The sequence below is a fragment of the Xenopus laevis genome, chromosome 1L (assembly GCF_017654675.1).
Source record: "Xenopus laevis strain J_2021 chromosome 1L, Xenopus_laevis_v10.1, whole genome shotgun sequence".
Taxonomy (NCBI): Eukaryota; Metazoa; Chordata; class Amphibia; order Anura; family Pipidae; genus Xenopus; species Xenopus laevis.
In genome coordinates, this window is record NC_054371.1 from 204,688,072 (window position 1) to 204,976,429 (window position 288,358).

Sequence of the window (288,358 nt, forward strand, 5' to 3'; positions counted from 1 at the left end):
ATGGCCATCCTGCCTCTCTGAATATAAATAAAGCACAGAGACATACAGCAGATTTATATGCACCAATTCTATAAATTGCAGGGTGCAAAGTGTGGATTGCTTCCATTTTTTGCACTTTTTACCCTGCCCTGCACTTTATTATATGATCCCTAACTAAGCTGCAGTTGAAAACCTATGTTGCTTAAAGGAGAAGGAAAGGTTAAAATTAAGTAAGCTTTATCAGAAAGGTCTATATAAATACACCAGTAAACCCTCAAAGTAATGCTGCTGTACACATGGGCTTCTATATCAGACTTCCTACCTTCAGCTTAAACCTCCAGGGCTAGGGCTTGAGCATGATCAGTTTGCTCCTCACTTCCTCTTCCCCTCCCTCCTCCCGTCACTGCTGTAATCTGAGCCCAAATCTATGAGTGAGCAGGGAGAGACTCAGACAGGATGTGATGTCACACCAAGCTAATATGGAGCTTCTAGACCTGTTTACTCAGGTACAGTAAAGCATTCTGCAGAATAAATATAGTGTTATAGCTTCAACTATTGTGTCTAATCTATTGGCAACAAACTGCTTCAGTAGTTTTCCTTCTCCTTTAAACCTGAGTTTAGGCACCTTATTTATAAACCTAAATGTACAGAATGGGAATATCATATGTATACCATAAGCTACAGCTAAAAACCATCAGATATATATATATATATATATATATATATATATATATATATATATATATATATATATATATATATATATATATATATATATATATATATATATATATACACACACACACATATATTTAAATGGCAAATACTGGAAACATTTTGCATGATGAATCCATGTCTATACTACAGCATCAGTATTTATATGTAGGTCTGCCATTTCCTTTGGCAAATACACAGCCCATTTTAGAAAATATATAAACTAGACTCCTGAATGTACGGACTCTTCAACTAATCCAGTTTCAAACCACGCTCACTAACCCATCATATCTCAAAATCACAGTTTTCACTTACACTGAGTAATGAACAAGTGAGAGACTGAGTCGATAATTAGATGTGTGGAAGGAAAAATATTTAAGATCGCGGAGGAGACTCCTGGAATGAAGTAGAGTTATGGATAATAAACAGGGAAAAGGAAAACATGTAATCAGGTGACTCTGTGGTTTGGCGATGTTGCCTTGAGAAACCGGTCATACAGACAGGGGGTTATAAAAGCAAAGAAATTGCTTAGTTGCTTTTCTATTGTTCCACTCATTCACGAAAAAGGCCCAAATTTCTGGACCCACGGGATCCTCTTTACTTTTTCATCCGCTAATGCTCCATATACTGTCTGACACAGCAGATTAAATGCTCAAACCTGGATGACCCACAAAATGACTGGTCATGATCAACAGGCCACAGTAGAGTTGTACAATATAATTGGCTAAAAAAAGTTTGATAAAACTTTGCATAAATAATGGCATGTACATTTGCCCTAGTGTGTGTGAATGTGATAGTGACCTTAGATTGTAAGATCGATTAGTAAAGTGGCTGGAGTGGTGTGACATTTCACTTCTCATAGACAATTCAACCTCATGATCTTAGTAGCAATTCTGGCACCTGAAAGTCCCGATAAAGGGAGACGGCTGCACTTGCTCCACAATAAATGGGATAACAAACCTTTTACACTTTTTAGGGTTGCCACCTTTCCTCTACTGGCACTCCAGACAGGAAGGCGATACGGTGATGTCCCAGGGTGGGGTTAGTGATGTTCGGGTGGGACTATGACATGGCTATCCAGGGTCGGACTGGGGGGCTTTGGGCCCACCGGGGCTATTGCTCCAGGGCCCCGCTCCGGCCCCGCTCCGGCCCCCGCTGCTGCTCCGGCGTGCTTCATCGAATGCAGTGCGCATGCGCGGCGCCGCATTTGTGCGCACGCGCAGCAATACCTTTGTGCGCATGCGCAGATCCTCTTTTCTACCGCGACCCCCGACAAAGTGGGGTCGCGCAGCCAAATTAAGTAGCGGATCTGGGCCGGCGGGGCCCACAAGAGCCCGGGGCCCACCGGGTTTTTTCCCGGTGTCCCGCTGGCCCAGTCCGACACTGTGGCTATCACCACGTCAATTAAGGGGTGTCCGGTCTGGATTTCCTTATCTGGCAGGCAGTTTTGACCTGGACAGCCCCTTCAAAAACCAGGCTGTCTGGATCAAAACCAGACAGGTGACAACCCTACTACTTTTCAGTTGAATATAAACAGTGCTGGAATTGGGGAGGGATGCACAGGGATGCCATCCCTTCACTTCTTTATATTTGTGAAATAGCATCCCCTCAGGGGGATGCAAGAGTTTTGAATCCCGGAACTTTCTTTTGCTCCTCTCCACTTCTGCATACAAATAAAATGCAGAGGTAAAATAAAATCTAGTTACATATATAAAAGGGTCATAGAGAAAAGGAGAGAAAAAGTAAACAGGGAAAACAAAAAGAGAAAATTAAGGTATTAAACAGCAGCCCATTACAGAAAAGTGAGAGAACGATATACACTATATGAAATAATCTTGAGTAATATAGAATATGATGGGGTTGTGCTATGTTATGACACACAATACAAAGGCAAGGAGCTGTGTTTGCAGAATCTGAATTGTCAGCCAAGAAAAGTCATATGCACCACTTTCTTTTTGGGGTCCCTACAGGTCACATACTTAGGTAAATCTATGCATACTGGGCATTATACTGTGCGTTAGAAGGAAATACCAAAATGGAAATAGCAAATTAGCTTTGCATTTAAGTGGGTGAAACCAGAAGGTATTGGGGTGCGAGGCTTATTATAACAATGGGTGTGGCTTATGGTTGTGGGAGGGGCTTCTTTCAGCACGTCACTCTTTAAAAAATGTACAATTTATTGCTTACATATAATTCTCTAAAACAATGGCCGGCCAGGAAGCACAGTGAATAAATTATTAATAAATATGCATAAAAACAATTACTGATTCAGTCCAGGTGGGTAATCACTTTTCCTGTGAAGAATAATATAGTAACTGTTCCTTGGTTCTATTGTATGCTTGTAGATTGAAAAAAAAATCTGTGAGTTGTAGTTCAGCTAGATAGAAAATTATGTCAATTGGGGATATAGATCAAATTTTTTTTTCCTATATGGTGAAGCAGTGAAATATGCAGAGTGCTTTTCTTAGTGGATTAACAGACAGATAGATAAATGGCTATAGATGGAAAGCCAATTTCCTAGGAACTGTATTGGGACGTACCTCCTCCTTGCCAGCTGTAAGAACCCCCCAAAAATAATTGGATTGATCTCCGGTTTTTCCTCAAGGACACAGCTGGGTTTGAACTCTCAGCAGTCTCAAGCCTGTTTCACGATTTCACCGCTCTGCAGATGTCCTTTTCACAAAGATCCAAGATGGCGCTTAGTCCGTTATAATGTGTGCGTTTCACAGCGGAACGCAACCTCCAGAGCTTTATCACAATTTTACACTGCTTCACCGATTTCACGATCTTCACGAACTAGTGGATCACGAAGTACCCACATGGTACAAATTTTCAGGATTTTTTCGTTGTTTGAAATAAAAGCATACAAAATTAAAAGTCCAACCTAAGGAGTGATCCCACCTGGGTACTGCAACGCGTTTCGCCACACTAGGGCTTTCTCAAACAGTTAGAGGCAGATTTTTCAAGGGTCGAACAGTGAATTCGAATTCAAATTTTCGAGTTTCAAAATTCACAAATTAGAATTTTAATCCCCCTATTTGAATGTAAAATCGAATGTCAGATTTATCACACATCGACCATGGAAACAGGACAGGCCTTCTTTGCAACCAATGGCCAGTCACACTCCATGGTTGTGTATCTAAATGATGCCTTGAGAGGTGCGATGGTGAAAGCCTATGTATCTCCCTCAACAGGCCCATCATGAATACACTGCTGCGTGGGTCCCAGAAGCACTGCATTCACAGGGGGAACACAGGTCTTTGTGCTCCATTGTGAAGACTGAAGACCTTCACAAGGATAGGGTGCAACTTTCCCTGCACTTTGTAAATGAGGCTTGTCTACCATTAACATTGTTCAATACCTTCAGAGTCAGCAAAGTGCTCAGATTACTCATTATGGCATAGGATTGCCCAGTGGATACATTTATGAACATATTCCTGGCAGTGAGAATTTTGTAATTTTTATAATTCTATTCCAAATACTCTCTTATACTTCAACAAGCATTTTTATCAAAGAGTGAAGTTAGACATCGTCCAGTCCACTAGAGTGAAATTCCGCCACTCTCCATTTATTTCTATGGGAATTTTAAAAGAGTATTTATCAATGGGTGAAAGTGAAAGTTCATCTTTTGATAAATACGCCTTTCAAAATCCCATAGAAATGAATGGAGAGTGGCGGAATTTCACTCTAATGGACTGGGTTATCTCTAACTTCACTCTTTTATAAATATACCCCTTAGTCTCTTCGAAGATCCTAAAGACATTCTACTTTGGTGCGGTGGAAAGTGTTCTAACACAAAACTTTACATCCTGGTTTGGAAACAGCTGTGTCCAGGACCGCAAAGCCCTTCAGAGGGTGATATGTGCAGCAGAACGCTGCTGCAGGTCAGCTCTTCCATCTTTGTTGAAAATTTACAGCAAGAGATGCAGGACTAAAGCCCTCAGGATTTTTAAGCACCCATCACATTCCCAATAATGGACTGTTTTACCTATTTAAATCAGGGGAAAGTTTTTGCAGTATCCTGGCCAGAACTGAGAGACTTAAAAGGAGTTTCTATCCCAGGCCTGAACCAGGACATGCCGCCTTATCCACAATCTCCTATATCCCTCCCCCCTTCTTTCTCTCACTTGCACCTATTTGGTCTATGTGACACACTACGTCACCACAATACTGTATTATACTACTGGGGTTTTTTTATATTGTCATATATTGCACTGCTGTTTTCTATATTGCTATATTTTTTATACAATCTTCACTCACTGTCACTTATGTAAATAACATGGTTCATGCCACTTTACCCATAATCTCCCCTCCCTTTCTTTTTCTTACTTGCACCTACTTGACCTACAGTATGTGACACCACAATACAGTACTATACAATTCACATACTATGCACTTTAATACTGTGTACTGTACTGTGCATTTACATTTATTTCACCGCCACTTCATCTAATATGGTTATTTTGTGTTCTGCACTGCTATGGTTATTTTGTGTACTGCACATCAGATTGCTGCATTCATTGTTCTACTTGCAGCTGGCTTCTAAAAGCTAATTACTGATTGGTTGCTATAGGTAACTGCCCATGGGCAAATTTGCCCAGTGTTGCTAAATGAGCCCCACTGTCACCTATGTAAATAACATGGTTCATCTTGCACTACATCTGCTCTGCTGTTATACGTAATTTAAAAGTTTTCTTAGAATCCTTGTTTTTTGGAAATCCTTTGTACTTAGTTGTAGTATTTAACTAGTATGTTTAATTTTGCACAGTGGATCAGGATGCATTTCACTGCATGTTTTACCTGTATAACTCTGCATGTGACAAATAAAGAATCTTATCTACGTATCTTATCTAGTATTTATCACTATGAACAATATACATAGGGTATATTGACCAAAGAGTGAAGTTACAGATCGCCACAGTCCGCTAGAGTGAAATACCGCCTCTCTCCATTTATTTCTATGGCATTTTTAAGGCATTTCTATGGCATTTTGAACTTTCACCCATTGATAAATACTCTTTTAAAAATCCCATAGAAATGAATAGAGAGTGGCAGAATTTCACTCTAGTGGACTGTGGTGATCTCAGACTTCACTCTTTGATAAATATACCCCATAGTCATGGCACAACTGCTCAGCTCTGCACATAGTCATACTTTGTGACACATTGTTGTGTTAGCTAAGGGAAGCTATTGCTATTTTCTCTGTCACACAAAAGTTTTTCCCATGGCACTTTTGGAAACAGAGATATTTCATCCCCTCTCCAGTCTTAGCACTGACCAAACCGAGCTATTGTTGTACATCTGATACTAAGGTAGCAAAACTGAATTTACACAAAGTAAAGCTGGCCATAGATGATGAGATTTTTAAAAGATCAGATCCTGATCGTGAGACCACGATCTTCTCACGATCGTACGAATTTACCATCAACTAAAAAGACCAATTTGCCAGGAAAACAAAGGGGAGCTGCCTGCTTGGCCCTGCAAACATAGATAGAATGCACTGGGACGACAAAGATTTTTTGACCTGGACGATCAATTTCCCGACAGATGTCGGCCGAAAAATCGTAGAATGTACGATCGTTCGAATACCAGTAACCGCACGATAATTTCGAAGGATTGGTCGGGCTTCCCGAAAATCGGTCGTTTGGCAAGAAGAATCGTTGCGTCTATGGGGAGCTTAAGGCAAAGATCTGTTTATCAACTTTGTATAACCAGCTGTATGCCTCCTATATCAGCTGTAGAATCAGCACATGGATCCAGACATGTTAGGGTTGCTTTAGGAAAGAAAAATAAAACCTGACAATATTGATGAGAATTTAACATCCTCCAACGTACACCCAATTTATGTGAGTTGATGTTTTGCGTAGGCATGCAAACCTTTTCCAGCTTTTGCACATTCATCACTGAGTTTATTACAATCTGGGAAGTTGGCCAAATCGTTTTTATGGTATCCCTTCCCCATTTTGTAACCTAACAAGACAAAATGACCTGACAAAATGTGAAATTTAAATGACATAACAGCTTTTGTAACTATAAACTGTATGCAGTTTGTCATGGTAGCACACAGGTCATTTGTTATAGTTACACCAATGGCTAAACTCAAACGTCAGTCTGCACTGCCAGGCATGCCAGGCTCATGATAAATCCAATATTCCCTTTTGCTGCTGTAATAAAATAAGTGGCTTCTCTTATTATGCAGAGCCTTACCATCAGGTTTCTAGAACACTACTAAATATGATTAAAATACTTCTAGGCAAATACTAGGTATACTGGTATCTCCCAATCTGATGCTGCCATCCTTTATTAGTCTTCAATTCATGTGTACCCCTTCTCTCATCTCAACCTATGCGGCCCCTGTCTACATGAATCTACAATATACTCCCATTCTCAAAAAACTTTCCTTAGGACCCTTCCTTCATCTAAATTCTCAAACCAATGAATATCTTCTCTCCCTGCTTCTGCTCATCCAAACGTTTGAAAAGACTTGTTTACAACAGACTGGTCTATTATCTCACTCACAACTCCATTCTCAGTCACCTGCAAACTGGCTTCCAGCCAACACACTCAAAATAATCTGTATTCACCAAAGTAACCAATGATCTTCTCCTGGCAAAGTCTTAAGGTCATTGTTCCATTCTGACCCTTCTATACCTCTCCCCAGCTTTTGACACAATTGACCACCCGCTCGGTCTAGACATTTTGTACTCAGCTGGCATTCCTAAAACTGCTGTCATTATTTAAATCTTATCTTTCCCTTTAAACTTGCTTTCTCCGACTCTACCTCCACCTCATTGTGTCTTACTTTTGAAGTTCCTCAAGGCTCTGTTGCAAGGTCGCCAAACGAGCGGATCTTAACCCGATATGCCCACTAATGGCTGGGCAATATCGGATTACAATATTACGAATGGGCTCCGACCGCATGGTCGCAGGACCGCATCAACTAACAGATGCGGTCCTGGATCGTATGAAAAATCAAACTTGAACGATCGATAGCTGGCCATTTTTGGCCTGATATCTTTTTGGAGGACCCATCGGGAGCCCCCACACATGGGCAGATAAGATGGCGAATCGGTCTAAAGGACCAATATCAGCCGATTTAATCTGCCCGTGTATGGCCACCTTTAGGCTCTCTGCTGTTCTCACTTTGGCTCCAATATTCATCTAAAATCAAATTTAAATTACAGTTATGGGAACTGTTATCCAGAATCCCAGAAAGCTCTGAATTAGGGGAAGGCCATCTCCCATAGACTCTATTTCAGCCAAATTATTGTTATTTTCATAAATTATTTAATTTTTCTCGGTAATAATAAAACAGTACCTTGTACTTGATCCCAACTAAGATATAATGAATCCTTATTGGAGCCAAAACAATCCTATTTTATTTAATATTTCTAAGATATTTTTAAAGAATTAAGGTATGAAGATGTAAATTACAGAAAGACCCTTTATGCGAAAAACCAGGTCCCGAGCATTCTGGATAACACGTCCTATACCTGTACTAACACTTGCATTCAAGGCCCTTAACAATAAAGCTCTGCTCTCAAAATACACTTCTTCATGCAACCTACGCTCTGCTTCTGACCTTCACCTCTCTTCCTCCCATTCCCGACTGCAAGACTTCTTTTCAGGCTTCTGCCTGCCTCTGGAACTCTCTGTTTAGAGAAGCATATTCAATGCATCTTGATCGATAAGACATCAACATCATAAATCAACAAATGTTTTCATCTTTCTTATGTTTTAAATGTACCTTAACGTTTTAGATGATAGTAGGGACTATTTTTTACTCTTTAACCATTGTTTAAAATATTATAATGAAACTTGCTGCATAATTTTCTTGCAATATATAAATAAATTATGATGATGTTTATGTTCACAATGTTTCATGCAACCATCTCTTTATTAAACTCTCCAGTTTCTTGAATCATGGTCATTGTTTGGGTCAAGCTTTGAGCTCTGCTTCAGTTAAATCTCCTATAGACAATGGTGTTATGGTGTCATATGGATATGTAGCTGACATTATGATGAATTCTGACATTAAATATAGTTAATTAGACTAGACTTCTTGACATTTATTCTGGGAAAGAAAATACCCAAGTTTAAAAATCCAACCTGAAATTTAGCAAATGCTCTCCTCCTACCACAGCTAGATGTGCCATTGCGGGGAAGTGGATAGGTGTTCACCCCCATTCAGAAACAGACTTTCTGGAGAGAGTCCACTTCATCAGAAGAATGGAATACAGAGCAGCACTTAGAAATGACACAGTGGACCTCTTTAACAGAGTTTGGAACCACTGGGACATCATTCAGGAAGCTTAACTGTGTGAAAGGCAAAAGTAATTTAGAAGACCTCAAAAGTCAGCTCAAGCAGCCTGCACTAAGCTTAATGCTTGCTGGTACAATAATAGAATTAAATGCGTGCAGAGTTTAAAAAAAAACAGGAATGGAGACTGCTTACGAAGGCATTTGGAATTACCTAGGGATATTTTAATAGATCAGACATTCAATCATATATTAGAAAAGAGAAGTTGCTTAACTGGACAACAAGAGTGTGTACATCTATTTCTGAATAAATTACGTTTGTATGAAAAGCAAATTAAATGTAATCAATACTTACATGTGTGATTAGTTAACCTATGAAATTGATTCAGATATAATACGTAATTAAATATTTTAATGATGATTTGATCTGGGTATAAAACCCCATGTAATGATGTGAAGGGCAGAACTCTCTGTCCTGACCTGTTTGGTTGCTGTATTGCTAATCTTCATGTTGGTGCACCTTACCAATAAACCTTATCTTCTGAGTTTGAACATTATAAGTGTGTCCAGATCTGGTGATTACCAAGGGAAACAAATCTGAAATTCTCAACTCCACTTAGTGGATTCTCTTAGTTTGTGTAAAATTCTGTCCATTTCTGCACTGCTGAATACATAATTTGTCTGCACTAAGCCGAGTGGGGTGACACAGGGGTTGATTGCCACATCACCAATACATGAGCCTTTATTTTTATGACGAATCTTACCAGACATATGCCTATAACATTGAAGGTTTTATTATTATACGTTACCTGTCTGTTCTCTTGTTTCTATTTTGTTCTGCTGGGGTACACCAACTACATGTCAGGAGCGTCTCCGACAGCACTCAAGATGGCGCACATGACCCACGTGGGCCGACGCCGGTGCCTTGATGTCGTGAAAATTGAAATTAAAAGGACTTCAAGGTCACGGGTTCAATGCCCAATTATAGGAATTGCTATCTTAATTCCTGGGTGTTCCTACATTGTTCCTGATTGCCTTTCTGGACTTTGACTCTTGTCTGAACCTGTTTCCACGATCCTTTTCTGCCTGCCTTCGAACTAATGCCTAGAAATTGACTACGATTACTTCTGATCTCTTTTGGTTGCCGCAAACTTGGACTTTATCCCAAAGCTTCCTCCTTGGTCCGGATAGGCCCCTGACACTGCACTTCCCCCCCTCATAAGGGATAAAGGAGCCTAAATACACTTATGGCAATGCTCTACTGTTGATAATGTGTAACTCCTGATTTTTTTTGTTTATTTCTTTGTATAAAAATAAGTATAAAAAAAGTTTTAAAAAAAGATAATTAGGTTATTTAGGTATATATCATTTATGTGCCTTTGATGGTTTGGAACCATTTTTTGATAATGTCAGGTCATTAAAAAAGATATATATTTTCTCTGCTTATAGTTTAATTCCATGAAAAAGGTCTGGACTTGTAGACAATTTACCCAGTGTTATCATTTGTCTTGTGCCAGGTTGTCAGAGTATCGTTTACACTCATTTTGGAATAATGTTATAAGATTTGTCTTTCCACTGTGTAACTGATTTATTCCACCTTCCTCAGTCTTAAATATGATCTGACCTAAGCTGTATAGAGAAGATAGTGTTGCCTTCAGCAAAATGAAGAAATCCTTAGGGTCCCCCTCTAATCAGATCTTGTTGCGTGCTTGGATTCTTGTATCCTTTTATTTACTCTGTATTTTGCTTTGCACTTAGAGTTTCTTTTGCTTATTATTCATCTATTTTTATAAACCATTGTATAATTTAGAAATGTTACTATGTTTCTTTTGAAAAGTCTCTGGTAAAATTCTTGGAAAATGGCATTCCGTCACTGGCCTTAGCCAACAATGAACACAGCCTTCTAAGCGCTCTCTTTCAGATGAGCAGCAATACCTTGGTTGTCTCCATAGACTTCTTGGAGCTATGACACGTTTTTACTGCTTTTGTACTGTATAAAGTACCAGGAAGACCGGGCCGTTGGGGCACCCGGAGAATCTCAGTACACCTACTGAACCTGGCCGACTGGCTGCTCATAATCTGCGTGTGGAGGTAGCAATTTGTCAGTAGTTGGACAGCAGTGCCGGGCAGCGACAGTGGCTGGGTTGGGTTCATGATGGGGGTGGGGGTCCTTGCAGTGAAGTTTTTGATGGGCTACAAAAACCCAGGGCTATATGTTAGCGATACCTGCAGGTCAGGCGGGTTCGGGCCGACATTGTTCCTCCGGTTGTGGGTGGCGGGCACTGCCGGTCTGCCGGCTTCCTTTTTTTTTTTATACACGTGCGCCCCTTTTTGTGACATCATCAGCGGGGCAGGCGGGCGCGAGTAGAGGGAGGGTTAGGGTTGAGTAAAACCCGACCCGCACATCACTACCATATTTATATATAGAGGCACCTGAGGGCCTGTACCTAGGGCAGCAGCTTTAAATAAAAATCTCTCCAAGCACCACTGACAAGCCTGAGGGGCTAGGAGGGCATTTTTTGTCCATTGGTGGTGGAAATTAAGTTATACACCAGGCATGTGACGTCACGCTGGGGGCACGCTGAGGTCCCAGATCTAAATACATCGCAGCAAAAACCACAGTCTGACTGTAGTGTCACGGTCGGCACCCTAAAGCCAGAACCAATGCTAAGCACCCTGTTCACGGCTCTTGCTTCTGCCTTTAACAGCCGCCTTTCACCTCAGGAGGAGTCCTCGGCTAATCGAATGCCACCAGGTCTTATAAAGAGAGTTGCCAAGCTAAGGGTTCTGGACGAGCAACGGGGCACGGACGTAAAGCAAAGTCTTTGGGCAGAAGGTCACAGTACAAGGCGTAGACAGAAAGCGTAGTCAGGCCAGGTCGGTGCAGGCAGTATTCAATCGGAGTCAGACAGGCAAGGGTCAAAGCCGGGGTATCAATCAAGCAGAGTCAAGACAGGCACGGGTCGGATTACAGAGAGTAGAATAGTCGGTTACCAGGCAGGGGTCAGAATCACAGAAGACAGCAGAATCAAGACGGCAGGGGTCACAACACAAATCAGATTAAAGACAGGATACAGAATAGCTCCCAGGAACTCACTTAGATGACCCTACAACGGGCAAAGAATACAGGGCAAAGGTTCCTTTAAATATATTCAAATTTCACGCCATTGCGCACTGACATAGCAAGCAGCACCACGCGGTGTGCGTCCCGTCGCCCCACTGGACCACCAGGGCGAGTTTTCATCACATGTAGTGGCCAAACGCTCCATTCTTCCCCTTGTTTTATATAAACTGTGTTGTCACATACAGGGGCAGATTTATCAAGGGTCGAAGTGAATTCGAGGGAATTTTCGAAGTAAAAACATTCAAAATTTGAAGTAATTTTTTGGATACTTCGACCATCGAATAGGAAACTACGATGTCAAATTTACTTCGAATTCGATTCGAAGTAGAATAGTTTGAATAATCGACCATTTGATAATAGAAGTATTGTCTCTTTAAAAAAACTTCGACTTGAACACTCGATTCGAAGGATTTAATTGTTCGATTGAATTCGATGAAAAAAGTTTGAATTCGATATTCGAATTTAAAGTATTTCAATTTGATGGTCGAATTTCAAAGTATTTTTTACTTCGAAATTCGACCCTTGATAAATCTGCCCCCAAATGTCTGTCACAGGCAAAGCATTTCTTATGGTTCTTTGAAAAGCAGAATCAGAATGGCTGCCATTATCCTTTTGTGCTATACTTCTTAGGAGCATGACATGAAGCAGCCTGTGGCAGGGAAATGTAGGAAAAATAACAAAATAGTCTATATCATAGTTACACTATAGCAAGTTCTGTGAGTGCTGTCCTCAACCCTGTGTATTTCATTTGTTCTAGTACCCAAGATACTGTATGTTGCTATACATGGTGTGCACCTATTGCTCTCAACTGATATGGATAAATGTTCAATAGGCATGAAGCAGAGTCTTATAAAATGTTTTCTACAGTTGCCATATAAGAAGCCACTATGTGTAAGTCAGAATTTAAGGACCAAGACATTGATATTTACACTGGTCACAATCAGTAATAATAATTATGTCTGGAATTAGAGGATTTAAGGCTAGTAAGATATGTAGCGTATATTTTTTTACAGGTTGATATGATAAAAAAAGACCTCAGAGATCCCAGGCTCGGACTATTGGCAAGGTATGCTAATTCAAACTTTGAACTGCTCACGAGATGTTTGATTTTTCTCATGTCTTTGCTAAAGAGAGAAACTTGAAACAGGGGGGTCTGTATTAGAACTCAAATTTATCCCATTTTTAATCGAAAACAAAGTTGACTCCCATCCACGAATTTAAGTAATTAAGTAATTTATTAAAAAAATTAAGTTTCGACAAAATCATGCGACAATTAGAACTGTACGACTTTTTCTAAATTCGATGCTCAATTCATACAATTTTTTCGAGTTGTCTGAAAACCCCAACTTTTTTAGATTATTGTACAAAAACCAGCGCAGATATCAATGTCAAGAAACATCTTCAAATTGTAAAAGGGACATCTGCCATTGACTTCTACATGACCTCGACAGGTTTAAGCTGGAGGATTTTTGGATTTTTAGCAGCTTTGAGGTATAATAAATCTCTAAAAAGTCAAAAAAAAAATTCTCTTAAAATTTGAGGTTCCCCTGTAAAAATACTCAACCAGAAAAGTTGAGACTTAATCTTAATCTTTCTTCTGACACATTTCCACTGTCCGAGCACAGTCGGAAAACTGGCCAGCAGGTGGCAAAGTTGGTACAACTTCATAACAGCAGTGCGTATCTTTTTCTTAATATACTGGAATCTTTACTCTGGATGATTCAACCCCCAGTATACATGTACTATATAATACAGTATTTTATACCTTGACAGGACTCATACTTTCTATTTTATATTATTTTCATATATATTTCCTCTAGCTCTAGGCACACAATAACAAACCCTAAATGTTGGTAGAAGAAATACCAAAGCAGTAGCCAATATCTGCACATACATACATAGACAATACACCCTGTTCATGATGAGGGTGCATTTCAGCTTCATTGTCAGACAACTCATGTATCATAACCAATGTATTAGAGTTTATAAAGATCTGCTTTAGCCACAAGAATCTTGTGCTTTGTTGGAAATGACTCATCAAACCTGTATTGTAAACACTGAGCCCAATGTCTGGAATATTCTACTACATTATCCTTTCTTGGCTGAGTCATTATCTAGTGAGGATGTCATGGATATCTGGGGAACGATTGAGTAAGAATAGTTAATACCCAACATAAATGTTTCAAACCGTGGGCTGCATTACAATGAAGTGAAGACACCGACCAAACTGTATGATTGTAGCTATGACATTTCCATCTGGTGAAGAAATGTGCCATTTGCAAAACGCACAGGTAAATAAATGAGTGATTACAAATTCTTTTTTTCAAACTTCCTGAATATTTATGAATTCCGAATGTTTCGAACAGGCAAATGTTTATCATTTGCCTCACACAGACACATGGCACAATATTTATTTTAGTAGAAACATGGCAACAAGTGGCAGAGGGGCTGATTCATCAAAATTTGAATACTGGTATGGAATCTGTAACCGGAAACCAGTTATCCAGAAAGCTCTGAATTACGGAAAGGCCATCTCCCATAGACTCCATTTTATCCAATTTTAAAAATTATTGCTTTTTTCTCTGTAATAATAAAACAGTACGTTGTACTTTATCCAAACTAAGATATAATTAATCCTTATTGGAAGCAAAATCAGCCTATTGGGTTTATTTAATGTTTACATTATCTATCTAGTAGAATTAAGGTACGATACCTGTAGTAAAAACTAGATTTTTATTGCCAAAATTCAAGAGTGGAAAAATGTTGCTGAGCATTTCTTGATCTATGTATTTAAAGGGATACTGTCATGGGAAAAAAAAAAAAATTCAAAATGAATCAGTTAATAGTGCTGCTCCAGTAGAATTCTGCACTGAAATCCATTTCTCAAAAGAGCAAACAGATTTTTTTATATTCAATTTCGAAATCTGACATGGGGCTAGACATATTGTCAATTTCCCAGCTGCCCCAAGTCATGTGACTTGTGCTCTGATAAACTTCAGTCACTCTTTACTGCTGTACTGCAAGTTGTAGTGATATCACCCCCTCCCTTTTTCCCCCCAGCAGCCAAATAAAAGAACAATGGGAAGGTAACCAGATAACAGCTCCCTAACACAAGATAACAGCTGCCTGGTAGATCTAAAGCTGGCCATAGATGCAAAGATCCGATCGTACGAATCATCGTACGATCGGACTTTCTCATCTCCCGACCCGCCACTAACCATTCAGATCAAAGTCTTACCAGTCAGATTAGTTTAAGAACAGATCAGCAATGTTCTGCCCCTGACAGCAATCGTACGATATCTATGTCCAACCAAAGCTAGTGACAGTCTCCCACTGAAAATCGTACGATCGGCAATACACGCAGAGATATTATAGGCAGCCGACAGAAATTTTCTAACCTGTCCGATCGACCAAACGACCGATCTCCGCTGGACGAAAAATGTCGGAACTCTCCACACACGTTCCAAAAATCGTACGAATCCTCGATTTGTACGATCAGATCTTTGCGTCTATGGCCAGCTTAAGAACAGCACTCAATAGTAAAAACCCATGTCCTGCTGTAACTTCAGTTACATTGAGAAGGAAAAACAGCAGCCTGCCAGAAAGCATTTCTCTGCAGGCACAAGTCACATGACTGGGGGCAGCTGGGAAATTGACAAAATGTCAAGCCCCATGTCAGATTTCAAAATTGAATATAAAAAAATCTGTTTGCTCTTTTGAGAATTGGATTTCAGTGCAGAATTCTGCTGGAGTAGCACTATTAACTGATGCGTTTTGAAAAAAACATGTTTTCCGATGACAGAATCCCTTTAACATTCATTGTTTGTGTCTCAATCACAAAAACACTAAATTGTTCAAGTTTTCTATTGACTTTAATAGTGTAGAACACAGGGATAGTTCAGCTGAAACACAAGTTGATGTCCCCAGTAGTTTGAAAAGATCTCGGCAGGTTCCAGTTCACAGCTTTTTTTAATTGAGAAAATACAGTGACAATACTCGAAAATATCAAAAAGAACCCTGTTGATCTATGTGCTTTTTTTTTGTCAAAAATTAATAAAAAAAAGCTTAAACAAAATTGTATGAAAATGTGTTTTTTTGTTCAAGATCAAGCATCTCCACCTATAAATCTGACCATATATACGCTCCATCTATTACAAACTACATTCTAGCTCCTTAAAAGGAATGTCAAACCAAAAATATTTTTTCTATGGTTTATAAGTTATTTGTATATATATTGTTATTGAAAGCAGTGTCTGTCCCTGTCTATACTCTGCCCTGATGGCTCAGACTGTTGATACAATGTAAGACAAGGCAAATGATTAACAGACCCGTCTTTGCTGGGGAACTGGGGACTTTTGCAACATTGTTTAACAATTAACAACCAGGCGTTAAAGGAAAACTATACCCCCACAATGAATACTTAAGCAACAGATAGTTTATATCAAATTAAGTGACACATGAAAGAATCTGACCAAACTGGAATATAAATTTAAGTAAATATTATCCTTTTACATGTCTTGCCTTGAACCACCATTTTGTGATGGTCTGTGTGCTGCCTCGGAGATCATCTGACCAGAAATACTGCAGCTCTAACTGTAACAGGAAGAAGTGTGGAAGCAAAAGACACAACTCTGTCTGTTAATTGGCTCATATGACCTAATGTGTGGTTTATTTGGTTTGTTTGTGTGCACTGTGAATCGTACGATCCCAGGGGGCGGCCCTTGTTTTTTAATATGGCGATTTTCTATTTATGATTACCCAATGGCACATACTACTAAAAAAGTATATTATTATGAAAATGGGTTATTAACATGAAGCAGGGTTTTACACATGAGCTGTTTTATGCAATATCTTTTTATATAGACCTACATTGTTTGGGGGGTATAGTTTTCCTTTAAGCAAATGCTGCTTTCAATAGAATTTGTTTTTACAAATAACTTTAAAAGCATTGAAAAATTTTTAAAGTTGCTTAGAATTATGTTTTTTTTATTTGGCCCATTTTTATTTTGGGCTGACTTGCCCTTTAAAGCAAAAGAAGTTTCCCTTCGTACATAAACAGATTCAATCAGCATATGTTCCCCCTGGAAACAATTCCGTCCTTTTGGTGGGCATACAGCATAACCCATCACACTAGAACAAAGGGCTAAGCAACATCTAATTACTTTACTGTAGTCTCTTTCTATTGTTGCTTTATGTCTTAATCAACACTACCAGCAGACACCCCAGTATTCAATGAAATCTTATCGGTTAAAGGTTATCTTGTCATCTAAAGCACAACATAATACTCCTATATTCTGTTATTCTATTCAAGAGAAACAGATTTGTTGTTTAGCTACTACGAGACACGTTCTTTTTTTCATTTACACAACATGTACGTAGAGATCTTTCTGTTGGAAGTACACAGCCGTCATACAACATGGGGAGAAGCAGGGGTCCTGGACTGGTTCACCATACAATACATGACATATGTTAATTTGGATTTGCAACTCTTCATTTTGTCCTTCTGTTCATATTTCTCCCAAATCACCTTAGATTTAAAACAGATAAACATTTCTCAAGATCTCCCCTGCATTGCTCTTCAAAGGCAGATGTTAAATGTTTCAAGAAGCAGCAGATGTAAGGACATCCCCAATGATATTATGTATTCTGAAGGTTATCAAGGTCTTCCCTGGGTCCATGGGTCTACAAACAGGGAATAATGCATTGTGTGTATGTGTTGCCTAAGTGTATATGGATCTGTTCCCCCAAAGTCATGGCCAGGTGGTTGAATACTAAAGAATTATTAGGCGTGTATCCTTTGCTCTGCTGCATATAGTAAACACAGGTATGCAAATATCCTTGGTGCTAGTAGCCTACCAACTACAATGTTGTAAACAATGAATTTCAGGTCAGATTAGGGGTAAGGCATTCATCACCTGTAGAATTATTCGGCACAACCCAATGGCCCAGGGACTGTATTAACAATTTACCGGACATACATTTTCTGGTATATTTATAAGCATGGCAACCCTACCTATAAATCTCTCACTTCCCTGACCTTCTCCATGACCTATCTCTCCCTTTTAAGCAGAGGCCTATCTCCAACCTGCCCATTTCCCCCCTTTTAGCAGAAACACTCCTGTATAGGATTGTTGAACCTTTGACTTTTGAGATTAAGCCATTCATACAGAGATCCTCTTGTTTAGCGAGGTCGCCAAACGAGTGTTTCTCTCCTCAATATTCCCACCTAAGGCCCAATGATCGAATCACAACAAGGAGAATACTGGTGGTCGGATTGAGGACTGCATCTACGTACCGATGCAGTCCTCGATCCCAATCGACATCTGGCCTACTTTCGGCCAGATATCAATTAGCAAGCCTGTCGGAGGGCCCCATACATTGCCCAATATACTGCCGATTTTATTCTTTGGCAGCTTATATCTGCCTGTGTATTGGGACATTAACTGTCATACCATTTTATAAGAGAAATTAAATCCCTGAAGACTATGGTGTTTGAGTGAATCAAATTGATGGGCTTCTTTAATTGGTTCTAAATTCTAATTTTAGAATGTCCATGGATTATGCAGGAAATCTACAGACCTTGAGAAATCTGCCCATGACATCACAATAAATTTGTGGTAGCTGGATTCTCATGAGGAAACTTCTCATATCCATATACTGTATTTCAGTGAGTCAAGTACAGGTATGGGATCTGTTATCTAGAATGCTCAAGACCTGCGGTTTTTCAAATAACGGATCTTTCCTTAATTAGGATCTTCATATTTTAAGTCTACTAGAATATCATTTAAACATGAAATAAACCCAATAGGCTGGTTTTGCTTCGAATAAGGATTAATTATCTTATTTTGGATCAATACAAGTTGCTATTTTATTATTACAAAAAAAGGAAATCATTTTTTAACATTTGGATTATCTGGACAAATTGGAATACGGCCTTTCCGTAATTCGGAGCCTTCTGGATAACACTTTTCCGGATAATGGATCCCATACCTGTACATCATTTATCCTAATACACAATTACTCATGACTATGAAAATGTCTCTATTGCCTATTATTTCTCACCTCCCATCAGTAATATGGTTGCTCCTCCTGACATGTATGAATCAATGCAAAGAATGTTTGGTGATTCATTATTGTCCCTCTGCTTATGAAGAAAGCTTCAAAAAGAACTATGTAGGTCAGAATATCATGTAATTTTATATATGAGGCCATAATAAAAAATCTTCTAGACAAAATGACATGTAAGAAAAGTGCCTACACAAGCAAAGGTCAAGGTGAGAAAGCACTTAAAGGTCATACTCATGTGCATAAAGCTTTGGTGCTCTCACTGTGAAAATAAAAACTGACATGACTTCAGACAAATCTGATGCAAGACATTACAGCCCCACAGCAGCAACAAAACTCCATAAAAGTATACATTTCCTTAAAAGCAGGCATCCTAATAAATTCAAAATGGTCTGTTATTTTACTTATTTATTTGGCAGGAAAGTCTAAAACTATGAATTTATTGAAAATGTCAAAGACAGGTAACGCAAATAAAAGAAAATGCTTTGTATGCAACTGGACATAATCTTAGTTTTTATTTGTATTTTTCTAATTTGGATCACAGTTAAAAAAAGGGCTTTCTTGGTTTCAATATAAAAATGTTAAAGTTCTGCCTACTCCACTACTACCACGGGGTTCAACTCAGGGATAAAAGAGATATAGCAAATGTAGTTGTCTAATGAGAAGATTCTTGGTTACAAGTTATACAAGACAACATTTGGCCAGTAAATGATGGGGTGAGAGCTTTACTTTAAACAAAGTTGAAGGGTCAGACATCCTTGATTGACAGCTGTCTTTTCTACCTTGCTTGATGTCCTCAATCTTTTCTACCTTATTTTATAACCCTCTGTCTTTTAAATTCCATCGTCTTAAAGGGGACATATTGTGTAAAAAAACAAAAATGTGCCAGTGCATTTCACTCATCTAAATATAGAAGGTGCGAGTTTTAGGCTACTAGTTACTCCCATGTGATCCAGTCCTGCTGCCTCTTTTCTAAGGCCATGTAGGGGAGCCACTGCAACTCGGCACACTGCACTGTAGGATAGGAACCAATCAGCAGCTAGGCTGACCTGATAGGGAACTGAAGCCTGTCTTTGCTTGTGTGGCTGCAGGGCTATGATTGGCTATCCACTCATACTGTGCTTATGGCTAGGGTCTTAAAGGAATAGTTCAGTGTGAAAATAAAAATTGTGTAAATAGATAGGCTGTGCAAAATAAAAAATGTTTCTAATATAGTTAGTTAGCCAAATATGTAATATATAAAGGCTGGAGTGAACAGATATCTAATAAAACAGCCAGAATCCAAATTCCTGCTTTTCAGCTCTATAACTCTTGAGTTAGTCAGCGACTTGAAGGGGGGCCACATGGTACATTTCTGTTCAGTCAGTTTGTAATTGATCCTCAGCATTCAGCTCAGATTCAAAAGCAACAGGTATGACCCATGTGGCCCCCCTTCAAGTCTCTGATTGGTTACTGCCTGGTAGCCAGGGTAACCAGTCAGTGTAAACCAAGAGAACTGAAAAGCAGGAAGTAGTGTTCTGACGGACATGTTATACATCAAATCACTCCAGCCTTTATACATTACATTTTTGGCTAACTATCTATATTAGAATTTTTTATTTTGCACAGTTTATCTATTTACACAGTTTTTACTTTTACACTGAACAATTCCTTTAAGAACATGCCCACTCCTCACCATTTTTAAAAGTAATATACATTTTTAGTTCAACCTGAAACCAGCACCATATTGTATTTAGTATTGCCCACAAGATTTGGGGGATGATATGTCTCATTTAATGCTTGTCACATTCACTAGCTGATGGCTAGCTAAGGAACACAATATAATTTGCTATCTAAAGATGAATTGGCTGTAACATCATTCACCACACTCCGAAGTTCCATTCCCTGTCAGGTACACTCTGAATGGAAAGAAAGAATAATAATGATTAGTGAGTGCATAGTTGCCATCACTGGCTAGTCATTTCAGGGGCACTAAGCCAATAAGTGCATGTAAAGAGGTCACAGGGGCCCATACCATATGAAGTCCTGTGCTAACTGGCTAGGTAATAGTGAGAGCAGACTCTAAAGATGTCTAAGCATTTATAAAAATAAAACAAAGCTTTGGAAAACAAAACAAACCTTTAAACAAACCCCCCCTCCAAAGCTTATGACACTTCCATAAGTACAAATGAAGTACCAATTCCCTGTATGACATAGAGCCTGATTAATTTCTGTCCAACAAGGCCATTGTATGGGTACAAAAAATTTCTACTCATTATATCAACATTTTGACAAATGCTAGGGTATGCCAAACCGAGTGCAAACCCATTTACTTGGTACGGACTCCCTAAAATAGATTTATAACCCATCACCTCTACTAGCCAGAAGAGCCTGGGTCCAAAACACTGACCCTCTGTTTTAATAGTAAGTCCTCAAACCTTTCCCTTTTATATTAAATTGGAACAAAAACACAAACCCAACACTACTAAATATATAGAGAAAACAACAGTAACTTGAAGAGAGACTGGACAAACTAGTAGATTTGGTGACAAAGTGTCAGACGGTATTCTATGTTAATAAATATAAGATTAATCATTTGGGATGGAGAAATATGCAGCCACTTATATTCTAAAGCAGTGATCCCCAACCAGTGGCTCATGAGTAACATGTAGCTCACCAACCCCAGTGGCCTCAAAGCAGGTGCTTATTTTTGAATTCTAGGCTTGGAGGCAAGTTTTGGCTTCATAAAAACCAGTTGCACTGCCAAACAGAGCCTCAGTGTAGGTTGACAATTCACATAGGGTCAATGACCCCATCTAAAAAAAATGCTCTGTAAAGCTATAAATGTATGGTTATTACTACTTTTTATTACTCAGCTTTCTGTTCGGACCCGTTCCTATTCATATTCCAGTTTCTTATTCAAACTGGAGAGCTGCTGAATAAAAACCTCAATAACTCAAAAACCACAAATGATAAAAAATGAAAACCAATTGCAAATTGTCTCAGAATATTACTCTCTACATCATACTAAAGGTTAACTCAAAGGTGAACAAGCCATTTATTTCTAGGTCAAGGTGCCAGAATGCACTGCAGTTTGCACCTTGCTGCTTGTGCACAATGGTAAATGTGACCTGGAAATACAGATGTGTACAAATCAGCATAAGTGCATTAAATATGGTGTATAAACAGGTAAAATTGTGTTCCATAGTTGTTCCTAGCATTGTGGCCACTTTAAGTAAATGAGTACTCTGGTCACTATCCATTAGAGCCAAAGTACCAATAATGCATAGATAATAAGCACCCGAGTGTTTTATAACTCAAGAATCCCTTTTATTCCCAGTTGCCAAATAAAAGATCACCTTGACATCACGTCACATAAATCCTACACATTTACTTTACCGTATCACTTACACTTTATGGAGGATCTTTTTGAAGTGAATTGAGAAGATGAACAACACAAGATGGCACTGTAGGAACAAGATATGTTATCTACAAAGAGCAAGGAACAATTTCCTTAAATAGGCAAATACACTCAGGCACTCATTGCACACAGAACTGTCTGAACAGCAAAAGTATTTGCTCTATTTACCTCTCCGGTAAATCTCTACTGTTAAGTAAATTAGGGAATGTGATCATATAAATTTACGGTGTTGTGACTTGATAAACAACTCAGATTTTACAAGGCATAATGTTAAAACTAATATGGTTGCTTTTGCATCCGAACATAAACTGGTCAAGACGTGGGGTGGTCATGGTGGACCCTACATGGATAACACCACTTTTTCTTGAAACCAATTTATTAGACAGTAAGCTCTACAGGAGCGGGGCCAGTGTACGAGAATAATTATATTTGTGGCTGTAGGAATAAAGCAGAGCAAAGCTTATGTTTCTTAATTTCTCATTTCAATCATGTTTAATGTTTAAGGGCGATTACATGCAATGTGTAGCTATGTTTTTGCTTAAAACAATTGGGTACCTAAGGCTTTTTAACATAATGTTTACTATTCACATATACGATGATCAGTCACAAATGAGAGGCACATCTACCACTAGCAATAACCACTAGCAATAACCCTCTATAGCAGCAGCCCCCAAACTTTTTTGCCCCGGGACAGGTGTAAAACCCATAATTTTTTGCAAGGACCGAGGGGGGGGGTCAACTGCTTGTGCACGCAGGGTCACATTTTGTGCACCCGCTTCAAATTGTGTGCACTGCACAAATCACAATACAAATATATATGGAGTTGTTCACCTTTAAATTAACTTTTAGTATGATGCTAGAGAGTGATATTCAGAGGCAATTTGCATTTGGTTTTCATATTTTATTAATTGTATTAATTGTGTTTTTTTAGTTATTTAGCTTTAGCAGCTCTCCAGGTTTGGGGTCCAAATTACCCTAGCAACCATGCACTGATTTGAATAAGAGACTGGGATATGAATAGCAGAGGACCCGAATAGAAAGATGAGTAATAAAGAATAAAAAGAAAAAAAAAATTGTAGCCTTACAGAGCATTTGTTGTATATGGGATCAGTGACCCCCTATTTGAAAGCTGGAAAAAGTCAGAAGAAGGCAAATAAATCAAAACCTAAAAAAAAATGAAGGCCAATGGAAAAGTTGCTTAGAATTAGCCATTCTATATCATACTAAAGGTTAGCTTAAAATTGAACCACCATTTTCAGTGCCATTTGCTACGTAAAAAAAAAAACATTTTAACAGTGGCTAATGTATAGATTGTAATAACAGTAACACCAAACAATGGAAGTGTTTTAAAGTAATGAAAATACCATGTACTATTGTCCTGCACTGGTAAAACTGATGTGATTGCTTCAAACACTACTATAGTTCATATAAACAAGCTGCTGTGTAGCAATAGTATTTGTAGGCATGGTGTTTTGCTGCCAGAATGTCCCCAGGTACTACAGTATATAAAGTTAATAAGTTTATCTTCCCAATGTAGATTTTGCTGCTGCCAGTGCCACATTATTTGCTTAGAGATATGGCATAAGCCATTTGTCAGAAGGGCAAGAACAAATGTGTTAGCTTTATATTAAGTGGCTACACAGCCCTATGGAATCCTTACAGTACAGCGAGGTCCTTCCTCAGATAACCCGGGAAGCACTTGTTCCTGCTGCAGTGGGAGGAAGGGGGCAATGAATTCCCACTTCTTTGTAGGTCTGAAAAGTATCACTCAGAAACAAGATGATCTGTCAACACTCCGAGCCTGAGCTTTATTTATTTTATTTTTATCGACTTCCAGTCCTGTAGCCAGGGGATTAGACACATGACACTTGCTGAGAGTGGATAGTATGCACAGTTGTCTCATTGGCTCCCTGTGAATGGCACTTTCTGTGGAACAATGCATTGCAGCTTCAGGGCAACTCTCATGGATATACTGTACTCTCACCCTATACTCCAGCTGTGCAAGTGCATGCATACATATAAATAGATCATTTTACATTGTTCCCAATGTGGGAATTGTAGCATCAATGGAAAACATGCCCTTTAGCTTATCAGAGGGATTCAGTCTTGCAGCTTCTGTGAATATGAAGTAAAATTATTATCACTGTGCAGTATAGTTCATGGGGAAAAAAGCACACAATCTCTGGTGATGTTGAGTATCTTTCCCTCTTTTTTTTCCCTCTTTCCCTCATAAACCTGAAGGGGGGCCCGGCAGTTCTGCACTTTTCAAAAGAGCTGGGCCCCCCTTAAAGGAGAGTGATAATCCCTGGCCCCGGAGCACTCCTGTCTGGCCTGTCCCCAAAGGCGTGCACTACCTCCCTCAGCACTACACCCTGCCCCTTCCCGCTCTACATCCAGCTCATTGGCTGCACCGCCCACCTGGGAGCCGTCCCTATACCCCAGCCGACAGTCTCGCCCCTTCCCTTCTTCCCTCGTGAGATCTTAAAAAAGAAAAAAAACGTAGCTGCCGCACTGCGCATGCGCGCTGGCGTGGGACAGCAGCAAGGAAGCATGCGGCATGGGCGCCACAGCAAGGGGGGGTCGAGGGGGCCCTGGACAGCAGTCCCGGTGGGCCCCCAATCCGCCTGATCTTCCTCCTGCTCTTCTGCCTGTTTTACGCCTGCTATTCTTCTTCCTCCTGCTCTTCTGCCTGTTCTTCTGCCTGCTATTCCTCTTGCTCTTCCTCCTGCTTTTCTGCCTGTTCTTCCGCCTGCTCTTCCGCCTGCTCTTCCTCTTGCTCTTCCGCCTGTTCTTCCTCCTTCATTGGGCACTCCCACTGTTATATCCTTGTGCCCAAATGAAGTGGCAAACTTGTAGCTTATTGCTGCATAAGTTTAACCCTTACAACAGGCCTGGTGCAGGTTCTGCATTCTGGGCAGGGAGTAGGTGGGGTTTTGAAAAATTTTGCAGGGGTATGGCCAGGGGAGTGGGCAGGCTCTGGGGTGGTGCTTGTGGGCCGGGGTGGGGCTTGGGGCCCAGGGTACCCTGAAATTTTTTTTGTATGAGGCCCCTTGATTTCTAAAGGCGGCCCTGCTGCTATCCCACAGTCACACTCCCTTCCCAGAGACTATTATCCCACTGTTACTATAGGCAACATCTCTCCCTACTATACCTGCTATCCCACAGTCACACTCCCTTCCCAGAGACTATTATCCCACTGTTACTATAGGCAACATCTCTTCCTACTATACCTCCTATCCCACAGTCCCTTCCCAGAGACTATTATCCCACAGTTACTATAGGCAACATCAATCCCTACCAGACCTGCTATCCCACAGTCACACTCCCTTCCCAGAGACTATTATCCCACTGTTACTATAGGCACCATCTCTCCCTACTATACCTGCTATCCCACAGTCACACTCCCTTCCCAGAGACTATTATCCCACTGTTACTATAGGCACCATCTCTCCCTACTATACCTGCTATCCCACAGCCACAGTCCCTTCCCAGAGACTATTATCCCCACTGTTACTATAGGCACCATCTCTCCCTACTATCCCACAGTCACACTCCCTTCCCAGAGACTGTAATCCCACTGTTACTATAGGCACCAATTCTCTCTACTATACCTGCTATCCCACAGCCACACTCCCTTCCCAGAGACTATTATCCCACTGCTACTATAGGCACCATCTCTCCCTACTATACCTGCTATCCCACAGCCACAGTCCCTTCCCTGAGACTATTATCCCACTGCTACTATAAACACCATCTCTCCCTATTATACCTGCTATCCCACAGCCACTGTCCCTTCCCAGAGACTATTATCCCAATGCTACTATAGGCACCATCTCTCCCTACTATCCTAGTCCCTTACTACTATAGGTACATATCACCCTACTATTGTACTCGCAAGCTCTTTCATGTCCTAATAAACCTGTAATGCCTAAATCTGTCTCATACCAAAAACAATCCCTACTGCTATTACAGGAGAAGATGATTTGCCTGCAGAGTTAAGAGGTTACTACTTGGTGCAATAATAAGCTTTCCAACAATTTCCCTACCAGTGCTGTTCTGTGGAGCCCTCCACTATGGCAGGGACTCACAGCAGTTATCTATGCGGGGACCCCCTGACAGACAGCTCTGGTGGTATGTCTAGGCATATAGCCTGGATTTATTTCCTCACTGTTTATCTACTGTCAGGAAACAATCACAAAGAACAAAACCAACTATGAATACAATCTGTTAGACTAAACGAGACCCATAATAGGGGCCAATGCAATGCTCTAGCCACTGGCTTAAATCAGCTAAAGTATTTCTTGGTTCAGCATTAATAATGTGAAGACAGCAGAAATATATAATAGCCAATGACAGAGAAGGGTTGGACAAACAGAAAAAAAAATCTAGCATTGTATTTTATTAGAAACAGAGCTAGTTTATTGTGGTAGCCCCACTGGCATCTGAAAATACATTCTATTCCTTGCCTACAAGACGTCAGCAGAGCCTGGGGTTACTACCATCAATTTAAAATGATGCATGTGCTGCTGAGATACATCTGCTTGAAAGAAGAGAAGAACATCCCTTCTCTGAAAAAAAGGATCAATTATAAAAGTATGTGCGTGCATTGTTTACTGTATTTTGCAAGTCAAACACTCTAGAAAGTAAACAAGGCAAACATTTGCAATTTATTACAAATCTCTGCAACATATCTGTTCATTAAAGGACAATAAGCTTTTCCAAAAAAAAAGAGGCATCACTCAGAACATGAACATCAAGACTGCATCCCTCCAGGGGTAATTAACTTCAGCTTTAAAACCCTGGCCTGTGGGAGAGGTGACTCACTAAAGCTGATAGTCGGAAGGTCATAGCCCTCTATTAATATATACTTATAGGAGAATATATCCTTTTTATTCCTTGTATGTTAAAACTGCCTAGCCAGCTTAGTTTATCTGCCCTTTTGCTTGTATAATTGCACTTCTCTCAAAATTGAACCTGTCTGGGGTACGGTCCATAAACGCACCACCCTGTCATCTTCTTTCATTCTCCCAGGGATCCTTTGCACAACTCTATGCAGAAGTATGAACAGTAGTTATTTTTCTGATTTTGCTGAACAGGTATGGGACCTATTATGCAGAAGGCTCGGGACCTCGGGATTCCGGATAACAGATCTTTCCATATTTAAGTCTACTAAAAAATCATGTAAACATTAACTAAACCCAATAGGCTGGTTTTGCTTCCTATAAGGATTAATTATATCTTAGTTTGGATCAAATACAAGGTACTGTTTTATCACAGAGAAAAAGGAAATCATTTTTTCAAATTTGGATTATTTGGATAAAATGGAGTCTATGGGAGATGGCCTTTCTGGAGATTTCTGGATAACAATTTTCCACATCCCATCCAGGTAAAGACAATCCAAAGGGCTAGGGTGCAGAAGGGCAACCACAGCAATAAAACCACTAAGAAGTGCTGGAAGGAAAATCCCATGACAATCCATGGGTAGCGTGATGCATCGTGTCCACCACAGTGAGTTTTTTGTGACAATGTAAATGTCGATTTCACCCCAAGATACTTGTTTAGTGCTTAAGTGTGCCATAGTCAGGGTGCTTCCCATAGACTAGAACAGAAAGGAGTTGCATTTGTTTATTGATTGCTGTGGCTCAAGTGTGTTAATGAACTATTGCTTACATGTCAAGAACATCAAAGCCTAGAGGCAGATTCATTAAAGGGCGAATTGTCGCCACACTTCGCCAGGAGAAAATTCGTTACCATTAAGCCTATTCACTTAAATGCGAAATTGCGTCCTGGGCGTCGAGCGTTGGTGACTTTTGCTATACTTACTTCGCCAGTGCGATAGTTTCAAAGCAAAATTACGCTAGCGATCGATTCTGCCAAACGAAGCTTCGTTATTCCTCTTATGCTTAGGTCAATTTGTATAGGGTGGTACATTAAAGTCTGTATGGACGTCTTTATTAGAGATGGTGTATATGCTTGAAGTGGCCATTTTTTATTACAAATGTCCAAGCAACCTGAATAAAGACAAAAGAGATGCTCTAATGCCCTATACATGAGCCCACCCTGAAACAAATGTCCCATGCCCCTCAAATGTCTAGGGAAAAATGTTAACCCAAAAAAGTTTAATAGTTAGGACTTTTGCAGGCAATGCCGTTTAAAAAAAGATCAAGTCGCCAGCGTTTTTACAACTTTAATGAATTTCCGGCATACAGTATATGATGTAAGTGACATAAGAGACATTGTAAGTGACATAAGATTGAGGAGGATGTAGCTTCGTTTTATCAGTTCACCTGGTCTGAGGTGGCAAAGTCAACTGTGGTGAAAAAGTAAAATTCACGCTTTGCTGAATTTGCAGAGTAACGACCGTTTGCAAGAACGAAAAAGTAACCTGGCGATAGAGTGTGAACGAATGCTAGCGACGGTCCCGTTCGCTAGCGAATTGTCACCTACACCTGATGAAATGGGGATGTCCCTGTGGATGGGATTTCTGGTAAATTTACACTAGCGTTGGCCACTTCACCCCTTTAGTGAATCTGCCCCCTATAGTTGGCTTTAAGTTTGCTGACAGACGCCATAGATTGGGTTTTCTGCTACAGGTGTTCAGCGCTGGTGAATGGCATGTCAATCAATGCCCTGAATCCTGAAGGTGGCCATAACACTTTTGGGTTTATACGAGTTGTGGAACAATTGACCAAAAAGCCTCAGGGACGGTCAAATAACAAAATGACATTGTTGGGATAACAGCATTGTTGTTACAACTGTCTCCCTGAGGTGCCATTCAAGTCCAGATAGTCAGACAAGATGTTCAACCATATCTGGGCATGTACGTACAACTTGACTAACTCAAATAAGTCACTTGATGGGTCAATCCTCTTTACTGTTGATCTGAATATGTGACTTGGGATAGCTCTTTGGAAAAATAAACTTTATTCACTATATAATACACAAGAGCCATGAATATCCTGCAAATGACATCCTTATAAATGGTGCTTACTGATGTCATCAGTTATAATCGGAGCTTAGTGATGTCATTTTTGTCACATGACTCACTGAAACTTGTGTGTTATTATAAATAAAGTATCCCCTGTTGAAAATGATGAGGATATTAGAAGTGACCTTCGGCCTCTTGCTTTTATATGGTCGCGGAATTCCTTGGTAACTTATAATATCCTTATATTTTACACTAGGGGGTACTTTATCCACTATATTAAGCACACAGCTATCTGTCAGTGACCAAACTGATTAAAGAAAAACAAAACAGCACAGGTATTTAAACAAGCCTGACTAAATAAAGACAGTCAGCTGCAACTGAAAGCTAAGGGTCAAGAAAACAGAGACTTCAGAGCAGGTGACATCTTCCTTCACTATCAGCTTTGAAATCATCTTGTAAACTGTTGACTTTAATTTTACATTTCCCTTTTCAAACACTTCTCCCTCTTATACAGGGACAGGCACTACGCATTCCTAAAAAAAAATGTATTCAATAGAAGCAGAGATAAAGAATAAGCAGCAAAATATCTGATACTAAGGGAAACACTCAAATATATGTACGTATGAGCAGGCTTTATATTCCAGTAATTTTCTATCAGTATCACATACTGGTATAGGTTATTTTGCCCTGGATGCCTCTTATAGCTGTTTATTTGTGTTTATTCTTATATGTGTTTATATATCGAATCAAATTCACAGAAGGCTTCTGTGGCCAAGCTGCTGATAAAAGATAACCCCTCCCTTCCACTGGAAGAGTGCAAGGCCCAACATTGTGTAAGAGCTAACTACTCTAGAAAAGCTAAAGGGGTTGTTCACCTTTATATTAACTTATAGTATGTTATAGAATGGCTCATTTTAAGCAAGTTTTCAAACGGCCTTCTTTTTTTTTTATAGTTTTTGAATTATTTGCCTCCTTCTTCTTCTGACTCTTTCCAGATTTCAAATGGGGGGTCACTGACCCCCCCATCTAAGAACAAATGCTCTGTAAGTCTACAAAATTATAGTTGTTGATACTTTTTATTACTCATCTTTTTATTCAGGCCTCTCCTATTCATATTCCAGTCTCTTATTCAAAGCAATGGTTGTTATGGTAATTTGGGCCTAGCAACCAGATTGATGAAATTGCAAACTGGAGAGTTGCTGAATAAAAAGTCAAACAACTTAAAAACCACAAAAAAAAAATTGAAAACCAAATGCAAATTGTCTCAGAATATCACTCTCAACATAATACTAAAATTTAACTTAAAGGCGAACAACCCATTTAAGAAAAGGAGCAATTCTCAAAATACATATTCTGGCAATTGAACCCTTTAAAGAAGGAAAGGAATCGTACACTTGGGGGGGGGGGCAAATGTTAGACACCCCCAAGAGATTGTATTGACTTACCTGAAACCCCGGGCTGGTGCTCCTATCGGCAGAAAACTGCACTGGCCCGGGGGTTTTCTAATGAGCACCACGGAGGGATCTTCTTTTGTCTTCTTCTTTCTTCAAATTTCCCAGGGCAAATGCATGCGCAGTTGAACAAAATAGCCGACTTTTTAGTTAAAGTTCGGTTTTTCATTCTACTGCGCATGTGCAACCGTGTGAAGAAAGAGCAAGCAACAAGACCATCTCTCCATGGCGCTCACTGGTATAACCCTGGGCCGGTGCAGTTTTCCCCGATAGGAGCACCGGCACAGGGTTTCAGGTAAGTAATTACCATCACTTGGGGGTGCCTAACGTTCGGCACCCTCAAGTGTACGATGCTTTTCCTTTAAAAACAGGTTAGGAAAAAGGTGGACATTCCCTTTATCATCCTGTAGTAATAATTTATTATTGCCTTGAATGCAAATGCAATGGTCTTGCATGGTCTTCTATAGGAATTCCTGTGTCACCCACCAAATCCCCATTTAGGTTTAGCATGGGAGTCAAAACAGGCCCTGGAATTAGAGGTACACAGAGGCCAAAACAGCCTCCACCAGCCTACGGCATCTTACAGCAGCCCTTCTGGCATTTGCCAGAATCCACAGATCCCCCTCTAAACCAAAACTGCTTAATTTTAACGCTATGAAAGTCTATGTGGGACTTGAAAAATTGGCAGGAATTTTGTCTGTGCTACTATGAATCTTTAGTAAACTGCATTATGATTTGTAAATTTAACTGCTTGTTTTTTTTAAGCAGTGACTATCATTTCCGCTCATAAAGAAAGAATAAGCAGTCGTAAATCCGCACCTTATAATTTTACTAAATCCATAATTAGTGCACTGTGACACCAATGACCCATAAAAAGTATGATCAGTTTCTAGCTAAATACTACATTTCTGCTCTTTTCATTTTAAATAGCATATGGGTAACCTGGGATACTTCCTATAATTAAGCTATGAGCTCAGATAGTAAGATGTACAACAAACTAAAAATCAAATGAAGGACAGTAAAATAGTTTATTATCAGTATCATATTTAATGCTTGTTATAGCAAATGCACATTTCTTAGGAACTGAGAAATATGAAAGAAAATGAAAACCTTTAAATATTTAATGTAAAATTGCTATTCAAAGCACTCTTGCAAATTACATTTGTAATTTTTTGAAGATTCTAAGATATAAATGGGGGAATGTAATATCGGTTGCTAATGCAAAAATTGTTTGCAATTCTTCGAAATGCAGATAAATGTTAAAAATGTTGCTTTTGCAAACACTTTGCCCCCCGCGCTACAGTAGTATAGCGATTGCGAATTTTATAGTTGTGCAGTGTATGTAATAAACTTCTTAATAAAAAAGCTCTTATGTTTATGCCACCTTCAAGCAGGCCTTAAAGGTTTGCAATGAGCAATTAAGATTTGCAATGCAATAAAAACCTAATGAGGAATATTACATTGCGACATGCAAATTTTTATTCACAAATTTGTTCGCATTGTTGCAATTTGCTAACAGCGCCACCTCCTGACCAGTTTTCCAACCCTAATCAAGTGAATAATGTTTAATATGTTATAGAATGGCTAATTCTAAGCAACTTTTCCACTGTCCTTCATTTTTTTTTATAGTTTTTGAATGATTTGCCTTCTTCTTCTGACTCTTTCCAGCTTTCAAATGGAGTCAAATGCTCTGTAAGGCTACAAATGTATAGTTATTATTATTATAAGTGAAAAAGAAAAAAAGAGAACTGTTCTGATGTTGCTCTGTGTAGGACAGACACGGGAAACCAGAAATCTTTTCTCATGTCTTACCTAAAGAGTGCCACAATTCTTTTCCTTTTGGCTGACAAGTTCAGTGCCTGGATCACAGTCGGAAAACTGACCAGTAAATTGCATAAGTCCTTGAATAGGGCAATTAACATGAAATTAAAGATTTACATTCCCTTTAACAAGCTCTGAGTATTTATAAAAATGCCTGTATATCATGTAACTAAATATCGATCATAAACATGCCTTAGCAAGATTCAATCAGTGCTTTGTATTTATCTTTAAGCCAATGTTCTCTGCTCAGTAGTAAAACCAGTAGTAGTTACTGTCTGTGCTGACATACATTAGACTTTGATGTCCATATTAGATCCTACATTATAAGGGCTCTTACTCACGAGCGTTTTTACCTGCGCTCCCCTGTGTTCCGTTTTTCAGCGTTCAGCCGCAGGGGAGCGCAGGAATAGACGCATTTCATTATTTCAAATGGGGCTGTACTCACACAGGCGCATGTAGGCGCCGAACGCAGGAAAAATGCAGCATGTTGCGTCTCAACCTGCGTTCGGCGCCTACATGCGCCTGTGTGAGTACAGCCCCATTTGAAATAATGAAATGCGTCTATTCCTGCGTCTATTCCTGCGCTCCCCTGCGGCTGAACGCCGAAAACCGGAACGCAGGGGAGCGCAGGTAAAAACGCTCGCGAGTAAGAGCCCTAAGGGTGTACAAAGAAAGGCAACTTCAAAGCTCATTAACTTATTAAATACTACAATTTCCTTTGTTTAATAGTCTACGTAGCTTCTGCGCATTTCTGTGAAAGCAACATAATATTGTATGAACATAGACATCTGAAAGGAGAGAACTTGTTTATACATTTAAGTAGGAATATAATAAAAATGGCCACTGGTAAGAAAAACTATGCTCATAAATTGAATGGGACAAAAAAAAAGAAATGGTCGGTACTGTTCTTACATAAGCTTACTGATGAGAACAGGCGATGCCCAGGCAAGTTTAAAAAATTTTAGGAGCCTTGGTTGGTAAGATTGAGTGAATTGCTTTAAAAAGGATGTCCACCTTAATTTCAAGTTTGCCATTACCAGATTGTATGTACTTCCTTTTGTATCAATAACATCCCTGACTGCATTATAGTAAAGACATTAGCAATTAACTCTTCCCCTTTGTTACAAGGAGAATGAAAGCTACGGAGGCATTTTATTGCCAATAGATTAGCTGAAATAGTGCAAGCTAGAATGTTATATTTATTCTGTAGAATGTTTTACCATACCTGAGTAAAAAGCTCTACAAGCTCTTTGTTTATTTAGGATAGCAGCTGCAGTATTAGCTTGGTGTGACATTACTTCCTGCCTGAGTCTCTCCCTGCTCACTTATAGCTCTGGGCTCAGATTACAGCAGAGAAGGGGGGGGGGAAGAGGATCAAACTGAGCATGCTCATGCCCAGGGCAAGGAGGTTTCAGTTGAAGGCAGGAAGTCTGATACAGAAGTCCATGTGTACACAATACAGACCAGCATTGCTTTGAGGTATATTTAGGTAACCTTTCTGATAAGGCTTACTTAGTTTTAACCTTTCCTTCTCCTTTAAAAAGCAGACTCACCCTGTCGTCTTTCAACCGCAGCCATGGGCATGGCTTTACAAGATTCTATCCACACAGGACGATTCCGTACCATAACCAGGAGGTCACCCAGACACCTCCTTTCTCCCCCCACGGACCCACTCAAAAGGAGTTTCGAAAAAATATTCAAACGTGGGACTCCTGATGCAGTTAATACTTTTCAGACTGACATTTTGGGCAGATTTATTATGTGGTTTAAAAAAAGGTGGGTTAATTCACGACACATCACCGGACTTCGCCATGTAAAAAATGGCATAGAAAAACGTCGTCATTTTTTCAGCGTTCTTTCCTACAGTGACTTCTGGCGGAACTCACAAAGGTCTGAAGCAAACTAAAACAAAGGCGGCAAATCTAGCATTCGCATGGTGTAAAATAAAACTCACCTTGATAAACTTGCCATTTATTTTACACAGCTTTTTACACCATTTTTTCCCTTTATACTTATAATGTACAAATTCTTTCTATGGGTGTCAGAATTCAGCAACAACGAACTGACTCCCCCATCCCCATGAAAAAAAGCATGAAATATAGAGTATGTCTACTATGGGATCCTTAAGATAGCTAATGGCATTGGAAAAGAATAATAAATGGGACTGATAATTTCTTTCTTTCCAGTTTAAGAAGCCCCTGTACAAGAGTTGTCAGTAGAAGGAGGCAGGGGTATGTTCCAAAATATTTTGGCTTCCAACTTAAAATATTGCACCCCAAAGCCCTTAATCATTAATGGCACACTAGTAGGGGAATGTAATAACAGGTGCAAACATCGCAGCTAGCCCATTGGGTTACAATATGTGGAACAAACTTATTTCTTATATCCTCCTATTACATCAGCATCTCACTGTTATTTCTTCAGGGTTCACAGGTTTCCATTACTTTAAAGTTCCATTATGCAAAGCATCCAATACTGGCTTTTTTTATCCTGATTTATTTCATTGGAAGAAATGTTATACAATGAGACAAGGAATACTGAAATTTGAGATGCACTAAATCCATCGTTTTTCGGATAGGTCTGAAAAGCGAATCCTTCATAAAATACGGATTGTTAATTGGCATATTAAATTTGAAAGCCGCGGTCATAAAAATGCAATGTATATAAGCAAAAACTTGTGGATGTCTGTTTTCCATTGAAGTCAAGTTAAAATAAAGATTCTAACTGAGTTTGAGAAAAAAAATGGCTGGTATAAGTAAATGTGCAGAGAAGCAACTTAAAACGCACACAAAAGATTGCGTAAGCATCCGCCAATTTTGTATTTATGATTAAATCAATTTAATAAAACTGTAAATTGAAAATGTACCTTTTAATTTATCTTCCAGTTAAATGTTTATTAACTGTACTCCTGTAGGTAAGTGAGACATTCTGGTCTTTTCAAGGCACATGTCTGTATCAATCTCCTTCCAAATTTGGCTGTTCCTGAGAACCAGGGATATTTTAAGCCTTTTCCCCTTTACAAAAGCTGTGTATCTAAAATCTCAAGTTATCTCACGGAATGAAAAGAAGCTCAGGACAGTTCTGTCTGACCTTCCCCCATCCCATTCCCTTGTCCGCACAATAAGGGAAATGGGCTCTTGTTTTGAGGACTTTCCTGTGAAGGCAAAGCCTATATTTGTCCAGGGCAAATACAGAAATACAAACCGAAAAGGGGGGGAAGTTAAAAGTCATGGTCCAACTATAGGATGGCCTGCAATTAGATGGGTCAACCAACATTCTACAGGAATCCACACAAACAATGCATTAGTGACTTGTATTGAACAATGGCTACTTTTCTTTACTGGGAAAGTTGATCTTACAATGGATAACTGCATACAATAACCTTTTAAGAACACATGTAATGCAGTAATGTATTAAATAACGGAAGTCTTTAGCTATTTTCCCCACATCGCCAGACATTTGTTACTGGTATGCCAAGTGATCATGCACAAAAAGTACTTACATTCCCTAGAAGTTTCATTTGGAAAGCAAAATAAAGGTTTATGGCACTGCAGCCAATGGAGGTTCCCGAACCATTAAAGTCAATACGAAACCAGGACAGAGCAAGAGGTCACGTGATTTCCGAGCAGTTATGAGTGAACATGACCATATAATACACAAAAGCTATGAATATCTTGTAAATTATATCCTTATAAACGGTGAGTTCTGATGTCATCAGTTATAAACGGTGAGTTCTGATGTCATTTCTGTCACATGACTCACTGAAACGTGTGTATTATAATAAATAAAGTAGCCCCAGTTGCAAAATATGAGGATATTAGAAGTTACCTCGGAGTTCCATGACCTGTATAAAAACACTCGGCCTTCGGCCTCGTACTTTTATATGGTCATGAAACTCCTCGGTAACTTATAATATCCTTATATTTTACAAGAGGGGGTACTTTATTCACTATATATACATCATCCAGCAATTGGTTACTTAAATTAGGATGATCTGCATGCTTCATTCTCTAGATAAGAACTTTACACTGGGTGAACAGGTACATTTGAAATCAGTGGCGGATAAAGATATGAATGTTGATCACATCTAGATATTTCTTATGTCCATTAACGCCAATGAGCTGGTAGCAAAGATTTACAGGTATGGGACCTGTTATCCAGAATGCTCGGGACCTGGGGTTTTCTGGATAATGAATCTTTCCGTAATTTGGATCTTCATACCTTACCTTAAGTCTACTGGAAAATCATTTAAATATTAAAGGGGTTATTCACCTTTGTGATAACTGTTAGTACGATATAGAGCAGCAGTCCCCAACCTTTTTTGGCCCAGGAACCGGTGTAAAGGCAAATAACTATAAAAAAAAATAAACAATGAAAACCAACTGAAAAGTTGCTTAGAATTGGCCATTCTATAACATAATAAAAGTTACCTTAAATGTGAACCACCTTAAAATAAACTCAATAGACTGGTTTTGCTTACAATAAGGATTAATTATATCTTAGTTTGGATCAATGTACTGTTTTGATATTACAGAGAAAAAATAAATCATTTTTAAAATTTTGGATTATTTTGGATAAAACGGAGTCTATGGGAGACGGCCTTTCCGTAATTCAGAGCTTTCTGGATAACCTGTACAAAGTTGTGTCTAGTGTACCAAAATAATGGTAAAAAATACAAACTTTTTCTTTGGGGCTTGGATCAAAATATTAAACACACAACAAACCCTTCTCACTGCCAAGTCTCAGTATTGTAGCTTGGCAATATTTGTTAAAGATTTGCTGGAATCTAATCAAAGCACTGGCACTGATGTTACATTACTAAACTATACAGAGGTTTAGAATATGTTGCAATTAAAGAAAGCAGATGTTGTCATACCTTGATGAAACCTGAGTATTGATATCTGTGGTACGGCTGAGACTGTATGCAGTGCTCTACACAGGAGCGACTCTGACCTTTACTTGAGACACAAAGAAAGAGACTTTCCAGTGGTTCTAAAAAACAAACTGAATTTTTTAAGCTCGGATGTAATTGATCCAAAAACTCGAATCGAGTTTGATTTGAATTTTAAAAACTCGATTCAAGTTTGTCATGAAGGCTGCAAAAAACTCCAAATTTATTCCTGGACCTCTCCTAACAACTTAAACAGCAATATGGCAGGTTTTAGGTGGCAAATAGTCAAATTCAAGTTCTTAAAGGGCAAGAATATGATAAATCTCAAAAATCTAATTTTTTTTTAAAAACTCAAATTAAATTTGAATAACTCCCTAATCAAATTTGACAGTTTTGACCATAAAAAAACTCGAAAATTCTAATTTTCAATTCAACCCTTGATAAATCTTCCCCTTAAGCTCGTCATACTCATACCAAGAAAACACCATTAATTGCCAGGTTTGAAAATGTAAATATGCCCAAGGCACTTCTACTTGTCATGACGGCCCACTAGGGATGCACTGAATCCAGGATTCTGCCGAATCCTTCTGCCCGGCCGAACCAAATCTGAATTTGCATATGCAAATTACGGACGGGATGGAAATCACATGATTTTTTGTCACAAAACAAGGAAGTAAAAATGTTTTCTCCTTCCCACCCACATGGAACTGTGTACCCCCTCCCAACTGTGCTCTGGGCACATGACCACCCCTAATTCCAGTTTTAATGAACGGAACAACAGGAAGGCAGCCATATCGTCTATGGCTTCTCAGACAGTATCTGTCCATTCAGCAATTTGTCAGATACCACAGCTGTCGAGCAGTGTATGGCCACCTTAAACGGTTAAAAATAAGTAAGCTTTATCAGAAAGGTCTATATAAATATACCAGTACACCCTCAAAGTAATGCTGCTCTGAGTCCTTTGTCAAAAGAAACACAGCATTTCTTTACATCATTTGTGTATACATGGACTTCTTATCAGATTTCCTGTTTTAAGCTCAAAGCACAGGCTTGAGCATGCTCAGTTTGCTCCTCTCTGCCAGCTGTAATCTGAGCCAAGGGCTATGAAAGAGCAGGAAGGGACTCAGGCAGGAAGTGATGTCACAGCAAACTAATATGGCAGCTGTATCCTAAACAAACAGAGAGAGTTTCTAGAGCTGTTTACTCAGGTATGGTAAAGCATTCTACAGAATAAATATAGTGTTATAGCTTGCTCTATTGTCGCTAATCTATTGGCAATAAACTACCTTGGTAGCTTTTCTTCTCCTTTAAGACATTGTCACACACAGTGGATTCTTGACCTGAGGATATACGCAGGCCAAGAATCAGCCCCTATGCGCCTAAAAGCTTTCTTATGTGCCTGCACCTGTAGCAATTCCCCCCAGGGTAACACAGTGGTTCTGGGTACAATCACATCAGCAAGCTGTTAGGGCAAGGGTCCACGGAGTGTTGGCTCTATTGCTTTTAGCCTGCATTTTAAATGCAAGTGGAAGAAGTGATTTCTCTCCCTTCTTCAGCTCCTTGTATCTGCAATGAAAAGTACAGCTTCTGCCTGAGGGCAGGTACACAGTGGAGCGAGGGGCTAATCTCCCATCCTGCACTAATGGAAGGGTGCAGATACAGAGATGTGGAAAAGAGAGGTTTAGATTCTCTCCACCTGCAGAAGAGGCGCAGGCTGAGAGCACTTGAACCAACACTCCATGTGCCCTGGCCCTTAGGGGCTGAGTCTTGGGGGTATATTTATCAAAAAGTGAAGTTAGAGTTCACCATAGTCCTCGGGTGAAATTTCGCCACTCTCCATTCATTTTTTTTGATTTTGAAAGGCGTATTTATCAAAGGATGAACTTTCACCCATTGATAAATACTCTTTTAAAAATCCCATAGATAATAAATGGAGAGTGGCGAAATTTCATTTTAGAGGACTGTGGCGACCTCTTTGATAAATATATCCCTTGGCCTGCTGATCAACGCCACGTATGACATTAACCTTACACAAGTGTTTGATTCTAATTCTTTGCTGTCCTCAGTGTTCCCCAGCAGAGATAAATGTAATTCAAACAGTTCCGTTTTATACCCCCTGAAAAACTGCATTAAAGGCACATTTTCAGTGGGCGCCTGTAACTATTTTGCTTACCTTTCTAAATAACTCTCAGCAGTGCTCTGTATGGTCAGGCACATTTTATTCTTATTAGATGAAATAAGCACAAATGCATTCAAAGAGCCCATAGATTTTTTTTTAGACTTTTTCTCCCCGGGAAAGGTCGCCCAAGATCTATTCTTACATCATGCCCCATGAGAAGCCAGACAGTGCAGTAAGGCTATATTTTAATATTACGGCACTGCTGTTATACATAGAGGCAGACAGATGAAACCTGGAGCATGTACCCGTACCAGTCTCCAGAACAGGCAGGGCTGGAGTTACAGAGGAAGGGGGGCCCCCTGGCAGGCTGTCCAACCTTAAGCTGATGTTAAACTACTACTCCCATCATTCCCCTTGCAGCCTTCAAAGGGGATTTGAGTTCAAGCTGAGGAGCCCCACTTGGAATTGAGATTCCATGAAGCAGGAATGCTGCACACAGGGTAGTAACTACAGATTAGAGCAGAGACACTTGGGCAGATTAGTCGCCAGGCGACAAATCTCCTCTTCTTCGGGGCGACTAATCTCCCCGAACTGCCTTCCCGTCGGCTAGAATGAGAATCGCCGGCGGGATGGCACTCGGATCGCTTCGTTTTCCAAATTTCCTCATGAGGAAACTTTTAAGCGTTCCGAGTGCCACCCCGCCGGCGATTTTTCAGTTTGGGGAGATTAGTCGCCCCCCGCTGGGCAACAACCCCCCACTAATCTGCCCAAGTGTCTCTGCCCTAATCTGTAGTTACTCCCCTGTGTGCAGCATCCCTGCTTCATGGAATCTCAATTCCAAGTGGGGCTCCTCAGCTAGAACTCAAACCCCCTTTGCAAGGGGAATGACTCTGCCAGTGTGTCTCTGCCCTTAAGAAGACCCTGCAACTGCAGGGGGCCCCAGGAGGTATAGGGGCCCTATAAGGCCCTCCTTCATATACAATCTCAATAAATATAATACAACGGGGCAGCCTGTAGACATGCTGTAGGGCCCAGTCACATCTAGTTACAGCACCGGCTGCACAGGTTACACAAAACTGCTGCACGGGTCAAACTAGAGTAAGAGCAAACCCTGCGACCCCCTGGGGGCCCACTAGGCACTGCCTGACACAAAGAATCATTAAAAATTTAAGAAAAGGATGAAGGGAGGGGGGGCCTAAAAAAAAGTTAAGTTACGCCACTGTAAACGTCTATTATTGAGTATCTGACACATCCTCACTGGGCCTTTCCAGTTCTTTAATGTATGTGCCCCCCCCGCTAGTATCCGAGGGCCCAACGCGAGCGCAACTTCTGAACGCGCACTGAGACTGAGGTACTTGCACGCTAATTATCAAGCAAGAGGCGGCCGAGGGAGACAGGGCTGTACCACTGCACACGCAGGGTCCTCTCACGCCCGTACCTCTCCATGCGACTCGGTATATAGACTCCCCTGACTGTACCCCTCTCCACCCATCCCCCTCCACGTGATGCTACGCGCAGGCGCACCCCCCCTCCCCGGTGACGTAGGTTAGCCTGCCCGCCTCTGTGACTTGAGCTGCCAAAAACTGAGCTGAACTAAAACTTGGCGACGGGCCGAGCTATGACTGGCTGCTCCAGCGCAACTCTGCTGCCTCTCCTGCACTCCAGCTCCATACACTTGCACTAAAAGCTGCTCATAGGAAGCCAGGGCAGCCCCAAGCCCACACACACAACCAAATAGCAATTATAAGAATTTGAATTATTGTAACAATGCAATTGCTCTCACCTTTTTAGATTTCTTTCCAACCCCCTTAGTGCTCATTTTAAAAGTGTCTAGCATGATGGCACCAGGACAAGGCTGGATGCTGCCGGGGAATAAGGCTGCTCTTTGCACAGGGGGAGCCCAGTGAATGGGATCTGCTGTGTCTCACCATGAGAAGAACGGTAAGAACATCCTTTTTGTATGTCTATAACCTGCTGTGCCATGTCTTGTGCCTGGCCCTGGCTCATGGGTAATCTGCATCATCTGCAACAGCCTCATTTCCCTGGAGAGAGAGGCATTTTCTGATAAGGGGCTAGTCATGTGACCATAATATTTGGGCTTTAATTCTTGTCCATTGCTTTTCCTTATCTGTCACTGCTGCTGCTGTCATTTTACATAACCAGTGTAAACTTAATGCTAAAATAGCCTTGAAATATCTGATGCCTTACAAATGACTGTCCTTTTCTTTTTTTTTTTAAATTGAATTTGCTTTATTATCCTAGAAATGCAATCTTAAGTCTTCTGTGTATTCTTTTTGGGACATGACATAATACATCCTATACAAGAGCTGCCCATAGATTTCCCTGAAACAGCGCCCCCAGAGGCGTAATATTTATAGGAAGGATGAAATAAAAAAATAAAAAAAACGTTACTTATTTTTTACCCTCCCATTAGTAACTTGCAAACGAAGCATCTCTCAGACATGATTTACTGAGCCAGACTAGAGCGTACAACGAAAAGATATTTATTGTTTTTAGATTGGTCAGTATAATGACTCTTTAAAGGATTTATAGGAACCTATAGGTCCCCGTGGGCTTGCAATCTCAGAGGCGGTTCAGTGATAGCAGAGAAAGTTTATTCGTGCCTTGCAAGCGGAATAAAAGCCAGCGTTTCTGCTTCATATAAAAAAAAAAAGTCTGCTTGAGAGTCAGACAAGTGCATAGTTTCTGTCTGGACTCAGAGGGGCAGCATTAATGTGTTGCTTCAGTCTGATGCTTTAGGATATGTTAAGCTCTTAATAGGCTAATCAAAGAGATGTAAGCGTGTGTTTTTGATTTCCTTCTGCCCATTTGGAGTTTTTCAGACTCCTAACAACCTTGTCTCATATCGGCAGGCATTTGTGCTTTACAGTAGATGTGTGCAAGCGCTTATTCTCCAGCTGCTGCTGAAGCACAACTCTCAGCATTTGCAGGGGATGCTGGGAGTCGTAGTTTTGCCATAACTGGAGCTATCTTTGCCCTGAGATCCAGATTTTCTCATGCTCATTCTTTAAGGGTGCTGGAAGATTCACTTATAGTTTATTTCTAGAAGGGTTATGTGAAAGTGCAGCCCTTAATTTTGTACAAGTTGCTGCATGGGAGAAAAATGGTGGGATGCACAGCAAAAGGTAGTTCTGGTGTTATTACAAAAGCCATGATATCGCTAGTGTTCTGTTTAAAAGGTGTAAGTCTGACGACAGGGGCCAGTCGGCATGCTGCCATCTACCAAACTGCTACAATGACTGTATGCACTAACCTAATCCTCAGTTAATGCATTATCCCCCTGATATCATATTTCTTCTAAGTGTTAGGATTCACTGATGTTGTCCAAGTTTGTACTTTACTTGGTAAAGCAGAGGAATTGTTATTATGTGAGCTGCTGGTGTAGCGCAGTTGGACAAGTGCCAGCTGTCTGGGTCACACACGTTTTATCCAAATAGATTTAACGCTGCTGATGGATAGTAACTGCAAGATCAGCTGGAGCTCAGGTAGACCCTTTTGGTCTGCAGCTGCAGTTCCACCCCCCCCCCTTTAAGGGGGGAAAAAGTGGGTGTTTAAGGAATGACTGAGTATGTGGGGCATTTAACAATTTTATCTCTGCATACATCGTTGCAGAAATGTGCATAGTAGTAGTATGCTGCCGACGTGAATAATCATCTCTTCTTGAAGGCTGGCAAAAAAAAAGTTTGTCCTAAGTGTCCAAGACTAAGTGCTTTCAAATCCATTTTAAAGTTCAGATTCACTTCAGAAGCCCCATCGGTGAAACCATACACTCCCATAAAAAGAATAGTAATATATATGTATACGTGGGGTTAGCATTGTGTAACTAAGGGTTAATTCCTAAACATAGGGAGGAGCACTGGATGAGGTGGACTTTTTTTTCCTAGAAAGAACTTTTTAAAATAACTTTTCCGGTGATGTAGTTTAAGGTCATCATTGCTTATTTTGGACAGTTTTCTCCAGGAGTAACTTAAACAGTGATTAAAATTCTTAGGTTTGACACAAGATACAAGTTTTTACATTTTTCAGTGGGTACATAGTGACATGATTTTACATACTGGAATTCTGCTCCACAGGAGATCCATTCTCCTCCCAGCGTTCCATCGGGTTTTCATTGTTGGCTGCATGGTGGGTGCACTTATATTTGTTCAGGAGCACTTTTTGCACTGGGTGCATTCTACAGACCTTTATGTCCTCCTGTTTCAAGTTAATGCTCGTCTTGAATTTTGTTGTGCTCGCAGATGTAATGGGTTTGTGCAGACACACAGTGTAAGCTGGTGAGGCAGAGCAAGACAGCTGGCTAATTCATTCCATGTGTGGAGCCCTCGATTGTTCATTCTGAGCAGCTGATATGTTATCGGATCATGGTTGGCAGAACATCTTTAGTAGTGATGGGACCAGGGGTGTAGTTAGGGTGAGTGCCTTTTCTGGAAAAAATTCTGACCATCCATTGTTTTTAGCTGCCATCCCTATTTGTCAAAATTGTAATTTCTAACTCTCCTGTTGTAGTGTGTAATTGTTCTTATTGTAAGCCCCTGTTTGTAGTTATAGTATTGCAAAGCACTGTGTAATTTGCTGGCATAGTATAAATAAATGACGATAGATAAATCGACTTTAAGAGGCTCCCATAGGACTTTCAACTGGTGGTCATTCTGCTGTAGTTAGCACTCTTTGACTGCCTTCAGTTGTCTCCATATTGCTCTTTTATATCCTTTAATTGCAACTACCAAGTCCCCAAAAATTCTAATGGTTGATGGCTCTGGGCTAAAAAACTTTCTGTAAGGGAGAAAATTCACCAGCACACTTGGCAGTTTTAAGCAGCACACAAGCCCTTGCAATTTTATTTGCAGTGGTGCAACATTGTGTGCTAGAGTCTTGCACAGGTCCAATCAGAAGGACCCACTACCCTGACCCACACCCACCACCCAACTCATCCCCCCTACCCAGAGCCACTACATGACCTTAACCATATACAGTGAAACTTACCTTCCGACCAGAAGTGAAGTCACTGTAGACTGAAAGTGACTGATTCAGCCACAGAGGACATTGCCTAAAACACTAGGGAGGGTGAGTGGGCCAAGTTCTGCACCTTAGCCGGCTAGCCAGGCGGTTACCCGCGGATTACCCACAGAGTCAGGGGATCAGGGATTTTCTGACCAAAACACAACCGCTTTGCAGGTATTCCATGGGTACCCGACCCAGTGCAGGACTCTAGCATGTACTGCTGCATTTTCTCCTTTACCTATAGTTTGCAGTGATCCCCAACCTGTGGCTCGTGAGCAATGTGTTGCTCACCAACCACTTGGATGTTGCTCCCTGTGGCGTCAAATCGCTTATTTTCAAATTCTTTGCTTGGAGACACATTTTTATTGCTTATAAAACAGGTGTACTGCCAAACAGAACCTCCTGTATTCTGCTATTCAGTCCACATAGGGGCTACTAAATAGCCAACCACAGCCCTTATTTGGCACCCCCTGGAAATATTTTCATTCTGGTGTTGCTCCCCAACTCTTTTTACATTTAAATGTGGCTCACCAGTAGAAGAGGTTGGGGACCCCCAGTTTAGAGGGTGCCAATCCCACTGTACTGTGCACCAGTCTAAACAGTCCCTGAAGACCAGGGTGTACAGGAAAGGTCTTCCTACATACAGCAACCCCCCATCTTCAATTGTCCGAGCTTCTTGTCCCACAGCACCTAGATTTTTGCAACATCACCTTTACAAACTATGTTCAGCCCCAATCTGCCCAAATAATCTGATCAGTGAATTTTGGCAAATCCATATATATGGTCAAGTTATTCATGATTTATTCATTAAGTGTGGGGCTGAGCAGGTCCACCAACAGATTGGTCCATGCAAGCCCAGAGAAAGCAACAGTTGCTCAACTCTTATGCCACGGGCGAATTGCAGCCTTCCAAGGGAAACCTGATCTCAGGTTATTTTAGGGCATTATGAATGTACAACGTAATTATTTCTCGATTCTATGGCCCCTTTTGACTAATATTATGTATGGTGACCTTCCTGTAGTAAGCTGTGCAGAACTGCTGTAAAACAAGAAAAGATACTTTGATGACGTAAATTCAGACTGAAGATCTACCTAAAAAACCAACACTTACACACGATTCTTAAAAAGAAAATTTGTAATATGTATATTTATGGAACTCAAGCCTGTCAAAAGAAACTGTGCTATTTTCTTATTTCTGCTGGCCACAGACTTAACCTTAAGGTCTCTAGTTCTTCCTCATTATAGTTCATTTGTATTGGTGGATGAGGTGAGAACAAGGCATGGGGAATTTAATTAATGTTTCCCTGCTAGGTGCAGACTGGAAAAAATTGTATTGTAAAAAAATCTGTGCGCCAAGAGCTCACTGGCTGCTGCTAAGCCTGCACCATTGACACATTTGGCCCTAACCAGTAACTGTTTTATTTATTATAACCAAGGGTGGGTGGAAAGTAAAGAGCAAGAGAGATTTTTTTTGTTGGAGGCTGGAAGAGGTCCACTATGTAAACCTGGGAGATATCTAAAAATGCCTGTGGTGAATTCTGATTCTCTGTCTCATTTATCATGCCCTTCTTAGTGCCTGTACAGAAATGAAAAATTGTTTAAGACTAGATATAAATAAAGAGATTTTGAAATGAAGTCTTAAGGTGGCCATACACAATAAAATCCGCTTGTTTTGCAAGGTCGCCAAACGAGCAGATCTTAACCGGATATGCCCATCAAAGGCAGTGTGATATTGGGTTAATCCGATCATTCTGCCCTAGGGCCAAACGATCAGACAACAAAGGAAATGGGCACAGACTGGAGGAGGACCGCAACTAGCCGATGTGGTCCTTGATTGGCAAAAAAATCAAACCTGTCCAATCGATATCTGGCCGATTTTTGGCCTAAGGCCAATCGGGGAGACCTGTCGGAATGCCCCATATACTAGCACAGAGGTCCCAACTTTTTTTTAACCGTGAGCCACATTCAAATGTAAGAAAAGATGGTGAGCAACACAAGCATGAAGAATGTTCAGGGACGCAAATAAGGTATGTGATTGGTAATTTGGTATCCCCCTATGTGGACTGGCAGACTGTAGGAGTCTCTCCTTGGCAGTACACCTAGTTTTTATGCAATTAAAACATACCTCTAAGCCCGGAATTCAAAAATATGCACCTGCTTTGAAGCCACTGAGATCAATATCTAAGGGGTTGGAGAGCAGCATTTTGCATGTGAGTCACTGGTTGCCGATCACTGCACTCGCACCATTTTTTTTTTTTTCATTTTTGATCAGATTTTTTCTATTGTAAATTCCAGTTGATTGTGGTCATTTATTTTGGTACAGTAGATCATTTTTCTTCATTCGGGTGTTAAAAATGTTTCGGTTCATAGATTTGGATTGTCTGCTATCTGCTGACCAATTTGAATGACAATTGAATCCTATTGGAAGACTCCTTTAGGAAGCAGGCCTTGTCAGTAGTTCAGGGCTGCCTTAGGCTTCTTTAGGGAATCCTTGCATCCTAAAAAGCCGAGCTGGGTGAACAAAACTCTTGCTGTCGGGTCAGTAGTGCTATGTGAGTGAGCTTGGTGAATCTCTTTTTGTTTGTATTTCGGATTTGTGCTCAAAGCATAAAAAATTCTAACTGAGCACCATCACTTTCCAAAGCCTCAGGAAAAGGGGTGTTTTCCTTTACATTAACTTTTGGATTTTCAGTTATTTAATTGTTTTTGTTCAGCAGCTCTCCAGTTTGGTATTTGAGCAGCTATCGGGTTGATAGGGTATTATTTAGCCAACAACCAGGCAGTGGTTTACATGAGAGATGGGAATATGAAAAGAGGAGGGTCTGCATAGAAATATAAGATATATTATTTAGCCAACAACCAGGCAGTGGTTTACATGAGAGATGGGAATATGAAAAGAGGAGGGTCTGCATAGAAACAATAAGATTGTAGCTTCACAGGGCAATAGTTTTTAGCTGCTTGGGTCAGTAGTCAGTAATCTCCATTTAACAGCTGGAAAGTGTCAGATTAAAAAATGATTAAAAAATAATGACAACCAATTGCAAAGTTGCTAGGAATAGGTCATTGTATAACTAGAAACAAGAATAAAAAAGGCTGTTTCTAATCTGCAAAAGAATTTTAGTGTAAATAAATGTTATGTTATGCGCAAAGACAAACCATCATAAAAAGGTTTTTATGTTTTCAGCAAAAAATGTGCAAGCTTATAATGTGTTTTGCTTCACTGACTGCATACATAATTATACTGTAAAAGGAAGCAGCTATGATTCTCTCTACTAGTTTCTGAAGACCAAAATTTCATAAGTTGGTAATAGTTTCCCTCTGTATAACTCCTGTTTGTGGATTGCAGCCTACCTTCCATAGTTTAGCATTATTATCCTTTCAATTGCATCAACACGTTTACACAGGACTTTACAGATATTGTTCATGATTTATCAACCTCTACAGTGGAGCTTAAAGTCTAAAGGTGGCCATAGACACACAGATCCTATCGTACGAATCGAGGATTCGTACGATTTTCAGATCTTGTGTGGCGTGTGCAGACATCTTTCGTCCGGTGGAGATCGCTCGTTTGGTCGATCGTTCAGGTTTGATTTTGACCCGACCGATCCTGACGGAGCCCACCGTAATCGGATTGTTCAGCCATACTGCCGAACAATCAGATTACCCCTGATATATCCATGTTTGTTAATGGCATATCGGGGAAAGATCCGCTCGTTTGGCGATGTGGCCAAACGAGCGGATCTTTGCATCTATGGCCACCTTAAGGTCCCTATGTTCACACACTCAAGCCAGTTAACCTTCTTGTATGACTTTGGAGTCTGGGAGCAACAAACCAGAATACCAGTAGGAAACCCATGCAAGCACTTATAGCAAGTGTTGCAAAAAAAAAAAAGAAAAAGGAGCAAAGGTTCTGGTGATATAGGTTTAAAAGATTCAGGGAGGGGCGTAACAAGGAAGAAGACCCTGCAGGGGGGCCCAGGAGGTATAGGGGCCCCAGGAGGTATAGGGGCCCCATGAGACCATAATTCATATATAGTTGGAAAAAGTGGTCAACCTCTAGACATTGTGTGTATATATTTGGGCTTTGTGTTAGGCAAAATACTCTTGTTGTGCATGTTCCTTTTTAAAGGAGAAGAAAAGTCTGTTTGCACTTGGGGGTGTCAAATGTTAGTCACCCCCAAGTAATTGTATTAACTTACCTGAAACCCCGGGCCGGTGCTCCTATCAGCAGAAAACTGCACCAGCCCGGGGGTTATACCAGTGAGCACCACGGATAGATCTTCTTCCTGCTTCCTCTTTCTTTGTGCGGTTGCGCATGCACAGTAGAAGGAAAAGCTGAACTTTAACTAAAAAGTCGGCTATTTCGTTCTACTGCGCATGCAATTGACCAGGGAAATTTGAAGAAGAAAATCGCTCTCTGGTGCTCGCTAGAAAAACCCTGGGCCGGTACAGTTTTCTGCTGATGGGAGCACCGTCCTGGGGTTTCAGGTAAGTCAATACAATCACTTGGGGTGCCATTTGGCACCCCCAAGTGCAAACAGACTTTCCTTCTCCTTTAAACCTTCCAATGGTGCACAAATGCTTATTCCGAAAACCTTCAACAGTTTGGCCAAAATGCCTACTTACAAGACAGTTTTTAGAGATATTGCACTTAGCATTCAAAAGGTGTCTCCCTTTCTTCACAGTGCACCTTTAGGGTAGGACTCGACGAGCGATTTTGTTGCGATCCGACAAAACGCATGCGAATTGTCGCATGCGACAAAAATAAGGCAAGAGATAGAATTGTCGCATGGTGTCACAGCGTTGATCCGACGCGATCCGACTGTCGGATGCGGATCGCGACAAAATCGCTCGTCAAGTTCTACCCTTAGACTCCAACAGAAGGATACAAAAATCCCATAGTATAATACCATTTATTTTGTAAATAAAAAATCTTTAAAAAAACATTTGCACTTATATATAGTTTTATGAGGTTAGTCACCCATATATGTAAGTCTTAGCTAAGACTAACTAAGTCTTGCTACCTCTAACTCACAACTCGAATGGTTTCTTATTTAAGAAAAAACTCGAGCAAGGTCGAGTTGCAAAACCCGGAAACTTGAAATGATTGAGTTTTTGGCGAAAAAATAAAAATGCGAATCGCTCAAATTATTTTAGTTTTCAAACCCTCTGCAAAAAACTCAAACATCATGCATGCTATTAACATCTTCAAATGATTCAATGGACCTCTGCCATTGACTCCTACATGACCTTAGGTTTTACCTGAAGTATTTTTTGGTTTGTTACGTTTTTTCAATCTAATTTTTCAAGTTTTTTTTTTTAAATCTAATTATTCAGGTTTTTTTAACTTGAAAATGTGAGTTTTGACCAAAAAAAAAAAACACCTTGAAATCTCAAATTTCCATGGAAAACACAACTCAAAACTTAATAAATAACTCCCTTAAAGGAGAATTCAACCATTTACCAAAAAAAACCCTGCCCCCCCCGGGGAAATGCCCCTAACTTACACCTCGGTGCAGATTCAGGCATCAGAGTTCACCGCAGCCATCTTCCTGGTCTTCAGTAAGCTTAGTGGAAGCGAAGCTGCACACGCAGTTGGAGCAATTTACCAGTTTGCGACAACTGCACTATGTGCCGAAATAACGTAATTGCCGAAGAGTTTGAAGAAGACATGAAGACCTGGAAGATGGCTGCATTGAACTCCGATGCCTGAATCTGCACCAAGGGGTAAGTATAAAATTAGGGGCATTTCCCTGGGGGGCAGCTAGGCTGGGGGGGGTGAGGGAGGGGGGGGTCTACATGGGTTGGAGGGTTAGGTTTTTTTTTTGGAAAACAGTCGAATTCTCCTTTAAAGTATTATTTTCAAATATTAAATTCTGTTAAAAAACAAAAACAAAAGGAATTAGGTCCGTTCTAGTCTAGTGACCCATAGCAACCATTCCGATGTTTGCTTTCAAACCGTTGACCAGTAAATGCTACCTTGGTTGCTAAAGCTTAGTCTAGACCTATAGCAAAATGTTATTACATTGTCCGCTTTGTATATAGTGTATAAATGTTTTAATGCTCCTTTCTAGTTATCCAAGGGCACTAACTGCACTCTGGCTACCAAGGGCACTAACTGCACTCTGGCTACTCTAAGGATGGCCACAGCCCTGGGGGAAGCAGAGGACTTATATTTGTAGTTCTGCAATATCTCGAGGACTACATTGTTGGACATCCCTGCCCCTTGAGGCACAATTACTGTAAAAATAGTTGAACAGATTCTTCCACTTAGCTCAGTCACACCCATTAATTAATGTTACTGGCAGTAATTCAGATGTTGGCATAATGCATCAGGTTTAGGGAGCAGAAAGCCCATCTGGTTCTTGTGTTTCCCATTATCCTTACAATTATAATGTAGTATCTGGCCACTTTAGCTTTCTCCTGTCCTTTTCCAGAACAGTGTTCCACTTCTAAATATTCATTCTAGTTGAGTGCTTCCCCAGACTTCCCTTTTGGCAGCCGTCTGAGAGGGGGGAGCTTGGTCAAGAATCTGTTTCCAATATTTACTATGCAAGGGAAAAGAGAAAAATATGCATTGGGTTCAGATTTTTTTTTTTTAATCAAAACAGAAGCATTGCAGTAGACACATGTCTGGGGAATGAGGACACCACTGGCTCGGCAATGGTTTACTGTACTTATACACTGGGGGCTGTTAAGCCCTATTTACCTTGAAGGCGAAAAGCTAAAATGCATACAGATGTGGACACCGACCTTTATGAGAACAGGTGTTGTCCTTCTTGCATTTTTTTTTGAAAAGGGAATCCTTTCTTTTTTTCTTTCCCCCCCCCCCCGAGATTCAAACATGACCCTCTTTCACCTTTTGTTTATTCCACTTTGTGTTCAACTGAGACAAATACCAACCAAGGGGTTGTCTTCCCAGTAAATCTCTGTTGCTCATTAACCCATTCACACCTTCAGTGTAAGGCTCATACATTTTGATGGGCTTTAAAATTCTTTCAGAGTATCGTGTTGCAACTTGTCGGACCTTAAAAATACCTTCCTGTGCACGTCTGCCAGCGGTGACCTCTACTGGCACTAACTATTTTTTTCCATTTAGTAAGTACAGTACAAAGCTGCCTGTGGTCCAGAAAATGTAAAAAAAAAATGAAAAATGTGTTCTATGAGTTACCAGTCAACCCTTAGGCAAACAGAAAATCTGTTATTTTTATATACTTCCACATAGTACATAGTTACAGTTAAATCAGGTGGAAAAAAGACAACGTCCAAAGTTCAACCCCTCCAAATAAAAACCCAGCATCCATACACACACCCCTCCATACCTTTGCATTAATTCTATATACCGATATCTATACTAACTATAGAGTTTAGGATCACAATAGCCTTTGATATTATGTCTGTCCAAGAAACCATCCAAGCCACTTTTAAAGGCATTAACAGAATCAGACATCACAGCATAACCCAGCGGTGAATTCCACAACCTCACTCACCTCAATGTGAAGAACCACCTACGTTGCTTCAAATGAAAGTTCTCTTCTTCTAGTCTAAAGGGGTGGCCTCTGGTACAGTGATCCACTTTATGGGTAAAACGGTCCCCTGCTATTTGTCTATAATGTCCTCTAATTTATTTGTAAAGTGTAATCATGTCCCCTCGCAAGCGCCTTTTTTCCAGAGAAAATAAACCCAACCTTGACAGTCTACCATCATAATTTAAGTTTTCTAGTACTTTGCATTAATATCATGGAAGGGAGCAGTGTAACATCCAAGTATGTGTAAGGGAATAAAGATTTAACCTCCCTCTGTGGCTACCAGCTCTTTATTCAGCCTGTGGCTCTGGTTCTGTTTGGCATGGATGTGGGGGAATCATATAAGGCAACCTCTCCTCCTCTTGCTCACATCATTCACACCACTAGAGAAATTTCAATGTGCAGGCTTAACAATGCTCCTTCAGTATAGCTGTCCTAAAGGAGAAGGAAAGGTTAAAACGAAGTAAGCTTTATCAGAAAGATCTATATAAATATACCTGTAAACCAGGTCCGGACTGATAATTAAAATAGGCCCTGGCATTTCAGGTACACAGAGGCCCAATCAGCCCACACAGAGGCCCACCCAGCCCTCACCAGCCCAATAAATAGTGACTTTCTATGGCACCTTATAGCAGCCCCTCTGGCATTTGCCAGAACCCACAGATTGCCAGTCCGGGCCTGCTGTAAACCCTCAAGGTAATGCTGCTTTGAGTATTCTGTCAAAAGAAACTTTACATTTCTTTCCTTCTTTTGTGTATACATGGACTTCTGTATCAGACTTACTGTTTTTAGCTCAAACCTCCAGTGCACGGCTTGAGAATGCTCAGTTTGCTCCTCCTCCTCCCTGTTTCCCCTCCCTGCTGAAATCTGAGCCCTGAGCTATGAGTGAGCAGGGAGGGACTCATCTGAAAGTGATGTCACACCAAGCTAATATGGCAGCTGCTATCCTAAACAACCAGGTAGAGCTTCTACAGCTGTTTACTCTTTCTACAGAATATAGCATTCTAACTTGCACTATTGCGGCTAATCTGTTGCCAATAATCTGCCTCTGTAGCTTTCCTTCTTCTTTAAGACAAGATAAGCAGGGTCCATAAAAAACAAACAAGTGGGGTAATTGGGAGGTCCCCATTAATACAGTAATGTTAGGTTGCTTCCCATAGGTCCTTATTACAAAAAGAATTCCACATTTCTTTTCTTAACAGTATAAAAGGATTGGGAGTTTTTCTTTCAGTGTGGATGGACCAAATCCTTTGATATATTTAGCTGAAACAATTTGCATATTGAAATTTGAGAATACCCAAAAATTGCCTTTCCTTTGGAAAAGAGGCAGATTTATCAAGAGTTGAATTGAAAATTTGAATTTGGAATTCGAATTTTCGAGTTCTTTTATGGCCAAAACTGTCAAATTCGACTAGGGAATTGTTGAAATTAGATTTGAGGTTTTTTTTAAAAAATTCAAATTAGATTTTTGAGATTTATCATACGCTGGCCCTTTGAGGGAACAGTTCAGTGTAAAAATAAAAACTGTATAAATAGATAGGCTCTGCAAAATCAAAAATGTTTCATATATAGTTATGCAAACATGTAATGTATAAAGACTGGAGTTACTGGATGTCTAATATAACAGAACAGAACACTACTTCCTGCTTTTCAGCTCTCTAACTCTGAGTTAGTCAGCGACTTGAAGGGGGACCACATGGGACAGTTATGGCCTATGTGGCCCCTCAAGTCATCCTATTCACCCGATTTAGATTGGTTGAATTTAGAGTTCATGGGAGTTTTTGAATTCGAAATTCGACCCTTGATAAATCTGCCCATAAAGGTGGCCATAGACTCAATTATGTGGAGCGCTCACCTCCCCAAATCACACTTTTGTAGTGTCAGGTGCTGTACTGTGAGACCCACTCCTGTCACTGGGTCAAATCAATATCCAGAAAAAAGCCAGTAGCACACTGAATCTAGTTGTAGTTGTGTTCAAAGATGAGAATTTATTTAGCCCATATGCAAAAAGGCAACGTTTCGAGCCTACCAGGCCCTTTATCAAGCCCTGTGTTACACCATACAATGCTCTTTTAAAGTGAGGACGGGGGTGTGACTACATGCCCTGCCCCCTCTCCAGTGACATCACCAACATTTTTATACACATAAGTCGTTTAAACACCAACTCTTATCCAGTCCTAAATCAGGTAGTGACGAAAAAGTGATCAGTCCAATAAAAGTGTCCAAAAACAAAAAAGCAAAAAAGCAAACTGGATAAGTAAAAGTATCCAAAAATTAGAATCCGTTTGTATCCAAAATCGTAACATAATTGATTGAATCCGACGCTCCCCCCAAATAAGAGGCTTAACATATGACACCGTACAAGAAAAAGTGTCTCTATTTGCTGATGACCTTCTTATATATCTGGCCGACCCTAACGATTCCCTTACTGCCCTCCTGGACCTGGTCAATCGGTTTGGATCCTTCTCTGGCCTCAGGGTGAATTGGGACAAGTCGGTCTTGTTCCCCATTGACCCCAATCAACCCCAATCCTTGCCAGTGGAGACTCCTCTGGAGTGGGCCAACCAGTTCAAATACTTAGGTGTGACCATTCATGCTGACATTGCACAATATGTCTCCCTTAATTTGGACCCACTCAGAGCAGGCATGGCCAACACACTAAATCGGTGGACCAGGCTGCCCTTGTCATTGTGGGGCCGAGTCAATCTTATTAAAATGATTTATCTTCCTAAACTCCTTTATCTGCTCCACAATGCACCTATATATCTCCCGAAGTCTTACTTTAAACGCATTAACCAGATCATGGTCCCCTTCCTTTGGAACAATAAAGCACCCAGACTTGCTTTGACTAAACTGTGTGCCCCGTGTGATGAGGGTGGCCTGGCCCTCCCTAACTTTCACCTATATTACCTGGCCTCGCAAATCTATTACCTCCACTGGTGCCTTAACCCTGACCCTTATAACCCCAACTCACAGTTGCAGGCCCTCCATGTGGCCTCGTGGGAGGGTCTTCGCAATTTCCCATACCGGTCCCTTAAGGACTACAACTCTCTACCAACTACGTTAACCACCCCTCACAAAGCTTGGATGTTAGCCCTCAAGGTGTTGGGTTGTGAGCCTCCAATACTGTCCCCCCACTTGCCCCTGTGGGGAAACTCCCACTTACCTCACCTCAGAACCCTGCCAGACTCTGTCTTCTGGCCACTCCACGGAATTAAGTGCCTAAAGGACCTCCTTGACCCGCAAACGTTCCCCACATTCCCTGCTCTTCAATGCAAGACCAACCCCACGCCTATTCTACTATTTCAATATCTCCAGTTACGACATGCCTTTCACTCCCAGTTTCACTCCCTTACCCCCCAGCAATCCTCCCTGACTATAGAAGATATTCTCCGGGACCCTAGCCCCTCCAAATTGGTGTCCAGACTCTACCACCGGCTTCTCCTATCTGGTCCCAAACCATTCCGAGCTGTCCAAGACTGGTGGGCTACTAAAATTGTAGGTCTTACTCAGGATGATTGGGAGGAGGCAATAGACAATGTATACACTGGTCTTATCTCCCTCAAGGATAAGCTGATACAGTATAAAATTCTACACCATGTATATATCACCCCTATCCGCCTTAAACAAATGGGCCGAGTCCCTCTCGACAACTGTCCCAGGTGCCAGCAACCGGGAGCGGAATTTTTCCATTTAATATGGGAGTGCCAACACGTCTTCGAATTCTGGACTAGAGTGGTACACTACTTAGCGGATAACCTAGAGTTTCCGAGGGTCATCTCCCCTACTGTTTGTCTACTGGGGGTCTTGGAGGAATTGGTCCCAGCCAAATACCCTAGAATTGCTTTCCGCATCCTCCTCTTCTATGCACGGAAGACGATAGCAATGCACTGGATGGGCAACCTCCCACCCTCTCTTGGTGCCTGGATACGCCTGGTTAATAGTGTGATACCTCTATATAAACTTACGTATGAATCTAGGGGTGCCCTAACGAAATTTGACAGCATTTGGGGCCCATGGGCTGACGTGGATCCAGACCCCCCGGATTGAGCCGTGTCAGAGCATCCCTTCTTAGCAGTGGTGATAGAGGGTTCCCTAGCCCTGGCCTGTCAGGAGAAGGCCTTAACCATTGTGTTGTAAATATTTTACATCTCTTTCTGGAAGTACTACCTACCTATTATGCATAGAGTCCACTTTGGTTTTCTACTTCTACTATGTACCTTCCTTGTGTCAGTTTGCTCAACTGTTTGTAATGTGTGTCTGAATGTTTGTGTTCAAAAGGAAATAAAACTTACCTTTTAAAAAAAAAACATAATTGATTGAATAAAAGTATCCAAGAAAAATAAAGTCCATTTGTATCCAAAAATTGTAAAACAATTTGAATAAAATTTTGATACTTTAGTAACATCACTGTGATCTAACATACCTGAGACGCCAATGAGACTCACTCTGCATATCGCACTCAGCACTTTTCTGAGACACCTTATGATATGCAAGATGTGTTGTCAGCACTCAGGGTGTTCTATGTAGATCCTTAATAGCCTAAGACAAGAGAAAACAATGTTTGGTAAAAATTCAAAGACATCAAAATATGTAACATTTATGCATATGTATACACACACAGGACAACGGTATTTACCTCAAAAAATGAAATTGGCTGGGGTGTATTCCCTATTTAGACCACGGGGCCAGATAGTGGATTCACAAATTGGACACTATCTAAAAAAACGTTGATGCGGTCCCGCGATCTAACCGCACAATTACCCATCGTTATGATCTAATTGTTGGGCCCTAGGGCTCATGATTGGATCAGCACGATATTGCCCAACTCAAGGTGGGCATATCGGGGGGGAGATCCACTCATTTGGCGACATCACAAAATGATCTCTTCGTGTATGGCCACCTTAAGGTCCTGACTGGCACTCTGTGGATTCTCTTGAGGGGCTGCTGTAAGATGCCATAGACAGTCACTGTCACTAGGGGGTTGGTGGGAGCAGTTTGGGCCTATTTTGATTCCCAGTACAGTAGCATGAAGCTCTTTAAGGGAGAGTAGAGCATTAGTATTGTAGCGTGATCTGCAAGTGTAGATACTCATGTGTGCAGTCTCTACGAAGAGAAGAATCCTTTGAAGTGCCTTGTACTTCAGTGCTAGAATTCTTGGATCAGTACTGCTGCAGACTTCAACTAGTTCCCTGTCTGGCATTTGTCGTTTTAAGGGATTAACTTGCTTAAAGTATTTACTTTCAAAGGTCTAGAAAACAAATTGTCAAATGTCTGAGCCACTTGTGCCCAAGTTATTGTGGATAAGTGTATTTAGTGCCATGGAAACCCCTCCTCCAACAGTGAAGGCCCAGATGAAATAAAGAGCCCTTTACCTGTGTATGTTGGGGTATGTATGTACAGGTATGGGACCTGTTATCCAGAATGCCTGGGACCTGGGGTTTTCCGGATAACGGATCTTTCCGTAATTTGTATCTTCATACCTTAAGTCTACTAGAAAATCATGTAAACAAAAAAAAAATAGAATAATTCCAATAGTCTGATTTTGCTTCCAATAAGGCTTTTCAATAGTAAAAATAAATTATTTATTCAAATTCATTTTAAAAATTGGATGCATACTAACCCCACATGGCCCACCTTACGCGTTTCGTACCCTCCGGTACTTAGTCATAGGTGTCTATTATATCGTAGTTTGGATCAAGTCCAATGTACTGTTTTTTCATTACAGAGAAAAAGGAAAATAATTTTTACATTTGGATCATTTGGATATAATGGAGTCTGTGGAAGGCAGCCTTTCTGTAATTCAGAACTTTCTGGATAATGGGTTTCAGGATAACAGATCGCATACATGTACGTATTTGGCCACGGAGATTGGTGTCTAAAATAATTGTGAAAAGAGTTATTATTTCCTCTTATTGCGTTTCCAGTTAATTTGTTCTATAAAGCAAATATAGCCAGCTTATATCTTTCTATGAATTGTTTAATTACAGCTCCCAGCATCTGAGGATGCTTGCTTGCTATATATATATATATATATATATATATATATATATATATATATATATATATATATATATATATCGGTAGCGAAACCCAAGGCCCCGGCACAGATTTCAGCACATACCGGATATACTCGAGTATAAGCCGTCCCGAGTATAAGCCGAGGTACCTAATTTTACCTCCAGAAACTGGGAAATCTTATTGACTCGAGTATAAGCCCTAGGGTGAGAAATGCAGCAGCTTCTGGTAAATTTCAATCAAAAAATTGAGGGTTTCTGCTCCCATTGGAGGTGGCGGCGTCTCATTTTTGGATGCCGCGACCATTCTTGGACGCTGGCGAATATTCTTGGAGATTAGTCTTGGACGCCGGCGACTATTCTTGGATGCTGGCAACTATTCTTGGGTGCCGGCGACTATTCTTGGGCGCCGGCGACTATTCTTAGACACCGGCGACCGTTTTTACGCTTGACTCGAGTATAAGCAGAGGTAGAGTTTTTCAGCATATTTTGGGGGCTGTAAAACTCGGCTTATACTCGAGTATATATGGTAAATGGAGACTGACCTCCTTGAAGAGTTTAAATTGCCGCTTTACTGGCTTTTATTTTCAAAAAAACACAATTCTTCAGCCCACTGGCTTCACATGGGGGAAATCACATAAACATTCCCACTTCACATACTCAATGGTATTCTCTTTACTCATGTTAGAGCAGTGATCCCCAACCAGTCGCTCGTGAGCAACATGTTGCTCTCCAACCCCTTGGATGTTGCTCTCAGGGTTCTCAAAGCAGGTGATTATTTATGAATTCCAAGCTTGAAAGCAAGTTTTAATTGCATAAAGACTAAGTATAGTGCCAAGAAGAGCCTCTTGTAGGCTGCCATCCACATAGGGGCTACCAAATAGCCGATCATAGCTCTTATTTGGCACCCCAAGGGACTTTTTCATGTTTGTGTTGCTCCCCAACTCTTTTTACATTTGAATGTGGCTCACGGTTCAAAAAGGTTAGGGACCCCTGTGTTAGAGTTTAGCACTCATTGGCTTTCAGTGGACCACAAATCCCAGAATCCTCTCTTGTCTTCTCTCCAGACTATTGGAGCTCTCTCCAACTCACAATCACACATTTGTTTCCAGGTGCTCACAAGCACTCCTTTCCATGGCCCCTCACCCTCCTTCACTCCATGAGGTCTCTATGGGGAAGCAGCAGCACTGAAGTGTTGCTCCACACCGCCTTTTAACTATCCTTAATTAACCAATTAGCTAGCTAGCTAGTTTCGGCAGCTGCAAAACCTTACATAGAGCAAGGGATGGAATCCCACCCTGCTCTCTTCCATCCACTCCAGGGACCCTTAATACAGCTTTTACCAAGCCGGTACAGAATTTCCACAGCTTTACTTGCTGCAGCACCACACTTTTCCCTGGAGTTTTGATTTCACCAGCTTAATGCTGGTGAAATACACACAATATCGTGCCCTTTAGACACCCATATCTTACAATATATATATCTAATATATATCTAATTAATTAATTATACATAAAAATATTATTATACAGTACTGAAATTAATCATCACTTCCAGTGAAAGTGAAAACTGATGAATTGTGTTGCTGTACTGTTATGCCTGATGCTACTATAACATTTGTATCAAGTGCATTGAGAGTAAAAGTCACTAACAAATGCCCTCCAAGTCATCTTAAAAAACTGATTATAAGTTGCTAAAATATGCTTCTGGATATTTTCATCAGCTAAATAACCTAAACGAGAGTCTCCTGGCTATTGAAGGAGTGAGATAACATCATAGTTTTCTTTAAGTGTTGAAACAGCATACATTTAGGGGCAGATTCACTAAGGGTCGAATTTCGAAGTTAAAAATACTTCGAAATTCGACCCTCGAATTGAAATCCTTCGACTTCGAATATCGAAGTCGAAGGATTTAGCGCTAAACGTTCGTTCGATCGATCGAAGGATTTTTCGTTCGATCGAACGATTAAATCCTTCGAATCGAACGATTCGAAGGATTTTAATCCAACGATCGAAGGAAAATCCTTCGATCAAAAAAAGTTTAGCAAGCCTATGGGGACCTTCCCCATAGGCTAACATTGACTTCGGTAGGTTTTATCTGCCGAAGTAGGGGGTCGAAGTTTTTTTTAAAGGGAAAGTACTTCGACTATCGAATGGTCGAATAGTCGAACGATTTTTCGTTCGATTTCGTTCGTATTCGAACGAATTTAACCAATTCGATGGTCGAAGTACCCAAAAAATACTTCGAAATTCGAATTTTTTTCATTCGAATCCTTCACTCGAGCTTAGTGAATCGGCCCCTTAATGTTTGCTGAATGCACAATTGCTGTGCATTTGTAAATGAGTCTCTCTTAGTACTTGTATGTAGTTGAGTTTAAAAAGAGCACAAACAAAAGGAAATTCTCCTAGCGCAACGGACACATTCCATTTCATGGTATCCCCTCTTTGTAGGGCCTTTAAGTTTGAAAACAATGCTTATACTGCGTTTCACGTGTAAACCCAAACTTTATGCTTGCTTTGAGATCTCTTACAATGAGGCTTTCTTATCATTAATCAGTTATATATTTAGAGTAGAACTAAACCCTAAAAATGAATATGACTAAAAATACCATATTTTATATACTGAACTTATTGCACCAGCCTAAAGTTTCAGCTTGTCAATAGCAGCAATGATCCAGGACTTCAGACTTGTCACAGGGGGTCACCATCTTGGAAAGTGTCTGTGACACTCACATGCTCAGTGGGCTCTGAGCAGCTGTTTGAGAATAAGCTTAGGGGTCGTCACAAATTATCAAGCAGGAAATGAGGTTTGTCTGTAATATAAACTGATGCTACAGGGCTGATTATTAAATTCTGATGCTAGTTGTACTGGTTTCTGTGCTGCCATTTAGTAATTATCTGTATTCGTTAATATCAGCCTTATATTGTGACATTTCTATTCTATGTGTACAGTATATTGTGAGTGGGCCCCTAAGCTCAGTAAGTGGCAGCAGCACAGAGCATGTGCAGTGAATTAGCAGAAAAGAAGATGGGAACTACTGGGGCATCTTTGGAGACACAGCTAAAGGGCTGTGGTTGCATTGGGCTGGTACAGAATCCCAAAACATAATGTACATTATTTCTAGCCTATTTATTTAGTTAAGCTTTAGTTCTCCTTTAATGTCCCTCAGCCTGAGTGTTGAACATACATACCTGTTGTAATTAATATGAAACTATAGTCCAAAATCATATTTCCCAACTGTCCCTTTTTTCATGGGACAGTCCCGATTGTGACCACTCAGCCCACAGTCCCAGAGTATTAATGAAATGTCCCGAGTTTCTCTTTGATCTCCTGCACTGATCAGACAGAAAAAGATACAACGTTTCTAAAATGTAATTAAATAAGAGGCCTTGCTCAGAATACTCCTCAGTTGCACTTAGATACATTTGTAACTATAATATAAGCAAAGATACAATTGTAAATATTTAAGATAGATTGGGAGAAATGAGACTTTCAATTTAAAGGGGACCTGTCACCCAGACAAAAAAAGCTGTATGATAAAAGTCCTTTTTAAATAAAACATGAAACCCAAATTCTTTTTTTTTAATACATTTTTAAAAAAAATTTCAACAGCTATACCTGTTATAAACTTGTTTAAAATGTTCAACTGTTAATCACATTTGCCTGCCCAACTCTATACCTTAGGCAATTACTTTCCATTCTGCACTTACTGGTGTCACTGCCCTCCCCACAGCCCCCCTCCATCTTCAACATCTAATTGTGTAGCCAGTACACAGGGCATCCAGTTTCCCATTCTGCCCATAAACAAAATGTTGACATGATGCAAAGCTTGCCTTAATAAGTGTCCACAAAATGGCACCTACCTGCTTGCTGTGATTGTAAATTTCAAGACTAAAAAAAACAATGCTGTATTTAAATATGTCTTATATTGTAAGTGCAGTTAATATTGCTTGAATAACATCATAAAATAGGATTTGGAATAATTTCTTAAGGTGACAGGTGCCCTTTAAAGGGCCATTCGCCTGTATTAGCAAAACTGTAATAATATAAAACATGACCCTAAAATCCCAGAATTGTTTTCAAACTTTCCATAGCCTGCCAAATTTTGTAAAATAAATATCGTGTGGTCAAAAAATCTTTGCAGTGCTATGTGTAGCAGATGTTTTTGTCCCTCTCTCTATTTTTCAAAATGTTGGGAGTTATGCAAAATAAAACAAAACTACATAATTGGTCACCATGATCCATTGAGAATCTTGCTGAAAATGCTTGATAGGGACTGCCTATAAATGCAACCAGACTAGTGAGTATCAACTAAAAAATTGTGCTTGCAGTTTTGGGGCAGCTTATTTAGGTTTGTTGGGATGTCATCAGTGATATCATGTAGCCTTGCTTGACACTATGCCCACAGTCTATGTATATTTAGGAGATTTACTTTCTTAACAGGCACATCACGTAGTCACTTGTGCGGCTACAACTTCTAAAGCCTTAAACTTCTCATAATTGTCTAAGACCACTAATATCTGACCAGGATTTCATACTTGCCAAATTACCAATCTAGTTCCTCATTATCCTGTTTTATCTCTCCTTCCCTGCATTCATAAAACTATTTGTAAATCCAGAGTGTTCTCCATAAAACTGTTCAGGTCAAGCCACACTGAACGCTTCTTCTAAGTTATTGATTGAAAGTCAGTGGTAGGAAAGGTATTGTAAATACTTTAAAAATAACAATACTATGGATTTGTGTCAGCATGATACTTAATCTATCTCGCCAGACTAATTTAATCACCTTTTATGTGGAAGTGAGCAGGAAGTTTACTCTGGGATGGCAGTGAATGTGATCCAGAGAATTGGCTGAAGGATAGATTACAAAGAGTGATTGTAAATGGAATATTTTCTAATTGAACCTGTGTTGTTAGTGGAGCTGGGCATTAAAGGGCACCTATCACAGCCAAAATCAAACACATATTTACAATCTGACCAGTACAACATAAACACGTTTAATCAAACTACATATATAGTTTTTTGGAAAAAACTGCAGGTTTTAAAAAATCCCTTACTTTGTCAAATGGGTTCTTTCACTGAGGGAGGCCATACTGAGACTATAATATGCAAATTTCAGGAGCATGCTCAGATTGTAACACTGCCTTGCGTATTCTACCCAGAATGCCTTGTTTTAGTAAACTCCTCCACTAGAAGTATCATGAGATTTCCCTATCTTGTCCCCTGCTGGTGATGTCGTTATGCAAATGAAGGGCACACACTAACTTCCAGCAGGTGGCAGCACTATTGAACAGCAGCTGACACACAGGTTTGGCTGATTTGAAAATAGCTTAGAAGGGTTGCTAAGCAACCAAGGAATTTCAACTGAGCATGTGTGAGATTTCAGAGCTACAGTTGGCTGGGAAGATATAGGTAGGAGGAACCAGTGAAATCCAAGATGGCTGCCTCAGCTAGAACTGCAGGGGAGATAGGGAAGATCTTGCAGAAGGAATAGTGAGCTGATCATTTACATTATACAAACAATTCTAACTGTTTTAAAAATCGGATTTCTTGGACTTTCACACAGTGTATTTACTTAGGAAATGATTTTAGTTATGATTGGTGCCCTTTAAATGTTCCACTTTTTTTTTTGCTGATGCTACTGAATTAAGCTTCTGTATTGTAGGGTTTCTTGTTAGTATAATGTTTACTCACCACATCAAGGAAGTGGCCCAGGTGCAACGCCCTGAGCCCTCAGCACAGGGGACGGACAAACCGACAAATCAATATGGAGCAGGCACTCAAGAAAGCAAAACTTCCACCAGGCAAATGTTCAAATGTGAAAAAGTTTTATTGTGTCAAGCAGCCTGACGCGTTTCGTGTTCCAAACACTTAATCATCGGCCTATGATTACGCGTTTGGAACACGAAACGCGTCAGGCTGCTGGACAAAATAAAACTTTTTCACATTTGAACATTTGCCTGGTGGAAGTTTCGCCTTCTAGAGTGCCTGCTCCATATTGATTTGTCGATGCTACTGAATTGACCAAACTGGGATACAGGCCAGCGATCTGGCAAATGTTGATAATTACAAGGTTGTGGGTATCTTTAATTGAGAAGGATGATGGGGATTGTTGTGGATGACAAGCTGTGTAGCTGCAGGCAGTGTCATTCAGTGTCTTAAGCAAGAAAAACACGGCTGTCTTGTATAAAAAGGGCATTAACTCAAGGGTTGCCTCATAGATTACTGGTAAGGTCTCTCCTTGAGTATGCAGTACAGTTTTGGTCTCCAGTTCATAAAAAATATATTAATGAGCTAAAGGGAGTGCAGAGATGTTCAAATAAACTGGTAATGGAAATGGAAGTTTTTAATTATTATGGTTAACCACTTGCGAGGGGACATGATTACTCTTTACAACATTACAGGGCATTATACACAAATCACGGCTGATATTTTTCCACAAAAAAGAAGCCACCCCTTTAGACTTGAGGAACTGAACTTTTAATTGTGGCAGTGTACTGTAGGTGGCTATTCACAGTGAGGGCAGTAAAGCTGTGGAAAGCCCTGCTGGGTGATGTTGTGATGGTAGATTATAAATATTATTAATGCCTTTAAGAGTGGCTTGGATGATTTCTTGAACAAGCATAATATCAAAGATAAAGGTGATTGTAAGGTCTACAGCTAGTACAGATATTTACAGATTGTATAGATATTGGTGTATACATAGGTCTGTATAAATATGTGTAGAGATGTGCACAGGGGTATGTTTGGAGAGGTTGAATTTGATGGACTTTGGTCTTTTTTTACAATCCAACTTAACTGTAAATGCATGCTGTAGGATGCTAAACGTTGTCTGTAAAAGATAGGGGGTGTGCGTTACAATCATCATGAGATGTTTTATACACATAACTGCCTAGAATAATGTTAAAACCTATCTGCATGACAAAGTGGGGCCAGCTACTTGGGGAAACATACTTTATGGTGCATAGGTATGCTGGGAATCTCAAAGGAGGGAAAAGTAAAAGAAATAGCTTTTTTCCTACGCTGAAATTATAGCATTGATAGCATCTCTTCAAACTTGCCTCAACAAGAGGGCACTAAAAATGTAATTTGGCTGAGCAGATGTTCACAGAACAAGAAATCTGTATGTATTCCTTCACCAATCCAGACTTTAAATTAGGCCAGAATTAATTCTATTTGTTATGCTTTCTCTGAGTGTTTTTTTCAGATAGTTCTTATTTAGAGCTGTAATAGAAAATACTAAGCTATTTTACAACATTTCTCTAAATTAGTTCATTTATAGAAATTCAGGATTCAGATTCGGTTCGACCAGGAATGAGATTTGGCCAAATAGCGAACAGAATCCTGTATTCAGTGCATCACTATTTGCAAGTGCTCGAGGAGATAGGCTTTTGAGGGAGGATTCTCTCCAGAGGAGTTCAGGGATGGCTTCCAAATATAAGGAACAGCAAGCCAGAAAGGTTTAAGTTGGGAAACAGCAGTAGTAGCGGTCAAGGTTTATAAGTGGCATTAAATCTTTTAAAGTACAAGAGTGGCAGTAAGAACCACTTTCAGTTCTGAATATTTACACGTGGTTAAAAAAAAAGTTTACTTCCTTTTTTCGCAACGAAAACTCACGTGATTTTAAGGATTTGATTTGGCCAGGGATGCACTGAAGCCTGAATTCTGTGCATCCTCATTTGCACGTGCTCTAAGAGATGGACTTTGAACATAGTTCTGAAGAGACAGAAGGAGGATTCTCTCCAGAGGAATTCAGGGATGGCTTCCATATATAAGGAAAAGCAAGGCAGAAAGGTTTAAGATGGGAAACAGCAGTAGTAATGGGATGTGTAACCAAGCGATTGCTCTTGGGGGAACAGAGGAGCCGGCCAGGAATGAATGGAGACACGAGAAAAGATGTAGTAAGGTGCAGAGGAATGTATGGCTTTAAAGGTTATGAGGATTGTAATGTATGAGAAGAGGAGACTTCTCGCAGCACTATTTAATACAGACTGTAGTGGGGAGAGATGGAAATTAGGGCCCTAAGATCCATGCCCCAGCGCATCCGAACTGTTTCCAATTGGGTGCAGTCACGCAGTGTATCAGAGGTCAGCCTGTCCTCCGCACTGATCCACAGCTTGTAACTGCTGTGAACTGAGCGGATCTGCTTCTCTCAGCCTGCAAAAAATATGCATGCTGAAAGAAGCGGTGCCTACCCTTCATGGGCCCTAACCCTTAGGGATGCCAGTTAGTAACATGTAGTGTAGATTAGATCGGATGAGGGCATGCATGAGTGCCTTAGCTATTAGCCTTAGCTATTATTTGTGAAAGAAAGGAACAGATTTTGGCAATATTGTGTAAGACAGGTTTTGCCTCTGGTGTTAAGAAGGAGAAGGAAAGAGAGGAGTCAAAGATCACTACTGCAAAGTTCATGCCCTATCTGTACTTTCTATGAGAATAGTGAAATCATAACATTTTTTTTAAATTTTGCAAATTTATGGGACTTTGGTCTCCTGTTGTGCTTTCCCAGTAAGAAACATGCTGTATGTAAATACAAAACTATAGTTTTTATTGTTTAAAACACTTACCGTATGGATTGCCTAACACAGCTTTAAACAAGATGCATATTATTATTTACACCACGGTTGTCCAAATTGAGACCACATACAGGTGTTGTTGAGCTATGGTTTTTCCACATGCAGTGTATTGTCCTTCTGAGATTTTAGCTGTGGTTTATCAACACATGGAGTGACTCAGGTTGTTTTAGCTGGTCACCATGATATTATCTCTCGTGGTACACCCTGTACAATGATTTCACTTAATTACAGAGAACACAGAGTTTCACAAATGTTAAGCCTCCTTCAAAAAAGTAGGAACAGTTACATTTTTTATCATCATGTGCGATCAGATATCCCACTCTGCAAAACTCGGAGGAACGGAAAATGAATTATACAATTTTCCTTTTAGCAGCTAATGAAAAATGAGCTGTCTGGATCTGACACATTATTTAGGTTAGACTGTTATGTTTAGTCTTTTTAATGTTTATTTAGGCTATGGAGAACAACACTGGTTTAATTGAATTACTTACTTTTGACCACTTTAGCTTTGACCACTGAGACCTGAATATTTAGTTAGGTGTTTTTCTGTGCCATACTGTATATGAATCAGTGGGAATTTGCTTAACATTTCTCATTGTGGCATTCCTTTTATGTTTGTCAAATCAAAATGCTAAGGGGTTGTTGAATTGTATTCTTGTTGAATGGCTTTCCTAAAGGTGTTTAGAAAGCATTTTATAGGCAGTTTGTTACTCAATACTGTAAATCCTAATGGATCATGATAACCTGTAAAAAATGTGAGGTCAACAGAAAGTGACCTTGACGACAGTATCCTCAAAGTTGACATTATCCCAATTATATCTTTCTAGGGTATTATGTTATTTATTATTGAATTGTTGTTATTGTCCTACATATACTGCACTTTACAGATATTGTTCACTCTCACAAGCCTGCATTAGGGTCAGTTTCATCAGAATCTAGTTAACCTTCCTTTAAATTTTTTTAAGGGTGAAGGAAAGGTTAAAACTAAGTACGCTTTGGCAGAAAGGTCTATATGAATACACTAGTAAACCTTCAGAGTAATGCTGCTCAGAGTCCTCTGTCAAAAGAAAAAAACACATTTCTTTCCTTCTATTGTGTACACGTGGGCTTCCTTATCAGACTTCCTGTTTTTAGCTTAAACCTCCAGGGCTTGGGCTTGAGCATGCTCAGTTTGCTCCTCTCCCCTCCCTGCTGTAATCTGAGCTATGAGTGAGAAGAGAGAGACTCAGGAAGGATTTAATATCACAGCAAGTTAATATGGTAGCTGCTATCCTAAACAAACAGTGTCTAGAGCTGTTTACTCAGGTATGGAAAAGCATTCTAAAGAAGTTTTTGCAATAAACTGCCTTGGTAGCTTTCCTTCTCCTTTAAAAGGTAAATTTAAGTCCCTCTGCTTTACATTGTGCATGTTGCGCAGATTCTCTGAAAAACACATAGGACTTCAAGGTGAGAATGGGGTTACAGGACCCAAGGAGAGGTTGGGGAATCTGTCCTATCAATCTGTGTAATCATGTCTGTCTGTGTGGGACAATGTGTGTGACAAAACCAATTGAGATACAAATTCCTTGGATAATTAAACTCAGGACCCAGCACAATGATGACAGTGAACAGCAAACCTCTAAATCGATGTCCTATGTAGATATTGTAAATATACAATAATTTATCCAGGTTGTCCAATATGGCCAAGAGACATTCAAATGCGACAGATTTGGGAACATGGCTAAGCAAAAAGGGGCATTCACTACTATTGGAGTGTGATCAGAGGGACCTGATATAAGATTAGGCCAGATCTTTTAGGTTTGCTTATTTATTCCTTATGCGGAGAGAATATTAAGCATTTTAAAGAATATATACCCATTGTACTTGGCATAAATTAGTAAATAATGCTAAGGTTAGCATACCTTTGAAACAAAACCTGGCTAAACGTTTTTGTATCATTCTTTTTTTATAGGTTCAAAAGTGGCCAGCGTTTTTTAACTTTCCCATTTGATGGTTGACTGCTTCTTGAAGGATTAGATTTACCTCCAGCTCTTCTATTTCTTTCCTCTGGACTAAGAAAATGACAGTGAACAAGCGAGAAGGAGCAAAGTTCAAAAGAAGAATATCTTTTAAAAATTACATTTTATAAAAAAAAGAAAAAAAAAGGAAAAGAAGAAGCCAGTGCCTTAACTGGTGGCACATAAGGAAGCCTTTGTAAATGGACTTGTTATGGTGCTGTTCTGGGGGAGGGCTAACATTCTAGTACTGTGTTAGCCTCAAGATAAAAAGGAGGAAATAAAAAAACATTGTTCAGTGTTCATTTTTAAATTATGGAAATTTGGTGGAAGACGTTGACCTGGATTTTAGGCCTTGTCATGACTTCATCGGAATGTCACAGGGACAGCAGAGTTACATATAGTTCCCAAGGTAGGATTTCAACATTATATACCTTCCCCATTTGAGATATAATGGAATAACAGAATTGTGAGAGTTACTGGCATATCTCCCAACATGCCTGATAGAAAACTGGGTAGTTTTAAACCATATTTAATGAACACATCCAATACCTGTTCCTAGATGTCACTGCCCTCCTTCCCTCCCCCCTTATTGCCTATAATTGTGAAGCCAGTGCATAGGCATCATGTGCCTCATTCTGGTGCATAAACTTTTGGGATGATGCAAAAATGGAGCTCAACTATATGCTCTAATTGTGGATTCCAAAGTAATGAAGGAAACAAGATTTAAATAATTTTTATAGTATAATTAAAGTTTATTCTGCTTGCCAATTATTTGCTTGGAATTATTTTTTAGGGTTACAGATCCCATTATTTGTCACATTTGTCCCCCCCCCTTTTAAAACATATTAGTGTGAATTTGTTTTATTTTTATTTTTTCCCAGTATATGCTGTTACAGAGTGATCCCATATAATTGCTGTTGTATGGCATATATTGTCGGTTAACATGTTAAAATAATCTGTCAATGTTTAGTGACCAGCATTTGGTAAATAATTTTATGATTGTATTTAGTTCATGTGTGCTTTCAAAAGCGGAACAAGCTCTTTGCAGCCCCGGGTGCAGGCTGTACCCCCTACCAGGCAAACTTACATGAATCCAATGAAAACAGCAGCACTCCGGTATCTCTTATAAACAACATAGGTATATATTCTTTATTCAGACCGCCCGGTGATAAAATGTTGTTTATATGAGACCGTAGGATTTAAAGATTTGAGAGCTCCTGATCCAGAGTAATTCTGGGGTATTTGTCCCCTGAATTTAACCAGAGATAAACAATTTCAAGAAGTCTAATATAGAGACACAGTCAAGTAAGGCTTCCTGTCCTCAATAAAGTAAATTTTTTCACTTGCTTTTTCACACTTATTTACACTGTATCTTATATGGAATAATATATTGTTCTTTCACTGTTTTGAAGCATTATAGAAACATTAGTTACACAGTATTTTATATAGTATTTATTACAATTTTAGATATACAATTGTTTTGTGCACTGAAACTTTTCACTGTGAATCATGGGTAATATGGAGGTGAGAAATTGGGACTCATCCCTGTTTGTGAGTATTTAAACACATTGTTAATTAATGGCTTGACAAAGGGACTGTGTAGCCTGAAAACGTTCACTAGAAAGTAATTGACGAGCGCTCCAAACACCTGTGGAATTAAAAGAATTGAACTTTTATTTTCAACTTGTTAAAAACCTCAATTCCCTGACGCGTTTTGTATCATCAACCAAAACGTTGCCTAAGGCACTAAGTAAAGTTCTTGACTTTTTCAACAATACCAGAGTGCTGCTGTTTTCATTGGATTCATTCTATGATTTTGATCCAACTCAGATGAACTGCTCTGTATACAATGAAAGATTTCACCCAGGGAAAAGACTGTTTTCCATTAATAAATGCCCACAACAAATATTGAAGCAAAAAACATAGTATGTAAGCTAAAAAGAGTCCATCTATCTGTACAGGGAATTAAGTTTAAAGTAATTATGTAGATGTATGCTATAGGAGATGCTGAAGCTTTTGTTATCAGCAACATTAATTTTATTTCATTTCTTAAAGGAATTGTTCAGTGTAAAATTAAAAACTGGGTAAATAGACTGTTCAAAATAAAAAATGTTTTCAATGTACTAGCCAGAAATGTAATGTATAAAGGCTGGAGTGACTGGATGTCTAACATAATAGCCAGAACACTACTTCCTGCTTTTCAGCTCTCTTGGTTTCCATTGATTGGTTACCAGGCAGTAACCAATCAGAGAGAGGGGGGCACATGGGTCATACCTGTTGCTTTTGAATCTGAGCTGAATGCTGAGGATCAATTGCAAATTCACTGAACAGTTATGTCCCAATTGGCCCCCCTTCAAGTCACTGACTTACTCAGCATTAGAGAGCTGAAAGCAGGAAGTAGTGTTCTGTTCTGACATCCAGTCACTTCAGCCTTTATACATTACATTTTTGGCTAACTATATTAGAATATTTTTTTATTCTATTTACCCAGTTTTTATGTTTACACTGAGCTGTTACTTTAAAGACTTTGTTATCCTTTAGATTAACTTTTGGTATGATATAAATAGAGATACTCGGAGACAATTTAATTTGCATTTGGTCTTTATTTTTAATTTTTTCTTTTAGTTTTTTAATTATTTAGCTTTTTGTTCAGTAGCTGTCCATTTTAGAATTTCAGCAGTTATCTGTTTGATAGGGTTCGCTAGCCAGTGGTTGGAATAAGAGACTGCAATAGCAATTAGAAAAGGTTTTAATAGAAGGGTAAGTAATAAAAGTTGCAATAACAATACACTTGTAGTTTTAGGGCAGGAGTGCCCATACTTTACTAATGCGAGGTCTACTTTTAGTGATGTTGTCCCATTGTGATCTACACCCATAAAAGCATTGTTAGCATTCTCCTCCATGGAATATATTTCTTACATATTATATTGATTTATAAGAGAATTTATATTGCTATATGTAACAACTATTTTTTATATAACCTTAATGTAATAAATATCTAAATGAAAAGCATGTATAGGAAGGTGATTTAGACAAACTGTTTGTTGATCTACCCCCAATTTAAGATCTTCTGGTAGATTCCCGAACTACCTTTTGGACACCCCTGTTTTAGGGAGTATTTTTTTTCTGCTACTGTCAATGATCTCGGTTCAAAAGATGAAAAGAGGCAAAAGTGGGAGGCAAGTAATTAAAAAAAAACAAACAAAAAATGAAGACTAACTGGAAAGTTGCTAAGAATATTCCATTCTATAACATAGTAAAATACTGTATACAGTATGTGAACTACTCCTTTAATATCTTTTATATTAATATATGTATATACCTGTATTTCTTGCATCCAACCCCTGAGTGTCTCTGTTCCCTACAATGTCTGACTCTTGTTGAGTTTACTTCTGCCAGACTGAAATCTTTGTACGTTATAAGTATTCATACTTAGCGTACCAAAATGCAGGAATTTAATTCAGGACGAGGGAACTAGTAATATATTGTGTATTACATTGTATTTAGTAATAACATTGGTTCATTTCATGGATCCTATCTGGTCATGGTATGTTTTCGTTACATGTATGACATTTTCTGTTAATCTTTATTTTCTTTGCATGTCTTTCTTTTGGTGGACTGGCCTGGCTTGTGATTACAAAGAGGAATACCTGTCTTACCTTGAACACTACCAACTGACAGTTCCAATAAGGGTTGATCACAATGGAGCTTTTGTCAGTTTTACTGTGAATAGTGACAAACACTTGAGGAGGAGGAGGAGCGTGGACCATAGAGACCAAGAACAGGATGCTTCTAAATTATTTTTTAAAATTTCTGCCTATGGCAAGCACTTTCACTTAAACCTGACTTTGAATACGGATTTAGTCTCAAAACACTTTACAGTGGAATACTGGAGGAAGAATGGGCCAGAGTGGAAGCATGATTTTATAGACAACTGCCACTATACAGGATACTTACAGGACCAAAATACAACAACGAAAGTGGCTCTGAGTAATTGCAATGGCTTGGTGAGTATAAATATCTCTTTTCTTCCTGACTTGTAACAAATAAATGCACTAATGTCAACTATTTTATATAATTGTTTGTATTGATTTTCCAAGCATGTACAACATTTCCTGGATGTTAAATACATCCAATTGAATATTTATTTTAGTCAACAATGTTACATGTATTGAATTATAGAATATAAAATAAAATTAACATTTAAACAAGGTTAACACAGTGAAATATAGTCACAAAAATAAATTCCGAGTTTGTCAGATTTCACAGGTTATATTTAATTTACCTTAAGTAAGAAGCCAAAAGTCTATTAGTACGGTGACTCCTGGGGGGGGGGGGTCTTGTAATTGTTCCAGTCTGTATAAGTGTATCTTGAGTACAGGTATAGGATCCCTTATCCGGAAACCCGATATCCAGAAAACTCCGAATTACGGAATGGCTGTCTCCCATAGACTCCATTTTATCCAAATAATTCAAATTTTTAAAAATTATTTTCTTATATCTGTAATAATAAAACAGTAGCTTGTACTTGATCCCAACTAAGATATAATTAATCCCTATTGGAAGCAAAACCAGCCTATTGGGTTTATTTAATGTTTAAATTAATTTCTAGTAGACTTAAGGCATGAAGACCCAAATTATGGAAAGATCCATTATCCGGAAAACCCCAGGTCCCGAGCATTCAGGTCCCATACCTGTATACTGATTCGTTTATTGCAATAATGTTACCCCCTCTAAGTTTCTGAATTATACCATGTTGAAATATGAAAGGTATAGGTTGTTAGGTGTCAAAATGGTTGTGGGACGCCATTGATGTATGTAGTCCATATGGAGAAAATTTTAATAAAATTTTAATTTCATTCTTTACAGCAAATTATTTTTTTCAAAATCTCGAGTTCTTTTCAGTGTGCATACCCCTGACAGCTCCAGTTAACAAGAGAGAAATTGAATTTTTGGGTCGCTGTCTGTTTTTTATTTTGTGTGGCATGTGCACTTATGAATTATGGTTTTTATTAACGTTGCTGCTGGTATTGGACATTTAGCTTGGTGTGGTTTAGTTATTGACACGATAAAGGCCAAATATGAAGATTATGTCCAGTTTCAAATTTGGGATTTTGTGTAAACTACATATTTTATGAGAAGATACAAATAAGTAGGATGATATTTTTTTCTTTACTCTTGCTTGTCTTTTATATAAATCACCTTTCCAAAATGTGCTACAAAAAATAGCTGTTATATTTTCCTTCTTTATTACTTCCATTCATTTATGGTAGGCACTTTGGATCATGGGTTTGTTAATTTTTTTTATAGTTCTAATGTTCAGTATGTGTGTTATGATTGGACGTTGTTGGCTATTCAACTTTAAATTCACTTTTTATTCACCTATTATGATGGTTATAGTTATATTGATCTCATCATTATATGTTATAATGATCTCCTGAGAATATCTCAGAAATTGCAGAGGGATTCCATGACTATAACTGAGCTACAGAAAGGTGGACCATCAGGCCATCAAGCCTAACAGTCCAGTGTTTGCCATTTTCGATGAATTAAATATAGACTGCTGTCTGATTTTGCTATCCATTTGGTCAGACTTTGTTCTGTCACTCCATAAGTTATGGAACGTCTCTCTTAGCATGGTTTTTTTGTTTCCTTCTTTGGGACAAGAACTACAATTCTGAGATGATACAAGGCTCGTCTTAATAACAGTGTCCACAAAATGGCTCCTGCCTGCTTGTTATAATTATGAATTCCCAGACTGAAGATTCAAATCATTTTATATAGTGTAATTAAAGTTTATTTTACTTGACTATTATTATTATTATTATTAACATGTATTTATATAGCGCCAACATATTGCGTAGCACTGTAGACTAATGTGATAAGATAGGATTTTGAATAATTTTTTTGGTTGACGGGTCCCCTTTAATACAATATTGTAAGATTTCTAGTCAGGCTGGACAAGCAGATTAGGGTCAAAGGGACCTAAAATTGTATAACCCTACTCCTTACTTTATTTACTGTAATTTCTAACTAACTGGAAGTTATTATTGGTACTACTATGACTAGTATTAATTTTAGCGTCATCAGAATTATTATTTTATTGTCAGGTTTAGTGTTTTTTCCACCAGCAGAGAAAATACACATATGGCCTGCTACCATACCATGCACTGACGAGTGGCATCTGTCTATCACTTCTCCCAAGGGCAGATTTTGGCCAGAAAATGCACATTAGCGTGTGTGCATGGACAGGTGTATGTCATTCTAATGATCGACTGTCTAGAAGTTGCAGTTGCCAGCAGAGAAAATGCTTTGAGTGACATTATACTAAATTTGCATACAAAAATAGTCTAAAACTACATCTTGTAGAAAAACACAATTATTTAAATAACAATGCTTATGAATTAAGCTAAGCCTAAAGACTGAAACAACCCAAAAAAGGAGACCCTGATTTATGGAGCTTGCTTATATATACCAACAGAAGCATAGGTGTTTCAGGCAAGGCAAACGAAGGTGACACTGCAACAATTTGTTATTTGATAGTAGTACTAGCAGGCTTCTGGAGGTTATATATCCTCGAGATGTTCAGTTCTCATTGAGATGTCTCTGAAACAAGAAATGGTCCTTGTTACTAATGTATTTAATGATGGGCATTGTTGAGCAACTTGTAAAAAGATAAGTCATTTTGCAGATGGTTTAATGAGGCCTAAAAGGCCAGGAACAAGGACATTAATCATTATTCAAAAATGTTTTTTATAATATTTTTTTTTTCTCTCACAGAAATTTGGATGCTACTTTTTCAGTTGTTGCTTGGGCTTCCTTAAGTGTTAATATGCCCAAGAAATTTAGTAGTGCTAGGCATGGCTTAGGCTTACATTGACTGCCCAAGGCAGAAGTGTAAATAGGTATGACTCCTGAAGGAGTCCTCCCTCCTGGGTGATTTATACATTTGGGGAAGAGACAGATAGCAAATGAAGTTTGTGAAAGCCAGTCATACCATGACTAATGTGTGAGGTTCATTAACCTAGAACTTTTCCTTGTTCGTTCTCTATTGCGAAAATGATGATTCAAAAAATTTAGCAAATGTTTCTGTTAATTAACATTTTGCTAAATGCGTCACTTATTCTTCATCTCATAAAGAACAAAGGATTAAGCTAGAATAGCTGCGCCCTATATTTTTTCTTTTGTGACTGCCTAAAACCACCAGATCCAATTTAGCAGTAAGATCTGTGCCTCTGAAGATGCTCACTAGTGACCCTATCCCACCACTCCTCTTCCCCTTATATACCCACGCTCGACACGACCCCCTCTCTGATGTCAAGGAGGAGGCTATACTGTACTGTATACTGTATTTTCCCTTTTTCTGTGTCACATGCTCTGGGCTGCCACTTACTTAGGGTTATAATAGAAGCATTCTACTTTAGAATTGTGTAACAATTGCCCCTATGGTATCTCCTTTTGTGTGAGATGTAACCTTACTGTGCTAATGATAATTTCCAACAAGACCTAAACTTAGATTCATAACTGAAAACCAGAGAACATTGAGCTTGTGCAGTGCCACTGACACTCAAAAAATGGCTTAACAAGAAGATAGAGCGCTCCTGTGGATAACTTTGAAAGCATGGATTATTACTGTTTAACGGCTGCCAAACTTTTCAATAGTAAGTTCTCTATATAAAATACAGCATTTGCAGTCATATTATTTCTTAACTTTTTTTTAACATTTAAACAGATAATTGTTGTACAATTACAACAAAAAAATTTATTTTTATTGGAAGAGAAATTTTTTTTATTGGAAGAGAAAAAGCAGAAAGGATTAATGTTTATGGTCACATATAAAAGCAGTATTATTTTTAAGGTCTGTCTGTTCATTTTATTCAAATGTATTTAAGACTGGCAAGCTTGTTAACTTAAAGTGGAATAATTAAAATACATTTTTGTTCCAAATGTCTTTGAAAGCTTTCTTTCATCCTGTACATCCAGTATCTACTAATTATAATTCTAAAGCAACTTAGCTGAGTGGTAGGGAAAGGTTAAAACAGTTGTCTCATTCGAACCATTTGTCTTTAAGGTACCGAATATTCAACTTGTTATCCTAAAAGGACTATCATTTTTACTTTAAGTTGAGGTAGAAAGCCAAGTCTTGCCCTAAGTCCTCCTAAGTCCTCCCTAAGTCCTCCTAGTGTTGGGCCATGGACTTTCTGAGACATTGCTTATTCTCCATAATAGTCAGAACTGTTTTGTACAAATTGCTTTGCTAGCGGTCTTTTGGGTGTACCAGTTTCTGTCTTACCGTGTTGCTTTGTTTGACAAACATAGGGAATTTGATGTTTGTTGAAAATCTTTGTAAGCTTTTCTGATATTCCACCCACTTACGAAATAACTATATTTTTTATGTGTACTATTCATCTCCTCTCTTGGTTTTTGTCTGGTGCATCTGCTCAACCTCATTTAAACAATAGCCTAGTCAGGCTATCCGTAAACTTTCAAAGCTTCTCTGCTGGTGCTCTTTGTCCTTGGCTCCATGTTCATTTTCAGTTTCAGCCCCTTGGTGTAGAGTTCTAATAAACCCAGTTTACACCAAACAGCAAATATTGATCAATACAAGTGACCTATACTAAAGCAGTAATGATGTTTTTAAATTGAATGCATTATCCATTGAGCTCTTATTCCAAAAGTTTATATTTAATAAAAGTTTGTGGACCCTCATTAAATAAGGGATTGGATTAAGGTAGTCATGTTCTGGGCAGATCAATGACATGTTTGAGCATAACTGAAATGTTTGGCGCATATTGGGCATGTGGTCTAAACCATTTTTTTTGGTTAGAAGTGTTGGAAGGTATATACTATATAACCCTGCAAGGATATGATTTTGACACTGGGTAGTGGATAGTAAGGAGAATATTTAGATTTTTACCCAAAACATCGAAACTTGAATTTTCGGGTTTAAAAAAAAACTAAAATTTTTGGGGTTTTTAAAAAACAAAACAAAATGTTTTGAGATTTATTATACCCTGAACCTGGAAATAGCTTGAATCCAAAAATACTCCAGCTAAAACCTGTCGAGGTCATGTAGAAGTCAATGGCAGAGGCCCCTTCAACCATTTGAAGATGTTTGTAGCCTTCATGATGTTAAAAGTTTTTTTCAGTGGGTTTCGCTTGAGAACTCGATTAATTTGAGTGGTTAGGATTTTTTTTACATCAAAAGCTTGGTAAATTCGTGTTCTTGAGTTTTTTGCCCTGAATTCAATGATTCGAGTTTTTTCTTAAATCAGGAAACATTTAAGAGTTCATTCTAGCTATAAAAAAACCTCACAAACTTCTAAAACTCTACCTTTGATAAATAACCCACTTAATTTGAGTTGGGAAAGGCTAGGCCTGTGTGAGAGATTCATGACAAGATTCTTAATTTTATCTGTCTTTTGTACCACAAAAGACTTATCTAATCATCAAAAATGTATATAAATATCATTGATCCTATCTGATAAAATTATGGTTAAACTAAGTTGGTCACAAACACACATATATTTTTGAAAAGTACATATTCTGTTATATCCAAAATTAGTAAATTCTATTTCTGTTCCAAACTACTTCGTTTTTTAATTAAGGCTTCATGGGGCCCCCTATACCTCCTGGGCCCCCATGCAGCCGCAGGGTCTTCTTCCTCTGTAGTTACGCCCATGCTTTTATCCATAGATCAATTTTATGATCTGTGGCAGGTAACGCTTGATCGGTTTTAGATCTATTTTTACTGTCCTAGAGCTATTTGGCAGGGGTCTTCACAAGATCATTGTCGGAGGGATGTTAGAAGATGGGGGTGAGAGCATATTTATGGCACTCAGAAAGCTGCAAATTAACCAAGCTCTATGTTTTATCTCTGGCTTCCTGGTCATTAGTTGCCACCATAATCCATAGCATCATGAAAAATTAGCCTTGAAAGACCAAATTTCCATAAAGTTAAGTATATAAATTCAAAGATTTAGAAAAAGGTTGGATCAAGAGACATTTTTTTGTAGCTGATGTTTGAAACAGGACGAACAGACCTTTTGGCTTGCCTTTTTAGAATTTCCTTGGTATCATGTTTTTCTAGTAGCTTTTAGTATTTTTATTCTTTATTTTCTTTACAAGCTGTATAAAAAAAATATCCTTCAACATTCATTTCTGAAGTAGAATAATGTAAGGCATATGAGGGTCCTTTTTGTTTTTTGCTAATATGAACTGGATGAAACACACTTAAAAGAGGAATCTATTCACTAAAAGGACTGTTTTTACAGTTTAATATAGTGTAAATGACAATGGGGGTTATGTAACAAAAGGCACTAAGTTTGCCTTGGGGCAGTAACCCATAGCAACCAATCAGCAGGTAGCATTTACTGGTCACCTGTTTACCGTAAATGCAAACATCTTATTGGTTGCTATGGGTTACTGCTCCTGGGCAAACTTAGTGCCTTATATTACATATGGGGGAATGACTTTTACAATGGATATATGTACAGGTGTAAAAATGTTACCACTAATGGAAATGTAGTAGATACTGCAGGTTTGTTTATTTGTGCTAATTCCCTTAATTTTCTTTACTTGGTATGTACTGACAGATTGTTTTTTCTATAAGTGGATCAAAGCTAACCATAATAAAGGGTTTTATGTGCCTTAAAATTTGCGAGGCTTTAAATCAGTTCATGATTATACAAGTTTACATTTTACATTTGTTCCTGCCCATTAATCTAAGTAAATCGTGGAACACAAAATGATTTGTAATGGAGAGTCGGGCAATGACACATATGGGGGCAAATTCCCTAACCAGCGAAAATTCGCCAGTGACGGCTTCACAGCCATCACAACACTTCGCCAGGCGTACATTCGCTAGGACAACACTAATTCACTAAAGTGCGAAGTTGCGTCCAGATCCCCGAACACTGGCGAATTATAACAACTCTATTTTATTTATTAAAGGGATACTGTCATGGGGAAAAAAAGTTTTTTTCAAAATGAATCAGTTAATAGTGCTGCTCCAGCAGAATTCTGCACTGAAATCCATTTCTCAAAAGAGAAAACATATTTATTTATATTCAATTTTGAAATCTAACATGGGGCTAGACATTTTGTCAATTTCCCAGCTGCCCCTGGTCATGTGACTTGTACCTGCACTTTAGGAGAGAAATGCTTTCTGGCAGGCTGCTGTTTTTCCTTCTCAATGTAACTGAATGTGTCTCACTGGGACATGGGTTTTTACTATTAAGTGCTGTTCTTAGATCTACCAGGCAGCTGTTATCTTGTGTTAGGGAGCTGTTATCTGGTTACCTTCCCATTGTTCTTTTGTTTGGCTGCTGGGGGGGGGGAAGGGAGGGGGTGATATCACTCCAACTTGCAGTACAGCAGCAAAGAGTGATTGAAGTTTATCAGAGCACAAGTCACATGACTTGGGGCAGCTGGGAAATTGACAATACGTCTAGCCCCATGTCAAATTTCAAAATTGAATATAAAAAAATCTGTTTGCTCTTTTGAGAAATGGATTTCAGTGCAGAATTCTCCTGGAGCAGCACTATTAACTTATTCATTTTGAAAAAAACTTTTTTTCCCATGACAGTATCCCTTTAATAAATAAAATAGAGTTGTTATAATGCCCTACACATGAGCCCACTGTATAGTTTATGTTCCATATGTTAGAAAATGGAGGGGGGGAACCCGGTTACCCCAAAAAGTTTTACGGACCTTTGCAGGCTATCATGCAGGAAAAAGACGCCAGAGTTTTTTGGGACTTTTGTGCACTAAAAATTGAGGAAGTCCTATGCACTCCATTGCACTTCGCCTGGTCTGAGCTGTAATGTTCAGTAAAATTCGCATCTTAGTGAATTTGCGGAGTTGCTACCATTTGCCAGAGCGAAAATTAGTCTGGTGTTAGAGTGCGAAGCAACGCTACCGTCTTTCTCCTTCGCTAGCAAAGTGACGCCTGCGCCTGTTAGAAAATCGGCGAAGTCCCTGCGGACGGTAACGCTAGCGAATTGATGTTAGTATTAGCCACTTCACCCTTTAAGAAATCTGCCCCATGGATGTTTGAGGGACATTGGCAGGGAAATCTGTGCTACCCCATGTCACTTTCAGTGACATTTCGGTCACTGACAGACTAGCAGGTTTTTTTTTATTTTAACAATTATTTTTTAATGTTTTCACATTTTCCAAAAATAAATTAACAGAAAATAAAAGAAAAAAAACCCTAATCTATTTCCATTTCATAGCTAGACTGACTAGCAGGTTAGATACAAAGGAGGAAGTTGTGTTCTGGCTAATATGTGGAACATCCATTCACCTTTATAGATTATACATTTTTGCTAGCTATATTGAAAACATCTTTTATTTTGCAAACTCTATCTTTGTTTATCTATTTATCACAGTTGCTTCTGCTATGTAAACCGTGTCTTGTAATAAAAGAACTCACAGTGCTTATTCCCTTACAAGGGCTCCTAGGCTCATCATATGTTCACTGTAACCACTCCTATGGGCAAATAATTGTAAACAGAGGACAGTGACCATGAAAAGGTGCTCAAACATTCAAAACATTCAAAAGTTTTAATAACTGCTATCACAGACATTGGGCTGATTTACTAAAGGGCGAAGTGGCCGTCGCTAGCAAAAATTAGATAGAAATCCCATCAGCAGGGATATCGCCAATTTACTCTTATGTCAGTGACATCATATCCTGTATGCTGAAAAGTTATAAAATTTCTAAAAAAACGCTGGTGGTATTTCATATTTTAAAGTGAGATTGCCTTCAAATGTTCTAACTATTATAGATTTTTTTGTTTACATTTTACCGTTTGAGGGGCATGCCACATTTGTTTTAGGGTAGGCTCATGTCTAAGGCATTATAGGATCTCTTTTATCTTTATTATGGTTCCTTGGACATCTGTTAGAAGTGGTCACTTCCAGATTTTCCACCAACATCTTTAATAAAGACGTCTATACGACCTATATGTACTCACCCTATAAAAATTTACCTAAGCGTAAGAGTACTAACGAAGGTTCGCTAGGCAGAAATGAACGCTAGGGAAAGTTCGATATGAAATGCTTGGCTACAGAGACACAACTTTGCATTTCAGGGAATTAGCTTAGAGATAATGAATTTACACCTGGTGAAGTGGTGCAAAGAGTGGCGGAGCCTTCTCCTTTTAGTGAATTTGCCCCATGGTCTCACAGTTCTTTGTGATGCTACATTGGTTCCTGGCCTAAGGGGATGCAAGAGAAATAACCCCAGGTTTTGCCATTTAGTACAGACATTTGGATAGAAGAGAGTACTTGAATTGTAACATGTAATGAAACACGTTTTTTTGATGGACACAGATTAATCTTTGTTTATTCTTTCTTTCCTAAGCATGGCATTATTGCGACCGAAGATGAAGAGTATTTTATTGAGCCTTTAGAGAATGTCACAGAAAATTCCAAGCACTATAGCCATGAAATGGGCCACCCTCATGTTATTTACAGAAAGTCTGCTATCCATCATCGACATTCAAGCAACCAACCTCACTGCGGTGTGAAAGGTAAGATACGTTTAGAGATTCTATTCCAGACATAGCTACTCTAGTTTTCAGAAATGTATCCCCTTAGTTATTTTTATAGTGCAATCCTTTTGCTGTTATCCCTAGATGCAGAAAAGATCACTGTCTGTATGCTTGAAATTTTTGTCTGCATAGTTGGCAACTGTGTATTAAATTTGTGCTGACCACACTACCTTTCTCCATTGTTTTAATTGCAAATAATTGTGTTCATTGTAGTCCCGCCATTTTGTTTTCTAAAGGTTTTGCACTTAGGAATCACTTCCACCTAATTTTAGATAACATGGTTCTCAAATTTGGGAGGTCACTTTTTCTAAACAGTTTAAAATGGTCATATGCATAACAGTCATGTTCTATGTGAAAACTATCATTTTTGCCTTCAGTGTTGGAATTCAGAATCAAAATATGGGGCACCTGATGCCCAATCCTATGCTCAGGTCACATAATTATAGACCGTGAGGAGGCAGGGGGACAGGTGTGGTAGTGCTACAGTGTCATGGAAGATTGTCATGCCTCCCTGAAAGGCCATGATTTCCATATTAACACCCCTAGTCACATGCCCTCAGCTGCAGATTTTGGGTGTTGTCATTGGGCTGCCAATGTAGAAAAGTTTCCCTAGTCTACCCCTGGACACTTGTGGTTAAATCCAGCAGCATAGCACTTTCTAGATTTCCCTAGGAACATGCACCAAGGGGGTGGGCAAAGGTCCACTTCCAAGGGCAGTGCAGGAACTAAATACAGCCCTGCCTCCCTGCAAAATAAAGCTGGCCATACACAAGGTTGCCAAATGAGAGATCTCTTCCCACTTTGGCCACCCATGCTTTGGCCTCCAGATAAATGATCTGATCATCCCATTTTTTTTGGAGGAGCAGTCGGTAATTTTTATTGGCACGTGTATGGCTGCCTTTACTCTGAGTACTGTATTGCTATTTAAAATATAAGTATATTGTAGTGTAAGTGCAACTGATGTTATCAAACTTGCATCAGACATACCTGTCCGCATGTTTTTGTAGTATTTCATTTTTTTTTTTTTTTAAACAGGGTTTTAGGTTAGAAACTTTGATATTAAACTGTGACATAAATCCTTGACTTTGAAATGTATGGGGCCAGGGAATGGGGCTTTTAAATAGATTTTTAGCTTGTTTGAAGATTTGAATTAAATGGAATCGTCACAATATTGTGATACATACACATGTTGGTAATGTGCATATTATTGAGTGATTTTTCATAGAGAATTTGCTTTTTTCCTAGACTTTACTGGAAACAGCAAACCCTGGTGGTATAATTATAAATTCTCTACCCCACCCATGCCATCAGATAATGATACAGAAAATGGTCCTCGCCGGCAGAGGAGATCAGTCAGCACTGAGCGTTTTGTTGAGACCCTTGTAGTGGCTGACAAAATGATGGTTGGATACCATGGTCGCAAAGATATTGAACACTATATACTGAGCGTAATGAATATTGTAAGTTTGATCCCTTACCAAGATATTCTGCCTAGTCATTCAAGACATTCTTTTTTTATCCGTCTGTTATCAGGCATCATTCTGTCAATATAAACCAATGGTGATTATTATGGTTATATACCATTCGTATGTATTTGTCAAGATGTGAAGGTCTGCTTTCGTCAAAAATATATCATATATGCATTTGGTGTAAGAGTGTATTCCAGTTGTTCAGCAAATATATCAATTGAAAATACAATGAAAAGCTCATATTCAGTGTATTTCTTTTTCTAATATAAATATTTCTACATTCATATCATGTGATTGTTTTAAACCCTTAAAGCATTGGCTCTAATTTTCTGTAAAATACTTGAGAAAAATGCCTAGATGGCATTAATTACTTAGCTTTTTAGTGTAAGGGAAGTGTCTCACAGGGAGATTTAGGGCGTTTTCACTGTGGAGCTTATTAGTCTCAATATGATGCACATACACTAACTTCTAGATTCTCCTCTTTCAGTCAATTGTCATAAATGCAGTAAAATGTTTTGGCCAGTTTTTTTGGGCTACAAAATTAAATATATGGTAAGAAAAACATATGGAATTTGCATCATTACCCCAAAACTGCTCATTTAACTTGTTTTCTCAGAACATTCATCATTTGCTTCCCTAGAAAAACAAAAATTGTTAAATTGTACAACAACTTTGGAGAAGATGATCAGTTTCACATAAATATATTGAATATATATCATATCATCATATGTGATCCCTACTAGAAAGTAGTCAATTAGTGCTGTACTCTTGAGCAAAGCTTTTAAACTGCTTCAGTGGATAGGGTTGACCATTTTCACCAAATGTACATTTGTAGCACTTGTCCTTAAATCTGCAGAAGCATAAACTAGAGTCTGTAGTGGAGACTTTGTAGAAAGGTTTCATTTAGGTCTCTACCATAATCTCTCCTGCTGGGTGTTTGAACTAAAGGATGGAAGAATAGAACATAGCTTTAATAAATTCAGTTACATTCATTGTCTGACTTTGTGTCTTTTCTTCTTTTCTGGAGGTCAGGTTGCCAAACTTTACCGTGATTCCAGCCTAGGAAACGTTGTGAATATCATAGTGACACGGTTAATTGTCCTTACTGAAGACCAGGTCAGAACTTTTTCTTTTTAAAACAGATGTAAATGATGATTGAAAATACATAATTAGAGCTTGTGCACTAAATACCAACTGTTGTATTATGGCTGAAAAATAGGGATAGTGTTATAAGCTGCATGCAACTACTGTCAAAATTTTTCAGTTTATGCTTAAGGACTGCAGTAGGATAATTTGTATATTTCGGAAAGAAATATCATGATTCCTAAAACTAGAGCAGAAAAGCCAAGATCCTTGGATTGCAAACTGGCTAGTATTATACCAGCTTAGGCAGTAAAATAATATTTAATGCTGTTGTTTTTTTTAATGGGAACGAAAGATAACAGATAGGAAGGCCGGCACAAAATTTTGTAAAACAAACAGTACAAATAATCTAGGCATCTCAATTTTAACACCACTGTATACCATATAAAATTGCATAATAAGCACATGCAACTCTGTGTAATGATTATATTCAAATGTGTAGCCAAGTCTAAAATTCTAGAGAAAAAAGTTATTTGCTTAAAAAAATTACTGGTAGATTGTTGTAATCAGTGCCAGATTGATGTAAAATACATTGCTCAAATTAGTCCATTGTAAAAAAAAAATAACAAAAAGCATTATTTCACATAATTACGTTATCCAGAATGCTCGGGACCTGGGCTTTTGCGGATATGGTCTTAACATAATCTGGATAACCATGTAAAAAATTTGAATTAGAAGCTTCCGTTTAGTGGTTGAATGAAAGTTCAATATTGCTTAGCTTGTGTTGTTTATTTTATCATCTCATACATTAACATATAGAATTGTACATTATATAGCTCCAGAAGATAAGTTCAACTTTCTACAGATTTATTACATTTTCTATTCGCAGTTTATATTGAATACGTTTTAATAATTATTCTATTTTCAAGACACGATTTGATTGTTCAGTTATACATTGGCTAAACTCTGGGTCAGATTTTATTAAGATTAGTATTGGCAAGAAGAGATTAATTCCTAGAAACCACTGTTTCTAATTATAGCCCTATTTTAGTCTTAAAAAGGCTTAACAATTGACCTTAGCAATTTGTTTTGAACATTCCTGGTGTGCGTGTTGTGTTGCAGCCAAACTTGGAGATAAACCACCATGCGGACAAGTCCCTTGACAGCTTCTGTAAGTGGCAGAAATCCATTCTCTCGCATCAAAGTGATGGAAATACCATTCCAGAAAATGGCATTGCTCACCATGACAACGCAGTCCTTATTACCAGGTATGATTCTGTTTTGTGTGTTACTGAAATACCCTGGGATAAAAAGATTGGAAGTTTTCTTTGAAATTGTCATTATTAACAAAATCTGCTGTGTAAGAATAATTTCCACATTAAAGTGCGACATGAATCATGAATATTGCCTTTCTGCATATACCTTTCTATAATTTTTTTTTTTTTGCTTCTAATCATCTGCATTGTTGGACAAAAATAATTATCTTAATGAGCTCAAGCCATCTGAGGTGCATTCAAACCAATGGGAGCCATAGATTGTTAAATGTAAATCTTTCGTCTTAGTTTACATGAGAATTGTCAAGGATTGTAGAGGATTCTGAAGTTGCTTTACCATTAAAGTCTATGGGAACCTTACGGAACACCAGGAAAGATTATCTTATGTATTGTAATATCCTGGTTGGAGTTGAACCAGAGACCTGGTATTTCTGTGCTGTCTGCATTGCTGCTGCGCTATATGAGTAGACAGCTAAGGCCCTGGTTTAATCCTATTGCTTTCCGTGTAATTTCAATCCAATCTGGCCACAGGCGATCTGTGTAAGCCATTGTGCTGCCTATAAAAACCCCTAAACTGCACTGACACATTACCCAACATAGGTCTATGTTCCATAGTTCCCGGATGTGTCTGATCCTGTTAACTGACCACTGCCTGATCCTTGCAGTTCTGCTGCCTGTACCGACCTCTGCCTGTTCTTTGACTATTCTATTGGATCTTGTTACTGCATCACATATCTGTTTGGTTTGACCCCGGCCTGTGACCTCGACTACGCTGCTGCTTCCTGATTTGGTACAGCATTGTCTGTTTGGTATTGACCTGGCCTGTCCCTTGACCACTTCCTTGTTTCCCGTTCCTTGCCCACCCAGAACTTCCCCCTTGGTCCTTCCACTGCGGAGGGCTCCTCTCGAAGCGAAAGGTGGGTGTGTGGCTGAAGTGTGGCCGAGACCAGGACCTAGGGGGTATTTCTGGGGTTTGAAATAACATACTTGACATGTATTTGCACAGTTCTATTTAAGTTAAGAAACTTTCCTCAGCTCTCCTTGCATGAGATTTTGCAATTTTTTACAATTGGAAAGTGATTGAATTTGAAGTTAGTGTTATATATGTGTTGTTGTGTTGTCATTTATGTTATTTTTGGTCCTTAGATATACATGCTGTGTATAACTATGGTAGGTTACTATTGGTATGGAATCCATTATCCATAAACCTCTTATTCAGGAAGCTCTGAATTGCAGAAAGGCCAGAGGACCTCTTGTAGTTGACTAGAAAGGCCATCTCCCATAGACTTCATTTTATCCAAATAATCCATATTTTTAAATTGATTTCCTTTTTCTCTGTAATAATAAAACCTAATAATCCTTATTGGAAGCAAACCCAGCCAATTGGGTTTATTTAATGTTTACATGATTTTCTAGGGACTTAAGCTATGAAGATCCAAATTAGGGAAAGATCCATTATCTGGAAAACCCCAGGTCCCTAGCATTCTGGATAACAGGTCCTATACCTGTACTAGTTTAATATGCCATAAGCCCGCAGTGATCCCCAACCAGTAGCTCGTGAGCAACATGTTGCCCTCCAACCCCTTGGTTGTTGCTCCCAGTGGCCTCAAAGCAGGTGCTTATTTTTGAATTCCAGGCATGGAGGCAAATTTTGGTTGCATAAAAAACAGGTGCATTGCCAAACAGAGCCTCAATGTAGGTTGACAATCCACATAGGGGCTACTAAATGGCCAATCACAGCACTTATTTGGCACCCAGGAACATTTTTCATGCTAGTGTTGCTCCCCAACTCTTTTTACTTCTGAATGTTGCTCATGGGTTCTAAAGGTTGGGGATCCCTGTAAGGGAACAATAGGTTTAGTCACATTTAATTCTTTCCATTGTGTTTTTGGTTATATTTACATATTTTTACATTTTCCTGCTATGGGATTCTGTAAAAGGAACACTGTCTTGATTATTTTATCTCTCATTTCTGTTTTTTCTTATTAAAATATCAAGAATTATTGCTGATTTAGGTTGCTGGCACATGGGTGAATCTGTGCTAAGGCAGGCGACAAAATTTGACTTATGCAGCTACTCTGTGCCCCATATTTCTTACCACCAGCACTTTGCATTAGTGCCTGTGGGAAGGAAACTAATGTAGTCTTTTTAGGCACAGTAGTGCAGATTTATCACTGGTGACCAAACAACCCATATGCTAGTGTTCCCTTAATATGTACTCATCAACCTTATAAAAGCCTTTGCAGACCAAAGCCTTCCTTATCTTCCATTACCTGTTAATACACGTACCTCCAGCCTTCAGGGTTATTCCTGTTTGAATGATGGGAACTTCATATCATATCAAATAGCCAGTAGGCACTGTGAACAAAGGAGTAGTTTATAAGGCCACTGAGTATTGACCACCCAGTGAGATACCATACAATCATACAGGTGTTCCCCTGCACTGCAAACAAGGTGATGTTGCTTATAATATGAATATAATATGGATATGTGGCTTTCACTTTGTAATACTTGTGCAGGTCTGAATCAATAATTTAAATATTTTCTTTCTTTAATGGAAACCTCCTTTAGTATTAAAAGTAAAACTGAGAATCAGTTCTAGTTGAAGGTACCCTAGTGTATAACTCATATGAAGGAAGGCTCATTCATCAAGGGTCAATTTCGAAATTCATGCTTATTTTAAAGCAGATGAATTCAATTTTACTCAAAATTCGATTGGGGGGGTTGATTGTTATTTTACAGAACCGAATTAGATTCGAATTTGACCAAACCGGATTCTAGTTTTTTCTCGGAAGGCTGCAAACATCTCCAAATTGGTCACTGGACTTCTCTTGTTGACTTATACAGGAATTTGTCAGGTTTTAGGTGGCAAATTCAAATTCTTAAAGGGTCAGAGTATGATAAATCTTGAAAATCACATTTTTTAAAACCCTTGAATCGACTTTGGATAATTCCCTAGTTGAATCTGAAAGTTTTGACCATAAAAAATTTGAAAATTCTTATAATTAGACCCTTAATAAATCTGCCATATAAAGTAGCTTGAGACATGCAAATAAGGTTGCATATTTTGTCTTATTTCTAATTGCCTAGAAAGGTGAAAACAGCGGCTGACATGCCATGTAATTAATTCATATGCAATAGGATGTATTTTATACTCCAGAACATATATATATATATGGGAAAGCATACCACCTAAAAGATATAATTTACAACCTTTCAAATTATTTGGCTAAAACAAGATGGCAGAGATTTGGAATAAAGTAAGGCACGTGGAGGGTACATGCATTCTGCATTATGTCCATTTGTGCTCTCCAAGTACTTGAGTAAAAGTGTACACATTTTTTAGAGAATATCTTCAATTTTCAGTAGAATAAGCAATCTTCACAACTGGCCTTACTTATATTTTTTTTGCCACTGGCTTAGTCAGTGACTGTGAAGTTTGAGTGAATGAGCTTTTCACTCTTTTGTATAAGAATTACACTGCTGAGATTGTTATGAGAGAGGGAACATAAAAAAGGTTTCCCACCATTAATAGTTGACTGTGCACAAGTGGCCTTGGTGCTGTCTATGATAATAGATAAAGTTGGACCACTACGCCTACATTCTTCAAAATTATTCTTGGTATTTAATCATTGGTATTTAAAAGTGAATATGTAATTATAAATCTCTTGCTTTATATAACCTAGTTCCTCTAAAGGTGTTACCTAATCAGCTTGCCCGCTCTATGGACACTAAATTTGGAATATTCCGATCATAGAAGCAGGAACTACCATCTAAGTTTGTTTATAAACTGTGCCAGTGGCATAACTTGGCAGAAAAATATAAAGAAGCAATAGTTTCCATTTGTATATAGTTGATACTTAAGCTATACTTGTATTATAATTGGGTTGTATGATCTCCTGTAATGTGTTTCTAATAATTACAGAACCAATGAATAGAGTGAGCCTATTCAGCAGTCTGTAACCTAACTTTTTATATGATTTTTTATATAATTTGTAGTTACAGACAGGGTCGGACGACCCTGAATCCCCGGGCCCCCCAGTCCGAACCCTGGTTACAGATCTTTTGCTGTAGTATTATAGCTTGTAATGAAATAGGGATGCACTGAATCCAGAATTCGGTTTGGGATTCGGCCAGGATTCGGCCTTATTCAGCAAGATTTGGATTCGGCTGAATCCTTCCTCCTGACCAAACCGAATCCGAATCCTAATTTGCATATGCAAATTAGGGACAGGGAGGGAAATTGCGTGACTTTTTGTCATTTTTGTATTTTATTGTGCTTTTTATGTTGTTTTATTTATATACTGGTGGTGGATGACAATAATGATGTCATGATGACATCATGATGTGCTTCAATCTTTTTAGCGTTTTTAAGGAGAGAGTGCTACACTGTATTCCACTTTGAAAAAGTCTGGGGATGTAGGGGAAATATTGGACTATGCAATAAATATTTTAAATTCCCTATAAGCCCTGTGAGTGCAATGTAATTTGGAGGTTGGATATATTTTAGGGGATATATACCAGTTGTCTCTTACCTATAGATTACTAATCTGTTTTGTTGTCTGCTTCTCTGCAAACAGCGACTCAGCAGAACTAAGTGGTGAGGCAGAAAGTTAAAAAGTGCTTTGTGTTTCTTCTTTAGTTGAAGAAATAGAAACCATAGATAAATCATAGGTGTATCAACATTTATCCTTCTAGGATTTATTAACAGGAATGCAGCAATTGTTGGGAAGTGACAAAACAAATTATATGTTTTATAGGAATAATTATATAATAAAGCACACAGTGGACTGACAGGGTGACAAACAAGCTTAAATAGGGTATACCTTACCAGACATCTTTTTATTCCCAGTTGGGTCTTTTCCCCAAAAAGCGAGGGTAAAGATAGCCTCACCTGATTATGGAACACCCAGAGATACCAGCTTTGTTTCTTTCTTTACCACTAGGTGTCACCACATTTAGCACAGTGAGGGGATTACTCTGTGCTTTTCAGCAAGCTGTTTACATTCTCTGTGGTTGTTTGGGTGGCATCTCTGAGTGTACCACATGTTGGTGAGTCTATTTCCATTTCTTTTTATATAGTTAGTATTCTGTGTTACAGACTGAAAAATCAAGCTATAACATCTAGGGATGCACGAATCCAGGATTTCATTCGGGATTCGGCCAGGATTCGGCCTTTTTCAGCAGGATTCGGTTTCGGCCGAATCCTTCTGCCCAGCCGAACCCAATCCTAATTTGAATATGCAAACTAGGGGTGGGGAGGGAAATTGTGTGACTTTTTGTTACAAAACCAGGAAGTAAAACATGTTTCCCTTTCCCACCCCTAATTTGCATATGCAAATTCGGCTTTTGTTCGGTATTCGGCCAAATCTTTCGCAAAGGATTCGGGGGTTCAGTCGAATCCAAAATAGTGGATTCGGTGCATCCCAAATAACATCCCTGTTTGTCTACTGTGCTCCTATGAGTTTGCATTGATACAGAGTGTTGCTGATTCTACCTGGCATCTGCTACCTGATAAAATTAACACAAACACAGCATATATCTCAGGAGAGCATACCATCCTGACTCCTTAATAGTAATTTGCGTTCTCCTTAGATTATTTTGCTTTTTTTTTTTTTTTTGAAATTCCATTATCCAGATTTAAGAGAAAAATAGTTTTCCTTTTTTTTTTTTTTTGAAAACACATTTTTTCCCCTCTTAATAGATTTTTTTTGTCTGTGTGTTTTTGTTAATGGAAGTGTTAGCTATATTTATTAGGGGGAAAATTCAATGAGTTTTGTCGGTCTCGCTTTATGATAAGTTTGGTCCATTATCTTTAATTATTTTGTTTCTGATATCCTCACCTTTTTCAATTTAAAACTTAGTTTATGCTTCAAATTGCACAGCATAATGAAAGTGAAAAATCCAATTACAATTGATATATAATTAATAGCTACAAAATTCTATTATAAAAATTCAAACTTGTCAATGTGTCTTTTGTCGATGCTATATCAAACTTCTCTTAAGGTAATGAATAATACTGTCCTTTTTTTTTTTTGGAAGGATGCAAGGAGTACAGAACCAAATCTATACATATGTATTGATTTTCAAATTTGAGAAAAATAAAGACATCTATATTCTGAAAAAATTGCCTTCAGATTACAAGAGTTTTAAAGTCAAATCACTTATGGGGTATATGTATCAATTAAAATTTCATGTTGAAAATGCGATTGCTGAAAAAGTGACAAAACTTCATAAACACAGTAAAATTAAATTCTGTCCTTCATTTTCAATGGGTCTGCCAAATTTCAATTTAATCTTGAAAACTCAAATTAAAAAAATAGCGTTAAATTTGAAAATACAACTTCCATTGACTTCTACATGAACCCTCAAGCTTTTAAATGCTCAATCTCTTTAATTTGAGTTTTTGAGCTCAATACATCTCAAAACTCAGAATAAGATTTGTTATTTTTTCTACAAAAAAGTAAAATTGCTGTAAAAACGCGAAGTCGAAAGTTCAAATTCAGTTCAGTTACACACTTATGAAATCAAAAAGTGCTAGGATTAGGCAGAATCCTAGATTTTGTCCACCATTATTTTGCTCTTAATGTGACCGCTACAAATTTTGCCAGAATTACTTTTGTGGAAACTTCTGATTTCAACATTTACATCAAGGACAATAATACACGAACAAGGATAGTACTGATAAATACAGAATGTCAGCATACCTCCGGTATATATTAATGGTGCATTGCTTCTATGGAAGGGTCTTATTAGCAGAAATGAAAAGGAAAACTTTGGACCTGCACAGAAATTATCCAAGCAAGTATGATATATCTTTCAGTAGCTGTGTAGATCCAGCAAAATTTTAGTCCCTCAAAACGTCATTCAAAAAAGAATCACTGTTCCCAAGATGCCAGATTTCTTGCTCTACATTACTTGTCATCAGAATATTAAGAAAAACAAATTTTTAGTCAAAACTTTTATTGGTTATTCTATTGTTGGAGTTAAAGAGCAGAAACTTACTTCTCATTTCGGTGCTGGTTTTCACATTACTTCAGTCTATTTTGGGTAATTTAAATCCCCCTTAAGCACAATTGTACCTAATTTTGATGCCTTTTCCATTTGTAATATGAGTTGGGTTCCACTGCTTCACTAATATTTGGTGATTTGTAGCATATTCCTGCAATATATATATATTTTTTTCCTTGTAAATCACTATCCATAAGACCTCTACATTATTAGTCTAACTTCACATATAATACTTTAGCCTGGGCTTTTCATAATCTTTTCCAAACAGACACACTACCATTTCCTTTTCACATTATTCCTCTTAAAATGTGTTTTGATACAAATGAACAAATAGGGGCTTATTTATAAACACTGGGCAAATTTACTCCTGGGTATAATTGTTTTATTTTATAAGTTTCTGTAAAGAATATTTACAGTCCTGTGGCAATGCATTGGTACTTTAGCATTCTTATAAGCAACATTTATGGGATGGGGGCTTATAAATTAGAACATTTTCTCTCATTAATCTAGGGGCTGAAAGGTAAAAAGAAAGTAAAATTTAAAGGGGTTATTTATTAAAGGTTGAGTTGTGTTTTTCCCAAAAAATTTTAGTTTTTCAAGGGTAGTTTCACTAAAACCTGTTGAGGTCATATAGAAGTCAATGGCATGAACAATTTGAAGAAGTTTATGGGTTTTTTTCAATGGCTTTCGCTCGAAAACTTGATCAATTCGAGGTATTAAATTTTTGGCAGACAATCCAAACGAATGTGTATACTTCCAGGAAAATATGCACAAGGGATCAGCGCCTGTGGCAACAGAAATTAGGAACTAACATAGCGTAATATGTTCACTCTAGATGATGGGTATCACCAAGTGCTTCTAATTGACTTAATTTGTAAGTGCTCCCCTTTCTCTGATATACATCTGGTTGGGGGGAACAAATGTTAGAGGGGTGCAGAATAAGAAATGTTTCTTCAGTGCAGCAGTGGATCCATATAACTACTTTTTTGGCAGACAGCTTGATCAATTTGAGTAGTCACGTTTTTCCCCCCGATTGTATTCATTCGAGTTTTTTACATTTTGTTTTTTTTATAAAGCAAATATTCGTTTTGTGAGTTTATTCGAGGTAAAAAAAAATCAGAAACTCGACCTTTGATAAATATCCCCTTAAGTAACACTTACATTTTTTTATATTTTCTGTATTACTTTGCTTTTTTCAAATGATGTTCAACCCAGGTTGTGGTCTAGGAATCCTTTTATTATGTGGCACTAAGAAAAAGGGAGTTGGTGGTGCTTTGAGCAACTTAGGTGATCTGAAGTGGAATGCAAAAGGACTGAGCTTGAAACTGCCGCATAGAGCTCTATATTGGGATTGCAGGTTTTCTGTAAGATGGGTGTACAGTTCCCTGTTTCCTTAATTTTCACTATAGGGAGGAAATTATTCTGTCTATAGGCTGGTAATAGTAATGCTTGAATTTCATGTACATGGCAAAAGCCAATATTTGAAGTTAAGTGACCATTGCCATATTTCTTACTCCATGAAATACCCAAACATCTCAAAATTAACCAAAACATCTAATTTCCACATTCAACCAAAACCCTGACCTTTGGGGGGATACATTTTCCTAAAGAAATAGAAGACATTTTCTAGCTTTACCACGTGATTTATTTTAAAAGCATTTCAAATTAGAATTATAGGACATAGATTTTCAAGAAATACATGTAGTTTATTTGTAAGTGTGGGATTAATGGATAGCAACATTATGAGCAGATTTGTCCAAATGTGAAATTAGAGCTCACCACAGAAAAATTCTGACTTTCTATTAATTCCTATGGGATTTTTAGAATTGTATTTATCAAATGGTGAATTCTAACTTTCGCCAATTGATAAATAGGCTTCTTAAAATCCAATATGAATGAATAGAAAGTGGGTGAGTTTTTTTAGTGGTGAGCTGTAATCTCACATTTTGATAAATCTGCCCCTACATTTAAAAAAAAATCACTTTAGGACACTACTGGCTCTTTAATCTGTAACCTTCTATATCTTTGTGGTGTGGGTTGGGGACCTGGGGTTTTCCCGATAAGAGATCTTTGCATAATTTGGATCTCCATAACTTGTCTGCTAAACATTCATTAAAACATCAATTGAACACAATAGGATTGCTTTGCCACCAATAAGGATTGATAATATCTTAATTGGGATCAAGTACAATGTACGGGTTTTATTATTAGAGAGAAAAAATAAATAATTTTTGAAAAATTTTAATTATTTGGTTAAAATTGAGTCTGTGGGAGATGGCCCTCCCATAATTTGGAGCTTTCTTGATAAGGGGTTTCCATATATTTCTTTAAACATGATCTTGTTCCACAGTTCCAATGTGTGCGAGGGGGGTCTACTGGAGGGGGTAGGGTTTTTTTAGGTAAAGGGTTTGTTTCTCCTTTAAGATGCACAAACCTTTTTCTATGCTGCTTTTTTTTCACTGTGCATTATGCAATGTTTATAACCCACACAGCACTCACTGATGACTTCACGAGGATGATAAAAATAGAGAGGATTTGTTAGTTCAAAGAGCTTACCTAGCCTATTTGCACAGTTGATTGAATTTCTGTAGTCATAATAGCTGAACTTATTACCCTCACTATAAGTAAAAGTCTTGTATAATAATTTTCTTTAGATGCAATTAAGTCTAACTCGTCATTGTTGTAAGTGGTTTTATAGAATTTTATAACAAGTACTTCATTGTGAGATTACTTGTTTTCATTATTCATTCATTTCATATTGTGTGTGAAATATTTTCACTGGTAAGTCTACATGCGACACAGTTTTTGTAAATCTATGGATATTGTGCATCACTTGGCATTTCAAAATGTGTGGTTTCCTACAGTGTAAATACAGCTAGTGGAATTTGTGGCCTTGAAATGTAAAGTGTGTTGATTTTTGGAGTAGCTTGTGAGAGTATACTGCTGGGATGTCTTGACGTGTACAAGTTTAAATAAAACTATACGTATTTGGTATTGGTGCATTCACTAGACAATGGACTTTACAAACATGTTGTATTTATATATACATTTCAGCACAGAAAGAGGACAAAATGTTAAAAAATTAATTGGTAATATGAGGCAATGGAGTGGAAATGTATTGCTCCATAGAAAGGGTAAGATCCTTACGCTCCAGTTGCCTTCCTCATGGAACATATGGAACAGGTAAAATTTCAGAAATAATGACCTTGAAAGACCTTTACTTTAGCTTAGATTCTTGGTTATACTTTTTCCTTTTAATATTCATTTCCAAGCTTAATGAATACCTACATCTTTGTTTAGTCTTATTCAGCAGCTTATTGTGGAATTACTTTACAATATTTTCATTGACGCATGAGAGGATATGAATGAATAATAAGATGAATTTTTGTCACTCGTCCTCCTGCAAATTGTATCTTGCAGTGAGTCATAAGATCATAACATTGAAACATTTTGCAGGGGAAATGTGTTTTGTGGCACTGAGATAGGATGTCTGTTAGAACATTCGCTAATTTATTTCCAACGTAATGGATCAAATCCAGTTAGGCAGTCTGGATTTGTGCGTTTAAAAATGCTTGCTTTATTGTTTTTATTGAAATTTTAATAGGAGCAAAACATGCGGAAGCTGAAAAATTCTTTAGCTGAATTGGATAGCTAGATTCTGGATCATTATTCCTTGCAACTGTTTTTGCTATAGTAGAAATCAAATGTATGAAGAACTGCACATATCAAAAGCCCTGTAAATCACTTTCTCTGTTACACTATAAACTCACGCATTCACCAAAGTAATTGTTTTGTTTCTCGGTAGAATTTGGGTTACTTTTTTCATGTTTAAATTGGAGTAAAGCAAAACAGATATTTTCTGTTTCTGTACTGTTTGTTAATGATAGAAAATTAATTGTACCCCATATTGTCACATAATAAGAATTTCAGATTTTATTCCGATTTTTGATTACTAAAAATGTATAACATGAAGACTATTTTAGAAAATGTAAATTCTGAATGTAATTCACTAAAAAACAACATTTTCCAAACAATACAAAATGGCATACTTTATGATCAGAAGAAATTGGTGAAATAAGCCTTCTGGCAAGAATACATATTGAAGTATAAAGAAAGATTCTTTATTTCCAAAATATCCAGGGACCTTTTTGCTGGGATCATTGGAAAATGGGCTGACAACTGCCTTAAGCAGTTACATGGACATGTTTTTCGGTTACCCTTAAAGGAGAAGGAAAGGTTAAAACTAAGTAAGCCTTATCAGAAAGGTCCATCTAAATATACCAGTAAACCCCCCAAGTAATGCTGCTCTGAGTCCCCTGTCAAAAGAAATACTGCATTTCTTTCCTTCTATTGTGTACACATGGGCTTCTGTATCAGACTTCCTGCCTTCAGTTTAAACCTCATTGCCCTGGGCAAGAGCATGCTCAGTTTGCTCCTCTTCCCTACCCCTCCCTTCTCTACTGTAATCTGAGCCCAGAGCAGGGAGAGACTCAGGCAGGAAGTGATGTCACACCATGTTAATACTGCAGCTCCTATTCTAAACAAATAGAGAGTTTCTAGAGCTTTTTACTCAGGTATGGTAAAACATTGTACAGAATAAATATAGCATTCTAGCTTCCACTATTGCAGCTAATCTTTTGGCAATAAAATGCCTCCGTAGCTTTCCTTCTCCTTTAAGGCAGTGCTGTCCAACTTCTGTGGTACAGAGGGACGGAAATTTTCTGGTCTACATGGTGGAGGGCTGATGATGGAAGCCAGTGTTAGCCACTCCCTGTTTTAGTCCACACCCACGTTACCACAAGACTAAGTCCACATTAATAGCACACCAAAAAACCAAATGGTTGGTGCTCACTCATCTCATACCTGTATGTAAAAACAAAGTTAAGTCATATTAAGACATTCCCTTAAATCCATATACCTCCTCCTCCCCTGTGGATTACACAGTACTCCCCAGGACACGATTAAACACCTTAGGGGCCCCTCTCAATAATTTTCAAATGCTAGCAAACCCCCAGAACAAATACCAGGATTATGTTCCACAGGCATTGTATGGCACACACAGGCAGAAAATGACACACAATGGCAGAGTATGGCACACCCAAGGACAATAGGGCAGGCAGAGTTTGGCACACCCAATAAGCATGTGGCAGGCAGAGTTTGGCATACCAAAGGAGCATGTGGCAGGCAGAGTATGGCTCACATAAGGAGCATATGGCAGGCAGAGTATGGCATACACAGGGAGCATAGGGCAGACAGAATATGGCACACACAGGTAGCATGGGACAGACAGAGTATGGTACACACAGGTAGCATGGGGCAGACAGAGTATAGCACACACAGGGAGCATAGGGCAGGCAGAGTATGGCACACACAGGGAGCATGAGGCAGGAGGATTACATGTGTGAACAATACAGGGGATTACAGGCTGAATTTTAGGTTTAAACAATGCAGGGGCCAGTTAATCTCTGTAGTGATACCCCTTTACAGTTTATACATGGTAAGCAGACATAGCAAGCAGACTTCCATGTGGAGGGCCATACAAGGGGGGGGGTCACGGGCCGCCTGAGGCCCACAGGCCGCCAGTTGGACAGCCCTGCCCTTAAGGTTTTAAATTGCCTGGGAATTTCCTACTACAGGATTTGTTATTCAGAATGCTTTGGACCTGGGGTTTTCTGGATAAGGAATCTTTTTTATAATTTGGATTTCCATACCTTAAGCCTACTTAAAAATAATTTAAACATTATTAAAACCCAATAGAAATGTTTTGCCTCCAATAAGGATTCATTGTATCTTAGTTAGGATCAAATATAAGGTACTGTTTTATTATTACAGAGAAAAAAGGAAATCCTTTTTAGAAATTTGAGTTACATGATTATAATGGAGTCTATGAGATAATAATCAGGAGTTTTTTGATAACGGATCCTATACAGATAAGAGATCCCATACCTGTTCTAAAGATTCGGCTTGGATGGGTGGTAACACGTTTTCAACACTACTCAACAAGTCCAGTTGCTTTAGATTTATTACTGCTAAATACAATATATCATGCACTAAATAATTAAAACCTTGATTAACTATTAATAACATGAAGCTGACTCTCAGGTTTTAGCTTTAGAAGAAGAGCTCAAGAAACCCTGCTTTAAAAACATCTGAATTATTGCTTTCCGCTGCCACCTGTTCATGCGGGAATCCAGGTCTCACTCTCCTCTTGCTGATGTTCCAATTTGCAACTTTAATGCCACATTATAAAATTCCCATCAAGAACCAATAAAAACAGTATATGCAGCTCTATTAGATCCTTTCCTAAATATGCATTACATAATAACCAATTACCAATTTTATACCTCAAGTAAACTCACAACTCAAATGTTTTCTAATTTATGAAAAACTCAAATGTAAAAAAGCGCAAATCAGTGCAATCAGGGTGAAAACTCAAATACTTTAATTGAACGAGTTTTCTGAGGAAAAAAAAACTTGAATTGATCAAGTTTTTGAGTGAAAACCACTGAATAAAACCTGAACATGATGAAGGCTACAAATATCTTCAAATGGTTGAAGGGACCTTTCCATTGACTTCTACATGACTTCGAAAGGTTATAGCTGGATTCAAGCTATTTCCAGCTTCAGGGTAAAACTAAATCTTGAAAAATTTTAGTTTTTTTTTTTAAAAACACGAAAAATGTGTTTGTTTTTTTCACCCGAAAATTTGAGTTTTTAATGAAAACTACCCTCAAAATAAAACAACTTGACCTTTAATAAATAACCCCCTTAGTGTCTGATATAACGTATAGTTATTAAAAGGGTAGGTAAGTCTTAATTGCTTTCTTATTGCCTTACCTATTCATGTCTTGTACAGTAGGTGTATCATAGCATGGATAAATTGTGTTTAGGACTTTAGTCACCATAATTATAGGAATTGAGATGTTTGTTGCTAAGAATTTGCAATTGTTAAAAGATAGCATTTTTTGCTTTGAAGTAAAAGACCTTTAACTTAGTTAGTGAGTTAAGGTGATATAAGGGAAGGTTTAAGTTAACATTATCCATAATAGTTTCTGTGCAGGGACGAATGTAAGATCACAAATGGAATCGCAGTTTTATTATTTGTGTCTGTATTTAGTCAATAAGTGAGCCAGCTTTGTAATTCCTGGTCTGTGGCAAGTTTGATGCTGTGCCAGGGTTTAAGTGAAATATAAAATAAGTTTGCGTGTAAAATAATATGAAAGGATTGTGGTCTTAAATTGCATTAGCATAAAAAAATTTTCAGAATTGAATAAATGAAATACATATTTTATACCATTAAACCAAAGTAAAATGTAGGTCAAGCTGGCAATTTACAGTGGACAACGTATCATTAAAATATTTTATGTCTTTCATCAATATTTCTTCTACTTTTATGCAGTTTTTAAAACAATGTAAGTTATAATTAATTATATCTATCAAATATTAGTATTGCTAATCCATCTTAGTGTAACTGGTGGTCTCCTTTTAGCAGCAATAACCTTAACTAAACAGTCCTTGTAAATGTTGTTCTGTCTGTTACAACACCACTGAGGAATGTTTCAGCTGTATGATATTTGAAGTCTTGCATTCATTAACTTTCTATAGGTCTCGTCACAACATTTCAGTAGGGCTTGCTTTAGGACATTGATCCAACCAATCCGAGGCAAGATACAATGGTGGCAGGGCAGGTGGGCCGAATTTAAGGCTGATGCCATTCTTTGTTAAGATTAGATGATATAACTGCTATGGGATCAGTTTTTCCTGAAAGTGTATAAATGACCCCTGCTGCCTTTTTTTAATTGCAGAAGAAATAGCTGGATCCAATTAAAAATGAAGGTATCGTGGCAAAAAACTTTTTTGTTCTTGTGGCTAGTAATTCACAAACGCACCACAAGAAAGTGTTTGCTTTTTACAATAGAGCACAGCAGGACATAACTCTAATAGCTTATAACGCTAACGATGCAAAGGAAAAAGTCTAAAATGTTTGTTTTATATCTGTGTGTGTCTATGTCTCTTTGTCTGTTTGCAGTTTTAGATTATCCATGGTGTGGGAGCCTTTGTAAATGCACTTTTTATGTTGTATAAACCTATATTTTAAATTTGGTGGCCCTTTAGACCAATGGCACACTTAGCACTTTGGGAATTGCCACATGTGATGTGTTTACCCATCTTGAAAAATACAGAAAAAGGCATTAAAGGATAATTAAACCTTTAAAATAAGTGAATGTAAAATTGACGAGGATGCTATTCTAAGCACTTTTGTAGTTGACATGCATTATTTATTTTCTTTTTATTCCAAGATATTAAAGGATACATGTACTGTTAATATGAATGAATTTTGTTACAACAGTGCCACCTGTTGGTCAGTTTCTGACCAGTCTAACCACCAAGTAGTCAAGGAAGTTGTCAGGAGAAGAAAGAGGCTGCTCTGATGTTCTTTTGCTTAGGAAAGGTTTCATAAGCAGAAGAACAACAGAGCAGCCACTCCTGACATCTTCCTTGACTACTTGGTGGTCAGTCTGGTGAGAAACTGACCCAACAGGTGGCAGTGTTGTAACAGAACTCATTCCTATTAACAGCACATGTATCCCTTAATATCTTGGAATAAAAAGAAAATAAATAATGCATGCCAATTACAAAAGTGCTTAGAAAAGCAACCCTGTCAATTTTACATTCACTTATTTTAAAGGTTTATTTATCCTTTAAGGCAGATCAATCACCACACATTTTTCATTCAATGATCACCAGTTTTTGTATTTAGAGGATTATACATTAGATGTATTATCGGACCAGGAGAGGCAATGTCCTGTCATTGCCCTTAAAATTACAAAATACTAATTTATGTTGGAGCTGTAGCAATTAAAAACATGGGTCTTCCCAGGAAATATGCTATTAAATGCCTTAGGAAAAAAAGGTGGCCACAAAAAGCATAATACTGTCAGCTAGGACAAATCAATAGGGGAGAGTGCCTTGAAATAAAAATATGCTGTTAAAAATATGGATAAAAATAAAATGGAACTCTCTGTGACTATGACAACCACATGGTCAGTTGCTGGCTGGAAATAAAATACAAAATAAATAACGAAGACCCATTGAAATAATTTCTTAGAGTAGGTCTATCTATTACCTTAAGGTAATCCAAAGGTTAGCATCCCCTTCCATTCCATTCCATTTTGAGATGGCAAAATGCACTTTTAGACATGTCTTTGTTAGGACAGCTGTAAAGTTTCCCAAATTATCAGTCTATTTTGGAAAGTAATCTGCTTGAGATGATATTTGAGGATCTTTTTAGGATTCTTTAGGAATGTTCTTCAATTTAGATGTTTCTTAAAATCCATTTTATTGTAGTTCTAGTTAAAAAAATTATAATTGATTTTGCATTTTGGATCTGCTTTTTCATTGTAAATTTAGAGCATCTAAAATGGTCTGCAAAATTACAAACTCTTGATGGTGCAGTTCTTTTAAATGTCATTCTCAAATATTTTCTCAGAAAATAAACCTTTCTAGCCAAGTCTAGCTTTTAGACGTATGACTGAGTAATTTTAAACTGATGTAACTCAGGCTGCTGCCAGGCTTCAACTCATGAGGGTTACGAAGAAACGTATTGGTTTATTTCAGTTGTGACATGATTCTTCATGCTTTATCGGGAGAATTTCCAATTGGGGGGTCTTCTGGTGTTAAAATGTATCACTTATATAAGTTAAAAGCAGACCATCAGGAATCTGCCTTTTCTGATGGGTCTCCATACATAGGACCCCCTTGTCCCTTAACTGGAAATCACTAATGGGGGGAATTTACTGTACTAAAAGTTGCAAAGAGCAAAAGAATTTGCACAAATAAGAAAAAAATTCACATTTCACAGTGCAATGAAAACCAATAAGATTCTTACATTTAAAGGAGAAGGAAAGCTCCAAGACAGTTTATTGCCAACAGATTAGCCACAACAGTGCAAGCTAGAATGCTATATTTATTCTGCAGAATGCTTTACCGTACCCGAGTAAACAGCTCTAGACACTGTCTCTGTTTGTTTAGGATAGAAGCTGCCATATAAGCTTGGTGTGACATCACTTCCTGCCTTTGTCTCTCCCTGCTCACTTACAGCTCTGAGCTCAGATTACAGCAGGGATGGGAGGTGGGAGGGGGAGAGGAGCAAACTGAGCATGCTCAAGCCCTGCCCTGGAGGTTTAAGCTCAAAACAGGAAGTCTGATACAGAAGCCCATGAGTACACAATAGAAGGAAAGAAATGCTGTGTTTCTTTTGACTCAGAGCATTACTTTGAGAGTTTACTGGTGTATTTTTATAGACCTTTCTGATAAAGCTTACTTAATTTTAGCCTTTCCTTCTCCTTTAAACAGGTGACTAGTAAATGCTACCTGCTGGTTGTTTGTTATGGGTTACTGTTCCTGGGCAAAATTAGTGCCCTTTATTACATAACCCCAGTAATCTTTTGGAGCAAATGTACCAACTTTTTCAGTTAGAAGTTTTATTACATTCACTGCACACTGGTGCAAACTATAAAATCTGCAAACCTTCTTCCCCTGACGGAAGTGGTTGCTAAACAGTTTCCGCAAAAGTTATATTAAATTCACACAAAGGCAAATTTGTTCGTAAAAAGGCATAACTTTTTGCATTGTGAATATTTTTCTGTTACTGACTTTTATTATATTCCCCCATATATGTTTTATTTCAGAGCCCTAGCAATTACTCGTCTCTTTGCAGTTGTACCTCAAGATACCTACCCTATCTGTCTTTAATTATGTCCATGTTTCTTTCTATATAAAACATTTTATCCTTTCAGGGATATGCCTGCCAACTGCCAGCAGTGTTGTTGGATGTTTTTCAGAAAAGATGGGAGGATGTACTTTTTTATTTGGTATAGCATTCTTATTGATGTGACAGGGTATCTTGAGTCCTTGAGACAAAGTTGCATGCTTGCCTAGACTCTGATCCATAAACAATAAAGGGGATGAAAAAGCATCCCAGCAAGTTAAGTGATTTGAATTTCTCAACATAACCTACTTTACAATATACCTGTACTTTAATTACCTATTTATTTGACCTATCTTGAGATATCACATGTTTTCAGCAATGGCAAATCAGAGCCAGGCCAAGTAGTACTGGCATCCAAGGCAATACTACTTGGCCTAGTGCCCTCTCTGACCACTGCCAGTCCAATGCCACTTGCTCCCCGCCAGCTGCTACCAAACACCCTCCCTGTTAGTGACTCACCCCTATGAAATTGCGCACCCATCCCTTCCAATGTGTCATCAGCACATGTTCTTCCTACTTCTCTTTCTGACCCTATTGCAAATAGTTAACATGATAAGAAGAATCCCCTTATTACTTGTGATGAATTCTGAAAAAATGTAAGACTTGGCAAGCATTCACAAGCTGCAACACCATAAAAAGTGAATAGTAAAAGTCTGAGATCCTAAATAGTTGTATAGAGATAGTCAATACTAATCAAGATTTCCTTAATTCACGAAGTAAAGATGGTGGTACCATGCTGTAATGCTACTTTTCATCAGCAAGAATAGGGAATCTTGATGAAAGAATGTTTCTAAGTTATGGAAAACATGGCAAGAGAATCTGTTTTGTTAAAGAACTGACTATGCACACAGCCTACAGCAGGGGTGTCCAAAAGATCGGGATCTACCAGTAGACCTTTAGTTGGTGATTATGTAGATCTCAAGACACTCAAGCAGCTTGTCTAAATCACCCACCTATTTAATGCTTTTCACTCAGATATCTATTATGTTATGGTTACATAAGAAATAGTTTGTTAGATATAGCAATATACCTTTTCCCTTAAATCAAGATTTAAGTCATATTTTCCATGGAACAGAATGCTAACAAAGCTTTTATGGATGCAGATCATAATGGGAAATCATAACTAAAAGTAGACCTCATATTAGTAACGTATGGGCACCCTGGCCTGCAGGGAAGTAAAGGGAAAATTGGCTAAAATGTATACTTAAAATGATAAACTAATATCTAGAATCAACTGTCATATTAAGGCGGTTATTTATCAAAGGTCGAATTTTAGAGCTGTGTGAGCTTTTTTAGACCACAAATGAACTTGAATGAACTCACAACTCGACTGGTTTCCAATTTAAGGAAAAACTCAAATCAGCAAGTTTCGGGTGAAAAATCTGAAAGCTCAAATTAATTGAGTTTTCCACTAAAAAAACCCACCGAAAGAAACTCAAAAATCTTAAAGGACATTAACATCTTCAAATAGTTCAAGGGACCTCGGCCATTGATTTCTATATGACCTCAACAGTGTATTTTGGTTTCGAGCTATTTCTAGGGTGGGGGTATAATAAATAACAGAAAATTCTAGTTTTTTTTTTAATGTGAAAAAGGGATTTATGACTCAAAAATACCCTCAAAAACTCACATTTTTCGTGGAAGAAAACAACTCGACTTTTAATAAATCTGCCCCTAAATATTTAACAGTACAAAACTTTCTTGTGCCCATAGTGTCTTTTGTCCCCCTCATTGTGATGTCTTCAGGAAAATTGTTTATAAATTTAATACATTAGGTTGCCTTTCACGACTGTGTTTGTTGGATGTCAGGGCACTTCCTGTATGCTGTAACTCACTTCTTTTCAGTACTAATTAGGACCACCTTAAAGGGGAAGGAAACCTAGTCGGCGCAAACCCCCCACCCCCCTCCCGTTTGTTGCCCACCCTCCCTCCTCCCCCCTGGCCTACCCGTTCCGCTGGGCAAATGCCCCTAACTTGTTACTTACCCTTCTGCGCAGGTCCAGTCCAGGGAGTTCACCGACGACATCTTCTTCCACGCGATCTTCTTCCTGCTTTGAACGGCGCATGCGCAGTAGGATCATTTCGCCGGTACGATCTACTGCGCATGCGCGTGACTTTTGGCGCATGCACAATAGATCCGTACCGACGAAATGATCCTACTGCGCATGCGCCAAAACGCCGTTCACAGCAGGAAGAAGATCGCGTGGAAGAAGATGTCGTCGGTGAACTCCCTGGACTGGACCTGCGCAGAGGGGTAAGTAACAAGTTAGGGGCATTTGCCCAGCAGGACGGGTAGGCCAGGGGGGAGGAGGGAGGGTGGGCAACAAACGGGAGGGGGGGTGGGGGTTTGCGCCGACTAGGTTTCCTTCCCCTTTAAGCATCAAAGTAGCACTTGCAGTCTTGACTGTGGTATAGGAATGGCTTGGCTTGTTTGGGCGAATTGGTCTTTATATGGATGGTTTAATATGCAGTTACAGTCGCATTATGTCTGTATGTATTGGCTCAGCAAAATCATATGTTCATAAAGGAGACAACCACATTGCATGCTGTTCACTAAAGATTATACTGTTTATCCTAAAGAAAAGGAATCCATTATTCTGGCAGATGGGTTTGCCTGTTACTCAAAGTGACATCAGTATTGAGTCTTGTAGCACCACCAGCTTAGAGATATGTCTTGGAAGCCTATTAATTCAGCGAACAAAAGAAATGTTCACATGCAATTTAGATATAAAACTGACAATTTTTTTTTACTGATGTTGAAGTGATTTATAGGTATTATTCTTCAAGAAAGACATTTTCAGACTAAATTCGCAACTTTGCACGTCCCATGCTTCTTAATATTGCTTATCAAGCATATTTCCCAGCAGTCATATAAATAGGATATCAATGTAGCTTGAAGCTGATGAAAATGTGCACCATCTGTTTTCAGTGTGAGCACTGTGTCCGGTTTATTAGCCTGGAAAAGGTAAAGTGTAAGGTTTCATGTTCCATCACCTGGGTAACATTTTCATTAGGGCTTTTCAGTTCTCCATAAGGGATCTGGGATTTACAGTAGGCCTACAGAAGCTCTAAAATCTTAACAGCCCATTAACTTCAGGATATAGCTTATGAGGTTCACTGGGAAGTTGTTAAAGTAGGACAGGACAGATCCAGTGTAGCAAAACAAAAAACAAATGCACTCATGGGCCCCATGCTTTACTTTTTGGTAGTGAAATGACTGATTTATGTCTTTGTCATGATACCCAATGTCGTATTCATTATATTATAGACTAAAGCTTGGAGGCACATTTATCAAAGGTCGATTTTTGAATTCATTTGAGGTTTTTTTTTTACTCTAATAAATTCGAATGTACTGGAAATTCAATTGGGGGTTATTTAATAAAGAATCGAATATCGAAAATTTGATTCGAGTTTTTTCTCCGAAAAAAACCTTGAATGTCAGGAAGGCTAGTTACATCTTCAAATTGGTTCCTGGACCCTCTCCCATTGATTTATACATAAACATGACAGGTTTTAGGTGGCGAATAGTCAAATTAATTTATTTTTTTTAAAAGGGCCAAGGTTTGCTAAATCTCGAAATTCGAATTAAGATTTGAATCAAGTTTGAATTATTTACTGTTCGAATTTGAGAGTTTTGACTGTAAAAAAATTAGAGAATTTTCAATCCAACCCTTAATAAATCTGCCACTTAGTGTTAACCATCCTGGCTACATATTGTCTTTGTTTGTTATACATATAGCAACCTATTTATCTCCAAATCTGCATTACAACCCTCTGCCTCCCTCTCACAGCTTCTTTACAGAGATGCTGTTGTCTCCTGGTCAGGTTCACCTCAAGCAGCTAAGTAAGATTTTAATTAGATCTCATTAACTGTGACATGTGGAGGCAGGACTATTTATCAAAGGTTGGATTTTAGTGGTTTTAGAGGTTTTTGAAACTACGACTAACTCACTTTCTCTAAAAACCATGAATGTCATGACATTTATTAAGATTGAAATTTAAAAAGTACGAAGCGAAAATAACGCTGAACAATGCTAATGCAAATACCTCTAAATATTTGAGTTTTTTGGACAATTGCTAGTGCAAAAAAAATCTGAAAACCTCTAAAAGTCCAAATTGATTTAAAATGGTCCAATTAGATCAGCGCAACTCCCATTGACTTCTATTGGACTTCTACAACTTTTACCTGGTGAAGTTTTGTATTAGTGTTTTTTGTGGTTTTTACATTTAATAAAGCTCAAATTTTTTAGAGCTTTTAAAAAAAAAATGGGAAAAATACAAATTTCTAGAGATTAGTGGGGAAACGAAATTTCACTTGAAGGTTTTTTTTGAAAGTCTGTTAAACGAAGTATGTGAAAATAGGGTTGTAGTTATTTTCAGTAACAATTAAAAAAAAAACACAAAATCACCTATCTGTGCTTTTTAATTAAATATATCCATTTCTATGAAAATTTTCATAGAAATGGATAGATTTAGTACAATTGTGTAAAAGCTACTCAAAAGCATTTTTTATCCAATAAGCTTTGCAACTACACATCTTATTGGATAAAATAATTGCATAGTTATTCTCTTAAATTTTCAATGAAAAACATAAACATAAGAGTTTAGGTTATGCCAATCTCCCTGATAAATCATTATTTGGTCAAACTGTGTGGCTATTGTCACTTGTATTTTCAAATGCATATAAATCGTAGCATTTGTTATAGAAAGACTGAAAGTGGTATTTTATAGCTGCTGTTAAAAAATACTGTAACATTCATATCATATTTAGGCCATGGTTAACTTTGGACAGGACTTTGACCTTATATGTTTTTTTGGTTGCTATTTTGCTGGAATTCCAGTTAAAAACATTGCATTCCAAAATGAGAATCCAGTGGGAAATATGCCTGCAGAAAAATATGCATACAATGCTAAAGGAAGGGAACTTTATTTTAAACTGACAAATTAAATTGAAGAGGCACATCTGAGCAATAGTTTTTATTTTATTGCAATTTTTTGTTTTACATTTTAATTCTGGCCTAGAAAACTTGCCACTGTGTACAGTGACCTGCCCCAACCCTTACTATATGATGCTTATGACTAGGGATGCACCGAATCCAGGATTTGGTTCGGGATTCGGCCTTTTTCAGCAGGATTTGGATTCGGCCAAATCCTTCTTGCCGTCCAAACCGAATCCGAATCCTAATGCGCATATGCAAATTAGCAGCGGGGAGGGAAATTGCGTGATTTTTTGTTACAAAACAAGGAAGTAAAAATTGGTTCGGTATTTGGCCGAATCTTTCACGAAGGATTCAGGGGGTTCGGTTGAATCCAAAATAGTGGATTTGGTGCATCCCTACTTATGACACATTGTACGCAATAAATTGTACGTCCTAAATAAGCAGCCCTGATTTTTATTTATCATTTCAGGTAATTCAAACTTGCCCCTCTAATACTTTCTTTTGTCACTGGCATGAAGTAATTGGCCCTAAATAGGAGCCCTGCATGGTTATATCTTCAACATCTCACAGTTACCATTCATTTTACTTCTATATCTTAGGTAGGTAGGGGTTACATAGTCCTGCAGCATAAGCATAAGCAAATCCTTTTTTTTCTTAAGGAGTCATTTCATTCTTGCTGATTTTGCTCTTTACCCTTTGTCAGTACAATCCAGAGATTCCACAATGCACACAAAGGCGCAGCTGTGGACAGTACCATTAAAGGAACTAGTTTAACCCCTGCACTATAGATTGGCTAAGTAAAACACATGCAAATAATGTGGCCAAAGAAAGGGATCAGATCAGAATATACATTGAGGGTAGCTACATGGTCTGTATATATACATATAAATACACAATATATATACTTTCAGTGTTAGAATTTAATTTGCATTCTAATTTTGCATAGCTATTGTAAGAAAATTGACACTTAGACCCAGGAAAGAAGGGGAGTAAGTTGTTTTCCATTTAAAGTTTCTGACCAGTATTGTCTTAAAGGAACAGTTCAGTGTAAAAATAAAAACTGTGTAAATAGATAGGCTGTGCAAAATAAAAAATGTTTCTAATATAGTTAGTTAGCCAATAATGTAATTTATAAAGGCTGGAGTGACTGGATGTGTAACACAATAGCCAGAACACTACTTCCTGCTCGTCAGCTCTCTAACTCTGAGTTAGTCGTTGACTTGAAGGGGGACCACAGGGTACATATCTGTTCAGTGAGTTTGCAATTGATCCTCAGCATGCAGCTCAGATTCAAAAGCAACAGATATGACCCATGTGGCCCCTCCTCGAGTCACTGATTGGTTACTGCTTGGTAATCAGTATAACCAGTCAGTGTAAAGCAAGAGAGCTGAAAAGCAGGAAGTAATGTTCTGGCTATTATGTTACACATCCAGTCACTCCAGCCTTTATACATTACATTTTTGCCTAACTAACTATATTAGAATATTTTTTTATTTTGCACAGCCTATCTATTTACCAAGTTTTTATTTTTACACTGAGCAATTCCTTTAAGTGAAATATCATACTGGATTTCCAGAGTACCCAAGGATCTCCCTGTTGTCCAAGGCCCTAGTAGGCCCCAGGCAAGCCGATTCAGATCAACCCTTACTTATATTTTAACCATAGCTCTATGTAGCACATATAGGGGCAGATTTGCTAAGGTTCGAACAGTAAATTTTTAATTTGAATTTTCAAAATTGAATTTTGAAATGAATTTAAAAATTATGCCTCATAGACTCCAATGGGGGAAAAAAATGTTGAGCATCAAAAAACGTTAGACGTTCAAATACAAAAATACAAATTTTGAAATTGATCTCAAAAACACAAACTGAAAAATAGCTTAAAGTTTGCTAATATAATTCCTATTAACCTCTACAAGAGGCCAATGTTTTATATTTGAAGTTTTGGTTTTTTTGTGCCTATTAAATCTCATGACTGTGTCTTTTCAAAACATAAATTCCTATTTGAATTTTTTTTTTTTTTTTTTTAAAAAATGTAATTGTTGTAAAAACTTAAATTTGAATGTAATAAATCTGCCTCTTAGCACTGTTAAACCTAATTGTGGTGAGCATGAGTACTGGATATCCGGTTCCCTGGCAGGCCCAGTCTTGACATGGCTGTAACAACTATTACTCATTTTGCCCTTGGCTTTTGTCAATCTTTCAAAGACTGTTATAGTTTTTTCTTTTGAACATGGTTGTTTTTTTTTTAACACCAAAGATCTGTTAACTAACAAACGCAATACAGTCTTGTTCTTATGGTCATGTTACTGGGGGAAAAAAGCGTTAAAAGGGAAGATGGAGTAATTTTATGTGCAAAGTCATCAATCCATTTTTATAAAAGTAACATTCGTTTGATAGCAATGGAAGAGCTTTCTTTTATACATCAGTTTGCACCAGATGCATTCAGTGCCTTGAATTTAGGGCAAAGCTGGAATTGTTAAAAAGGCTAAAATTCACATGTGTCTCAAATTAAGACATCTGTTTTGAAACAGAGCCTTATATCTGAGTTCATGCCCTCTAATGACTCAGCAAGCTTATGGACATATAACTCTGGTCTTAGACACTATGAGACATTCATGATACCTAAGCTATTGGTCATTTGTGAAATATAAAACATATGAGGGCGCTCAATTTTTTTTTTAAAACCCTTTAATGAGTTGCTCATGTTTACTTCCTGCTGATACCGTTGTAAGTTCACCATAATTAATCCTTTACAAAAGATTCTTTGATTTTAGATTGTATCTGTTTTTTTGGGGGGTGGGGAACATTCTGTTATCAATTTTTCTAAACTTGTTTTCAAAACGGTATACATGCATATACAATTTCTTACTCAAAACATTACTTACTACATACTCAGAAAAGTAAACCCTCATTTTACATTTTTTGCAGGGGACCAGGATAACATGGTGTAAGATCCAGTAAAATGTAAATTCAGGGAAATTAATTATGTATTATATATTGGTGGGTAAAACTGATGTCTGTCTTTAAAAATCCTCTAATAGATATTTACATTGAATATAGCTAGTTGTATATTTAGCTGCTTTCATTATATCTTTACCTTTACAGTGAGAACAAATCCAGTTATAATATCATGTTGACTTTATGGAGCTGATTTACTCGAATTTATCTCATTATTTTCTGAAAACAGTCGACCTAACTCGAATTGAGCTTGTTTATCAATAATTTTTCTCAAAAAAACTGGAGCGACAAAACGTCACGACAAAATCAAGCATCAATTCGTATCATATAATCAATGATCCGAAAACTTGATTATATTAAATTTTCACTGCAAAAACTCTTTTTCGGATTAGCTAGCGCAGATCATGTCAAGAAACAACTTCAGGGACATCTGCCATTGATTTGTACATGAGCGCGTCAGGTGTGCGATGGCTTATTTTTGTATTATGATTTTTAGCAGCTTTGGGGTATGATAAATCTCTAAAAAAAAAATTTCCCGTGAAAAATGTGAGTATTCGCCCGAAAACCTCGACCAGAAAGAAATCGAGGTTTAAAACAACAACAATAATAAATGGGCCCCTAAAATGGGAATTTAAGTTTGGTGTCTGTAATTAGAGCTGCCACATTCTTCCTTTCTTTTCTTTTCTCTTCTTTTATTTTCCATTTCCTTCGTTTCCTGACCATTTTCCGAGTTAGTTCTTTATCTAAAGTTGCAAATACAAGGTGCATTTTTAAGTGGTTTATAATGAAGTAAAGTAATACTTTTTTCCCTTGAGCACATCACTGTTTTACTTTGTTTAGTCTTTCAGTGAAGTATTAATATCTTGTTCTGACTTTTAGCTAATGTAATGCCCTTAGTATAACCTAATTTCAGTCTCAAAATAAGGGCCACAAGAGCAAACAACTCTCCAGTTCTTTGCTGAACTTAATTAATATACCATGCAAGTCAAGACCAGTGCAGTAACCCATAGCAAATTTGACACGTTTTCTAACTTTATTAGACTTGGCTAAGCCAATTGCTCTAGTTGACTTCACTAGGTTTCTGGTAAGTAAATGAGCATTCTGCCTCTGGTTTTGTTCTGTGAAGGTATCCCTCTCTTGCCTGCTCAATGCCCCCATTACTTCGATTATCTCATTGGCGATATACTCAATGCTCCACAAATCTTGCATCCACTTGTTTATTAATTGTGATGTAAGAAAAACTTTGTGTGAAATTTTGAAACATTTTACTTCATTTAAGTCAGTCTCTCTCAGCATCATTTGCTTTTATGCCTTTGTTGCCAGCACGATTAAATTTGTTTATTCATTCATGTTTTGGCAGATGTAAATGTTTTAAAGAACTAAACGTATGCATTGCCTTGCCAAGAAAGCTACTAAGTCACTAGCACATTTGGCAGCATGCCCTTGGGTTCCTATTCTTAACATTACAACATTTTGTACTTTGTTAAGAAATCAAGAAAATGTTAACAGCTTTTAGCATGTATTTTTTTCTCTATTACCTCTCACTTCAATAAAGCAAAGTTTATTATTGTTTATCATAGTTAGCGAGTGTAATTAAAAGTCACAGGTTTTTACACAAAAACTAAAATGTGTATTTGAAATATATTGTTTTTAATTAGTAACATAAAAGCACAGTTGCAGAGGTGATTCATCAATTTCAGTATTTTATTTCTGATCAGTTATTCCTTAAGGATGGCAAACCATGAGAATGGTCTTCAATAAGTCTCAAAAGGGGACAATTGCTTCCCTTACCCCAAATACAGTCCAGCTCCAACTTAGTTCTGCTCATTAAATTTGAAATTAATACTAATAGCAGTCATGTTTTCTCTTTTCCTAAAAAGGCAACCATCTTTTTTGCAAAAGATTTTTAATTACAAGGGTAAACAAGATTGATCAATTAAAAGGCATATCACGACTTTTCTCTATCTCAAGTATGAAGCCATTCCCATATGTTTTAAAGTGATAGACTGCTATGAGCGTCCACATTAAGCATCTCTTTTTTGCTCCCGTTCTTTATTGTGGATAGGCCCATCTTCCTCCGGTGCCTCAAAACTTTCTCCTTGGAGCCCCCCCTCTTTAAAACCCTAAACGGAGGGTTCAGCTTGAGCGCTGAGTGGAAGAAAAGGGGTTACTTGTGCCGGTTATTTTTTTATCTTTGTTTATTCAGTTTATGGGGATCCTTGTGCCCTAGAATGGGTTAAGCTGTCTGATAATTAATTATTGATCGATCTATAGACATTGATGATAATTCTCTTTATCCAATCTTGGTTAATGGATTACGAAAGTTTAAGGGGTCAATGCCCCACCTAAATTGTCTTTGAACGTTCACTGTTTAACCTAATGTGATTTGTCAGATATGACTAATTTCTCTCATGGTTCCTGCTGAGTTGGAAAGTAGACTGACTGGAGCACAGTGGAAATGTTGCAGGAGATATGTCTCCTACACAGTCAGACAGTATGTAACGTGTATCTACCACAGATATTTAGTTAAATATGAGTTAACTTTATGGGGATAGAATCCACATCGTTCAATAGACATGTATGACAATAGTTATTACTTTAGCCCTCAACAGAATTGTGCATGACCACTTAGCCAGTTTAATTCATTTAATTATATGATTCTTGTTATTTTTAGGAATGCACCAAATCCACTATTTTAGGATTTGACCAAGTACCGAACTGAATCTGACCCCTAATTGGTATATGTAAATTAGGCAGAAAGAGAACCTTGTGCACAGTGTTCTGTTAAATTTACTTGTTTGTGTGACAAAAAGTCACATGATATTTTGGATTCGGATTCAGTTTGGCCAAGCACCTGGATTTGGCTGAATCCTGCTGAAAAAGGCCAAATATTGGCCCAATCCCAAACCGAATCTTGGATTCAGTGCATCCCTAGTTATTTTAGGCCACCATATTTAGTTAGGCTCACACAATTCTAACAATTGAAATATTAACGTATTTTCAGATGTGGATATTCTGGTATGGGGCATATCCATAATGCTCTGGAACTAGAGCTTTCCAGATAAGGGATCTTTCTGTAATTTAGATCTCCTTAAGTCTGCTAAAAAAAATATTTAAAAATTAAATAAAAATTGAATTGTTTTGTCTCCAGTAAGGATCAATTATATCTTAGATGGGATCAAGTACAATATATTGTTTTATTATTACGGAGAAAAGGGGAATCATTTTAAAAAAATTTATTAGTCTATGGGAGATATAATGGATTACTTTTCTTATTATATTTTTATGACATATTTCTATTTTATCCCATAAATGGTATGTAATTTTGTTACTTATAGGATTGAACTTGAGGCAAATCACCCACAAATATTCTACCTATATTATATAGTAACTTTACAATATAAACCTAAACAAATAACTAAGGATTTTGAGTAATTTATAGACCATTTTGTGGAAAATTGATTCTTCACTGGTTATTGTTATTATCATCTGTTATTTATAAGGCATTGACATATGACCCATAATGTGTGACAGGCTTCCTTTACCATATTTTATGCAGCTGTATTGAGTAGGGCAAAGGGTTTTCTTAAACATAAGAAATGATTTATTTTTACATGATTGGTTGCTGTCCAGTTGAACAGTAGTTTAAATCTGTAAATATACTTAACAGTTTGTGCCAGCTTGCTGAAATTGCACATACTAGAGTTGTTGGAACTTAAATAGATTTGTGACATGAGCATTGTACTGATATGGTGCAATATGTTGATGGATATGTTGATGGGTTCACTTGATGAAATAAGTTTTAAAACCACATTTATGGTGCTGTTCCAAATTTTCAAAATGAATAGGAGTGGTTGAAACTGCCAATTCGTTATAAGTTAGAAGGGCCATACATAGACACAGACTGTCTTGACAAAGTGGCCTATTTGTCTGAAGATGGTCCAAAAGTGATTGCCTTCTCTGTCTATATCTTATTGGATCTCATTATTATATAGTATTCATATTAGTCAATTCTGCAATAGCCCATGAGGTCAAAAGCAGATGGCTCTTCATGAGCCCCTTATGTGACCAATTGTAGGTAAGGCCAATTTGGCCAACCACTTGGGTTTACTGTTTTGGCAAAGATCTGCTCACATGGGAGCATGGCCAGATTACTAGATCTTTATGTGTCTGGTCAGCTTTAGGGCTATTCATAACAAATGGTGTTAAAATGTCACTGAATTTAATTGGTATAGAAGATTGGAAGCAAAAATGTAAAGATATTTTAGCAGGTATGGAGCCTTTATCCAGAATGCTGAGCACCTGAGTTATTGGCTTTTTATGGAGTCTATGGGAGATGCCTTCCAGAAATTCAGAGCTTTCTGGATAACATATTTCTGATAATGGATCCCATACTATACTGTAATTTGTGACTTGGGATATTGAATTCATTGTAATACGACTGGTTAAAATGTTAAATGATCATTGGAAGTGTATATAGATATGGACCAATAGAATTGAGCTGCATCTATCTGTGCAGTTAAAATATGATAAGACCCTTTATCATTGTCAATAATGGGCCCAAGTCTACTCGTACAGTCCAATGTAACAGTGCTACGGGTCTTAATAAACTTAACACCAACCTAAAAAAGGAAAAGGAATATTTACGGGTATCTATCTCGCATACCATGAACTCTCTAGAAATAAATAAATTAAACCACAAATTGAACCAAATCAATCCAACAAAAAAAAAAATACTTAAAATAGCTTTTAATAAGAACTAAAACCTAAAAATTAATACATAAATGCTTTATTTTATGTAGAGGTTCAGCAGCCCTTTAACAGTATACAGTATCATGTTCCATTCCTTTAGTTAAAGGAAAACTATACCCCCAAACAATGTAGGTCTCTCTAAAAAAAATATTGCATAACACAGCTCGTATGTAAAACCCTGCTTCATGTAAATAAACCATTTTCATAATGATATATTTTTATAGTAGTATGTGCCATTGGGTAATCATAAATAGAATAAGGGACGCCTCCTGGCATCATATAATTCACGGTGCACACAAACATACCGACAAACCATACTTGTTAGGTCACATGAGCCAATTAACAGACAGAGTTCTGTCTTTTGCTTCAACGCTTCTTCCTGTTACATTTAGAGTTGTAGTATTTCTGGTCAGGTGATCTCTGAGGCAGCACACACACCCTCACAAAATTGTAGTTCAAGGCAAGAGAAGTAAAAGGACAATATTTACTTAAATATATAGTCCAGTTTGGTAAGATTCTTTTAATATGCCACTTAATATGATATAAACTGTTGCTTAAGTATTCATTTTGGGGTTTAGTTTTCCTTTAACCAATAGCAGTTTCTGACTTTGATATTGATAGATCTTCCTTTGTGTGCCATGGACACTGCACATGCTCAGTGTATTTTAGGCTGATGTAAAACAAAAAAACTGTGTTGGACTGGGACTCCAGGGGCCCACTCAAGAACCTTAGACCAGGGGCCCACCAAAAAATCTTAGACTAGGGGCCAACTATTATTCTTACTTTCCTCTCTTAGCCTCTATTCTCCTAGTTTCTGTTATTTACTTACTATAAACTATTATTCCATCTATTTAGCCTCTTTGTTCTTGTAGAAATGGTGAATGGCCATGAAATAGGCCAAATGTTTATCAGCATGAGGGTCCACTGACACCTGGGCCCACCTGGAGTTTTCCTGGTATCCCTGTGGGCCAGTCTGACACTGTAAAAAAACTAAGCTAAGAATCATCTGAAGTCATATAGAAGTCAAAACAGTAGCAGAAAATGAGGTTTCTTCTGTCATAAAGCTGAAGTTATAGCTATTAATTCTGATGCCAGATGCACTGGTTTCTATGCTGCCATGTAATATAAATCTGAATTAATTATTAATCTCCCTTGTAATTTTTATTGATAATTCCCTGTATAATTTGAGTCACTTCCTAAGCTCAGGTAATTGACAGTAGTGTAGAGCATATTGCTAAATCAGCAGAAATAAGTCAGTAACTTGATTGTAAAAGGCTAGATAAAAAGAAAAACAGCAGCTTTTAAGCTAAAATATGTCAAGGTGCATTTTATTGTTGAATATAAAGAATCGGGAACCGCGAGTACTAATTGTTTTATCTCTCCAACAGGTATGACATCTGTACATATAAAAACAAGCCTTGCGGGACTCTTGGTAAGTGCATCAATGCTTGTTTTTTGGAGGGGGGGGGGCACTAAATTTAATATTTTTCAGTTAGTATTAATAACTATGAATTTAATATATGTATCAATTGCAGCAAGCTTTTTCTAAGAGTTGAAATTACTAAATCAAAGAAAGTGATAAAGACAAAGTTAATTATTGAAGCATTCCAAACAGTAGAAACAGGTATGGCAGCTTTGGAAGACCAAGGTGTGACATATGATTAAAATATTTTGATTACGTTGATTTGATGTTCAGCGAATACAGCAAAAAGAAAAGAAAAAGGAGCCGCAAGAGTTCAATTGAATAATATTGAACATGCTTTTCCATGTCATGTTCTCTTCTTTAAAAAAGTATTTGTGAGAATTTGCTGTGTCTACCTATACATAAGTTCCAGTATTTTTTATTAACGGTCTCTTTCGCTAGCGAATTATCCTCTACGCCTGTCGATGTCCCTGTGGATGGGATTTCTGGCAAATTGTCGCTATCGCCGGCCACTCGCCCTTTAGTGATTCTTCCCTGAAAGGGTTTTAGGAGTATATGGACTTTAGGCATGTGCTCCATTTTCTTTGCATCACTGCGCTAACATTTCATTTTAAAGCAGTCGCTGTGTAACATCTGGTGTTGGATGCCAAATATACATTTGGGGTTGGATTAAATTCCCATATAAGTGACTTAACAGAAATGTATTAAATTATTTTATAGTATAGTACATTATTTTATGCTGCTGTGTTTTGGCTCCATTTGATTTACTTCTGCAGTATTAAAACTTAAACATCTTGGGCTCATCCAGTTTGTAACAAATCACAGGTTGCCTTAGCAGGAAACAAAATACATGCCAATCCAATCATACGCTGACATTTTAAGAGCTCATTATGCATTCTGAACAAACATGTCAGTGGATTATTTTGTAATGGGGCATTTAGACTTTAGTGCGATGAAGGAACTCTCTTCTCCTATGGGTATGCTCTCATCCAAGTGTGTATTTTTCCAAGAAGTAACAGGCAGTAAATTGGAATGTATGGTCCTTTCAGTCCCGCCGGTAAAATACTGCACAGTTATGCCGTTTATTGTATCAACCGTTATTTAAATTAGCGAGCAAGGAATGGTTCTCTTTTTACTCTTCTGAATAAAGCTGGCACACATTTTATTTCTCAAAAACACTAGCTTTCCCTCACAACTGCCCCAGTTGATGATGCCTATCCCCCATATTTCTATGACAGTATCATCTATACCACTGGGCCTTGTGAAACATCAGCAAACATTCACGATAAGATTCCTGACCTGGCATCTATTGACTTGACATTTGTTGAAGTACAGTATATGCTTATACTGGGTATCCCTCATTTAGGCCATGTATACAGGTATGGGATCCATTATCCAGAAATCTCTGAATTACAGGAAGGCCATCTCCCATAGACTCCATTTTGTCCAAATAATCCAAATTTTTTTAAATTATTTCCTTTTTCTCTGTAATAATAAAACCGTAGCTTGCACTTGATTCCAACTAAGATATAATTAATCCTTATTGGAAGCAAAATCAGCCTATTGGGGTTACTTAATGTTTACATGATTTTCTAGTGAACTTAAGGTATGAAGATCCAAATTACAGAAAAATATCTGTTATCCGGAAAGCCTCCGTTCCCGAGCATTCTAGATAAGAGGTCCCATACCTGTACACAAATGGTCTGCCATGTTTGCTGCTTTAATATTGTGCTACATTTGCCTTTTGACCTGTGGATGGTAGGCATGTTAATAAAGAGCCCTTTTTCTGTATTTATTTTTTATCCATGAAGACCACTCTGCAAAGTAAAGTAGGTCTTGGTCTACTTTTCTACATTCAATTTTGAAATATTTTATCTAGGATTGTTGTTCCTGTTTTTTCCCATCAAATTGGTGTCACTAAGAGCCAGAATGACTGAAAAAAAATCATAGGACGTTTGCCTATGGCAAAGTTTATAAATAAAATAGATCAAGGTCCAAATGGTCTATACCAATTTTTCAAGCACCAAACCTTTGTTTATGTTAATGAATGCATTGCTAAGCTTAATTTTTTTGGGCCATGGTCTGTGGCTATGCTGATATCATTATATGCGATAAGGGCCCATTTAGTAAAGGTTTGGAAACTGCAAAAAAAATTGCAGTTTGCTGTTTCATTTGGACCCACAATGCATTATTCATACCCAGAATTTCTGCTCATTTACACCCGCTGCAGTTGGTTGCAAAATTTAGGCCAGTTAACTGAGACACACAAATTAGTGTCCGTTATTAAACTGCACGTTCATAGAGGAAGTAGTGCCATGTGGTAGAGTCCTGCGCAGAACTAATTTATAAGACCCGGATCTGACCCAAACCCGCAGCCCTTGACCTGAATTGCAACCTGCATATTTACCCACTTTGAGCCACGACCCAGACCCGCAACTGCCTTATCTGCAACACGACTAGCAACCGGCTGATCAACATCAACAGGAAGTTATGTTGCTGCAAACCGGAAGTGACATCATCAAAAGTGGGCGGGACAGAAACAAGTTTTGTAAAATTCTAAAAGGACTAAAATATAGACACTATAAAATAAGGTAAGAAATTTAGATGAGACCTGCAACCAGACCCGAGACCAGCAGACCCACATCTATACCTGCAACTGAAAATCCTACCCTCATTCCGCAGGGTAGCCGCTTTTTTTGTGGGTAACCCGCCCGCTGCAGGACTCTACCTTGTGGGTGTGACATGGCCATAAACTTATATGCCCTTGTATTGTGTGCCATTCAAGTAGAGCAACATGGCACCCATAAGCAAAAGGAGCCTAGCACTTACAATAGGGTTGCCACCTTTATTGTTTTGGGAAAACGGGCAGGGGGTGTGTTGAGTGACATTGGGGGCGGGCTGGGTCACATGGGGGGCGGAGCGTTGATGTCGGGGGCAGAACATGTGACGTTAGGGGGAGGAGCATTATGTCAGGGGCAGAACAGATGATGTAGGAGGTGGGGCAGTTGACGTGGGGGGGGGATTGATGATGTGGTGATAAGCAATTAGCTAATTGGCATGTCATTCACTTAAATGTCATGTCCAGATTTCCTTATTTCACCCGTCAACTCCCCTTACCAGAAACAGGGTTGTCTGTGTGGAAACAGAACAGGTGGCAACCGTAACTTACAACAGGGCGGTGCGACCAGAAAATCTGGGAACAACAATAGCAAATAAAAGCTCCCCATAGACGCGACGCCGAACGACCGATTTTAGGGAAGTCCGACCAATCCTTGGAAAATTATCGTGCGGTTAGTGGGATTCGAACGATCGTATATCTTACAATTTTTCGGCCGACATCTGTCAGGAAAATGATCGGCCAGGTCAAAAAATCTTTGTCGGTCCCAGTGCAATCTATCTATGTTTGCAGGGCCAAGCAGGCAGCTCCCCTTTGTTTTCCTGGCAAATTGGTCTTTTTAGTTGATGGTCAATTCGTATGATCGTTCCGAGAAAATCGTGGTCTCACGATGAGGATCTGATCTTTTAAAAATCTCAACATCTATGGCCAGCTTTAGTGTAGCACTGGTACTGTTTGCCTGGTGCAGTTTTGCAGCCATATCATGAAAAACCCTTATAGTATAATATTTAAACATATTACTTTTCCCATCTGACCTCTGTTTTTACTTAAACTGGCTCTCTGTCACCATCTCTGTTGCTGGTCTATAAGGAAAAAAATCCTAATACCTTTCTGCTTGGCTTTATAAAGCTTTAACAAAAAATATATCTATCTTGTGTTTATTTATTTACATTTCTTATCACTGTCTTTTTTGGCAAATAAAAACTTGCTTGTGCTTTTTTTTTCTGAAACCACTAAACTTAAACAGATCTCAGAAGAAAAATAAGTGGACATTTTTTTTTTTACTTTCTGCAGCCTCAAGAATGTTAAAGTAGAAATACTTTGTTGAATTCCCTCTCTTGGCTCATGTTACTAGGTGGTCCCAAGTTACCAGAAGTAAAATTTATAAATCTAACCCCTAGTCTAGACATTTTCCAGCACTGACTGCAGTTCAAAAAATATTAATGTCTAGCCTGCAAAGTGAAATTCCCCCCAGTGATTTTGTAAATGACTAGAAAGTTAACCTCTTGCCAACTGCAACTTCTATATGTGGAGGTTATTAAAAAGAATCCGAGCATTTATAAGTCTGAAACACCTTGGTTTGACCCTTTGTGTCTCTTTCTGTTTATTCAGGCTTGGCCTCTGTGGCTGGAATGTGTGAGCCGGAGAGGAGCTGCAGTATTAATGAAGACATTGGCTTGGGTTCTGCATTTACCATTGCACATGAGATTGGTCACAAGTGAGTTGGAAAAAAAGAAATGAAAATGTGTTATTATGCAACCTGTTTTACATTGTTTCAGTGGATTGTTCATAGTTGTGTATTTCAGGCTGCCTTTATGCCAGATCCTACTGAGTATTGGTTGCCAGATATTTTATTCTTAAGGAAAGTATATAATAAATTATAATGCTCCGCTACATAATATATAACAATTAGAGAGTGACTGTTATAATATTATATCACCAGTGTAAGCAATAATGGGCCAAGTTCTATTTGATGTGATACGTTTTTCAAATGCCCTTGAGTTTTTGTAAGTTAAACATTTGGATAAGTCATGGATTCTTTACCTATGGGTTGGAACCCAAAAATTGATCCCGTGCTGTTTAGGTTGTGTCTCTCTGCCCCCCCCCCCATTAATATAATGAATCCTTTATACAATAGAACAGTGTTTAACTCAAGGTGCATATCAATTTATCGATTTAGCAATTAAAATTTGAATGGCCACATAATTAAAGGAGAAGGAACGCTACCAAAGCAGTTTATTGCCAATAGATTAGCCAAAATAGTGCAAGCTATAACACTATATTTATTCTGCAGAATGCTTTACCATACCTGAGTAAACAGCTCTAGAAGCTCTCACTGTTTGTTTAGGATAGCAGCTGCCATATTAACTTGGTGTGTCATCACTTCCTGCCTGAGTCTCTGCCTGCTCACACATAGCTCATATTACAGTAGGGAGGAGGGAGGGGGAGATGAGTAAACTGAGCATGCTCAAGCCCTAGCCCTGGAGGTTTAAGCTGAAGGCAGGAAGTCTGATACAGAAGTCCATGTGTACACAATAGAAGGAAAGAAATGCTGTGTTTCTTTTGACAGAGGACTCAGAGTAGCATTACTTTGAGGGTTTACTGGTGTATTTATATAAACCTTGCTTATAAAACTTACTTAATTTTAGCCTTTCCTTCTCCTTTAAGGTTAAAGTGGACCTGTCACCCAGACACAAAAATCTGTATAATAAAAGTCCTTTTCAAATTAAACATGAAATCCAATTTCTATTTTTTATTTAAGCATTCATAGCTGTTGTGAGCTCATTTAAAAATCTCAGCTGTCAATCAAATATTGTCTGCCCCTCCTCTATGCCCGTGGCATAGAGGCGGGGCAGACAATTACTTTCACTTTCAATTCAGCACTTCTTAGATGTCACTGCTCTCCCCACATTCCCCCGTTCTCTTTACCATATAATTGTGTGGTCAGGACATGAGGGTGGACATCGGGTCCCCCATTCTGGTGCACAAACAAGATTCTGAGATGATACAAGACTTGTCTTAATAACAGTGTCCACAAAATGGCTCCTGCCTGCTTTCTATCATTTTGAAATCCCAGACTGAAGGAAACAAGATTCAAATAATTTATATAGTGTAGTTAAAGTTCATTTTCCTTGACTAATCTAATAAAATAGGATTTTGAATAATTTTTTTGGGTGACGGGTCCCCTTTAAGAAAATCTGCAAAAAGTGTTCTCTCTTTGAATTTGATACAATGAACTCCACTTACTGTAGAATTGCACTTTCCATCATCCCCTGACAGCCATATCTTTTACTTAAAGGGTACATTTTTCTTATAACATAACTAGGCCAGTTGTATTATAAGAAAAAATGTACCTTGAGTAAAACGTATATGGATATTAGATGCAGATGTCCAATCTACATTCTTCCATCTGTTCTTAACTGTTAACTGTAGTCGTCCTTTTACAGCAGAAGGTGGACTTCTTTTATCCTTGTAATTTAGAAAAAGGGGGCATTTATCTCTCATAAATGCAGGCACATAATATATAACATGTTCTGGTTAGCATGTTTTTGCTCTCTCTCTCCTATTTCAGTCAATTGCAATACACTTGATCCACCTGCAGTAAATATTGTTTGTATTGTTTTGCTTACCTGGAATACTTAGTTCTAAATGATTACAGCAAGTGAAATTAAAATAATGACTATATAAATACTGACTATATAATGACTATATAAAATATTATGTATTACCTTTTGCACTCTCTTAAGATTCACAGTATGGTCTTGTTATAAGCACTCTTCGTCAGCAATATGTGCAAACATAAAACCCATTCATAGAAATCCAAAAGATTTGAACTCCAATTCAGTCACATGACATCAGCATAAGCTTATAAGAGTGTATATTCAGTGCATGATCCTTGAGCATTTTTGAAGTAAAAATACCATAATGCAGGTATGGCATCCATTATCCGCAAACCTGTTATCCAGAAAGCTTCGAATTACGGAAAAGCTGTCTCCCGTAGACTGCATTTTATGCAAATATTCCAGATTTTTAAAAATAATTTCCCTTTTGACTATAATAATAAAACAGTAGCTTGTACTGTATCCCAGCTACGATATAATTAATCCTTATTGGAAGCAAAACCAGCCTATTGGGTTTATTTATGTTTACATGATTTTCTAGTAGACTTAAAGGGGACCCGTTACCCAAAAAAATTATTTAAAATGCTGTTTTATCACATTAGTCAAGCAAAATAAACGTTAATTACACTATATAAATTTGAATCTTGTTTCCTTCAGTCTGAGAATTCATAATAACAGCAAGCAGGGAGGAGCCATATTGTGGACACTGTTATTAAGACAAGCCTTGTATCATCTCAGAATCTTGTTTGTGCACCAGAATGGGGGAACTGATCCCCATGCCCTGGCTACACAATTAAATAGTGAAGAGAGCGGGGAATGTGGGGAGAGCAGTGACATCTAGGAAGTGCTGAATGGAAAGTGAAAGTAATTGTCTGCCCTGCCTCTATGCCTAAGGCATAGAGGAGGGGCAGACAATATTTGATTGACAGCTGAGAATTTTAAATGAGCTTACAACAGCTATGAATGCTTTAATGAAAAATAGACATTGTATTTCATGTTTAATTTGAAAAGGACTTTTATGATACAGCTTTTTATGTCTGAGGGACAGGTCCACTTAAAGGTATGAGGATCTAAATTACGTAAAGATCTGTTATCCTGAAACCCCCAGATCCCGAGCATTCTGGACAACCGGTCACATACCTGTACCACAAATAATTTATCAAGCTTTTAAAAGCAGCAAATACATTTGGAACCAGTCACATAGTGAAAGGAGCAACACACAACATGAACTATAATTCTGTGAAGATTGAATACATAATAATGTTCCTTGAAGACCTAATTGGTTAATGAGAAGAAGTACATAGGTCTGCATTTTTCTGCTGCTGATCCATTTTGGTTGGCATGAAAGAGGTCCATAAAGGTTTCTTCCTCATAACTGCTATAAATCTGAGGGGGGGTATATGTAATAGAGGGTGTTTTTGAGAAGAAGCCATTACACTTATTACATCAATCACTTGCTGCCTAATTATTATTTTGGAGTTATTACACGTAGTGTCGGAATTACAAATGTCCTAGGTATTTCCTTTATCAGCTGCTTAGCTGGCACTATTTTTGTACGAAAGCAAACTGTTACTTTCAATTTCCTTTCCTGGTTTTTAATTATTAGTGACAAGCTATTCCATTTGATAATATAATGTTCCTTTTATTTTAATGTTGATACAGCTGTTGGGATCTGTTTTCCAGCCACAAGCTTGGAGCAGTCTCCATAACATCAGCTGCATTTCAGAACCACCTGCGTAAAAGCCAGTTATAGTGAACAATGTAGAAGTTTGTGACATCAATTATTTCTGACTTTAGAAGTTATTTGAGCTTTTGAATAGTGGAATGATCTGTTTTCTGTCAAGGGAAGAAAATAGATTTGGATGAAACTTTAAGATCAGTCCAGTAATTTTATATATCTAGTCTTCTCTCAAACAGCACTTACAATTTTACAAAACTTATATTTTGTTAAAGTTTATTTATTTAACAAATGTTAGTAAAGCAGGTATGGGATCCCTTATCCGGAAACCCGTTATTCAGAAAGCTTCAAATTATGGAAAGGCCGTCTCCCAAGGCCGTATTTTATCCAAATAACCCAAATTATTAAAAATGATTTCCTTTTTCTCTGTGATGATACAACAGTACCTTGTACTTGATCCAGACTAAGATATAATTAATCCTTATTGGAAGCAAAACCAGCTTATTGGGTTTACTTAATGTTTACATTATTTTATAGTAGACACAGGGCCACATTTACTTAGGGTCGAATATCGAGGGTTAATTAACCCTCGATAGTCGTCTGTCGAAGTTAAATCCTTCGACTTCGAATACCGAAGTCGAAGGATTTAGCACTAATTCGTTATTCGATCGAACGATTAAATACTTAAAATCAAACATTTCGAAGGATTTTAATCCATCGATCGAACGATTTTCCTTCGATCACAAATTTGCTAGAAAGCCTATGGGGACCTTCCCCATAGCCTAACATTGGGGTTCGGTAGGTTTTAGGTGGCGAAGTAAGCGGTCTAAGTTTTTTTTAAAGAGACAGTACTTCAACTATCGAATAGTCGAATAGTCAAACGATTTTTAGTTCGAATCGTTCAATTCGAAGTCGTAGTCGAATGTTGAAGTAGCCAAAAAAATTCTTCGAAATTCGAAGTATTTTTTTATTCTATTCCTTCATTTGAGCTAAGTAAATGTGCCCCTTAATGTCTAAAAAAAGTTCTATTATAACAGGCTCCATACCTCCTATCTGTGTGGTTTGTTTGATTCTTTGAAAGTTTTTTGCCTAAGATATGACAGATAACTTCCAAAATTCTTCCACCTTAAAGGTTGTTGCTTTAATATAATTGTAGAGTGGGGAATTCAATTAAGTTTTAACACACATTAACCAACTAAGAGGCGTCATTTGCATAGCAACCAAAGCATCAAGCTTATCATCACTATATATTATAAAGCAAACTTCCACCAACTGTTGACTTAATAATGTAGAGGGCTTGGCCTACATTTCCATTGGGTAGCCCTGCAGAAGCACTCCCAGCATACCATGGTTGGAGCTGAGAAGTCAAGTGTTTTTGAACACGATATTTCTATTTAGTAACCTTCCTCTAAATCACTGAGCTCTTTACACTGTTCTGTAATTGAGTTTTAATTTTCTTATACATGAAGTAACTATGCATGAAAGTCATTTGATGGCCTTGTAGAATTAACCAATCCCCTACTATACAATGTGATCACCTAGGAATTGTAGGGGGGCATGAAGGCTGCTTGTCAATAGGATTACAAGTAAGTGCACACAATCCTCTATTAACCAAGTGAATTTGTAAGCAGTCAGTTTGGAAACCCAAAACTGAGAAGGTGAGCTATAAAGGGATCAATTCCATTATGAAAATGCTACATATTTTAAATGCATAATATTGAGAAAACTCTTTCTTTACTATCAACTGTCAATATCATGTTTTAGCTGTATTTCCCCATATATATATAGGTTTCCAATATGGACCAGCACTCCAAAAGTTTTTAGCAAGATTTTCTATATTCAAACATCACTCTTGTGTCCAACGTTTCGGCCCACATTGGGGCCTTTATCAAGGATGTGGGCCAAAACGTTGGACACAAGGGATGTTTGAATAAAGAAAATCTTGATAAAAACCTTTGGAGTGCTGGTCCTTATTGAAATCTACATATCACGTTTGACCAAGCACCCATCTTGGATTGTGAAGGAAAGAGTGCAGGTACATACAGGACTCTCTCTCTCTCTCTCTCTCTCTCTCTCTCTCTCTATATAAAATTAAGAAGTGTCTGCACTCTGTTCAATGAGTTTGTATATTTTTCATAGAAGAACCAGCACTCCAGTTTTGTAAGGTACCTTTATCAAAGATGAACATAAAGGTCCCAAAAAGGGCTGAAACTTTGGATGCAGCATAAAGTAAAATAAAGATAAAGCACAGTTGATCAAAGAACAGGAGTGCTGGTTCTTCTATGAATTATATATATATATATATATATATATATATATATATATATATATATATATATATATATATATATATATATATATATATATATATATATATATATATATATATATATATATTGGGCATAAGACATAACAAAGGGGTGGGTTTAGGCAATGTGGGGAGTTAGAAAAGTGAGAGATGTGGCATTGAGTTTTGTTATTTAGCACAAATCAGTGGCTTGCAGAGTATCATAAAAGAGCAGAAAGGGAAATATTTCCCATTAAACCTTCTGATGACCCATGGATTACTGGATGAACATGCATGATAGTAAGTTAGCACATTAAAGTGTCCTTTTTAGTTAATGTAGATGAATGAATATAATAAGCAATGAGCTCATACATCCATACTTATGTAGTACTGCATGAGGTATATTGCAATGCCATCCACACCATCTGCAACTGTTTATAATACATGACTGTACGCAAATATACATTGCTATGAATACTGAGTGAAGGTTGCATATATAAACAATATATACCACTACAGCATGTGAACAAAGAGAAAACATTTGGCTTATTTACATTTATGTTGTGGAAGACTGGAGTTCTTTTTCCAGCCTTGAAAGTTTGATAGTTTAGCATGGTTTTGGTTGTTTCCTTTCACTGAAAACAATTCCCTCAGGTACCTACAGTAAATACAATTTTTTTTACATGATAGCAGATATCTTTATTCCATGAATGGCGAAACGAGTAAACATTTCTCAGTTGAAGTATCTAAAAAAGACATGCAGTGTTAGGTTGTCCTTTCTCATATTTCTTCTTTTTCAACTCCCTGCAGCTTTAGTTCATGACCTCTTGTTCAAAAATTTATTTTACCCTGGAAAATACTTCCCTTCTGTAGCTTACCCTTCAAGTGTCTGTCATGTCATCTGTCTGCTGTTTGTCATTTGATATATGGAACCCCCACTCCTTCTCCCCACACACACCCAATACACACATTCATGTTAGTGCTCTGGAAAAATGGAAAATTGCAGTATGTGTTTCCATATTTAACCATTTTGTATCATTGGGTTTGACATAATTGCCACTGCTGATTCCAATGAAGCTCACAGATAGTCATAGACTAACCGGTAACCCAAAAAAGTAAATCTATGGTGCTCATTATGTTCCATTTAAAGGATTAGTATTTCATTTATATCTGCATTAAGTGTGATACTGTAGAATAGTAATGTGCAGCCCGGCCTGATACCCGAGGGTTGGTGGGTTTGGGCAGACCAAGCTGCTCCTCTTGCGGGTCGCAGGCTGGTTTGGGTTCAGCTCTTCTGCCTAATCTCCCCGCCCTCAACCTTAGACTGCCGGCTTCCGAATTCCTGTTTTAAAGACTTGTGCCTGCCCTGCCCTTTTTTTAATGTCATTGGCAGGGTGGTGCGGCTCTATGAATGGAGAGGGGAAGACGGTTGCGGGTTAAGGTTTTCTCAACCCGCGCATCACTATTGTAGAACCTTGTACCAACCATTGTGTGTCTGTAATGGCGCTATCCGTTTTTATTTTATGGCACTCTGTCCTTTACCAATCAGCATCTAATTCACTTTATCTATGTATGAAAGGTCAGATTTTAGTGGTTTTAAGTTTTTTTTAAACCAAGAGTAAACTCACAAACTATAAAACTACGAATGTCATGACATTTATTAAAAAAATCCAAATAAAAATGTAGGAACGGAAAATTACGCTGAACGATCTGCTAAACAATGCAAATACCTCGAAAACCTACAAAAATTCTAGTTTTTCGGACACTTATCCTTTAAAAGTCCGAATTGATTTCAAGCAGTCCAATAGGATCAGTGTAGCTCCCATTGGCTTCTATTGGCCCTTGACAACTTGAGAGGGTTTTTATGGATGTTACACTTAATAAATCTTGAATTTTTAGAGCTTTTTATAAAAAATGTGAAAATTCAATTGTTAGTAAATGGCCCCTTAGTGAATTTAAAGCTTAATTTTACCTTTTACCAAACATTGCAGATATCATGGAAAGAAGCTCATAAAAACACTATTTATAGTAATAAAGGCTTTTTATGGAATATATCCATTATGTACCAGTTTATTTATAAAAAATTAACTGCTGCTGTATTAATTACTAAAAAGCAACCCTTGCTGTGCACTTGTGTCACATGAACAGAAGCATTTCATCTTTCACTTTTTCCTCACACTACTTTCTATTGCACTTAGAACCCATATATTTGCCATTCCTGGTAGTGGACAAAACATCAAATGATGGAAGCTCAACGTTGATATTTATGAGTTTGATTATTTGAAAGGTCACATATATTGATAAACATTCTAAGGCCGAAAAGTTTTAAAAAACGATATGTCTATTCATCAGAATGTGCTTTGAGTGTTTATGACAACATATTAGAGTGAGCCTATGGAATTGTCCTTTGTGAAATATATTTATAAAATAAAAAGGATTATTATAGCAAGACCAGTATGACTATATAGACTAGATCAAATGCCTGTTTCTGATAGCAGATGGCTTTGGGTCTTAGTAACACAGTAAGTTTGGTTGAAAAAAAAAAAAAACACATGCCTAACAAGTTCAACCTTTTGAGTCTATATAAAACCTTCTAACTGCTATTTGATCCAGAGGAAGGGGAAAAAAACTTTTCAAGCCTCTCCAATTTGTATTAGAGGGGGAAAAATTCCTTCCTGACTCCAAGATGACAATTGGTAATAACACTGCTTAAAAGATTAGTTTTATTTTTGTTTAATTTAAGTTCATTGTTGTAGCTCTTCTCTACTTTACAAATAATTTTAATTACCGATGGGATTTTTTGCAGGAATAACAGTTAAAACTAAATGTTGCTAAATATTTAAATTGGGCAAGGTGCTATGGCATTGCTATCAGTCCCACATTCCTGTTAAAGACCATAACACAACCAGACGTGTCTAGCAGTGTAAATATTTGATGGCCATAGGGAACTTACAGAGAAAACATGTATTAAATGTCAGAAACATCCTGTTTTATATCCTCTTTGTTATATGAGTGTGTCTTTTTGTGTGGATCAGCATGCTGTGTGTGTAAATAACTGTGCCACTGCATCTCTGAGTAATTGTTTAATGTGTTACTAGTAAGAACTCATCTGCAATGCACACTGCAGTTTTGGACTCACAAGGGCATTTCAGATGAGAATAGAGTAAAAAAGTGCTGCAGAAACTTAGACATTACTTGGACGCTCTTACCCTACAGCAGGGCCACTGCCCTAGGCAGACATATTTTTCTGTAGACTTTCTTTAATTCAATAGACCAAAGGTATATGATGAAGTAAGTAAAAAAACAAAGAAAGGACACTTAATTAATATTTATTATTGTTATTAATACATAATTATGAAGCACTAACATATTCTGCAGTTCTGTACAGTATATGAGTACAGTATATATATTGAACATACAGATTGCATATGAAAAACAACTGATACGAGGCAGAGAGTGCCCCAGAAAAATAAGTTCATCTCTTCATTTCAGGTGGGGCCCCCCGACGGGCTTCCCCGATCGAGATCTGGCCGACTTTCTCGATCAGATAGGACAAAAAATCCTGTCGGATCGCGGCCGCATCTGTTAGTTGATGCGGTCCTGCGATCCGACTGCCCGTTCACATTCGTTAGGATCCGATCGTTGGGCCCTAGGGCCCATGATCGGATCAGCCCGATATTGCTCACCTCAAGGTGGGCATATCGGAGAGAGATCCGCTCGTTTGGCGACATCGCCAAACGAGCAGATCTCTACGTGTATGGCCACCTTAAGGCATTACATATTAATTATAGGTGCAGGTATGGGACCTGTTGTCCAGAATACTTGGGACCAGGACTTTCTGGATAAGGGTTCTTTCTATAATTTGGATCTCCATACCTTACAACTTCTAAAAAATAATTTAAACATTAATTTAACCCAATAGATTAATTTTTTGTCCAACAAGGATTCATTATATTTTAGTTGAGTTCAAGTACAATGAACTGTTTTATTAATACAGAGGAAAAAGGAAATCATTATTTTTTTAAAATAGAGTCTATGGGAGATTGCCTTCACGTAAATCTGAGCTTTTTGAGTAATGGTTTTCGGGTTAACGGGTTTCGGTATACATACTGTTTCAGTCTACTGTGTTTTAAGTGTGGGCACATTCTCAATTACTGCCTACTAATTGCTCCATATAACCCATCATCCTTAGGATACTTCCTTGATAACAGTCTTCCATGGGAGTAGAGATAGAATCAAATTTTCATACAAAGCAGGACTGAACCTCACTCTGAAGTAATCACAGCTACCATCTTATTTAAAGTTCTAAATCTTTATTTGAGCAAAACAGTGCCCCTCTGTTCACTTGCCATTGCAAGAGAACCCTAACAATGAACAATTCAAACTTTAGTAGTATTGCGCTTTATCTCTTTCATGCGATGTGTTGCTACAGAAAGTATCAGCAGCATAGTTATCTTTTACATGTGGTGTGGTGCTAAACCGAGAATTAGTGGTGTCTGTTAGGAAGAAGCTTTAAATGGTCAGAGACCATATACTGTATACTCCCAGCATTTACCTCACTTACTAGCAGCTGCCACCTATTGCAGAGATTTATGATTTGTTTTTTTATAAACTGCTACAGGGAAGTTTACTTCATAGACTATCCTTTGTAAACACCAGCATATGTTTGAGTTTAAATAAGTATTCTTGACATGTTAAAGGGATCTTCTGTAATAAAATATTCAACAAGTCCATATTTTTGCCTAATTTTGTTTCATTAAGTATGTGTTGACTTTATTACAATGCCTTGTAGTACGTGCACAGAAACTTTATCAATCGTTGCCTTTAAATCATTTAGGGGCAGATTTATTAAAGGTTGAGTTGTATTTAACATGAAAGGGTTAAGGGTATTTTTTTAGTCAAAACTCAAATTTGGAGTTAAAAAAAAACAAACAGATTTTTTGGAGATTTTTTACATTACAAAGCTGGAAATAGCTTGAATCTGAAAAAAAACGCCTGCTGAAACCTGTCGAGGTCATGTAGGAGTCAATGTCAGAGGTCCTTTGAGCCATCTGAAGATGTTTGTAGCCTTTTGATGTTTGGGTTTTTTTCTGTGGGTTTCACTCGAAAACTCAATCAATTCAAGCAAATCTGGTTTCTTCCCCGCGGAAAATTTGATCAATTCAAGTTTTCAGTTTGTTCACCTCAAATTGACTGGTTTGAGTTTTTCTTAAATTGACTTTATTCGAGGTATAAAAAACCTCACAAAGCTCTAAAATTCGACCTCTGATAAATAGCCCCCTTAATATATGAATTCTTCTATGGAATAATTTGCTCATTCATACAAAAAACTACTTAGCAAGTGGAAGTGTTCCCGGCATTCTTGATAATTGGGCCTGGGTAATTCTTGTAGCTGGTGTCTGTTCTCTTAAGTACAACCTTGTAGGTTGGTCATGCTCTGACATGTGGCTCTTGTTTTCTCTACTAACAATAGTGTTTAAGATATTGTAGTACGAAGCAGTTGCGACATTAATAGCACTGCATTAGAAAGCCCTGAAGGGCACCTCACTTAGTAAAAAGCGCTCGTTGAACAAGCTTGTGGACTTGTATGTCTGAGCACTGAGGTGCGCACCACACAGGAAGCTGTCAAAAAGTAACTGAGATCGGATGACAAAGACAGCTCATTGAAATTAGAAAGCAGCTTACCCAGAGGAAGGAACTGGAAATGAAAAGGGTCCACCGGGTGTCCAGTGAAAACTGGAGCACTCAAACTCAGTGGGGGTAGTATTTTTTCATAGTCACTTCTGTTTTTCTGAGTATCTTTTCAATAATGATAATAAAATGCAAATATATTTTTTTAAAGGACCAAAATCCATGTAGACTTCAGGATGACAGTTGACAATACCCAGCTTTCTTTTTCTAAACCTGTAATTTAAAATATACTTATTAAGAAATGTGTATATTTATCATAAATAAATAAAGGGGGTTATTTATCAAAGGTCGAATGATAGCATTTTTTTTTATACCTGGAATAAACTCATAACTCGAATGGTTTCTAATTTAACTAAACATTTTAATGGAAAAAACTTTATTCTGAGTTAGAGTTCCAAAACTCGAAAATGGTAATTTAAAAAACTCAAATTGCTTGAATTATTCGAGTTTTCAGGCAAAACCCTCTGAAAAAAATCATGGAGGCTATTAACATCTTCAAATGGCAACTTTTTTGACTTGTCGCATGATAACTACGACTTTTTCATATTGTAGCAGAAAAGCCAGTGTCAAAAACACTTGAAAACCTCAAAGCAGTTGTAAAAGGGAACTCTGCCATTGACTCCTACATGACCTTCACAGGTTTTAGATGGTGTATTTCTAGCTGTTTCCAGGATTGGGTATAATAAATCTTGAAAAATGGACGTTTTTTTTAATCTTGTAAAATTCGAAAAAAAATGTAATCGGCAATAAAGTTACTCTTCATTATTTCCCCCACCGCAGTCTGTTTTTATGTCCAGACATTGTGTTGGAAAAAGGAATTCTGGGAGGGAAGCCCAAGATTGTGCTTAAAATTTACATGGAATACCCTTGAACTTGGCCTCACCCACTGGGTGTTATAGCACAGCAAGGGTAATATGCTGATGGGATTCTCAAATACGGACTGGCTTTGTTTTTATTGGGGCTCATTAAAACTGTTGGACCAGGGAATATTTTACTTTTTTAGAGGTACCCCCAGGAAACTGTATCTAATATTAACCCTGTTAGTTTATCACGTTCTACAGTAGGTGAGTGGTTTTAAAGAATGTAATCTAATTGAATCTTCTTGATAAAATCTTGGGACATCCTAAAGCTGGCCATACCCTATAAGATCCGCTCCCAAACATACAGATATTTCTTCCAATATGACAACCAAATGCGGGCGACGCTCAATTATAACTCACCGTTTGTTGTAGTGTCGGGTGCAAGCTGCTTGTCCCCCTGCCAGGGACCCACGTATAACTCCAAAAAACACACTGCATCACTCCGAATCCTGTGAAAGTAGTTTATTGTGCCAACAAACTAGGCAATGTTTCGGGCCCTTTCCAAAGCCATTGTGGGTAAGTAATTGCGGGTCTAGGGCAAGGAAGCGGCGCTGAAAGGGTTCTGATTGCTACTCCCACAGCAGGCCCCTGTTTTCTGATGTGCCTGCTGTTTGGGAGCGTGGGTGCTGCAATCGGGACAGAAGGTTGGGAGATCTGCCTGTGCTCACTGCCTTGCAGGTCCTAGTGAGTGCTAATGCCCTGTCGATGCAGAGAAACCCCTCCAATTGCCAAAGAACGTATTACATACGTTTTCGGCAGTTGGAGCATATGCCTGCCAGCATGTTAGTGTTTACATGCTGCGTGTTATGTGCCAGCAGCTTTGATGACACGGAGGGGTCAAGTCAAGGAAAAAAATTTGTGTATGTACAATGTGTAGGAGCTGCGGGGGAAGTGACGTCGGTGCTTTTAAAATGGCGCCGGCAAACTTATGAAGATAGAGGGAACTTGCCAGGTGCATTACGTTGTTATGGATGCGAATTCACAAGCGAAAATATAGCGTTTCAATAGGCATGTGTGGTAAAGATTTTAATGACATTACCATTTCAAACCTTTCCTTCTCCTTTAACCCTAGGGCTAAACAATCAGATCTCAACGGCGTGAATAGGAGCCACTGATCCAACAGGAAAATCAAACCTGCCCGACTGACACCTGGCCTATTTCCGGCCAGATGGCGGTCAGGTGGGCCCATCTGAGGGCCCCATACACGGGCAGATATGCTGCCAAATAGGTTAAAAGGAACCTAATCGGCAGTGTGTATGGCCACCTTTATTGATTCAACTTCTTATTTTTCATTATGTTTCCACATATATCCACTTCCATATATCTTTGGTGTATTAGTTCCTTTGGTTTATGCTCTCAAACAGTATTTTTCCCAACAAGAGAAAGTGTGTTTTTCTGTTGGGAGCTCTTTGTCGTGCTATATATTTGACATAGTATTTCTTTCCTCTTTTAAATATGTCACTTCAGCTTCAGTGCCCTGATGCATAGAATGGCTTGTCTCTGCAAGATGCAAGAGAAAGAGCCTACTTACACAATGTTAATCTCAGACTAAATTATTTTGGCGACAATGAAATATTGCTTAAAGGAGACTTATAAAAGGCCTAAATTCCTAAAGGGCTGGCACTTTCCTTAAGTGCAGTTCATGCCTCTATGTTCTGGGGTTTAACAGAATCTCAAATATCCTTGCAGAATCAGACCTTCCCCTGTATGTTCTCTGAGAACATGCAGATTTTTCTGTTTTCCTTGTTAAAGTTTACGTCTGCTGTCGTCTACCGGACAAAGTGCTGTTTTAATAAATGAGGAATAAAGTCCAAGTATAGATGAAAGTACTTGGTACACTTGTAAACATTTTAAAGTCATGAGACAAAATGTAAGGCATTCTCCTTACTTTTTTAATTTTTAAATTAAAACCCTAAAATTGAAAGCCTAAGTAGTTTTGACTTTTCATAAGTTCATAGATAACTTTGCAGTTATTTAAACCAGCCCAACTTCTTGTAGTATTTGAGCTAATATAAATAGTGAGAAGTTTATGAATGGGCTATGGGACACAGGTTGGCCAATCTAATGCCACTTTTGAACTAGCATTATTTATAACTGTATGAATTGGAAATACTGTATCCCCTTATACAGGTATGGAATTCGTTATTCCCGGAAACCCGTTATCCAGAAAGCTAAGAATTACAGAAAGGCCATTTCCCACAGACTCCATTTTATCCAATTTTATCCAATTTTTCCTTTTTCTCTGTAGTAATTAAACAGTACTTGATCCCAACTAAAATATAATTAATTCTTATTGGAAGCAAAACCAGCCTATTGGGTTTATTTAATGTTTACATGATTTTCTAGTAGACTTAAAGTATGCAGATCCAAATTATGGAAAAATCTGTTATCCGGAAACCCCTAGATCCAGAGAATTCTGCATTATAGGTCCATACCTGTACTATTTAATTTCTTTGTACCCATCAGCTTGAACATAAACAGTAAGTTATTAGCAATTTAACTGTTTACATCATAGGGATTTGTCATGTTATGTCAGACTTGAGTCTGGTTACAAAGTGTACCTATTAGATAAACATTTCTGAGACCAAAACCAAGCACATGTTAACAAGAGCTCTGCACTGTCTTTAATGGCTCAGCTTTAAAAAAAAATGTTTGCTATTGGATGTACTGCACTTTCCAGTTGAAGAGTTAGACTGTCAGTTTAATTTATACTTAGGATAGCCAATAAAGAGCTCATTTCAGACCTCAGATTGTAATTTATCTGCCTTATAAGAGTACTACCCTGTGTACAGTGGCTGTTTGTAGTTGCTGTATATTTTTTAAATAATAAACTCTTTTATATTTGTCCTGTAATTTATATTTAGAGATTTAGATATCTGATTTTTGTAAGATTACAACACGAATGCTAGCTGTGACATTAGTCACATAGTATAAGATATAATTCTGTAGACAGATACACCATGGAGTTCTGAAGAATGTATGTTATCAAATGGTCAGCAGCAGGAAACTCCTTAACCTTTCCTTGCTGACTTTTTCTATGCCCACATGTTCATAGCCACAAAGACCAACATATGAACTTAAAAAAAGTAGAATTTATAGCACTAACATAATGGTACAGTACTTTAATGGCAGTTCTGTAGATTCTACAGCATGGCACGTAAAAGGGTAAACACTAAGGGGTCAATCTACCAAACCACTTCCCTTTCGGGTCTGGCTTTTTGTCGCCAACAACCCTAAAACGTTGCCGGAAAAAAAAAGAGAATTTCCCAGGATTTATTATGCAACATAAATGTGACAATTCCAAATCCAAAAACACTCCAGCTAAAACCTGTCAAAATCATGTAGAAGTCAATGGCAGATGTCCCTTTTATAACCACTTCATAGTTTTTGAGGTTTTCAAGTGTTTTTGACACTGGCTTTTGTGCAACAATATGAAAAAGTCCCAGTTATCATGAGACAAGTCAAAAAAGTTGCTGTTTTTGGGACGTTTCTGTGACTTTTTTTCATTCATGCGTTTTCTTTTGATAAACGACTGACATTCGTGGCAATGCGTTTATTCGTCGTTTCTTAAAAACAAAAATGAGAAAAAATTGAGTTTTAGTAAATCCCTTCTCATGTTATATTTAAGTTATAGTTATGATAAAATATCAAAATCTGTCCTATTTTCTTTATAGTACTAATCCTGCTTTTAATAGCAGTGTGTTTGCTGTTCGATCTGCTGTGTTTATCCATGTTTATCCAGTGTATAAATGTCATTCTTAACTTGCGGAGCAGATGGCAGTTGCAGTGCCTCAACAAATATTCACCCCCTTTGAAGTTTCATGTTTTATTGTCATAGAACATTGAATCAGTGGATTTTGTTTTGTTTTTACAATGATCAACAAAAATAGACTCTATCAAGTCACAGTATAAACATCTCTGCAAAGTGATTTCAATTAATTACAATGAACAAACATTTAATATGACACACCTAAATAATCACTGGTCCAACCAAGATCACCTTTGTTTAGTCAAGAGGTTTCATGTAATTTTAGAGCATAAATACAGTATGTGTGTATGTGGAAAGTCCAACATCTGGTGATGTACATAGTTACATAGTTAAATCGGGTTGAAAAAAGACAAAGTCCATCAAGTTCAACCCCTCCAAATGAAAACCCAGCATCCATACACACACACACCCCTCCCTACTTTCACATACATTCTATATACCCATACCTATACTAACTATAGAGTTTAGTATCACAATAGCCTTTGATATTATGTCTGTCCAAGAAATCATCCAAGCCATTCTTATAGTCATTAACTGAATCAGCCATCACAACATCACCCGGCAGTGCATTCCACAACCTCACTGTCCTGACTGTGAAGAACCCCCTACGTTGCTTCAAATGAAAGTTCTTTTCTTCTAGTCTAAAGGGGTGGCCTCTGGTACGGTGATCCACTTTATGGGTAAAAAGGTCCCCTGCTATTTGTCTATAATGTCCTCTAATGTACTTGTAAAGTGTAATCATGTCCCCTCGCAAGCGCCTTTTTTCCAGAGAAAACAACCCCAACCTTGACAGTCTACCCTTATAATTAAAGTCTTCCATCCCTCTAACCAATTTAGTTGCACTTAGTCTCTGCACTCTCTCCAGCTCATTTAAATCCCTCTTAAGGACTGGAGTCCAAAACTGCACTGCAGTAACATGACCTTTACTATGAAGACAAAACACTTATCCAAGGATCTCTATGAAAACCAGGATGGATACAAGAAAAAGCCAAAACTACACATACTGGCAGAAAAACAACAGTGTTAATGTCCTGGAATGGCCAAGTCTGAGTCCACATCTAAATAGATCATTTGCCACTGGACTTCAAAAAGGCTGTTCAGTCACTATCACCATGCAACCTGACAGAACTTGAGCAGTTTTGCAAATTGGAATATGGAATAATTTCAGTGTCCACATGTGCATCGCTGACAGAGACCTAGCCACTCAGACTCAAGGTTGTAACTGGTGCCAAAGGAGCATATACTAAATGCTGACTTGAAGGGAAGTGTATACAAGTCAGTTGTGTTGTGATATTTCATTGTAATTAATTTTACATCACTTTGCAGAGATCAGCTTTGACTTCAACATGATCTTTTCTGTTGATCAGTGACACAAAGAAAATTATATCAACCATCATTCCATGTTGTATGACAATAACACATGAACAATTGCAAGGTGTGAACAAATGACACACACAGTAATTTCTATCTATCTATCTATCTATCTATCTATCTATCTATCTATCTATCATCTATCTATCTATCATCTATCTATCTAATAAATATTTTATTTATGCAATTATCCATACTGTAACAAAGGGCATTGTATAGGTACTGGTTAACATTGAGTGCAGTACTATTCTATAAAGATTACTACTATTGTTATTATTTATCCTTTGTATAGTGTTGGTGCCCTTTTTCTGAAGTGCTTTTATAGAGTTCTTGGAGCTTGTAAGTTAATGTCCAATTTATTCAGGAACCAAGTAACCTTTTTCGGAGTCATAGTTCCAGAGCAAACATATGCATACAAATCCTGTGCTCAGGTCTGAATTCATTTTAAAATATCACTGCTCATTCTTTGGACTAAATCTACCTAGTGTGTGCAGTGACAGGCAGATGCCATTTATGTCATTGAAATCAAGCAGTTATGGCTCTTGCCCGAGGAGTTAACACTATGTGTTATTAGATAATAAATATAATATAATGTATATAATGATCTACCCCAAATCCTACAAACTGAAAAAAAGTGTTTTTTAAAGTAAAGGTATCATTCCGTGGGGTATATTTATCAAAGAGTGAAGTTAGAGATCGCCACAGTCCTCTAGAGTGAAATTCCACCACTCTCCATTCATTTCTATGGAATTTTGAAAGGCTTATTTATCAAAAGATGAACTTTCACCCATTGATACATACTCTTTTAAAAATCCCTTAGAAATGAATGGAGAGTGGGGAATTTCACTCTAGAGGACTGTGGCGATCTCTATCTTCACTTTTTGATAAATATACCACCTTGTGTATGTGCTGCTTTTTGATTTTTTGGAAAATGCAGACTAAGGGGGTTATATTTTAAAGTTAGAGTTTGTGAGTTTTTTTTTATACCTCCTATAAACGTACAATTTAAACAAACTCGAATGTTGCTTATTTATGATAAAATCTGAATGGAAAAAACTCGATTGAATGCAATTTGGGGAAAAAACTTGAATGCCTCAAATTTATCTAGTTTATAGGCTTAAAAACCTTGAATACCTAGAATTTATAGAGTTTTTGAGCGAAAACCAGCCTAAAACTCCCGAAAATCAAAAAACAAATTCAAATTGTTAAAGGGACTATATATTCTAGTTATATATAAAACAATTGTACATTGCTACAGGATAGTGCTAGTGTCATCTGTGGAATACTTTCTAGGAGATGTGTTCATAAATATATTGCATATTATAGCATCCTGAATCTTGGTCTGTGTGCTTTATATGCTAAGCAGCATTTGAACATCGCTCCATTAGAGCAGCACACATACTGATAACCATGGAACCTTTGTCCCTTACACTGTGACTAGACTCCAGAACCTAATGCTCTTTACATCCACAAAGGAAGTGGTACCCACCAGTGATTATTATGCTTACTGAAGGTATAACTGATGTGTGCATATAGATATAATCTTGATGGCTTCTAAAATATGTATATCTGCCTGTCTACTTGGTGCTGTAAAGTGGCAGGATGTTATGACTAAAGTGGTAATGTTTTGTCTGGAAAAGAAAAATAATCCGTCTTTGAGTCTCAGTCCCTATGGAAGAAAAGTCATTTCCACTGCCTGAGTTGTAAATGCTATAATATAGCAGAGGCTTTTTTCCCTCCTATATTCCCATGAGCCATATCAAGTATGGTTCACTTGCTATGAACATCTTTACACTTCAACATCCACTTAAACATGCCTATTTCCTGAACATTTTTTTTTCACTTCAACACTGATGTGAATACATCTAGTTGGGTTTGGGTTTTCCATTATATTATGCAGCAGTGGTTTATCTAATATTTGAAGTTTGTTGCTATACCCACATGCCTTATATTTTGTGAAAGACGTAAAGTCAATCCTATTGCAGCTCTTAAAGGAGTGGTTCACCTTAAAGTTAACTTTTAGGGGGTTATTTATTTATTTAAGGTCCGAATTTATCTCAATATCCGCTGCTACAAACTGCGATCTAACCCGCTCGGGTTTTTAATGCTTATTTATTATTACATTTTCCCGAAAATTACCTTTGCGGAAAAAGCTCAGATTTTCAAGATTTTTCCGTGAATTTCCCCCAAAAACTCAGAATTTTTCGGAGTTTTCACCCGAAATCTCCATAAACATTGTGAAATTGCCCGAAACCCTGGACACAACCAAAAATCAATGGGACTATTCCCACTGACCTTTATGCAACTTCGACAGGTTTGAGATGTCGTGTTTTTATATTAGGGCCTTTTAGCCCTCGGGGTTTAATAAATTGATTTTTTTTAAGCATCTTATAACACAAAAAATCACGGATTTCTGGGAATTTCGGGTATTCGGAGTTTAGAAAATAACCCTCTTAGTATGTTATAACATGGATAATTATAAGCATCTTTTCAATTGGCCTTCGTTTTTTCTTTTTTATGGTTTTTGGATTATTTGCTTTCTTTTGACTCTTTCCAGCTTTCAATTTGTTTTGTAAAACAAATACTCTACAAATGAATATTATGGATACTTTATTACTCATCTTTTTATTCACACCGTCTCCTATTTATATTTCAATCTGTTCTTCAAATCAATGCATGGTGCCTTCGGTAATTTGAACTCTAGCAACCAGACTGCTGAAATTGCAAACTTGAGAGGTGCTGAATAAAAAGCTAAATAACTCAAAAACCACAAATAATAAAAAATTAAAGCCAAATGCAAATTGTCTCAGAATATCACTCTCTGCATCCTACTAAAAGTTATTTCAAAGGTGAACAACCCTTTTAAAGTTTAATACTGCACATCCTTCCAATCCTGAGCATTAGCAATTGGAAATGTTTCAACTTCACATGCTCTGGATGGTGATCCTGAAGTGGTGCGAGGTGACACCTGCTTGTAGTGTTATTGGGGTCTGATTGATCCACTAGTATATTTAATGTAGCTGTGCTGCTATGGGGAAAATAAATTGAGCTGGTAGGCCCAAACTGCCTTTTGAAATGCTATTTATACAGAGTGAGGTCATTTCCTGCCAGTGTTCCCTCTAATTCCTTCTTGGCTATGTGCACAAAAAATCTTTGCAACAATCTGTGCAATCTGTGCAAACATTTTAAACTAGTGTGCACTTTTTTTTAAAAACTTTGTGCTCAGGTTTGAATTAATTTGAAATTTGGTTTTACACAATTTGTTGCATGCATTGGCCACAAAATTTGTTTGTGAGAGCACAAATTAAAGGGAACGTTGTTTCCTGGCCCAACAATAAAAGGATTTTTCCATGGATATGATGTTTGTGAACTTTGAGAAGAATACTGAACTTTTCCAAGGTCATTTTAAAGTAGCTCACAATCAAAAACAGCACATTGTTTGCTTAGAGGGAAAGATGTTCCTCCATTGCGCCCAGCCAGATTCACAGTGTAACTCTCGAGTTGCAGATTTTGATTGCCAGTCATTTCATTGCAAGGTCAAATACCAGTAGGGGGAAAACTGTATTTCAAATGTAAATTCTCAGAAGAACTTTCTGGCTTCACTCAGAGTTTGTCACAACAGTGAAAAAGGGCTGTCGTCATAAACCGGTTCAGTGGTCTGTGTACATTTAAAGAGTTACTACTTCTATCTTCAAGCACTGCTGGCAACATTCATTTTTTCTTCTATTCCTTCACTCTAGCTAAGTAAATGGGTGCTACTCCTCTGGTGGAAGCACCCAAAACACCATGTTTCCATTGAAAACAATAAGAGGGGGCATGGACAGTTTCCAGCTTAAATACACTCAGTGAAGGTTTCCCACAAGTCACCAGGGTTAAAAAGTCTTTTCGTAAATGGTTAAGAAAAAAGGTTTTTGAAATTTTCTCAAAGATTTGTTGGTGCAACCTGAAGTTTCTAAATATGTAAATATAAATTTCTCAAAATATGGCAAATTGTGGCACTTAAAAGTTCAAATGCAAGTTTTCAAACTTTCATTGTGTTATACATATATCATATATAGAGATATTCTTATTCATTAAATATTGATATCTAATGTAATACCTTTTGTTTTTCTTCCAGTAAAAAATATCACTTTCAGAAACATTGTGCTAGATATACAACTGAAATTGTATATTTTTCAAAGGGATTTGGAAACTCAAAGTTTAAAGTCTTCTGTATTCTCTTTTTAAAACGGAAATATAAATATATTCATGATATTATGTGTATTGCTTTTATGCAATGTACAGAGCTGACGACTGAATTTAATTTATGCTAACCATGTAAACTGAAAAATTGTCCCATTGTATGTTAATGTATTGTTCTACAAAATTCTAAAATATGCAACTTAAAGTTAAGCTGTCCCCCTTAAATTGTCCCCTGCTTACCTATAATCTCAGCTTTAGCACCAAGCCTTTCCAACTGACCACTCTTTAAAATTTAAAGACTTACAGGAATAATGGCAATAAATCCTCCCTTTGGAGTTAAGTGTTATGCTTCTATACTACAAAATAATACCTGGTTCAAAGACACACAATCTTAATTCCCTTTAAATGGATTTACAAAATGTTTCACTGACTGCAACTACACCCTGATATCATGAATTGCACTGAATATAAAGTCATCACATATATTAGTTATAATAAATTAAATGGTCGTTTACTAAGCAATTTACATGTTCCCTTTTGTTTCTTCTTCTCACCAGTTTTGGTATGAACCACGATGGAATTGGAAACTCATGTGGGACAAAAGGCCATGAGGCTGCTAAGCTAATGGCAGCACACATTACATCTAACACAAATCCTTTTTCCTGGTCAGCTTGTAGCAGGGACTACATCACCAGCTTTCTTGAGTACGTATATGCCTTCATGTTCATGATTTAATTATTGTGTCTGGAAAATGGTTATTTATTCAGTTAAACAGTTGTACCAAATATCAGAAGCAGATTGTTTTGACAGGCTGCTGTAGTAGTAAGTAAACTGCTTTTTCTGATTAACAACACATTTTTTTTGCAGACTGAAAACCTACATTATAATATCTTAGAATATCTTACATATTATAATGCTGCGGTAATGGAACTAGGGAATGATGCATCACAACCTGAAGAACTCAACACAAAGTTTTTAAACATTTGTATTAATTAGTGTTTTTTATTTCAAACTCATCTGAGAATCATTAACTGTGATCAACTGAGTATCCTTATCTCTGTCTGGGAGACATGTCTGTGTCGGAATGAGGCCCTTTCTCTGCAGTGTGCATGGGTTTTTCTTTCAGGTGTCTCTTTAGAAGTGTTTCACTCAAACTCATTAGTCAGTGGGGGCCTTCTGGCTGTAGTTAATGCTTTTCTTGCAAGAATTTAGAATGAACACTAAAGATAAACGTTGGCCCCTACACATTTAAAAGTCACTGCTGAATTATGCCTACAACAGAGGAATACATATACCAGCTTAGATATTTATATATAGAGCAAAAAGAGGCTTGCACTCACAGGTCTTATGTGTTTATTAGTAAAAAAAAAAAAACAGCTAACGTTTTGGCTAGCACTCTAGCTTTGAGAAAGGCTAGAGTGCTTACCCTTTGGGCTTTTTGCACCCAGTCAACGTACACCGACATACGAGCCGTGCCGGCTTCCAGCATTCTACATATATATGTATATATTATTCCTTCTCTGAGGAAATACAATTTTCAAGGCCCTAAGTACTTGGGGTTTGATATACCGAACGGACTTAACACTCTTAGTACAGACCAAGCAAAAACTGACACTTTTGAGGAGTATTCCAGTTACAGTAGTGCTTGGCTCACTATGCTCCCTTATATAGGCAGCTCATGCCTCCTGGTCAAGTAATAGTAAGAGCTTCTGGCCAACTAGGCTGTGTGCGATATAAGCTACTTCTGAGCAGAATATGGTGTAAGTGTGTTATGGACAAAGTTTGGGTGGTGATAAGATTTAAATGTAGGGATGCACTTAATCCAGGATTCGGCTTGGGATTCTGCTTTTTTTAGCAGCATCCAGGTGCTTGTCCGAACCAGATTCAAATCCAAAAAAATCACGACTTTTCTTCAAACAAACAAGGAAGTCAGAATTTAGAAGCACGCTGCATGCATGGTTCTCTTTCCCATCTCGTTTCCCTATTTACACATGCAAAGTAAGGTTCGTATTCGGTTCATTATTTGACTGAATCTTTCACAAAGTATTTGGGATTTGGCCGAATCCTAAAATATTGAATTGGGTGCATGCCTACTAAAATGGCTGAATGATAAGCACCCTTGTAGGAAAATAGAAAAGGAAGAAAATAATCACAGGTTCATCCATTAATATTCCCAAAGCTCAAACTGAAAGGGAAAAAAAGTAAAATGTATCTCTAAAGCAGTGCCGCGCCAGACCGTCAAGATGCCCTACGCAACCTAGCTTGTCGCAGCGTCCTATAGGCGTGCTTCAAAAGGGATGCGCGTGTCAAAAGGGACGTGAATGTGCATCAAAGCGGACGTGTGTCAAAAAGAATGTAGGCGTGCATCGGAAAGGACGCAGACACACGGCGGTGAGAGGGGATTGGACTAGGGTATGAGGCAGATAAGGTACCCCAAGCTTTGCACCCTAGGCACGTGCCTACTCTGCCTACCCCTAGTTACGGCCCTGCTCTAAAGTTTTTTTGCAATACTTATACTACATTTATATTCTACAGTCTGTGGTGTTTCCACTATGTATTCTCAATTCTTTATTAGAATAATCTTTTTATAAATGGACAGTATAGAACATTTGTTTAAAAAAAAACGTCATTATCTTTGCCTCGGCTCTCTGGATTATTAAGCTGTTCTGTGTCATTCAACCTAATGCCTCTTAGGTGCATGAGGAACACTCCTATCCCATGATAAAGTATTCATAACGGTATATTTTATTCACTGTTACACAATAAATAATGCAATTCTGTTTTTTTAGGTTTTAGTTTGAAATGGTTTAATGCTTTGGTAGTTGGCTGTTTTTATGAAAATAATAATAATGGAGCCAGAAATTTAGTTGACTAAAGAGCATAGCCTGATTAGTTTGCTGGCTGGTCATCCAAAAAAGTAGAAAGTAGCTGATTTTGTCGGATTTATTTTGGCAGATATAAATCAGGAATAGAACATTATTTTATGCGAGTATATTGGAAACATACTTATAATCCGTTGGCAATTTTAACACGACATAAAACTGATTCACTATGTTCTGAATTAAGTTTACTATTTTTAACACCACCATTTTTAACACCACCATTATAACATGTGCATTGATGAGATTCGAGTACCAAAAGCAACAAAATGTTAGTATGTAATGTTTTACCTTTTGCTTCCCTGCTCTAGTTTCTAGGACGACATTACTGGCTTGGTTTACATTTATAAATTGTTTTAAGCTGCCATTGCCTCTCAGACTATAGGTCATCTTTTGTGTAATGATGTCTTAACAAGGATTCATTTGGTGGCATGATTAGCAGGGTTAGGAGCTGAACCTGAACGCAATTCTGCAGAAACATTCAATTCACTTGTGCTTGGCCTATTGAAGCCAGTGGGAGCCACAGGAGGCAGAAAAGGGGGTTCTCTGCTGGCTAAAATTGCAGGCAGAAAATCACCCAGTGTGACATTAACCATAATTGCTTTCTAAAACCTAAACAAACACATGCACATATTTTCTAAATAATACACGAGCCATGAATAACCTGTAAATTATATACTTATAAACAGTGCTTAGTGATGTCATCGGTTATAATCTGAGTGATGTCATTTCTGTTACACGATTTACTGAAACTTGTGTATTATAATAAATAAAGTACCTGTTGCAAAATAGGAGAATATTAGAAGTCATCCTGGAGTTCCATGACATGTATAAAAACATATTTATATGTCATGGAACTCCTTGGTAACTTATAATATACTTATTTACAATACATTAATTACAAGAGGGGTACTTTTATCACTATGCAGCTTAATTGTGACTTAACTGTTCAACAGCTTCTGCATGCGTTGCCTTTCAGAACAATTGGTTTGGCTTATTAACGTTTGGTGCATGCCAGTTGATATGGGAAAATTCAAAGCAAATTATTTTTTAATGAATATTATATACATTTTTAGCAGTACCTCTAGCCCCTTTAGCAGACAGCAATATCTAGCAGACAGCAATATCTACTTTAGTAATTTTAATTGTTACATCTTCAAGATAGCCAAAATTAAAAAAGAAACACATTTAAAGGGACTATTGCAAACATGCAAAATTTAATACAAGCTTCTTCATACTGAAATAATAAACTTTCTAAATATAATCAATTAAAAATTCTGTATGGATTCTGAAATATGCTTTACTTTACTATCCCCCAATCAGCATCTGTGGCTTGTCATTATGTCATCATTTGAGTCAGATTTAGATTGACAGTTAGATCTAATATGTGTTTTTGGTAGGGGCTCCCTTTGCTAGCAGATATATTAAAACTAACTTCAATAAATCATTCACGCAAAAACAAAATCTAACAAATCATGTATGTAGGGAGAGACAGAATTTCTGTTAGAATTGGTTATTTTGAAAGAATGAACTCTAATACAAATTCTAGGCAAAATGAGCAGCCCCCCATGGATTGTATTAGACCTAACTGTCAATCAAATTCTTACTTCTGCTCCTGCAGAAGAGAGACAGATGCTGAAAGGGGGAATAGTGGAGACCAACTAAATTATATTCTTAAAATTTTTATTCCAGTATGATGATACTATATATTAAATTTTCATTTTCATGATAGTTCCCCTTTAATTTGTATCGGAGAACTATGAAGATTGACTGAAATATTTTGTTAGGACATTTGTTTGAGTGCGATAAGTAGAGAAGATATTTCTCACAGAGATTTAAGACGTTGAAAAACAATAAAAAAAAACACAATTGAGAAAGTATTTTTTGAAGAATGGATAAGACATAAGTTCAATGTTAAAGAAAATTGCCAAGAATTATGTCATTAATGAACTCTGGAAAAAAAAAAAGGCCCATAATGTTTACCCAGTTTTTCATATAATATCTGTACTACTTAGTGGAATATATTAAGATTAAATGGACGTGTAGATAGAAAAGCAGTTGATAAAGATTCTATACCAACTTTGCATGTTAAATTATTGCAAACCAAGCAGAATAATGAAATAATGGGCAACATAAATGTACAACAAAAACAATTTGGTTCAGCTGACATTTCAGATTCAAGAGACAAATCCCTAATTATGCAAAGTAGAAAAAGATTCAGCCAATATGACTGGGGTGTCTGTGCCTTTCTCCTTAATATTGGCTAGAAGTTTTGATTGCCTGCCCAGTATATAATATATTCCTGGTAGCATGTTTAGTATTCTTTAAATAGGGAAGAACCATGGATCTATTTTCTAAAAGAAAATATTGTAGAGTATGATATGGTTTAATGTAGACAAAATAACAGAACAACATTTACAGTGAAACAAAATGTCCCACCTCAGTAACAGGAGTCCCTTTAAGACACTTTTTAAAATGGTATAAATTGGCTTTTGAACACAAATGGGAAAAAAATGTAAAGTTGCTGTTAACCACAATCTCAAACAATCTCAAGCTAGACATTTATACCATATTACAAAAGTAACATTTTGTATAACCTTGGGTTAAAAACATTAAAGGCCACCTATTCAAACTCAACTGAACTTTAAAACAGAGATTATTATTGATAGACCCAATTGTTCTGCTATGTACTCTTGTTACAGAGGTGAACTTTATAATTTAAACAATAGGCCAGTTTTATAATTAGCTAAATTTGTTTACTTAAGGGAATTAATTACAATTTTTTAGTTCTGTTGCCCTGCAAGGCTAAAAATGGCTGTGTTTGCATCAGCTATCAGCTATAGTTTATTCTGTGCCATCTAGACCTTTTTCATCTTGAATGGCTGCCCCATGGCTATACATCACTACTATAGTTATATAAATTATAGTAGTGTTTCCCAAGCAACGACACCAGTTTTACTAGTGCAAGGCAATGGTACATTAAAGTTAAATTATTTAAAAGCACTTTATTTTTGTATTATAATGTTCCTTTAAATAGAGAAAGGTCAAGCCATTACAGTAGGGTTCCTGTCATTTGAAATCTTTGCAGCCAAGTTTTTTACTAAAACAGAATCAAGACTAATGATCCTAAAGTGAGTTGAGTGTGAGTGCTAGAAAAAAATGACTGATGTTAACATTTGTTATACAAATAAACTTTCTATTTTATTAATCCAGCTCCTGAAACAGAAAGCTGAGGTATTGTGTTTGATGGACTGGGCAGCACAATCGCCAAACCTTAAACCTGTTGAGCTTCTGTAGTAAGAGCTCCACCGTTAGGTCAGAGACAAATACCCTACAAGGTGGCTGTACTTCTGGGATGTACTACAGATGGTGATAGTTGAAATTGCACCTATGTACTTTCAAAAACCAACAATGAAAATGCTAAACTGGAATTGCTGAGGTGGAGGATTCTCTGATGAGTGGAAGTGTATTGACTATAATTTCTGAACTGTTTTGGCAAATAAAAGTATCATTTTCTCTCAAGAACATGAACATTTGTGGGTAATCCCAAACTTTTGAACACTAGTTTATGATGCCTTGTTTATTTTTGTCAGTGCAACCATTTCGCACAAAGCTTGCTTGCATTTAACACGCCATAAACATAACATTTCGCCCACATTGCCTGTTAGCACCTATAAAGGTCATTGGGGAACCAAGTGCAAAAATTTTGCATTGGAAAAATAAATGATTATTTTTATAGAAGGTATGCGTATTTGTTCTCCAAATGGTTGTTTGTCTGTAATACCTTTAATACATGTTTTCTCTGACATAATTCTTCTCAAATGCAAAAATATTCTTCTGCCAGTCATAAAGGGGCAGATTTACTAAGGGTAGAATTTCGAAATTAATAAAACTTAGAAATTCGACCCTCGAATTGAAATCCTTCGAATATCGAAGTCGAAGGATTTTTCACCGAATTTAGCATGCGAACGATCGAATAGAAATCGTTCGATCGAACGATTTTTAGCGATGGATCGAACGATTTTTATTCGACCAAACAAAACTTAGAAAAGTGCTCTGGAAGGTCCCCATAGGCAAACATTGGTAGTTTGGTAGTTTTAATTTGGCATGTATGAAGTCAAAGTTTTTTTTTAAAGAGACAGTACTTTGATGATCGAATGGTCGAATATTCGAACGATTTTTACTTCGATTCGGTCGAACCGAAGTCGAATGGTCGAATATAGCCTATTCGATCGTCGAAGTACCCAAAAATTTACTTGGAAATTCAAACTTTCTTAACTTTGAAAATTCAATCGAGCTTAGTAAATCTGCCCCTTATTGTTGGAGACACTGAAGAGCAAAAAATTTTGCTTCAAAAAATACGCCCATAGACTCCAATGGGTGAAAACATTTGTTGCACATCAAAAAAAATTTGTCGCCTATAGAATTCAATGCATTATGGCGAATTTTTGCCGTTTCGCAAATTTTTGGCAAAGCGGGTCAGATTCACCCATCCCTATTTGATAATGGTTCTTAATGGCTCTTTGTCTTGTTACTTTACAGCTCAGGCCGTGGTACTTGCCTTGACAATGAACCTCCAAAGAGAGATTTCTTATACCCTGCTGTTGCTCCAGGTCAGGTATATGATGCAGATGAACAGTGCCGCTTTCAGTACGGAGCAACATCACGCCAATGTAAATACGGGGTAAGAGGTTTTGATCATTACACCACTATATTGACGTTTTATATTTATATATTATTTTACTGTTGCATAAAATGCATAGTTGTTTCACTTCAGTTAGACCCATCTATACCCAATTATTAACTCTCTTCAGCTGAAATATTATGTTGTGTATTCGTATACATTTTTATTCAAAATACAGTACAGTGTACTATGTTTAAACCAATAATATAAATTGTGAGCATTAAAAAAAAACAAATCTGCAGTAAACAATAGCCATTAAATATATAAAAGCAAATCTGCAGTGAACAATACCTTTTAAATATATAAAAGAACAATTTATTATCATCTCTCTCTCTTTTTTTTGGTTATGTAAGAATTCTGAGTAGAAATATTCTGTAATTTCTTGTTACTGATACTCTTTTTACAATCGCTCAACATTTTTATGCAACTTTTTCCTGCAATTCGTGGTTAATTCAATGTAAAGACTCATTTCTGCATTGGTGCTGCAAGTATAATTATTATTAGCAGTAGTAACTGACATTTTAAAGGACCAATTAAATAATCCATTTATTAGTTTTATGAGTCAAGAATCTTGGAACTTTTACATATGTTTTATGTCTTGACAATATTGCAACTGTCCATTTTTCATTATAATAGTTTAGCTGCTGATAAAAAAACACTCATAAATATAGTAAATATAGTCCTTTCTTAACTATAAAATTGTGATTATGCATATTCTTTTACTTTTTTTACATTTATTTTTAATATAAAGATTATTTTATTTCAAACCTCAGATGTTGACTGTGGAACAAATAAGAATGCTGTCATGTAGCCAAGTTGTTAGGTCTTCATAAAATATAATCTACTAAATTCAAATTTAGTTCAGTGCACTTCACATTTAGGGGGTTATTTATCAAAATCCAAATTTAATACCATTATTTTCTGAAATATACTCTGATCAAATCCGCACGGGTTATTTCTCATTATTTATCAATACATTTTCCCGAAAAATTCTAGTTTGGGAGAAAAACTCGTGAAAATCGTCCGGAAATACAAATCATATACATTTTTCGAATTTTCCACCTGAAAACTCAATTATTTTGTATATTTGCCCGAAAACCAAGAAATCTTCTGATTTTGTGGCACAAAACCCTGCGCAGATTAGGATATCTTCGGGACTTTCCCATTGATTTATATAACCTCGGCAAGTCTGAGATGCCAGATTTTTGGATTCAGACTTTTTCCATCCTCAGGGTTCCCGAAAAATATGTTTGGTTTTTTTCACAAAAAATACTGATTTAATAGTAAAAAAAACCTTACATTTTTCGAGTTTTTGGCTTTCGGACTTTAATAAATAACTCTCATTCTCCCAATCTCTAGTCATTGTACTTTTATCCCTTCAATGTATTAAAAATGTGTTCTAAATATCTAAATGCGTTGCCTTATGTCGAAAAGACTTATAAAAAGCTCTCTAAAAACCTGAGCATTGTTCTGTAATTTTCAGAGTGAATTTTAGCATGTTCCAATGGAGAAACTTTTCTACTACTTGTACTGCTTGATCATTTTATCTCTGGGAAAAAAACCCAGTATGGTTGATTGACCTTTGTGGGTCACTCTTGTGAGATGGCTTTAGGCAGTCGTATTGATAACAGATGTTAAAAGATGTTACTGATAGCATAATGAGAGTACAGTCAGCTTTACAAACTGTCAGTGACAGAACAAAGGTTGCAAGAGTTCTTACATTTCCTTCAGGGCACCAGAGCTTGTAGGCATTATAATTACCCCCTCGTTTACTTTCTTCTCCCTTGTTTATAATTACTTGATGGTAAAGTTACCATTGAATGCATGACTTAATGTGTTTTGTCACTTTCAAATATCACAATTTTGATTTGCTTAGGCTGCATTTTTTTTTAAAGAATTTGTTTCTTTACATTTTACTGTATAACAACGTTGGCTAGTTGATGTCATCCGTGTAGCTATATCTGCTTATAATTAATGTCGGTCTTGACAAGGCACTTCTGAACACCTGGCAGACTTTTTTTTTTCTCAGTACTTTTTGCCTCCTGCAGTGATGCTGAAAGAGTCATCCTCTAAATGTCAGGAAGCAATTTGATTTATACTGCACAATAATTTAGTGTATGCACATTTTTTCCCTTCCATTTTAATTGTATTTGAGCAAGGATACTGTACCCTTATGCTTCTTTTGAGTATTCATCTAAAAGGGTGCCAGTGGAAACAAGATAGTTATTCACCAAACCAGGATATGGATTCACTCACGATGTTCAGACCAATTCTCATTGCTTCTGTCCAGTGAAGCTATATTATTCAATCCCAATAGTTGTCAGAAATGGTCAAACGCAGTATAATTCTCCAAATTCAGGGTGCTTTTATTTCCAAACTACATGTTCAAGAAAAAGCTGTCGCTCAAAACATGTAGGGGTCGATTCACAAAGGGTCGAATATCGAGGGTTAATTAATCCTCGATATTCGACTGGGAATTAAAATCGAAGGAATTTCGCGCAAATAGTGCGATCGAAGGATTATTCCTTCGATCGAACGATAAAATCCTTCGAATCGAAGGATTTTAATCCAACGATCGAAGGAATATCCTTCGATCAAAAAAAGTTAGCCAAGCCTATGGGGACCTTCCCCATAGGCTAACATTGAGTTCGGTAGCTTTTAGATGGCAAACTAGGGGGTTGAAGTTTTTTCTTAAAGAGACAGTACTTCGACTATCAAATGGTCGAACGATTTTTAGTTTGAATAGTTCGATTCGAAGTCGTAGTAGCCCATTCGATGGTCGAAGTAGCCCAAAAAACACTTCGAAATTCGAAGTTTTTTTACTTCGAATCCTTCACTCGAAGTTAGTGAATCGGCCCCGTAGTGTGGAAATGAAAGCACCCTAAATTTTTGCAGAATTGTACTGTGTTTGACCATTTCTTTTTTTTCAAACTTGTTTTTATTAAATGATTTTCACACAATAGTTACACAGTCATGTTTGGTTAATATATTCCTGTGTCATTTCCGTAACATTATGTTCTTACATTAGTTATAATTTATCAATAACAGTAATAACAATTTAAACTAAATCAGCTCAGATAAGAGACTAAGATAACTAAGATAAGTCCCTACATAGGGTTTAGCGAATAAGAACTTAATAACCTGTTGGTTTTATGGCTCCTGGGGGGCGCTTGACTTGATTGTTGTTGGTCTTGTAGTTGGTCTCTGAGGTACTGGGCGTTTGACCATTTCTGACAACTATTGGGATTGAAACAAGATATTTACCTAGTTCTGATAGAAGTACAGAACGGTATAATTATTTAACATGTGAAAGTATGGTGTCCTTGCCTGCCTTTCCAGCTAAAAACTCTTAAAACACTTTAAAAGGCTCTTTCTGAAGTAAATTCAAATTACCACATAGTTAACCAACAGGTCAAGACTTTGTGACCTGTAAGACAGCTTGACTCTGTATTTACTGGATATTATGACGTGTGTGTGCAACTGTGAGTTTTAACAAATATTATTAACACTATTGATGAGTGAATCTGTCCCATTTTACCGTCAAATTCTCGAAACCGCGAAACGGCAAAAAAATTGCGAAACACATGGGTGTCAAAATAATTGACACGCAACAATTTTTACATGCACAACTTTTTATCCAAATGCATTAAAGTCAATGAGCGGCAAAAATTTTTTTGTTGCAGTGAATTTTTCCGCTGCAATATTTTTGCAGCAGTTTCGCTGCAAAAATTCGCAGGTGTCCAATTGCGGAAATTTGAATTGAATCCATGTTTGGCGAATAAATTTGTCCATCACTAATAAGCACGCAGTTTCAAATGAGCAGTTCATATTGCCCTCACATTATGCTAAACCAGCCTTAAAGTGATACCGTCACGTTCCTATAAAAATTATAGGAACGTGTCCATATCTAGGAGCTGCTGCATGCCGAATATTTTCTATTAAAAGCCCCCCCAGAACTGACCCTCCGACACTGTGATCCGTTCATATGCTAATTACAAATGAATGTGGATGGATTGCTCCGCCCCGGCCCAGCATCACTGAAGCAATGCGGAAGATCAGTTAGCTGTGTCAGAGGTTGGGTTAACAAAGGTTCGCAGGGCTGTGGGCTTCGGGCAGGCTTTGAGTTTAAAATATTTGGCGTGTAGCAGCTCCTAGATATGGACACGCTCCTATGATTTTTATGCGTGGGTATCGCATTAAAAAAAACAAAAACATAAATTAATTCGGGATGATTTACCAAATATCTTTGTCCTATTGTAGGTGGCATACGCTTTTGAATTCTAATTCAAAAACCAACACTCTATAGTCTGCCATTTTACCCTGAGCTGCCAGAAAACAAATTGAAGTTTGCAGTAAAATCGAAATCTAAAGTTTGTATCTGTACGTTATTCTGATCAACTTGCTTCTGCCTTCTTTCCTAGGAAGTGTGTAGAGAGCTCTGGTGTCTTAGTAAAAGTAACCGATGTGTTACCAACAGTATTCCTGCTGCTGAAGGAACCCTCTGTCAGACAGGAAGCATCGAAAAAGGGGCAAGTCTACATTTTTTTCATTATTATATAGTAGAGACTATAGTTGTTTAATGCAGGGAACCAGCAACAAATAGTTTAAGAAATACAGGTATGGGACCTATTATCCAGAATGCTCGGGACCTGTGGTTTTCTGGATAACAGATCTTTCTGTAATTTGGATCTTAATACCTTAAGTCTAGTAGAAAATCATGTAAACATTAAATAAACTCAATAGGCTGGTTTTGCTTCTAATAAGGATTAATTATATCTTAGGGATCATGTACAATGTACCGTTTTATTATTACAGAGAAAATAGAAATCATTTTTTTAAATTTGCATTATTTGGATAAAATGGAGTCTATTGGAGACAGTCTTTCTGTAATTCTAACCTTTCTGCATAACGGGTTTCAAATCCCATCCCTCAGTCATTAATTATCAGCCTCTGGAGATGCACAACACTGACCCACAATAGGTGGTAATGTATGTCCAAAAGCGGAGACTCGTATAGTTGCCAATTTTAAATAAACGGTCTCAGCAGGAAATTGTGCCAACAATATTACATTATGATGGGCATTGTTGCAGGAGCATTTTTCAGCTAAACTCCAAACATTTCATTTCTAAAGACTTTCTCTTTACAGTTGACTCAAAATGAATTGTTAATGTATAATGAAAATCTACCATCTGTTGGGCAGAAATAACATATATGCCTATAATTTATTGGAAGTACATAAATAAAACAAACTGTCACTGGGAATTATGAAACACAGTCATTGTTTAATTGATGTGTTTCTCTATATTTTATTCATTTTGCCTCCAGGTGTTTTTTTGTAAAAATACGGTGGGGATCATTGATAAACACTGGGCAAATATGCACCAGGGCAGTAACCCGTGGCAACCAATCAGATGATTGTTTCAGTACTCAACCTACCCAGGAGCAAATTTGCCCAGTGATTTTAAATTAGCCCCACTCACTTTTTGTATTTTAAAGTGGACACTTTTTAGACAGATGATCATTTTCATTCTTGAAAATTCTTGATTGATTAAGAAACAATCCCTGTTACTTCGGGGTTTATTTACTAAACCTCTAATTCATCTGTTCAGACTTTTTGGGGCAAAAACTAATATTTTTTGTGGAAAAATACCCCACTGCTGCAAAAAGCTGAAAATCCGCCATCTCAGACCTGTCTAGGTTTTGTATAAGTCAATGGGAGAGGCATTGTGGTTTGTTCTGGGTTTAGCCCAATAATCCGAAAAATTTGGGGTTTTCGGGCAAAAACCACGGAAAAATCAATCGATTGGGAAGAAAGTCCTGAAAAATTTGGGTTTTCACGCAATTTTATCGGGTTTTTCCCTATCCAGTTCATTTGAGTTTTAAAATTAATAAATAAGGTCAAATCGGACATGTGAGTTTGGTTGTGGTTTTTTAAATAAAATAATGAAATTGGGTGTTTAGTAAATAACCCCTTTCCTGATGCAAAATATAAGCGTATTAGAAGTTACTTATTATCTTTGACAATAGTGGGAACTTTATTTACTGAATAAACTGTTTTTTTTATGTGTGTTCGTTGCTTCTCCCGATATTTGAATTGAGAAGGGAAATGTAGATGAAAGTGCAAAGGAAAATTATTTTTGTTGTTGTTCAGATACATTGTTAATACTGGAGTCCTTGAAAGTGGTCTGCGGTGCTTTATGTAATGTATTCCCACCGTTCAGTAAAGAGCAATCACAAACTATCATGATGTACTGTGGCACAAGTTATTCAGCTACTAATTCAATCAGCACCAATTATGTCTGAGCCTGTTTTTATGAACTAGCAAGTTGTCTTTGTTAAAAAGCCAGCAGTCTATTTCATTGTAGTTGACAATAGTGCGGCATTTATTCCAGGCCTTCAGTAGTGTGCTTAGGGTGGATTTGTATTAACAATGCCTACTGTCATCTCCTCTTAACTTTGACTCCTGCAATATTAGCTAAGCTAGCCTCAGCAAAGATTACATTGCGCTCTGCCATGAAATCGAATGTTTAAATAACAATAATGAAAGCTTTTGGGGATCTGTCGCTGCTTATTAATCCCGGCTGACTACTTTATTCACAAGTTCTGACCCAGTAGCACTTAAATGGCTGTTGCCTGCTGACTTGGGAAATGTCTGGAAAGCATGCTGAATTCAGTGTCTGGGTAATTAATAGTTAACATTAAATTTACTCAACGAAATAGTTATACAAAAGTTTTCTCACTGGAATAAGTTACAAATCAACTGGGGATCATGCTTTAATTTGGGGTAGTACAAAAATGACAAGTAATTCATGTGGTTGCTCTATAGGGGGCAGCAAATGTTTCTATTTTTATTAATTATAAACTTTACGTAAGCACACAACCATATATAATTTTTCTACTTTAGGGACTCTATAAATCTCACTAATTTACAAAGAAGTGAATTGTCTTGTCTAATTTTATATATTTCCAGTCTGGAGGGGGGCTTCAGACACTTAAAATGTTACAATTTTACCATCATATACAGCTCACCACCTTGGTATTTTTGGTCAGATTAATGTCACATTGGACAATCTACCAGTGGGTGATTAATTATCCTTGCACTGTCCAACCAGGCAACCTATATGACTAACTGGGCCATGGGCTTGAAGATGGGAAATGTAAAAGCATCAGGCAAAATTATAAATAGCATGCAAAGACAATGTATTGATAGCTGTTTAATTTCTGGTGTCTCTTTAAAGGTGCCGATCAAGAATAAAGTTCCATAGGCATATGAATCAATTTTGGTGCTAAGAGTCTGGAAAAGGGTTTTTTTTTTGATTATCATAAACATTAACTAAGGCTATATTGTTTCCCAAATAAGGTTCCCTGATACATAATATATTGGCTGTTCTTATCTTTCACAACATTGACCACCTGGAATCCTAGGCTGAAATTGACAAATGGCCTCCCCCTCCAGAGACTGTCACCTCTCCAGTCCATAATGAACACTGCTGCGAGGCTCATAAACCTCAGCAACCGCTCCTCCTCTGCCACGCCATTCTGTTAATCCCTGCACTGGCTTCCATTACCTTTCAGAATCAAATTCAAATTAATGACACTGACTTTCAAAGCACTTCATAACGCTGCCCCACCCTACATCTCTGAACTCATCTCTATATACTCACCCAATCGCTTATTACGCTCCTCTACTGACCTGCTACTCAACTCTTCTCTCATTACCTCCTCACATGCTCGCATTCAAGACTTTGCAAGGGCTGCACCCCTCCTCTGGAACGCTCTCCCACTGTCTGTCCGACTTTCTCCCAACCTTTCTGCTTTCAAGAAATCTCTGAAAACGCACTTCTTTCGAGAAGCCTACCCTCACTCTGCTTAACTACCAAACGCTACACCACATACAATACCACATTTCTCACCCACTTAATTCGATCTTGCCCACTCCCACACCTTGTGTATTACTCCTTCCCTTTAGACTGTATGCCTATGCATAGGGCCTTCCTCACCTTTTTGTACCTGTATTGATTGTGATGTTTGTTACTCTATATATTCTATGTATGTAATTCATGTGATGTAGTTGTATAATCACATTTACTTTACAGTGCTATGCAATATGTTGGCGCTATATAAATACATGTTAATAATAATAATAATAATAATAATAATAGAAAGTAACACCTCTATGTTTAGCAGAGGGCCCACTTCATTCCCATAGTATGCCATATAATGCTCTGACTGCTATGCTGGAGCATGACAAAGTGACCAAAAAATGTGTGGTGCAATAAAGATATGAAAAATAAGGGTTAGTATTACCTGAAAAGGTCAAGAACAAGCATGCATAGGTAACAAAAACAATTGTATATCCAACTCTGGATGTCTAGCCTCACACCAGTGATGCATGGGAAGGTAGCAACAGTCTATGTTCTCGAAAGAAAGCCAAGCCCTGCAAAGTGGAGCAAGCAGTGGAAGGCTAGGATCCTGTATTGAAGCTATTCATTGGACTAGTGGTTTGGAAGACTTGGGAGACCTTTTAATTGAATTGTTCCATTGAGGCATAATGTAGTGAAGTATCTAGGAGATCCAGTTGTGTATTCCTCTGCTTGTTGGCCCAACTTAGCATGTAGGAGATATGCATCTGACGGTTTTTTAACGGATCAAGTCTGCCCCCAAAGTGTAGAAGTGAAATGAAAGGGAAACCCCCACCGATAACTCACAACAGCCTGTTGATTTGATGTAGGTCTTTCCTTTTTTGCTGGGCAATTAGTGTAAAATCTTGGAAGATTGAAATTGTATCTATGATATCATCTATTTCGATGATTCTGGCTAATTGAAGTAAGTCTTCATATTTTTTGGTTTCAAAATAATGCAGACGGGCTATGATCTCTTGGTTGTGGGTTCCTCAGTCAAGGGCTTAGGGTGTCATGCCTGATGTACTCTGTCTATTAGTAGGAGGTCTGTGTTATATTCTGGGAGAAACCTGGGTAGAGATCCTGTGCTTGGTAAGGATCTGTCCATGGGTGCTGCTGAAAGACTCAGGATAATTGCACAACTGGATGTTATTTCTTCTTGATCAATTTTGCAAGTCTTCTATATGAGTTTTCATAGATTCAAATGTATGTTGTAGTAAAGACATCAGCCGTATCTAGGCATTTTGTTCCCCAACAAAGTATCTTGATCTGCTTCTAGCTCATTGACACAATTCCCTATGAATGTAATTCCCAATGAATGTAATTGTCAGGTCTGTGGCAGTTTGTTGTAGTCTGTATGAAAAGAGGACTGCATTTTGAGAAAAAACACTTTAGGTCAGATATTGTGCCCAATGTCACAAATGGCCACAAGTTGGGATAATAGAATATACAATGCAGCTGGGCCACAATGTTTAGTTTGTCATTACTCGTTGCCCCACCATGTCTGAGGACCAACCAGATGCAGGGATATGTTTTTCCATCGTTAATCTGTTGGTCCAGCAGCGAGGATGAGAACAGAAATTCTTATAATAGCTGAGAGCCCTGGTGATGTGAATGCTTAGCTCGGTAGCTAACCCAGTCCTCCTGATTACTTCTTTCATACACTGGTATGAGAGTTATTATCCAGAAACCCTTTATCCTGAAGGGTAAAGAAATAAGGGAAAGCCGTGTCTCATAAGTCAGTTTAAGCAAATATTTCAAAATTCTTTTGGTGTTTTGATGATTTTCTTTTCTCTGCAATAATCAAATTTTACTTTTTACTTAATGATAACTAAGCTAACATACCTCTTTATTACTGGCTAAACAGGTCTTATGTTATGGTGCTCCAAATTCAAAAAGATCCTGTATACAAAAAACCCAAAGTCTCAAGCATTCTAGATTTCACACATGTACTTAATTTGTGTTGAAAAAAAATACAATTGTCCATCAGCCTTGCCTTGTGAACCCTCTAGCATTGCATACCATTTAGAAAAAAAAACTTGTCAATTTTGTGTCTTACTCTGTAAATATATAAACATACAGTATATACAGTATGCATACATACACATATACATTCACTTACATACACAAACTAACTGTGGCCCTGGAGATTTTGACTTTCCAAGAAGACATCCAAGTCCCTGTAAAATTATTAATAGTATTCATCATCACATCTCCTGGCAACAAAAGTTGTGATTTTACTGCCCTCTCGGTGAGAAAACTTTTGCATTGCTACAGGGGTAAATACTATTCTTCATGTCTAAAGGGCTGTTAGGACATAATGGAGCAGTTTGTACTATATGAAAAGCAATTTAAAGGCAGTTTAAGGGTGAACTGGGTCGAGCTAGAGCATTATATCATAAGACTATATTTAAGACTAAGTTTCATGCTTGGGATGAAATTTACTGCTTCAAAAACAAAATTGCATCCAGCTATCCCCTATGGCTCTTTTTTTTATTTACAAACATGGTATTGATTGCTTTAGCTTCCCATATAGAAGTTATTGAGAGAGCATCTCATAACTCAGAAAGAGATGTCCACCCTATTTGGAGCTAGTGTAGATACTTCGCATGGTTGTCTTGTCTGCTTTGTTTTATTTTTTGCCTGCCTCAACCTAATTTACTGAAAAAAAATAAAAATAAAAAAAAATAAATATATATATATATATATATATATATATATATATAGATCCTTGATAAAGAATATATATACATAGATCCTTGGTAGGCTGAAACATTGGACACGCAGATTGAATACAATAAAATATGACTTTATTCATCTAAACAAGTTAGAGTGCGGTTCTATGTGAAATTCTAGGATTACAAATTTGATCCAGCACCCACCATCAAACTAACAGAGTGCGACTGCTCATGCTGAATTATATTTATATATATATATATATATATATATATATATATATATATATATATATATATACATATACAGTATATATAATATATAATCAAGGAAAGCCAATATAAATCCATTGCAAAAAATTTAAATTTTTTATTGCAGCTCCATAAATAGAGCCCCCTGACTGGCATGTCATTCAGATGCACACATGAGGGAGGGCCAGGTAGTGTAGGCCATGTTGGGGCCCTGTCCATACAGCCTGCTGCAACTTCTAAAGCAACCTACGGGAGGGGGGGTGTTCTGCAAGTTCGCACTAAGGAGTGCGCTCTTGTGCCCTTTAGCATTTTTGCGCCTGTGCTCCCAAAATAAGTTTTACCCCTTTAACGTAGTACTTGATGAAACACAATAACACCCATGTGTTTGAAATTGATATTAAATTTGAGTCACGTAGAGCTACTGATGTAAGTTTATGATATATAACTTTATACTGGATTTCGTTCTGATTCATATATATATATATATTTCATCTCTAATCTCCAAATACACTCCTTCACGAAACCTACGCTCTGCTTCTGATCTTCGCCTCACTTCTTCTCTGGTCACTTCTGCCCATTCTCGTCTACAAGACTTCTCTCGGGCTTCTGCTTTTCTCTGGAACTCTCTGCCACAAGCTGTCAGACTTTCTCCTTCCTTCCAAACATTCAAGCGCTCCTTAAAGACCCATCTGTTTAAAGAGGCTTATTCAATGTACCTTAATTAATCATTGCTGTATCAAAAATGACAAAATGTTTATATAATCCTAATTTCTCAATTGTACCCTAACCTTTTAGTTTGTAAACTCTAATCTCTAGGTCCTTCTAACCCTATTGTACTCTGTAATCCTTGTCTGTTATCCACCATTTATTCCCTGTTTGCTATAACTGCAGTAAAGCACTGCGTATCTTGACAGCGCTATATAAATAAATGATGATGATGATTCATGTAAGGAGATTGGAGAGGGGGAATTGTTTTAATAACGATACATGCTATATTATTTTATTATATTCCGTTTTTCCCCTTGTAATATGCCCATTATAGTTTCCTGATGTTTGCCATATGAATGTTTTATTCATTATGGAAGCTTGCATCTTCATTCTTGTTAGTAGTTAAAGGAACAGTAACATCTAAACGTAAAAGGGTTTTTATAGGAATTACAATATAATGTACTGTTGCTCTGCGATGGTAAAAATGGTGTTGGCACAACTATAGTTTATATAAGCAAGCTGCTGTTGTAGCCATGGGGGCAGCCATTCAAGCACAGTATACACAGTAGATAACAGATAAGCTGTGAAGAATCCCAGTGTATACTACAGAGTTTGTCTGTTATCTGCTAAGAAACCTGTGCCTTTTCTGCTTTTTCAGCTTTGAATGGCTCACCCCATGGCTACACAGCAGTCTATTTATATAAACTATTGTAGAGTTTCTGAAGCAAACACACCAGTTTTATCAGTGCAGGGCAACAGTACATTATGGTGTCCTTCCTTTAACATACTTTAATTTTTTAATGTTACTGTTTTTTGATCTCACTGCCTTCTTTTATGGAAGTCCCGGTATCCCCACATTTCTTGGTTGGTTGGTCACTTTAAACATAAAAGTGCATGTGCAAATTCAATAATACGTCAAAACACACAGGCGTTTCATCACGTACTGCACTATATTGTGTTTTATTTTGTGCCTGTTTTGCTATTCAGAGTTAATATTAGTGATACAGTGTTTCATGAGTAATACCTTTTGGTGGAAGTCATGCCTTTTGGTGCTGTAATTATTTGCTTGCAGAATTCTTTTAGTGGTTTCTTGTAATTTAAAATTGAGGCGTGCTGTGTGTGTTTTATTAACAATAATGACGCAACATAAGCAACCTGACATGTAATCTGGAAAAATGACTGAGTAATATGTGAGATTTGCTTTGTATACAAGGCAAACAGTCCAACTGTACTGAAGATGAAAAATGACTCACTTTAAAGGATGTAGCTTTGGTTTTTGTGGGTAGCACTAGGTCATTTATAGTTTACCTCAACAAAGGACTGAAGTTTAATCCAGTCTTGTATTAATCCCTAAGCCATGCGTTCTGAATTGGGTGATGAAATGCATTGAGGGTCACAAGACTAAAAATAAAGAGAATGGCTTACTTTGCATTCTCCACCACATATAAACCACTATTAGGGCTAAATATGTCCTTTGTCAACAGAAATATGTCTATGTTTGTAATGGGATTTGTTGTTAATGCTGCTATATCATTTAACCAACTCTGTGTGCCAATGTAAAGGGTCAGTGGTGGAATCGTTGCTAATATTGAACAAATTAAATGAGGACTTTCTGCCTTCTTAGCTGGATGAGAAGCCACTGTACATCTAATTATTTAGAGAAAGAATTGAATAATGAAATGTTCTTCTTAGACACTATAGAAATTCTTGTTTCCAAGGGTCATTAATAAGGCAGCGGCTAAAGCAGACAAAGAAACTGGCATTTGAGCGCTTGGCAATGGCTTCAATTGACAATAGAAAATTAGTCTGTTATTTCGTTTTACATACCCATTGTGGAAACCATCAGCATCTTAATGACCTACAATCTCTATCACCTCTTTTCCAGCTTCACTGAAATGGTGGTTACTTGAATAGACCTTCTTTAAAGGCCCTCTGTTGGCAATGGAAACGTGTATCTCATCCTGCATGTGATGGTGAAAGTCGAGTTATAAGCAAGGCTGTTAAATATTAGTGGTTTACCTTAGATGAGAAGGAAAGCTACGGAGGAATTTTATTGCCAATAGATTAGCTGCAATAGTGCAAGCTAGAATGCTATATTTATTCTGTAGAATATTTAACCATACCTGAGTAAAAATCTCTAGAAGCTCTCTGTTTGGTTAGGATAGCAGCTGCAGTATTAGCTTGGCGTGACATCACTTCCTGCCTAGGTCTCTCCCTGCTCACTTATAGCTCTGGGCTCAGATTACAGCAGAGAAGGGAAGGGGGTGAAGAGGAGCAAACTGAGCATGCTCACACCTGGGGCAAGGAGGTTTAAGCTGAAGGCAGGAAGTCTGATACAGAAGCCCATGTATACACAATAGAAGGAAAGAAATGCTGTGTTTCTTTTGACAGAGGACTCAGAGCAGCACTACTTTGAGGGTTTACTGGTATATTTAGGTGGACCTTTCCTTCTCCTTTAATCCCAAAATAGATGTAGTCACTTTTGTATTTTTTTTTAATACATATTATTTGGGTGTCATTTGCTTCCTGCTTCCCAGACAGCGGTCCCATCATACTGGGGACATATAATACTGTAATTATATATACATAGATATAGATATACTGTCATAATAGCAGCATAAATCACAAGTCACTGATAAGATTATACATTTGGGTTGTTTTAGATCAGTCTACTTTAAATAAAGGTCCAATCCATGTTGAATTATCTAAAAGAAATCCAGATATATATGTATGGTGCATGATTCATGTATACTTTTCTCAGCTTTTTGCTGATTGTTGTTTCTTGGCTAGTAAACTAGGCTACTACATTGAGGTTATAGCAATAAGGTGTAATTTTCGAACATTCAGTAGAACTGAAATAAGAAAGAGTTAAAGGGGTTGTTACCTTCAACACTTTTTTCAGTTCAGTTGGTTTTAGATTGTTCAACAGAAATAAAGACTTTTTCCATTGACTTTCTGTTTTTTATGTGTGACCGTTTTTCTAACATTAAAGTGTAACGTTTCATTTTTCACCTTCTTGTCTTTCTAAAGTAGCTCTAGGAGGGGGGCCTGTAAACTGTTCTAAATTGATACATTTAGTTGCTACATTTCTTATCTTTCAGAATCCCTGAATATCATTACAGGCAGCTGTAATGAATTGATACAATAGTTGTTAATATTTTGTGGGTGCTTCCTGTTGGGTAAAATGAACCAATGTAAAAAGTATTATATTCCTTTATTATTAAATGCATTATTAGGCACCTATGTGTCTCACATGGTTTTACTACATGATCAGATTCTGTTTTTAAAAGTATTTATTCTTAAGTGTGTGAAAGATTATGTACGATTAATTTTTATGAAATTTATTTCAACTAATCAAAATTAGTAGCAAAGCAAAAAAATATATATTAAAATCAATTAAAAAGTGCACTGATTTTTAATCCGTTATTTTCAACAGGACATGACTTGCCTTCATGTCTTGCCTACATGTCCAAGACAAATTTCTATTGGGTGCCTCTGTATAGAGAAAGAAAGAAATCCCACCATATTAATTACATCCTAATTTTAATATGTCTTGGGGAAATGTGGGATGTCCTTTGGTAATAGCTTTCCCTGTCTTTATTCAATGCTGCTTCTTCTTCTGCTTTTCTTTACTTTGTTCTCGGTCTTCTGAATGCTAGCTTTTCTCTTCCTAGCATCTTTTAGCCGCTTCATCTGGGAATCTGGCTAGGATCCCACTGACCGCCTTTCACCCGAACTCTCCACTTGTCTTCCACCCATTGCTTCACTGTGCACCCTGTAAACTGACGTAATTTAATTTGAACATAACTAATTGAGTGGAAGTTGTTCTGCCTACAGTATGCAACCTGGAAAGCCCATTCTTGTTTTGTGCATCAATCTCATCAGTGCTTGAGACATCTTTTTTTTCCTGAATGGGTTTGTTAGGAAGACATGAAAAGGGCTCTCTTATTTCAACATCCATTAGGCAACCAAAGAAAACTCAAAAGACAACCAAGTGACTGATTTGTTCACTGATAGTTTTAGCAGTGAGTTGAATTACAAGGAGATCTTTATAGACCCACCCTACAGCAGCAGAAGACGATTTTAGCATATACCCTTAATATATTTGTACCCATACAGCTTCCATAGTCTTGAGAACTAAACTACTCAGAAAGTTGCAATCTATTATTGGCAGTTAATAAAATATGATGTAATCGACAGGTACATTTAACAATTGTGCATTTTTAATTATCTTACATTAGACCATGTTATATTATTTAGAGTGGACAGTAATAAAAAAAAAATAATTTCTGATCAACAGCCAACCCACTTCAACTAGATAGTTGTGACCAGGTGTCATAGAGGATTTGTATTCCATTTCCATGGTATTTTATGACTCACAACATTAAATAATTGTTAAGACTTCTAGTAAATATTCTTGTAAATAGTTTGTAAATGTTCAATATATGAGAGAGATAGCTGTGAAATAGAATTGGATTTTTATGCGCATTTTTGTGTTCCATTATGTGAGAGGAAGTAGGTATGATTATCACTTAAACCATGAATAAAACGATTGTCCCATTAAGGACTAATTCCTAACACGGCCACAATTTGGTCTAACTTTATACCATATAGTACATTTTCAAATGTCCTAGCTATAATAAACATGCACCATTTTCTTCGCTGATAGTGTATTAAATATGTGTAGTTAATAAATGTGCACACGCATAGGGTATGGCTGCTTCATGTGATCTCAATTTTGATCAGACTCAACAGTGTTCTGACCTAGAACATTGTTTTTTCTTGGACCACGGCAAGCGCCTTAGGACTGGCTTTATTCAAGACTGATGTTTCCGTGGCTGTCCATTATAAATCTGTATTGTGCATTAATGACCTTTATGATTTCATTATATAAGTTTATCTTATGTAGAATATTCAGTCATGTTGGCCTTTCATAATAAAGTCAATATGACGGCCAAAGAGGAGATTATATTTGATAATGACCGGTAGGAATAAAAAGTGTATTTAGTCAGCAGTGTATACTTATAACAATTCTTAGAATAACGGGATAGAAGTTAAGAACACAAGGGGACTTGCTATGGGCCCCCAGACATAAGTGTTGACCAGATAATCTCTTTGGCTGGATTATCAATTACAAAACCTCAGTTGCTGATGATAAGGGATCTTTCTGTAATTTGGATATCCGTGCCTTAAGTCTATTCGAAAATAATGTAAACAATAAATAAGCCAAACAGGCTGGTTTTGAGGCCAATAAATATCAATTATATCTTAGTTGGGATCAAGTACAAGGTACTGTTTTATTATTACAGAGAAAAATTAAATAATTTTTTAAAATTTCAATTATTTGATTAAAATGTAGTTTATTGGAGCTGGCCATCCCATAATTCGGGGCTTTCTTGAAAATGGTCTCAGGATAACTGGTTTCCGGATAAGGGATCCCATACCTGTATTTATTATTTGCTATAGACAAAAGATATGCTTTATTTTCTGTTTTATGATGGCTTTAAATATGATCTAATTTTTTCTTCTCTTTTTTTTTCTAATATTTATGTACATAGTGGATAATGCATTCATCTATTAAACTAAATTTCTGTCGAATTTGTAGTGGTGCTATCAGGGAGACTGTGTGGCTTTTGGAACCTGGCCAAAGAGCATTGACGGAGACTGGGGACCGTGGTCAGTATGGGGCGAGTGCACTAGGACCTGTGGTGGGGGTGTCTCCTCATCCATAAGACACTGTGACAGTCCAGCGTAAGTAGCTAAAGTAAGCCAGAGCCAACAAAAAGTACCATTTGATATTATTTGCAAATGTGTTTATTTTAGATAACTGCAAAAAATGTATTTTCACACTTTTTTTCTTTTTTAATAGTCAAAAATATGTTGTATTTTCTTTTGTTGTCCCTTCTTCACACATTTGCTGCATGGCTTTTAAATCTGGGGTTATAAAATAAGAAGTAGTGTGGGCTCAGAATCGCTCCATTGCAGTTATCTATAGCAACCAATCAGATCTTTATGCTCACTCTATCAAAATCATCAGACATCATGTCTCTCTACATGCAGAATTTGTGCAAAAGGCAGTTATTTTATTAGATTTTGTTTGTACTGGATCAGTTATTTGAGTGAGCTCTAATACATCTGCTAGGAAAGGAAGCCCCCCTATAAGATATATTTGATGTAACTGTCAATGACTATCTGACACCCAACTCCTGCTTGAAGAGAGAATGAAGAGAAACAGATGCTGAGAGAGGGATAGTGAACATAAACTTGATTATTTCAGAAACAATGCAGAATATTTAATTGTTTGTATTGAGAAAGTTTCTTATTTCAGTATGATGAAGCTTATATTGAGTTTTTATTTTCGCGATAGTTCCCCTTTAAGTGGGGTTGTCCAACCAGAGGCCCACTAGTCAGATATGGGCAACCAAGACCCACAGGGTTTCCAAGATGTGTTTACATGGCATCATCCTTACATTTATTAAAACTGAGTTGATCCACGTTTGCAAAATGATGGCACACAAATGCGCAATAACCCTCTATGGAGGGTTCTCATCTGCAATGTGATGGCAATGCTCTGCAGATGATTGTCTTGGTGCCTCTATACTGTCTCCAAGACGTGCCCAATTCAACCCGTACCAAGCACAAGTAAGGTAAGTGTGTGGGCTGGCAGCAAACAAAATATATGACTGCTCAATGAGCCCTTTCTATGTTAGATTGAATAATCCAGAATAAGTGGTATGTTGGATAATTGGCCTACGACACATGGAAAAAATAGCACTTTCAAACCTTGTGCTGTCTAATGCAATATAGTTTATTTGTGCTGGAAAGCACAAGTCAACTGCTGGGAACCTGCAAGGATATCGTCATTGCTTCACTTGTTTTTCAATATTGAACGTTTAGATCATTTATATACCTAACTATTTAAGTTACATATTTGATGTCAAACACATAATGGATACAGTGCTATTAAAGTGAAATTTACTTGTTCCTGTAATTTATGAGAAGATGTTACTAACATAAGTAGGAGTGCGAAGAAGCACCACCCGATTTGTTTTATAAAAATAACTCCACCTTAGCCCACCCCTAGCCACCATTTCTTACACCGCTGGTCTGTGTGTTCCTTCTATAGGCTGTGAATACAAATGTGAACAGAACCTCAGCCTATTGAAGGAAAATGCCAACAATTGCCACTTGAGTGGCAGTACTGTCTGTCCTCCCAAAGATTTTGATTAACGCTGAGCTTGGCTTGTTATTGAAAAAGGAAACAAACATTACTCAAAATATTTTTTCCCCAACTAAGATATCATTTATCCTTATTGGAAGCAAAACCAGCCTATTGGGTTTAATTCATGTTTTAATGATATTTTAGTAGACCTAACATGTGGAGATCCAAATTACGAAAAGACACCAGGTCTCAAGCATTCTGGATAAGAGGTCCCATACCTGTAGTAACCTGTCCGTATCACTTTAAGTTTAATGGGTTATACTTTTTTTTTTTTTATAAATGTACTTACAGTAATCTTTCCCTCTATCTATGGTCATTTAAGTATGCACAGATGGTCTGCCAACGAGAGAATTATATTATTATTTCTACATAGACCTTCCCCAGTCATACAGTGTACTTCTGTGTACATTGCTATATGTAAACCAGCCGTGCAGCCGCGACCAATAAATAAAAGCATGTTTTCTACCCACTGATCCTTTGTATAACAGTTACTTACTCCAGTGAGGATAATATACATCTGACAATTCAAGTCAACTCATGTACTATAATCTTACTCTTTCAGATATTTTGTCTATTTGTCACTATAGCTGTAGAAGAGATCAAGATATTAAGTACTTTTCCATGTGTCTTGTTATGCTGCTTTGGGATAAGTCTAGTGTTAAAATGAATGCAATGCAGTAGTAAAACAGAGTGCTTTTTTTAGACCCTCAGGTGGAGGAAAATATTGCCTTGGAGAGAGAAAACGGTACCGTTCATGCAACACAGATGTAAGTAATTGAGTAAAAAGCTGGAACAACTGGAGGTGCAAGTCATTTCTGTGTTGTACACAAGTGTGGTGAGTGGCTGAGGGTTACATCTGTGGAAAAATGACAAATACGGACCTAATATGAATAAACCAGGAAAACGGGGCATGTAAAATAGGGGTTCTACTGTTGGTGAAGCCATCCTTTAAGGTTACAGCTAGCACAACTGAAGAAATGTTCTTGCTGTTCCACAGAGAGATGCTGAACCATTTTCACCAACTTGTTGGCAAGCAGGACTGTGTTTGATTAATGCTTGCAATAACAAAGTCAGAATATGACAGCATGGGCATGAGAAATGTGCTGCTTAGAAGGCCTGTTTTCTGAAAGCATTACGCCATGCTGTCAGCATTTATCCTCCTTCTAATAATCTAAAAGATATAACTCCTTGCTCATTCAGCTTCTAATAAACAAAAGAAAAACATCTTTCAAAGTTCATTTTTCTTTTGAGGATTGACTTATTTTTCCTCCCCCGTTTTTGTAAGCTTTGCACAAGTAGTGTGTGCTTTCCTAAACCCTCCCTTGCCTCACTCCTCCGGGCCTCCAGGCTTGTGTTTTGCAAAGCTGTGCATTCTTGTAAAGAGAGGCTTTACAGAGGCTTTAAGTAAGGAAATGTCTCTAAAACTCACTTTGAAGCGTGTAAATGCAAGCGTTATTAGCAGCTGTTCCCGGAGAACAAATTGGTGCTCCGCTGTTCTTTTGTACACTACAGTTATAAAATTCTTGCACTCTCTGGAATTAGTGGTGCTCACTTTCACCCGACAGGTGTCAGAAATGACCTCTATATATGTCAGTTATCTAGGTGCTAATTACAGTCCTACTTAAAACTAATGTGGAAAGTGTCTATTTGGAGTTAAGAATAGAGCTGATCATCAGGTATGCACGAGTGCACTAATATGCCACATTCTCCGTAGTAAAATGCCTAGGGTGACCAACTGTAATGGAACAGCTGTCAGTTTTTCCTTGGCAACACTTATTTGACACCTGAGTATTCCAGCCAGCACAATGCATATTTTATACTATTGGCTTGTAACCCCTCTTTCAGATAAAGGAATTAGGTGCTTGGAAATCTGATAATCAAACTCTGTATGCGGGGACATCACTAGTGATATATCATGTTCTTCTGTTCATCATGAGTACTTTTTTCTCTATAATGCCTGTGCCTATGGTATCTGATCCATTCTTCCTATAACAAACAGACTACATACTAAAATTCTGGTAACTCTAGATTATCTAAGATACTTTAAATACATTTAAATTTTTAAATACATTTTGAATTCCCTTAGTTCTATAAGGTCATTGCTGCATGGGGCATTTTCTGCTGGTTTGTTGTCTAGGTGATATCCAATTTGTAAGGTGGGTACCAAAATGCTCAGAATCGCTTCCCATTCGTTTCAGTGGTAGTCACCTTGACTCTGGTACACTCACGGTTCAGGCTTCGTTTCTGAGCAACTGTTGCCTGAACTGCAAATACATCCACAAGTCCAAATGATTGCCATTGCAATAAATGGGCGAGATTCTGAATGTTTTGTTTTCTTGCCTTCCAATCTGGAATCACTCTGTGCCATTGCCCTACAAGGGGTTATTAGTGACTGCTGTTGATGAGCTGATCTGTCCTGTTTCACTTCATGGGAACGCACTTAAAGGAGAACTAAATTTAAACTAAAGAAGTAGGCTAGATATGTTGTACATTATGTTTTGGGCTTCTGTACCAGCCCAATTATTATTAGATGTCTAATTTCCTCACTCACTGTCAGCTAACAGGAAAAACTGCCTAGAACCGATGTATAACTGTGGGCACAGACTGTATGTGTAACAGAAATCTTGTCTGACAATACCTCCTTTGGCATGTAAACCCACACATCTCAGTTAGAAAGAGATGCCAAAAACACAGTGGTCATTCAACACGCTGTCATACCAAAAGAAAAAATAAAATACAAATCACTTTGCCAAGCTTATATAAATGCAGAGCGGAACCTATAAATAATATGTCAGCCATGAGGATATGACACCAAAAATGCCATTTTAACAGTAGACTAAAATAGAATAGTAGTATGTAAACTGATTTCCATTAGCTGCATGGTGCAATATTCACTCAGAACTATACTAAAACAATATCAAAGCCAGGGACACAAGCAATGAGATGTTTTCCCAAACTCCTAACTCTCAATATAACAACTACAATAATTAATAAAAACAACGTGACAAAGAATAAACTGAAGATATCAAACAAACAACCGATATGGTGATAACTAATTATGGGAACTTTTATATGAAGCAATACATTGTGGTTTAATTTAACTCATTATTGTAGCGGTATGGGATTCCTTATCTGGAAACCTTTTATCCAGAAAGCTCTGAATTACAGGAAGGCCATCTTCTACAGACTCCATTTTAAGCAATTGATATAAATTTTTAATTCTCTGTAATAATAAAAATGTACTTTGCACTTGAGCCCAACTAAGATATAATTAATCCTAATTGGATGCTAAACAATCCTATTGAGTCGGAAAGACCCCTTATCTGGAAATGTCCAGATCCCATGCATTCTGGATAACAGGTCCAATACCTGTATTTTTGTTATTAGGAGTTAGGAGACTGGCAAAACAGGAGAATCCTATTCAATAACTAAAAATTGACATGTAAAGATTAAATACATTATACAGGTAAACTTCCTCTTATTTCACTAAATCATATAAGACAATGTTAACCAATACAATAAATACTAGAGATGCACCAAATCCAGGATTCGATTCAGGATTTGGACACGGTTCAGACTTTTTCAGCAGGTTTCGAATTCAGATAGATCTAAGTACCTGGCCGAAACGAATCCGAATCCAAAAAAATCGTGTGACTTTTCATCACACAAACAAAGAATTCAAAAATGTCTTAACCGTGTGCTATGCACGTAATTTTCTTTCCCCCTCTTTCCCTAATTCACATGTGCAAATTAGGGTTCGGTATTCGCCCAAATCTTTCACAAAGGGTTTGGGATTTGTCCGGATCCTAAAATAGTGGATTCAATGCTTCCCTAATAAATGCTGAGAAGTGGCAACGTAAGGCTTTTAAAAAGGGTCTGGTATAATTCACCAGCGTTCAGGCGCCTCTTGGCTTTTCTTTTGTTTTGCATATTTTTAAAATGTGCAGTAGGATGAAAGAAGGAATTCTTGCTTTACCTTCCAAACTCTATGGCCTTCACATGCTGTGGTAGGAAACTGAATAAAAATAGGCTATAATTATGAAAGTATTTGAATAGGTATTATGTTTTGTCATATCCTCCAGTACAGATAGAGCTGCATGAAGCTATCATCATAATTTAGTGTTTAGTCTGTAAACAGTGGTTTGGCAGTTCTGTTGATTTCATAAAATAAGTATTATCTTCAGTGTTGAGCCTGTGTTTTTGCTGTTTCTATGTTAAGAGTTGACCAGGGTTTTATTTATGTAAATATGTATATTTTTCTCATACACGTATGTATGTAAGTAATCCTTCTGGAGGATTCATTAATAAAATAGAAAGTTTAGCCAAAATATACATTTATTTAACAGCTATTCCTATATTACCTATACCACACCACTAGCTACAGATAATACCAAATACAAGACATATATACCCTACATAAGGGGGCCCATTCACTAAGCTCGACTGAAGGAATAGAGGAAAAAAATTTGATTTTCGATTCTTTTTTTGCTACTTCGACCATCGAATTGGCTACTTCGACTACGACCTTCGACTTCGAATCAAACGATTCGAACTAAAAATCGTTGGAATATTCGACCATTCAATAATCGAAAGTACTGTCTCTAAAAATTTCTTCGACCCCCTATTTAGCCACCTAAAACCTACCGAGGTCAATGTTAGCCTATGGGGAAGGTCCCCATAGGCTTTCCAAGGTTTCTGATTGAAGGATGATCCTTCGATCGAAGGATTTAATCGTTTGATCGAACGATTATTTCTTCGATCGTTCGATCAAAGGAATTGGGCAAAATCCTTCGACTTCGATATTCGAAGTCGAAGGATTTTAATTCAGCAGTCGAATATCGAGGGTTAATTAACCCTCGATATTCAACCCTTGATACATCTGCCCCAAGATCTATAACAGATATTTCTGTATAGATAGATATATCTATATATATATATATATATAAAATAAATGTAAGTTTACTAATTAATATTGGGTGGGATTTTAAAACTGATTCTTCTGTTAAACCAAACAAATTTCTGGCTCAGATGGACTTTAACCCAGGTGGCAGTTTTACAGCCAGCATTAAAGAAAGAAGTTCAGTTTTTTGACTGTGAATAGCTGTGCTATCTCTCTTTTGCTTTGTGTAAAATTTTTCAGATGTAACTGCCATGTTTACCTCAGAATTCCATCATAGTAGCAGGTGCCAGCAAACTATCATGTGGGGCAACTTGTAGTTTACTTTACTAATGTAGACTCAAATCAGCGTCCATATTTAAATCAAGTATCATTTCTGGCAGACTGATGGATGCAAAAATGTCAAAAAAGACTGCAATTCAGTTTCATGTGTAGGCACAACAGGCTAAGTGAACCCTGGGAGAAACTCTTCAAGGCACCTCGACATACAGCAAATCATTTAATCTCCCATTCTTTTTTGTTTTGGATTTGGTTTGTATCAAAGATTTGCTTCAATAGAAAATTATAAAGGTTATGTTCAAACAATCTCCCAGCTGATTACAATGAGGGATCTGCTATTTCTTAGGGATAATTCAGTAATAATTCAGATGACTAGTCTAAGGTTAGGCCCATTTATTAAAGCAGTCCTGCATGTGTCCATACTGTGAAGCCACACCTCTTTAAGCTGATCACACATCCAATTTGTTTCATTTATGTCCATTTATCCCTTTTTCCTGCTCTCTACTAATTTGTTGCCATCCTGAAGTTTTGTACAAGACTGGCAGAGAAATGTTCTCCTTAGGGTAAAGAATAAAAACACGGCAGGACCATAAACTCCCCCCCCCCCCACAGTCCTCATAAAAATCTCTACATTGTTAGAAAAAAGCATCTTGCAAGTCATAAATATATTTCATTTTGTCAGATGGGCTTCATTATGTTGTGCAACTCAACTGTATGGCTTCCTAGCAGGAGGGTAATGTACGTTTCACTGCAAACCAAGAAACAGCTGGGGCAGCAAAACTGCAACCGTGATTTCCAAAAAGCGTGTTTACGTTTGAGAGCTTCATTTTTGTAATGCATGTTTATAAGGAGATTAATTGTAAAGTGATCATTGACATGCATTGGAGATTAAAGCTGTAGAGCAACTAGGGGAATACTTAAAGCTGTTTATATGATCGTTATATTATGAATGTGCAGTATTAGCAATGAGCACAGTTTTGCCTGTGCTCCAGTTCACATAGATATGTGGTAATAGGACATCAGAATTAATTTAAAATAAATGATCACATTGTTTTTTTTCAGCCATGTTCTTCGGGGTCCCGAGACTTCAGAGAAAAGCAATGTGCAGACTTTGATAACATGCCTTTCCGTGGAAAGTACTACAACTGGAAACCCTACACAGGAGGTAATGCGGGACGTGGCACCATCTGAACTGATCTTTTGCTTCTAGCTAATAACGTATAGCAATAACTCAAGCGGCTATAGCTTTCCTCTGGCAGTTGTAAATCTGCAACAAAAGATTTTAGAACATGTTGGGTGTTTTAATTAAACCATTTTTTTTTAAATTAATTTCCTTTTTCTCTATAATAATAAAACGGTACTTAGTACTTGATCCCAACTAAGATATTATTAGTTCATATTTCCCAAGGATTTTTATTAAAAGCTATAAAATTTTGTGTGGCACATTTTCTTTACAGTAATGTGTTCTCATTGTACTCTAATAATAATTCCAGACCAGTGGTGTGACTAAATATTATGGGGTCCCACAGCAAACTATTTTTCAGGCCCCCGAAATGTCTAGAGGTGAGCTGTTTTACCAATATTTATTCAAATTGTATATGAATTAGGGCCTCTTGGGGTCCCTATACCTCCTGCAGCCGCAGGATCTGCTTCCTCTGTTGTTACGCCCCTGTTCCAGACCCTTTATCTGGAAATCCATTATCCAGAAAGCACCAAATTACAGAGAGGCTGTCTTCCACAGAGACACATTTAAGCAAAATTATTCCTGTTTTTTATAATAGTTTCCTTTTTCTCTGTAATGATAAAACAGTACTTAGTACTTGATTCCAACTAAGATATTATTAGTCCATATTGGTGGCAAAGCAATCCTATTGAATTTATTTCCTTTTTAAATGATTTTTAGCAGGCTTAAGGTATGGTTGTCCAAATTACCGAAAGATCCCTTATCCAGAAAACCCCAGCTTCCAAGCCTTCCTGATCAGAGATGAGCGAATCTGTCCCATTTCGCTTTGCCGAAAATTCGCTCTGAAATAATTTGTGAAACTGCGAAATTTCGCGAAACACACTGATGTCAACGGGCATTTTTACGCGCAACAAATTTTTAAGAGCGTGACAATGCTTCTCGCTCCTGCGTTAAAGTCAATGGGCATTTTTTGTTATGGTGACTTTTTTGTCCTAATACATTAAAGTCTATGGGCGTTTTTTCTTATGGGCGACTTCGTGGCGAAAAAATTTCCACTGCAGTTTTGCAAAAAAATTTGCACAAATTGGCACATGGTGAAATTAGGAATTTTGCTGCGAATACATGGCTGGCGGATAAATTCGCTCATCACTATTCCTGATCCCATACCTATTTGTATAGTTAAAATATAATATTACAATGAGCAGGGGGGAGCCTTTGTGGGTTTCTATAAACCCCAGAACTCCCATATATGGCCGTTATATAATAATAGGTGCAATTGTTACTCCAGGTCAAATAACCAATGCCAACCAATAGATGTTTGCAGTTTTTACCCTGCCTGGATATTCAAGAGATGGGAAACAGAAGTATATTCTATCAACAGGTTGCCGTGCAGATTAAAAATGCAGTTCTTGCACTTGGTACATATTTGTTTGTAAGATTTTAGTTCTTGATATTGAGGGGCTGGTGGCGGAGCAGAGACGCCATCTGTGGAGCCTGTTCTAAGGACACGATTGCAATTCCAGCACATGGGCTCTATGCTGTATCTGTCTGCCACTGTCGTTTTCTGGAAAAGATGTTACTTTATATATTTTCCTGATGTTTACCTGGCACACAGTTCTGAGTTTTCATTTGCAAGTTGATATGCTTTATTAGAACTGATTGAAACATGAACATCCGGTCATCCATTAACAGCAAGGCATCTGGAATTTGGAGCATTGTTTTAAAAATATAGTGAGACCCAAAAGGAGCAATTAGGGAAACATAATCTCGCCCCTCTCACTGCTTAATATGTTTCAAAACTAACTGTAAAAATTGATGAAACACATGGAAAAAATCCAGAGGTTACTTACGTACATATAACTCATTCATTATTATAATGGTGGCCTCAGTGAGAGTGATGTACTGTACCTTACAGCCATAAGGTTTACATAAGTGGCATTCTTGCTTTAATTGGCTATGGTCATGCTTATTGTGGTAATACAAACACGCTGATTGATTTACTCCCGATGGTCCTGCTTGAACTGGAGAATGAGGTGACATGAGGTGAAACAGATGGCCAAAAGGTTCAGACCAAGTCACAGTATGATTTTAAAGTGGAAGGACCTTTTCCGCAGTACATTAAGGTACAGATGTTTATTTAGTCAAACAGTGTCATGATCTCTTTCAATGGAAAAGTTGTGGTGGAGCATGGTTAGCCATGAGCCAAATGTCTCCATAAGGTTTGCTCCACCTGCAGGGTTGTCCCTTGTTTAGTACAGCATGGAAAGAAGGCCACTTCTTCAGTACAACATAAGGTATAATATTTCAAAAGACACAAAGTTTGCTAGAGGTCTAGTCACCTATAATCAGCAGGTTGCATCTACTGGTCACCTGCTTGAAAGAAAATGTCTGATTGCCTATGGGTGGGTATTTTTTATACGTCTGTTGCATTACATATTATAATCTGTTATGGAGCTGTTATAAATGCTTAAAGGAATAGTTCAGTGTGAAAATAAAAACTGGGTAAATAGATAGTCTGTGCAAAATAAAAAATGTTTCTAATATAGTTAGTTAGCCAAAAATGTAATATATAAAGGCTGGAGTGACTGGATGTCTAATAAAACAGCCAGAATCCAACTTCCTGCTTTTCAGCTCTATAACTCTGAGTTAGTCAGTGACTTGAAGGGGGGCCACATGGGACATTTCTGTTCAGGGAGTTTGTAATTGATCCTCAGCATTCAGCTCAGATTCAAAAGCAACAGATATGACCCATGTGGCACCCCCTCAAGTCTCTGATTGGTTACTGCCTGGTAACCAGGGTAACCAGTCAGTGTAAACCAAGAGAGCTGAAAAGCAGGAAGTAGAGTCCTGACTGACATGTTATACATCAAATCACTCCAGCCTTTATACGTTACATTTTTGGCTAACTAACTATATTAGAAACATGTTTTATTTTGCACAGACTATCTATTTACCCAGTTTTTATTTTTACACTGAACAATTCCTTTAATAACATAAGATTAAAAAGTTAAAAAAATAGCATTTTATTAGATGTAGATGCTAAGGAAGTTTTTAGTAAATTCATTTCTTTATAGACACCAATGGCTAATTTTAGCAAATGCTAGGAATAGGCACTTACATGTTACCTGTAGGAGCCCCAAGATATCTCCACCAGTGTCCCAGTCAGGGTCAAAGCGATGTGCTGTTGTGATGTGGTTTGTAACAAATTGGTTGCTCCTTTGCCAGCAAAGGTGGATGTCAATTATGCAGCTATACCTGCTGTTAAACATAGGCATGTTTATGGTATAGCCAGGGCCATAATCAGAAATTTTGAGGCCCCTTACACTCTATATGGGGCCCCCCTGAGAACACAAGCATGCAGCACCAAAATTTTTGGCCATAGCCTTGTCTGTGTGTGTGCTACAAAAATGATCAACTAGTAAATCAGTGGATTTTGCTAGGTTTGAATTTGTTGATTGTATGTTTTTTCCACCACAGCTACTATGATATAAACTCACCAATAATTTTACAGAAAAGGGGGGGGGGCTGCAATATATTTTTATGAAAAATGTCTTGTTGCCAAAGTTTAGGAGTCCAATGATCTTTCTGTGGGGCCCAATAACTAGTCATTCCATTGCTGGGAAGTTCTTGAAGGAGATGCTCATATAAGTCCATAAATAGATTCCAATGTAAACAGTTGATGTTACTTTATAATAAGTAGCTCATGGAAATAATTAATGTGCTAGTTAACAGTCAGTTCATTGGGGGTCAGTGAAGTTTGGAGTTTAAACCCTACCCATCTCCCTGTCCCGTCACACTGCTTTGCACTCTCATTGATCGGTACCAATGTCACATAAGGTTTTCTGAAAGTAACGTACATTTTTGCATACGTTACGTAAACTGCATAAGTTTAGGGGGCCCAATAAACTTGTTGTTTGGGGCCCAAAAATTAAGTAAAAATAATTAATGGGCTAATTTGTCAGTTTATTGGGGGTCAGTGTAATTTACTTTAAGTTTTTTAATTCATTTGTGGTCAGTAGAGTTTGCCTCTGCACTGTCTTTGCATAATACGTAAGTTACATAAACTTCTACGTAGGATAAGTTCCTAGGCAAGTCAGATCAGTTTTTACAGAAGTTATGTAAATTGCATAAACTTTAACATAACGTTATACTTAACTTACGCAATTTGCGATGTGGCAGGATCCCTTTCTGAAGCAGATTTCACTGGGCCTGGCGCAACAGTACCCCCTCTTCCCCTGATGGCAACCCTGGGTATAACTGGCACATGCTTTACAGCTTGCCATATGGGCAGAGGCTGTCACATTTGGTGAGATTCTTTTAATGTAATTAAACCTCCTTGAAAATATCCCATGTAGCAGACACTCACATGATTAAATAGGTTGCTTTAGTAATTTCCAAATTGGAATTTTCTTTGTTAATATGATTTTACTTGGACTGGACCTGCTGGCCCTACGTTTAATGGTTTCTATTCAAAATTCCATCTGCTGACCCCCATTGTAAAGAGCAGCAGGAGTATGTTGATGCTTTTAAATAATGGATGATCAAAATGATGATAATGAATATGTTTATATTTATGCATCTGCTGTGTTCAGCTAGAGTAATATTATTTTAACCACAGCACACCCTCCGTTAGTGGGAAACAGATCTCCTGTTTAGAGTAATTATTCAACTTCAGCTTAAAGGGAAGAGGCTAGATTAATTGTTATTTGTAAATATGTTGCAGCTACATATCCCAACCATTTAGACATATTGTTTCTTACTTACATCAGTCCCTGCTCTAGAGGAGCTTACAATTTCCTTATTGTATTCATAAAGTAGGGTAAGATTTAAGAGGATTCAGTAAATCTCTGTGTATTCCTAGAAAGCCACACACCAAGAGGAGAACATGCAAAATTTTGTTTAAGTTCCTGGGTGGGAATTGAACTCAGGACCCAAAGGTAACTGTTGCTCGAAGCATTGCTTAACGCTGTACTACTATGTCACCCAGAAGAAAAAGGAACTGCTGCTTTTGAGTAGGGAACTGGCTGCATAACTTTCTACTCTTCAAATGTGAGAGGCAGAGGGCAGAGAAAGATAAGCCCAACATACTGGGGGTCATTTATAAACACTGGGCAAAAATTGCTAGCAGGCAATTAAGCATAGAAACCAATCAAATTGTTGCATTCATTGTTCTATCTGCATGTGCCTAAAAAAATCCAAGCGTTGGTTGCTATGGATTACTGCCCACAGGGAAATTTGTCCAGGGCACATGGGCATTATTAGGCACAATTAGCAACTTGCCGTTGCTGCTTTCTCTCAGACAGGTAAGGAAGGTGCAGACTGGAATGACCACTAAAAGGTATAATTTCTATTGCACTGACAGTGTGAGAATAAATATGGCACGGTGCATGAGAAGGAGAAGAAAGTGAATATGTCTTCTTTTTGAAACAATATGCTTACATGCAGAGCTTGCTTCAAAGTGCTCTCATAAAGCTACTGCTAGGATGTGCATTACATTTACATTCTGTGGGCTGGAAGGAGGAATTCCTTCAATTTAGTAAAAATCAATACAGCTCAGGAAACAATGTGATCTAGCCATAAACATGTTCATCATCATCATTTATTTATTTAGCGCCATCAGGACACCTGCTATTTAACAACCACAGCATACAGTGTAAAGATGGCATAAGAGGGTCTTGCTCATAGTGGCTTACAATTTAAAGGGTTAGGGAGTAACACTTGGACATTGCTTGGCAACCACAGGTGTATTTTATATGAAAAAGACTCATATTCTACAGTTGTGTAGTGAGCCATGATTGGGAATTGCCCCATTGTAATATCCAGTACTAGTACTAAAGCTTTTGTATCCTAAACAATATTTTGGTGGGCCCCAGTGCACCCAAAATGGTAACTTCCATAGCTTATTTATATAAAGTTCATTAGAGCTTTTGAAACAAACATGTGAAGGCCTATTTAATAAAGGTTGCATTTTAGTGGTTTTAGATGTTTTTAAAAACATGACTTAACTTACTTCTCTAAAGCCACAAATGTCATGAAATTCATTAAAAAATCCGAACTGAAAAAGCACGAATGGAAAAAGTTGCAGAAAAGTCATGAAAACTGCAACTTTTTCATATTGTTGCACAAAAACCATGGTCCAAAATACCCAAAACCCTCTAAAACAATGAATCCAAGAAAGATCATATAGTTGTAAAGGGACATCTGCCATTGACTTTTACATCATGTAAAAAAAAGTGTTTTAGCTGGAGTATTTTTGTATTCGGAATTGTCGGTTTTGTTGCACAACAATTCCTGAAAAAGTCGAGCTTTTTTTTTTATTTTGGATTTTTGGTGACCAAAAGCTCAACATGAAAAAGTTGTGGCTTCATAAATCAGCCACTCAGAGGCATATTTATGAGTATTCAAACTTTCCAGTGGATTCCCAGCAGATTAAACTTGTTTATGTTTATTAGCACAACTTGGGGTATTTGGCAACGCCTTTTGGCTTTTTTTAATTGTGGCAATTTGTTAAAATCAGTTTGAGTGACTTGAGTTAACTTTGGACAAAAATTTAATTGGGCTATTTTGTTCTCCCCGATCAGGCTGATTTGGTCCATTAGTCTAATGGCAAAATTATTTTTAAAAAAATCAGCTAATTTGGCAATCATGTACTCCAAACTTACGCAATTGTTAAAATACATTTGCATGATAAAAGCTGGTTTATCATTCATGCTGCCTCGCAACAAACCATTATCTGTTTTCCATGGACCAATTTACCCACCCTTCTGTAGGTGGGTACATTTAATTCTTAATGCAACCAACAGCATTCTTCTCAATAAGAAGCAGTATTCACTGCTAGTTGCAAACAGGATGTCATTCCTCTCTCAAACATCTCAAGAAACCTACTGTATGTCAAAACAGAAATCCTTACTAGGTGTCAGCCAAATCTAGAGCCCTGAAACATTCTTTTCTGCAGCTATCTCCCTGGAATGTGTGTGTGGTTTAAATTCAGTATGTACTGTTTTTGCTTTAACCTACGTCTGAGATTTGATAAAAAAAGAACTGTGCAAAACATTTATTTATGAGAAGCATTCAGTTGCCCGAGTCTGTCCCAGACTCTTAAATACCAGACAGCAATTAAATAGCAGAAAACAGCAAGTATTTAGATTTTAGATCTAAATATGCATAATACATGAAGATGCAAAAAATTTTGACAGTAATATGTATATGTATAATACGTGATATGTTGCAGCTGTTCGCCAAGTCTTAATAAATACGCTGTTGTCCAAGTTTAAAAACAAGTGATTCTATGTTCTAGGTCAAAGCTTGTCTGGCTTTTTTGGTCCAAGCCCGATCTGGATGTCTAACATTTGACCAGGAACCTCTTTAGCCCTTAGCAAGGTTATAGGTATCAGAAAAGATGAATGTATTATTACTGAACTATTGGTTTCAAGAATAACGAGAATAGCATATTAGTGCTCATCTAAAAATCTGACCATATTGACCTTCAAATGAATCTGGTGGAGCAAAATCTAAATCCAAATCTAGTTTTCATACTGAGACCTATGCCACTGCTCCAGGCACCCCAGTTTCCCAAAGTTTGGGAACCATTCTTTGAGATTGTAGCTGGTGCATACCATCTTTAGGTTCTTTGGTTTTGTTGTTTTCATCAATACTTTTATTCTCATTTTTTCAGTTTGTATGATATTTGGAGTTTAACTTTGTAAAATACTTTAAGGTGGCCCTCAGTGAATGTGTGGGAAGGAAATGCCTTGAAATTTGGCAAGTTTATAGTCATTGGTGTCAGTGTGAGCAAAATTAAAGCCTGGTTACGGAAGATCCAAGTTAATGCACTCTAGCTTTATTATCACAGTGTGAAGTATGACACTGAGAATATTTAAACCTACTTGGGTGTGAATAAGCTAGCATGGCAATAAATTAAGTTCCAAACCAAATTAAGTAAAACATTTCGACCCAAAGAAAAATTATTTTTCTTGGCACAACCCCATCACTACATAACACCCAGAGAGAATTATTGCAGGTGTGTAGCATGGCAGTGGTGGTAGTGTTACATACCGTATATACTCGAGTATAAGCCGTCCCGAGTATAAGCCGAGGTACCTAATTTTACCTCCAAAAACTGGGAAAGCTTATTGATTCGAGTATAAGCCTAGGGTGAGAAATGAAGCAGCTTCTGGTAATTTCCAACAAAAAATTGAGGGTTTCTGCTCCTATTGGAGGTGCCGGCGTCTCGTTTTTGGATGCCGGCGACCATTCTTGGACGCTGGCGAATATTCTTGGAGACTATTCTTGGACGCCGGTGACTATTCTTGGACACCGGCGACTATTCTTAGGCGCCGGCGAATATTCTTAGGCACCGGTGACTATTCTTAGACGCCGGCAACTATTCTTAGATGCCGGCGACCGTTTTTGCGCTTGACCCGAGTATAAGCCAAGGTAGAGTTTTTCAGCATATTTTGGGGGTTGAAAAACTCGGCTTATACTCGAGTATATACGGTAATTGAATTGTCATTTCTTCTGGTGATTTTGGTACGACTGATGGGAATGTAGTAGTTGCAAAGTGTAATAAGTTTATAGTTTTTCGCTGAAAGCAAGTCAGAATTGGGACAGAAATGTACCGTAAGAAGGCCAAACAGCCAAGGAACAAAAAGTTGAATGCCATGAGTAGTCCATGCAGAGCTTCAACAAATTCCTCTTAAAACTATGAGCATGATTTAAAACGTTGTCATTTAACAATCCCCAAGGAACGTGATGGGGCGTTTAGTAATACATTTACATCTAAAACTAAGAGAAAGTTCTGCCCCAAGGCTAATCTTATAGCAAAGGTGCTTCCATCCCATATTAACTCAGGATAGAGATCCATATAGGTAGCTCTAAAATATACTATTGAAATGTGTTTTTAGCTAAAAGCGTAGGTGTAAGTAGAGATAGAATTAAAAATGAAAAAGGCTTGATATTTACTGGAGTTAGTTCTGCCAAGTACAAGTTAAGGTGCCAATATGTTAGAGACTCCCCAGTGTATTAAATCGCTAACATTTAGAAGCCACTACATTGTGCATTTACCATTGTGCATTCAAGAAAGTTATGAAGCGAGCTAAATTTTTAGGAATTTGTAATTTGTCAGATGACCTTACATTAAATCTGTATCATAGGGGATAAACAGCTGTTTATGGCTAACTTGTCTAATCATGTAACATAAGTATTCAACCATTATAATAAAGTCACCAGCTCTCAAAGGTTAAAGACAAAATAAATCTGTTTTATGGTTTGACAAATAAATACCAACATTTTTATTTTTTTGTTTTTGCTCCTAGGTGGTGTTAAAGCATGTGCATTAAACTGTTTGGCAGAAGGCTATAATTTTTACACGGAACGGGCCCCTGCAGTAATAGATGGAACCCGCTGCAATGCTGACTCCTTGGACATCTGCATCAATGGAGAATGCAAGGTTATTGCGTGTTTAAGTAGTTGTTTGTTTTCCGGATATTTCACTTTGCTGCAGACTAAATTCATAATTTAATTCAATGTTTATCAAAGGTTTTAGGCTTGTAGTTGTCCATATGAAATGTAATGTGAACAACTACCCTCATGGTACATGTGGATACATGGAAAATCCCCACTGGCAATAACTAGGGCCTTACTAAATATACAGCACCCCAGTGTCTTGGGGCAATAACATACTAGGAGATTGCGAGTGTGATTCACAAGTGCACCACCAGTATACAAACAATAATTAAAGCCAAGCAACTAGGAGAGTTTTGCTGCCCAGCTACAAATCACTCACAGTCTCCACGTGTACTATTGCCTTTCTTCTGAAAAACAAACCATACTTGTTCAGGAGATAAAGTTTTAATACTTGTAGACAATAGAGCTGCGTGAATAATATTGTATTTGCTGTTTTACAGATGTGTGGGGAAGCAATCTTCCTTTGCAGATAACACTTTGTGGATGGGAGAGTGTAGTCCACTGAGTAAGATGCAACAGGAAGTGAGTAGTGCAAAGGAAATTCTTTCCCCAACCTGTTCAAAACTGCTCATACAACATAATTCCTCTTCATTCCAGTCAGGGAGCAGAGCACTGTATGCATGGTGTTCTGTACAAGCAAAAATTTGATTTTAATGGTAGTGCCCTGCATTAAAGTTTTAGTTAACTACTCTACCGTCTTCAGAATCCCATTTGTACTGAAAAAGGCATTGTATTTTTGTACATTTGTTATTTGGTGAGAAACTATTAAATAGTATTAATTTCTCCTTTTCAGCATGTAGGCTGTGATAACATTTTGGGCTCTGATGCCAAGGAAGACAGGTGCCGTGTGTGTGGTGGAGATGGAAGCACTTGTGAAGCCACTGAAGGTTTCTTTAATGATTCATTACCCAGAGGAGGTAACATTTTAGCACTACATTAGCTCACATAAAACATCTTTGTACCCATGTTGCCATTTATATTGCCTCTGTCCACCAAAGAACTGTAATCTGCCACAATATTTACACCACTGAAGCTTCTTACAGAAGTAGCCAATTAAAGGAGAAAGGAAGCTACCTGAGCAGTTTATTGCAAATAGATTAGCCACAATAGTGCAAGCTATAACACTATATTTATTGTGCAGAATGCTTTATTATACCTGAGGAAACAGCTCTAGAAGCTCTCTCTGTTTGTTTAGGATAACAGCTGCCATATTAGCTTGGTGTGACATCACTTCCTGTCTTAGTTTCTCCCTGCTCAGCAGGGATGGGAGGAGGGAGGGGGGAAATGGAGGGAGAGAGGAGCAAACTGAGCATGCTCAAGCCCTAGCCCTGGAGCTTTATGCTGAAAACAGGAAGTCTGAAGCCCATGTATACACAATAGAAGGAAAGAAATGTGGTGTTTCTTTTGACAGAGGACTCAGAGCAGCATTACTTTGATGGTTTGCTGGTGTATTTATATAGACCTTTCTAATAAAGCTTACTTAATTTTAGCCTTTCCTTCTCCTTTAATGCTTTATTCACATTACTAAGAAGTACTTCAAATAATATATGGTAGTTTGTCTTAACACAAGGCCGGTTTTAAAAATAGCTCCCCCCTAGACAACCCAAATCCCCCCCCCCCGTACTCCCCCTAGCTCTCACACCCCAGCACAAACTACCCGCTCGCAATCAACCTCCCTACCACGCTCACACTTACCTCTCGCTTTCTTTACTGCTGCAGACACGATCGCTGAGCGGGAGATTCAAACAACTACCTGTCCCCAGTTTAGGTTTGGCAAGAATGCCATCATCCACCAATTTGGCGCCATAGGCCCGGGCCTTTGTGGCCTGCACACAAATCTGGGCCTGCTTAAACATACATATTAATGTCATGTAGCCATAGTATTTTATAGTTTTGGAAATATTTCCACGCCCGGATTTGTTGAAAAGCCAACTAGGCCCGGGCCTAGGGTGGCAGGATTTTAGGGGGGCGGCATGCTGCCCAACCACACCCACATTGCTCCAGCTGATAAAAATTTGCACAAAAAAGGGGAGGGGACAGGGGCGACAAATGGCAGTGGGCCTTGGGGCGCCCACTATGTAAATCCGGCCCTGAATATTTCTTTTATTTTTGTTCTGCAGCTCTTGCCATTTCAACTACTATCTGGTTTTTAGGACTTTATTAACCCACAATGAGGCTGTAGGTTGTAAGATAAATAGGTAAATAAAGAGTAACAAATACAATTTGACAATTATCGTTACATAGTTAAATTTTGTTAAAAAAAGACAAAGTCCATCAAGTTCAGCCCCTCCAAATGAAAACCCAGCATCCATACACACACCCCTCCCTACTTTCACATAAATTCTATATACCCATACCTATACTAACTATAGAGTTTTGTATCTTAATAGCCTTTCATATTATGTCTGTCCAAGAAATCATCCAAGCTGCTCTTAAAGGATCAACCATCACAACATCACCCGGCAGTACATTCCACAACCTTTTCTTCTAGTCTAAAGGGGTGGCCTCTGGTGCGGTCCCCTGCTATTTGTCTATAATGTCCTCTAATGTACTTGTAAAGTGTAAGATGAGGCCTTACCAGGGATCTATAAAGAGGCATAATTAAATTTTCATCCCTTATGTTAATGTCCTTTTTTATGTAAGACCGAACTTTATTTACATTAGTAGCCACAGAATGACACTGCTCCGAATTAGACAACTTGTTATCTACCAAAAAAACCCTAGATCCTTCTCATTTAAGGAAACTGTACTTTCAATGCCAACTTCCAGGTCATTAATAAATAAGTTGAAAAGCAAGGGACCTAGTACAGAGCCCTGCGGTACTCCACTAACAACACTGGTCCAATTAGAAAATGTTCCATTTACCACCACTCTTTGTAGTCTATCTTTTAGCTAGTTCTCTATCCAGGTACAAATACTATGTTCCAGGCCAGCATTCCTTTATTAACCAGTAACATTGTATCAAAATGCTTTAGCAAAGTCTAAGTAAATCACATCCACTGCCATCCCAGAATCGAGGTCCCTGCTTACCTTCTAGTAAAAAAAAATTAAGTTAATCTGGCAAGAAATATTACACATAAAACCATGCTGGCACAAACTCCCCACCGCTTGAAAAGTTTCTTATATTTTTCAGGAGACTAGAAAAAAATGTGTAAAATCGGGGAAAATGTAAAATCAGGGAAATTTTATATATTGGTGGGACCACAAACAAACCGTGTAAAATGAGGGAAAACTCAAAATCACGGAATGTAGAATTGAGGTTTCACTGCAATAGGTTATTGTATAGAATACTAAAAGTTGATTTAAAAAAGAATTTAACCTTTAATTTAAAGAAGAGGCCATGCACAAATGCTTGTGCTGCAAACTTTAACTCTGACTTGCAGACAACCATGCAGACACTGCTTGAGGTAGGTCTTTAAATCAGCTACTGTTTTTACGGTTATTGACATTTATAAAGATCCAACAATAGATGCTTGTTTAGGTAAATCGCCCTCAAGGAAGTCTGTTTTTTACTTTTTTTTCCACACAGCAGCTCAGGTGTTCCTTTTGGAATCTGTAGCTTTTAAAGTGTGTCAATACTGAATAATTTATTAAAGAAGTTCCAGATGCTGCTAATAACAGGCTAACCTTTGCCTTCTAGGCTACATGGAAGTTGTTCAAATTCCACGAGGTTCTGTACACATTGAAATCAAAGAAGTGTCAGTGTCTAAGAACTACATAGGTACGTTTCCAAATACTTAAGAGATTGTATGTGCATTTTTAGATCTGTGAAGTGGAATAGCTTACACTTTCTTTGCTGTCTTTCATTCTGGTCACTGCAACCTTATGAAGAATGCAAATATATTACATTAATAACAATTACAATAATGCATTAACAATAATATTGTATAACTTTTATGGAGCGTTTTCTGCAGTGATGTGCCAGCCTGATTTTTCCCAGCCCACCACCAGCGTCCACCCAAGCCCGACTTCCGGGTTGTTTTTATAGACCCACCCCACTAATGACGTCACAAAAGGGGGTGGGGCAAGCAGGCACGCATCCATAAAAGTTCAACAGGAAGTTGGAAGCCAGTCAGAAGAGCTCAACCCGCATCCGCCCCGCGACCCGGAAAGGGGAGTGCAAGGTCGGGCCAAGTCTGCCCGATACGTGGGTATTGAGCCGGCCCACACATCATTAGCTTCCTGGTTAACGCTTTATTCAGGCAAACAGTACACCTGTATTTGACCGCTTATCCAGAGTGATCAGCACCTGGTGTTTTCCGGATAAAGGGTCCTTCTGTAATTTGGTTCACCATACCTTAAATCTACTAAAAAATTATTTAAACATTAACCCGCTAGGAATGTTTCGCCTCCAATAAAGATTATACTGTTTACTGTTATTACGGAGAAAAAGTATTTTTCCAAGTTTGAATTATTTGGTTTCAATTGAGTCTATGGGATGGCCTTCCTGTAATTTGGAGCTTTCTGGATAACCGGTTTCCACTACAGAATCATGACTGTTTTTAATGCAGATCACAGCCATTCAGTGTTGGCGTTCGGCCTTGTTCCTTGTGTCCAGAGATTTTGCCAGATTCTCTGAATCGCGTAGGCGGTTATTTACTAAACTACAATTTTCCAAATTTAAAACAAAAAAAAAACATGACAAAACCATGCCCAATTTGACTTATTTATTAATGAAAAACTTGAATTCAGCGGTTCGGGGGAAAAAACCCGCTAAATCAAATGAATCAGACTTTTTTCCCGAATCGCTTATTTTTTCAGGTTTTTGCCTGAAGTTTTCAGGCTAAACCCAGTGCAAATCACGATAACTTCAAATTGAGATTGATTCCTCTCCTATTGACTTATACAGAAGCTCGACAGGTCTGAGATGGCGGATTTTCTGATTCAGGCTTTTTGCTGCATCAGGAGTTAATAAATCTTGAAAAATTTGAGGGTTTGGGTTTTCGCACCAAAAAGCTGGACTAGATAAATTCGATGTACTGTAGATGGTATATACTGTAGATGATGAAATTGCCAAATTTGCAGTTTTACGTTGAGGAGCATTATTCTTAAATTGTTGCAATATACAAACTGATGTCCCCTCTTTACTTCTGAGAGACCCGACCTCTCTGGAAACCACTTTAGCATTACACAACTTTTCCAGTCTTTTGTTGCCTGTCCAAACTTTTTGAAGTATGTTTCATTTTCTTTTTATTCACAGAACAGGAACATTGAAAATTGCACTCCCAATGTTGTTGTATTTTAGGGTGTTATTTTGCATTTTTACTGTTGGGTTGTATTGCCAGATGGCAGCACTGGTTTAAAATAGAACCAGCATCAACTTTTTGATTAAAAAAAAAAAAATGTAATGAAACATTAAATATAAAAAGGCCTGCTTAACCACGTTTCAGGCAGTGTTTATAGAGCAGTTATATAGATGTGTTGAATTTCTCAAAACTCCTGTAGATGAGTTGTGAATTGCATCACATTTATCCATCCCGTGATGAGTTTCAGCATTACTCAAACACACAGCAAGAACTGTCTTTGGTAAATGACATCAGTTGGAAGAAATGTGTACAAACTGTGTTATGTCTTCTAATGCCAATGGCTTGGGGCATTTTCCCACTTGGTAGCCTGACAAGTTTTCAACAGTTTGCTGTCCATGTGGTTATTTCTCTTTACATATGGGAGAATCTCATTTTTTTTTTTTTTCTTCATAAAGCTGAGGTGACTTTTTCATTATTTTTTTAGTATGTAAAGGACTTGAATGTTTGTTCTGAGGCAGAGTTTTTAATATCTGTTTCCCTGGAGAACCTTTTGGTTAAAATCATTTTAAGAAATCCAAGATGATATATAAAAAGTTATTTTTATGTCGCTTGCCACAAGAATGGTGAAATTCAATTCCGCTCACTAGGAAGTGGCCTTGGGTGACAGCATTGGATTGCTATAGGAATGTGTAAAAGTTATGTGAATTTGACAGCACAGTGCTTTCTAACCATTTCTAAACATGTTTTTAAAATTGTTTTCAGCTTTGAAGTCTGAAGGCGATGACTATTTTATCAACGGAGCTTGGACCATTGACTGGCCCAGAAAATTTGATGTGGCTGGGACAGCATTTCATTATAAGCGCCCCACAGATGAACCAGAGTCTCTGGAGGCCTTGGGCCCAACAACAGAAAGTCTTATAGTGATGGTAAATGCCAAGTTTTAAATGCTGGATATTTATTTCATGGAAAATTAGCACTTGTGTAAATAAAGTGAAACCAGCTTAAAACATAAATAAGTACTGTCTACTGTATTTTCTCTTAATCCTTTTGTTGGCATAGAGAACATTATAAATACACGTTGCTTATATTGATACTTCAGATGCTGAACATTACATTTTTTGGTCATATTTTTTATACTGTTTTTATTATATTTTTATAACAAATATCTAATATGTACTTTAAAATATTAATTGACATGTGACCACTATTTAGTTTTCTGTTACTTCATCAACAGATTCTTCTGCAAGAACAGAACATGGGAATTAGATATAAGTTTAATGTACCGATCACAAGAACGGGGAGCGGGGACAACGAAGTGGGCTTTTCATGGCATCACTTGCCTTGGTCGGAATGCTCTGCCACCTGTGCAGGAGGTAAGTTGTGTTCTTGCTACAATAAACTTTGTACCAGCTACTGTTACATTTGGCTTTCAGGACAGGCAAGAAAATGACCACACCAAAAATTATACAAAAAAAAACTTGGTTGTTATGTTCATGCAGTTCATTATCTATTATTCAAGTAGTGTGTTTGTCACATTGTATGGATTCTCTTAAAGGGACACTGTAATGGACAAACCTTGATTTAGAAAGTAATTTATGTACTCTAAATACAGGAGACCAAGAGATGCATCTTTAAAGCTTACTGTAAAATACCTGTGATGGAAGCACCCGTATTTAACATAAATAAATACACACAGATGCTAAAATGAGAATGTATTTTATCAGAATACATTCAAACAGATGCAGGTATGGGATGCCTTATCCAGAACCCTGATATCTAGAAAGGTTCAAACTATGAGAAGGCCATCTTCCATAGAGTCTATTTAAATTTTTTTAAAAATGGTTACCTTTTGCTCTGTAATAATAAAACAGCAGCTAGTACTATATGTTAACTAAGCTGCATGAATCAATATTGGTGGAAATCCTATTGGATGTATTTCTTGTTTAAATGTTTTTTTTTTTTAGTAGTCCAAAGATCCCTTATCTGGAAAACCAGCATTCTAGATACTAGATCCCATACCTGTATAAACTGATGAGGTAAAAATAAGAACATGAATTCAACGTATTATAGATCCCCTCTTAAATATAATCAAAGTTTTAGATAAAATATTGAAAATATTATTGAAATATTGAAACAATTTAATTAAATGTAATTAAAAGGGTATATTTGCTCTTCAAATTGTGTTGAAATTCATGCTCTTGTATGATCTAGACCTATTTTTTTGGCATACCACTTATGAAATGTAATTTTGCATTGGGAAGTTTTCCAGTGATGATTTGACACAGAGGAGATTATTCAGTCGGTGATCAATCAATCTGTATTGACCAAAGACCACGTTGCAAAATCATGTGCTGCTGGTAAACTACAGGATTCAGTTTATTGTAGTAGTGAATAGTTTGGTTGAGCAAGCAATACCATTTGTTTTCTAGAATAGCCAAGTCAGAGTCCAGACATGAACCCAGTTCAGACGATATGACATGATCGTTCTGAAGAGAGAAGTTTCGGAAATATTAATGATCTGAAACAGTCTAAAATTCCTCCTGCCGGATATTCAAGTCTGATAAACAGTTGCAATTGCTGCTAAAGAAGGTTTTACAAGTTAAGCTGGCCATAGACGCAAAGATCCGATCGTACGAATCCTTGATTCGTATGATTTTCGGACCGTGTGTGGAGAGTACCATAATTTTTCGCCCCACGGAAATCTGTCGTTTGGTAGATCGGACAGGTTAAGAGATTTCTGTCGGCTGCCGATAATATCTCTGCGTGTATTTCCGATCGTACGATTTTCAATGCGAGACTGTCACTAGCTTTGTCCGACATAACTTTCGTACGATTGCTGTCAGGGGCAGAACATTGGCTGATCTGTTCTTTTACTACTTTATTTGATCGGAATGGTTAGTGGCAGGTCGGGAGATGGGGAAGTCCAATCGTTTCAATCTTTGCATCTATGGCCAACTTTACCAAAACTCAAGGCCTGTTGGGGAATTTTAAAGAATTTGTTCCATATTGACCTGATATAGTTCCATTGTTTCTGGGATATTAGTTTGTTTTTTGTCTATTAGTGTGACCTAACTGAAGATAAGACACATTTTAATGAGTAATTCCAGAAATCCAGTTAATACCAAAAGGTTCTAAAACTTTTATCTTGCAACTGTAGGTTGTAACCTTGAGGAAGTCCGTGGGAACGAGATAAAACTTGGGTACATTACAGTTATTGTGATCTTTGGTCACAAAGTGACGGGAGTGTATGTGTTTTACTTAGGCTCTTTGTACATTAATAATATGTTTGACCTAATAGATGTTAAAGGCATTTCAAGCATTTTAACAAAAGAGTTGTACAGCTCTAAATATATTACTAGGTGTGAGCCTTGAGCAGGGTTACTTTAGTTGCTGAAACATGGGTATAAGAAATATACACCAAACATCGTTCATAGTGAAACATCTGCTACAGCTGTAAATTGTAGTAAGATCACTTGTTTACATATGTAATACTATATAAAGTGGATAAATGGAATGCTTATAATTAAACATAATGAAAGTTTATCACACTGGGACTATTAAAGTCGAGTACTTTCAGATTGTAGGAATGAGTGGGGCATGCTTACTATCTGCATATGAGCAACAGCTGACACTATGGGGTTATTTATCAAAATTTTAATTTATCTGATTATTTAAAATAAAAAAGTCAGACCAAACTAAAATCCACGATTTTACCTTATTTATTATTAAAAAAGCACGATTTAATTGGATCGGGGAAAACCCAAATCATACAGTACAATTTTTTTCTGATCTTTTTTTCCGAATCCCACAATTTCTTTCTGACTTTTCCCCCTGAAAAGTCAGAATTTTTCGGATTTTGCCTCTAAATATTCAGATTTTATAGTAACAAAAAATTAGATTATAGTTTTTGAAATAAAACTTAGTCTGGAGAATTTAACACAAAACTGATAGATTTAACTATAATACACAAAGCTATGAACATCCTGTAAATTATCCTTTATTAAAGGTGCTTAGTGATGTCATCAGTCATACTCAATGCTTAGTGATGTAATTCATGTCACCTGACTCACTTAATTGTGTATTATTATAAAAAAAAGTACCCCCTGTTGCAAAATATGAGGATATTATAAGTCGTCTTTGGCATTGTGCCTTTATATGGTAATATGGAATTCCTCAGTGACTTATAATATCCTTATATTTTGCAGTTGGGGGTATTTTCTTCACTATATTACCAATGGGCTTCTACAATCCAGGCCTCATGAGTACACTCAAAGATGATAGTTGTAGTTTAGAAGTAAATGTAGTTGAGAATGGTAAGTGATAGGCTTAACAGGAAAAGAACCTGTGGTTTTCCAGATGTTGTGAGATTACAACTTCTGCCTTCCTCATAATTGTCACTCCAAAGCTGTGGAACCACGGGTTGCCTGCTAACAGTGTTAACAGTAAGTGCAATTATTATAATTATCATCACTCATATGACATTCATTGCAGAATCAGTAGTGATGTTTATATTGCACTTTAACTGTTTTAACTGTGGTAACTGCTAAGATAAGTAAGAGTGTAATTCCTTCACATGTGATAATGATCTACTTCCCCACTAATAAGTAAGGACTGGAAGCTTCTGGGAATCTTTCAAATACGGTATGTTATAAAACAAATCATTTTCTGTAGCGACATACATCATATAAGGGATTCATTATCTCTGACCCCCTGCAGAATATTACATTTGAACTGTCAAATGTCATTGAAGCTATGGGCAATTTTGTTTTTCATGTTTTTCCTGTTGATTCAGTGAATATTGATTCTCATTTGTAACTAATGGGTCAGAGTTAGATAGATTCAGAACAGTTCTGTTTCAAGAAGAGTCGAAATATAGGAAAAAGTCCAAAAACATCCAAGGACTAACTCCCCACAATATCTGGAGGGCCCAGCTGCACTTCCCTGCGGGTAGGGAAGTAGGATGAATGTCTGGCGCTCAATGAGTGACTCTAACGTATGATTGATCACCTGCCTTTCATCCTACTACGGTCAGATTAATCAAAAGATTTCCAGGAACAGAACTTTCACTTGAAGCAGTGATAATGGTTCTTCACATGAGGGCAGTGAGGCTGTGGAATACCCTGTGGGGGTGATGTTGTGATGCGGCTGGGGTATGGGGCCCTGGTGGTGTGGGCGCCCTCGAGGCTGTAGCCCCGGAGGGGCCCTGCACTCTCCAGTCCGACACTGTAACTATGCAACTAGCAATAACCTTGAGGTGGACATTGTAGATACTGTATCTGGGCATTGGTGGAGGTGGGCATTGTAAAAAGTTTTATGCAGGATGTTGCCGCTTTGCAGAGCAATTTGACTAAACTGGAGAACTAGCCAGCAAATAAGGTTCAGTGTGGATAGTTTCAATATTTTGTATTTTGGTACAGGTAAAATAAATGTGAGTTATACTCCAAATGGTAGTGTGTTGGATGCTTTTTTAATTGAAAAGGATTTGGGGGTTTAGTGGACAGCAAGCTGTGTAGTTGTAGGTAGTGTCTGCTAAAGCAAATCAAGTACAATTTTCATGAAAAGGGCATTAACTTGAAGGATAAAATCATAGTTTTACCTCTTTATAGATCCCTGGTGAAGCCTCGTCTGAAGTATGCAATGCAGATTTGGGCTCCGGTCTTTAAAAGGGATATAAATGAGCTGGAGAGAGTGCAGAGACGTGCAACCAAACTGGGAAATGGAATGGAAGAATTCAAATATGAGGAAAGGGGATGAGAGGTCCAGACTTGAGGAAATGCACTTTCAGTTCAAGCAGTGTAGGTGGTTCTTCCCTGTGAGGGCAGTGAGGTTGGGGAATGCACTACCAGTTGGTGTTGTGATGGCTAATTCTGTTAATGCCTTTAGGAGTGGCTTGGTTTCTTGAACAAGCATAATATCCAAGGCTAAAGTGATCCTGGGATGTTTTGTTACCATGTCAAGTGAGGGAATGCTCTAACCCCTGGTTTAGTTAGATTGCAAGAAGGACAAGTGTTTTGTTTTCTTTGTCTGGCTTGTTACCAACAGAAAGACTGAATGCTTTTCTAATTTCATGGGAACATCTCTGCTAATGAAGGTGAACTTTTCAATTTATCCTAATTTTAGCAGTGCAAGCCTCCAATGTTTCTCCTTAGCTATTTTCCATTAATTTGTGGAGAATGAGGCATGGCAATAAGAGGAAAGTGACATTTTAAATGTGCAGACATTACGCTGCTCACAAATGCTCATTTAATGAAAACTGTGTTTAGAAATTAGTAATCTGAAGAAAAAAAAACTTGAACATAAACCAGTTTTTCCATAGAGAAGACAAAGATATTGGCTAGCAATGAACATCCCATGATTTCATGAGGCTGTTAGAAAGAATGTCTGGGTTAACCAGCTTGTTATGGTTTTAATGGATGCAGAAGTTACCGTGTTTTGGCATTCTTATTATTGCAATGGGCTGTAATCTTATCCTAAAATTTATTTTTGCGGTTGCCCTTTAAAGTGAGTATAGCGTTAACATGTTTGCAATTTAAGGTGTCCCATATTTTACGTTTCCACTGAACTGAGAGGCATGAAAATGAGAATAAATTCTAAAGAACATCTGCAGCTCCATGTGGGATATGGTCACTTAAACACTTAACTTTTGTTTTCTATTAGAGACCAGTCAGAAGGACACTTTATGCCTTTTATTATCAGCCATAAATCTGTTGGATTTAAAAGCAGTGTGCTTTTGTGTAACTCCTTGTAATTATTCCCACCAGAGTTTGAATCGATTTATTGAGCAATGCTTTACAGATTATCTAAAGGGAAATCCTGCTCCCAGACAATTAGTAGTGGACAGAGGTCAATAATGTGGCGAAACAAACTAACCTCTTTGTCTAGGTCGGAGATTGACACATATGCATTTTCTCCACTGTGCATTTTTTTATCTTTGTCCCATTCATAAAGCACATAAGCTGCTTCTCCTATATATATATATATATATATATATATATATATATATATATATATATATATATATATATATATATATATATATATATATATATATATATATATATATATATAGTTGTATTTGCCCATCTAACCTTAGCAATACATTTAGAGGCCCGTTTATCAAAGGTCGAATTTCGAATTCATGGGAATTTTTTTAATTCGACTATTAAAATTTGAATGTCTAATATTTGATCGAATGGTTCCAACCCAAAAATTCAAATTGTATTCAATTCCTATGAATTGAGTTTTTCTCCGGAAAAAAACTTTAATGTCAAGAAAGCTATTAACATCTCCAAATGGCTCAACGGTCCTCTGCCATTGACTTGTACATGAATTCGGCAAGTTTTAGGTGGCGTATATTTGAATTAGGACTGTGGTTGAGTTGTAATAAATCTCACATTTAAATTTACATTCGAATAGGGGGATTCAAATTTGAATGTGTGAACTTTGAATTTACTATTCAACCCTTGATAAATCTGCCCCTCAGTGTTAAGATAAAATTGAAATATTATTTAATGTGTAGAAACGTAGGCTTTTGCAATATATATTTATTTATAGATGTATTTTCCTAAATTACCATATTAATAAATAAAATATATTTGGTATTTCATCCTCACGAAATGTGGTACAGGTATGGGGCTTGTTATCCAGAATGCTTAGCTCCTGGGGTTTTCCGAATATGGGATCTTTCCATAACTTGGAACAATTATGATGTGTAATGTTGTGTCAGTGTAAGGACATAATTCAGTGGATGTAAACCAAAATTCAACCTGGTACCAGCCTCCTCCACTGTCTTTGATGGTGGTCCTTCTTGTCTCGGCCCAGTTTCCAATAAGAAGTCAAAACAAACAAAAGCAGGTATTTCACTACTAGGGATTCATTATGTAACAGATGTTATGATTTCTAAAGTGCCAGAGATTGAAACTTTTGTGCAGCTGTAGTATACTGGAATTGATTTATTATATTGATTCCCCAAACAGCTGCAGTTGAGTTAATTGTTTTGGAAGAAAAGCACGTTCACTTTGATAAGAGAGCTTGGCTGCTCTTCATTTAGCATTCCTTCTTAGAATTGTCATTAAACACAACAGCAATTCAGATGCTTTCATTTTTAATATCATTTTAAAATGGTATTTAATGGTGTTTGTAATGTTTGACGGCTAGGGTACACTTCATCTGAGTAGCCTAGCAAGGAAAATGGGAATCAACTCTGTTTTTGGGGTGAGGGAACGTACCTAAGGTGCATCTGAAGCTGCTGTCTCCATGCATAGGACACATTCATTCTTATTTTTCTACCTGATGTCATAGGATTGCTGAATCGAATTAACATTTTAGATGGAACAACATCTCTATTATTTAGAAACCATATAGATGGCCCAACGCAGACTTAAACTTCAGTTGGCCTTAACATTGAGATTGGGCCTAGTACCAGTTCTTCCATGACCCACTCTGTGTGTGTTTTAATAAATATGTGATTTTTATAAATAGTTGTGTATATAGTTATATGGGTTGTGTTTCCATTTGCAAGATAAATATTCTGAATGTCATGCCTTCCCACTGTTGTCCTCCAACTCCTGTTTCCCTCATTGATTTATTAAAAAAAATGAGGGCCTTGAGAAACTGTTGAGAGCAACGGTAGCAAAAAGTGTTACTAGCCTTACAGAAGATATGTTATGTACTAATATAACAGGTTTTTCGGAAGGTTGGAGAATTGAATGAAGTACACTTAAAAGGAGAGTATTTTTGTTCTTGGAGGTGTTTGTCCCTTCCGGGCCGCTGCTCCTATCAGGAGAAAACTGCATCGGCCTGGGGGTTCTTCCAGCAAGTACCACGGAGTGATCCTTTTCCTGCTTCTTTCCTCATGCGGTTGTGCATGCACAGTGAAAAGCCGAACTTTAACATAAAAGCTGATTATTTAATTCTACGGCGCATGCGTCTGCCCCGGGAAATCTGAAAAATGAAGAAGCAGAGAAGATGATCACTCTGTGGTTCTCGCTGGCAGAACCTCTGATAGGTGCAGTCAGGTAAGTAAATACAATCAGTTGGGGGTGCCTAACTTTTGGCACCCCCAAGGCAAAATTACTTTCTTCTCCTTTAAAGGAGAAGGAAACCTAGTCGGCGCAAAAACCCTCCCGTGTGTTGCCCACCCATCCACCCACCCTCCCTCCTCCCCACTGGCCCCCTAACTTGTTACTTACCCTTCTGCGCAGGGCCAGTCCACGGAGTTCCCAGACGCCATCTTCTTCCACCTGATCTTCTTCCTGCTTTGACCGGCGCATGCGCAGTAGGAGCATTTCGCCGGTACGATCTACTGCGCATGCGCCAAAAGTCACTAAACTTCGTGACTTTTGGTGCATGCGCAGTAGAACCGTACTGGCGGAATGCTCCTACTGTGCATGCGCCAAAACGCCGGTCAAAGCAGGAAGAAGATTGCGTGGAAGAAGATGGTGCCTGTGAACTCCGTGGACTGGACCTGCGCAGAAGGGTAAGTAACAAGTTAGGGGCCTTTGCCCAGCGGGACAGGTAGGCCAATGGGGAGGAGGGCGGGTGGGAGGGTTTTTGCGCTGACTAGGTTTCCTTCTCCTTTAAAGAGGTAAGCAGAAGTGGGGTTCTAGCTTGTGTCTCATGTATAGATACCTCATCCAATGGCGACAATCATTTTGGTATAGTGGGCTGATGAGTCCCAATTCTGGAGAATACATCACCCTCAACAATACTTTCTTTGGGTGGCAGCTGTAACCAGAGTCATTTCAATGTCCGATTTAGCATAAGTATGAAAAAGTCAGACCCTGTACTGGATAATTTGCAGTTATATTTGGAAAAACAAAATCTTTAGGACAGAATTGCTAGTACACTTGCACAATAGTTAGTATTGCAAAGTACAAGTTGGAATGACTGTTTTTTTACTTTAGAAAACTTGGGTCGTTGCAGATCATAAAAAATATCTTTCTGAACAAATTTGTTTGACCAGTCAGAGGCCCCTCTGGGCCTTTAATTTTTCTGGGAAGAATCCTGATATATTTTCTTGTCTTGCTCTATAAGCCGTACATGACTGATGTTAGTATTTAAACCTCATTCAGTAACATAACCATGAGATGGAGATGCCAAATGGAAATTGACAGTGCTTTGATGCTACAGAGTGCTGTATCTTTTGTCTCTGTGCCTGAATAGACAGTTTCCCACAGTAATGGATCATATTTTATTTAGCCTGGGAACAGTTACTCTCTTAATTTCATTACAAGCATAAAATTACAAGCAGAATAACTGTTTGTGTTAATAATAAAGAAAGGGAACTGGAGAACATTTTACTCGCTGACTGACATTAATTATTCAATACTTGTGTTTCTTTTTGGTTGCTCTGAAAAAAAATCTATGCTTTTGTAAAGCTTCTTCTCTGTTTTCTATGTTCTTAATCTCCAGAAACTCAATGCCATATAGCAGTGGACTGAAATGATTTGCATGTATAAAGTGCAAATAGTGTTTATCTGTGCCACTATGCTCATATGTTATTATGTACAAACCTGATTTATGGAGGGCGATGCAATTCATATGTAGTTATACCACACACAATTATTCTGATAGCAAATAATTATTTTTTATGAGCTGTTTTTAGTTGCTTGCAGCGCAATCATATCCCTCACATACCTGCTCATGCTTCAGAAGCGCACAAAAACGTCACAGCCCGTGGCCATCTCGTCTGCTTGGCCCACCTGCCTCTACTTCTAATTGCTCCCGCCTTCCAATGAAAAAGGTGTAGGTTGTCTTGTTTGCAGACGCCTGCACGATCTGCGTGTGCCTCGCCGTCACTCCCACCCTACTCGTTTTTCATTGGTAGGCAAAAGATAACTTGGCAAAAGGAGGCTAATCATTTAAACTATAAGAAATTCAAAATGAAGACCTTTTGAAAAGTTGCTAAAAATAATTAATTCTATAACATACTACATGTTAGTGTAAAGGTTAAATAACCCTTTAATCCAGCTCAGTCTTGTCAGAAAGAAAGATGATTCAGTAAAAATGTTCCAGAATCTGTAATTTTCTGCATATGCCTACTGTTCTTTTTTTTTAGAACTTTCATAGAGGGTAAAGTAATAAAAGGTACAAAGTTGTTACTGCTCTAGTAACCCTGTAACACACGATCATTCTGAAAACATCTTATTAGTTGCTAAGGGTTGCTAGACCTGGACAAACCTTGCGTCTTTTATTATGTTACTCTGATCATCTAACCAGAAATACAGGTATTTGTCAATCATGCTGCCATCAATTCTTGTTTACTCAAGAAGGGGCCATATACATGTGATTTACATCTTATTTCTTGTTCCAGGCATACAGAAGCAGGAGGTGGTGTGTAAAAGACTTGATGACAACTCTGTTGTGCAGAACAACTACTGTGATCTAGACAGTAAGCCACCAGAGACACAAAGAGCTTGTAATACGGAACTGTGCCCACCTGAGTGAGTATAACACATTAAGGACAAGTAAAGTCTACATTTTGTTACCGTGTATATAAGTTGGGAATATTTTCCTCACACAAGCCTCATCATTTGTACTACATATACCCCCTCCATTTGCCAGCGCCATCACATTTTCCAAAAACAAATAGCAGCTTTCACTAGGCAGCCATTTTTCCCTCTGACACATCATCAGTAACATGTGCAAACAGGACATGTAATGCAGAATGCAGGTTACACAGGCACAACATACTTTGATAAAAAGTTCTGTTGGGGTTGAGCACTGTAATGGTTAAGTTGAGCTCAGGAGAGGTGGTTAGGAGAAAAAAAATAGGATCAGACAGCTAGAGTTTCTATGGGAACCAGCAGTGCTATCTCTTCATTGGCTGTTAGACTGTAGGATGTGTTTAGTAATCTGAGCTAAGAAGAACTGAGCATGCTCATGAGCCAACAGCCAAAATTAATTTCTGAGGGAGAGGGCACAATGGGTTAGAGGAGGAGAAGGAATTCTAAGTGAATAAGGGGATGCTGCAGCCTTACTGTTAACCTTTTAACAACCAGAGTGGCAGTTATCTAAAGATTTCAAGTAGGCTGTTCACTGATTACATTTTTGTGCTGGGGGTTACATTACCTTTAAAGGAGAATTCAACCTGTAATAAACCTCCCCCTGAGTAGACCCCCCCTCTTTCCTCCCCCCAGCCTACCTGCCCCCCCCCCGGGGCAAATGCCCTGATTTTTTACTCATCCCTCCATGCAGTTTCTGGCCTCGGAGTTCACGCCAGCCATCTTCTTCTTCTCCGGTAATCTTCGTGTCTTGACGTCATGCGCTGTTGGAGTAAATTTCCTGTCCCGAACAACTGTGCATGTGCCGAAAGTCACGGAAAAGACCCAAGAAAGAAGATGGCGCCCGTGAACTCCGAGGCCAGAATCTGGACAGAGGGGTGAGTAAAAAATTAGGGGCATTTGCCCGGGGGGAGGCAGATAGGCTGGGGGAGGAGGGAGGGGGAACTACCCAGGGTATTACAGGTTGAATTCTCCTTTAAAGAGATATGATCTTGTTTGTAAAGATTGATCTTTCTTTGCAATGCAAAAAAAAATTCAAGGTTTCCAAAATCGCGTTTTTTTAAATGTATCCATCAGAAAAAAAACTTTAAAGATTGAAATGAAAAAATTTGGCAGCTTAAAGCTAGGAAGGCCTTCAGTATTGACTCATTGCAGTTTGTCTTTGCAGAAACAGCAGAAGAATTGACTTACCCATATAAGTGCCATTAAGCTTTTAAAGGAGATAGAGGGGCATTACTTCTCAGCACTTATAGGTTCTGCTGACAGACCACTGCCCAAGGTGTTATGGAGGAGATTATACACATAATATACATACACAGACACTAAACTGATACTGTTAATTTAGTTTATTAGATATAAACACTGATAACAGTAAAATACCCACAATCAGTTTATAATAGATTGTCGATATATTTCCTAAATATCCCACAAGCCACTGTCTCTAAAATAATTTCCTTGCTACTTGAAATGGACCAAAATGTGATTCAGGATTTGTACAAATATATGTTAATTGGAGATGCTCTCTTCATACACTGCATTTCACAGTTACTTGCCGGACAAATGGGTCATGCAACAGTATGGCGATTGTTTCATTTATACAAACATGACATTGTTTACTGAACTCTGACTATCTTATATGGGTCAACTCTGATTAAACAAAAACAACATTTGTTATCTTTACTGAAAGGAAAAATAATTCAAGTAGTAGAGATGCCCTGAATCCATCATTTTAGGGTTTGCCAAAACATTAGGGCAAATATATTATTGCAATTACAGTTTGAGTGCAATTCATATGTGACGAACCTCTTGTTAAAGGAGAACTAAAGCTCAACTAAAGATGTAGTTAGAAATGTTGTACATTATGTTTTGGGCTTCTGTACCAGCCCAAGGCAACCACTTCCCTTTAGCAGTAAATATATGTGTCTCCAAAGATGCCCCGGTAGCTCTCCATCTTTTTTTCTGCTGATGTCACAATATAAGGGTGATTAGTATTTAATACAGATAATTACTACATGGCAGCACAGAAACCAGTGCCACTAGTATCAGAATGTAATAATCAGTCCTGTATGACTATGAAGATTTTCATTCATCCAGGTCATGGTCTATCTAGTATAGGTCAATCGGATGAGTAGTGAAACGTCTTCATTGATTACTCAGCAAGTCCAGTTGTTTTTAGATTGACCAATACTAGATAATCAGTCCTGTAGAATCATATATAACAGGCCAGCCTCATTTTCTGCTTGATAATTTGTGACGACCCCTAAGCTTAGCTTCTCAACAGCTGCTCAGAGCCCACTGAGCATGTGAGTGTCACAGACACTTTCCAAGATGGTGATCCCCTGTGACAAGTCTGAAGTCCTGGATCATTGCTGCTATTGAGAAAGCTGAAACTTTATACTGGTGCTATAAGTTCAGTATATAAAATGTGGCATTTTTAGCCTCATTCTTTTTTAGTGTTTAGTTCTCCTTTAAATTAAGACTACAAACCGAGCCACTCACGTTCAGTGTAATGTAAATTTAAAGCTGTGTGCGTGTTCTGAACGCCATGATGGCTAACATTACATTTATTTCAATGGCCTAATGATTTTCCACGACCATCGACTTATTTGACAATGTGTGCATATTCCCTTTGCAGGACTTGAGCTGTATCATGTAAAATATAAGATGGAAAAAACACATCTGTGCAGATGGATTATAAGGGATAACGCTCAAAGCAAAAGCAGCCATCCCTGGAGACTAAAAGCAAAATGTGTTTTGTAGTAAGGGGAAAAAAATGATAAAGTCTCAGAGATATTTTGTTGTTCATTTAGGGATTTATTGTGGTCTCTGCTGGAGTGCTTCTGTCTGAAGCTGAAGGCTGTTTACCATTTGTACAGCTGAGGATTATGACAGTCTGTGAACATGATAAATCTATCCAGCAAGACAGTATTTCTCAGTTTGCATATGTGAAGGATGAAGTGGCTCAAGAAACATTTGGAATTAGTTTACTGGCAAGTGCCTGTCTTGAACGTTTGTGGGGCAATGGTTCCTTTACTAAAACTCCTGGAAGCAGACTGAAATATTTCCCCGTACAGTTTAGTCTCAGTATTGCTGTATGAGGAGTACCAGTGAATACAGACTTAGGCCTCCGATCACAAAAGATGTCCTGAAAGCATGATGGAAAGCTTATCCGGTGAATCTGTTTCTGCTCACATGCAGATTATTTTGCTACAATCCTCTGTTCCTTATAGACAGTTGTATACATTATATGGAAATGTATGTGCTGCTTCTCATATACCAGCTGTCACTCCCAATGCATAGTTCTTCTTTTCTTTGAGTATGAAGATTTTTTATTCATCCAGGTCATGGTATATATCTAGTATAGGTAATTTTTAAAAACAACTGGACTTGCTGAGTAATCATTGAAGACGTTTCGCTTCTTCAGTTATCTTTTTGGGGTATATGTACTATAGGTACACTTCTGCTCAGGATCCTTAGTGACCATGCTGGTTATAGGCATGACTTGTAAGGGACAGCATATTACAGGGAAAAGGTGTTTGCCCTGGGCCCCAGTATTAGAGGTGCTCCTTGTGAGTGGGGAAAGAACATAGGGCAAAAATTGCTTGAAATTTACAGTGTGTGCATTGTGAATGGTCAACCTGAGGCTCCAAGGCTGTTACAGGCATGCTGTAAGATATAGTTTAACACCAGCTTGATGGCTACAGCTCGGGCATCCTGCTTTTATGAATCTTTCCACCCTCAAGATTATTCTTGTATTACCATAACGTCTAGGGAGAAAGTTTCCCCAAAAGGAGCTTTGAACTATGATTTTTTTGCCCACCGAGCATAGCACAACTCCAGAAATGCAGTACAAGTATAGGATCTGTTATCGGGAAAACCCCCCCTCCATATAATTCAAATTTCAAACAATTATTATCTTTTTCTCTGTAATAATAAAACAGTAGCTTGTACTTGATCCCAACTAAGATATCATTAATCCTTATTAGAGCCAAAACAACCTTATTAGGTTTAATTAATGATTTTTAGTATATTTACATTTACTTAAATTTTAGTAGAATCCAAATTAAAGCCTTTATCCAGAAAACCCCAGGTCCCGAGCATTCTGGATAACAGGTCCCATACCTGTATCTAATTTGCATAGAGGTGTAGGACCAAACATACACGGTGAATGCAGTGTCTGTAATTCACAATAATAAAGAACTGATGTGGATTGTTAATCATGATTGATATTGGAACCTCAAAGAACAATTATTACCAAGATGTATCATGGCATGGATAAATGTTTTAACAAAAAGTGGTAATTTTCTTTTTCCTTAATAAATAGAAAATTGAAAATAGTCTTAATTTTCCTTGTAGATGGTTTATTGGAGATTGGTCGGAATGCAGTAAAACGTGCGATGGTGGTATGCGCTCTCGAACAGTGCTTTGCATTCGGAGGATCGGCCCATCTGAAGAGGAGACACTTGATGATATCAGCTGCTTAACTCATCGTCCCATAGAAAAGGAGGCTTGTAATAACCAGTCATGCCCACCTCAATGGGTTGCTTTGGATTGGTCAGAAGTAAGGATATTTGTTGGTACTGTTAAATTCAATACCCTTGTGAAACATATAGATGTATATCTCTATAACAGGCCCTAATGGAAACAATTACATATCTGGAATTGTTCAAATGAACACTTCATTGCCCTGAGCTATGCTTTGGAGTTAAGCTAATAACATCTGGTTTTGTAAACCTCCATTCTGGTATTGCTACTGTGTGCACTTATGTAGTAAAAGGGAAGATTAGAACACCAAGTCTTTCTTTCCTTTTTGAATATTGATGGGCATGTGCTCCCTATAAAATAAAAGTGATATAATACTAACGAATGGGCAATACTATTTAATGTTTTCTTTGAGGGTTTGAGGGTCAGCCATTTTAGCCATGTTGTAAATTTATGATCAAACTCAGGATCATAAAAAAACAGTTATTGTCCCTGCACACAGCAGCTAGATATTGTTACTACACTAACCATGCTGTTTGTGTATTATATATTGCAATGAACATACTGGTGGTTAATATTTCCTTAAAATGAATATTTAAGACTAAGATCATACACATTAGTGCTTAAAATAGACAGTTCATCAGACTTGCTTCTTCAATTCTACCTGAAAAAAAATAGACAGTCTATGAAGGCAGCGGTGCTGCGCCAATGAGGCAAGTTGAGAAACTCGCCTCATGCACCAGTGCCTCACTTGTTACCAGGGGAAGCAAAAATGCCATGTTTGGTAACTTTAAGAGGCAAATTTCCTTTTTTCAATCTGGAAATTTGGCTCTTGTAGCAATTGCGCTCTCTGCGTTGGCATCATGGATCCCTCCACCAACATCGTGGACGCCCCTCGACCCCCTCCAACACAAAAAGGTTAGCACACGGGGGAGGGGGTGGCAGCAGAGAGGCCAGGATTGACCTTGTATGAAGGACCACATTTTAGGGTGTTACTAAGAACTGAGAAAAACAAAGTGCATGTTCCTTTTTCTCCCAATGTGTTAAAAATTACAGAGCATTGATAAACATTCCCCCACAACTTGTAAATGAAAATTACTGAACTGCTGCTTAATGAAGTGTTTTGTGTGTGGGAGGAGTGGTTACAGTTTTGTACCTTTGTAGTCCTCACTAACCAGCAATTAAGTTTAATTAGTTAAGTGCAGTTAAAGTAATGAATAGCAGAGTGATTTACTTGATGTGAGTGATTACTTTGCTGCTTTTAAGTTGCAAATATATAGTGAGTTTCTCCTTCATACTTTTCAAACCTTGACCTGCTCGATATGTATAGAGTGTACCAGTCCTGTAGTGGACTGCTGTAAAAAAGGGAAAAAAAACGCACAAACCAGATATTACATTGTTACTTTCTCAGGGATCAGATCCCATAGATTTAGATATTCTACAGTACTATGAGAACCACAAGAGCCTAACAAAATAGTAATTTGCTAGTTATAAACATTGCAGCCAAAAGTTCAGTAGAAATGTTTATAAAGTCCATATCCACAACACTTTACTCACAAACTTGTTGATAAGTGAAGTAAGGTTTTAATCACTAGCTGATTTCTGGTTTTGCCCACAAATCTTTAAGCCTGAAAAGTTTCAAGTTGGAAACTGTAGGAAACATCTTGCCGTGTTTCTTAGAAGCTCTGACAGCTTCACATTTCTTGGAAATACACGCAGGAGAAAATAAAGTTTGCTTAAGGAACAGACAATAGATAACAGTTACCAAAAGTACCCGTCAGAATGTACAAGTGCTGTACAGTAATACGAATATATTTCCTTTTCTGCACAAAAGGGACAAAGTCTGGTTTTTCAGTTTTTAAGCTATAGATATCTCCCGTAAATGGCCTGGAAAATAAAATCAGAACAAAATATGGTGATGCGTAAAAAAAACCAAACAAAAGAAGAAAAATAAGTTCAGGTGGCAAGAAACATGAAGCAATCTGGGAGCCTAAGAACATACACTATATCCATCTATGGAAAATTTACTGAAGCAGAAGCTACCAGTGAAAATGCATATCAAGGCTGCAGCACAGGAGAATTCATTAATTAATTATATTAGTAAATATTTTTAGACTATGTTTCAGGTTGGTGGCACACGGGAAGATTAGTTGCCCAGCGACAAATCTTCTCTACTGCTGGTGACTAATGTCCCCAAATGCCTTCCCACCAGCAAGAATTTCTGACGGGATGGTTTTCCGAAGTTGCCTCACGACGAAACTTCAGAAAACCGAAGCTATATGTATGCCATCCCACCGGCTATTCATATTCTTGCAGACGGGAAGGCATTCTGGGAAGAGTAGTTGCCCCCAGTAAGACGATTTGTCGCTGGGTGACTAATCTCCCTGTGTGCCACACCCTAAGGAGGGAAAGTCTGAAGAGAGTTTAAAAGAAGAAATGCAAATGATAATTTAAAGGCTGCAACAGCATTTTCTGTTTAATGCCTGTGATCTCGTGTTCTAGGAGAGAAAATGGCAATTTAAACTTGTCATCCATAGGAAAATTAGATGCTTTTAAGTTATCTAAACTTTATTGGTATAGCTCTCCTCTTTAAAAGACTATGAAGTTTTCAAGTCAATTACATTGGATTTTAACTCCTGGCCACCAAAGCAATTGGTGTTTCTCCTGAATGGCCTGTGTTGTTTTTGAGTCTTCAGGCTTGTTGGATTGTTGTAGAGTCTGTTCATCTTGTTGCTGGTCATCTTCTTATTTTTCCCTTCAAAACTTTCAAGCATAATTGTCTAGTTTATTGAACTTGGTCTTCTTGAAATGGGCCAGATTCAATGCAGTGAGAACAAGTTATCTTACAGTTTATCATGTAAAATGTCATGGACGAGATTCAATTTGAGGAGAAAATTCTGTTCTGGCTTTTTCCCTATAGACTTCAATAGAGTTTTGATGCGATGAACCTTGACGTAGGTTTTACTGAATTGGATTGCATCTAAAATTGATTCTCGCCCATGACTTTTCACATGATAAATCATATTCTTGTTGAATTAAATCTGGCCCAATATGCCTAGAATAAGACCATTTCAACCTTGCCATTAGTGCTTCAAGTGGAAAGTTAGGCGTGAGTTGGTCAAGGGTCCATATATTTGTTTTCCTTGCTGCTCACGGTATTTTCGGATCATCTTTCCTAATACTATAATTCCAAAACATCAAAGTACTTTGCATGTTTTGCTTCTTCATTGTCCAGCTTTTACACCCATGAAGTCATCATATGTTTATATCTAGAGTGCTAGATCCTTTGTTATTAATAACTGATCCAAAGAGGTAAAAACTACCCACAAAGTCTTTCTAACTTTTCTTATAAACATATTTAGGTTTCTTCTTTTTCAGCTATGAATATAGTGCCATCAATATATTAAAAGGTTGTTGATGCCTTACTTCCTATCAAAACCAGCTGTCCAGTCTTTTTTGGGTAGAGCTTACAGCCATGCAAAATTTTAAAACAGAGAAGAAAGAAGTGCACTATTCAGAACAGAATCAGTTATGCTGTAGTTGGCATATGACCTACACTTGACGAGGCATTATTAGTGGGGCACTTTTACTTCAAAAGAGTACCCTTATAACTCCCATCCTTTTCAATGTATGGCGTTTGCTGATATTCAGACAGTCAATGTCTGACCTGTTAACTTGCTTTTCCTACCTTTTTCAGTCTTCTGTTGGAAGAGTGTGGCTTTCAAATGGTAATCTATTGCAAACCTCTTTCTCAAATGTGCACTGTCTGTTGTTATAGCCGATGGTGGTGTTCTTCTTCCCATATCTATTTCATAGTACAATTTCCTGGAGGTTTAACATGATATGGGTAAAGGGAGTACTGGTAAAGAGACCTAAGGCAGTTGAAAACTCTGGATTGAAATACAACTATGAAAAATTATCTCTATTGTCAAAAACAGGTGAGAAAAGCAAGTCTACTGGGCAAATATATTTTTTATCCTGCCCTTTATAAGTTGTCCCCAAGGAATGATATAGTTGTAGCTGTATTTGATCCTTATTTTGTAGCCCAAGGATTAATTATTTTAGTAACAGAATAGGAGAGATCATTATGACTCATTGGTTGGCCTTGCCTGTGTCCCAAATTTCATACTGACCTGGGAATAGGGAGTTGGTATGTCCCCGGTTTTGTGTTCTTTTCCTTTGGCTAATTCCATTTCCTCCTGCACTCCAAAAACACTAGCAGGTTAGTTCATCTAGATGAAACTTGACCCTAGTTTGTGTGAATATAATTGGGACCGAAAATTCCCATTGGGGCGGGAACGACATGTATGTTGAACAATATCTGTAATGTTGCATTAATGTCTTGGAGCTCTATACATAAAGGATAATAAATATCAGCAAAAGATTTTTCATCATTTACATCAGTCCCTTTCTGAACAGAGCTCAAAATATAAGGTCTCATTCACATAACAATTTCACATAGTCAATTTTATCGTTCGCTAATTACTTTGCTAATTTTTTGGAGGGTGGGGAGGAAATAGGAGTAGCTAGAGAAAACCCATGGAGAAATAGGCATATAACATGCAGAAATAAAATGTAAAAATGATTTGGGTCTGGGTTCGTAGCTACATCTTGTGATATTATTCCTTTAAAACCTGCATTCACTATGTGTGCATTTTGTACAGAAGCACTGGGAAATATTACTGAGCTGTAAAGAATATTTACATAAAACAATGCTATTTAAAAAATGTGCTAAGTGGGTATCCTATGAAAGAGCCATTGAAAGTGCCAGCAAATTGGCACAGTGCAGTATTGATATCCAGGAATACCATAACTGAACAAATGCATGGTTTATTATTCAACTTTAAATAAATACAAGCTGAAACATTTCTGCAACTGTCACGATGATATATACCAGCTGCAAAACGGACAAAAATGAAACGATGGTCAAAAAACACTTTTGGTAGTTTCTACTTAATAACAATATACGGAATAGGTTCCCTTAGATAAATAGAGAAAGGTCTCTCAAATTTATCCATTTGCAAATGGCTGAAAAAGGACCCATCCTTGACTCCTGTGTTACATGTGTTGTGTATCATATGTGTGAAATTCCCTTATATATAACTCCTAAAAAGGAACAGATCACTGTTATGATAAAGCATCTTAATGCTAAATATATTCTGTGCTACATACATGGGCTTATAACTTGAGTGAACAAAGATATTGCAGTATAGCCAGACACTACTCAATGAACTCAATTGTATCATATTGTCTTAAAAGGTGTTCTATGCTGGTTTTTTATTTGCCGCACTCGCTTTGTATATTCATTTAGCAAAACCAAGCTTTAATTTCCGATTGTCTATTTCCTTGCAGTGTACTCCAAAATGTGGTCCTGGGTTTAAACACCGGATAGTTCTGTGCAAGAGTAGTGATCTTTCCAAAACATTTCCGAATGCAAACTGTCCCGAAGAGAGCAAGCCACCAGTCCGTATACGCTGCAGCTTGGGACGATGCCCGCCTCCCCGCTGGGTTACTGGAGAGTGGGGACAGGTAGGTTGAAAATCAAATTCTACACCTATTTTTCTACTAAGCATTTATATATTTCAGTGAGACAGACCTGTTTTCCATCTGTAGACGTTTTATACAGCCAGCCAATAATAACAAGCATTGCATAAGCTTAGAGTTGTGGCACTCCTGCTGGGTTGGCATGTGGTGCTACCTATAAAAGCATGCCAGGACAGCTGCTGCTACTAAAACTTGAGTGCTAGCAAAAGATATGGTGCTGTGTTAGCCAGAGGCAGAAAGCAAGTTAACCAGTGCAAAAGACTGTTTTGGGCTTCTGTGCCAGGCCAAAGCACCTACGATCTATAACAGTGCAATCCACACCTTCACCTTTGCCTGTAGCTTTCTTTTTGCTAAAACACCAAACTTCCTTGGTCTGCTCTGGTCTCTTGTTAGCTTATGGAGCAGCTTACAATATACTGAACATGTAGAGAGGTATAAAATGAAATTTTTAAGGCAGATAAGTAAATGTTTCCTGGATTTCCCAATTAGGCAACCCAAGGCCAAGTTCCCCTTTGAGGGTCTGTCCATCCCCATGTTTCTGCTCGGCTTGTTCAATTCTGTGCCCCCACGACTTGCTTGTTTCTGCACAACCTAAGTTTGCGCATGCACACTCCTCCTGTGTGCCCAATTCTACAATATTGGTAAACAATGTAGAAGCGCTGGGAGCGGCATGACACCCCTTCATTTGTTCCCACTTTAAGGGTATGATGTAGAAAATCTAGGATAAATCTTACCCTCTACTTTATTTGCTACCTTATCCTTTAATTACTAATCTGCCATGTTGCACCAGGATTAAGAAAATCAGGGGCAGTATGGCAGATTAGTAATGAGCAGAAAATACATGGGGCAGAATTCACTGGCTTCTTAATATCTATTTCAGTAGTGACCAATATCAAAGGGTTTATTTGCCTCCTACTATGCAGTCATAGTTCCAAAATCATCTATTTAAAACACATATAACATGCATACCAGGTCTTCAATAATGTGGTTAAATCGCTGCTGCCTTGCAGGATGTATTTTAACAGTGTTCCTAGATAAAGGGATGTTCTGCTCAGTTTATTTTACAGATTCGTATGGTATTACGTGACATCAAAAACTGCAAGAAGATTATTCCACTAAAACTAGGCGCCTATAAATTATCCCGCTTTCACTGACTGTACACACTATTAAATCACTCAAAAGATGCATTTTTGTTTGCCCCTGTTTTAAGCCTTTGTAATCGACCAAAGCAGACAAAAATAGGATTGGGTCTTCTTTGTAATAGCATGTAGATTTTCCCATTGGAAATAGAAGTACTCAAATAATAATGTGTCATTGGTGATACTACATAGTCTTTATTGGAGCTGATCTAAAGAGTAGAACTGGTATCACATTATACTGATACCTATCAAATCTACATGACTTGTAATTAAAAAATGTCATCAGCAGCAGCACTAAAAAAATCAGTCAACTCAGCAGCAGCACTAAGCGCTAACACCCCATTGAATATTTAAGCTCTAGTGAATCATTTGCAATGTGGAAACAAACATTGTTATCCTTGGTAAAGATTAGCAATTCACTTAGACTGTAAGCTCTATGGGGCAAGGACCTCCTTCCCACTGTGTCTCTTACCACATAGCACCTAAACTCATTGTTCTGAAATGAGCTCTGCATATATTCATTATGTGATTTGTCTTCCCCATGTATACTTTTATATATATTGTACTTGTATGCACTATACAGAGTTGCGGCTCCTTATCAGCGCTTTACATATAAAGTTATACATACATACATAATAAATAGGTCGTATCTGCTAGTAATGCTGTTTCAGGGAGAAAAATGCACCCCCACCTTTTTAATGGTAAATAAATCCCACATTGCAATTTAAGACAACCCCTCCTCTCTTCTAATCTCAAGGAATGCCCTTGTGTCTTTTAAAGCTGCATATTTGTTATAATCCTTTCCACATTAGGGTTCATGCTGACAATTTATCAAGAAAGACAATCAGCAGATGATATCTCCTGTCTCTGTGATAAATGCCAATAGGATAAGCGCATTTTAATATTACACTGCCACTGCTTAATTATAAGATATAAGTTCACTTGGACTTTGTGGACAATGTATAAGTTATTTTAATGGTAGTACTTCTTGTCCTGGCTTGTGTCGATGGGGCAAAAAAGAGACTTCTACATCAGCTAAGTTCATTTTTTTTTTTTTTTTGCAGTTTTGTTCAAGGATCCTGTTCAGACTTACATAGCTGTGGTTAAATGCTTCACAGGGCTCTAGAGACCAATATAAAAATGGCAAATTTATACAGTATTTACTCAAATGTAAAAGTGCAAAATATGTATCTGCATCTGTTTGGCTCTTGGCAGATCACGCTTGTTAAATGCTTAACAGAATTCAAGCTTCAGGCACAAAGAGCCTATTGTGATATCAAACAATTTCAATATATTTTTGTTGTTACTTTATTTTTATCATTGGCCTAACAAAGACACCTTTTATTTCTGTTATTTAGTGTTCTGCGCACTGTGGTCTTGGGCAGCAGATGCGGACCGTGCAGTGTTTATCCTACACTGGGCAAGCTTCGAGTGACTGTCCTGAGAACGTTCGGCCACCATCAATGCAACAGTGTGAAAGCAAATGTGACAGCACTCCAATTTCCAACACAGAGGGTAAGCTTATGACTTTCCTAGCAAGCCAGCCTCCTCCAGTGTTCTGCATATGTTCTTAAGAGACAACCTAAACCATACATATCACTGTTATTCATTCACTTTAAACAAAGGGGCCAAGAGCAGTCTGAAATAGACTAAACTATTTTATGGTTGCTATAATTCTTCATGAAAAAGAATATTCTTTTTTTGTATTATTCTTGCAGCCACAAGACATGTAGATTTGCAAGAACAATGGACTGTATATAACAAGGCAGAACATATCATGTTTTTATTTAACAAGGAAAAACCGCAAAGCAAGTTAGCATGAATAAATTCTGCTGCTGCAGGCAGGCAAATATTTTATTAATACAACATTTTAAATAAGTGAAAACTGGTAACTGTATTTGATTATCCAGTGTTTAAGTTCACCCCTTCCATATGGGACGACACACCGAGGGGCAAGTTAATTAAAATTCAAGTTTTTAATGGGAAAACCTTGAGTTTTCCAAACTTTATTTTAAGACTTACGAATTGAAAAAAATCTCAAAAATTGGAATAAAATATTTTGGCAGGTAAAATCTGGCAAGCTCCTTTATAGATCAGTGGGAGGTATATTTAATTATTTTTATTGTTGTTAAACATTCAGATTTGTAAAAATGAAAGTAATAATATGACTTCTGGGGTGGTCAAGGTTTTTGTTTTTGCGAGTCTGATTCAAATTGCTAATGGTCGAGGAAAAAAAACACAGGCACAGAGGCAGGGCAGGCAAATTATGGTTGACAGCTCAGATATTTAAATACATTTATAGCAGGTATGATTGTTTTAATTATAAAAAGAATTTAGGTCTCCTTTTTAATTTGCAAAGGACTTTTATTATACAGGTATGGGACCTGTTACCCAGAATGCTCGGCGACCTGGGGTTTTCCGGATAATGGATCTTTCCGTGATTTGGGTCTTCATGCCTTAAGTCTACTAGAAATTAATTTAAACATTAAATAAACTCAATAGGCTGGTTTTGCTTCCAATAAGGATTAATTATATCTTAGATTGGATCAAGTACAAGCAACTGTTTAATTATTACAGAGAAAAAGGAAATCATTTGTAAAAATTTGGATTATTTGGATAAAATAGAGTCTATGGGAGACAGCCATTCCGGAATTCGGAGCTTTCTGGATATCGGGTTTCCGGATAAGGGATCCTATACCTGTACAGCTTTATATGTGCGTATAACGGGTCCCCTTGATCATGTTTCAGAAAAAAATCATTCTAAACCAGACTCCCTGTGACTGAAACGTTGCATAGTCATATGGACATAAGCCAAGTTTTGTTGGCAAACCCTGATAATTGCAGTACTGTCAAAGAACCTTGATGCCCATGGATCTGGGTTGAATTGTCTTTTAAGGACAGGTGATATCACTATATACTTTTGAAAGCTTTTTGTTGAGGTGTCTGACATCTGACCATTATGGAAAAAAATAAATAAATATCAATGAAAATATTGGGGAAAAAATGGGGATGTGGGTAAAGTTGTCTATTAGATTGTTCTCTGTTTCAACCAACATTTTTTACTGTATTAAAATGCACCACATCGTCTTGAAGATGGGAATTATAAGAGCTCTTTCCAGGTGGTCTAAGTAAAGCTTTTCTTGCCAAACTTGAGTTGTACCTGACCCCAGAAAAATGACCACAATATAAATGTAATATATCTCTTGATTTCAAGGAGACAAAAAAGGTACAGGATGTAGGAGTAAGAGGATATTAGTATATCTTTCTAGTTTCTAGAGTTATGGGGCACCATGAAGATATGTCTGAAGCAGCTTTTGAGGACCCGTTTTAAAAAAAATTTCCCATTACTAAACACCGGAGTTGTGTGCTGATTTTATAAATTAAAGGTGCAAGTGTTTGGTACACAGGCTCCCCTGGCTACCTCTTTGCCTATTGTCAAGTAGTGACTACACTGTTTCATGTTCATGTAGTGAGGCCATTAGATCTTTTCTTGCGCCTTACAGATATGGCAAAAGCTAGGTTGTGCTCACCAACACACTACCATCAATTCCCTCTTTCAAAGACAAGAAAAACTTTTTATGCCAAATCATCAGTTTTACAAAGCACTTAACTTTTTTTCAGCCTTAAACTAAATGTTTTATATATTCATGAATAGTGTCAAGCTTTCTTTTCCTCATAGGAGAAACAAACAATAAGTTATACTGTTCCTTAAGAAAATGTAAAAGTTTCAGAGAAGTATTTCAAAATCCACATCTGTTTTACCTCCCTTTTCTGTTAAAATTAAAAAGAAAAAGAAAAGATTGCTGGCATGAGCAGCACCCAGGTTAAAAATTGACACTTTTCCACTGAACTGGGTTATATTACAAGTGCAGACAGCATGTACCACAACATTTCAAATATTGTTCATAAACATTTCCAAAACACAAATAACCACTGCAACCACATTATTCAAGGTCACCTGACAGCTTTGCGGAAAAAAAAAACCTGTCTACATTGTCAATTAACTAAATTGTTTTGGTTTTGGCATAACTAACTGTGGTGCTAATTTTCATAGCCATGGTATTTTTCGAAAGGGGCAATAGCTTCAGAAGGCTTTTGTATTTTTAGTTTGCTTTTGTACAATGTTTTTATTTGCTCATAGAAATAGTAAAGTATAACATTTTCTGTATTATTACTTTGGAAACTCCTAAGACAGGGTGAAAGGAAACAGGGGGGAAACAGGTTGTAGAACCTGTGGGGGAAACAAAGTGGAGACCTGGTTGGGGGAAATGGGAGAAACAGAGTGACGAGAGGATGGAGGTAAAGGCAGAAATAAGTTGAGTACAAAATGGTGGTGGAGGGGGAACTGACGGGGGCAGTGAGGGGTGAATACAGTATGAGGGGAAACAGGATGAGAAAGTGGAGGTGGGTTGAATGTGAATAAAGATTTGGCGTGGTGAGGTTGCAAATAGTGTAAACAGAGTAGGCAACTTGAAGGAAATAGGTCAAGGAGGTACAGGTGAGAGCAGAGGTGTTGGGTAAGCAGCATATGAGGTAGAAAGTGAAACAGTTTAGGTGGAAAAGTAAAAGGGGGAGTGAGAGGGGAAGAGATGACAATGGATTGGGGAAGTTGAGGAAACATACAGTACAAAGAACTAATCAAAGAAGGTTCTGATTATAGGTGAGATAGATTTGTAATTTTAATGTATATGCACCAAAATTGGGACCTAACCTCCGGTCTTGGGTCCGAGGATAATACAATGTTATAATTATTATAAAGCCAAGTGATAAGATAAAAAGCAATGTTTATTCACAACCATGCCATGAGAAAATGAAAAGGACATACAATTAAAATAGAAAGCAGCGCTGCATGTAAGATAAGGGATCCCTTCTATTGGAGCTTTAGGCCCCACCATATAATTGGTAACACCTTATGTAAGAAACAATAACATAAATATCAAAGAGCATCAATTGCTTTTCTATGTCAAGAGGTGTATACATTGTGGCTATAAGCCCATGTAATGTGCGTTATAAGCTACTAAATGATGAACAATAAAAGACCTGCAGTTTTGCAAAAGGTGAAAATTAAGCAGTGTGGCTGTTCATCCGATATGCAAAACTGCATCATTTAGTAGGTAATAACGCACATTACATGGGCTTATAGCCACAATGTATACACCTCTTGACATAGAAAAGCAATTGATGCTCTTTGATATTTATGTTATTGTTTCTTACATAAGGTGTTACCAATTATATGGTGGGGCCTAAAGCTCCAATAGAAGGGATCCCTTATCTTACATGCAGCGCTGCTTTCTATTTTAATTGTATGTCCTTTTCATTTTCTCATGGCATGGTTGTGAATAAACATTGCTTTTTATCTTATCACTTGGCTTTATAATAATTATAACATTGTATTATCCTCGGACCCAAGACCGGAGGTTAAGTCCCAATTTTGGTGCATATACATTAAAATTACATTGTTTGTGGACACTCTCATCCTTGTGGTCCTGGGTATAATAACAATTACTGTTGATATCTTTGCTATTTTACATTTTGGGGTATTTTCAGATTTGTAATTTTCCATTGACCTCAGTGTTGATGCTTGATGAAGCGCTCTCCTAGAAAAAAATTACAAAATTATCCAACACAGACAATAAACCTTTCACATAAACTCCAAGCACTTTCCTGCATTCTTGATTGATCTTTACTGTAGTTGTGCCAGTCACTTCTGCTGGAAGGTCATTACATGTGTCCATCACCATAATATCCCTGAGCATCCGACTCTCTAACTTCATATCTTGGTTACTTCTTAGCTTTCCTTATTTCCAGAAAATTCTGATGGCTTTACTTAATCACTGTTTCATTGTTTCTATTACCTCCTCAAATCTTCCCGTTACATTCCAAAACTATTATTTAGCCTTTGCTGACCTGTTTTGTTAAGCTGTTTTATTCAATAACCATTCTGCAGCCGCTGTTTGTTTTACTTGTATACTAAAACACTATGTCCCCCTACAGAGAAGGATTAATCATTCACATCATTCTTACCCCAGTTTACAGTTTTATGTCACAGTCACACAAAGCACATTCTTTCCTTCTCTGGTCAGTTTAATCAGGAACAAGTTAACAGCATCGGACTGGGTGTATGGGGCCACCGGGCTGTGACCTTAAGGGCCCCCCTCCCAACATCCACTCTGTAGTGATGTGTGGGCCGGGCCGAAACCAGCGGACTGGCTACTGCAAAAAATCTTTGTTTTGACACTGCTGGCTTCCAGCCAGTCAATTTATAGACTTTCCCCTGCCCAGCCCCACCCCTTTCGTGACGTCACTGTGGGGCAGGGTGGGTCTATAAATAGAGGGGACGGAGCACAGGGTTGGGTGGGGTGGGTAATACTTGACCTGCACATCACTACCGCTCTGATCCCCCCCAGCTCTATGCTTCCTTTACCCCCCCCCCAGGTTTTTTCTGGTGTTTCGCTGGCCCAGTCCAACCCTGCTCTTAACTATTAGAGCAAACCCTCCCAAACTCATAAAGAACTGAATTGACTTCAAGACCCCAGTACTGCAGTGCAGAAATACTTCCATCGCTGGTACAGTGTTGGGTGAAGAAATGCTTTTGCCAACACTAATTACTTCTATTTGACAAATTTGCCATCTAAGACTTGTTCATCTTCACCTTGGAGAACTCCGATTGAACGTCTCCTTTGTTGAATAGATGTTTCCACTGTATTGGCTATGTTTGTTTCACAAATCCCTTAGTTTATCTATATTTTATCTCATAATAAGGGCAGAACCATCCATAGTGCGCATGGAGTGTAGAAGCTTCTTGGAGAGTTTTTAGAAGGTTCCATGTTCCACCACTCAATGTACTTAAAGGAGACTTTATTATGCTCGTCATACTTTGTTGTCAGCTAACTGCTCTTCTGTTTTGAAGTTGTCATCCTTATGCATTGGTGTGCGTGTGTGTGTGCGTGTGTGTGTTTTTCTCACGTATGCCTATTGTTTTTTTCAAGAAGACTCTTTTTTCTTAGTATTATATCTGCAATGTCCCTTTTTAACCATTATTTATCTGATGCACAGCATTGCTGCATGTATCACATTACTTAGATGTTTTTCCATTAGCTATGGACTTATTTTCTTGTGTAACTGTGAGAAATGATGCAGACAATTTTAACATTTAACAATGTCAGAGAGAAACCCATTATCTTGTCATGAAGGGGTAATTCAATAAGCTGTAAAAAAAATTATCAGTCACAGCAAATGGAAATGAGTTCAGTACATTTATTTTAATCTTACCGTTTATTACGGCTCAAGGTTAAATCACAGAGCAAACAACCAACGCTATAAAAAGCCTGTTCTTCTCAGTGTTACTAGGGGGAGCACAGGAATCCCTTGCTCGAGCATTTCCTCACGGGGCCAAAATCAGCCTACTGAAATCATCAGGCTGATTGTCTGCACCTCACCTTCTGATATGTAGGTTTCTCCCACCTTCCGAATCTCTTTCAGATCAAGCTAGCTAGAATGTTATATTTTTTCTGTAGAATGTTGTACCATACTTGAGTAAAAAGCTCTACAAGCTCTTTGTTTGTTTAGGAAAGCAGCTGCAGTATTAGCTTGGTGTGACATCACTTCCTGCCTAGGTCTCTCCTTGCTCACTTATAGCTCTGGGCTCAGATTACAGTAGAGAAGGGAGGGGGAAGAGGAGCAAACTGAGCATGCTCAAGCCCTAGCCATGCAGGTTTAAGCTGAAGGCACGAAGTCTGATACAGAAGCCCATGTGTACACAATAGAAGGAAAGAAATACAGTGTTTCTTTTGACAGAGGACTCAGAGCAGCATTACTTTGAGGGTTTACTATATTTAGGTGGACCTTTCTGATAAGGCTTACTTAGTTTTAACCTTTCCTTCTCCTTTAAGATGAGGTGGCATTCAGTAACCACCAATTCTTCCAAAGTACAATCCCTTATTGTATGTGAGCTCTACTATGGGAACTATACACTGTGCATGGTCTGTACAGGCATATAAGTCCATTAAAGAAGAAATAACAACCCTGAGAGCAATTTAACTTTTCAGAATGCTATGGAAGTCTGGGACTCACTTTTAACAGGATAACAAGACAAAATCAAAGTAAAAGTATAATATTGCAGACATAAGAAATAATGATCAATTGCAGCATGTCTTAGAAGTAAATACTCAAAATTAAATTTAAGGTAATCTGTCTATCTATCTGGCTATCTATATATCCATTATCTGTCTCTCTATCTATTGCTCAATTTGACCTGTATGTGCAGTAAGAAGTTTAGTCAACAATTTTGCATCCGTATGAATGTATGTTTTCTTTTTTTTGCTCGCCAGCTGGTTGCATACTCAGAATGCTTTGCAGTTTCCCAACACCGTCCCTAATTTATTTAGCAGGGCACCGTGCATGGCAATGAATTGTACCCACAAGCACAGTCCATTCCTCGGTTAATTCTGAGGCTGAGTTTCTTTGTCCAAAGTAGAAAATAGAGAACATAGTTATTTGCAGACAGAGGCCAAAACAATCCTCTTTAGCCTTGAAGTCTTATTCAACACAATATCATGCCTTTATTGTTGATCCCGTTAAAAGGAATAATAGCTTAAAATAGTTACATGCTCTTCTCTTGGATTGCAGTAGGGCAGTAAATTACATTTCTGAAGTCAGAACAAATGAAGTGAATTAAAACACAATAGGGAATTCATGTTGCAGTTAACCCCATATTCCCCACTCGCCAAGTTTCACTGTAGGTAATTTCAGGATCAGGTTTCTGGGCAAAAAAACGGATTAGTGTTTTTGTGTCTTCAAGAGAAAATGTCTTGTTCCAGAAAAATATTGATAGGATTTGTATCAAAAGGCACAGCAGTAACAACCCCATAATCTTTGCAGTGTCAAACTTCATCTCTGCAAACAAACTTGCCATGATCTGGCGAAACAAGCCCATCTTTATTGTACCTTAAGTTTAACATATTTAGGCACTCATGACAGTGTAGGAACACCAGGGCCCCTAAATAAGACAGGCGTATGTAAACCTGAGAAGTCGAAAGGCCTTCAGATGTTGTTGAATTCTGTGTTCCACCATCCAGTTTTTACTGAAGAGGTTTAACACTTATTATACCTTATATATCCTTACTTTTATTTGTGTTCTTTCCCTGTGATGCTTTTGATCCAAGACCAATGCCACCTCATGTTCTTACATTCCTTAAAAAAATCTTTTAGTCTTTGACTAGACTGCTGCATTGAGAGAAAATCTGGAACCTTGTTTTCAGGGAACTAGGCTTCAATGAATATTTTTAAAATATCCATCATTTTGGTGAAATACTGAGCCAAAGCTGAACCCTAAAATTTATATTCAAATTTGCAACGTCAAGAAAAAGTACACAAGTATCACCTTACGCTTTAAAATCACATTACTTTACTAGGTTTGGATTCGCTTCAGCTGAACACTGTGGATCTTACATTCTCTGGAAATGCTCTCAATTTAAAGAGCGATTTAAAGAGTTTTTTGAGGTTGAGTCATCTGAGCCGAATGTCCAGATAATGTTGTGCCATCTGTAGGTGGAAAACCACTTAGTTGGTAGCTTTCTATTGAGAAGGTTTTCTCTCTGGAAGGGAAATCTGGAAGGGCTGCTAATTTAAAAGTAGAAAAGCTCAACTGTGAAAGGGCTATAGTAACTCAAGCAATGTGGCAGCAAACAAAAACCCTTGCAAATGGTCTAAAATCCTTTTTATTATCTTTACATTGTGTGATGTACAGGTATGAGACATGTTATCCAGAAGGCTCGGGACCTGGGGTTTTCCGGATAACTACTGTAATTTGGATCTTCATACCTTAAGTCTACTAGAAAATAATGTAAACATTAAATAAACCCAATAGGCTGGTTTTGCTTCCTACTACTGTAATTTGGGTCCTTAAACCTTAATTCTACTTAAAAATAATTTAAACATTTAAATACATAGTCTGGTTTTGCATCCAATAAGGATTAATTATATCTTAGTTGGGATCAAGTACAAGGTACTGTTTTATTATTACAGAGGTAAACAATGTATTTGTTTTGTATTGAGGGAGTTAATTACCTTTAGTACCCCAATAACAGGTGATTCTATACCGCACCACCACCAAAATCAAATACCTCAAAATAGAACTGTATTATTAGGGACCAGTGTACAAGGTAAAAATTCTACAGTTGCTGATGTCAAAAATATAGAAAAATAAAATGCTGTATAGGGATGCGAAATATTGATACAACTGCATATAATCTGGCTTTATATTATTTCTCCTTTTTGTGCCCTGTCACCCACTACATCTGTACATATTAAGGTCTACATTTGCAATTTGTAATCATTATTATTTTTCTTCTTCTTTACAGAATGCAAAGATGTGAACAAAGTGGCGTATTGCCCGTTAGTGCTGAAATTCAAGTTCTGCAGTCGAGCATACTTCAGACAGATGTGTTGTAAAACCTGCCAAGGACACTGACCCACATCAAATGGGAGAAAATAGATCATTGTTATTCCATGGTGGAAATGTGTCCATTAAGAAGAATAACACAGAGAAATCAGATGGATGTCCTTGAAGAGAGAGGAAAAAAAAACCCCTGTGTAACACATAACCACTCGTCAGCCCAGGCTGACAGGATTTCTTCACTTCCGTGAAGTGAATTAATTATCCAAAGTGCTGGACACCAGAAAAAAGGAGGAAAGCCAAATTGGAGAACTTTAAGGCCACCCACTTAAAGCAGGGAACCGCAGAACGTTTGTGTTCTTCCAAGTATCCGAATCACCATGCTTACCTCCTGAAACCATTTTGAATATGGTCTTCACAAATGACACTGAATCCAGAACTGTTGTGACTTTTTCTACAAACAGAAAGAGAGAGAACAATTTCCTAAGTCATAGCTTAAACTTATATTAACTATTTTATCTCATTTTACAGCACCACAATTTAAATTATAAAAAAAAAAAATGGGCTTTTAAATATTATTTAAGATGCAATTATAAATCAGAACTAAAAGTAATTTTATGTGTTATTCCTTCTGCCTTGTTTCCCTTAGATTCTTCAACATTTTTTGCTGTGAAACACAAACATATGTATATATAAAAAAATATATATATATATATATAAAGCTGTGGGAATGTCAGTATTCTGAGGCGCATCATTTCCTGCCTGGCACAGAATGATTAGGTCTACGAGTTCGGTCATGAGAACCAGTTCAAGAAAATATTTGGGATTGAAACTCAATATATATTTATATAAACATTAAAGGTAATTGCTTGAAAGATCTGATGAAAAATGGTCATTCCATGAGCATTTTTTTTTCCATTAGGTTATAAAAATAGACCTTACGACATGGGGGTTATTTATCAAAGGTCGAATTTTAGAGCTTTTTTAGAACTCGAATGAACTCACGACTTGGTTGAATGGTTTCTAATTAAAGAAAAAAACTTGAATGCAAAAAACTCGAATCAGTGTAGTCCTGGTAAAAAAAAACTCGAATTGAACGAGTTTTCAGTGAAAAAAAAAACTTGAATCGATTGAATTGATTCGAGAAAAACCAACTGAAAAAAACATGAACATCATGAAGGCTATTAACGTCTTCAAATGTTTCAAGGGACTTTTACATGACCTTGACAGGTTTTAGATGGTGTATTTTTGGATTCAAGCTATTTCCAGCTTTGGGGTATTTTTTTTTTAAAAAAAAAACTAGAAAAATACAAGTGTTTAAATAGACTTTTGACTAAAAAATACCCTCGAAAAATCAAAAAAATTTTTCGTGGCAAACACAACTCGACCTTCGATAAATAACTCCCTAAACGTTTGAAGACTTACATTGGTCTGCAGGCACTTAGTATAAAGTAGAACCAATATTAAAGGCATCTGGTATCTTTCACAAATATATATATATATATGGAGATGGAGTTTGGTGTAGCGACTGGTGCGCTGCCTATGTGCATTGATGACATAATAAGCAATGGGCATCAGAGGTGTAACGCAACATCAAAATGTAATCATCATTTTTCCCTATAACCCCTGTTATGTAGCTGTGTGCTAGTGCCTGCTCTTTGTTGTTATTATATGTTTAATATCATTATTTTTATATAGTGCTAGTTTTTTATACAATGCTACAGACAAAATAGGCTGTTTATCCCTGGCCCATTGAGCTTGCAGTCATCAGCCATGTAATTGTTTTCTTTGTCTTTTATAAATGTAGCAGTGAACCTGTTAACTATCCTGGTTTTCACGGCAAGGGAAGAGCTTGTAGATTGGTAGATTGAGGTATGGCTAAAACTTTTACTCTGGGAATGTTGTTGGGTAGTCCTACAGACAGTGGGTTTGTGGGACACAAGAAAATACTGGTGGAAATGTCACTCCCACCAGCCATTAGGAAGTAGTATCAGCTCAGGACATTGGCGGATGCCTAAATTACATTCCTACACTACTCAATCTCCCGGTGCCTCAACACCACATTATAGAGTTTAAGCTCAATGGGGCAGGGGCAAAAATCAACAATGCTATATAAGAATAAAGATACAACTGATCATTTATTTCTACCGTAGGGCCTTGTAATTCCAGATATTTTTTTGTTGCACCTGTTGTGTGATGGGTAGGCCATGTCCGTTTTTCTAGGGGTGTTAGGTTTCTCGGTCTCTTTAGCTGTGCGTTTTGAATCATTAAATATATCTCTTATACAGAACATTTTGTGTTTAAGGTTTGCAGTTTTCTAAAGTCCATTGGGGCTCCTTTACTATCACCTGGCACATTTGCCCCACTTCAGTAACCCAACTAAAGTCTACCGCTGAATTATGAAAGTAAATCTCTGGCTGGTTGCTATGGGTTACTAGACCGGGGCAGGTTCTCCCAGTGCTGCTAAATGAGTCACATTCTTTCCTGTTCTGGTCCCATGTTAAGTATTATAATTTCTAGAGTGTTTGTGTGTTCTTTACGGCAGTGACACCATCAGCACCTGTGCAAAATGCTGCTCTTATAAATTTTGTGAATTTGGTTGATCCAGAAAAGGATCATTCTATCACAAGTATTGTTTGTAGTTTTAGTTAAGCGAAAACGCTTCCTTTAATCTATTTTAAATTACGCTATTTAAACCATTAACCTTATTAACCAACTGCAGCTGTGTAAAAGTTGAGAAAGTCAAAATGTTAATTTAATCTTATTAGATATTTTGTTGTGTATACCCATGTGCAGTTGTCATGGAATTTTAAAGTTAGAAATGTGTGTTAAGTCCTACGAGGGCTGCTGTATGCCAGACAGTTGCACTTCATTCTAGTTATATGGAGACAGAGAAAATGTCGCTCCCCAATGAGAGGGGGAAAACCACATCCAGGGGTGTCCAATATGTGGCTCTCCATCTGCTAGACAACTGCAACTCAAAAACAACAAAACAAAAATAGGAGTCTATAATGCCTATTTGGTTTTAATGCTAAGACTTTGAAACAATTATCACACATAGATATTTTGGGTTAGGGACCTTGGCAAATGCCCTCTTTGCCATTCCCAGGAACCAGCCCTGAATTTCACTTTCCAATTTAGGAACAAAACCATTTGTAAGACAAGCTACTACATCAAGCTGCGTTGTGGATTTATGATGTCTGTCATCTCCAGATATAGTGTTGCAAGGGAGGAATGTTTAAGTGCATCTGGCTAAAAGCACTTTATTTTGCTCAAGCTCTGTGTAATCCATGATAATTGTTATTAGTATTTGCCTGGTACCCATGTGATAGTTACTACCTGAACAGGCCATTCATTCCTGCAATATTTATTGGGAGATGCTGCCGTTTGTATTTCAAACTGGTGGAGATTACCAATTCAAAAGGTGTTTATCACCTTTTAATAAACCATTAAAATCATCATTAAGATTGTAGACCTTTTCCGTCTGTATCAAACCAAGGGTCTTCCATTTCTGCCTTGCTCAGAAGTTCATTCTATGACTCTTGCCTGTAGCCACATTTGTAGCAGTAACACAGAGCCACCACCTCTACAGATGAAACCTTGATGACTGAACTGGAATCCTTTGTTAATTGGTTGAAAAATCTGATTTAATTTATGTGTTTGTTTTAAATTTCTCTTGAAAGTAGAGTGCGGTCTTTGTAGTCACTGTAGATGCTGTAGGAAAATATAACAGTTCACAAAATTTCCTTTTGATTCAACAATTCATTATTAGGCAGATTATAAAGAGAACCCTTTATATGACGGTTAGTGTACAACTCTTATGACTTTGGCAGTGCAAATAATGGTTTTAGTTTCTACTATTCTCTTTCCATCATTCAACACAAACTGGTCCTACCAACTGTGTAAGGTGCTAGCAGTGTAAAGGTGGCCATACATGGAGAGATCCGCTCGTTTGGCGATGTCGCCAAACGAGCGGATCTCCCTCCGATATGCCCACCTTGAGGTGGGCAATATCGGGCTGATCCGATCGTGGGCCCTAGGGTCGGATCGCGGGACCGCATCAACGAACAGATTTTTAATCCCATCCGATCGAGATCTGGCTGACTTTCAGCCAGATCTCGATCGGGGAAGCCCGTCGGGGGCCCCCATACACGGGCCAATAAGCTGCCGACTCGGTCTGTCGGCAGCTTTTATCGGCCCGTGTATGGCCACCTTTAGAGTTCTTTCCTTCCGGTGATCTTGTCCAGTGTCGAACTGGCAAACCAGGCTACCAGGAAAACTCCCAGTGGGCCCTTCTGCTCCTAAACATATGGCCTATGCCAGGGTCATTCCGTATTTCTGCATGGAAGATGCTTAGTAGATTGGAGAATAGAATATATAGTATGTGAAGAAAAACGAAGAGAATGAAGAGGTTGATAGAGTAGAGGAGTACAAATAATGTTTTCTGTTGGGCCCCTGGCATCCCAGTTCTGATACTGATCTTATCTGTCACTCAAATACAGCAAAGGGAGAACATCAAAGATTCCAGTATAGTTGTGATGTGCCACATCTTTTTATCTCTAATCGTTCACTGTACTGGTTTCTTTGGGGTTCTCCGGATTTGTTGTTGTATTTAAGCTCATTCCATTATTTTGGTTATTGTTAGTTTCCCTTATACTATGCCCAAATCAATCACAAATAGACAAAGATTGTTTTAAAGGGCTACTTTCCTCATTGAATTCCGGATATACAGTATATGCACTACCCTTTCTAGGTTTTTTTCAAAGGCAAAGGCTTTTCATTCAGTATTTTTGACAATATGTAAAAATTGATTTGCTTAAATTGTTATATTTTAAAATGTTTGCTCTGTTATCTTTCTATGTCTTCCACCTTAATCAGTCAAAGGGATATTTTACTGATCTCAAAAACAAAACACAGGGGTAAAGCAAAAAAAAAAAAAACTCTATTGTTTGAGAGATACAATTTGAGAGATACAATTTGAACACTAAAGGCACATTCATTGGAGCAAAAGGCTGTTTTTTCTTATTGTACCTTAGTGGAATGGGCTGCTATCAACTATGTTATCAAAGGGGGCCCTTCATTTTTCAAAAATAATTTCAGAAATCTTGCTTTGCCTCTTTTTATAAAGAAGGAAACCGATCAACTGCCATTACTGTTACTTACATTTTGATAATACTGTCCATTTAACTATAAATATATATGTAGTTAACCTAAAATATACAATTTCAGAAGCTAGGGACAGTTGATTCTGTTTGACTCGCAAGCCTTTTTCCAAGTGGCAGAATAAACCCACTTTTTGATGTTTGTAGAAGATAAAAAAAAACTTCCTCCTACAGTATGTGATTTGGAAATATATATGGTCTCATGTACACTACGGGGCTTATTTATCAAAGTCCGAATTTATCTCAATATTTTCTGAAAAAACTCTGACCAAATTTGCACTGGTTTTCTTCGGATTATTTATCAATACACTTTCCCCGAAAATTTTGTTTGTGGGAAAAAATCCTGGAAAATAGGAGTTTTACGAATTTTTCTGAATTTTGCCTGAAAACCCTGAAATCTCCGGGTTATTGCACGAAACCCAGCGCAGATGAAAAAATCATTGGGACTTCTCCCTTTGACTTATATGCAACCTCGACAGGTCTGAGATGGCGAATTTTCAGATTCAGACTTTTTCCATCCTCAGGGATGGAAAAAAAAATTGTGATTTTGGTTCCAATAAAAATTCAGATTTTATAGTAAAAAAAAACCCCACAGATTTTCGGCAATCGGAGTTTAGTAAATAACTTCCTACAGGTCCAATAGATCTCTGGCAAGAAAAAGTCTATAATAGAGTGTTTGATCCATTGGTACATTAAAGCCCTATTATCAGTTCAAATTACCAGTCTAAAACAAAAATTGTTTCATCACAGAATTATTAGAAGTAATATTAGAGATTTTTGTTTGGGTTCACAATATATCATTTTTTTTTTTAAATGTGAATTACCAATAACATATAAAACTGTACAGATGAAGCAAAACTTTTCAGATTTTTCTTTGTGTTTCCTATATATTTGTGTGTGTCATTGTGGGTTTATACACATAGTTATATGTACCCAATCGCTAAACTAACATCACAAACACGTTGTACACACAGAGGAACCGCTTTCTAGACATTTGATACAGATGGCTCGGCATATTCCACCATCTCACAGAGGATTGTCATTGAATTAACATGAATGTAACTCCTTTCTCCATGTGAGCTGTGTATTTCAAAAACAGAGTTTGCTCCATCTGTAGGTGTGCATGCATATGCATAAATATAGTAGGGATGCACCGAATCCAGGATTCAGTTCGGGTTTCAGCCTTTTTCATAAGGATTCGGATTCAGCCGAATCTTTCTGCCAGGCCAAACCGAATCCGAATCCTAATTTGCATGTGTAAATTAGGGGCGGGAGGGAAATTGTGTGACTTTTTGTCACAAAACAAGGAAGTAAAAATGTTTTCCCCTTCCCACCCCTAATTTGCATATGCAAATTCAGTTTGGTATTCGGTATATCTTTCCCGAAGGGTTCGGGGGTTTGGCTGAATCCAAAATAGTGGATTCCGTGCATCCCTAAAATATATACACAGATGGAGCATTATTTAACACGGTGCAGAATTGTGTTTCTGTGCAATTTGTTGAGCAATAATTCACCATAAAACCTACTTGTCTGTGCCAATATAGAGAAACACACACACGTTATTTGTGACAATCTGTAAAATATATTGCTACCTCTCAGCACTATTTTTGAATTCATTTTGACTGTTTTACTTATATCACCATGTTGTTGATTTATTCTGATATTGCAAAATGTTTGGTACGAGCAAGGTCTGGTAATGGCATGTGTGCATGCATTTGCTGAATTGTTAAGTAAATAGCTAGTTTGAAGGTTTTTTTTTTTTTTTTTTTTTTTTTAAAAATAATGAAATTTCTTACCTCAGAAGAAAATGAATATTAACATTGTAATGTCTGTTTTACCAACATATTTGCCTACCCTCCCTGGTGCTAGAAAAAATAGGGAGTCGGGATCTTAAATTACAAGTAAAACAGCAAGGAGGCTGGAATCTAAGGAACTCGTTATAGCTACATAAAATCAAAGTGTCGAAGGTAACAAAGCATAGAAAACATTTAGCTTTCTAAAATAAACTGTTGTAGAATGGAATCTAAAAACAAACCTAAGCCCGAACAGAGAAGTCTCTGACTCATTGTGGAATGTTGCTGTATTATTGGGGCTTCTCTGGAAACCATTGGGTGAATATCATTTTAGAATGAAATAGATGATTTTATAGTAAGTGACATTTTTTTTTTGCTGCTATAGGGGAGCCACCATATGATGTATAAAAGCTGCAATTTTTTTTTCTATATCTTATTAGATGGTGGAGTTTCTTTTTGGCAGTTCCAGGTGAATAGAATGTAGGCGCGGAACAAACCAATGGTGCTGAAATGTCCATTCCTTATGGGGCAGTTGGTTCATTCCTAATGGTGCCTACATCGCTTTTGCTATGAACTTTTTATTCATATAGTTAATGTTCCAGAATGAACTTACACTTGTAATATTGTAATTAGTTTTCTTTTTATATTGTACTCAGTATTCATTTGGTACACTGTTACTAAAATGTTTGGCTTTTGTAAATTATCTAATTTATTACCGTTTCCTAACACTTGTTCTCCATTCATTTGCGTGTAATGAAACCAATAACTGTAATACTTGTTACAACACCCGGCACCCATTTTCTAATTATAGGTATCATTGCGAAATAAAGCAGGAGCTTTTGAGAATCATTACCTTTCTTAACTGTCTTTCCCTATCATTCACTCCGCTAGAGACTTTTCCTATGCTCAAATATGGGCTTGTTACAAGTTGCACATTTCGGAGAGGCCGCGTTATGAATTTTTGAGTTTTGAGAAGAGGAAAAAAAAAACGGATTTTTGAATCGCAGCCTCGGTATGTAGCAGAAAAGAGTCTCATTTATTTTCAACAAGGCTTTAAAATCTCAAATGTTTGAATAAACCTATTTATGGCTATAGAAACGGCCCCCTTTGAGTTTTCCCAATTTCTATATAAATTGTGACACTTAGGGGCACATTTACATAGGGTTGAATATCGACGTTTAACCCTCGATATTCGACTGTCAAAGTTAAATCCTTCGACATCGAAGTTGAAGGATTTACCGCAATTCGTTCGATCGAAGGAACAATCGTTCGATCGACCGATTAAATCCTTCAAATCGATCCATCGATCAAACGATTTTTCTTCAATCAGAAATTGCCTAAAAATCCTATGGGGACCTTCCCCATAGGCTAACATTGATGTTTGGGAGGTTTTAGTTGGCGAAGTAGGGGGTCAAAGTTTTTTTTAAAGAGACAGTACTTAGACTATCGAATGGTCGAATAGTCGAACGATTTTTAGTTCAAATCGTTCGATTTGAAGTCGTAGTCCAAGGTCGAAGTAGCCAATTCGATGGTCGAAGTAGCCGTAAAAAACACTTTGATAAGTTTTTTGCATTCAAATCCTTCACTTGAGCTAAGTAAATGTGCCCCTTAGAGTCTTAAAACTTGAACTCAATGTCTTGGGGATCAGGTTTTTTGCCAAGTGCTTTTTCATGGGGAAAAATGCAATCTCGAATTTTAGCCACTGAGTTTATAGCTATGATAAGATTTCAGCAATAGGCAGAGTCGGACTGGCCCACTGGGATACCAAGAAAATTCCCGGTGGGCCCAGGTGTCAGTGGGCCCTTCTGCTTCTAAACATTTGTCCTATTTCATGGCCATTCCCCATTTCTATGAGAACAAAGGGGCTAAATAGATGGAATAATAGATTATAGTATGTAACGAAAAGAGAATAGTTGAGGAGGTTAAGTGAGGAGAAGAAAATAATACTGAGGGTGGGCCCCTGATTTAAGTTTTTTTGGTGGGCCCCTGGTGTCCCAGTCCAACACTGGTAACAGGATATTCTAACTCTGTTTATTCACCATGATAAATATCATGGTTTAAGCATCAAATAGGCATTATCAAAGAGACCTCTTAATGTCCGTGGTGGGATTTATATTGTAAGATAACTATTATTCAAACTGCTCTAGTGTTCATGGGACAGTGAATTTGGGAAAATACCCAAAATTATAACTTCCAGCATGTTTGTTAATAGAATTTATTAAATTGTCCAAGTCTCATGCCTCTGTAGAGGATGGGATCCTTCTTACAACAATGTCTGATTTATCAGTGAAGCCTTGATTTTTTTACCAGCTGCTCAATCCATCGTCTCCATAGAGAAAAAAGGTCATGTTAATCAAGAGAAAACTGGATACATTTGGTGATGTTATCCGGTTCAGTTCTGAAACCTTTTTTTATTAACAATTTCATCAAAAAACGAATTGCATTACAATCTTTGAAAGTGACTAAATCACTTTCCAGAATTTTTTGCAGGAGAAAGAGATGAGAGTATCCTGGTTTTTCAAGAAAATATTATTTAAATATCAGTAGAAGGGACCAAATAGAGATCTAGGACGAGTGTTACACAAAAACCCCTCTTACGGGTTCCTTAAATGTCTCTAGTATGTAATACAAGCATACATTAAAGTCTGCAATTGACTGTAACTGCTAATAGACTGGAAACTCTAAAAATACAACTTTCATGCTATAGACTTAAATGATTCAGACCTGCTGAGGGTTCTACTTTGGCCTATTCATGCTTTTTGCCCCTGGTTCATTTATCTGTGCTTAGAGCTCATTTACTCCAAATGCTCAAACATCATGAAGGCTACAAATGGTTTAAGGGATCAGGACAGGTTTTATATGGTGTATTTTCGAATTTGAGCTATTTCCTGCTTCAGAGTATAATAAATCTCAAAAAAAATGTGAGTTTTCTTTTAAAAACAAAACATGTTCTTTTAATACAAATATTTTGAGTTTTGATTAAAAAATGCCCTCTAAATTTTTGCGGAAAAAAACGACCTTTGATAAATAACCCCTGAATTGTCTGGCACAGCAAATCCAACTAGTGAGGACTCTACAATTTAAGCCACAGTTGCCCTGACTGCTTTTCTGATATTTCCATGTTAACATCACTAAATCCTCAGCAGGCTGAACCATGGCCGTCACCTGAGCTCATGCAAACCTCCCCTAACTAACCCATATCCCTACTTTAGTTGTTGAAGTCACACTGTGGTGTTCATAAAGCTTCATAAGGAAATCAGAGTAACCGATAGCATTACCATTCTTTTATGTAATACGGGATTACTTTTGCATAATATTCTGGGTTACTTCTCATTAGTGTTCTTCACAAAAAAGTGGAGGATATCATTACTGTTTTAAACTGCCTTAAGAGTTACCCTATATACTCGAGTATAAGCCTTCCCGAGTATAAGCCGAGGTACCTAATTTTACCTCCAAAAACTGGGAAAGCTTATTGACTCGAGTATAAGCCGAGGGTGAGAAATGCAGCAGCTTCTGGTAAGTTTCAATCAAAAAATTGAGGGTTTCTGCTCCCATTGGAGGTGCCGGCGTCTCGTTTTTGGATGCCGGCGACCATTCTTGGACGCCGGCGACCATTCTTGGAGACTATTCTTGGATGCCGGCAACTATTCTGGGACGCCGGCGACCGTTTTTGCGCTTGACCCGAGTATAAGCCGAGGTAGAGTTTTTCAGCATATTTTGGGGGCTGAAAAACTCGGCTTATACTCAAGTATATACCGAGTTTATATTTATGTTAACAATAAATATAAACATCTGTTAAAATACTCTTATTCTGATTTTAAAAAAGCCTGGCTATCTGTAGGCCCAGCAGGTACAGTAGGCTATTCCCCTGCTATAAACTCATCCAGGTCTAATTCGTACCTTAAAAAATGTATAGAGGCAGTCTACTCCAGGGTGTTCTAGTATATTCTCCCTTAAATGTATATTGACCCGATCAATCAAACAGCTTGTTTAGGCTCCAGACAAGCCTTTATTTGGCCTCATGCACTCTGAAATCCCTTCTGCTCCAGTTATACTGGACCAAATCATTCTGTCTCACTTAAAGGGAAACTAAAGTCTAAAATAGAATAATGCTAGAAATGCTTTATTTCGTATACGAAACATAAACATGAACTTACTGCACCAGAAGCCTAATTAAACAAATGATTTATGCTTTCGAAGTTTGCCACAGGGGGTCACCATCTTGTACCTTTGTTAAACATTTTGCAAGACCAAGACTGTGCACATGCTCAGTGTGGTCTGGTGTCAGGCTTACCAGTATAATCCAGTCGTAGAAGGAGCTGGAGCTGTAGTTATTGAACCCACAAGCGCCTCACACAACCGCTACCCACCTGGAGTGGAACAGGGAGCAGGGTTGTGGAGAGTAGCCAATGAGACGATCAAGCGAAGTACAAAAGGATTAGGCAAAGTCGTGGTCAGGAGGTCCGAGGTCAGAAGGCAGGCAGCGAGATTCGTAAACGATGAGACAGTCCGAAGAGTCGAGACAGGCAGCAGAAATCGTAGTCCAGGTACAGGCAAGGGTCGACAACAAGAATTCAAAGAGTATAAGACGCTAGGGTTTCAGTTAAACAACCTAATAACCAGGCAATGCATCTCAGTCTGGATCTGGTTTAAGTATTGTTACTTTGGCGCCAAACTGGCGTCTTTGCACTGGCGTTGCGGAACTGACGCCAGCACGTCCGTCTTAGGCGTTTTCGCCTGCGTCCTTGCGCCAGCGACCGGCGCCTTCACGCCCGTCGCCGGCATCCTGCGTCACGCGCCAGCGCCGGACAGGATGCATGCGTAATTTCTCACATTGCCCCCCATCAAGGAGCGGCCTCAGGACGCGACAACCAGAAGGCTTACCAGGGTAAGTTCCATGGAATTTTTCCAGCAACTCCGGAGCGTGGATATTAGAAGCTGGTTTCCAAGAATTCTCTTCCGGACCGTAACCCTTCCATCTTACCAGGTACTGGAGACGCTTGCCTCTTAATCTGGAATCTAGGATCTCCTCAACCTCAAATTCTTCTTGACCATCGACCACCAGAAGTGCAGCATGAAACACTGGATGAATGTGCCAGGATGCTGGAAGTTTAAGCTGGAAAGCCACAGGATTGACTTGACGAATAATAGGAAAGGGACCCAAGAAACGTTGACCAAACTTCCTACTGGGACAAGAAAGCTTAAGGTTAACAGTTGACAACCATACACAGTCACCCACCTTGAACTCTGGGTCACCTCTCCGTCTCCGATCAGCATAAGTCTTGAAATTTTGTTGAGCCTTCTTCATGTTTTCTTGAAGTTTTTGAAAATTATTGGACAGAAAAGTTAATCGGTCCTTGACAGCAGGAACTAAAATGTCAGCAACAATGGCAGAGGGAAAAGTTACTGGATGAAGACCATAGTTTGCGAAGAAAGGGGACTGATTGATTGAAGAATGGTGGGAATTATTATAAGCAAACTCTGCAAGAGGAAGAAGATTCACCCAATCGTCTTGGAGGTACGAAGAATAACATCTCCGATATTGCTCGAGAGTCTGGTTAGTTCGCTCGGTCTGGCCATTGGACTGAGGGTGAAAAGCAGAGGAAAGGGACACCGAAATCTTGAGTGCTCCACACAACGATTTCCAAAACTGTGATGTGAATTGCGGTCCCCGATCCGACACCATCTCATCTGGAAGACCATGAAGTCTTACTACTTCCTTAATGAAGTATCGGCCGTCTCGGAGGCAGAAGGAAGTCTTGGTAACGACTTAAAATGAGCCATCTTATTTAAACGGTCCACAAAAACAACAATGGTGGAACAATCACAGGACAATGGTAAATCAGAAATAAAGTCCAAAGAAACTGATCCCCATGGACGAGAAGGCACTGGCAGTGGTTGAAGAAGACCAATAGGCCTAGAATGAGAATCCTTGGATCTGGTGCAAACTTCACATGATGAAACAAACTTAAAACAGTCTTTAGCCATCCCAGGCCACCAAAATAATCTCTTAGCCGAGATAATGGTCTTCTTGATACCTGGATGACCCGCCAATTTGGAATCATGAATATTCTTAAGGACTTCTAAACGCATTTGTTCTGGAACAAAAATTTTGCCTTGATGAAGAAGAAAACCCTCCTTGGAAACTAATGATGGTTCAGAGATGTTTATGGGTGCGTCTTTAATTCCATCTACAAGAGTAGACTGTAGCAGGAGGAAGTTATTAGAGTTTAAAATCGTCTCAGGAGCCAAAGGAACCTCGTCTTCAGGAGAGAACATTCGAGATAATGCATCCACTTTAACATTCTTAGACCCAGGTCGGTATGTGAGATGAAAATTAAATCTCATGAAAAATAAAGCCCACCTTGCTTGTCTATAGAGATGTCGCGAACTGTTCGCCGGCGAACTTGTTCGCGCGAACATCGGGTGTTCGCGCTCGCCGGAAGTTCGCGAACGTCGCGCGACGTTCGCCATTTTGGGTTCGCCATTGTTGGCGCTTTTTTTTGCCCTCTCACCCCAGACCAGCAGGTACATGGCAGCCAATCAGGAAGCTCTCCCCTGGACCACTCCCCTTCCCTATAAAAACCGAAGCCCTGCAGCGTTTTTTCACTCTGCCTGTGTGTGCTGAAGAGATAGTGTAGGGAGAGAGCTGCTGCCTGTTAGTGATTTCAGGGACAGTTGAAAGTTTGCTGGCTAGTAATCGTTTTGATACTGCTCTGTTATTGGAGGGACAGAAGTCTGCAGGGGTTTGAGGGACATTTTAGCTTAGGTAGCTTTGCTGGCTAGTAATCTACCTTCTACTGCAGTGCTCTGTATGTAGCTGCAGTGGGCAGCTGTCCTGCTTCTGATCTCATCTGCTGACTGCTGCAATAACAGTAGTCCTTGTAAGGACTGCTTTTATTTATTTTTTTGTTGTTTTACTACTACTACTACTACTACTACTATAAGAGCCCAGTACTATTAGTCTAGCAGTGTTGGGGAGTGGGACTGGTGTGCTAATCTGCTGCTCCTAGTAGTTCAGCAGCACCAACTTTAATTTTTTTTTTTTAATATTCATTTTTTTTTTATTTTACTTTTTTTTATTTTACTACCGCTGTAGTAGTGTATAAGTTGACCTTTTAGGCATTATTTGCCCTGTAGGCATTATTTGCACACTGTTTTCTTCAACCCGCCATCTAGCTGTGTGACCTTGTTCACATTCTGTCTAAATATCCATAATATTACCGTCTCCAGAAAAAACACCGGAGTGACTTTTTTCAAGCAGCCATAATATATTTTACGTAATCCGTATCCACCGATGTAGTAGTGTATACGTTGACCTTGTAGGCATTGTTTGCCCAGTTTTTTTGGCCGCAGCCACTGAAGCACAGAGGCCAGAAAAAATATGCCATATAAATGCTGAAAATAGTCATTTTTTGCCATACGTTGACTCAACGTATATGGCAAAAAATTACTATTTTCAGCATTTATATGGCATATTTTTTCTGGCAACTGTGCTTCAGTGGCTGCGTCCAAAAAAACTGGGCAAACAATGTCTACAAGGTCAACGTATGGCGAAAAATGACTATTTTCAGCATTTATATGGCATATTTTTTCTGGCAACTGTGCTTCAGTGGCTGCGTCCAAAAAAACTGGGCAAACAATGCCTACAAGGTCAACGTATGGCAGTTGTTTAAAGAGAACAGTAGATTACTAGCCAGCAAAGCTACCTAAGCTAAAATGTCCCTCAAATCCCTGCAGACTTCTGTCCCTCCAATACAGAGCAGTATCAAGCAGATTACTAGCCAGCAAACTTACTATCATCTGTCCCTGAAATCACTAACAGCTCTCCCCCTACACTATCTCTTCCAAGCACACACAGGCAGATTTTTCAGATACATTTTTGCCCTTGATCCCCCTCTGGCATGCCACTGTCCAGGTCGTTGCACCCTTTAAACAACTTTAAAATCATTTTTCTGGCCAGAAATGTCTTTTCTAGATGTTAAAGTTCGCCTTCCCATTGAAGTCTATGGGGTTCGCGAACCGTTCGCGAACCGCTCGCATTTTTGCGCAAGTTCGCGAATATGTTCGCGAACTTTTTTTCCGACGTTCGCTACATCCCTACTTGTCTAGGTCTCAACCTCTTGGCCGAACGTAGATACTCCAGATTCCTATGATCCGTAAAGATGAGAATCGGATGTTTAGACCCTTCAAGGAGATACCTCCACTCTTCAAGTGCCAACTTGATAGCGAGTAATTCACGGTCAGCTACATCATAATTACATTCGCTCTTGGCCAACTTACGAGAAAAAAAAGCAACAGGATGAAGATCCTCTTGAATCCCAGTTCTCTGCGACAACACAGCACCCACCGCAAGTTCTGAAGCGTCTACCTCCAAAATAAAAGGAAGGGAAACGTCTGGATGGTGAAGAATTGGGCCCGAAGTGAAGAGTGTCTTCAGTTTCTCAAAAGCCCCCTGAGCCTGTGTGGACCAAAAAAACTTTTGATTATTGCGAGTCAACTCAGTAATTGGAAGGATAACTTGAGAAAAATTCTTTATAAATTTTCTGTAAAAATTTGCAAAACCAATAAAACGTTGAACCGCTTTTTTGGAAGACGGAATTGGCCAGTTAAGAATTGCAGAAATCTTCCTGGAGTCCATCTGGATACCCTGAGGAGAAATGAAGAAACCCAAAAAGTCCACAGATGATTGTTCAAACACACATTTCTCGATCTTAGCATACAGCTGATGAGTGCGCAGACGTGCCAGGACCCTCTTTAAATGTAATCTGTGTTCTTCCAAAGAATTAGAAAAAACAAGAATATCATCTAAATAAATGATGACGAATATATCAAGGAAGTCTCTGAATACATCATTAACAAAATGTTGAAACGTTGCAGGGGTGTTGCAGAGACCAAAGGGCATGACCAGGTATTCAAAATGCCCATAACGAGTACGACAGGCCGTCTTCCATTCATCACCTTCTCTTATTCTGACCAGATTGTAAGCGCCCCGAAGATCCAGCTTAGAAAAGATCTTAACCTCTGCCAAACGTTGAAATAGTTCAGGAATGAGGGGAAGTGGGTCACGATTTTTGACTGTGATTTTGTTCAAATCCCGGTAGTCGATGCATGGCCTTAATGAATGATCCTTCTTCTCAACAAAGAAAATCCCGGCTCCTGCTGAAGAAGAAGACTGTCTAATGAACCCTTTAGCCAGATTCTCATCTAAATAAGAACGAAGTTCCACAAGTTCAGACTCGGATAAAGGATAAACTCGTCCAAAAGGAATCTGAGCCCCAGGAAGAAGATTAATAGGGCAATCGTAAATGCGATGAGGAGGTAACTTATCAGCCCCTCTTTTATTGAAAACGTCCGAAAATTCCCAATAAACCTGAGGAAGAAGGTCATGGATTTCAGAGGCAGGGGATAAAGAACAGACTCTATTTGAAGAGGAAATACATTGAGAAAAACAAAAATTCAAAAGAAAAATTTACTTCACCGGTAGCCCAGTTGATGGATGGGTTGTGTTTCTGCAACCAGGGTAATCCCAGGATGACGGGGAATAAAGGAGAAGAAACCACATCAAAGTTCATGACTTCAGCATGCCCTTTATTCAACAAAACAAAAAGTGAGACAGTCTCTTGCACCACAGGGCCTGAGGTAATCAGAGAACCATCTGCCACACGGAGAGCTATGGGATTCTTCTTGGTCTGGAGCGGTATCTGGAACTGTAGTGCTACTCTATTGTCCAGAAAACCCCAGAGTCAAGGATTGCTTGGAGTTCTACCCGCTTGTCTCCCCACTGCAAAGACAAAGAAACTGTCAGGAGAGGCACAGGAACATGGCAGGAGGTAAAGTCTTTTTCGAGCAACTTCTTACCCGTTGGGCGGGTCGGACAACCCCGAAGCAAATGACCTGCTTGTCCACAGTAGAGGCAGAGGTTAAGTCTGCGACGCCTGATACGCTCCTCTGGAGTTAATGCAGATCTAATGGCTCCAATCTGCATGGGCTCTGGAGCTGCACTGAAGACGGGTGGAGGCATAGCTGGAGAAAATGTAGAAGGCATTCGGACAGGAGGAGGAGCAGATGGTAACATCCAAGTCTGAGGTGGAAGGCCCACTTTCTCAGCCTTTTCTTCCTCTCTGCGTTCCCTGAGCCTCTGATCTAATTGGATAGAAAGGAGGATGAGGTCCTCCAAACTGTCAGGGATGCCAGTACGGGCTAACTCATTCTTCAGTTCGGATGAAAGTCCAAAACGATACTGATTCTTTAGTGCTGCTGGGTTCCATTCAGTATCATCCGCCCATTGCCGGAACTCCAGCGTGTAATCTTCCGCTGGACGGACCCCTTGCTTCAGGGCACGCAAGGCAGCCTCGGCGGTAGTGGCTCGGTGTGGATCATCAAAAATGACCGCCATTGCGTCAAAGAAAGAATCCACTGTGGCCAATACAGGACTGTGACGATCCGTGAGACGAAAGGCCCAAGTCTGTGGTTCTCCCGTGAGGAAAGAAATAATAACCCCAACCCGGGTTTGCTCAGTAGGGTATGTGTGGGGTTTGAGTGAGAACAGCAGCTTACAGTTGCTCCTGAAGTTTCGGTCACCAGCAAATTTCTCCGGAAAGGCTACTTTAGGTTCGGAGATTTCGGAGGTAATAACCTGGACCTCTGTTGGAGCAGGAGGAGTTGCAGCAGACGTGGAAGGGAGTACAGCTGGCGGATGGGTTCTGATATGCTCCTGTAGCTGCGCATAGCCACTTTGCAGCTCCCGAACAGCTTGCGTGAGAGAAGACAGCTGCTGGGTTAGGACAGCAAACGGAGATGCCCCTTCAGCTTGATCCATCTTGGCCTGGTTATACTGTCAGGCTTACCAGTATAATCCAGTCGTAGAAGGAGCTGGAGCTGTAGATATTGAACCCACAAGCGCCTCACACAACCGCTACCCACCTGGAGTGGAACAGGGAGCAGGGTTGTGGAGAGTAGCCAATGAGACGATCAAGCGAAGTACAAAAGGATTAGGCAAAGTCGTGGTCAGGAGGTCCGAGGTCAGAAGGCAGGCAGCGAGATTCGTAAACGATGAGACAGGCCGAAGAGTCGAGACAGGCAGCAGAAATCGTAGTCCAGGTACAGGCAAGGGTCGACAACAAGAATTCAAAGAGTATAAGACGCTAGGGTTTCAGTTAAACAACCTAATAACCAGGCAATGCATCTCAGTCTGGATCTGGTTTAAGTATTGTTACTTTGGCGCCAAACTGGCGTCTTTGCACTGGCGTTGCGGAACTGACGCCAGCACGTCCGTCTTAGGCGTTTTCGCCTGCGTCCTTGCGCCAGCGACCGCCGCCCGCACCTTCGCCGGACAGGACGCATGCGTAATTTCTCACAGTCTGGGCTTCATTTGGGAGGTTAAGTTTAGGGATCGCCATAAATTATCAAAATCAAATAATATCTGCCAGAAGTCGATACAGCAAGACTGATTTACAGTATAATCAGAATATGCAGACTGCACTGGGTCCTGTGTTGTCATGTAATCTGATATGGATTTTATAGTTTTAGTATTGTTTAATACTAACTTTCACCAACTCTGCAGAATCAGTGGCTGCAGCAAAATAATCCTCCAAATAGAATCACAGTTTATCTGTTCAAATCTGGCTCCATGATCTTTGTCCCTGCCACTGGAGATGGAAACAGAGGATGTAAAGGCAAAAATAAAATGCCATTTTTACTTCATTAACTGAAAAAGAAACCTATCCCCAATAATAAATCTGTACCGTTTTTATAAGAAACCTGACTGTAAGCAGTGAAATTCCCCCTTCATTTACTTGCTCTGACTGCTGCGGATACAAATCTCTACTCAGTCGCCAGCTGCTCTACAGGGTAACAAACAATGCTGCTCTAGTTCTGGGAAGTAAGGTGGGAGGGGGCTCCCCCTGCTGTTTGAAAGTTTGAACCTTTCCCTGAAGAGCAGTTAGGGACTGTCTGAAGTTTCCTATCCACAGCAGTCAGAGCAAGTAAATAAAGGGAGAATTTCACTGCATACAGTCAGGTTTCTCATAAAAACGGTACACATTTTTAAATTAAAGTATATTTGAGATAGGTTTCTTTTTCATAAAAGAAAGTAACCTGGCCAGGACTCAGATGTTATTTGAGGGCTCTATGAAGTACTGTTTAAGTTTATTGTTGAAGAGACGAAGGGAGAATTCTCTCAGGTGGAATTCGGGGATGGCATCATAAATGTAAGCAAAAGAGAAATGTTTAAGGCAGGAAGTAACAATGGAATTGAGTGGTGTGATTAGGTGGTCAGTCTGAAAGGAACAGTGGAGTCAGCCTTGACTGTATGGAGATATAACAGAAGAGATGTAGTAAGCTGCAGAGGAATGAATGTCTTTAAAACTCATGAGAAGGAGTTTATTCTTTGCTTAATGGGACTTCAGCAGTGGAGGGGAACATTATCTTTGAGATGAGGGGAGGAAGGTTCTTACAGCAGATTTTAGTACAATTTTGTACTGGGGAGGTATGGGAGTTTGGGAGGTCAGTAAGTAGCAGGTTGCAGTAGTCTAGACAGGATAGGATGAGAGTGTGCATGAGCACTTTAGCTGTTGCTTGTGACAGAAAGGGACAGATTTTGGCAATATTGTGTAAGAAGTGACATGTTCAATACATATCAATGCACATAATAGACCAGGAAGGATTAGAATGGAGAAGTGACTTTTGGCTTATAAGACTTGAACTCCCTCCTTTCATTACAATGATGGCACAAATCAGACAGGAACAGGAACCAGGAGCGTAATCAGGATAAACAGGCCGGGGTCAAACCCATTCACTGTACAAAGTCAGGATACAGAAGATTGGTCAAACAGGCAAGGGTCAGTTGAGGCAACAATACAGCAAGGTCAAAAACAGGCAAATGTCAGGAACGGCTAATCAGACAAGACTTACATCCAGTAACTATGAAAATAGACCTACATTGGGCAATGAATCCCTGCAGGGTAGGGGGTTTTATAGGCAACAACAGGTGAAACAAGCCAAGCCAACTTGCAATTACATGGAAAGCAATAGGAGTGAACCAGGGTCTTAACTGTCCACTCATATAGAGCAGTGGTACTGCAGACAGCACAGAATCACCAGGTCTCTGGTTCAGTGCCAAGCAGGTTGTTACAAACATTTGTCTTAATAAAAGGAGAACAAAATTCTTGAAAATCATCAATATCTTACTACAATAGTGGCATATATTGTCTAATGGAAAAAACATTGGGGGAATTATCTGCTTCCATCTCCTGCCCTTTATTCTTAACCAACTGCCCACCTACATATTTTTTCCCTAAAATGCCATGCTTAGCAGATATATGTTCTGCAGAGCTAAAGCATATACTGTATTGTTCATTTCTGCTCTTGTAATTAATTAACCACATAAAGTTCATAAAACTGTGCCCATTATCATACTGCAATGGTGGTATCCAAAGCCTTGCTAGCTCTTACTGGTTTATGTTTCCTTTCCTACAAATGAGTGTGAGATTATATGGGAATGGTTCCATGCAAAGACGAAAAATGAATAGTCCCCCCCTCCCCCATTGCTCAGTTGTTTCTTGCTTACAGCTGCATAGTATTTTATATATATTAACTACTGACTATGACTTGGGTTGCTGAGGTCAAATAGAGACCAACTGACTACTCGCTGGATCTTAATTACAATAGAAGCTATTTTTTCATCTTCTTTCAGTTATAGTTTCTTAAAATTGCTTAGCCCCCCCCCCCCACACACACACCTTCTAAGATATGCAGAGGTTTTAGAGTTGGAAAATGTCTCGTCTGGTTTGATTTAATTTACTGTATTCAGAATTTTATCTTCAGCCTTGTAAAACAAGGCCATTTAAGAATATTTTGACCATTAGACGGCATTCCCTTAAGTGCTCAGCACACGAGATGTTCCATATTCATAAACTGCAGTCCTTATACTACGGATTCATAAATCAATATCAAACCCCTATCACACATCCTTCATAATGTCATATCCATATTTATATATAACAGGTCAATATATTTGTATAGGAATCCCAAAAGAGCTCTTATGTAAAATAGATCACATTTATGGCAATAAAAATGGGATAACATTTATCTGGTTAATATATCAGAGCAGAATAATTGAGTTTTTGGGTTCAGGATCACAGATGGAAGATATGGTGGCAGGAATAGAGTGAGACTTTCTTTACCAGATGGTCCTGCAGGGTCTGGATATACTGCCTGTTCCAAATACTGGTCAGAAAGTTATAGAAATTGCTAAAAATTACCTGCTGGTATATCTGAGCAATTATGATTTCCTTGCCTTTGTGGTTGGTAGATTAGCAGTGCCAGTCAGCAGGTCAGCAAATATGTTCCTGTATGACTAGAAGCAAATTGTTCCCCTTTAAAAAGCACCGGTAGGCAGAATATACAGTGCAGTTTTGGTATCCAGTTAAATAGAGAAAGTCCAGAGAAGAGCGTGTGAGCTGATAAAGGGATAGACCAGACTAGGATAGTTTATATAGTGATATATGTATACATATATACAAGAGCCATGAATATCCTGTAAATTATATCCAGTGCTTAGTGATGTCTTAGTTAGTGATGTCATCTGTTACAATCAAAACTTAGTGATGTCATTTCTGTCACATGACTCACTGAAACGTGTGTATTATAATAAATAGAGTACCCCCTCTTGTAAAATATAAGAATATTAGAAGTCACCTCGGAGTTCCATGACCTTTGGCCTTGTATTTTTATATGGTCATAGAACTCCTCTGTGACTTATAGGAGCAGATTTATCAAGGGTCGAAGTGAAATCAAGGGAATTCACGAAGATAAAAAATTTGAAATTCAAAGTAATTTTTGGATACTTCGACCATCGAATAGGCTACTTTGACTTCGACCTTCGATTCGAAGTAAAATCGCTCGACCATTCGATAATCGAAGTACTGTCTCTTTAAAAAAAACTTCAACTTCAATATTTCTCCAACTTAAATCTGCCGAAGTGCTATGTTAGCCTATGGGGACCTTCCAGAGCATATTTCTAATTTTTTGGTATTCAAAAAAATCATATGATCGTATGATAAAATTGTTCGAATTGTACGATCGGAATATAATCGTACGATCGGAATCCGATCATATTCGACTTCGAATTTCGTATTATTCAATTCGATGGTCGAATTTCGAAGTATTTTCCACTTTGAAATTCGACCCTTGATAAATCTGCCCCATAATATCCTTATATATATATGTCACGAGAGGGGGTACTTTATTCACTATATATTATATAGTTTAAAAAACGTGGAGATGGATGCTTTATCTTTTTCTATTTCTTTTTATTAGTTTTAACCCTAAACCAGCTGGTTATTTTCCAGTAGCTTAGTTGCAGATTACAGAATACTTGAACATTTCTGTAAAGTAAGGTCATTTCAAAATGTATAAGATGTGATATAACAATTTTCTAAATTCAAATAATAAAAGTATAATACAATAAATCCAAATAAGGATACTTTTTTCAAAATATCTTTTAAATACAGCAAATCAGAAAACTTCCAGCCACAATCAATATCACAGTCCCTTCAACAGAGGTGCAGGAATGCCCTAATTCTTTGGCACCCCTGTAACTCTATATGGGGTTATCACTACCCCTAATTTGGTGTTAACTAGTGAGGTATTTAACAATTTTTGGGATGTTTGTAAAGGTGGTTGTGTTCACTGATTTGCACTATTTTGTGCTACTGTAACATAATTACTACTCCTAAATCTGGTTAGTAGTTGACTCATGGGGTCTCCTAAATAGTTTTGATGCCTTCTTGAACTTACACCACCCCAAATTCAAGATACAGCTCTATAACGCTCACTGAGGGTGATCCAGAGCTATTAAGAATATTACATTTTTTGCCACATCTTTTTATCATTATGTTTTTACCCCAAATAAATGTGTTTATAGTTACTATAATTTGTCTCGTTTTTACACTTTCTCCATATAAGTGACCCTTATGGGAGGCACCTCTAGGCACTTATTTCATTTTCTCAACAAATTCACACCAGTCTTTGACGTTTCCTTTTCACTCTGCAGTCGTAGAAGACAATTGAAACATACGTTGCAGTGTGGACTGTGAAACTACTTACCAACAGCCGCTCACTGTTTGCCCTTTGCTGCCCGTGCGTCCTATTGAACTAGGCAGTGTGCTTACTCTCTTTTTTGGGCATGTAAAAAAATGACAGGGATAATATTTGTAGATTCCATATATATTCTGCTACAATGCTAAAGTTTTGACCAAAGACCTTTATCTGTGTTCTAATTTCTATTTTCTGCTTCTAAATAACATTGAATCCATCCGGATAAAGTTGGTTATTGCTAGAATATTTTATTGTGTGCTTCTTTTGTGAACTTCGTTATTTCAATTTGGGAGGTTTACTTTATTGGTGTCAGTAATATATATTATAATATAAAGTATGTTCTCTACAAAGGAGACTAATTATGAATAAGATATCTCTTTAAAGACTTTTAACAGTGGTGTAACTAGATGTTACTGGGCCCCACAGCACATTCATTTTAGGGCCCCAGAGGTTGTCCTGTTTTACCAATATATGTTGAAATTGCTCATTAATTAGGGTCTCATGGGGCCCCCTGTACCTCCTGGGCCCTCCTGCAGCTGCAGGGTCTGCTTCCTCTGTAGTTACGCCCCTGACTTTTAACTTATGTACATTATGTACAGTAACATATACTGTTGGTTTGTTTTAAAAGGTTTGTTCAGTTTTGAGTTAACTTTTCATTTTTTATTATTCGTGGTTTTTGAGTTATTTCGCTTTTTATTCAGCATCTCTCCAATTTCCAGGGTCCAAATTACCCTAGCAACCATGTATTGATTTGAATAAGAGACTGCAATATGATTAAGAGAGGGCCTGAATAGAAACATGAGTAAATAAAAGTAGTAATAACAATAAACTGACCTCCATTAAAGGCTTGGAAATAATTGAAAAACTATTTTAAAAAAATATTTCAGACCAATTGAAAGGTTTCTTAAAACTAACATACTAAAAGTTAACTTAAAGACGTACCACCCTTTTAAGTAACACAGTACATTTAACCGAATATATGTTTAATGCTACCTACAATATAAATGTATTTGTTACTGTAGAACTGGTGCTATATTGGCCAGCTCCATGGGTCTGTCCCATTGTTGGGCCCATGATGAGCTTAAATTAAAATGCTTGAAAAGGGAATAAATATGAACTATGGACAGGGAAGGAAATTTAAATTACATAAACCAAAAATATTTGGTGGTCTAGTCATTCTGATCAATTACCAGAACCTTCTCAACTGTCCATGAAGTTTGGCTGTCAGAAGAATGAATGATTCCATGTGCCACCGTATTAACATATTGCTTCCAAGATCTCATCACCAACACATACAAGTATTAACAAACACAGACTTTGACCTCATCTTACAGTCTCCACAATTCATAGTCTCATAGACCGGCAATCTCCCTGAGAGACATGCAAACACATCATCATTATCCATTGCATGGAAATATACAAGTTATTTAGAAGATAATTAACCCTCTCACTTTGTTTTTGGATTGAGGGAGGAAACTGGAACATCATGAAGAAAAGAGAAACCCATATACATTCTGTGTAGAGAGGAACTTGGTTCAAATTAAATCCAAGACCCAAGTAACGATGTTATCCACCATTGATGCTCTGTCTATTGCACAACTACACCTCCAGGAGTTCCATGTTGATTGTTCAACAAGTGGAGCACAAAGACTGCCTGTTAATCCAATGTTTTAAGAACGGCTTGGACTAGGTCTTCACAACAACAAGTAAAGTGTGGCAAGCGACACATGATACCCATGCATGAATGACAATGGGCTTTAGTGAGTTGAATGGTGTCTCTTTGCTATGGACTCACAAGAGTATGTGATGTCATCAAAGAAGGATGATGCCACATGTACAGCACTCTTGGAGCAGATTTACTCGAGGGTGAAAAGTCGTCAACGACCGCTTCGCACCCATCGCTACACATCGCCAGGTGAAAATTCGACAACGATAATTCACTAAATTGCGGCATTTTGACGTAGGCGCTGAACGCTGTTGACTTTTCGCTAGCGTTACTTCGGCAATGCAAGCAATTGAAAGCGAAGATGCACTAGCGTCCATTTCTGCCTAGCGCAAATTTACTAGAGGTCTTGCGATCAGGTTAATTTGCATACGGCAGGAAATTTTAAGTTGAATGGACGTCTTTATGTTATATTTTGCAGCCAATACATTACATTTCCATGTTAATTACACATGTCCAGGGAACCTTAATAAAGACAATAGAGTTGTTATAATGCCCTACACATGAGCCCACTGTATAGTTTATGTTCCATATGTTAGAAAATGTAGGGGGGAAACCGGTTCACCAAAAAAAAAATTTTTAGGACTTTTGTAGGCTATCACTCTGAAAAAAGGAAAAGACATCAGCGTTTTTTGAACTTTGATGCTTTTTCCACTATAGAATATGATGTAAGTAACAGAAGATTGAGTGCACTTTGCCTGGTCTGAGCTGGCGAAGGCAAGTCTGGCGAAAGAAGTACTGTTCAGTAAAATCCGCGGAGTAACGTCCATTCTCTAGAGTGGATTGTCGTCTGGTGATAGAGTGTGAATGACCGCTAGCGCCTATCTCTTTCGCTAGTGAATTGGCACCTTTGTCAGTGAGTAAATTGACAATGTCCCTGCGGGCAGTAACGCTGGCGAATTGTCGCCAGCGCTTGCCACTTTGCCCTCAAGTAAATCTGCCCCTTGGTCCTCCTATGTAGCTTGAGCCCAACTGCCAGTCTCCCCCATGCCCAATGTAAGGGTTTTGTAACACCACCTCAGCAGGGGGTCCCAAAATCCGCACAATATTATCAATATATATATATATATATATATATATATATATATATATATATATTATTCTCTTGGCTCTCTAACCCCACAGCCAGACTTGGCCATTCCACCCCTGCAGGCTGAAGATGACTGGAGTCATAATTCAGCAACAGCTGCGCACAGGACTGAGATCCCTGCTGTGAAGCCTCAATATCCCTGGGTTGTGCTTTTCATTGAAATAGTTATTTTGCATATTGGAAAGCTTTGTGGCATTTTGTGGAATGCAATTACTAGAGATATAAACATGTTCTGAGAGACCTTCTGGCTTCTGTAACACTACGGCGCAGACAAAAGTTTAATAACAGCAAGATGTCTTTTCTTTTTTTCTGCTTCCATAGTTGGTCAGTGGTTGGATTTTATAGTCAAAACTATGATTAGCTTAATCATTCCTTATAAGTACACGACACAATTACACAGAAAGTTAGAGGGGAAGCCGAAGGAGGAACGCTGGCGGATTCATACTTTTACCAGACGAGAAAAATATTTCACAAAATGTAAAGCTAAAATCCAACCTGATTTGGCTGCAGGATTATTAGAGTATGCTTAAAGGGGCAGTTACCTTAAAATTATGTTATATGACCACGTAGAAAAAAAATTTCTAACACAATTTACAATGGCCAGCATTGGTTGGTCAGTTGTTTTAAAACACACTTTTGATTGTTTGCTGTGGTTTGTTAGACCAGATACAAACATGGCGGCTTTTGCTACATGGTCATGACCTCATTAGTCTGTAATAGTTCTACAATATCAGCAAAATATTGGGTTAATAGAGAATCTCGAACTTATTGCTCTACAAAACCAGACAAACCCTGACTGTAGGTGGGGAAGGTTTCATTCACAGAATTACTTGTGATTCTTAAGCAAGTTGATAATGAGTGGAGCAGGCATGGTACAAATTCCCTACCATGTTATAATGCAACAGAACTTATTTAGATACTGACCAATGCAATTCTTCCTCTGAAGTTTCAGCCCCAGTGTTCAAGGTCCTTCAAGGTGAAGTTCAAGGAATTCTCATTTACACTGTATCAACGTGGAAGTCCCTATATTGATTAAACAAACCCAGTCAACTACTATCCTACACACTACCTTAAAGAACTAAAGTGTTGTTCAAATGAGAATGATCTAGGGGTTTTTGTAGATAACAAGTTGTCTAATTCTGGGCAGTGTCATTCTGTGGCTACTAAAGCAAATAAAGTTCTGTCTTGTATAAAAAAGGGCATTAACTCAAGGGATGAAAACATAATTATGCCTCTTTATAGGTCCCTGGTGAGGCCTCATCTGGAGTATGCAGTGCAGTTTTGGACTCCAGTCCTTAAGAGGGATATAAATGAGCTGGAGAGAGTGCAGAGACTAAGTGCAACTAAATTGGTTAGAGGGACGGAAGACTTAAATTATGAGGGTAGACTGTCAAGGTTGGGGTTGTTTTCTCTGGAAAAAAGGCGCTTGTGAGGGGACATGATTACACTTTACAAGTACATTAGAGGACATTATAGACAAATAGCAGGGGACCTTTTTACCCATAAAGAGGATCACTGTACCAGAGGCCACCCCTTTAGACTAGAAGAAAAGAACTTTCATTTGAAGCAACGTAGAGGGTTCTTCACAGTCAGGACAGTGAGGTTGTGGAATGCACTGCCGGGTGATGTTGTGATGCTGATTCAGTTAATGCCTTTAAGAATGGCTTGGATGATTTCTTGGACAGACATAATATCAAAGGCTATTGTGACACTAAGCTCTATAGTTAGTATAGATATGGGTGTATAGAATTTATGTGAAGGTAGGGAGAGGTGTGTGTATGGATGCTGGGTTTTCATTTGGAGGGGTTGAACTTGATGGACTTTGTCCTTTTTCAACCTGATTTAACTATGTAACTATGTAAGTGGAGCTGGTTACACTTCTTCCCAAAAAGCCAAATGTTCTGTGGAAGGCCATGAAACTAAATGGTGACTGACATACATCAACTTAGGCTTGTGTACCCAATGTGAAAAAAAACACCTTTTAATATATGGTAAGTTAATGCTTTTCACAGTAACATTGAATGCATCTTGCCATTAATAAGCCCAATTCTTAGATTTCACCACATTTAATATGAATTTGCTTTCAGATATGCTGAGTATTTTGGCCAGTTGTCCATGCTCCGGTTCATTGCCCTGTGTAAGCATATGATTGTGCTTAGTAAAGGCAGCCATATGTTTATCATCATGCTCTTCTAAGTTGTAATTTATTTGTTTCTTTGGCCTTTGCAATAACACATAATGCGTAGCATCTTGGGTTCACTGGTATCCCTGCTAAATTTCATGTTAAAAAAAAATAATTAGCATTTTTGTAAGATGCGCGCATACATATGAAGGCACACTGAGGCAATGTGCATTTAATGCAAAGTAAAATTATACGGTCATTTTAATGAACTGAAATTTACAGAATGTTTCATGCAGTCACTCTAGGGGAGGGCTGTACTTGGAGACATCTTCTATGACATTCATTTCTCGTAATATAGCCCAGACATGCAGTATAGTGCATAATAGCCCTAATTCATAGAACTAATTGGATAGCTCTAGTCTACAGAATGTCTAGGTAATACAAGTAAAGTTGGTATTGGTAGTACAATATGTGATGATATTGACAAAAAAGTCAGTGGTTGCATCAATCAATGCAGCTAGTAGAGTCCGACACATGTCCAATTTCTGAAAGCTACACCTGTGAACTCCACCCAGAACTACAACCTGCATTTGTACCTGCTTGGAACCATTATTATATCAGATCCTGTCATGTTCTCAACCATACCTGCTATCCATGAAACTCAAAATTATGTCTCCACGAACAGAAGATGGAGGGACATCATCAGAAGATGGAGGGCGAAAATGAACTGAAAACAAAGCAGTAAAGAATAAGATTCATTCATATTAAGACCTGAAATCTGACCACAACCCACCAACTCATACCTGAAAGCCCAAGTCCTACCCGTAACCCACAACATACCTACTTTCTTTTCAGTAACCTACATGTACCTAAACTGGTACACGGCTCTAGCAGCATCACTGCAACAATCGTGTAATTAATAGGTACTGGAAGCTGTTATGATGCCTCTGTATGGTGGATGAAATATGCCTTTTTTGCTTTATTGTCCTCACACAGACATAATATGGGGTTGTTGTGATGCTGGACGGCATCACAACACATCTTTCCCTACACATGACTCTGGGATCATTAAAAAATGAGAAACAAATTAACAAAGGAAAATGTTTTATGTAGAGCAGATATCAAGAAACAAATGCATGAACGTGCTACCTGTGTCCTTATGTTATCTCCTGTTGAATAAAGTCATCTCTTCATATGTTTCCCAGAACTGTATTATGTTTTGTGTCATCCAGCATATTTGTGACCAGTTCAGCACTTCATAGAGTTCCTCTCTAAGATATGGAAACAATTTTATAAAACCATAAGGCTATAAGAAACTCTTACAGAGGTTTTAATGTTCAGAGAATGCAGAAAATAAAAGGCTTTGAGCACAATAACTTATAAATGATATAATCTGGTGCTGAGTGAAATGGGCAGACATTAAATATGATTGAGACCATTTGCTGAACCAGCTTGTAGGGGGTTCATGTAAAATTGACTGTTGCTTTGAGTCACCTGATGAGAATGTGAAGCTGGGAATCTCCTTAAAAAGGTTCTAGAGCATGTTCCCCTTAGTGTCACTCAGGAGGAGAGGGGATTGCCCTAATTTATATACAGAGTAGATCAATGGGCCTCTTTCTTTTTTGGCTGATATGAGAAGATACATTAGAAAACTTGAGGTCTGCTACTTCAGAGTGATCATATAGTAAGTCATATAAGGTTAGCTAGTGGCAGCACAGATTTTAGGAATGGTGTCCCAAACCCAGAACAAACCCCAAGGTCCCGGTCTTGGCTTACCCTCCTGCTTATTGCTTTGGGAGGAGCCCTCCGCTACTTGGATGCTGCCAGGTCTTATAGTGAGAGGACCAAGGGGGAAGTTCTAGGCAGGTACGGGAACCAAACGTGAACTAGAGGAATGGGGAACAAGAAATGTGATCAGGGACAGACCAAGTCTATAACAATCAGGCAGAGAAGTACCAAATCAGGAGACAAGAGCGTAGTCGAGGTCACAGGCCAGGTCAAAAATACCAATATTGCAGTACAGTAACAGGATCCAATAGAGTAGTCAATAAACAGAAAAAGATCAGGACAGGCAGCAAACTAGGAATAGTCAGGGACAGGCAAGATCAGGAGCAAACAAGACAACCAAAAATCACACCCAGGAACTATGAACATAGACCAATTTTGGGCAAAGAATATTTGGAGGAGTCTCCTATAAATATGTGAAATTTGTGCCAAACAAGATGACATCAGACACAACGCTCACGCAAAAACATGGAAGCAGCGAGAGAGCATTTCAAAACAGTGCGCAAGAAGGAGGAAGCGGTGGGCATCCCCGCACCACTGGACCACCTGGTATTCTTACAACTGATCTATACAGCTCACTATGGGTGGTTAGAGATAGAGATAGGCCACCTAGCTGAGCAGCTGACGCTTCTTCAAAGAGCAACAAAAGGGTCAGCAGTATGTACTTCACCAGTCCCCAGTTTATAGGGAGCTAGGACTAGGTAGGTCCTGTTGACAGGGCACCCCTAATTGCAACCTTATTGAGGAAACCTGGGAACCATCAGAGCCACCTGCCTGGCCAAAGATATGGTATCAGGAAGGAAGATGGCTGGAGATACAAGTGGCCTGGGATTTGGTAATCACTCGCAGTATATCACAAGCTCAGGTGACCGTTAACTCTGGAAGGGTAGAAGTCAAAATCTAGCGAAACACTCACAATCCAATTTCAGAATGAAACACGTAGAAGCTAAACAATTCTCTAGCAATATATATTGGCCAATAAAGAAACAGTAACACCAAAAAATGAAAGTTTTTTAAAGTAATGAAAATATCATGTAGTGTTGCCCTGCACTGGTAAAACTGATGTGTTTGCTTCAGAAACTCTACTATAGTTCATGTAAACAAACTGCTGAGTAGCAATGGCGGAAATTGAAAAAAGTCTATATGGCACAGGTTAAATAGTGGATAACAGATAACACCATTATGTTCTACAGAGTTTATCTACTGCAGCTTGTTTATATAAACATTAGTAGTGTTTCTGAAGCAAACACATCAGTTTTACCAGTGCAGGGCAACGCTGCATTATATTTTTATTACTTTAAAACTATTTCATTTATTGATGTTACTGTGCCTTTAAGCCCCACTTCCTTTCTAGAACCTCCACAAATGTTAAGATTTGTGAATGAAGGTGGATTAACAGGTATGGTGCACCGTTTTTGCAGCAAAAACAGTAGTCTCACTCCCTGGATAACCTAATAAATCATATCGTCTGCCAATTAGGCTCAGACCATGTGAGGCACAAAAGCTTTTACCAACTTTCTTTTTTTAAAATCCCCCCAAATTGTGCAGATGCTAATAGAATGTCTTAAAAGAAATGTCTTTGGTATATGAATCCGTTTTCATGATATATGTGTTAATGAGGGAATCTGTTCCAATTCCCTTTGGCAAAGAAATTTGCAAAATTGTTGGAAAATTTGTGAAAAGGCAAAAATCGGCAAAACATATTACATTCAATGGCAGTTTTTTTACAATAACTTTTTTTCATGCAAAATGCAATGGTCAATGGCCGTTTTTCATGGCGACTTTTTCATGCAAAATATAGTGCAATCCACGGGCAGTTTTTCGCAAAGGGCGTTTTTTTCACGGTGCCTAAGATTAAGGGAAACTTGTAAAGGCATTAAAGGGTAAATTTATCAAAGAGTGAAGTTCCGCCGCTAGAGTGAAATTCCGCAGTTCTCAATTCATTTCTATGGGATTTATCAATGGGTGAAAGTGAAAGTTCACCCTTTGATAAATACGCCTATAAAAATCCCATAGAAATGAATGGAGAGTGGCGGAATTTCACTCTAGTGGCGGAACGTCACTATTAACTTCACTCTTCGATAAAAAAAAATATATTACTTCTATTGCAAGATTTGCTGCTGTGATTTTTTTAGGCGAAATTGACCTGCTATTCTATTCTATTCTATAATATTCTATTACATTCCATGGGGAAATGCTAAATGTTTTCACAAATCCATGCCTGGTGAAATTTAGTCTTTCTGTCTTTTTGAATTATGTGTTACACCCTAGGAGCATTAATATATATTAAATGATGTGGTCACACCCTCACCACCCCCCATTAATGTGATTGATTTAAAAATGTAAATGTATGTGCCTGGGGAGATTGTAGGTTTGTGTGTATCTCTTGGTCTGAGCTTTGTGCTGATCTGTGCAATGCACTTAGTGGAAATGTCACGGTTATATCTCCACTTGCTGCTACTGGACACAAATTCTTCTGCTCTGAGTTGTTGCTACAAAACACTTGAATAACAAACTAGGGCTACGGTCTTTAAAACGCTCTCAGGATCATAATTTCATCTATGAAGAATGCTCATTGACTTTTAAAAGGTTTCACAACTTAAAAGGATTCGTTTGCCCTCTGAATTTCTCGCATGCTCCTGCTTGTTATTTGGTTAAGAGCGGTATTGCCTTCTGGTTTTTCAGCTTCACTTTGTGATATATGAAGCCATTAAAGGATACGCAACGGCATTTTCCACATTAAAACACATTTTAATAGTCATTGTCATAACAAATTCTCATTTCTCCACATGGTATGGGCTATGGGGTTTCCTCCAAACATGACTAAGGCGATTCGCTGCTAACTAGCTTAAGGGCAAACTCACTGCACAGAGCCGCTCAATCCGCAGCAAAAGTAATCATTATTGCTGTTTATTTATAAAGCCAAGAATGTTCCACAGCACTGTGCATCCAAGGCCAACACAAACAATGGTATACAAATACACAACAGTAGAAAAAGGACTAAACTATCTTCCATGTAAGGGCTCACAAGACAATTGTACGTAATACCCACATACTGCGCAGAAAAAGAATCACAACCATCTTAGAAAAACCTCCATATAAAAGAATTAGATCAATTGATACTATAAACCTTTATCTAATTATAGTAGACACTACTTTTAGATCAAAGCTCTTGGGCTGCCATGTTCTATATGATATATATAGTGAATAAAGTACCCCCTCTTGTAAAATATAAGGATATTATAAGTTACCGAGGAGTTTCATGGCCATATAAAAACACAAGGCCGAAGGCCGAGTGCTTTTATACAGGCCATGGAACTCCGAGGTAACTTCTAATATCCTCATATTTTACAACTGGGGGTACTTTATTTATTATAATACACAAGTTTCAATGAGTCATGTGACAGAAATGACATCAGAACTCACCGTTTATAACTGATGACATCAGAACTCACCGTTTATAAGGATATAATTTACAGGATATTTATGGCTTTTGTGTATTATATATATATATTACACAAAAGCCATGAATATCTTGTAAATTATATCCTTATAAACGGTGAGTTCTGATGTCATCAGTTATAAACGGTGAGTTCTGATGTCATTTCTGTCACATGACTCACGGAAATTTGTGTATTATAATTAATAAAGTACCCCCAGTTGCAAAATATGAGGATATTAGAAGTTACCTTGGAGTTCCATGACCTGTATAAAAACACTCGGCCTTCGGCCTCGTGTTTTTATATGGTCATGAAACTCCTCAGTAACTTATAATATCCTTATATTTTACAATAAGGGGTACTTTATTCACTATATATATATATATATATATATATATATATATATATATATGTACAGGAAAGGGAAAAACCATGCCAATCAATAAGTAGAAATCATCATCAAGAAAACATACCTCATTTATCATTTGAAAATATTACAGTAACATGAAAGATTAACCCATTACACACCATAAAAGCTATAGCACCCCCATAGAAGTAGCATTGTGTTGACAGCATAGATGGCAAGGTTCCAGACTTGTTTATGATCTACTATACACTGCATATTTACTGGCAGCACAGAGCATGGCAAGATCAAAGAGCCATGGGATGAAAAGGGTTAAATGTCAAAAGTTAAAAAAGACACAGAAGAGAGGAGTTCCTGGCCTGAAGAGCTTACTGCCTACGTGGGTAAAGAAGTTTCAGACATTAGAAGGAAGGGAATAGGTGTAGGTATTCAGAATGTTTTGGGTATTGGAAGGGGAGGAATTTAAACATTAGTTAAACCCAATAGAATTGTTTTCCACCAATCTGGGATTAAATATATCTTAGTACTGTCTTCTTAATACAGGGAAAAAGTAATTATTTGATTAAAATGTAGTCTATGGGAGACAGCCTTCCCATAATTCTGAGCTTTCTGGGTAAAGGATCCCGTACCCCTTCTGCATATTGGAATTGCACATGACCTCCATCGGCCTTCTACATTCTTGAGCCACGGGAATCAGTAGATGTTGTTTTTTCCCGTTCATACGTGGTTTCAAAAACCTCTAAGAAAATTCGACCTTCAATAAATAGTCCTCCACTTCTCTAAAATCATGAATGCCTTGTAATTTATTAAAAGATCTGAATATAAAAAGTGCTGAGTAATCCGAAAATAATACGAATATCTCGAAAATTCAAGCTTTTTGGGCAAACAAAATCTGCAAAACTTTTAAAAAATAGATCAACAGGATCTGCACAGCTCCCATTGACTATAGGACCTCAACTGCTTTTACACTTCATAAATCTTAAATTTTTAGCGTTTTAGAGAAATTAAAAAAAATAATTTTTAGAGAAAAAATGTGATTTGTGAAAAACAATTGTGAAATTCGAATGTTTATAAAAAGGTCTCTAAATATACTAAAAAGTATCACTAAACATCGTCATGAAACATTTTTAAAATAATGAATGAATCATATATGCATTTTCCCGTATTAATGTACAGCTCAATCAGCAAATAAAAATGGCCAGTGTTCTGTGGAAGCCATCGGTGCGACTGCAGCTTAGAATTCCATTGGATTTGAAGGATTTTGTTTCCACTTGTTGCTCTTTGGCCAAGAGCAGAAACTTGTAGGAGGTACGCGAACGGATGGAATTCCAGTTTCATTTCATACAGTGGCTTGCATACTTTAGTATTTCAGAAAGTATAATTCAATGTATAAAGGACAGAGATTGGACCATATTAGTTACAGATGGGAAAACCATTTGACTCATTCTATATTCATTCTTTTCACCCCCCCTCCCCGATTTCTCCTTCATTCATACGGTCACCCATGCAAAAAGAATGTGTCCTGTTTTATTATACATGCTTAAGTTATAGCCAACTGTCTGAACCAGTTATTTTTCACACTATTTAACTACCAAGTTTTATACTACCAGCTGAGCAGTGCAACGTATAGAAATGGATTTCACAAGAGTTATAAATATGTGGAGTGGCTGAGATTCAGCAGAATATCACACGGCCCATTAAATCAATACACGCATCATTTCAAGGCTACATATTCCTCTGCAGAAACGGGAGCTGTTTTTATCACAATGCTATAAAGACATTTTGCCTCTTCTTTCTTCGCTGCCGGGCTAAACGTTGCCCAGTTTGGAGAGTCTAGTTATTTATAAAATGTTTTTATCTATTTATAAAATGTCAAATACTGGGCGCCCTAGGCGACCCGGCCGGCAAGCCCCGCCTCTGGGAGCGACAGAGGGGAGGGGTGAGCCACAGAGAGGAGGGGACAGCGACGGAGGGACAGAGAGTAATGGAGATAGCGACAGAGGGGAGCATGACTGAGAGGTGTGGACTAAGGGTAGGCAGAAGACAATTTTAGAGGTAGCTGCCCAGCGCCCCCCTATTATTGTGCTCTAGGCAGCTGCCTCTTTTGCCTACCCCTAGTTCCGGCCCTGGTCAAATGTTCTCCACAAAATGAAAAACAAAAATAATTTTTGTATTGGTCAAGGAGTTTCTGTTAAGACTACTCTGTGTTTCAGGGGCCAATTTACTAAAACTCAAAGTATCTCATTTTTTTAAATGAAAACAAAGTCACAAATTGAACTCATTTATCAATAATCTTTCTCGAAAAAATCGGAACATCAAAATCGAGCGTCAATTCGTTTATCGTGCGATTGACGCTACCAAAACTCATGCGAATGCGAAAACACAACTTTTTCAGATTATCGGATCAAAACCCCAATTTTTGGACTTTCCAGTGCAGATCACAATGTCCAAGACAACTTCAGGCACATTTGCCATTGAATTCTACAGGACCTCGACAGGTTTGAGATGGTGTATTTTCGGATTTGGATTTTTAGCAGCTTTGGGGTATGATAAAGCTCTAAAAAAAAAAAAGTTTTTCCCCCCAAAGTTGAGTTTCCCTCTAAAAACCTTGACCAGAAAAAAATTTAGGTTAAATAAATGGGCCCCTTAATGTAACGTTATAGGTTATCTAAGTAGACTTTTTAACTGGCTCCACCTAGTCAGTTAGGGTCAGATAGCTTAGCAAAAGGGGTATAAACAGGCAGTGAACCAAGAAGGTAACACTCACTTTGAGACAGACTTGAGACACTCTCACCCTTACCCCATAAGGCAAAGCTGGTTAAGGTGGCTATAGATGTAACAATTACAATTAACAATTATATTTCCAAGAAAGATCATTCATTTCAATACACACGTGTAGAGCTGAGTCAGATATACAGGTAGAAACAATAGAATTCTACCTGTATCTGATGCTTCAGCACTTAACAATGGCCGATGTTTGGGAGCAATATTATCTGTGCATCTATGGCCACCTTTAGTTGGACAGTTATAACAGTTTAAATAATGTTAAATATAGTTGATGTTCCTGAATTAATAAAGCTGCATCCATCTGCCACTTATGGCTCTGTCTTATATATTATTTTGGGTTATTATCCATTTGTAAAGTGCTCATCCTATGGGTTGCACCAGCTCTAATGCAATAAAAATGTAGGATGGTAAAGGTTTTGCCACCTTTATTTCAGGTTGACCCCTTGATCAGCTAATTGGGTTATTTATGAAAGGTCAGATTTTAGAGCTTTGTGAGCTTTTTTAGATCTTGATTGAACTCACAACTCGAATGGTTTCTGATTTAAAAAAAATTTGATTGTAAAAAACTTGAATCAGTGCGAAACCCACTGAAAAAAACCCTCTGCCACTGACTTCTACATGACCTCGACAGGTTTTAGATGGTGTATTTTCAGATTCAAGCTGTTTCTAGCTTCAGGGTATAATAAATATATAAAAATGGAAAATCTTTTTTTTTACTGAAAAATACCCCCGGAAACTAGAATTTTTCATGGAAAAAACATCTCGACTTTTAATAAATAGCCCCCTAAAAGTCTGATTTACAGCTGGGAATGAGAGGGTTTCCTATTCTAGGTTAAAGTATTTCCCTGGCAGTTAAGTAACTATCCCTAGAAGTTCAATAACTATCCAGGGTCAGGGTTCCCTAGTGGAAGATACCACACATTCTGTCTGTTTTGGTCCCACTAGTTGGAGAAGGTAGTGTGCTCAGGAGCATGGGATGGAGGTAGGCCCCAGTAGATGAAGCAAGGACTAGGAAAGTTATGTAATAGCTTACTAGATGTGAGTGGCAGGATCAGGGTAGTTAGTAGAACAGCCAGAGGCGCCAACAAGGACACAGGAAGAGTTAGTCCTCTGTGATGTCAGGAGTAATACACTACTTTGAGCACCCACTAGTGCTGGGAACTAGTTCACCCATTTGTGATTACTACCTCTGGATTGTTGTGAACATTACAGACATGATTGAGTAAGAGTACCATTTGAGGGAATAAAGCATTTATGAAATGGTTGATGAATGTACCATCTAAACGGCACCATCAAAGTGGTATTAGAACTATACAATATATAAGAACTACTGGTTATTTGAGAGATCAACATTGTGTGCTATGGCTAGGCAAGAGCAAGGGCCCATCTGAGTAAAAGACGTGCATGACTTGCCCAGTCAACCCAACCTATAACGTTACATTAGGAGCCCAGCCAAGCCTGAGGGTCTACACCTGAAGGTAAACCAGAATGTGAGCAACCCTTTTCCAAAAAGGTGTTACTTTAACTATAGACATAAACCTGATGTGAAGAAGACTTCCAGTGCCCAAATATTTTGTACCGTCTTGTTCCAAGGCTGCTGGTGAGCAAAGCTTCCACATGGATTAAAAGGGCAGCTAACTTTTAGTATGTTATAGAATGGCTAATTCTAAGCAACTTTTCAGTTGGTATTCATTTACTTTATAGCTTTTTAATTAGTTGCCTTCTTCTTTTGACTCTGTCCAGCTTTCAAATGGGGGTCACCAATCCCATCTAATTAACAAATGCTCTGTAAAGACTACAAATGTATTGTTATTGCTACTTTTTATTACTTATCTTTCTATTCAGGCCTCTCCTATTCATATTCCAGTCTCTTATTCAAATCAGTGCATGGTTGCTAGGGTAATTTGGACCCTAGCAGCCAGATTGCTGCAACTGCAAACTGGAGAGCTGCCGAATAAAAATCGAAATAACTCAAAAACCACAAATTATAATAAATGAAAACCAATTGCAAATTGTCTCAGAATATCAATCTCTACATCATACTAAAAGTTAATTTAAAAGTGAACAACCAATCACCTCCTTCCTCACTGATTACTGGAATTACATACACTTCTGAAGGTCCTTTTTGGGAATTTTCCTATGTGTCAGTATCCCTTCAACCTTTATCACATCTATGAAGACATAGTTGTGCTGCTCACCATAGCAAGGAGCACATTTCATTTTGGAAGCAGTGAGCGCAGAACTTAGAGGAGGCCTCAGAAATACACAAGCTTTAGGAACCCTTATCTTGTAAATCCATCTTTCCGTGGTAAGTTGCTTGGCACTCGTAATCGGCGTCTATTTCCCTGTCTCTCTTTTATCATTTCTGGTTGGTGCATTTCAGAGATTGTTTTTTTGAAACCTCAAGAGAAAAAGTATTAGAACATTGTGAGCTGTATTATAAAATTACCGCAGCGATGCAAAGTATTTCTTAACCATGTGATTGGGAGCAAAGGCTGCAGAAAATCATTGAGATTTCCCCCCAGACTGTCACTGTCTGTGTCTGATGTACAGTTCCATTTATGTGCTGGTTATTCCATTGGGAAATAGATTGTAAGCTTCCATGGCAAACAGAATTAAATGATATGCCCATTAAACTAATTTTTTAATTGGAACCACTAAAACAATGAAAGGAAATAAATAGCTGGCAGTGTCAATAGAATATCATACATAAAGCATCATACATAAATTTCCATTAGCTGACATTGATGGGGTTATTTATCAAAGTCCAAATTAATCTCAATATTTTCTGAAAAAAACTCAGACCAAATCTTATTTATTTATACACTTTCCTGAAAATTTTGTTTGTGGGAAAATATCCCAAAAAATCGTGCAAAATACAAATTTTACACATTTTTCGGAAACTCCGATTTTTTCAGATTTTTGTACAATTATTGCATGAAACTCAGCGCAGATCAAAAAAACTTTGGGACATCTCCCATTGACTGATATGCAACCTTGGCAGGTCTGCAATGCAGGATTTTCAGATTCTGACTTTTTCCATCCCTGGGGGTATAATAAATTGCGAAAAAATTTGCGGTTTTTAAAAATTCAAAATTTAAACTAACATTTTTTTAAAATTTTTGATTTAAGTAAATAACCCCCAAAGCGGATGATTTATCAACTTTTCAATAAAAATTTTTGCCATGCTGCGATATGTTTTTTTTGTACTGTAACTCCAGAATTCTAATTATGCTGTCAAAAGTTTATGCTTTCAGTTATACAATATTTATTTAAAAGTGTTGGAAAACTTTCAGTGTAAAACTTTGCATCTAAAAGAGTTCATGTAAAAGTCAATGCGAGCTGTCTATGCATTTTATCAATGCAAGTTTTTCAAATTCAAATAGTGTACAAATGTGAGGAATTTGAGTTATTTTTCACAGTTTTATTCAATCCGATTTTTTATATTCTGTTTTTTAATAAATAAGTAAACAAATACATTTTGTAAAAACTAGAATTTATTTTAAGTCTAGAAAAAACCTCTAGCATTACACAAATTATAATTTTTATAAATAGGCCTCCCCATCTATGGTGTTGATGTAACTGAAAGATAATCTGTATTGTCAGCAACAGCTAGTGAATCTAGAAAATGCTTTCCAGCCATTTTGAAACCTGTCAAATGGTTTCCCTTAACCATTGAATATGTGTGGATGAACAGAATGGAGCATGAAGCAGCAAAGAATTGAAGCATATTTTACACTAGTAACCAGTGCCGGGCCGAGGCGGCCAGGCGCCCTAGGCAATCTGTCCAGCCATGCGCTCAATAGGTTTGTGCGTTGCAAGAAAAAAAGACACGCGCATGTGTGATAAAAGGCACGCGCATGCATGAAAAAAAAGATGTGCGCATATGCGCAGAAAAAGCAGAAGGACGCATGTTTGAAAAAAAAAACGAGGAATGCATGTACATGCGTGCTTTAGTATGGAGAGGCCGGCCAGAGTGCCACGACGGGACCAGACTAGGGGGTAGAAGGCAGAGAAGGTACATGCCTGGAGCCCCCCAACTTTGCACCCTAGGCACGTGCCTACTCTGCCTACCCCTAGTTCCGGCCCTGCTAGTAACCCTCCTTCCTCCCTAACTGTTGCCTCCAGTGATACAAATAAGCCACCTTTATTCCCAGTGCCTCCATCCAAATTGCAGAGTTGACAATCTCCATAGTGGGGTTAGCGGCCTCCATATCTGGCCACTTCACATCTGCTCAGAGCTTCCATTACTGTGATGACTCTTGCACACTAAAGGTCAGGTGTAGGCATTAGGCTTTCAGTGCACTTACTTCACCTAGGCCAGGTGCACTGAAAGTTTGAGCAGATGTGAAGTGGCCAGACATCAAGGCCACTAGCCGCACTATGTAATCCTGCATAACAGGTCATGGTCAGGTCAACAGGGGCCCCTTTTCATGGAGACACTCTCTTGCAAAATAAAGTTTAGTTCTCATTTAATTTATGCAGGTATGGACTGATATGCTTTTCAGGTTCAAACAGCCCTCCAATAGCCCAATAAATAGTGACTGCCTATGACAACTTACAACAGCCCCTCTGCCATTTGCCAGAACCCACAGATTGCCAATCTGGGCCTGATGTTATTGAGAGATAATAAAATTCTGTATATACAGATTTTCCCATGAGTCCCACTGACTTGGATGGATTCTGTTCTCAAGTTAACTTTGGTTACTATTACCCTGGCCTTGAAGCATAACCACCTTTTTGGCTCTAAGAGCAGTTTTTTGTGCTGTGGAGCGATATCTGTATGTTCTCCCACCGACAACTCCCTTTCATTCCTGTGTGTGTGTGTTCTCATGTCATATGTCCCCAAGTCTATAAAACTGTCATTCAGGGTTCTGATTCTTTGTGAGTTCAAAATCCACAGAGCTTGTGTCAAATTTACTTAATTTTTTACCTCAAGTGGTCTCCAGGAAATGAATTTCCCCAACAGTATGTACCTACTGCCATTTTAACACTGGCCATGTGGTGGCTTTTTACCCAGAGCACCACTAGAGTGTAATAACTGAGACCACCAACAGCAGCCAGCACTGACCACATCTTTCAATAGAATTATCCACTCCAATGGCAATATTAGTGGGCTGTGTATTTCACAGTTTGCCAACTGACAACAAAACGTAAAGAAGGGTTACGTATTAAATATAGGCTCAGTGCAACAATGGATGCAAGATTGTGTCTATCTACACTAGGGGGGTATATATCAAAGGTCGAGTTTGTGAGTTTTTTTACTGAAATAGTGGCGGGCCAAGCTGACCGGCCGCCGTAGGCAACCCGGCCAGCCCGCCCCCCGCAAATGTCTAAACGTGAGCGTGCCTGACCGCAACCTGCATGCACATGCGCATTAGCTGGGGGAGAGCGTCTGATGGGAGATGAGCGTCTGATGGGTGAGGGGAGCGCCTGAAGGGGGGAGAGCCACAGAGGGGAGAGAGAAGAGCACAACACAGGGCAGTGAACAGGGACTAGAGATAAGCAGAAGATCATTTTAGAGGTCCGTGCAGGGTGACCCTCTGTTGTTGCAGCCTAGGTAGGTGCCTCTTCTGCCTACCCCTAGTTCCGGCTCAGTACTGAAACTACCCTTGAAAAACTCAAATTTTTCAGGAAAAACACAACTCGACCTTTGATAAATAACCCCCTTAGACTAAGCTCCAATCACTTGTGCACACTTATACATTCTTATCAGTGGCGGAACTAGATATAACTGGACCCCACAGCAAATTATTTTATAAGGCCCTGAAAATGTCTAGTGGTTGACCTGGGGCCCCTATATTTCCTGGGCCCCCCTGGAGCCGTAGGGTCTGCTTCCTCTGTAGTTACGCCCCTGATTCCTATAGCAGTGTGCTGTGTTGTTGAGCTGCTTGAGCCAACCCTTACATATCAGGTACAAGGTGCAGCAGCATGATCTTTAGATCCATTGGAATTTTCACCAAAAGGGGGCCATTTACTTACCACAGTGGGCTAACTGCAATTTTAAGCACAATTGCTATGGTTTATACCCACAGTGTTTTCCCCATAATTCCACTGTGATTGTGGTTGCCAAAGGGAAAAATTCACCTACTACAGTTGCAGCAGATGCAAAAAGATTGATTCTGTAGCGTAGGGTTACCACCTTTTCCACAAAATCCTTTTTTACCGGCCAGGCTGGTAAAATACGGGCCAGGTGGCAACAGTATGTAGCACTAACCCCCCATGTCAATAGGTGGCACAGCAGAACAGGAGGCATAAGGAAGGCTGCGGGGCTGAAGACAACAATCTGGAAGTTCAAGGAGACACAAGTACCTTTAATAAAAGGGATTTTAAGTGGAAGTGACTGCAGGGAATTAGCAGCCCCACAACTGCAATGTGGTAAGTAAATGAGCCCTAAAAAGTTTTCAGGATTCAATGTCTATAGAGGGGTATTTACACTGCGGCAACTGGATCTGCCAAATACTTTGCGCCATGGTGCATGGGCTACATGAACAAGTATCTAATAGACATCTCTAACAGAGTATAATAGTTATTTACTTATTCTTGGTTCCCACCACTAGAATTTATATGAAAGCCAAACAAAGGTGGTCAGAATTCCTGTTGGTGGGGGATACTGGGAGCCGTAGTTCTGCCACAGCTGGATCTGCGAATGTTGCCAGTCCCTGATATACAAGTTCATTTAAGGTTTCCAGCCTGAGGACATTGTTTACATCAATATGAAATGAATGAAGCAAATCTTGGAATGAGGGTGTTTTAATGGTAAAATCAACAATAAAGTGTTAATCTTGACAAGAGAGCACAGGGCCAGCGAGCAACAATTGCCGGTTTTGCAACACCACCGGTCGTACGTTTTTATCCAAAATGATGATGTGTTACATCCTGCTGTGACACGGGATAACATCTGAGGAGCTTACAGAGCAAATATTTGTTCTAAACATATAAAATCGCATTTTTGCACAAAAAAAACCCTCAACAATCTTCATTATGGTTAGATGCCTGAAAAATGTATGGATTTTACAGCTGTTCCTATTCTGGTGCCAACAGAACTCTGAGCAGCGAAACAGATTCTACTGGGGTCAGTGCGATCATTTTAATCACATTCTCAGCTCCACTTTGGAATATTCCAGCCGTCGCATTCACACTGGATTTAGTATGGCTGACACTTACCCTAAACTACCTACCGGTATTTAAGGGGAACCTACTTCTAAAAGAACGATCGGTATAAACTTATAAAGCACTGCGTATCTTGACAGCGCTATATAAATAAATGATGATGATGCTTTAGAGTGGTCCACAGAGCACTTGTGCAACTTAAATTCATTTTCTGATTTTTACTACATTCTGAGATATTATCTGTTTTTGTCAGTATAGGTAAGGGACCTGTTATCCAGAATGCTCGGGACCTGGGGTTTTCAGGTTTTCAATAATTCATAAATCTTCATACCTTAAAGGAAAACTATACCCCCAAAATGAATACTTAAGCAACAGATAGTTTACATCATATTAAGTGGCATATTAAAGAATCTTACCAAACTGGAATATATATTTAAGTAAATATTGCCCTTTTACATCTCTTGCCTTGAGCCACCATTTCGTGACTCTATCTGTGCTGCCTCAGAGATCACCTGACCAGAAATACTAACTGTTACAGGAAGAAGTGTTGTAGCAAAAGCCAGATCTCTATCTGTTAATTGACTCATGTGACCTAAGAAGTATAGTTTGTTTGATTTGTTGTGTGCACAGTGAATCCTACGATCCCAGGGGGCGGCCCTTATTTTTTAAAATGGCAATTTTCTATTTATGATTACCCAATGGCACATACTACTAGAAAAGTATATTATTATTAAAATGGTTTATTTACATGAAGCAGGGTTTTACATATGAGCTGTTTTATGCAATATCTTTTTATAGAGAGCTACATTGTTTGGGGGGTATAGTTTTCCTTTAATTCTACTAGAAAATCATGTAACCATTAAAGAAACCCAATAGGCTGGTTTTGCTTCCAATAAGGATTAATTATATCTTAGTTTGGATCAAGTACAAGGTACTGATTTTTTATTACAGAGAGACAGGAAATCATTTTTAGAAATTTGGATAAAATGGAGTCTATGGGAGACAATCTTTCCTTAATTCTGAGCTTTCTGGTTAACAGGTTTCCCATACCTGTACTGCTAATATAAGGCTTTCAGCTCAACATTTCTTATTGAACACCAGAGTGTCAGTGACCTTTTAGATTTTTTTGGAGTTTTTTCCCCGAATCACTCGATTTTTTTGGACTTCAGATTTTTGCTCTGAAAAGCCCATAATAGTCAGATTTTTGGACTTATTCCAGGTCAGACATCATACATTTCCAAATAGGATAGGGACCTTTCCCATTGACTTATATTAGGGATGCACTGAATCCAGGATTCAGCCTTTTTCATCAGGATTCTGATTCGGCCAAATCCTTCCACCCATCTGAACCAAATCCTAATTTGCATATGCAAATTAGGGGTGGGGAGGGATATTGAGTGACTTTTTGTCACAAAATAAGGAAGTAAAAAAGGTTTTCCCATCCCCCTAATTTGCATATGCAAATAAGGATTCAAATTCAGTTCGGTATTCTGCCGAATCCTTTGCGAAGGAATCAGGGGTTCGGCCGAATCCAAAATAGTGGATTTGCTGCATTCCTAACTTATATACAACCTCGGTAGGTCTGAGATGCCAGATTTTTGGATTCAGACTTTTTCCATCTTCGGGGTATAATAAATCTCGAAAAATTCAAGTTTTCTTTCCCACTAAAAATTTTATATATTATTTTTTAATTAATATATTATTATTTTTAATATTGTATATTTTATAGTAAAAAATTTTTTTTTGAGTTTTTGGCATTTGGCATTTTATAAATAACCCTCTCAGTGTTCCAGTTACTTTCCTAGCGCTCTGAATCTCTGAGAAGCAAATTCACCCACACTATATTGTATATTATTTTTACCACATCAATGTATATATATCTAATTAAAACACATTTAATTAGATCTAAACATTGATGTAGTTAAAAAAATACACACAATCATCACCAGGCCCCCTTCCGTTCTGTCCGTTCGTAATTAGCTACTGTATAGCCCCGAGCAAAACTGTTCCTAGTGAATGTATAAGATATTACCGCAAATGCAGCTATTATTTTAGTTTTATTAGAATTTTTCAGCCCGGCTTTTTTTTTTCAGAAAGAGTTCACTAGCGACATGTGTTTTGTACATTGGAAGCCTTTATAACGCTACACCAGATGTAATGCTAATATTGGAGAGCCTATCTTGTAATCTGACAGTAGCATTGGCAGAGATAAATAAATCATGGCTCATGTCAAAGCGCAATGGCATTTTGATACTTGGATTTCGTCCCGCCAATTATCCCAGTAATGAGGATCGCAGGCCATGCCAGAAAGCAGAGTTTCAAAATCTGATCTAAAATAGTAAAACTGTATGTAGCAATATCTGCACATCTCTGTAGCCAAAACTGCATTTCATTCCTGGAACTGGAGATCTCTATCTTGACACAGGGGGGAGTTGCAAATAGCACAGCACATTGTATCCAAAGTAAAAGGAACAGTTTTTTGGGGGGGTTTGAAGCTATTCCTCCTTACATCCATTCCGTCATCTGAGTGTCAGAAAATCTGAAGCATTAAATAGTCCACTTTTTTCAGCTTATTGTAATTTAGAATAAACAAGAATCCAGTGGCCCATTTTAGTTGTCAAAGAAAATTGTGAATAAAATGTATTTAGTCCAAAAACGACTCTGCACTACAATCTATTTGGTGGAGCAAAAAGCTGATGTTACTAGTTCACACTTGCAGTGTACAAATTAGGACATGCTCTAGCCATTCCATTGTCTCACATGTTCCTGTGTCTGTGACTGTGTTACCAGTACATCTTTCAGTGAACACACATTGATACACACATTGTTATCCATTGTGCTCTCTCACCGTCTACTGATGCTCTGCTTTCCTAGCACTGTGGCCAGATCTCCTGCATGTTCCTTTTTTCATCCACTATCAGCCTTCTGGTATGTATTCTGAGTCCATCTCCCTCTACAACCTAATGCTCTCTGTAACCCTAACCCTAAATTTAAATGTGTAAGGGATTGAGTTAAAAAAGAAATTGACTGAGGGCACATGGAGGACGTCTGACGCCAGATAGAAGAGACCCGATCATGCAGGACCTTGCCAGGATTCAAACTCTGGGCTACCTGTTTATTGGAGATGTATTTCCTTGTCAACTGCCCTGACCCCCTGTCTGTGTCATGAAATTGTTGTTGCCTGCTGCTTGCTTGCTCTTCTTGCCCTCTTCTTCCTGGGTTTCAGCTTTCCAATTGTCCTTACTACTGGCCAGTTATATGGACTGACCTTTCAGCACACCAGCTATTCCACTGTTACTGTGTACCTTCTGTATTCTCATTAAACTATGCCTTATGTACAGTAACTACAGTTCTGGTTTTTATCAAGTTCCTAACATGCTGTCACTTGGTTAATACCAGGCTCCTTACAGTTAGTCCCACACTGGGGTTTCCCTAAAAACCAATCCAAATTGCTGGGAGGTAGCAGATTGGATTATAATTTGTGCATAAGGTTCACTTAATGATGTACCTATTAGTGATGCTCAGGTCAACAAAAAGTCAACCCACGCCTAACCCTAACATGGTCGTTTGTTACCAGCACCCCGACCCTAACCAAGCAAGCTTCCGTGTTTATAGACCTGACCCACCCTACTCTGACATCACAGAAGATGTGATGTGAAGAAGAAGACTGGAGGCGGAAGAGGGGCATAGCAACGTTGTGGACAGGAGAGGTCCAGTCACTCCTAGACTATATCTATAACAGGAGCTGCCTGCCATTATCTTTACATAATTCAAGGGTTCCCTTATATGACGTCATAACATGTGACTTCTAAGAGGTTTGACTCCTTTTTTCTTTTCTCATTTTCCATTTTTCTACATTTCAAAAGAATTCATTGAAACCTGAAACCTAAGATATCTGGGACATTCATGTTCCTTTTGTTGACTGTAGTTATGGAGCTTACCCAATTGTAAGGAGTGTTGTTTATCAACAGACTTGGTGTACAGATCTGAATCTAGGGCTATGCATTAAAAGTACACAGGGGTACATGCTACCTGCCAAATTATGACACCAGCATCTGAAATTTTTAAAAATACTAAAATAGTCATTTTAAACGGAGTTCATAAGATTCGAGGCACTGGACAACTGACCTTGAATAAATACCTACTCAGAGCATACATCCCTACCTCTACTAATGTAAACCAGCTCCTCCTTCCTAAGCCCCCTTCTGCATGTCTTAATTTGATACAGTTGATCACTCTCTCCAGATTCTCTATTCGCTTGGCATCCGTAACCAGGCTGCATCTTGGCTATTTTCTTACCTTTCTAACCAATCATTCACTGTCTCCTGTGATAACAAAACCTGATTTCCAGTTCTACTTAATGTGGGGGTGCCGCAAGGCTCTGTACTTGGTCCGCTGTTGTTCTCCCTGTACACTCTGTCTTTGGGAGATCTCATCCATTCATTTGGTTTATCATCTGTATGCGGATGATACCCATATATATTTATCCACCCCTTCATTAACAACTGAAACAGAGGCTCAGATCTCTAACTGCCTCCTGGCTATCTCAAATTGGATGAACCAGCGCCACCTCAAACTCAACCTAACAAAAACTGAACTTATCATCTTTCCACCTAAGCCTGGTCCTACTCCCCTATTTACTATCTCTATTGATGGCATGCTCATTAATCCTGTCAACTCAGCTCGCTGTCTGGGGGTAATCTTTGACTCCTCTCTCTCCTTCTCTGATCATATTAACACCACTGCCAAAACCTGTCACTTTTTCTTACGCAACATTGCCAAAATCCGTCCCTTCCTTTCACCTGATACATCCAAGACGCTCATTCATGCTCTCATCCTATCCCGACTAGATTACTGTAACCTTCTACTAACTGGCCTCCCTAACTCCCATCTCTCCCCTCTACAGTCTGTATTAAACACTGCTGCCAGAATTATCCTCCTCTCATCCAAAAGGGTACAGGCCCCTCCACTGTTGAAGTCCTTATCATGTCTTCCTATAAAACAAAGAATAACTTCCTCCTCCTCATAACCTCCAAAGCTCTTCATTCCTCTGCACCTACAACTACATCTCATCTCTTGATTCTCTATATGTTCCTGCCCGAAACCTCCGCTCCTTAATACCCCTCTGAATTGTGTCTGTATGTTACCCTCCCATTTAGACTGTAAGCCCTATGGGTAGGGTCCTCTAGCCTTTTGTTTCCTTGACACTGAGCACTTAATCTGTATTGTAATTATATTTTTTATATTTATGTGAATTGTATTTCTAATAATGCACTTATTGTTACTTTTTATTCCAATGACCCCTTCTTTGTTACTACTAATTTATTGTTTTGCTGTACAGTGCTTTGCCCTCAAGGAGCGCTTTACAAATAAAAATATACATACATATAAATGTTTCCACTTATAGATGTTCCCAAGATAATAATAATGTTCAGCTAAAGGGGGACAACTCAACAACATTTATCTTCCCTCTTATAGCTCTATGCTTAGCCCAATTAACTCAGTCTGCATGGACACTTTATAGCGTATACAACCGGAGTAATGGAATAATTGAACAAAGCAGATCAACCGAAATTTGATTATATAGCGCAAAATCCAATTTTGCTCAGGGAAAATGAGCTGTAAAGGTTAAGTTACACCAAAAAAGGAATTACAGATTCATACCTTTCATACATGCCAAACACACAGTACAACAAAACTCAACTCTTAGAAATACATCAGGCAGTTACCAAAGGAAGCAACAAAGAAATGGTAGATGGCATCACAAGAAGAAATTGATCCTTGGCACACAAATAAGACATGTTACCTGAAATTCATAAAAGTTATGGGATACAGCAGAATTGCTGTAGGGGGGTTTCAAAGTAAAGAACACCATAGAATATCACCCACAGTAAAATTGAGTATGAAACAGGTTTTTGCACATAGGGGTACCTCAATACCTGGCTGGTATACCTTGGATCCAGCCAAATTGGTCTCAACTCCCGGCAAGGGCATGCCCAGTATGTGATTCTTCTCTTGAGTTAAGCCCTCACTGTTGGAGGAAGGGTTAACTACACTGCATCCCACCACAAACAGATCTTTCAATAACTTGGGCACCAATGGTTCTTCAAAAACAAATCAAATTCTTTATTGCACAGTTACACATTTTTTCAGTGGGTGCTGATTCAGATGGTACAAGATCACAGATCAGCACCCCTAGAGGTAGATCTCACTGTCTTGGCGAAACAATCCACATTTGAAACTCACAGTGGTGTAATACTACAGGAATCTCTGAGACTGATCACTTGAGTTAATATACTGGTAACATTGACTCCGCAGGGTAATAACTTTTCCTGGCCTCCTCATTGGAGTCTCTGACTGCTTTACTAACTACCCTGATCCCGCCTCTCACGTCTAGAGTGAGCTATTGCAAATGTTTCCTAGCCCTACCAGAACCTACCTCCGTTCCAGAACCTTCAGCACCACCTCCTCCAGCAAGAGGAACCAAAAGAAAAAAGAACATTTGATGCCTTTCTCCTTCATAAATGAGAGAATCCTGACTCCCTCTGGCTAGTTACTTAGCTGCCAGGTAAATACTTTTACCCAGGAAAGGGGAACATCTGCCCCTCCTAACTGTAAATCAGGACCAGCTCTTATCTGTCCAAAACCTTCCTGGAGAACTAACTGAAATAAAATCTCTGGGTTGCCAGTTTTCACTGCCAGTTCTAGATCATAGTTGCAGATTAGCCAAAAAGAGACTGTGGAACTCATTCATTGGGGCGCACTGAGAAAGGGAGATGAGATATCCAAGGATTTGCTCAAGAGACACACCCCATATGGGCAACTCTGTAACAATGAAGCTTGTTTCTAAACTGATATAATTTTGGGTTAACTGGTCTACTTGGATATCTTCAGCTGCAAACTGACAGTTGACCATAGTGAAGGACAGGGTTGGACTGGGGGGCCAAGGGCCCCCAGGGACTGCTGTCTCAGGGCCTCCCAAACCTCGGCCCTGCCACAAATCCCCTCTGGACCCCAGCAGCAGCCACCTTCAGCACCTTTTTTGATGCGACCGGGGTCCGGAGATAGAGATAGGGGAAACAAGAGCAGGTCTGGGCCGGTGGGGCCCCATGAGAGCCTGGGCCCCCTGCCGGCCCAGTCCGACCCTGGTGAAGGACCTTAGACTGTAAGCTCCACCAGGGCAGGGAATGATGTGACTCATGTATAACCTTTATAAAGAGCTGTGTAAAATGTAGGCAATGTATTAAAGAAGAATACTCATAAGTACCTATGGACTTTATGACATATTGTGTAAGCTTAACAAACACATTTTAATACACCTCATTCATACGTTTCGATTATTACTTGATTTATATACATTCGACTTTTCATCATACCATATGGCAGGGAGAATGTAAGCTTATCAGCCAGGTCAAGGCTCTACTGGTGTCTGTATGCAGAACTGAGTTCAATAGACTTGGACACAAGGGTTGAAATAGTGCTAAAACCATAAATCAAATCTCTTCTGCCTGTACAGCATAGTAATTACACTGCACAAAATCCAGTCTCCCCTGACCACAAAACTGAACAGTAAGTTTTTTTTTTATCTTGTTTATTTTTTTTTTTGTATTTAGTTTTGATAAAGTACAAAGAATCCAGAATCAATAAAACAAATAACATTCAACAGTCTGGCATAAAAGCGTTTATCCAAAGATTTTGCTTGGGTGACCTCTCATACTGGCGCTCGCTCCATTCCATCTTTGCAATTAATGCTTTGTACATTTGCAAACAATGTGCATTTGTTATGTCTGTTAGGAAATATGCCTTTCTAGCTGTTCCACATTTCTTATCAACTGGTGGTTAGATTCTCCAACCCCACAGAGAAACCGCCGTCATAAATTATACTGTCATAGGGGTAGACTACACATACGCTGGAAAGAATGGGCTTGTAAAATATTTTTTTGGGACATGACTGATGAGAAATTATAGGACTGTGAGCTTGTCTGTTTCAACCCTTGCAGTAAATAAAGCTTGTTTAATGCTATAGATCTAAGAAAGCATAACACGCACATGTGGAGTACTCCAGGGGAGGATGATAAACCTTAATGCCTAAGCACAAAATTCAGCTTTTCGTGCAATATTTTCTCTGTTTTCTCCAGTTGTTTTTTTAGCTTCGGCTTTAGGAAAGAATCATTGTTAAAGCATCAATTCATGTTATTTATATTTATGTAAATAACTGTTGTTTATTAAAATATGAAATAAAGTTGGCAGAGGAATTCATACAGTATATATATATACACACACACACACACACACAGAATGAAAGAGTTTTTAGTAGTATGTGTGTATTTAGGAGAAGCATTCTTAGCTGGGTGGCACAGAACACAAGGGATTCAACAGAAAATACTGTCCGGGACAGATAAAATGGAAAAAAGAAATAAAATCGGAGAAGGCATTATCTAATCCATCTCCTGTATTTTCCACTCTCCACTCCATTTCAAGATGTGCATTAGGAACAATAAAAAAAAGTGAGGGACGTTACTATTGGTTAAATACAAATTCCCTTAATTCTACCTTCTTTTTTTTTTTTAGCTCTGCTTATTTTAATTTTAATTCTAATTTGGAATCTGCAGCCATGCTTTAATTATGCACTCTTATTACGATAGGAAATGCAACGCATGTTCAGCTCCCCTTGCTCTTCCTATTTATCTTTAAAGGAAACTAAAGTCTACAATAGAATAAGGCTAGAAATGTTGTATTTTGTATACTAAACATAAACATGAATTTACTGCACCAGAAGCCTATTTAAACAAATGATTTATGCTTTCAAAGTTGGCTACAGGGGGTCACCATCTTGTAACTTTGTTACATCTCTGCAAGACCAAGACCATGCACATGCTCAGTGTAGTCTGGGCTGCTTAGGGAACACCATAAATGATCAAAACAGCACAAGTCAAATAATATCTGCCATAGAAGTTGATACAACAAGTTAATAATCAGAATATGCAGACTGCACTGGTTCCTGTGTTGTCATCTAATGTGGATTTTATAGTTTTTGTATTGTTTAATACAAACAACTCTGCAGAACCAGTGGCTGCAGCAAAATAATAATATATCCAAATATAATCCCAGTTTATCTGTTTAAATCTGGCTCCATGATCTTAGTCCCTGCAGCTGGAGTTAGAAACAGAAGATGTAAAGGCAAAAATAAAATCCCATTTTTACTTTATTAATTGAAAAAGAAACCTATGCCTAATAATAAATGTGTACCGTTTTTATAAGAAACGTGACTGTATGCAGTGAAACCTCAGAACAGGGCAAGCCTATACTTCCAACCTGCCTGAATAGTGAAGAGGTAAGGCAACAGGCCACACTATAGAAGGTACCTGATTCATAAAGTAGAGGAATGATACCTTACAAAACAGAAGTCATGTGGTCAAACATGGCCACCAACTGCACTTTGAATAAACTGTTATTTTGCACCTTGCTATTATGTCATACCTATAACTTGCTAACAATACACCCTAAAAGGTATATTATCCATAAATGATTTGGTTTTACCCTTTTGAAAGTAATAATGGATTTATAATGACGGGCTTTCTAAACTAAAGTGAAAAGAAGCAATGTTGGCTCACCTGCTGTTGTGCTGGCAAGAGTAGATGCAAATTTAGGCTTAAGATTCTGGAACACAAAGGGGCCATCACTGAGGGAGACAAAAGGTGCAGTATTGCCAGACACTTAGAACAAGTTCAGCATGTACAAAAATGTCAGGAACTTGCTGGTACAGATGGATTCCTTGGCTGCAGCTGATGTTCAAAAATACATAGTTCTGGGACACACTTGCCTATAAATATTCAAATGGAACTAGGAGTGAATACAATATTGTATTGCTGTAAATCAGAGTAGCTTCGATAAATACAGATAAATGTATACTAATAGAGGAAAATGATTTTTACAGTAAACAAACTACAATGCGGTGCTGTGAATCTGCTATATTAATGATCCTCTGACAGATGCTTCACTTTGGCCTTCAGAAGAAGCCTTCAGCTATCAAACTCCAGGGCTTAAGAGCTTACTAGAGCTAACTAGAAAACACAGTGCCCCTTCTGCAATCAAGGATACTTATTGGACATTTATTTATATATTAAAAATCAAAACAAAGTAAATCCAGGGTACTAGCATTGGCACAGCGTTTGCCCCTACCCCTAGCATTTCACAACAGGCACAGTGAGTGGCCCCAGCATTTAACAACAGGCACAGTGAGTGGCCCCAGCATTTTACAACAGGCACAATGAGTGGCCCCAGCATTTCACGGCAGCCATAGTGCATGCCCTTCCCCTCAGTATTTCATGAAAGGTACTGTGAGGCCCCTTAGCTTTTCATAATAGACACAGTGGGTAGCCTTTAGAATTTCAAGACAGGCAGTGTGGTCCCTAGAATTTCATAAAACAGGGACAATTTGTACCCCCTCAAGCATTGCATAACAGACACAGTGACTGATCCCCAGCATTTCATATGAGACAGAGATTGGTCCCCAGCATATCACAGTAGGCATAAGTGTATACAGAAGGAAGATGTAGACAACATTTAGGCATACTAAAGAAACCACATAAAGCTCATTAGGCAAGTTAACGCAATTCATAATAGGGAAAGAAAAACAAAGACGCAAACCACCAAATAACCTTTCATAGGAACTTTGATTAGTGAGACCTATGGCTGGTCAGGGCATGCACATGGTAAAGTAAAAGGGCATGATACATTTCACATAGAAATATGTCGCAATACAGAAATAAACACCCCGATTGTCTAGCCAATGTTGATTCTTTATTGTTCGGTCCCCCACACAAAACATTTTGTAAGGGACGTGCCTATTTTATTAAACACTTCGGGTCAGATTTATCAAAGGTCAAGGTGAATTTTCGAATGAAAAAAAAAATTCAAATTTCGAGCTATTTTTGTGTACTTCGACTAGGGAATAGTCCAAATTCGATTCGAATTTGAAAAAAATAAAAAAATTTGAATACCAAGATTTAATTTGGAGTCAATTGGCAAAAGACTTTGAAAAACCTCAGTTTTATTTGGGAAACACTGAATAGAATTTGATTGAATGCGCTATTACTTTGATTCGAACGATTCGACCGAATACGGAACTATTTGATCAAAAACGGACCTATTCGACTCAATAAAAACTTTGACTTCATTTCGAAGTTTTTTCAATTCGAAATTCGACCCTTGATAAATATGCCCCTATGCCAATGATTAGAAAAAATAAAAATAGTAAAAAAAAAAGAAGTTACATTTGTGAAATATTTATCCTTTCAGTAAAGTCAAACCATGTAACTCGAGAAAAACTGGTGGTACTTTAGAAAGGACATGCCGTTAAGGAAAACACTCGGACGCTAACTATAATGCGCAGACATTTAGCACATGGACTCTTAGCTATATAAACAAACACTTGGCAAAGGGTATGGACATTCTGCAGTAAGTTCACAGAGTTGGCAGAAAGCAAATTTGCAGTTGGCACAGTCACCTGGCAGTACATGCAGACACTTCTCAACTGGCATAAGTACCTAGTCCCTAGACCCTTGCACATTAATGTAATGGGTTTTGAGTTTCTAGACATAAACACTAGACTAATATTAACAGGCAAATCACACAGGAGTAAGAAAGAATGGTGATAACTGGAAATGCTGGCGAGAAAGACCTCAAAGTGAAGCTGAAGTCTAGAAAGGAGGAGAAAATGGGATCAGAAAAGATGACTTGGTTTCCAGTAATCAGAGAGAAAATATGTCAGTTGTAAAGGCCAAAGTCAGCAAGCAGAAAGATTAAGATGGAGAAAGTTGCAGAAATGATGCCAAGACTGATGGGAGGAAGGAGGAAGAGAAGACAAGCCAGGCAATTAAAGGGGTTGTTCACCTTGGAGTTAACTTTTAGTTTGATGTAGAGAGTGATATTCTGAGACAATTTGCAATCGGTTTTCATTATTTATTGTTTGAAGTTTTTGAGTTATTTAGCTTTTTATTCAGTAGCTCTTTGCAATTTCTGTGATCTGGTTGCTAGGATCCACATTACCCTCAGCTGATCACTAGGGTAATGTGGATCCAGAATTCTGCTGGAGTAGCTCTATTAACTGATATGTTTTGAAAAAAACACGTTTTCCGATGACAGGATCCCTTTAACTAAAATCCGAATTTATCTCCTATTTTATTTAAAAACAAACTCCCATGCTCGATTTGACTTTATTTGTTAATAAAATAACCAAAATTAATCAGCTTGTGGAAAAACTTGATAAAATTGAGGGAAACCGCAAATTGCTCAAATTTTTCTGGCATGTTTCCAGAGTTGCTCGATTTTTTTCCCCGAAATCCCTAAAAAAGTTTTGGCTAAACCCAAAACAATAACTTCAAAGAGAGATTGAGATTGGTGATTTTCCCATTGGCTTATGGAGGACCTCGACAGGTCTGAGGTGGCGCATTTTCAGATTTGGGCATCGTCCATCACTAATTCCGTGTTAGGGGCTGATTCACTAAGCTCGAGTGAAGGATTCGAATGAAAAATACTTCGAATTTCGAAGTATTTTTTGGGTACTTCGACCATCGAATTGGTTAAATTCGTTCGAAGTCGAACGAAATCGAACGAATCGAACGAAAAATCGTTCGACTATTCGACCATTCGATAGTTGAAGTACTTCCCCTTTAAAAAAAACTTCGACCCCCTACTTCGGCAGCTAAAAGCTACCGAAGTCAATGTTAGCCTATGGGGAAGGTCCCCATAGGCTTGCCTGTGATTTTTTGATCGAAGGATTTTCCTTCGATCGTTGGATTAAAATCCTTCGAATCGTTCGATTCGAAGGATTTAATCGTTCGATCGGACGGAAAATCCTTCGATCGATCGATCGCAGGATCAGCGCTAAATCCTTCAACTTCGATATTCGAAGTCGAAGGATTTCAATCCGAGGGTCGAATTTCGAAGTATTTTTAACTTCGAAATTCGACCCTTAGTGAATCGGCCCTTTAGTATGTTATAGAATGACAGTTTATTGTTTATTTTTTTATAGTTTTCAAATTATCTTCTCTTTCTTCTGACTCTTTCCAGCTTTCAAATGGGGATCACTGGCCCCATCTAAAAACAAAAGCTCTGTAAGTCTACATATGTATTGTTATTGTAAGATTAACCCTCCCCTATTCATATTCTAGTCTCTTATTCAAATCATCTCAGCTCAGCTGATCAAAAGAACAAAGGGAAGGTAACCAGATAACAACTCCCTAACACAAGATAACAGCTGCCTGGTAGATCTAAGAACAACACTCAATAGTCAGATTTCAAAATTGAATATATAAAAATCTGTTTGCTCTTTTGAGAAATGGATTTCAGTGCAGAATTCTACTGGAGCAGCACTATTAACTGATTCATTTTGAAATTTTTTTTTTTCCCATGACAGTATCCCTTAAAGGTATGACTAAATAAGCATTTTATCAATATACATGCATTACTGAATATTAATGGTTCAGGAGATATCAGCTTGTAAATATTCCGAGCGCCACAATAAGACTTTTCAAAGATCCTTTGGATACAGGGGATCTCCGACACCTCTTCAGTCCTCCTATCTGTGTCTTTCATCACACGTAGTGTGGGCGCTGCCTGCTTGAAGTGGTGACGTGGTCCGGCGAATAGAAATATACATGACTGATATCTCCTTAACCATTTATGTTTGGTAATGCATGTATATTGATGAAATGCTTCTTTAATTGAAAGAAAGCGAAATACTAATTTTATTATGAAGGTAAACCACCCTTTTAAAAGAAAAATAGCAGACATTGCTGATAAGAAGTGCATATAGCTCGTCATCAATAAAGGCTTTCCATTGTTGAACTGCAAGGCTCCTGGCTCCCATCAGTTATTCTAAGTTAGTACATTCCTTTGCTTGGCCTCTTGCACTTTCTTCTGATACAGGGGAGGTCATGGAGGGAGTTATAGGAAAGAATCCCAATGTAACAGCATACCCTTAAAAAAGGGTAAAAAAATAGGCCTAGAAGGAAAAGGGAGTTGCAAAGGTAATTTTGTCTGCTGTCTGACACTTAGGAGCTCAGCAATAATCTATCTAATTTGTTCTTCTACATCAGTGTGCACTCTGAAATGGATTTATTCATTTGAACCCATTTACTATGCGTGAAACCAATTCAGTGCCGGGCCACATTGGGCAGATGCCCGAGGCAGCCTGGCCAGTGGCAGCGCCCGCACGAAAACGCATCCATAAAAGACGTGCATGCGCAAAAACACGTGCACTGAAAAACGTGCATGCACGAAAAAGGCACGCATGAAAATAGGGAATTTGCACATGCACAACAAGGAATCGAGCGCCGGCCAGATCGGCATACAGTACCGGACTAGGGGTAGGTACGTGCCTGGCGCCCCCTCCTGCTTTGCGCCCTAGGCATGTGCCTAGTTCCGGCCCTGAACCAATCCTTTTCCATTATGGAGTAATAGTGTTTTTGGGGCTGACAATGGTCTAGAACAGGACCCCCCCCCCAACCTTTTTTTACCCATGAGCCACACTCAAATGTAAAAAGAGTTGGGGAGCAACACTAATATAAAAAAAAGTTCCCGGGGGAGCTAGATAAATAAGATTAGCTATTTGGTAGCCCCATGTGGACTGGCTGCCTACAGGAGGCTCTGGTTGACCGTAAATCTGTTTTTTATGAAACTAAACTTGCCTCTAAACTAGGAATTAAAAAACAAGCACCTCATTTGTGGCTCTTGGGAGCAACATGTTGGGTATCACTGGTCTAGAAGAAAAAATCTTAAAGGGGTGGTTCACCTTTGCAGTAACTTTTAGTATGTTATAGAATGGCTAATTCTAATCAACTTTTTAATTAGATTTTTTCTTTTGTATAGTTTTTGAGTTATTTGCCTTCTTCTTCTGACTCTTTCCAGCTTTCAAATGGGGGTCACTGACCCCATCTAAAAACAAATGCTCTGTAAGGCTACACATTTATTGTTATTGCTACTTTTTATTACTCATCTTTCTATTCAGGCCCCTCCTATTCATATTCCAGTCTCTTTTTCAAATCAATGCATGTTTGCTAGGGTAATTTGCACCCTAGCAACCAGATTGCTGAAATTGCAAACTGGAGAGCTGCTGAATAAAAAGCTAAATAACTTTAAAATCATATATAATAGAAAATGAAAACCAATTGCAAATTGTCTCAAAATAGCACTCTCTATATCATACTAAAAGTTAATTTAAAGGTAAACAACCCCTTAACTGAGAGGAAAATACTCTGTACACCACCAAATATTGCTAAGGCTTTCTGTGCAAGAAAAGGCCAATACTGTCTGGGATAATTTAATAACTGGAGGGACAGAAATGGCTGCCCTCATGATAAGCAATCTTAACAGTTCCACAGTCGACTCTATATGGCAAGAACTAGTCGACAGTTTAGTAATAGACATTGTATTTACAGTAACTGATTTCTATCCCAGTGCAGGGTTGGAATGGCTCTACCAGGGCCCAGCAGACATCCGAGAAATTAAAATCCTGGGCCCAATTTAACAACAATTAGATATAGAGAGGCAATATATAATACACAAAAGCCATTAATATCTTGAAAATGGTATCCTTATAAAAGGTGAGTAGTGATGTCATCATTTATAAACGGTGAGTAGTGATGTCATTTTTGTCACATGACTCACTAAAACTTGTGTATTATAATAAATAAAGTACCTGTTGCAAAATATGTGGATATTAGAAGATTAGATTACAGAGATTAGATTACTTAGATTAGATTACTTTATTCACAGTATAACTGTATATGCAGCTTGTGTATGCTCTAGCTACAGATGTATTCATGAATAAGCCTAGTGCATCCACAAGTTGCATGAACAGTACTTGTGCAGCAATCCAAAAATGAAAAAAAGAAGGGGTTTTGCATGTATTTACATATATATATATATATATATATATATATATATATATATATATAGTATATTCAGTATATACTTTATATGGCATTGCCACATTCTTATGCCGTCCCTCTTAGATCATTAACTGAATCAGGAGAGAAATATATAGGTTTGGAATGTTTACACCTGGTCTCTCTCAAACATTTCCAATTTGACATTTATCGACAAACACATGGGGAAATTCTACAAAGATTTATGTGATGCATCTCATCATTTACATATGTCAAACATTATCTTTTTTTTTCACAGTGTGATAATTCCATTCTGCCAAATGCAACTTGCCTGAGACTTTCCATAAGTAAAGTTTGATTAATTGACTTCAGAGGGGCGCTGCTTGAAAAAAAGATGAAATGAGTCCCATACCATTTTGCTTTTCAATAAAATGAGAAATAGAAGAATTTCCTTGTGAATGGAAACTTTTTTTTTCAACTGTGGCTAGAATTACAGTTGCAGACGTTTGCTCTGTTCATTTACAGTATATGAGATGTGTTGGAAATTACATTTCGTTTCGACATGTATAGCGGCAACGGCTTCCTCGGTGTTAATTCTTAAATCTGGAATGCATCTGAATTGGAAGCTTACTGAATTAGGTACATCTACTGGCTGCGTATTTCAAATCTCAAAGGGAATATATATATACCCCATTTACAAGCAGTGTTTGCATTAAGTTTTTTTTCTTGAAATGTTTAGTTAAAAAAAAAAGTTCATTCTGCGCACACACAGGACCAATCTTAGCCCAAAATATGAACTTTTCACACCACTGTATGACAATAGCCTAAAACTCCCTCCCCAGCACTAAAACAGGAGTGTTTGGTTTAGTATATATATATACTAAACCAAACCCAGAGAGGACCGAAATGTTGAAAATGAACTTGTGAATAAAGCACATTTATTTCACTATAATGAATGAGTGCGGGTCCATTTACTGGAATATAACATAAAACTTTGACCAACGCACCACCATCAACAGAATTGAATCCGGAAGGAGTGCGTTCACAGTATATATACTAAAAGATCTGTTCATAGTAAGAGGTTGCCAAATGAGTAGAGTATTGCCTGATTTGACCACCCACATATTGGACTAAATTGGCCGGATTTGTTAGTTTGGCCATTAGGATAACAATAAGACCATAATGGAAGCTAATGAAGACCCACTATGAGAGGAGAGCATGAAAGTGCCATTGCAATCCCTGACCAATGTGATTTTTCAACCTCCCCAATAGATATCTGGCTGATTTTCCTAATTCATGGGCCAATGAGCTGGCAACTAGGTTTGAAAGGGCAGAGTCAGCAGCTTAAATAGACATGTGTACGACCAGTACAGGTGTGGGACCTGTCATCCAGAATGCTAGGGACCTGGGGTTTTCCGGCTAAAGGATCTTTCTGTAATTTTGATCCTCATACCTTAATTCTACTAAAAAAATATTTAAAGGGCATGTAAAGTCTAAAATAGAATAAGGCTAGAAATGCTGTATTCTGTATACTAAACATGAACATGAACTTACTGCACCACAAGCCTAATCAAACAAATAATTTATTCTTTCAAAGTTGGCTACAGGGGGTCACCATCTTGTAACTTTGTTAAACATCTTTTCAAGACTAAGACTCTGGGCTGCTTAGGGATCATCATAAACAAAGCTGCTTGAATCCTGAATGGCTGGGAAGTAAGGGGGGGGGCTCCCCCTGCTGTTCATAAGTATGATTGTTTCCCTGCTCAGCAGTTAGGGACCATCTGACAATTCCTATCCACAGCAGTAAATGAAGGGAGAATTTCACTGCATACAGTCAGGTTTCTTATAAAAACGGTACACATTTTTTAATTAAAGTATATTGGAGATAGGTTTCTTTTTCATTAAAGAAAGTAAAAAATGGGATTTTATTTGTTTCCCTTTACATGCCCTTTAAAGGAGAAGGAAAGCTACGGAGGCATTTTATTGCCAATAGATTAGCTGCAATAGTGCAAGCTAGAATGTTATATTTATTCTGTAGAATGTTTTACCATACCTGAGTAAAAAGCTCTAGAACAGGAGTGCCCACACTTTACTTATGCGAGGTCTACTTTAAGTGATCTTGTCCCATTATGGTCTACATCCATAAAAGCATTCTGTTCCACGGAAAATATAAATACTGATTTATGGGGAGATGTATATTGCTATATTGAACAATATTTCTTAGGTAACCTTAATATAATACATATCGTATCTGAATTAAAAGCATGAAATAGGAGGGTGATTTAATCAAGCTGTTGGATGACAGTGTCTTGAGATCTACTGATCACCAGCTAAAGGTCTTCTGGTAGATCCCGATTTACCTTTTGGGCACCCCTGCTCTAGAAGCTCTCTCTGTTTATAAGCTTGGTGTGACATCACTTCCTGCCTGAATCTCTCCCTGCTCACTCATAGCTCTGGGCTCAGATTACAGCAGAGAAGGGAGGGGGGGAGAGGAGCAAACTGAGCATGCTCACGCCCAGGGCAAGGAGGTTTAAGCTGAAGGCAGGAAGTCTGATACAGAAGCCCATTTATACACAATAGAAGGAAAGAAATTAAATGTTTCTTTTGACAGAGGACTCAGAGTAGCATTTCTTTGAGGGTTTACTGGTATATTTAGGTGGACCTTTCTGATAAGGGTTACTTAGTTTTAACCTTTCCTTCTCCTTTAAACATTAAATAAACCCAATAGGCTGGTTTTGCTTCCAATAAGAATTAATTATATCTTAGTTCAAGTACAAGCTAGTGTTTTATTATTACAGAGAAAAAAAAATCATTTTCAAAAATTAGGATTATTTGGATAAAATGTAGTCTATGGGAGATGGCCATCCTGTAATTCGGAGCTTTCAGGATAACAGGTTTCCAGATAACAGATCCCATACCTGTATTACTCTGGGCAGATCACCTTACCTCCTATATAAAAATAAAATGTCCAGATGAGGATATTTTTTCAACCTAATTTATTATATTACTATGTCCAGTTTTTCTGGACATAGCTCACAGGTGACTAACCTCGTTTCAACAGTTTTTTTTAATAAGAGTAATTGGTAAAGCCAAAAGCTGCCAACTAAACAATCCATGACCACCATCTGCTCCAAGAGCACCTAAAGGCAGGATCTAACTAGTCGTAATTTATAGTGGGCCACTTGCCTTGGTCTGGGCTCTATCAGAGACTTCATAGAATTACTCAATTGGTTTCTTCTACCCCCAGGCTTAGGACTACAACAACCCTCCTTCAATGAGTTGTTTTAAGAGAAAGATTATAAATCATACCTTCCTTATTTTATACAAGGGGGGCCATGAAACACTAGAGAGACCATATAAACCTTAAAGTATATTACGGGGGGTATTTATTAAAGTTCAACATTTTTCCCATTTTTTTTATTAAAACAAAGTCGACCTTACACCCATCCACGAATTTAACAAATTTATCAAAAAATAAGCTTGAAGTCGGTGAGGGAAAAGTCTTGACAAAATCCTGCAACAATTTTAATCATAAAAAAATTTCAAAATTGATGCTTGAATCGTATGTTGTTTCTAACTTGACGCAAGAAAACCTCTACTTTTTCAGATTATCGTAGCAGTTTTGGAATATAATTAATCTCGAAAAAAATCTCGAAAAAAAACTTGACCAGAAAAAAATCAAGGCTTCATAAATAGGTTCCTAAGTGTTAAAAAACACTTGATTTTGCCTCTGAAAAAGCCATTCTCTATCTATTCTTTCACATTCATATATCATATCATTTTTCAGATAAAACCTATTTGGATGCTGCTACGAGTGAGAAGAATATGTCCAAACTAACTTACCAAAAGCAGTCAATAAAGGCTTTCAGCACATGTTCCTGGTTAGGTTACATTTTTTTATAGAGCCAAACGCCAGGAAAACTCTGGATTAAGCTTCAGGCATGGTCTATACCACAGACATTTCAAAGTTAATTTTGTAGCTCTCTATTACACAAAATACATTTTAATTCTGCAGTTGTGGAACCATGCCTTTTAACAGCCAGTTAAAAATAGTACAGGTATGGGATCTGTTATCCGGAAACCCATAAACTTCAAATTACGGAAATGCCGTCTCCCATAGACTCCATTATAATCAAATAATCCAAATGTTTAAAAATGATTTCCCTTTTGTCTGTAATAATAAAACAGTCCCTTGTACTTGATCCCAACTAAGATATAATTAATCCTTATTGGAAGCAAAACCAGCCTATTGAGTTTATTTAATCTTTACATGATTTTCTAGTAAATTTAAGGTATGAAGCTCCAAATTACAGAAAGATCCGGA

At 38.0% G+C, this 288,358-nt stretch overlaps 1 protein-coding gene across 4 annotated transcripts; it reads left to right on the forward strand.

Moving 5' to 3' along the window:
• The first annotated feature begins 41,241 nt into the window (after positions 1-41,241).
• Positions 41,242-225,258, forward strand: LOC108718130 (A disintegrin and metalloproteinase with thrombospondin motifs 6). Of its 4 annotated transcripts, none has more exons than XM_018265770.2 (25): positions 41,242-41,692; positions 68,843-69,297; positions 72,531-72,895; positions 82,258-82,426; positions 83,693-83,907; positions 84,949-85,032; positions 86,122-86,267; positions 118,096-118,139; positions 122,359-122,464; positions 144,763-144,909; positions 151,627-151,768; positions 156,190-156,297; positions 168,910-169,055; positions 171,230-171,293; positions 176,765-176,867; positions 186,200-186,333; positions 187,144-187,267; positions 189,991-190,071; positions 192,359-192,522; positions 192,831-192,969; positions 202,911-203,040; positions 207,457-207,661; positions 212,935-213,111; positions 215,624-215,780; positions 224,627-225,258. In XM_018265770.2, the coding sequence occupies exons 2-25, from the start codon at positions 69,201-69,203 to the stop codon at positions 224,734-224,736; spliced, it is 3,357 nt and encodes a 1,118-aa protein (XP_018121259.1). In that variant the 5' UTR covers positions 41,242-41,692; positions 68,843-69,200; the 3' UTR covers positions 224,737-225,258. The 4 variants fall into 4 exon arrangements, with proteins under 4 accessions (XP_018121259.1, XP_041425075.1, XP_041425083.1 ...); XM_041569141.1 differs by lacking the exon at positions 41,242-41,692 and adding an exon at positions 58,099-58,148; XM_041569149.1 differs by lacking the exons at positions 41,242-41,692; positions 68,843-69,297; positions 72,531-72,895; positions 82,258-82,426 and adding an exon at positions 91,220-91,325 and having other exon boundaries at positions 83,851-83,907.
• Positions 225,259-288,358: the final 63,100 nt, after the last annotated feature.

What these genes read in the sequence shown, in the direction of transcription:
- LOC108718130 (XM_018265770.2), top strand. Translation starts at nt 69,201, where the DNA reads ATGGAAATTTGGTGGAAGACGTTGACCTGGATTTTAGGCCTTGTCATG. An exon ending in CAGGAAGCATCGAAAAAGGG is followed by an intron (nt 156,298 to 168,909) that starts GCAAGTCTACAT and finishes TCGAATTTGTAG; the next exon opens with TGGTGCTATCAGGGAGACTG. An exon ending in GCATCAATGGAGAATGCAAG is followed by an intron (nt 186,334 to 187,143) that starts GTTATTGCGTGT and finishes TCTCCTTTTCAG; the next exon opens with CATGTAGGCTGTGATAACAT.